This window comes from Cyrtonyx montezumae, unplaced genomic scaffold (assembly GCF_038088225.1).
Source record: "Cyrtonyx montezumae isolate F1298 unplaced genomic scaffold, pur_monq_1.0 scaffold_10, whole genome shotgun sequence".
Classification (NCBI taxonomy): domain Eukaryota; kingdom Metazoa; phylum Chordata; class Aves; order Galliformes; family Odontophoridae; genus Cyrtonyx; species Cyrtonyx montezumae.
The window spans coordinates 41,936,999-42,225,356 of record NW_027071826.1 but is presented as its reverse complement, the minus strand read 5'-3'; the positions used below and the strand labels follow the sequence as shown (position 1 = coordinate 42,225,356).

At 42.0% G+C, this 288,358-nt stretch overlaps 3 protein-coding genes and 1 non-coding gene across 11 annotated transcripts; 3 read left to right on the top strand and 1 right to left on the bottom strand.

Moving 5' to 3' along the window:
* The first annotated feature begins 32,024 nt into the window (after positions 1–32,024).
* Positions 32,025–52,979, top strand: CUNH11orf24 (chromosome unknown C11orf24 homolog). 3 transcript variants are annotated; one of them, XM_065755087.1, is made up of 5 exons: positions 32,025–32,104; positions 32,461–32,571; positions 47,376–47,628; positions 50,597–50,713; positions 51,232–52,979. In XM_065755087.1, the coding sequence occupies exons 3-5, from the start codon at positions 47,472–47,474 to the stop codon at positions 52,335–52,337; spliced, it is 1,380 nt and encodes a 459-aa protein (XP_065611159.1). In that variant the 5' UTR covers positions 32,025–32,104; positions 32,461–32,571; positions 47,376–47,471; the 3' UTR covers positions 52,338–52,979. The 3 variants fall into 3 exon arrangements, with proteins under 3 accessions (XP_065611159.1, XP_065611157.1, XP_065611158.1); XM_065755085.1 differs by having other exon boundaries at positions 51,229–52,979; XM_065755086.1 differs by lacking the exons at positions 32,025–32,104; positions 32,461–32,571 and adding an exon at positions 34,832–34,846 and having other exon boundaries at positions 51,229–52,979.
* Positions 52,980–82,866: 29,887 nt separating this feature from the next.
* On the top strand, positions 82,867–211,957 carry LRP5 (LDL receptor related protein 5). Of its 2 annotated transcripts, none has more exons than XM_065755109.1 (23): positions 82,867–82,966; positions 113,152–113,548; positions 128,764–128,961; positions 133,244–133,440; positions 135,340–135,471; positions 153,174–153,570; positions 154,253–154,424; positions 187,379–187,595; positions 188,498–188,787; positions 190,702–190,928; positions 191,217–191,401; positions 192,659–192,982; positions 194,874–195,076; positions 197,402–197,613; positions 198,426–198,616; positions 200,033–200,242; positions 202,595–202,720; positions 204,489–204,725; positions 205,426–205,536; positions 207,162–207,398; positions 209,185–209,324; positions 210,087–210,184; positions 210,830–211,957. In XM_065755109.1, exons 1-23 carry the CDS (start codon positions 82,882–82,884, stop codon positions 211,089–211,091), a joined length of 4,848 nt encoding a protein of 1,615 aa, XP_065611181.1. In that variant the 5' UTR covers positions 82,867–82,881; the 3' UTR covers positions 211,092–211,957. The 2 variants fall into 2 exon arrangements, with proteins under 2 accessions (XP_065611181.1, XP_065611182.1); XM_065755110.1 differs by having other exon boundaries at positions 207,162–207,407.
* Positions 211,958–226,939: 14,982 nt separating this feature from the next.
* TRNAA-AGC (transfer RNA alanine (anticodon AGC)) lies at positions 226,940–227,012 on the bottom strand. The gene has a single exon. It is a non-coding gene; the product is annotated as a tRNA-Ala (tRNA).
* A 510-nt stretch (positions 227,013–227,522) lies between these two features.
* Positions 227,523–277,074, top strand: PPP6R3 (protein phosphatase 6 regulatory subunit 3). 5 transcript variants are annotated; one of them, XM_065755096.1, is made up of 25 exons: positions 227,523–227,645; positions 237,752–237,916; positions 238,295–238,406; positions 244,949–245,181; positions 246,350–246,536; positions 247,185–247,322; positions 247,652–247,717; positions 248,191–248,303; positions 249,014–249,127; positions 249,784–249,913; positions 251,572–251,724; positions 253,694–253,843; positions 254,367–254,431; positions 256,153–256,268; positions 256,650–256,735; positions 257,894–257,980; positions 260,590–260,687; positions 262,561–262,615; positions 263,295–263,425; positions 264,546–264,664; positions 266,070–266,223; positions 268,404–268,513; positions 269,085–269,235; positions 272,179–272,301; positions 275,526–277,074. In XM_065755096.1, exons 4-25 carry the CDS (start codon positions 244,955–244,957, stop codon positions 275,575–275,577), a joined length of 2,625 nt encoding a protein of 874 aa, XP_065611168.1. In that variant the 5' UTR covers positions 227,523–227,645; positions 237,752–237,916; positions 238,295–238,406; positions 244,949–244,954; the 3' UTR covers positions 275,578–277,074. The 5 variants fall into 5 exon arrangements, with proteins under 5 accessions (XP_065611168.1, XP_065611166.1, XP_065611167.1 ...); XM_065755094.1 differs by lacking the exon at positions 238,295–238,406; XM_065755095.1 differs by lacking the exons at positions 237,752–237,916; positions 238,295–238,406.
* Positions 277,075–288,358: the final 11,284 nt, after the last annotated feature.

Below are 288,358 nucleotides of genomic sequence, written 5' to 3'. Positions count from 1 at the left end.
AAAGAAGGCTAGAAGAAAAGTTGTGCAATGTGATGAAGAATAGGAGAACCATTAGATTGGGTTTATTACATCGAGATTGTGGAAAGAGTAGACATAGGGCTCCATGAGAACACGAAAAAGCAAACCCCAAGACAAATTAAAAGAGTTGTTTTTAATTGTCCATAAAAATGAAATCCATTCTGAGATTATATGAGCCAAATTATTAAGTAAATTGAGTGCAGTGGCAGGATTTGAACAAATCTCCTTAAACATAGTGTGCTCCAAGACCCATACTTTGATACCACTCTGTGGCAGATACTGCATTCTTAAGTGGCCTTTTTGAGTATATACAGCACAGTTCTGGCAACAGAATAATGATCCCAGGTGCTATGGCTAGTAGAGAAGAAAGAGTACACTGGTACCTTAAACTAGTCAACAGGAACCTGTAATGTCAAAGAAGAGTAGAGGGACAGGGTGAGATCTTAATAAACTTAAACCAAACAAGGCTGAATATCAGTTCTGAAGAAGAAAATCACTTATCCAGGATGGTGAGACTGTTTTTGGGAAGGGGGAAAAAAATAAAAATGCTAGAGAACATAAAGACTGAGGCCATGTTAAACATGCAATCTGAGAAAAGTTTGAAACTGTTAGTCATGGAACAGACTGTGTATCAACATATGAAGCATATGCTGTCATATGTATTTATCATTACTAGGCAGGACCTGTGTTGCAACTTGGGAATTGCAAGGCATTTACTGGTTTTGGATGAACTGCTCTATCTCTGACTGTCCCTCTCCAAGTCCTTTTCTATATCCTGCAGCCCACTGTTTTGTTGTGCTTTGCTCTTTCATAGTCTCTGTTTTGAAAATCTGGACAAGTTGTGAAGTCACGTGCATCCATATGTCAGCATTTGTCTCTTTTCAATTTGTTTGCTCATCTTGTCTCAGCTATTATAGCATTATTTGCATGCAAGACTGACAACCTGTTCCATGGGCTTATCTAAAAAAAAAAATTGTAGGATAAGCAGATTGGTAAAATTGGCTGAAAATCCGTCAGTGACAGACCACAATGTGCTTGCCACTATATTCAAGTAATCTGAAGGCTTCTGCTATTTTATTTGTTGCAGTTTGATATGTTTAGAGGCTTTCAAGTAAGTGAGGGAACTTGAAATGGGTTCTAAAAATATGGTATAGTTTGACAGATATTAATATTTCTTAATCTGTGGTCTATGAAACCTCAAGAAGTGGGCTGCAAAGTATTTTCCGTTTATTCTCTTTAAAACCTATGTGTATGTATTCCCACTTGTTCAAATTGGGAAAATTACCTAAAATTTAGTAGCATCTTACAATATATCTCAAGAGCACGCTTTTTTCAGAAGGAAATATTGCACCTAAAATAGCCCATTCAACTGTTTTTGTAGCAATCACAGTCACTGTACCAAAATGTATGTTTTGATATGACTTGACTCGGTGACAAAAGACAGTGACACAGGAACACAGCAGTAAGTGCTTGTCCCAGCTACTTTCAAGTACTGTGTCATACATATGAAGGGAAGATGGGAAATCTGATTCATGGGGGGAAATGTCTCAGGCTGATATGACATTGTGGGGTTGGAAATCCTGGCTTCTGGCAAGGGAAGGTTGGAGAGATGCCAGGTTTTGTGTGCTATAGAGAAGGAAGTTTTATTAGCTTATTTTGCATATAATTCCAATTTCTAGTCAAGGTTTCTCCCACAGATCAGCCTTGCTGTTCAAGCAGATACTGTTTGTTTGACTTCAACATCACACAGTTAAGGTCTGAGCACTATGAAATGCAGCACTAATAGCTCTAAAGAGCCTGGCAGAACATGTTTGGTTCTCTGTGCTCGAATTGTCTGCGTCGTTTTATGCCCTGCCTGGTAGGTTGTCCAATCGAGTATTTGTGTGATGTCAGATTTCCTGTCTAGAAATTTACCTTTGTAAGCTTGTATTCTCTGTACACTTGCCTATATTATATATCATAAAGCTGTAGAAACTAAATTCTTCTTGTTAACAAAGATAAAATTATAAAGCTTTTATAGTATAAAAGCATGGGGTTTTGTTTTGCTATGATAATGAGACTGCTGCAGGGAACTGGTTGCAGGTCCCTAAAGAAGGATCCTTCCACCCTATCTTAGGTTGGATCAAAGAGAGCCATAAGTTAACTTCACCACGTCTGCCTCTGTTGGCTCTGTATATCCCTGTATGCCTCTAGGATAAAATCTGCATCACTTTTAGCCAGAGCTTGGAGACTGTCAGCTCTGTTCAATTAGCAGCTCCAGAGGTAGCTCATTTTTCTAAAGACTGAAGATGCATCAGTGAGAAGCTGAGAAATATTTAGGGAACAGGAATCCACAGTGGACACAAGGAACATTTTGTTTGGTATTTTCCTATTTAGAAAGAAACAACAAAAATCCTGGCCTAGGCAATGCATGGGTGGAGTTGCATGTCCTTCCTGGGCAGGAACTGGCAATGATTCCATGCCACTGTTACAACGTTCCTCCTGCCCCTGGTGCCAGGCGGGGGGGGAGGGCTGCCTCTGGAGGAGGGAGTGCTCATCTGAGTGTGCCCTGCGGGGAGTTCACCAAAAAGCTGACTCCCATGCTTGGCTTGCATGGGTGCTTAGGGACCTTAATCTGCAAGCTTTGCAAACCTGAATGCATGGCTCTTTCTCTATCAGAGCAGGCAGTGTTGCTGGGCTCCCTGCACCTTGCAAGAGCATCTGGGGCTGCCTGTGCTGGTAGGCAGACCCGAGGCCAGCCACATCAGCAGTAGGGAGGAGCTAACAGTCTTGAGCTGACGGTCCTACTGCTCCTGTTTAAACTGCCACACTCTAGAAATAGCTGTGTGTTATCTGTCTCGTGCATCGCCTAAAAGTCAGGCAGACTTGACAGCAAATGGGACCAAGCAGTAAATGAACTTGCACTGCGTGACTTCATAGGTCAACAGGACAGGGAGGGGAGGAAAGGAGGAGGAGAAAGAAACAACATCAGCTTCATTTCAGGCTCATTTCTCTCTCCACTGCAGTCAGACAGGTTCCTGTTTAAATCAGGCAACTCCATTTTTCATTCTGAATGAATCACTGCATTTTTGAGGTAGAAATAATAAAGGATCTGTCTGCCTTCTTATCCAGCCAGGTTTTCCTACAGTTTTGCCATTCTCTGCCACCCAAATCATTATGACAGCTCATCTGTAGCTAATAATTGTCATTTGCCTTTTGCAGGACTAAGGGTAAAGTAGCTGCCTCTGTAGGAAGTGGTGTCATGCATTTTCTTTTCAGACAAGAACATCCTCCAGCATAAAGTGAGAGGAGAGATTGATGATTCCTGGGCGCTTAGTTTTAAGGATGCAGGAAGCAAAGTGCCATACACAGTTTTATATTCAAGAGAACTGAGGCACAGTGAGCTGTTACTCTCCTTTCCCTGAACACTTGCTCCTAGGGAAAGTGTGAAATGGGACATAAGCATTAAGTTGTCGATTATAGTTTTCAACTTTTCTTGCAGAGATGTGTTGTCTGTGAAGTGGGTAACTGATCAAAGCATTGATCTGAGTCTTCTCTGATGTTGCATAGCACACAGCGTGGGCAAGTCAAGCCATACTCTAACTGCAGAAGTGAGGGCATTGAGCAGTGGTTCTCTTGGGGAAAGTTCTTGGTTCAATAGCAGCAAGGGCTGGGTTAATTTTGGAATAAAATCCCCTCAGGGTGTCTCTGTGAATGTCAGTGAAATTTGCCCTTCTTGGAAGAAGAGAGATCTGCCAGAAGATGTGGAAAATGGGTGTGATGAATGTGTGATTGATTATGGGTTGATGTGGTTGTGAGAGACTGTGTTATGGTGCCATGGGTGGCAGGTGAAGGCAGGATTAGTGCCACTATCCAAACACTGCTGCAGTTGCACCAGCAGTACTGTCTTCTGAGGGCCCGCTGCCAAGAAAGGTTATTTTGCGCTGGAATGAACGTGTACAAGAAAATGTTGCAAAGATTATCAAGGGATGACAGTCTTATTTTAAGTAAAACCATCAGGAGGGCTGTGGCTATTCAGTTAGGTAGTCTGGAATGGAGGAGGAGAGATGATTCCTGCCTTTAGATACAACACCTGTGTAAACACAGGCAGAAAGAAGAGAAAAACTAATGACTGATGTTGGCACAAAACCCAACAAGTTTAACTTGTTATATAGAGAGGGTATGTATAGACCTGAACAAGAATTTAGAAGGCTTTTAGCTGTTCCAGGGATTCCTCAGCTGCTGGGCAATGGGCTTTAGAAAAAAAGGCCTTGCTGTTTCCTTCAAAAGACTACAAAAAAGGCATTATTTGTTCCCCCTGAGGAGGGAGAGTGCATATCCCAAAATATTTCCAGCAGGCACATGAAGTATTTTGTGTTCCTTCAAGTGTATTGGAACCTTCATCCTAGGCTGAAGCTTGCAAGAAGCTCTGAAGTGAAGAAACTTGTTTCTGTTCTTTTTCCCATTTTGTTTTGTCCTAGACTCCCTGTTTATGTATAAGTGCGACAGACAGAGCTGTTTCTGTGCTAACTAAACTGCTGTGGCATGAAAAAAGTGGAGGAAGGAGATGGGATGCATCATCTGTATCATATTTGCTCAGCCATATCACAGGCAAAATCCATTTCATTAACTATAGGAACAGCTGCTCTGAGCTTAGCGCATCCCCCTGTTTTGCCTAGCCTAAATGAAGCCTACCTAGCATATAGAGAATAGGATAAATTTGCCTTTGAAAACCTGGAATGGTGCTTGTAAATGGAGGTGGAGTCTACTGTTCTTATATTCCTTCATGTTCAGTACTGAGCAAACTGATATTTGAAGAAAGCACTGCCTTGCTTTTGGGATGAGGTACAGAACATTAATAAGTCTATGTCTACTGAAGATCTGTAATTCCGGAGGGGAAATGGCATCCATTGCTGCTGGCTTGAGGAGTATCTTGGGAGACAAAGCTACCACTGGCACTAGGCTTAGTGAAGGCAAATCTTCTGCTCAGTTTCAGGAACAGGGAACAAAGTAGCTGCTGAAATGTAGCCACGAACCAATCAACACACTTTCTCCAAGGAGGAGAAGCTCCTCTGACAACATTTTTATTCTGAAAACTGCATTTATATTACAGATTTCTAAACCTATTGGGAATCATCCTGTCCCCTAGTGAACTCCTCTCACGGAGGCAATGATTTTGTACCCATCTCCTTCAGATATCTGACAACAGTGCCTGATAAATTTTGCTGAGGATATTGTTGCTTGTTTTTCAGCAGTGAGGAGGCAGGAATGTTGAGGTTATTTTTTTTTAAATGTTTCCAGTTAAAAAAAAAAGTTGCAAATGGAAGGAAGGATTTTCTTTCTTTTTTTTTTTTTAAACCAGGTCTAGAAGTATTAATGCTGATGAGGGCATACTGACAGCTTGGCTGTAAATAACCATGTTAGTGTTTGCTAGCAAGGTCATGTTTACTGAGACTTAAAATTGGTTAGTAGCCATATCTCACAAGGCTGTTAAAGCCTGTGACGTCTTTCGGGGAACAGAAAAGATCTATTTTTGGCATTTCCTCTTTCTGAAACTTGCTTCCTTTTTTGGGAGCTTTGTTCTTTATTGTCAGGGTGGTGCTGACTTCCTCCCTCTCTTCTCCCTAATCACCTCTCCCATGGCAGCACAGCTCTCTGTTGTGTTGTGACGTCCCTTATTCTGAATTTGGTGTCACATTCTGTCATGCTCACGGGCTTCTGTGCTACTGCCAAAAATAAATGCTGCAGTGGCCCTTCCCAAATGCATATGGACTCAGCTGGGTCCCTGGGACTTTTTATAGCCCTTCAGCTCAGTCCTATCTTTGGTAGCATCAGCATCTCCATAGCAACCAACTGTGATGTCAAAGTAACATGTTTTTTGGTGAGAACAGCAGGGAGCAGTGAACTCTTCATAAGCAAAGATCCAATTTTCATGCAAATGTCTCTCATAATGTTTGCCCACCGCTGCTCATGGTTCTAATGCTGTTACCTTGCTGTCCCCCATCTGTCGCACCCACCTGTTGTCTCATCCTTAGCTGGGTAATGCTGTGTGCACTTCTTTTCAAGAATGTATGTGTGCTGTTGAGAAGTTTACACTCCACTCAGAGCAAAGGGAAGCACTAGTAGGAAAGGAAAAGGCTGAGCAATATCATGGTGAATACAAATTACTTTCTTTTTTTGTAAGCCAGAACTGGTATGATTAGTTAATATCAGCCATTTCCAGGCCTTTCCACTTAGGGAAGTTTTCCAGGGGATGGATGGATTGCAGTGAGGTGGACTGGGGCTCCTGACAGTATAAGTGGTTTTCTGCTGTCCTTTTTGGGACCACATACAAGCATGATCCCAGGAACGTTCAACCCATAGGTGAAGAATCATGGCTTTGTGTATTATACTGACAACTAAAAGGGAACAAAGCAAACAAAGTTACAGAGGTTGCTTACTAACTGCACCTTAAATAAATGCTCGAAACTGCAGATTCGTCCCTTGCCTTGCCCCTGTGCATATCCTCTAACCCAGAAGACAGCAATGGGCAGTGGAGGATTTCACTTGTAATAGGATCTGTCCATCTTTATCTGTAGCACTGCATATTCTTTGGACCAAAAGACTCACGTGATGCAGACTGCCTTGTGGTATTAAGGATTAAGCCTGTAATTTGGAACAAGTTTGATTTGTAGGACAGAGTTCCCCCCCTGCTGAGGGTAGAAGAAACAGCATATTGTAACTTAATGCTGCAAAAAAGTAGAATTTGTTTCCTCAGAGCTCTCCTAATGTTATCTGCTTTGTTGGGCTAATCATGTTTTTCAGACTCCTTGCTGCTGAACAAGGTGTGTTGCGGGCTGGAGGATGCTGGGAGGTGTGGGAAGCTCCGGGGCTGGTAGAGAAGCAGGAGGGCAGAAGGCAGGTTGGGACTGCAGTGAGTTCCCCAGCCTGTCTGTCAAATGAGAGCCAGGGCAGAGGGCTGCAGGAGGAGCCCTGAGTGCTGGATGTCCAGGGAGAGGGCGGACTCAAATGGGGAGAAGCTTTTATTCATGGAAAATTCACTTACGATTGAGTGATGATATTGGTGAATGAGATTTACCCAGTTCTAATCTGGGCAATAGAATCAACCTGCTCCTCCCTGTCTGACCTGAATCAACAAAGAAATGAGTTTACCTCCTCTTTAATTACAGGTACATCGGTGGCTCAATGGCAGCTGAAAATACTGTGTGGTTTCTCCAGCTTCTAATTTTTATTACAAGTATATATATGTAAAAGAGGGCTGAGGGGGGGAAAATGAGTTACTCCATGGCCCCGCAGAGAAAACAAGATCACACAAAGCCTCCATCTGTATTTACTACGTGGGAAGACATAGGCAGGACTTACTCATCTATAAACTGGTTTGCAGACTGACTTCTCCCCAAGGTTGTAAAGTGCAGCAACACTGGGGGAAATAAAAGCAGCAAGCCAGGCTGACATGCAGATTTGATAAGGTTGAAGGGAAGGTGGGCTGCTCTGCATCCCCTGGTGTTATATTGAAGAGGCAGCACCTGCAGGGGCTGCCTTGCTCAAATGCAGCCCTGTGCAGTGGGGGCTGGGTGCAGGCAGAGGGGATATAAGAGATGCTCAGTGTCCCTAGCACAGAAGTGCTGCATATCTGCCTATTTCATTGGTGAAAATGGCTGGTTGCTGTCCTCCTGATGAGCTGTGAACTATAATCCTGAGGAATATATTTATTAGTGGACACTGTATCCACAGCTTGCAGCATGTAGATGTTACAGTACCAGTTTGTTGTTACAGACTTACTGCAGTTTGTTTCAGTGTAAACACTGTTTTATAGAAATGTTTTCTTGCTGTTGAAGAATTTTTTGCCAGTTTGTTGACAGTGAAACTTCTTGTAGAACAAATCAAGCAAGTTAAAATGTCAAATACTGCCCCGTGTTTCAGGATGAAAATCCTAACACAAATATTTATTATAGGGAAGCATGAACTTTGCAAGCTAGTTTTTAAATTTCATGGCAAATTGATTGTTATGTCAAGAGACCGTGTAAAGGTTTTACTTTCTAGTTGTGAAGTGCATCATCTTTCATTTCTTATCAGAGTAACTTGTTTAGGTCTGTTGAGAAAATCTGTTTCTGTGATTTGAGAATTCACACAAACATTCTTTCATGCATCTGATCAATATTTTAAACTCAAACTTGTTTGAAAAGATCCATTCCGAGCTCTGTACAGGAGAAAGGCCCAATAGCACCAGACTCACTGTTGTAAGGGAGTTCAAAATAATGCTGCACAAATGAACTGGTGAGTGTGAACAAATCCATGAGCTGCTAATCTGGGACCATGTATCCCAAACTGATTATTTCTCTATCCTGTCTTGAATATGCAACTCCTTTCAAAAGCAGTAGACAGCTGAAAAAGGAGGCCCAAGAAATTAAAGGATCAGATGGCAGAGCTTAAGGGACCAAGTCTGAGTGTCAGTTGCATTTCTAGTTAAAATCATACCCCAGAGTGGAGGCCAGGAGCATTTTGGTTCCAAATACATGTTGTTTTCTCCAGCTGAGCTTGAGTCACTGCAATCTGTTGTGCAATTGCCCCAGGGAAATGATGGATGGAGCATATATTCCTCCTAGTCAGGGTGAGAGAACCACAGCACTCTGGGACGGTGGGTTGGAGAAAATAAACCCTCAAACACCTATCTTGTATGTCTCAGATATGCTGCCAGGATGCTGATATCACCTGCAATGGAGCCTTCTGTCTATTTCTAAGGATATCCTCTGAAAAGTCTTTCAATTGGCAGCAAACCTCCATGGACTCCAAAGCTGTTAGGTGATGACTGAACACAGAGGTTTTACAGCATTCTGTGCAAGTCTAACCTCAGATTATGGCTCTTAGATCTGGTACCGTGCTTTGTTTCCAATCCTGGACATTTTCTGAATATTTTTTCAGGGCACTTTTTCATCACCTTTAGCTCCTCCTAATGGCAAACTTAGAGTATATGGATTTTGACTTTTATAACTACTAGACCGCTGGAGCCCTTTATCTGTGAAATGCAGAAAATCCCGTACCTCTGGACACCAAAACCTTTCGCCAAAAGGTAGCCAAAATCTCAGAACCCCAAATCATGGTTCACTATGGGAAGTTTGGCTTTGTTCTCATACTGGGGAAGGAAGATAATTTCTAAGACAGCAGGTAATACAGTAAGCTGTCTTGAGATCATCAAGTAGATGATGCTGGAACCATGAAGGCTCTTTCAGACTGGGGTAGGAGTTCAGGCATTCTAAACTCTCTTCTGGATATTGAAACCACTGATCAATGGGAACTATCTTTGCCTAGGCTGAAAACCACATAGCTCATTCTGAAGTTGTGTGATTGCTGTACTGCCAGAACTCAGTGCAACAGGGCATCTCTCTTTATTTCTTCTGCTTTAAAATCAGCAGAGTTTTGCCCCAAACTCCATAATAGGATTTGGCACTGCTACCCTAGAGAGCCTAGAAAAGCTCTGATGGGAGCCAGATCTTTGTGCAGCACACAAAATGTGACGTTGCCTATGTTTCAGAGAAGCTCATAACAGAAAGGGGATCAGTGCAGGTAACCAGTGGGGTTAGTTAACTTGGGGAAGGCAGCCAGGTAACTCCAGTGGAACTTTAGGAAAGGAAAGGTCTCAAGCAGCCAGCACAAAACCCCACATCTTGTTCTCAGAGTGTTTAGATCTTCCTCGTGCAGCACTATCAATAAGCTTAGACAAATAAGTGCCCAAGGAACCCTTATGTCTACCTCCCTCTAGATTTGGTATTTCAGTGCTAGCAAGAATATTAGAAGTATTTTTTCCTTTTTATTGCCAGCCTATTTATACCTGTGAACTATTTGCCGAGTCTGGGCTCTGGCATCCTTTCTACATTTTATCCTTCCAGTTGAAAACTTTGAATGAAATAATAGTGCTCAGCATCTCTGTGAAGCAATAGGGAAAAGTAAAGAGCTGTGGAAGTAACCCAGGGCTATGCGAGATCACGTCCTTCTAGTTTCTGGATTGCACTGTGATTTTTGCAACTGCTCTGCAGTGGCATTTTCTGCTTTAGTTTTCTTTATAACAGTGTTAACAATTAGCCCAGGGCTAGACATTATTTTCAGAGCATTAACTCATGTTCTGGTTCACATACTGTGGCATTAAAAAAAAAAGTGGTAAAATAATCTGCTTATTTGAAATCCTGGATATAAATGTTGAGATTCTAAATGGCTGAACTTCCAAGCAGTTCCTCTAGGATAAGAACCAACTGTACCTGACCAGTGTTACCTAGTGAACAACCACTTTCTATCATGCTGTAAGAGGTAACATGGGATTGTAGCATGACCTGCATCTGACTGGTGGCTTTCTGACAGACTGCCGGAAAGTTGCTTCCCATGATTCATAGTAGCACTTCAGATTTAACTTAGGTCTTTGCTTTCAAGGTATTATTCATCTCCTTGTAGACAGTGAGAACACTCCTGTCTCCATGTGTTCTAGTATACAGTAGGGATACTGAAATTTAGTTAATTTACTTAGCTAGCAACATGTATTCAGTTTTAATAACTGAATACAGCCATAGGATTTGCTGGTTGCATATTGTCTTTCTCTCCTTCCTCATGCGTGCTTTTCTCATCTCTTCCCAAGTGTCAGCGGTTTGTGGGATGGTTTGACCCAGTACTGTGACAGTTGAGGCAGGGAGCTCACGGGCCCACGCCCCTGGGAAGGGGGAAAGGGAAAAAAGGAGAAGGGAGATGGGCCTAGGAACAAAACAGCAGCAACTATCTGAAGAGGAAAGCTAATTTACTAAATAAGTTATCAGAAAGCAAAATAACACAATATAATTGGAATTGAGACTAATGAATCAAATAAAATGAGCAAGAGAGGGTGTCCAATAAACCAAAGGCCTTACGCAACGCTGAAGGTGGGCAGCTGCAACAAACAGCCACTGCTGAGCTCCATCCCGAAGGGAAGAGGGTCCCGTGACTGCAGACAGCTTTTATTTTTCCCTCTGAGTGGAAACACGTAAAAATGCAAAGCATTGCACAATCCTCTGAGGAATGTAGTTCTTCTCTTCTGTGACAGGTACACCCAGAACTATTGACGATCCGTACAGCTAGAGCATTAACTCTTTAACTCCCAATATACTACATGATGTTATGATGTGGAATATCAATAATATAACAAAAATCATAAAACCATAACACCAAGAGAATCAAAACACAGCAGTGGTATCACGAAAGCACATTTATAGGTATCATAACAGAGGTTTTCATGTGCAAAAACAATCCTATATCGATTTTTTTCCTGTAACATTAATGAAAACAGACTTATGATTGCATCAATCACTGGTGTCTATCAAGGAAAGCTTATACTTTTCTTAGCTTTACCATGAGTTGCTTCAGTGCAAGATTTTCTGCAGCAAAAAGGCAATGCATTTTCTCTAACAGCCTCAATGTGCCAACACTGGAAAGAATGAGGTTGGAACTAGGCTGAAGAATCACTGGGCCATCCTCTGTAGGTGAGGCTGGTGAGGCAGGCTGGCCTCCTGCCCTTACAGGGGAAACAGAGCCTTGATTTCAGGCCTGAAATTTAGGAAGCATGGTAGCTGTTTCTTCAGGAAATCAAGTGGTGGTTGTGATTAAGGAGGGCCCTTGTTCTGAGCATGTCTGTCTTCCACAGGGCTGCCAATTTTGCACCTCCCTATCCTTTACATTTATTTTGGGGCTGCACAAGTTAGTGTGGCTTGTTACCTGCTTAGGATGTCACAAGCTCTCTTTTATTGCTGAATGGATGGCTCAATCTGAGGAAAGCCCTCAGTCTCTCTTCTCTCTGATGAGCTTCCTGCTCAGGCTGCTAGACCCAACATAACTGATATGTCCTTCCCAGATTCTTGTTGTGCCCCAGAGAACAGCAGCTCATAGGCATGGTTTTCCCTACAGGTGAAATATGTCCTCATAGATCACCTCTGTAGACCCAGCCTCACCAGGTTCAGCTGTGCTTCCCTACCTGGCAAATGCCCTGACCTCTATGTGCAAGTAGCACTGGGACTGACAGGTTTGGGAGCTGCTTTTTTCTACCCTCCATGACATAGTCCAGTGATTATGGAAGAATACAACCACTGACATCAGGATGGTAATGGATTACACTGGGTTGAACACAAGTCATAGCTGACAAGTCCAGCCAGAGGATTGAGGCAGGGGGATGTGATATCTATGGATTGGGAGTACCTTTGGTGCATGTGTGACAGAGGGAGAAGGAAAATGGTTATTGGCTAAAAAGACTGCCTAGAAGCTGTGAGTAATGCCTGCATCCTATCATTGCTCATCTCTATTGGGGTAATGCCTCACTTCAGGCACAAGGAATGTGGCTTTTTCCCCTGCACTGCCTACCTCTTCACAGTTGAATTCAAGGGCAAATTTTTTTCCTTGCCCACTTAGAATGTGTCAGGCCAGAGCATACTAGCTGCTGTATGCCTTATGTGACATAGCCTTAGGCTGGCTGCCCATGTTCCTGGCTCAGCAGATATGCTGCTGTCCTACCTTTCAGACTTTGGACTGAGCAGATTGTGAAAGACTCAAATGCTCCTCCTCAGCAGATGTTGACTCTCTCCCCCTTTCACTTTCCAGGATGGAGGAAGAGGTTGATTTATTCATATCACTGGGGTAGCAGAGGACAGAAGCAAATGCTAATAAAGTAGCAGCGTATTCTCTGACATTACTCAGATCCTGAGGTTTAATGCATGTTTCCAGGATTGCAGCCTTCTTGTGAGTGATATTTTAATTTGCATCCAATTACAAATAAAGTGTTCGGCATTTTCCTTTCGAAGGGAACTCTGATAAGATGATGCGAGGTTCTCCTCGTAGCTTAATAGTTGCAGGAAGCTTTGTACCTGTGTTTGTGTGCTTATGATTGGATCACTACTTCTCAGAGAAGCCAGACTGCTCATCTTTGTCACATGTTCCATACTGCAAAATGCTAAGGGAGATTCTTCTCTTGCTCAAGCAGCGATAGAAGGAGAAAGGAGAAAGTGAGAGGTGAGAAAGGAACATCATGCCAATCTACCACCCTGCTGTGCTGAGGTCCTGAGTGAAGCTTGGTCTTGTAACAAGAGTGAATAATAACAACAATGCAAGCTATGCTGTAAACATAACATTTTGTCTGTCACTGCCTCTTAGATTACCAATTATCTAACAGCAGCCAACAAACCTGAAGCCATTAAGGCTGGGAATTTATCACCATACAAAGATGCAGATCACTGATCAACTATCCTCACAGGCTCAAGCCTTTAACAACCACTGTGCCCAGACCTGCTGGACCTTTTTCTGGTCTGAAGGCTGGCAGCTGGTTTCACCATCTTGCTTTTTGTACTGCAGAACCTGCAAACTGCTTCATCAGCAGAGTACACTTCTGGGAGCAGGCAAGTAGTTTGGCCTTTTTTGTCCAGGTGTTTGCCTGAGTACAGGCCTGATGTAGTTTAACCACAGTGCTCTTACTGAGTTTTTCTTGCTTAACTGAAGCTGCACGTTATGTCTTCTCAATGTGGGGTCCTCAGGACTCATCAGAGATGAAGGGAGCTCTCTGGAGGAAAGAATTCTCTGCCATCTTTGTACACAGGATCTAGGACTCTGCCACAGTCTTGGCTGTGCGCCTGTTCTCTGTGCTTCCTTGGCAGAAACTCCCAGTGTACATGCATTATGTCTTGCCAGGGGCAGTAATAACTCCAGTCATGCACAATCAGGACTGGCCTTTACTGCTCCTCCTAGTTCTAACAAAACAGTAAAATTCCAATCTCGTATACAGTAACTCCTTTTTCCTTTGAAAAACAGAGCAAACCAAAGGTCTAAGCTATGATCCCTAGAACCTGTGACTCTTGCTTGGGAGCATAGTCTGGTCTCTGGAGTATGTGCACCAAATTGTGCAGGCAGCCTTCATCCATGGATGGATGCTCCTTCATGAGCTGTTTGCCTTGACAACCCAGTCTTCTTAAATGCCATGTGAAGAACTGAAGCAGTTACACAGACGTTACCACTTGGCATGAAGTATCATTCTGAGCCTGGTTCCATGTTGCAGCCTCAGCCTAGATGAAATAGCTTACTTAAATTGTGACAGATTTACCTACTGAGATTTATTTCTTAATGACTTCACTTGTCTTTATTTTATTAATATTATTATTTTATTTTTTGCATTTTAATATTTTAAGGGCATTTTCTATTCCTGATATTGTTTTTGCTGAGGGGTGAGGATACCCGTGGAAGGGTACATCTGAAAAACTTGCTGGCTTCCCTCATGTGAAGAGTGAGATCTGTCGTATTTCCCATGATGCTGGCAGAAAGGTGACTCTTTCCTTTAATTCCTTTTCCTTACCTTTGGTAGTGGCCAGCCAGAGCCCATCAACCCTGAGGGGAAAGGGCAGGGAAATGGTTTTCTCCTCTGGTGCAGGAGTTTCCTTCCCCCTTCCCTACCTTCTCAGATTGATCAGGGATTAAAGTTTGATATGACAAATAGCGAATCATTTGCAATAAGCACAGGAACCTCTGATGAGCTGATGTTTCCTGACCAAGCAATGCTTTGCCAAGCGGTTCCCTCCCCTCAGCTCTTTCTCTGCTTCCGTTTGCTGTGCCAACTGCTAGAAAATACTGTGTGGTGGCATTGCTATTTGCATATCATTATCCTGTTTTAAAGAGAAGCTGAGGCAGCTCTGCTGAACTGGAGCCTGGGAAGGAATCACAAGGGAAAAGCATCTGTTTGTTGCAGTGCAAACAGTGCAGCATCCATCCTGGCCTGTTACAGGGATGAGCCCATGCATGTGTGGACTGCTATCAATCGTGTCTTTCTTTCTTCTGCTGTCAGTCCATGAGCAAAAAGAGCAGAAAGGAAATCTAAACAGCAGTGATCCATTTTCCCTAGGCTGCAGTTCAGTCTCTGTCTGTACACATACGTTTGGTACACTAGCAGGTGATCACTGTTTATGTAGAAAGAATTAAGCACGGCTGGCCCTTTCTTCTACACATTTTCCCCAAGGTGAGTGGTGCGGCAGAGAACACAGTGTAAGAGACAAACCCTCCTGCAGCACTTAGGTTCAGTTACATTGCTGCAGTCTCAGTTTGTGCCAACGTGCCCCTGAGGAACAATCAGTATGTGTCGAAGGATCCAGGTCCTTCTTTCCTTGACGTTTTGGAAACTGGTGCTTTTGAACACTAAGTTCTGCATCTGTGGGTTGGGGGAGCCCATTGGGTGCAAACAGCAGTGTACAGTGCTGGATCATCAAGCACTGGGCTCCCTATGGAGACAAGGACAGGACAGGCCCTCCCTGACAGGTAGGGCACAAAGGAAGGGCTGAGGATCTGGCCCTGGAATGGACCCTTTGCTTCTGTCTGCAGCAGAGCATATCCCTGAAAAGCACCATCCCACTCTATCCATCCTTTCCTTCAGCCTGGAGGGCCCTTTCTACTCTGATTAATCCAAGACCTCCTCTACTACCAAGTACTATGTGGTGCCTGATGGTGACCTTCAGAGTAAAGGCCTTGACTTTTCCAAGTGCTCCTGACACTGTTCTGGAGGGAAAATAAAGTGTTCAGCCTTCTAAAGCTCTTCAGCTGAGATGTCAATTGGCATCAGACTTTACAAAAAGAAAAAAAGAATTAAAAAAAAGCAGGACTGCCAGGCTTAGCGAAATGCTGGTGATGTTAAATGTATTAGTTGAAACAGCCACAAGATGATCTGTTCCAGCAGTGATGTTGTGCACAGCAGGAAGTCCTGATGAGATTAGAGGCTCGAAGACCTATCCACAACATACAGGGACCTGCTGATGATAAAAGAACATCTGTGGGTGCTGTTGATGCCTGAAATCAAAATAAAAAGCAAACTGCTGCCTCTCATAAACACTGTCTCTACATGAAAAATTCGGTTTAATCCTCCACCCTGGCTGAATGGTCTAATTAAAGCAGTCCAGCACTGGTGAAGTGTCCAAACTTCCTGTGGGGCATCTCACAGAATCATTAATGTTGGAGAAGATTTCTAAGATCATCTAGTCCACCTACCACCAATATTGCCTGCTAACTATGTCCATTAGTACTACACCTACCCTTTCCTCTGACACCTCCAGGAATGGTGACTCCACCACCCCCCTGGGCAGCCTGTTCCAATGCCCCACTGCTTCTTAAGAATGTTTCCTAATAACCAACCTGAGCTTCTCCTGGTGCAACTTGAGGCCATTCCCTCTAGTCCTAACACTGCTACCCAGGAGAAGAAGCTCACCCCTACCTCACTACAACTCACTACAACCTCCTTATGGATCATTGTAGAGAGTGATAAGGTTTCCCCTGAGCCTCCTCCAGACTGAACAGTCCCAGTTCCCTCAGGCACTTCCCAAAAAACTAGTGCTTCAGATACTTCAGAGCTCCTTTGCCCTTTTCTGATGTGCTCCAGGGCTTCAGTGTCTTCCTTGTGGTGAGGGGACACAGACTGAACACAGAACTTGAGGTGCAGCCCCAACAGAACCTTGTACAGGGGATCGCCTTCCCTGCTCCTGCTGGCAGTGCTATTGCTGATACGAGCCAGGATGCTGTTGGCCTTCCTGGCCACCTGGGCACACTGCTGGCTCATGTTCAGCACACCCAGATCCTTTTCTCATGCCAGACTGAAGGACCAGACCTTTCTGAAGATTCAGCTCTGGGGCTTTTCTCCCCCTTGGAGGCTTGTTGTCCTCAGAAACCACCCTGGCTTTTCTCACATCCTGTGCTTTATGGTGAAAGGCTGTCAGCCACTGGTTGCTTTGCCTTGTGCCCATTTCAAGAAAAAACACAGCTTTACTGCAAGTCAGCAGCTTCCAACACCAGCAAAGCTAAGAAAGGACAGAATCTAGTCCCCTGGTATATACGCTCCAGTTGGTTGTAAGTCTCAAGAGTATGCAGGACTGTGGCACTCTCACCAGCAGGCACAGTCCCAAAGATCCTGAGCTGAGTAAGCAGTGCAGGAATGGTAACAGCAGGGGGGTCCTAGCAACAATCCAGTTATCACTGAGTAAATGGAAGGCAGCAAATCAGGTCTGAGATCAATCCAGGACAACCAAACAACTGAGGAAAATATACGAGAGCAGTTATGCCTATGGTATATATAAGGCCAGGAGATAATTGCCAAGGATTAAGTGAAATTGAGGTTCCTGGGCCCACAGGCAGATGTTGCGAGTCCCAGGTAGGGGTAGTTAAGGTGATAAAGGCCCATAGATGTCCTCGAGCCCCTGACAGAGAGCTGCACATGAAGCTTGGGTACAGTGACTTCCTCTCCTGGGTCTTACAGTGGACAAATACCTAAATCTACCTGAAGTGGAGTGTAAGTGCAAAGCATGCCTAGAATCAAACTTCTCTGTGTTTTTGCAGTCTCAAAGAATGTATGGTTTAGGAGTTGCTTGAGCCAAGTGTAGCATCTGTGTCCTGGTGGATTTGTCTTCCTTGAATATAGTCTCTCCTGTCCAGCATATAGTCTCTCCTGTCCAGCATCCACTCATATAGTCTCTCCTGTCCAGCATCCACTGCATTCCCTCATTCCCTCATATAGTCTCTCCTGTCCAGCATCCACTGCATCCTGAGGTGGGCAGTTCTGCAACTGCATCACCCATCCTCAGTGTGTTGAATCTGCCACCTGTTATCTTCATTTGAGTCTTTTGTATCAGAGGGTGGTTAGATATCTCTGTTAATTTCTCCCATACCATCTCGAACCACTTAAACTATGTCAGCAGGCATAGGATGTTGGAAGGCACCTGTGTACTCTGATCACTGCAGTCAGTCAACATGGAGTGCTTTGGTAGAAGCCTCTGTATCTCTTCTCTTCCTTTGAAACAGCTGAGTTTGGAGTTTGATGGTGTAGAGAAAAGAGATGGAGGTACCCAGGCAGATACTTCTCTCTAGTCTTGCAACAGCTAGATACTTTCAGAGGAAAGGAAGCTACTAGCATGGTGAAACCACATCATCTCTTGCCTTATCCTAGGCTGGCTGGTTGCCAGGCCAGTGAGGCAGATCAAATCCCATCACATCTCACTGTTCGCTGTGACCTGATGCTGAAAAATGCAGTTGTCTGTCCATGGCTTTACCTGCTACCTATATCCTGAGCCAGCCTTTGGGAATTCAGTTTGAAACGGGGGTATTCAGCTGCGCTCTATCCTCCTCCACAGAGTTGAGTAATTTTTACTATTTAATTTATTTATTGAAGTCAGAGCTTTTGGAAAACAGCCCCTACTCTCCCCAGAATGCTGCTTGAGAGTGTATGGAGATATGAACAGTGAGACTGTGGTCTCTGTTTTAAATGACACAGGAGCAGGCTGCACCTCCCTGCTTTCTCTCTGCCTTTTTGTTCTTTACATTTTATTCTTCAACTCTTGATGGGGCCCTGGAGATAATTCTTTCAGACAGCCAGTCCCCAGCAGCTTAGAGGATACTACTGCCTGCGCAAGAGCAGCTGGACCCCTCTGCATGCCCACAGGGCTGAAATACACAGATTATTTCACTGGAGAAGGTGGAAGGGGAGTGATTCACTGTACTTGCCCAACCTCAGCACATAGAACAGCTTAACCCCTGCACTGCTGCATTTTCCACTCTGCTCTTGTTCTGGCCAGAGTGTGTTTGTGTGCAGCTTGGGACAAACCCAGGTGCTGCATGAATGCCACCACTTCTGCAAGAAGAGTTGGTAGAAGGAAAAGAGATGAGTAATGACAAGACTGTGGCAGATACAATGAAAGGTGATATCAAACAGCAAGGGAGAATGCAGCATTAAAGGCGTGAACCATCTGCAATTAATTGTATAAGGGAGAGAAAAGAGGAGCTGTGGCAGGAGCCCCTCAGTGTGAGGGATACCCACGCTGCTGTGGCACACGCCACAAAAAACATCCTTTAAAGTTGGCCCCTGGACCCTTCGTCCCTCAGTTTGCAGGAATGTGAGTGCAAGCTCTCCAAAATGCTCTGTAGTGGTTTGCAAGCAGACTCAGGAGCTGCTTGCAGTGTCCTCTTCTGGATCACTCCAGCTCTCAAATGCTCCTACTTGTACCTGTCCACCAATGTGTGAATGGAGCCAATCTGTTTTGAGTCCAGAAAACTCTTCATTGTATCCCAAGCAAGGGCATCCCACTCCTCTGTACAGCCTCCACTGCTTATCTGTCTGCACAGAGTGCAGGCTTCTCTGCTGGGCTCTGCCACATTCAGGACAGGAGGAGATATGCTGCAGATACCTCAGCAGCCTGTGCAGCACCTCCCCTGCTTGCAGCACTACTGAGCAGCGTCAGCATGAGGGAGCTCTGAGCTGAGCTGTCACGAGAGCAGGAAGCTGTGGGGAGAGAGAGATGCATGGTGGACATCTGCTGTTGGGATGTCGTGGAGAGGGAAGAAAGCAAAGTTCAGGAGGAGAAATGTTGCTTTGTGGTAATACCACAATAAAGGAAGGGGAAGAGGGAGGCCTGTCCCTTCCCAAAGGGAGGTTTCAGCATCTCTCACTCATGTCTGTCTTTTATCAGGAGTCCACTGCACCCCTTGGGAACTGTTTAATCATCTTTGGACTGGACTTATGTCAGCAGGAATTAACAAAGGATGACAGATGAGGTGGGAAATGCCAGCAAACCAGTGATGCCTTTTCCGGCCCAATCTTTCCTTATTGGTTTGAAGCCAGGTCTCTGCTGCTTTTACGCGGTGTAGGATTTTTTTTGGTCCATAAATACCCTTTGTCTCTCCTCTATTCCCACTCCGGAAAAGCAAAACTTGGAGCATCCTCCAGGGGACCTCCTCTCTCACAGCAGTTTGCAAGCCACCACACTTACATAAGGTTTGGCATTCTTCCCTTTCTGCCTCCCATTTCCTCCTCATACGCTCTAAAATCTTGCAGACTCATTTGTTTTCTCTCTTGCATGTCCTTGGCAGATGCTTCCCTGCTCTCTGTCTGAGGTCTCAGCAGACCCTGCATTCACCTGTCCTGCACTGGCACTTCTGATGGTGCCAAGTCGACTTTTTCTCTGGCATAACCAAGGCCATATTTGCAAGCCCACATTGTTGAGGTGCGAGAGGTCTGATTTGTTCATGTATCATTCAGTGATAGCGCCTTTAATTCAACTGGTGGGCTCCTGCACTGATGAATCAGTCTCCAACTGACAGAGATGGACTGCAAACTCAAGTGTAAGATGTGAATTGGTTAGGTCTAGGTACTTTCTATATATCTATAAAGGGTTAGTGATTATTTCCCACGGTCACATTTAAAGGGAAAGAAGACATTTTGCCATTTATCATCTTTTTTATAAAATGAAAGCAAGATGGTAGGTTTGGAGGTCTGGGTTGTTTTCTAGGCAGGGAGCTATCTTACCTCCTAAATCTCATGTGTAAACTTAGAAAAATGTCCTATCCTCCTAAAACTCATGTGTAAACACAGACCAGTCTGCAATGAAAGAACCTGCATGTTCCTCTATGCATTATTCACCCATGAGGAGCCTTTGTTTATGCAAAGATTTCCAGCAGTCAGTTGCCCTTCCTAATCCAGCAGCCAGCACTGCAATCCGAGCTGTGTAGAAGGTTGTCTGTTGCTGTGGCTATTTCCTTTGGTGAAAGCTCCCTGCCTTAAGAGGGGCAGTGATTTAACACAGCACTAAGAGGAGTGGTTCCAGGGGCAACTGATTACGCTTGAGATTACACTTGAGAAAACCCTGCAGGCTTGAGATCACAGGAAATCCAGGAATCTCTGACCTTGCACATTTTCCTCGTTTTTCTCTCTCAGCTGATGCTAAATCCATATTAGCAAAGGAAAAGGCTGGCTGGCAAAGGGTGAGTTTGACAGTATTGCTGGAATGAACCCTTCAAGCCCTTCTGCTCTCCTTTGGCAGCCACTGTGGTCCAGCCCTGAGGGCTTGGAGACCTTGCTAGCTGAGCTGGAACGTGCTGACTCAGCTCATCTGCAAAGAGAATTCTGAACCTGACCTACCCATTAATGTTTCCTTCAATGTCAAGGGAAACAGGATGGGGGCAGACCATTTGTTACCTCCAAATCAGAAGAAACACTTTGAAAGGTTCTCTTGGAGATTGAAATGTTCATGGGGTAGGGGTCAAAGTTTCAACTCTCTTACACTTGAATAACCCCATATGGATTGGCACTGGTAGGAACTAGCAACCTCTAGTGCATACAGGCATGCTGCATTATGCATCAAAAATGCATGGCCATGCATGAATATTGCCAGAGTCAGAAAGAAACTGCTGCAAAAACAGCACCAGGTTTGGATGGCATATGAAGTGACCTCACATGCCCAGTTGCATGACTGCAAAGTAGCTGGAGTTGAAAATGTTGCAGATGAAACAGGTACAAAGCAATGGGGTTAATTTCCAGAAGTTCCTCTCCTGCCATTCCTCCTCCCTTACACTTAAGGCTCCTGGGTGCTTTGAAGAGAGTGATTCTCATTCTCTTTTGTCCTATAAGAGTATAGGCTTTGTGGCTCTTCTTCCTCAGTAGTGCCACTACTGAGACCCTTTCTACTTATTGACTCAGCTCATAGGAACTCAGCATCACAGAATATGACTTTTCTGTCCCATGGGCCCCAAATGTACCGTCAGATAGGATTATAAGTTTATTCCTGAAGAAGCTGGCGAAATAAATATAAAGGGAATAAATGGTGTACTCATGTCCTTTTTTACAGAAGTGTGCACACAGCAAAATGGAGATGTGTGAAGAACAACATTACTAGTGTGTCTAGGGGAGCACTCGTACACCTCCCCATTCAGACAGGTAACACTCAGAGCATGCAGTGACATACAGCTCCAATGAAACCTAATGTGAACCAAGAATAAAAAAGCAAGTTGGCTATACAAGCCATTGGCAAAGTAAAGCCAGTCTGAAAGCCCGGCTGGAAAAATATGGCCAGTAACAATTTTAGTTCTTATGTGATGAGCAATGTCTGCTGGCACCTAGCAAGCTGTCGACATCAAGCTAGCAGAAGTGAGAGAGGAGGCTGAATAATGCCACGCTCTGCAGTGACATCAGAAGGTGATAATTCTGCAGCCTGAAAGTAGTTCCCAAAACGACTTAAGATAACAACTCATCCTTTCTGGTGCTCAGTAGGTGGCCAATGTGGAGCTGATCTTGGCAGCAGGGAATGCTGCCTAGTTATGCAGTGTGACAGAGATCCCAGGGTAGAGAGAATCCTCAGCTGAACGGAGAATTATTTAGCAATCGGTTAGTTTAGGTTTATCTGGCCCTCCATGGTGACAGACTGTTTTTGTTGGCTAATAGACTCTACAGCCCTTTTAAAACAGTTACCTTTGTTACTACATGTGCTAATCAGCTGGACTTCTAGGCTCCAAGCTGAAGGAGGATCTTGCTGTGAAAATTCTTTGCCTTGGAAATCTTATGATACAAAGAAGTGAGAAGGCGAGCAGGTGGGGGAAGTACAGACGGCTGGGGCTCAGTGAGGTGGCTCCAATACACTTTGTTGCCTCTGTATTGAGTGCCCACTCTCTGAGAACCAGGCATGTTGGAGATACCTTTACCTGGCAGCTGGAGTCCCCAATTCCTTTGAAATGCTTGGCATGAAAGTTGAGTGGAAGATTACAAAAGAGGTCTGCAGCAGTGTTGGGAACTAAACTCAAATCCACTGAGTTTTGTTTTGGGTACAAATGAAACCTTTTTGCTAATATCTGGAAATATTACAGTATTTACTGCGGCAGCTGTATAGACAAAGTCAACCATGGGCCCAAGGAGGCCACAAACAATTCAAAACACCTTATATGTAGGCAGTATACCACACAGCAGAGCCACTTGACTCAATCTGACTCCTAGTCCAAGTTCATCGCTCAGCGTGTCACATGATAGGTATCGGTATCTATTGTATCTTCTTCTCTCATGATATAAAATTACATGTAAATTAAGCATTTCACTATTTCAGCACTGCTGGGGCTGCAAGAAACATGACATGATAAAGGTACCCAGAGGAAAATAGTGGCCAGGCTGGACTGGAGTTTGAATCTCACCACTGGGCTTCCATCACTCTGCCCCTCCCAGTGCTCTCAAGGTGAAGGTAGCCTCAGTAAGAAAAGGAGAAACCTCCAGAGTCAGAACTATGTCATGTTGGATTTATGCCCAGAACTGCCCTATTATGCTGCTTTCAAAAGATAAGTCTATAGCAGCTGGTGGAGGTTTTATAACTGAGATTGCCCTTGAAGCACACCTGCTTTTCCTGCAGCCATGTAAAGGGATGGACATCATTGGAGTAAGCACAGGATCTGAGCAACAGCTTTCTCTGTGGAAGACACCAAGTGAGCACAGTGTTTTCCCTGCCTCTTGCAGAGGCTCTAGTCCTTTCAAAGGGAAAGCTGTGACCTGGGGTAGTGATGCATGAACATGATCTGTGATAGGGACTAATTTCTTTGAAGAGTACTAGCCCTGTCTTGCAGGAACTCCAGCTTTCATTTCCCTTTCTGCACTCTAGTCTATTAAAATTACCAGAGATCATATTCTACTACAGGTAAGTTTTGAAACTACTAAAAATGGTTTGTAATCTGTTAAAAATCCAGGCAGCTTTATCTAGTAACTGTTCAGGCTGTGTGAAGTATTTTCTAACTTGCTTGATCTGCTTCAGATCTGACGTAGCCTGAGTGATGTAGCAAAAAAACAATTGCTGCACTTAGTCATTAATGAATAGAGGGCCATATATCTCACTCATTCTAATAATATGCTGCCAGCATAGATAGATATTTTCAGTATGTTATGTTGTTACTCAGTGCATTATGCAACCACTCGAGGTTTATAAGGACTGCACCCAGTTGATTGAGTGGAACTAAGGACCTCGTGCAGTGCCAGTGGTTTGTTCACATTGTTTTCTATGCCAACAGCTGTGAACATTTTGTATAGGCAGAATTAGTGATGAAACTTCTGATGCTTGAGTTCTTTCTGATGGCTGAAAGATCAGAGAAGTGGCATTTGTCCACATTGCTTCATACTGACAGAGAAAAGAAGCCTGCAAGTATATTTGTTTGCTTATGGGTTTTTCTTTCCTGATGTGATTATGTATTTATTCTTTTTCTGCACTTTTGCAATACCAGAGATGTCAAGTCCTCTTGTATTTCTCACTGTTGATGGAATACTTGGAAAGTACCTAAGTGGAGACTAATGTACAGATATATCTCCAGACTCTGAATATGATTGCCAGTTGGCAGCCATGGATAATTCCCAGATTCCTCTTCCTGTGCTCTGCCTATAGGCAGCTCTAGGGTGTACAGACCTTTGATATGAGCTCCCAAGCCAGCAGCACCACCTGCTCCTGCCTCACCTGCTGCTCTTTGTCTCTTGGCATGAAATCCCTGGCTAAGGTTACTGGCCCAAAGGACCTAACAGCTGCTGAACTGGATTATTATGTGCAAGGAAAGAAGCTAGGGAAATAGAGAGAGTAGTCACTTACTTGGTGGTTTGTTTTTTTCCCCTTTAAGTAGGGAAAAGTCATGAGGGTAAAAGGAAAGAAAAGAAGCTTTGTTTGAATTGCTGGTTTTGTGTCCCATCCCTTCATCCCTTCAGAGTAATGAATCTATACAGCTTCTGCCAGCCCAAAGCTTGTTCTTAGTACCTGATAAAAAAGAGTTTTTCTTCTATGCCAACAGAGAGTACAGCTGACTACAGTTAGTCAACATTTTTCATAAAAACAGGACTAGAACATGCCATAGCATTTTATTATGGACCTTGACAATGCTGTTCGTAGAAGACAAAAACACATAAATCCTCACTCTTCCCCTGTTAACCCACCCCAAAGTTGCATTAGCTGTTTTTGCTAAGACTTTTGGAAGGCTCTTTGTGTTTGTGTTCAGCTTATATTTTATCATATTTGCCATATCACTGTCCAGGACACACGCTGTGACTTTCCTCTATTTCAAACCTCTTCTTGCCAACTTGGAATAAAACTCTTTATTTCATGGTGTTCATCCTTCCACATGGTTATATTAGAAAGCATTTTGATTAAGTGAGTTTATGGCTAAGTAATCCAAATCCTGCCGTGCAGGAGTGGTGGCGGATACTCCCCTGCAGTCTGTCAGACATTTTGCAGGACCTCAACTGGGAGTATGGTACTGCTCCTGGGCACAACTGTTGGACAGTAGAGCATGATTGTTATTATTTGCATCCCTGTTTTTCCTCTCCATCATCTTTCATCTTCCTTAAGACAGAATTAGTCTGAGTACCACAGTATTCTTGTGAGACTTGGTAGAGCTGCTTTTAGACTGCTTCTTATCGAACCATTCAACAGCTTCTGCTTAAACTCTTCTTTCCTCTCTCCTCCCCATCCCTGAAGATTCTTACTTTCTCTCATTAGTGGTTTCCCCCTCGCCTCTATCAAATACCCTTTGAGCAAGCCAGTGGTGATGCTGGTGATGCTGAAGAGTGAACCTGTACAAAAGAGTTTCCACATTTCTGATTTAGGCCAGAGAGATTACAAAAAGGGTCAGTCCAGAGCACCAGGCAGGAAGAGCTGCTGTAGAGATCAGTGGTCTCCAAAGTATGAGGTGGATATCCCAGGAGGTACACAAGATGATCCATTGGGGTGCAGGAGGAAAATATTAGCACATCAGGTGTACATGTATAGAATGTATAAACATAAATATACATATTTGGGGAGCAGCACATGCTCAATTTTTTTTTTACTCATAGCAGCATGCAGTCAAAAAACTTAGACATGTCTGGTCTACATTACCACAACAGACCTTCCCTTCCAGGCTGGCAGGAGTTTTGGGCTGGAGTGGTAGAACTAAAACCTTCCAGGCAAGGAGCCAATGGGACCAGCAGTTTCAAGTCCAATTTAGACCTGGATATAAACAGAAAGAGCACAGAGACAGGAGGGCCCCACATGAATAAAGAAATGGCTGTGGAGAGAGCTGTTACGGGCTGCTCTCTGCATATATGCAAACTGCATGAGAGGGCTGGACAAGCAGAACAAGTAGGATTGACGATTCAATGTTTGCCAAGCAGTTGTTGTTTTGAAGGGAGGCTGTGATATCCTCAGCACAGAGGCTGACAGATGGTGATTTCTGTTATAGGAAATGCATATTTAAGTCTGTCTTCCAATATAAGAGTGTACATTTTGCTATCATTAGTAAGCAAAACTTAGGCTGCATGTTAAGAGCAACAGCTATTCTGTCCCATTTACATAGACACATGCAAACTTTGTAGTTTGCAGCTGTGCTAGGCAGTGCTTTGGCATTCAGTTTCAGCCTGTCATCTTACAGAAAATAAAGCACGTTAAGCAAAGAAGGCAAATATTTGCCCACTGATAATTTAGGGACAGAGATGTCTTATTTGAGAGTCAGGTTTTGTTTTGGTTTTTTTTCTCCCTAGTGCTGCCCAGAGGTGTATGAATGATTTCAGGGTAGAAGAGCAGGATGAACTTGGCGGGGCAAGAGATTTGGAAGCCCCGCGAAGTTGCCCAGCATCACCTCCGCTCCTTGGCTCCCTACATCCAGCACCTCTTCCTGCCTCTGTTGCGTTCGTGTTTCTCTGTCTCTGCATTGCCATCTAGCGGTGAGACGGCCAAGAGCCCACCGGGGAGGACCAACCTCCTCCAGCTGAGGGAGACTCGGCCCCAGTGTGAAGCACTTTTCGGTGTGGGGCACGTTTCCCAGACGCCAGCAGGAGGGCCAGTGCCCCTAAGCTGTTAATGTGAGGTGGCACATGCATGGCTTGAACGTTGTTGTTCTGCATCTGCTGTGGAGCTGAGTGTGGAAGAGAAGATGGATGAAGGCCTGAAGCCATTTGAGTGAGGCATTAGGGACTGACTTCAGCTCTGCCCCTCCTTTGGTTTTATTCTGCTGTCATCGAAGTGGTGTGAGGGCTGGCTTCTATCAAAGATGCTAATTTTGGCTGACATGACTGCAGTAGGTTAATCAAGCAGAAGAAAGAAAGGAAGCAGTGAAGGGAAGACGCTTTAACCCTTCTCTGTGTCCTCACAGGCTCTTGACAAGGGAGCCGGTCCCTGAGCCACTCCTGGATGTGTAAGTGCCCCTCCTCATCTGCCTGCTTTCCAGTCAGTCCTGCTCCCCAGGGGTGTTTGTGCAACCAGCTACTACCAACCCACTCCTTCTTTGACTCTTTTAGCAGCCCTGGGATTTCCTAGATGGAGCCTGGGAAATCAACAGAGCTCTGGCAGGGCAGTGAGGAACGTCTGTTGGGGCACCTGGCATGGCCCCCATAATTGCTTCCTCCTGCTGCCCTTTCCCCTGCTAGCCCCAGGGTAATTTCCGAGTCTCTCCTTGGCTGGGATATATCCCCCACGTGGCAGAGGAAAATCCACAATCAGCTCAGTTAATGCTAAACAGATTACTTTCCCAAACAATCTCCAGAACGTACGTTACCGGTTAACCACCCTGTGTTGCGCTGGCAGTACCTGATCCCAGCAGCGTGATAAAGGCACTGCATAATGCTGCTCTCTGTCTCCTGCTGGCACTGCACTGCCCCCCATCTGAAAAAAGAAGTCGGTGATGGTGCTGATGCTATATCATTAGAGCAGCTAGGAAGAGCATTCTTCCTCTACTGCTCAGACTGGGTGTGATTTGTTTGGGTTGCTTTATTTCTTTATTTCTAAACAGCAATACAAAGGAAAAAGAAAAAAAAAGAAAAAGAACCCCCCCCCCAACAACTATGGACTCGATAGGCTTGTTAGTACAGTGTGTCTTTCAACAAAGAAAAGCCTTAGAGCTTGTCTGAATTTAGTCAAAAGGTTTATTTTAAAATAACTTCCTTTTTTTATTTTTTTATTTATTTTAGCACCACCAAACACACCTATGCTCCACACTGATTTAATTTGTATGAATTTCTGCTCATTTTTTTATTTTAGTATAAAAATGGTAAAGCCTGGGGTGAAAAGGTGGTGGTAAGAATGATGTCTTGTAAAAGGGCCATTTGACATGAGGCTGGCAGCAGCACTGCCAGGCGTTGCTGGAATAATCTTTGTGTCTTTGGGTTATGCAAGTAACTACAGTGTCTTCATTCTGTGCCTGTCTGAGGCCAGAACGCTGGTGGTTCAATGGATGCTACTGTTAAGGCAGGGAGCAGAGAGAAAACAATTCAGAATTCATCAGCAAATGCATTGTCTGCACACACACAGACTGGAAAACTCAAAACCTCCACAGTACTGTTTATAGAGAGTTCAGTCAGCCCCAGCTTCAGCAGCACGAAATCCTCAGGTGCTCTTGGCATAGGATTAAGATCCTGTTTTGTGGTGTGAGGAGGAGGTTTGAAGCAGGAAACACATTTTCACTTGAATACGTTATGCTCCAGATCAGATGATGTGCAAACTCTGCTATTTGATTGGAGAGGGAACTCAGTTCTTTCTCAGGGCTCACCAAGCAGGACAAACCCACCTTTCAGCACAAAGGATCTAGGCTGAAGTTCAAGGTTATTACTTCTAAGTGCTCTTGAATCTCTCCAAGTCAAATCTCCTCTCAAGAGGGCTCTAGGCAAAGTTTGGATTTGGTGACTACTCTCATTACTTGGTTTCTCCTTCTGGTTAGTGTCTCCCTGTTCTCTGACACACCCCTCAGCAACCACTTTTCTTACTGTTGGGATTTTTGTTTATGTTGCTCCATCCTTGCTTTCTGAAGGGATTGCCTCTTCTCCCCCAAAACGCCCTTTGCATCAGCTTGGGCTGTCCATCAACAAAGTGCATAGCTAGTGCATGGCATTCTGGCATGACTCAGAAGTCCTTATGGATGAGTGAAACACAGCAAAGCAGAAACCAGGTCAACAGCAGTCCCATGAAAACTTAGCTATACCTCTGTCATGGCACTGCTGTTCTTTTTCTGTCCCAAATGTTCTTCCATGTACGGCCACAGCAATCCCAGAAGGAGAGGTGTGCTTAAAATCCTAGTGTAGACAAGGCAGGTTGTATTGATCGGTCATGTTTTGCTTTGTTTTATGGAGAATTAATCAGTTAACACATTGAAAAGATGTCCCTTCTCCTTTTCCACTGCCATTAGTAAAGGTAAAGCCTGTCTGCTTTGGACTGGTGTGCCACTCATTTGTACCCAGCTAAGAGATTTTCCATGTTGCAGTGTGGTAGCAGGGTAATGTCATGGAACTGTGGTTAGAAACGTATGCCTTACACCACAGCCCAGAGGCTGTGCTGGAAAAACAAACCACCAGGCACTGTGGGCTCCCTAGGCCTTATTTTATGTTGGTGGGCACCCCATTTCTTGACACTCAGTGTCAAGAATGCTAGTTGGGTGCTGGATGTTACAGCAAATTGTGCCACGTGTCACGTTCAATATATTTCTGATAATGCGCTGCTAGAAATATCTTCCATGCTGCTTCTGAGCTGTGAGGAGTTAATGCATGCTTCCACTTGTGCTTCAGGGATTGCCATGGCTTCAGAAAGGTGGGACTTCTGGCAGAGCATGAGATCCATTTTTCATGATGAAGCTGCAGTAACATGATGCCAGTGGGACAGCGGAGTTTGAACATAACTGGAGCATCCTGATGGGTGAGCAGTGTTATATCCAGAGTTCAGTGAATGCACAGAGCCAATCTTTTTTAGCCATTTGCACACTTTTAATTCTTTATAATAACTCAAAATGTAATCGTTTTGATGCTGTCATTGTGACTTTAATTAGGTTAACATTGCCACAAACATGGTACTACATGAGAGAATCTTGGCTTTAAAATAAGGTTATGAAGAGTATTTGGGATTTTAATTATGGGATTTTAATTAGGAATTTGACATTTAGGGGACTGCTTGCAGTGGATGGAAACCCTTGTGCTCAAATGGGAGGGGGTTAGCTCACTGAAATTGCAATTGGCTTTTCTGCATTTCAACTTGTAAGGACAGTTGTTACATGTTTTCACATTCCCTGTGAATACAAAATCCATTGTAAAAAGACAGCCAAGATTCTCATTCCTCTTGACTGAGGAAGCCAGAAGGTTCTGAAAAAGACTCAACTGCAAGAGCTGGCAAGACTCATGATTTGGTGGGACTGAAATCAGGGCAGCAAAAGATGCAAGACCAGAAAGGAACTCCAAAGCATCAGTATGGCTTTTTTTTCCCCTCCCTCACAATGTGATTTTCATTAGTCATTTATTGAGCCTAGCAGATGCCAACATGAAAACTATGCAAAGAGCAAATCTCATCCTCCAAGTGTAAATATTTACAGATCATATTCAATGGTATTTAGGACTCTGCAAACATATTGTCAACAGACTCTTCCCTAATTGCTGCCTGAGAGTTGGCAGAGGCATGTCCTCTGTGCAAACATGGTTATGGGGAAAAAAAATACAAAATTATAGGAGGCTAAATAAGTTCTTGGCTTAATTTGACTGAAATAAAACCAGAAGGGAATATGGCCCACAGCAAGTTAAACTCTGGTACAAGAACTCTTACCACATACAGAGTTGAAGAGGTGGTCCCCATGCTCCTAAAGGACAGCTCTACCACTCCAGTCTGCCTTAGCACTGCACTAAAAGAGCCATAGCGTAGGGCAGGCAGGTTTAACCTTCCCCACGTTTTAGGGGATGTAATTCCACCTCTTCTTAGATGTAATAAGAAATGCAAAAGTATTTTTTGCCATGCCTCACCTGAATAAATTTATTTGAGTAATTCAGAAAAGCAAATATTCCAGATCCCAATCACCATCTGTTCTGAAAGAAAAAAGAATATTTTTATTTCTTAAACCCAGAACTGCCCTTTGTTCTCTAGCACAGTCAGTGCCCAACCCTAAAGGGGTTAATATCTGGGACATTACTTGACTATATTAGAGCCATTCTGTTTGAGCTAAGATCCTGAAGTATTCCTTCCTGCACCTCTAGCCGAATCCTCTCTGATAACATTTTCTTAGATCCCAGAATCTTTGCTTTCTTGACAACCTGTAATAAATACAAACCAACAGAAAAATCAGGAGTGGCTTCGCCCTCATTTATATTCTGTGAAAACTTTTTATCGCTAGCATGTCTTAGTACCCTTGCTTTTCACAAGGGGCACATGAAGTTGCAAAAAGCTTTAAACACATTTAAAAATGATGTCCTCTGGAATTCTCAAAGGAAACAGCCTGAGCAGCAGACGTGCCCTGTGTATGGCAGGGAGAGAGGTGAGCAGGGCACGCTCATGACACAACATTCTTTGATTGCACGATCACAGCTTTTCTTTAGTACCTGTACTTTCCTATTCCACATCTGGGCTTCTCTGTATGCTTTTTTTCTTTTTCTTTTCTTTCTTTTTTTTTTCCTTACACTGATTCTTTGAGAAGTGTTTTTGTTCCCCACTGCACCAACACTCGAGGCTATGAGCTGTCCTGCTCCATCACTGTGCTTGGTCCTGGCAGATAACCTGTTCTACAGCACACAGTCCTTCCCCCAGTTTCAGCTGTCTCTTCTAATTCTCCTGAATAGCCGAGCTTCTTCCTTCCTCCCTCCTTCCCTGGAAAGGAATATTTCAGTATACGTCAGTATCTTAGACAGAAGATGGAATGATCTGCCTATACAGTAGATGCAGGCAGACACGCTTTAAATTGCACCCTTTATGTGGAGCGCTAACCAGCCCTGCATTTTGTCCGTTTTTAATTATCTGATGGATCAGAGTATCAACTCCTTCTCTTTGTTCATTTATAAACTTGCGTCCTAAAGTTACATAAGGACGCGTGAATGATTTCAGCATCACTTTCTCTTGTGGCAATTAGCAGCTGAAATCTTAGTGTGAAGTAGCAGAGGCTCCTTCTTCACCCGGCGAGCATCACAAAGAGCGCACAAAGCAACACGGAATGCGCCTGTGTACACAACGCTCACACACCGCTTATGTATACGCACATGCCCCAGCCGAGCGCGGGCAGCCACGGCCACCCGCTCCCACGTCACTTCCGGAGGCGCGTGGCTCTCCGCTCGCTGTTTCCGGGGTGAGGCGCTCCGCCTGCGCGCCCGGAGGCTCCGCCCCTCTCGCGGCCGGAGGGGGCGTGGCTACAGGAAGTAGGCACGGTCCTATGTGGAGGGGGCGTGGCGTAGAGCCTGCGGACCAATGGGAAGAGAAGAGGGGCGGGGGCAGATGCGGTAGTGGGGCGGGGCGCGGCCGAGGCATGTGGCGGGGCGCAGCGGCGCGGGGCAGCGGTCTTTGCTGGGGGCCGTGTTGGTGCCGGGTATGCGGTTGCCTCCGCTGGGGTAAGTGTCTCTTCCGGTCCGGTCCGCCTGAGGGAGCGAACCGCGGGCGGCTGTGGAACCGCTGAGGGGGGGCCGGTGTTGGGTGCTCGTCGTGTGGGGCTGGAGGTGACGCGACGTGCGTGGGGAGCGGGGAGTTGCTGGGGTGGCTGCGGGAGGCGCGGCCCTGCGTTCGTGGAGGGCTGAGGGCGACACACGGCCTCTGTGCTCGGGCAGCGGGCTGTTGCCGCGAGTGTGTGCGCTGGGACCTTCCGCACACACGTAACTGTGTTCTGGGGGAGCTCGGGAGCGGCGGTGCTTTCTTGGTAACCTCTCTTTGTCCCTTGTGACTCCCAGCGGTTCCTCTGCTTGCCCCTTAGACCATCCCCGACCTGCGGTGGCGATGGTGCTTGCAAGACGTTGGAGAGATGTGTCCAGACACCTCCCGTCTGAATAAATAACGTAGGCTGCGTGGAGCTGAGATCGTCTTTGTAAGTGGCGTTCCACTTTGTCTGGCACTGTAGTGGAAACTCTTATCTCTTCATACCTTATGGGAAGGTTCTCAGCAGGCTTAACAGTCTTAACAGGGCAATGCTGTGGTGCAGGCAGGGAGCACTGAGTTCCCAGTGCCGCATCCCAGGGGCTGGGGTCAGGACATTCCCTAGCCCCTTCTCTGCGGTCTCCCAAACTTTGTCTTGTGGGATTGGTCAAGACAAATCCTGTCTCAGAGTCCTTTTGCATAGGGTGGGAGAGTGCCCATGCATTGGCTGTCCCAGTCCCTTGGTCATGCAGCAGCACTCTCTTTCCTCACCAGTTGTGTCACTTGGCTGCTTATCGAAGTCACACCATGAAAGCACTGACCCTCCCAGCCTGAGCCTGCTAAGCTGGGTGAACTCCCTGATAGCGAGCACCCTGTGCCCTTTAGGACTCAGAGGCTTGTGGCTGGTTGACAGCAGGGCTAATAAGATACATATTGATGCTGTGTCTCTCTCAAAAGCATGTGTACTTCTGTATTAATCTCATTCATTCACCATAATCAACTGTACATTATATTGTAATGGGTGGTTTAAAGGGATTTTTATTAGCTTTCATGTCTATAGTCAATCAATGCACTTGCTATGCGCATCTTTTGCTTGGTTCTTGTTGAAATACATCATATATGTTTATAGGCACAGATCCTTTTTGTATTTTCCTGGGGAAAAAGTTTGGACTATGTGCCCCTTAACTTGTAGGTGCAGGCATCTTTGGGTTTTGTTCTAGTTGTAAATTCCCTGCTGGATTTGTAAAACCATCTGCCAGAAGGCAGACTTTGCATCTTGTTATCTGCTAATGAATTTCTAATTGGAACCTCTGCACAACCCGCAGCCTCAGCCTTCCAAACAAAGCCTCCTGGTGCAGACTTTTCAGAGGTGATAAAAGTAAATTTGTGAGTAAAATTTCAAGCTTCAGTGATGAAGAGAAGGCCTGATAATGTATTTAAAAATCTCTCGCTCTGTAACCTGGATTATTAGGGCAAGTACCCTTTTAAATGTTATAGATGTCTTCTTCAGTAATGGGTGACAAAGTTTTCAAGGGAAGATGTTGTAGGAATGTTAGAGAGTGGAGATGAATGTTTTAAACAGTGTGTGCAGGAAATGTCCAAAACTTTGCCTGATGAAACTCTGAAGAATTGATTGGTTTAGGGGTAGGTTTTTGCCTTCCTTGGTCTCTGCAAGGCCCATACGAAACTTTTTTTAATACACAGGCACACTGACGTGTCCCTATGCTCTGGTGTGTAGCATTAAGTGAACACACGTTCTGTGTAGCATCATTCACACTTGAACCAGTTTCATAAATGGAAAGCACCATAAAGCAAGCCCAGCAAGAGTTCATGCCAGCCTGTTTAAGGTGAGAAATGATGAGCACTGTGGAAGTAGGAGTTATTAACCTTTTTACCTGCTGCATGCTTGCATACTGGCAGAGCAGGTGTGTCATATTTGCTGCTTCATGCTGGTTGATGTGCATATTGTGGGCTTGGAGCAATGCTGTGCATAGTGTTAAAGTCTTCGGTGTTCTCTGCACAGGTGTGCTGGTGTGCTGCAGCCCTTCTGCTGTGACCTGTTACGGGGCTGGAAGTCTGCTGTCATGGTCAGGTTCAGCCACTGCACTGTTTTAATTCAGCCTTCCCCTTGAACTGTTACCTGAGGTTTGATACAAACTCCTAACACTGAGAGCAAATATGCAAAGGGAAAGCTGAAGGAGGAAGCAGTGGGTTCTTCAGTGCTTGCATACTGATCCTCAGCTGTGGTCAGCTGCTACAGTTGCTGTGCAGAGCCATGGCAGCCCAGGCCAGCTGACTTTTTGAAGGGGATGTCCATCCTTGTTACATGTAGCTGTCACAGAGTTCATTTCTGTGGTAGGTGAGAGAACCCCCACTATGCACAGCGATTGCTGGATAGAATTCCATGCTTTATGGTGTGCTGGAAGCCAAACTGTATATTCTTAGCTTGAAGAGGTTGCAGCTCATTGTTCAGGTGTAACCCTTCATGCTACTGATACCTTACAAGTTCAGATTGAGGATGACTCCCAAAGAGCTGTTGGGCTTGTTGGCTGGAAAACCAAGAGGTCCTCCAAGGTTAACTGTGTGATATTCCTTGAGCCTGTTCTGGACTGCATGGAGTTAACAAGCACTTCATATGCTTTCTTTCCTCCTATCAGTCATGTTTCTTTGGACTGAAGTTGCTGTCTGTGTTCAGTGAATGAGATTTGGAGGAATCGGTGAAACTTGTGAGTTTGACAGCTGGGATGTAAGGATGCTGCTGGCACCAGGGGTATGGTAGCAGTGCTGAAAATGACTGCTGGCAGAAGCTAGCTGTGTGCTTTGGAAATGTCACTCACTGCTCCTCCAGCTCTTGGCTGCTTATGCTCCAAGGCAGCTGCCTCACAGGTAGCACCCAGTAGTGCCTGCAACAGAGTGATCCCTCCTGGTTGAAGTCTCCTTCCAGTGGAGTCCCTGCTGTAGGGATGTCTGCCTTGGGTTGAGAGTGGAAGCTGGTGGCTGTGCTCTGGTGTTACCCTGGGTATCCCTCCAGTGAGGCCTCCCCCGGTCCATTCTGAATGTCAGTCAGTGTAGGTGCCAGAAGTCCTGTCAGTCTTCTGCAACCTTTAGCAGCTTTGCTTTACTCTGCTATTGTGGGCTTTGCCTCCATGATCCAATTTTGAATTTTGACACCAAGAAGCAGAGGTGTTGCTGCACTGACACAGCTGCTGCTGAGTGTCACTGGGTGGGACTGTTGGGTCACCCTGACAAGGGGGGTTATCTGTATACAAATGCTATATTTCTTCTTCTCTGAGCCCTCTTCGCAGCCATCACTGCTTCTTCTAAGGATAACCCTCTTCCTATGCCTGTAAGATGGATGCTCACTGGAGTGAGTCATCAGCATGACAGGCCTTGCCGAGTTGTTTAGATAGGTTGCTGCATGGTACAAAGCATGACTGGGAGCACTTGCCCAGCTTGGTATATGGGAGATGCATCCTTGCACCAGTGGAGAGGATGAACCAGGGAAGGAAGGTGTTGAGATCTCCTTCCCAAAGTGCCAGGGAGATGGTGCTCAGCTTGGAGGACTATTTGGGCAGTAGATCTTCAGAGTGCACTTCAGACAGAGAAGGTGCAAGGGTTTAGAATGTGCTTTAAAGAATAATAATAAAAGTTAGAGAAGAACAATTTGGTGAAAGGGATGAATGTTCTCATTGAATTTTGTGTGTATATTTGTGTTAGATTTGTATTTCTTGGGCATGGGGAGGATTTGCACTGCTTTAAATAAATCTGGCTTTAAATCCAGTTACTTATACTCTGAATACAACTGGTATGTGAAGACCAGGCTGAAATCTCATTAATTTTAATAGGATTAAACATGTTCTTTAGCTGAGTCGTCTTCTCTATCTTTCTTTCTTTGGCTTCTCTGTATTAAATAGCAGGATAAACCTCTGTGCTCTACCGTCTCTTTGGGAAAATGCTTTGACAGTCTCAGGGGAGTGATTGCATACAATCATATTTTACACTTTTTTTCTATTTTTTTCCTGTGCTTTCAGCTGTAGTTGTTTGGTATGCAGGCTTTTACTAGCTTTTGCTTCCCCTAAAGGCCTGGGAATTCTCGACAGCAAAAGAAGTCCCTTAGGAGGGGGGACTCTGACCAGTTCCTCTTACAGCTATAGGCAGGCTCTTTGGTCTTCCCGTGGCTCCTGCTCCACCCTGTGAGATAAGGGATGACCAGTCTGTAACTTTTTTTTTTTTAAGCTTTTCTGAACGGTGCTGATCCAGGACTTTTCCTTCCTCACTTTTCTCTTAGGTTATCATGTCCTTTTGTTTCTGAAACAGTGTCTCAGTTGATCTGGAAAAATGGTGCTGTCTCTAGGTAGTAGCTTCTCTGAATCTTTATCTGGGTTTCTGTCACTCTTTGACCTGAAGAAGCTTAATAAAGGAGCAGTGTGCTTTCCTGTCCTTTCTTCTTTGAAACATCTTAAATTTTTTTAGTTCACACGTAATGAATAGCTTCGAAGATTTCTCTGATATGAAAGATAATTTCCTGTTACAAAAGCTGTGCTAACTCTTCCTGAAGCCTTGAAGCCAGATGTAATTATTTTTGGTGTTGACTTTCATCTTTGTCTTTCTGCTCTATGACAGTGCTTTTAATGAGTGGCCTCCAATTTGCATTTGCTGTGTAGATATGGCAGGATCTTTGTGTTCTGTCTGCGGTGACCATCTCTGAGATGCTGGACTGATGGAGTAAGCATGTGCTGTGGCTGAAAGCATACTTTTGCCATTGTCTGGGGTATGTGTGTCTTGGATGAGCGTATTTTTGCATATTTTGGGTGGTGAACTCAGGAGAAGAGCTTGTCAAGAATGGCTAATGCTGAATTGTTAGCAGGATGGCACCTTGATCCATAGCCTTGGGCAACTTTGTTGGCCAGCAGGTGATCTATGTGGACTGGTGGTGCCCACTGTGTCGAAGTGCAAGCAGCTTCGTCCCTGATGAAGGAGAAAATGTTGACTTGAGTTCTTTTTAAAGGAACAAAACATACTTCTGCAGTTAAGCAGCACACGTATTGGTATAGAAGCACAATGTCACAAGCCTGCCAGCAGTTGTGTGACTTTGTTTAATGTAGGTCACAAGTTCCATTGGTTCAGCTAGACTTACTCTCATGCATGAAATTAAACAAATGCTTTGTGTGTTTGAAGAACTGGAGCTGAAGGCAGGTAGCTGGCATGGAAACAGCTGATAACTTTCTTTAGGGTCACTTGCTGCTTGAATATTATAGAAGTGTGTTGCCTGCATGGATCTGTAACACAGATGGCTTTGCTGCCAGCTGGAAGTAGGGTTGCATGGCACTGAGTTAATTTTTACTTTAGAGAGCAGCTTTTGACTGGATTGAGTGTATTTGTAGATTCTCACTTGTTCATCTGTCAGTTATAAAGGGAACAAGGATTTCTTGAATTCAGAAATCTTCTTACATCCAGAAGCTGGATTTGTGTTTCTGTGGCTGCTACTTTGAAAAATTGCTCTTAAAAATGGTGAGCGCTGCCACTGGCAGTAGAAGAGCCTTGTATACAGTATTGGTTAAGTATATACCATGTTGCACTCAAAGCAGGTGCGCTTACAGCTGCTCCTGAGCAGGGTGCGATGGAGTCTTTTCAGTGAACATTCAGCTCTAACAGAAAAGTATTCCTATATTGACGACCCATCTTTGTAATGAATATCTGGGTGAGAGTTTTGGAATAAAATGGAAACAGAAAGTGCTGGTGGGAGGTAGGCTGTTCTTCCTCCGCCTTGCTGCTGTAGCTCTTGGTGCTATTAGCACGTCATTCTTTCTGCTTTGTATGTTCTACATTTGGTCTTTGACCCGTCTGAGTCTGGAAGCAGATGTAATGCAAACTGGAGAGGGCAAATGGTCCCCTGGGAGCAGGCTGAGAACTGCAAACCATTCTGTTAAATGAGCTCTTAGTTTATTACATGTCTTGGAGTAAATCCATTGATTTGCAGAAATGCATTGTTATCAGAGGTTCCTTCTAGCTTTAAAGTATGTGCTTCACAGTTGTGATTCATTATGTATATCCCACAGTGCACTCAAGCATTCACCTTTACAGTTGCTACCACTGAACATATCCAGTGAACAGAGTGCCATCCAATGAACATAGGGCTGTAATGCAGGATATCCTATAGCCGTGATTCATCTTCATAAAGAATGACTGGATGTAGAAGAGAATTTGTAAATAAAATTCATGCACAAATTTGTTTTAGTATTTTATGAGACAACATCGAAGAGGTAACACAGAGCCTAAAGGCAGATTCACTGTGTTTATGTATTTTCTTATCTATGTTGCCACCCTGATAACAAAGTTAAGGTGAAGACTGAATGAGCAAAGGTGTTAGAACAGAGTGTAAGCAGTAAAGTGGAACATGACCTGTCTATTCTACATTGAAATAAAATGTACCTTTTTCTGGTTCTGTGATGGGTTTAGTAGGACTTCATCCTTGGTAGGCTGGAATTTGCTCTATTGGCTCCTGCCATGTAAATCTAAAGGCAGATTTCTGTGAAAGGCCAAAATGCATCTTTTAAAGAGGTGCTTAAGAGTGCCTCTCTGTGTTGCAGAGTTTGACCTCAGTCTACACGCTGGCCTCAGGGCTGGCTTCTGTTTCTAAAAATGTAAGCTTTGGAATTACAGAAGCTTTACCACAGGTGGCATTTTGCTGAATCAAGAAAACCTGAATTGGTGTCAGCTCACCTTGTGTACCTAGTACAGCTCCCAGTGCAACTCACTGCTGTGCTGTGCATGGCTGAACAGTCTGTAATGGGAACAAGAGCTGCCAAGAGGGCAAGGGCAGGTTTGTGGGTGGTGACCATGAGAGACAGCTGATGAGGCTTTCCAGCCTGTGAATTAGTTTGTCTGATGTGTAGTTCTAAGGATCATAAGCTTGCTTTGAGGAAGAGAAGCATTGTTTCTTGGTGTTGTCTGCCTGTGTCCTCACCCATCAGCATTCATAGCCTCTTCTCATTCCGGGTTTGCACTGACTCCAGCAGCAAACTGAATTTGGAGCAAAAGTAACATTTAGTAGGCAGGAGGTACATGTTAATTCAAGTGCAAATTATTTATTTCTTAACATGCCACTTGTTATATGTTTTATTTCATTCAGCCACAGCCTGTTCCACTTGTTGATTCCTGACTTATAATGGCCTTGGGCTATTACAGATGGAATCAGACAGGTTTGTATTTGATTAGGCTGGAGCTGAATTCTGAACATCGTTCAGTGTATTGAAGAGAGCGAGTTACAGTTTGATTTAGCTGTAGGTGTCTCTGTTCGTTGCAGGGGAGTTGGTATAGGTGACCTCTAAAGGTCCCTTCCAACTCAAGTGATTCTAAGGTTCTGCTTGTAGTGTGACTTTTGCAGGTGTGCCCTTATCTCTGTTTTTGTTGTCCATGCTTGAGCAGCCTACCTCAGACAGTCTCTTGACTCAGATAATTAGTGTATGCTGAGCTCATGTTTGCACCAGAGTTGGCTGATCTTTTCATTCTTTCGGTATTTCTAGTCCAGTATTCCCTTTGGTCCAGGATCAGAATACCTTTGGCATAACATCGACGGCCAGGACTTTTTAAGGGGTTCAGCCTGTCGGCTGTTCACAACCTCTGGAGGAGTAGGACCAAGCTCCTGCTTCCCTGTCCAGGCGTCACAAGTTGAGAGTGGAGTTATAACTTAGAGATTTCTGCTTAGAAAAACAATTACACAAAAGGCAAAGCACCCGTGAAAGGGACATTGGCAAAACTTGGAAGTGAAGGTGTCTTATTTGATCAAATAATATAGATGGGAAGATAAAGCAGATAAAGTTTCAGGAATGCTGATCTTTTTCCATTGCTGTACTGCTGGGTAAAAATTGAGACTGCGGAAAGCATGGAGTTACCTGAGAGCACTACAGAAAGATATCTGTACTTGGACCCCATGTGGAACATGAAAGACAAGTTGCACGAATAATGCAACTTTTCGCTTCTGTGCCTTTGGTACAATGTCAAAGTGATGTCTGTGGTAGTTGTTAACCTGTGCTGGTTAGTTGCTCTACCTTTGCAGCTGCAGAAATCAGCGAGAGTAGGGAGAGAAAGATGTTTTCTTATGTTTTAATGGTTCAAGTTTAGCTTGGTGTATGTCTTAAGGAAGTCTTCCTGGCTATGAGGAACCTACCACAGGAAGGCCAGCAAGGACTAGGAGAGCTGCTATTGCATTTGATTCCTCTTTGGTTTAGAAAAATAGACTTTGCTCATCTTCCCCACCCACCATGTCTTGTGATCTCCATGTCCTTCAATTTATCAAAATCACAAAGCAGGGAGGCCTGTGGCCAGCAACCTTCATTTGTTATTGATGTAAATGTCTCCCTGGCATGGAGATCTTGGAAATAATCTTCTGGTTTTTGCTAATATACATATGGTGAGAATATTTTGGGGTTTTATTGGCATATGATAAGCTGGAATGTCTTTGTGCTGCATCTCACCTGGCAGCTCTTCTGTATCAAGTTTTTTTGTTTGTTTGTTTTGTTTTTACTTAACAAGGGTTTTATAGCTTAAAAAGGGAAGAAAAACAAAAGACTCCTAGATTGTAGGAGTTTATTTTAGTTCATTTGCTTTTGATGATGACCTACATTGGAGGCAGGTATCTTTTATTTTCCATATTTCAAGGATTTGCACAAAGATCCTACATCCTTAGAGAAAAGAGAGATTCAGCAATGCTTTCCTCAATCTTACCTTTTAGAACTGAGCGAAATATCCTAATGCAATGAATGCATGGAAAAGTAGAACTTTCTTCTGTGTTCTTGAATCTCTCTGTAGTGTTGTCTTACGCTTTTGTAGTGTAGAGTACTGTCACTTCTTTGTGCAGTCCTGCTCAGAGTGGACTTAATATGTAGGCTTAAATTCCTGAGCAGACCTGCAGAACCTTGTGTTCTGGACAGAGCTTTTCTGTTTAAGTGGGGACCTACTGGGGGTGGTTCCTCCAGGGGTAACTGCTGAAAGATGTTTAATTAGAAGCATGTGGTGTCAAATGCCCTCTGTATGAGGACATCTCCTGTTCCTGTGAGATGACAGTGGACCTGAACATTTGGTATCTTCTTTGGGTGTGGGTCAGAACAGGCAAGGTTGCATTTCAACTGTACTGCACATTTTCATTGCTTGGAAGAATTTGTGATGACAGATTTATTGTCTGTTTCCAGCTTTACACAGTTACCCTTTGGCAGTTCATTTCTCTTCATATGAAAATGGGATTGTTTCACACGTTCTGAAACAAGCTGCATTTTCACAAATGAAACAGCTGTCCAGTCATTTTTCACAGGAGAAGCCCTGTTGAGTAGTAGTTCTCACCATCTGAAGTACAGAACATGGGGGTGAACGTGGGTGAGGAAGGACAGTGGGTGGCGATGGGAGGGATTCTTGTGTTTTAGACTAAGACATTTGTTTTCTGTGGGAGGCAAGGCTTGATTTGTGATAGGCATGAAGCCTCAGTAGTGCCAGTGTGTTGTCCTCATTAGTTAAGAAAGAACTGCAAACTGCCTCGTGCTCCCTGATGGAAGTGGGGAGGGCAGGTGGGAGCTGAGGTACTCTATGACAAAGGAGATGGATAAAGCTGATAAACATTCAGAACAAAACTAACCATAACAAAGCCAACCACAAAAGCCACTGCTGCTTTATCTGCCTCAGATGGTGAGTCTGTAGCACTGCACTGCTCCCACAGGAAGCTGGAGGTGGAGGAAGAACCTCAGCTCTGGTTTTGTCAGCTGCCAAACACAGGCTCTACCCGCTAAAACCACCTTTCTGGGTTCTTCGTAGGGAAAGGAAGAGTGAGTGAATTGCTGAAAGTCTGGAGCCTAAAGGGTACAGTACGTCATCTATGGGCATGAAGTCTGCCACTCAGATCCTCCAATTAGTCCATCTGTTGCATAGGAATGGCTTCCCATTCTTTTTCCTGGGACATGGGGGGTTTGGAGGGAAGCTCTGGGCATCATCTAGTCCAACTCCCTGCTTCTCCCTGTTGCTGTTACCAGAGAGCTTTGCATAACGTAGCCTTGGCTCAGTTTCATGTGTCATACATTGGTCAGCATGGAGGCTGAAGTGCTTTTTTACATGAGGAATGTGCATGTGTCAGCCAAGTCTCCGTGTGATCACAGAGCTTCTCTGCCAAGCTTGGAGCTCCCACTGCCTTTTGAAGAGTCTTTGAAGTGTTTGTTCCAATTATGCAGCGTGTTTTGAAATTTCTGATTGCATTAATTGTATGGCCATTTACAAGCAGCAGAATGGATTTTCTTGCGGGGAGTCATAAGTGGCAGCTGGACATATGCAGCAGCTGCAAACTTCTTTTGATGGTTGCTATTTCCACAGCAGGCTTCAGAGATTGCAGCAGCTCAAGCAGCTCTCCAGGACCTGTCCTTAAGAATCTAGTGTGATGGAGTCTTTGTGGACTCTGCCTTTGTAGGATTGGTTTTGCCTTTCTCATGGATGTAGATAGGGAGAAACCTCAGTGGAGGCAGCAGCGGACTGCATAGGTGCCCATCTAATGCTGTGTTCTGTTCTACCTGCTGCAGTGAGAAATGCCTGCTGATGCAAGAAGAGTATGCCAGCTCCTCTGTAGTACATGACCAGCTGTGTGCTGTTACAGTCTGAAGAAGCTGTGTGACAGTAGAAGGAATATAAATGTCATCCTTCCTGACTTGCACCAGCATCTTATTTCAGAGCACGTGCAACCTGTGTCCTGGTGTAGCAGCAGATGGTGCTTCTCTTCATGGAAGGGTCTGACAAGGAACAGGGAGATGCTTACCTGAGGATGTTTTTTGTGGAAATTACTTATGTGGATGTAATGATTCAGTGCTGTTAAACATTGTAGGCAATGCTTGTAGAAAATGAGTGGGTTTTATACATCTCCCTCCTTATGGTGAGCTACTAGAAAGTTCCAACCCAAACCCCTCTATGTTTTTATGACCCAGTCATCAGCAGTATGTTCTCTGCCCTGTGATCCACAGCACTCCTCCTTCACAAGGTCTGATCAGTTTGTCCTTTGCTGTTTATAGCAGGGGACGTTTTGTAGAAACAGCTGTGTAACTTGTCATTACTCTCCTCAGGAACTAAGGGAACTGAGGCTGCTGTTCAGAGTGATGCCAGGTCCTCTGGCTGTGCTCAGCTGGCCACGGGTGGTGGGAGATGTTGGGGGGGACATTTTAATGGGAGTGTTGAACTTGCCTTTCAAGCTGTATTTACTTGTGAGTTCTTTACATAACGTAGTTAAAATCATTTGAAAACAATCTAAAGGGCCAGCTATTTTATTTCTCTAGCAGACTAATGAGGTGGTGTTCTTGCACATCCTCAACTTGATATCTGACAGACACTGTTGTAGGTACAAATCATACCAAAGTAAAGCTCTCTTGCTGGGATAAGTAGTTCTCTGACATTATCCTCATCTCTCCCTCTCACCCACTGATGCAACCGTGATTCAGAAATCTACCTCATTTGCTTGGGCGCTGCCCCTTCTGTTCCCAGGCCTGTCTGTGTGTGCCAGTTCAGTGGCAAGCATGGCAAACCATACGCTTCTCAAGGTTGCAGCAGTGATCCTGTTTCCTGTGTTCTGGCCTCGATTTGCAGGATGATATGTGTGTGTCTTTCCTTAGCAAACCCTGGTTTAATTCTGTTTTTTAAAGAGTGAAATATACACTTGTTCTGATAGCTGACATCACACAAAATATTTAGCAACAATGGCAAGTTGAAACCAGGCCTTATGTCTTTTCAGCTTAATGTGAGAAGTAGCCTTGTTGTTTATAGAGTGCATTCCATCCTTGTTTTCTCTGTGTTGTTGCTGTTCTGAGGACACCAGGATCCTGTACCATGTCTTCACATTATTTCCCTGAAGCATTTCCTTTCTTCTCTGGCCTGGCCTGTGGGAGCATGAACAGTATGGGTACCTTTCTTGAAGTGGAAAAAAAAGAGACCATGGTACCTGTGGCTGTGTGACACGGTCATTTCTTTGCATTCATTTGGAGTGGTTCTGTGCTGTACACCACCTGCTGTGTACCTTCCTACCTGAAACTGTGCCAAACCTCAAAGTTTCTTTGCACCTACTGTCAGAAACAGGCAGAGATGTTCCATGGGAATGAAAGATGATTTATTTGCAGCTCTCTGACCTTATTTCATGCCTAGTCCATGCACGGCTGTTAGCATGAGTTTGGGAGCAGTATGTGCTGACTCTGACAACTCAAAGGAGTACATGCTGCCCTAAATGACTTGCTTTGTTTGCTCACTTTGCACCTGTGATCCTAACACTCTCTCTGTCCTTCCACATATTGGTGTGATTGTGCCTCACTGCTTTTGCCATGCTGTGTTCAGGCAGTGCACATAGCTTGCAGCTGCTTAACCAAGAGCAAAAAGCTGGCTGGGAGGGCCTGGAGCCAAGGGTTCATATTCCAGGGACTGCTCTTACAACATCACCCTACTCAAATGGATGTTGTTTGAAACAACACTTTGATTTTATTTATTTCCCCCTTCTCCCCCCTCCTAATGGATTCCTTTGCTTGAGTTCAGGGAAGTCAGCAAGAATGGAGGGACACTTCTGAAACCCAGCAGGCAGTGCCCTCTGGATGTCTGTGTACATTGCAAAGCCATCAGTCATTCAGTTGTTGACTCAAAGTTATTCTGGTTTTCCAGTGTGTTTGTTCCCTGTTGATTTGTAGCCACAGATGGTAAAAGTAAATTTTACACTTCTCAGAGTTCAGGTTTTTGTTGTTGTTTCTTTTCTTCCAGATTTTATTCCTTTGCTGTCTTTTGTGGTTTGATTTGACTTTTAATTTCCTTGGGGGATGCTTTACATATGGAGAAGGGAGTGCTCAAAGGATGGGTTGTGCCCTGATTTTTTGAAATTGCCTCTGATACTGCTAGTGTTGATTTTTGTATTTTCTGACTAAAGCAGGTGATGGTTTCTTCTGGGTAGAAACAGGATTGAGAAGGAAAGCTTTAGCAAGTGCTCTTCTGGGATGTAGCTGTGTGGGGTCAACTCTCAGTGGAGTTTCTTAGAGTCAGAGTATAAATGGAACCATATGGGATGGGTTAGAAGCATGAGGGAGAAATAAAGACTATTGCTTGTAATTATAAAAAGCGGTGGTTAAGTTGGAAGAGTGGTCTGTAAGTAATTGACTTTTGCTGTGAATGTATAGGATTGTGTGAAGGCTTCGTTAATCTGTCAGTAGTTTTGTCACCATACCACCCAAATTAACCACCTCTTGAGTACCTGTGAGTGTGCCATGTAAGTATGTCCATACTATCTGTTCTTAATCCCCTGTTAGTGCTGGGATTAGAGCCCTCCCAGAGCCTTTTGGTCATCAGGTCCAATGGCTGCGAGGTGCCAGCTATGCTTAGAATCAAAGAATCATTAAGGTTGGAAATGACTACAAAGATCAGCAAGTGCGATCTTGATTTCCTTACCAACCCATCCTCACCATTTCTCTTAGTACCATATCTCCATGGTTCTTGAACACCTCCAGGGACGGTGACTCTACCACTCCCTGGGCAGCCTGTGCCAGTGCATCACCACTCTTTTGAAGAAGAAATGTTTTCTAATATCCAATTGGAACCTTCCCCGTACATTGTGAGGCTATTCACTCATCCTGTCGATGTTATCTGGGAGAAGATGCTACAGCCTCCTTTTAGGTCATTGTAGGGAGCAATAAGGTCACCCTTGAGCCTCTCTAGACTGAACAGAGGAGTAAATGCATATATTATTGCAGAACCAACTCACTCCTGTTGACACTTAGGCTATAAAATATAATTTCTTGTAAGCCTTCTTTCACCTTACCTTGAGTGGGTACTGCAAACATAAGGACTCTTTCAGATAGAAAGCTGCATCTTTAAGATCTGTTTTTGCTTTTTCTGTGAGCCAGGTACTGCTTGCTGAATCTCTGCTGGTGACCTGTGAATTTGAAAAAATAAAAATAACCAACCAACAAAGAACCCTGCAACTGTTTCTGTGTAAGGTGGCAAGATGACAAACAGTGCTCTGAACACCTTGATTGTTGCATAGGGCTGTAGTTGTGCAGTGCACAACTCTCCTCTCAGCAGAGCTGGACTGGCAGGACTACATGGGGCTGGTGAGCCTCTGTTTCCTGCTAGGGCTTGAAATGCTTCTAACTGCCAGGTGGGGTGACCCAGGCATGAATTTCTGTCTAGAGCAAGAAACCTACCTGTAAAAAGCTCTTTATAACCTAAATAAATATAAAGTAAGCAGGAAGGGTGTGTTGGGAAGCACGTGGCACTTCTGTGCAGAACTTATAGGGTAAGTAGGGATGATGAATTGGATGCGCTGTATCTTGTAGTCAGGATTTGTTCCTACCTTTGGCTTATTGGCAGCCCAGCACAATCGGGAATAGCTGTTGATGTTTCACCGTCTTCCAGGCAGGGTAGTTCTGAGTTTAAACCTCTGTTACCCTGATCAAGGCTTTGGAAACTAGAGTAAGGAGAAAACTCAGAAAATTTCATTAAGGCATCAAAATGTCACTATCTGGGATTGGTAATAAATATTATCGTGGGCTTTCTTGGTTGGAGGGTGGAGTGTTCTGAATCAACAATTTTGACAATCAGCAGGAAAATCAAAACATGCATGAACCAATCCTGATGCTTGATTGTGATTGACTTAGCATTAAGGCAGGGCTGGGTTCTGGGAATATGCAAGATCTGTAGATCCCTGTATTACCAGTATGCTCGGGCTGGTGAAAGCATTTCTTCATGCTGTCCCCAGGCTTAGTAGGGTTGCAGACTGAGTCCAAAGGTTTTGTATCTGTGCTGGATGGGCACTGAGTTTGACTTTGTACACTCTGGGTGTTTGACAACAGCCGGATAAACTCTGCCGGCTGAAATCAGAGCGATCGGTAGCAAAGCTCTTCCTGCTCTTTGTGGTGATCTTGACTACAGAAGATAAATTTCACATCTTTAAAACTTCTTCACCTTTAGACATTGAGAAAAATAAAGGAATAAAGTATAACCTGCAGCTTTTAGCTTTTGAGTTGAGTTGTTCTCTGCTGGGGTCTGAGAACATGAGAGCAAAGTACCATTCCCCAAGAAAGGCGCTGAACTTGGGAGTAGGCTTTCCTCTCCCTGCCTTTGCTTCATTGCCTGTATGTTGAGCAATGATACCTACTTGCCTTTTGTACTTTCCTTTTTTTTTCGTTCCTACTGTTAAGAATGTGTTTAGCAAAGCATTTCTAGCACAACCTTTTCATATAGATCTGTCATTTTCTTTTGTTGCAGGGGTACTGCAGCTGATCTGAAGGTGATATAAGAAAGTATTCTCCTGTACTGCAGGCTCCTAGAAAGAGAAGCCTCCCTGCAAGGCCAGCCCTTAAGATGTGGACTGCCATTGTATTCTTCCTACTGATTTCCTTCTGTATATGTGAAAACAGATTTTCTGTCCTGAAAGCAAGAGGAGTGCATGTAGTGCGAATAAGCAGGCTGACAACTGGAAAACAATGCAGGCAGGCTTGTAAAGGCCCAGCTGCTTCAGGTAAGGTTCTTGTCCCTGGGCAGGAATTCCAGCTGGGTTATCTCTTCCTTAGAGGTCTCTTTTGCTCCCCTGATAACTTCTTTTTTTTTTTTTAATTTTTTTTGCAGGCATTTACAAGTATGGCTTCTTCGTGCAATACTTTGATTCTAAATAACTTCTGACAGCTTTGGTCAAATTGAATCCAGAACAATAATTTCCTATGGCCTTCCTGGCTTTCGCAAGAAACAGCATTCATGTGCACTTAGTATGTGCTAGTAGCGTGCAAGTGTTAGGTCACTTGACATGGAGGATGATTATTCCATGCTGCCAGATGTGTGCAGGTGAACAGTGCTGTAGAGTAGACAGCTGCACTGGAACGAGTAGTCTTTGCTCACTGGTATTTGTGTGGTTATTTTCCTCCTTAGAAGAAATGAATTGTTAATTGTCCTGATATCAAGCACAGAATTAAACAAGACCAGGGAAGGTGAGGGCCTTCTGGTGCCTACCTCTGAGATGTCTTCAAACTTCCAAACAGGTCTTGAACTCCTGAACAAGTCTTTCAGGGGTATCTTTGTTAAGGACCCTAATTTATCTAGCCACGTGTGAAAGCTTGTAGCACCTACAAAGTGTCAGCGATGCTGTGGTGGAGATGAGACAGTAAATGGATGTCTGACAGCCAGGCTGATATTCAAGGATGCCTTCTTGTAACATCTAGAGCTTTTGAACTCTTGGCAAGGATCTGCCAGTTGAGGATTCCCAGATTCCTGATGAGCAAGATAAACCCACACTGGGAAGGGAATAAGCTTCTGTTAATCCTTTTCCATCACAAACCACACTCAAGCACTTTCCCAGGCTGCTTCTGTGGTGGCTGGTCCAGGGCTGGGAATCCTAGTGTCTGAACAGCCTGGGACAGAGAGCAGAGCCACCTGGACATCATTCTGGGTGGTCTTGTGTGAGCTTAGGTAAGATAAAGTACAATATGTCTGCAAGAGCAAATATTCCCTGCTTCCCCAGTATGTGTGTACATTTGATTTCTGCTTGCCTTTCAGAATCTGGGATTTATTTCCAGTGACAGCAAGGTTGAAAATGAAATGTCACTTTTGTATGGCAAAATCTTGATGTTTGTTGCCTGCTTGATTTCCTTACTGAATGGCTCTGTACAGCTTTTGTTGTCCCTCCAGTTTCTGCTTTTTTCTTCTTTTTTTCGTGTTGTCTTTTAATTGGAAGTGAGCAAAGAGGAGTGACTGTGAAGCAAGAGTCTTGCACTGGAAACATCAACTGGAGCCTCGGTCTTCAGCTCCAGCTCTCACTGAAGGGAGCACCCATAAATCCACTTCTGTTGGAGTACTTTGTCCTGGGGGCAGCTGGGTGCATTTCTTATAGTAACAAATCCTAGTGCTGTAACAGTGCTGACCCCATCCATCCTTTTCTGAACAGATTTGAACTGTCTTAGATATGTAGCTAATGCAAAGTATGGTGATGGCTTTTTGTTTACCCAAGAAGCAAGAAATGACACAACTTACAGTAGTTGATGGTTTATGATTCTCTTCTATCACAGCTTATCAAGAGAGGAAGAGAAGGTGGGATTAGGAAATGGCACATTCAGCTGTAGGTACAGGGATTTCAAGTTCATAATTTTTCTCCAAACTCTTTTGGTAATGTAGGGTAGTGTAATATCTTTTATTATGAAAAGTTCAAGCTTCTCATATCCTTAATATCCTCAGTGAGGGTAACTCTCCTTGTAGATAAGAACTTTAAATATAGCCATATGTACCATATGCCTGTTCTTGGCCCTTTCTTACACTTCTATGAGAACATGGAAACGAACTACTGCTACTACTGTACATTTAAGTTCTCTTTCATCTGATGGGTGGTCAGTTGGACTCACACATGATTCATCACAAACTGCATGTTCTGTTTTCTCCTCCTGTGGTTGCCTGTTACAACACATCAGAGAGGCAATAGTGCTACGTTTCTCCTGTGGTTGGTTGTTACAACATTTGTTATTTCCCGTCCCCAAAGTGATCTGTGTAGTGATATTAACGTAGAAACGTAGCATAACTAAGTTGGGAAGGGACATCTTGAAGATTTCTGGTTCAAACCCCTCTCAAAGCAGAACCAGCTTAGATCAGGCTGTTCAAGGTCTCACGGAGAGCATGCACTCTCACTCTCCCAGCCCAGCCATTTAACTGCCCATAAGGTGGAAACTCATTGTTCCCTGTATCCTGAGGTGGAATTTACTGTGTTAGAACTCACTGTCTGCTGCCTCTCGAGAAGAGCTTGGCTCACCAGAGGCATTCCTTTGCAGTAGATGGTTGTGGACAGCAATGAAAATTTCCTCTTTGCCTTCTCTTCTTCAGAATGAACAAACCCAGTCCTCTCAGGTCCCTCTTGTGAATCAAGTGCTCCAGCCTCCTAGCTATCCAGTAACCTTCCCTGGACTCACTCTAGTATGTCAATGCTGTTTTTGTATGTTGAGGAGCCCTGAACAGGGGACAGTGTTTGAGACATGAGTTTATCAGTGCTGGTTGGAGAATGCTCGTTGCTTTCTCAGAGTTTGGCTGTGTGTATGCAGACAAGGACAGAAACAAGCTAAAGAATTAGACAAGATGCCAGAAGTGAAAGTTCCTTCTGTGATGACTTAAGTGAGCTTATTTAACTTGCTGGGATTTGACTGAATGAAATGTAATTTCTTTGATGCCTCGCCTGGCCAGTGGTATTGTGGTTCAGCAGATAAATAATACATTGCTTTGTAATTTCAAGCCCTAAGATGGGAGCCATCTCCTGTGTGTGATAGTTGTCATCTCAGCTGCAACTCACTTTTTTCTTCATTAAGACATCCAGTTGAATACTAGCATTTAAATGAGATCTAGGCAAGGTTTTGAAGTATCAGACTTAAGGTGAAGTCTTTTCTGGCCTGCAAGTTTTTGAGGGTTGTGTGTGTTTTACCAGGACTATTAACCAATTACCAATCTCTTGCTGTTTTTAGGTAACCAGCATTGCAACTGGTCTGTGTCCTACCAGAGTCACTGCATCCTCTTGCAGTGTGACCAGCTAAGTGTGTGCCAGAATGCTGGGGGACAAGACATCAGAGATCTGCTGGGAGGTAATACCACACTTCAAACTTCTGCTAAATCCAGGATCTGATCCTTTTGCCTTAAATTTAGACCTTGACTGGCTTTCATTTAAGGGGACATAGGTTGTGAAATACCTGCATAATGATTTGATAAACCGGAAGAATTGTTGTGCTTGTCAGCTCTGGCATGAACACGTGCATGATATGCCTTTGGGTAACTTTTACTGGCCTTTCCATTTTAAAGGCATGATTCATTCAGGGCATTTGCATTCCACGCTCTGTCCTTTGGAAAATAAAGGCATAACAGATGTATTTATATTTTTTAAGAGAAAAGAAAAATGTTTTACCATTGTGTTTTTTCTTCCGGAATTGCCAGGATTTTTGTGCCAGAGGCAGCAGGCTGCTTGTATAATTGGGGCAGCCTTGGTAACATTGCAGTTTCAAGGCAGAACACTCAAAAGTCACCTCAAGCATGTGTGAATGAGGTCAGATTTGGGCTTCAGTGTTTTATTTTTAGGGAACTCATTGTTTTTTTCTCTTTAAAGAAGTTGTCTTCGGGGAAAGGGAATCTGTCCTGTTTCACCACCAAAGCTATCAACAAGAAAAAGAGAGGATGGTAAATGCACAGGTTGAACAACGCAACAGAGAAAACCTGTTTTTTTCAACCACTCAGGCTTACAGGATACACTTGAGGCATTTGCTTGCTGCTGACTCAACGAGTGCAAGCAACAGTACCACCACCACAGTGACCGCCAGTACTACCACAGTCATATCAACTGGTACAAGTATGACTGTCCTCACTGCAACTTCTAAAACAACTACTAAAGCCTCCAATGCCTCTGGAAGTCTCCAGACTACAGCCATGTCATCCACTGTCTTTTCCCCCACTCCTGCTAACGTTTCTGCTTCCACTTCCAGCAACGTCACCGAGCTTCCAATCACCACTGAAAACTTAGGAAATAATAGCTTTGGCTCAGTACTGCCTCCTTCTCCCACTTCTTCCTCTCCCCTTGCTGCCATTTCTGAAGCAGGTACTCAAATGAGTGAAACACAGGAGTTTAACCCAGCGAGTACTTCCCGTTCCACTAATCTCACTTCTGTTGGAGTTGGGCTGAAGACACCAAGCCCACCATTAAACACTTCCACCCAGCAGGGTGCCCGGACCTCTGCTGCACTCACCCCCTCTGTGAGTCCACATTCTGAGAAGCCAACAACTGTAATGTTGCCAAAAACAAGTGCAACCCCAACATCCTTGAGTGAATTGTCATATTTTCAGGGTTCTACCAAAGATGCCATGGTTTTAACTGTTGGCCCTACAGCAGAAGCTACAACTGATCATGGAATGAAGTCATCATCTCATGTTCCCTCTACTAAGTATACAACCACAGCTCCAGCAAACGCCCCTGGAACAACAACATTGAGCACTGCAGAAACTCAGGGCACAAACAGTGAATATCTTCTTATTGCTGCTGAGCCTCTGACTCAGTACTTGGTGGATAAGAGTTTGCTTCTTGCAGTGCTTTTATTTGGTACTTTTTTTTTCATAACTGTTATAGTTCTTTTTATTATTCAGGCTTACGAAAGTTACAAAAAGAAGGATTATACACAAGTGGATTACCTAATCAATGGAATGTATGTGGACTCAGAGATGTGAAAAGGTGGGGATAAAGTAATGGGTGAGAGATGGAAAAGAGATTGAAAACCCACCCGACTTTGTCTTCCCCATTCGCCTATAACACAAACTGAAAGTGCTTCCAAAGTTACTTCTGGTGCAATGTAGGAGAAATGCCATGTACTGTATTAAGAAAAAATATCTATTTTTTATTCAGCTGCAAGAGATTGCTTTAAAAATAGTCATTCTTAAAACTTTTCCATAATGTGCAATAGCTTTGGCCATTATTTTTCATTGCAAAGCTAACCTATCAAGGGGTAAGATGACATCCTCTAAAAAGGACACAGTGCTTTTTACAGTGTTTGAGTGCAAGTTCATCATGTTTCATTGGCTTCATGTGCTCTTCTCTGGAAACAAAGCAAAGGATGCTCTCAGCTCTTACAAAATGCTCTCTCATCGCTAGATGAGAAGGGTGAAGTATTGCCACAACAGGGAGCTTCTAATCCAGTGTCTTGTTTTGGTACACTTCTTGCTTGTTAGGAGGTCTGTTTACAAGGCATTGTAAACACTGCTCACTGTTAACCCAAGGTACCTTTTCACCATGGAGCAGATTACCGTGCCTCTGCATTTACATGATCGTATTTTTGTATTCATTCAATAAATGGGGCCCTGGTAGGGCACATCTTGTTGCAGTTCTGTTTGCATTTCTGTTTTCATTCCTGTCCTTGCCAGCTTCGCGGCAGACAAGCAGCCTTTTGGGGCTTGAGCAACTGAGCTCTGCTTGAGTGTTCCACCTATAGGGTCTTAGAAGGCTGCGCTGGAAAAGCGACTGTTGCAGAAAATGTTGATCACCTTTCCAAATATGGCTTCTGCTTTTTCTGAGTGTTATGCTGTCAGTTTCCCAGGTATGCAGACACGCTCACCTTAACTGCCATGAATGGAGTGTCAAACTCTTTTCTTGCTCTCTATGGACCAGCTTAGAGTCACCAATGATCTGGATCTCTTACTGCACAGATACACGCAGCTGACCTCAGACCTGCTGTTGAGAGAGAGTAGAAAGCACTTGATTTTTTGGCAAACATTCTTCAGTGATTAATTTTGCTCTTACTTGAGTGAAGTATGTATACTGCTAGCAAAACATCACATCAACGTGCATTGTATTTCTTTTAACTAGATTGGTGCATCTGATGCAGCAGTGTTGGGAGCATCCCTCCATATAGCTTGAGAGTTGCAGCCAGTTGAGATGCCTGGGAGTCAGCACAACTGTTCTGAGCTATTAGCAGACATCAGGCAGATGCTTCACAACTGCGGAGTCCAGAGACTTATCTTTACATAGAGATCTCAGGTTTCACCTTAATTGCATGACTTAAGCAGGTGAGTCACTAACCACAGACATAAGCATGTGGTCTTTGCACTGCATTCAAGATACTGAGATAAGAGCTGTCTCAGCTCCCTGCTGTCTCCTGAGTAAAGACTTGGGTGTTACCTTGGATTCATTTCTCTACTTCTTGTCATTTAGACGTCTCAAATACATGCCTGCATTTAGGAAAGGTGAATCCAGGCAATAGTGCTCTCTGTTTTAATTTCTTGCTGTGTGAGTGAATTCTTCTCTGCAGGAAGTGCTTTCCCACATGCAGAGTTGGTGTTACAGCTGTTCTGTAGTAATTCTTTCTTCCCCAAGTTACATGAGCCATTACACAAGGGCAAACATCAAAACCATTGAAACTGAAATTGCTTATCTTGGAAAAAGGAATTTTTTGGATAAGCTTCGCACCAACTGTGGCCTTATTTCTGCTGGTCTCTGTGGATCTCCTCATTGGGGAAGAATAGAAGACAGACGCCAGATTCTGTGGAGGGGAGCAGAAGTTTATGAAGTGGCATTAAGTATTTGTTACCCTCTTTAAAGTGATGTTAGAGCCCTGTACTGATTTTTTCAGAGTGAGAAGGGGCCACTACTTAAGATTCTATTTTCAAAACAGACGCTTTTTAGGGTTTGTTTATTAAAACACAAACAAAGCCCTTCAGGGATAATTTAAATATGTATGATATAATTATGAGAGTTGGCATTGGGTTACAACTGTATTTACAAGTCTGAAGGAGTTTCTCATGGACAAAATGAGGGTGTTAACTACTGCATCCAGCTTAAAGAAACCACCATCATAAAATTCCTTGTGGCTTCTTGACAGGTTCTTACAGGAAGGTGACTTCTCATCAGAAGCTTTTTGCAGTTCCCACAGCCCCATGTATGTTTACATCTTGCTCTCTTTTGTGTACTGGCACAGCTTGCCATGTTTTGTTCTTAACTGAAGTTATGGTACTTCCAGCTGTGGATTACTGTTTCAGCAGAAACTGAAATTCTTAGTGCAAGTTGGAGCACTAGAGCATGTCTTGCCTGGTGCAGCTTTACACACAAGGTAGAGATCATCATGCAAACCATGATGATCTCCAAGCATAGTGCCAGCTGGTGACATGGCAAGTAAGTTTTTCTTTGCATCCCAGTGCTTTTGTGGGACAAGCTTGGTTTATGCATTAAAAATAATTGTCTGGAGCCTAGTCTCTAAAACTCAAATGCATTCTGGGGCTCGTACATTGAAACCAACTTTAATGATGTGGCAGCTTTGCTGGTTTTATAATGCTTTAGCATCCTGCTACTCAATGGACATGGGAGAGGGTGGACAGTGAGGCTGTAGATGCTGGGTGAATATAGGGTCCTCTGAAGGGCTCTGCTCTAGCAGTGGCATGATACACAACTCAGAAGGTATGAGAGCTTCCTCCCTGCTGGCTCTTTACGTGTTGGAGGCCACCATAGCAAACACTCAGTCGTTTCTACCTCAAACCCATTCTTTCTGTTGGGGTGGCAGCCTGCCTCCCAGAACATACTCCTTTTTCTTGGTAAAGTGCTGCAGTAGTAGTTAACAGCAAGTACATTAAACAAGGAAATGCAACACCTTTTGAATGCTTGCTTGCTGAATTCGTAGTATAACAATAGTTGGGGTCCTACCAAGTTATCTGCCAAAAACAACACTCTGCTGCTTATGAAGCACAGTGTATCTGACGCACACTGGGGTTCAGCCTGCTGCATGGCCTCTTTCTTGATAAAACAGGAACATCCTGGAATTAAATTTAGATTTGATTACTTCTAGTACCACCTCCCTACTATTTACTTGTCTATATTAGTATGTTGGTCTAGGTAGCAGAGAAGAAAGGAAAGAAAAGAATAATAAACTGTTTAAAGGAAAAATCAGGACAAACAACTTATAGACTGAATCTGTGGATTTGTAATATGCCACGTGGTGCCCAGAGTAGGGGAGCATAAGCTGGACTCTTAAGTGTTATCTTTTAAAACATGTGATGCAGATAGCCAAGAAACACATGGGAAGCTTTGGAAACAGGTATGCGTGGAATTGGTTTCTCTGGATTTGTCTCATGGTTGCTCATTTTTGGCATTAAAGAAAGAATCTTGAGCCCTGCCTTACTGAAGCATTTCTAAGGACTTCTTCCTTTGTGGGCTTTCTGGTATGTAGTAAAGGCAAGTCCATAATAACAGCATCTCCCCTGGCCAAGGCAGCTCTGGTTGTTTCTTCTCTATGGGCTCAAAGCCTCATGAAACTTCATTACTTTTGTTGCACTTGGCTGCAATTGGTCCATGTGTTTGAAAGTAAATAGTATCATCCTTCACAAAATATGGGCCTGTAAGCCTGTATTTTTCTAGAATTTTTCTAGAAAAAATAAAGCAGGCTAAACAACAGGAATACCTAGAGCTAGAATGACTCCTATCTGTTAGAATGTCTTCAAGATGAATGTAGTTCAAGGTTAGGACTCTGCTTTGTTATTTTGGTTTTGCTGAAGAGCTGCTTCTCATGGGCAAAGCTGGTCTTTGCTCTACAGTATTTTGGGCCAACATCCTTGTACTCTCATATCCTTGGACCAGATAAACCTGGTCTCATGCGGTCACACTTATTCTGTTCAATGTAATTGTCCAGCCTGTGTCAAAACATCTTAACCCAGCTGTGGTTCAGGAGGGTGTAGAAGCCCATTAGCCTATGGTCTGTGTTAGCATTGCTTCGAATCTTGTCTTTCCATGTTGTTCGTGGGCTTGATGGAGTGCTGAGAGCACCGCTGCTTTGACTGAGCTGTGCCAGCAGGCTGTGCTGCGGGGCAGCTCTTCTGCAGCCTCCCTGCTCAGCATGCCTCCGGCAGGGAAATCCCAAAGGGTCTGGGAAAAGAGGCTCTGCCTAATCTTGGGCTTCCTGCTTAGCCTTGGGTGATGCTTCGTTTGTGCCTTGGCTGGAGCTATGTTTGCATTACCAACTATGTTTGAGGGAGAGATCCTTTGCTGGTGCACAGGACTTGCCCCACATCCTACTGCTCCCAATAAACGGGCTAAAACTATTTGGACAAGAATGTGCAGTCTGTTTGTGAAAGCAAATAACTTATCTTTACGAAAAGCAATGCATGTTTTAACCCATTCAAGCTGGGGCAAGTGAAAGCAATTATGTCGGTTTGAGGGTCATGAACTCGGGCAAGTGGTTCCTGTTCTTTAGTGGAAGCAGATGAAATTCCCAATGCTTGTGAATGTAAACACTGTTAAATCCTCCAGCATAACTTCTGTGAAAGTAGAGGATGGAGAAGAAAGGGTGAGAGGTTCAGTCAGCCTGAAATTGCTCACGTTTAGAGGTGACCATTCATAGCTCGAGCTAGATGGGATAAAAAACATGTCAGGAGATAACCAAGTACTAGAATATAATTCATCAGAGATCTCAGATACTGCTCAAATTAGAATCATAGTGTGATCTGAGTGGAAAGGGGCCCATAAAGCTGTCTAGTCCAACTCCCCTGCTATTAAGGACACGTACAGCTTGATGGTGAGAGCTTTCAAAGGTACCTAGAAAGTGGCATTAAAATCACTGAGTTCTACTGTGATTTCTCATGTGTGCCTCCTTTTGCTGTAGGTTCACTTTTGGAGAAATATGCTCACCTTTGGTCAGTGCAGCTAAGCTGTGTACAAGTATGTTACAAGCCAATGTCTAGAGATTCCAGAGAGGAAAGCTAACCAATCTGTAGGATAAAAGTCAGTTCTTCTATCTCACCATTCTATTTGTTGGGTCAAAGTGTATTGAAAGGATGTTGTAAGGGTTGAAGGCAATTTTATTGCTGTTGTCTTCTTGATTTGACGTATTTCTAAATGAGGGACTCTTCTGTAAGAGAGAGGAGTCTGGTCCCTGAGCAGTTTGTGGCATGCAGTGAGCATCCCATTTTTGAGGAAATGGTGAGCCTCATTAACACGGCCTCTGCACTGCTCCTAGATCACATGCAGCCCTGGGGTTTGTTTGTAGCCAAGCAGAAAGCTTTTTCAAAAGATGATCTCATTGCTTTAAAACCACACGCATGTGAACCAGAGCGGGAAGAGAAGCAGTGCCTGGAAGGGATGGAGTGCTTCACATGGGCAGCACATGCATGTGTCTTGCATGGGGACAACCCATGTGTTTCACCAGCCGTAAGCCAACAGCATGCATGGGGCTGAGCAGAGTGTCCTTTTCTTTGAGTGTTTGCAGTTTTGTTAACCAGCAGGGAGTTCTGGAAAATGTTAGTGAGAGCTGTCAGGCTGTAAAGAGCTCCCAAAGGAATGAGCAGCAGCCCATGGGCTATTGTAGCATAGGACAAATCCTAAGGATGAATAGGATCATGGAATCATTTGAGTTGGAAGGGACCCTTAAGGGCCATCTGGTCCAACTCCCCTGCATTGAACAGGGACATCTACACTTGATCAGGTGTTCAGAGCCCCTCTAGCTAGACCTTGGGTGTCTACAAGTACAGGGCACCCACTGCCTCCCAAGGTAAATTGTGCCAGTGCCTCCCCATTCTCATTGTAAAAACTTTTTTCTTATATCCAATCTAAGTCTCCCCTCTTTCAGTTTGAAACCATTTCTCCTTGTCCTGTCACAGCAGCCCATGCTAAAGAGTCTGTCCCCTTCCTTCTTACAGTCCCCCTTTAGGTACTGAAGAGCTGCTGGAAAGATGACCTGAGAACTCTTCTGTAAAGAAGTAATGAATGATGAAAGAGATCAGATCAGCTGAAGAGAACTGTGGGCATGGTAAAGGACAAGAAAGACCAGGTGTTCCCATGAAGAACAGTATTTTCTCAACTGTTCAGGCTATTAGTCTTCATGCTTCAAGGTGTGCAGGATTTCTGGCAGGATGAAAAGGAACACACCTCTGCAGGTATTTGTGCAGAGCTGTCAGCAGAGGGGATTAACAACCAGAAGAGAAACATTTGAGGTCCTCAATGTTAGCGCTGGAGAGAAGTTACCTGGCTGACTTAAGCAGCTAGCTGGAAATACTGGGCTTTGCTGATTGTTCCACGTAGCAGAGTCACAGAGCCAGTTTCTGTTCACAGGGCTGTGTAAAGGTTCACTTCATCAAGTCCTTTTCCTAGCTCTGCTTTAAGGCTCTTCCTGTTTTTGTGTACTTCCACTGTGTCTGCAAGTGGGATGGCCTCTTACTAGGATGCTACAGGGAGGCTACTCCTTATTCTGAGCTGTTATTGCACCCCCAAAACCCTTTAGCATTGCTAATTAAAACGAAACCCCACTTATCAAATGGCCATGTACCTTTTCCTGGGCTGCCATGGTACTCTGGTCAAGTGTGTTGCAACAGCCATGCACTTTTTATTTTCTCATTGGGTTTTCTAGTCATTCCAGTGAGCTGAGGAGGTCATAAGGTAGATGGAGACTAACAATAAGCCTGCATTAGAAGCAGCTGTACTGTAGAAGAACTTTAAACCTGAAGGAAAAGCAGGCAGGGACAACTTTAACCGCAAAGTGTTCCTTAATTGAAACTGACCTGCCTGCCTTGTGATACTGTATGGGTCAGCTGGAGATTAAGTCTGCGTTATTAACCTACCCCTGCATAGACAATTTCAGCCTCTGGCAGCACAAGAATTTTTTCTGAGCAGTCTTTGGCTTAGACCACCTGTAGGCTACGGGAGAGAGGAGGTCGCAGGAGCACTCTGGTGAAAGCATTGCTGTACAAGATTATCTCTGGGGCAAATGGTTTTCAAACTATCTCCCATTTTCTTTGCGCTATAGCATCACCTGTTTCTGAGCCAGCAGAGCCTGGAGAGAAGCGAGTGTGCTGAGAGGAAGTCCAGGCAGGTGAGGGTCTGGACTGACTTATTGAAACAGTTTGGGAAAATGAAGGTTTTGGGTGCTGCTTGTGTTGAACTCTCTGAGGTACCTCCTTGTTCACTGGAGATTCAGACTAAGGTTTTTTGTGACCACAACTGCTGCTCAGCTTCCAGCAGGGCTGAGCAGTGCTGCCCTGGCCCAACACCAGCTGTTTTGTGTTACTGGGGCCTGATAACAGCTTCCTCTTCCTTGTGTGCTGCAGTGACTGGATGCTTGTGAGGCCTTCACTGCTGCCTGCAGGCAGCTGAAGGGAGGGTGAGAGACTGGTGCTGTAGCTATGAGAGTACTGAAAGCATAAGCAGAGAGAGCGTGGCCAGGTAGATGGTGAACACCAGGTTCTCTTCTTGCCTGTAAGGCTTTTTGGAGGTGGGAGCCTAATCAGCTGGCAAAGCAGCACTGTAGGATGGGTGAGAGCAGGGCTGCATCTTATTTGTCCCAGATGCAGTGGGGTTGAGTGCACCATTGAAACTTGCTTCCTGATGAATCACTTGTTGCCACTTTCCTGCAGTGCAGATGCCTGTAAACATGTGATAAGTGCCAGCCATGCTACCTGGTCTGGAACACCTTAACAATAGGGTCCCCTTCCCATTCTTCTGTGCCTGTCCCTGACCATAGGTGCTCTTGAGATCCTGGGATAGAAGAGCAAGAGGTGCTTCCTTAATATTGCTGACACTGAATGTGCTATGAAATACTTAGCCTTCAAGTAGATGAGAAGCTGACCAAGCTCCTTCTGAGCATGGTGTGGCTTTCATTAGCTGATCTTCAATTATATTTAAATATTTTAGCTGTGCTTCCCTTTGCATCAGGCTGACGGCTGATATATATTGAGATGGTACACTTTGCTTAAAGAGCTTGTGAGCAGTACAGTGTAGTGGACTGGGACTAGTAAGGGAAGACTATGTACAGAACAAAGTTGGCAATTGGCTTAGGGGGAGGACAAGAGTGGGCAGGTCCAGAGAAGTGGCTGGGCCTCTGGTTTCCAGATTACTGCTCTCCCCCATCTTTCCCCTAACAATACAGTTTTTGTTGATTTTGTAGAAGAACGATCCACAGTGGGGAGGGGGGAGAACAGAAGCTGCTGCGCTCTCGAAGCAGCGTTAATTCTGCTTCAGAGCTTTCCACAAGGCATCAGCTCACCATCAGAGATGTCAGCTCCAAATAAAACTGTTCCAGGGCATTTCCTCAGTGTGCTGCTCCACAGCAGGCTGCGTTGGCTGTGACACTGAACAGACCCTGCAGCGCGGTTTAGAAGAGCAACAAACCCACTGCCAGGAAACACGCCTTCGTTTTGTGGCAGGCCAGGAGAAAATGTGTACAAGGCTCCAGTTGTTTTGTGTGTAAGAAGTGCTGGGTATTTTGAATCACAGGAGAGAGAACGTGGTACTGAGGCTCAGCGTGTCTTGAAAGGACAGATGAGGGATGCTTTTCTGAGTAGAAGGTCTCAGAACTTGTGGATTTTCATGCAAATTATTTGCTAGCTTTGTCTCCCCAGAGGTTACTGCAGCTTTGTAGAATTGGAGGGGTTGGAAGGGACCTCTGGAGATCATCTCATTAAACCCCACAGCTAAAGCAGGTTCCTTACAGTAGATTACACAAGAAGGTGTTCACATGGGTTTTGAATATCTCCTTGCTGAAGTCAAGGTACACAGCACCCACTGCTCTCATCTACCTGGAGGTCATGATGTTGTGGAAGGCTACCAAACTGGTCAAGCATTACTTCTGCTTAGTGAATCCATGTTGACTACTCCTGGTAACTTACAAATGCTTGGTGATGACATCCAGAATAAGCTGCTCCATCACCTCTCTGTGGATGAGATGAGGCTGGCTGACCTGTCTTTTTGAAGACTGGAGTGACACTGATTATTCTCCAGTCTTCTGGCCCCTCTCCTGTTATCCATGACGTTTCAAAGATGACAGTGAACAGTTGGACAGTTACTTCTGCCAGCTTCCTTGGCACATGTGGCTGTGTCCCCTTGGGGCCCACGGATTTGTGTGTAGAGTTTGCCTTGACACTCTGACCAGAACCTCCTCGACCAAGGAGAAGTGTTCTATTCTCCATAAGACTCTCTCTTATCTCCAAGGTCTGGGATTCCAAGAGGCAGTCTTAGCAGTAAAGACTGAAGCAATGAAAGTGTTTAGCAACTCCACCTTCTTGGTGTCCTCTGTTACATGAGCACCCACTTCATTCAGCTTTCTGTTGTGCTGATTCAGGTATTTCTGCTGCTATGCTCTGTATTCAGCAGCACAACTTGTTTGGGGAGGGAGAGCGTTGCTTGTTTTGTAGCTTTTCAACTACAACAAAGAAAACTTAAAGTGAGTTGGAATTGGTTCATTTCACAGATATGTATTACAGTTGAGCTGACCCCGGTGGGATGATTATCAGTAAAGGGAGCATGGGAAGGGAAGTGTTTTTTCCTTCATGCTGCAGTTGTTGCTTGGAAGTGCTTTGGCCCTATTAGCTATCTGGATAGAAAGATAAATGTTGCTTTATCCTAACATTGCTTTTTCCCGTTCCTGGTTTGGGATGATCCAAGAACCACCTTGATAATTTCACCACAACAGTTTCCAGTAACTCACTCCTCTCTATCCCAGTTTCTTTGTCCCCGTGAAGCCCATCTGCTTCAGACAGATCTTTTCTGGGACTGAAGAAGGGAACCTCACTGTGTCGCTTCCCCACACCATTGGGTGAGCTCCTTATCTTGGGAACAAGCTGTTCTCTGACAGCCTCATTCTCTCTTCTGATGTTGGAAGCAACCTTTCCTTTAAACCATCTTCTTTTTCTCAGAAGAGCAGGCTTTGCAAAAAATCTTTCCTAGCGTTGAAGAGGTCAGAACCTCTATCACCACTTCTGCAATTGAGTGATGTTGCCTAAGAGACTCATCTCTGGATTTGCTCCTGGATTTTAAGTAACGGATTCTGGGTAGATTAGCTCAGTAGGCATTGATGTGATTCAGCTAATTTGAGATGTGTTTTTGCTGGAAAATTAACAAGTGCTTGTCTGAGCCAACTTGAGAAGTTCTCTCAGTAAAGTGAAGGATTGCTCAAGATGAGGTGACAGAATATTTATTTTAACATTTAAATTATGGCAACAGTTGCATTTTTCCCTGCCTGCTTACTGCCTTAAAACTGAAAAACAGCTGAACCAAACTTTCCAAAAATATGGGACAGCAACCCAAAGGGCAGAATTCCAGCTGAAAAGGTAAAAACCTAATGAAACTGCCCATGCCTGGAAAAAGCTACTTGAGAACAACCGTGATTGGGTGACCTTAGGAAGAGTTGTCCATACATGTTTCTCTTCTCATACATACTAATGGCAGTAATGGTGCTAGATGGCCAAGGAGTGTATTATAGGCACTTCAGGTACTTATTGAGATTGCAAGAGGCTCATGCAGACACATCTTAACAATATACGGCAGCACTGTGCAGCAGTTCTTTGGAAGTGTAGAAAGATGGTTCCTGGTGAAGACTGAGGTTTCCTTTGAGAATGTGAAGGAAACTATCATTGCTCCAACAGGATTATGGCATGGCCAGTAAATTGCTAGTCTGCTGTGAGCTTTGTAAAAAATGGTTGGTTCTTCACTTTGCACCTCACGCAGAAAAGAAGCTTTCTAGAGCAAAGCAGTGTTAGAAGATACAGAGCTCAACCTGGGAAGGGAACCATCTGAAAATGCAAACGCCACCTCTAGCAGCACAAGGTATGTTATTGGTGGCTGCTTATTCAAATGTTGACTCAGCCTGCTTTTTGGGATCTGACAAGATCAAGAGCCCTGAAGGGTTATGGCTGTGAGCATTAATAAAGCAATCTTGTTAAGAGATAATTAAGTTCAATTTATTAAATTCCTAATTAAGAAGCCAACTGTAAGTTTGTTAGGTAAGGAATGCTCAGCTGGAATATTCACTTTCCACACCCTTGCAAGAGGTTAAAATTGGGAAAAAGGGAGGGAAAAAAAATCCCCACCTTCTGAAATAGAAATTATATTCTAGGTGTGGTGCCTGTGGAGGAAGCAAAGGCCAAAGCCTCTGCCCCACTGAGATGGGCTGATTAGCACAGGGTGGGGTGGGGGCTCATTTCCAGAACCTTACCCTCATTCTCCAGAGGGAAAATTGCACCATGTGAACAGCTGGTAGCACAGCAGCAGTTCTGCTTAGGTGCTATTCCTTGGGAACAAGAGAAGTGCAAATCTGAATGTGGCAAGTGATCTCTTTTTGCATCTCTAGTTTTCTTGGGCATTTTGGGTTAAGCTCTGCTGTGAACCCTTAGCCTACCTTGAGGCCATAATGAGATCCAAACTGCGGGATGTACAGGCTGGCCAGGCAGAAGGGGTGTGGAGGAATGAGATGCTTGCGTGGGGAAAAACAGGACCTAAGAGGAACCGATGGCAGTATAAGCTGACTGAGGGAGGCTGCAGTTGAAAACTTCAATTGAAGGTTTCTGAGCTACTTTTGTTAAATAGAGGATGCTCCCTCTGTACTATGAAGGTGTCCTCTATGTGAGGGCATGTTGGGCTACTCAGAGCACTGTTCTGCTCTTGCCTTCTGTAAGCTTGAGATCTTCTTTGCAGAAGTCTATTCAGATCAGTCTTTCCTTGCTTAAAGTAGGGGAAGGAAAGGAGAAAAAAAAAGTGCTGAGCTGATGTTTCCTAGCCTGGAAACTTGAGGATCTGGAGTGAAAATCTGCTGCTGTTATCTTGTATTTATTTTTTTGTTTGTTTGACTGCAGATGAGGGCTCCCACAGAGCACAGCAACCTTTCCCAGAGCTGGCGAGGGCTGGTGATACCAGGGTTCAGCCACACCTAGGGAGTGGATGGCACATAGTGCTTGGCCTGGGGCTCCGGGGCAGGCTTCAAGGTGGTGCACAACACCCTTCTGAGGCTGTTCCTCCCACTGCTGACAGCAGCCCTGGAAGCTGGGCTTGGCTGCTAATTTCGCCTTGATTTATAAGGCTTTATGCTTTCCAGCTCTTCTTATAGCTTTGGAGATCATTTGCCTTTCGCCATTGCAGGGCGTGCAGTTCCACGGTCACACAGCTTTATTTTACCTTGTCCAGCTTGAGTGACCTCAACAGACCCGGGTGGTGGGACATGAAGATCAGACTGGTCATGGAGCAGAGTCAGGTGAGGGCCAGGACGTGGAGTTTCAACTCCTGAAAGACTCCTGGTGAGGTGGGTGGCAGCAGCTGGAGCTGTGTGATACCTGGTGCCACCCATGGAGAGACAAGCAGAGCTGGATCGTGCCTTAAAGCTGTTCTCTTCGAACCACGTTGGGTGTTAATGTCATTACAAGCTGGATGGATGTTGGTATGGAGGACATCTCATTTTGCATTCCTCCCTTTTGCTGTGCAAGTAGCAGGACCAGCATTCAGAGCAGCCTTTTCCTGAATGTGTCTGGGTCCCATTAGTACCCTCAGTGCTTATTTTCATTTCAGGCAGGCAGGAAAGCAATTAGCACAGAGGTGAGATTTCTGATAAGATCAATCCCTTTTCTGGCAACCGTTCAGAGTCTGCAATTATTATGAGGGTGCAAAGTGCTCACAAAACAATCCATCAGTCTTGCCTCCCCTGTTGATCCAGGTCCATAGTTCAGTAGGAGGGGATGATTTGGGGTATTACACAGAGTGGTCTCTGCCACACTGTGGACACCAACCAAAACTGGAGTATCCCTCCTATGCCCATGGATTTTACTAATCTCAGTTTGCACTGGCAGAAGCTGAGAGGAGATTACCACTTGTGCAGCTGTATATTCAAACATGTTAATTTTTATGTATTAATGGTACATATTTAACCCCCCCACCTTTTTTTTCCTACTAGGTTTGCTTTCTCCATGTGAACTAATTCACAGTGATGCTCTTTCTGGTTACATGGATTTCTTTTCTCTACCCTCCTCCTCGTGCCTCTTTCATAGCTTAAGCCAAAATATTTGTCTACCGCAAGCGATCAATGCCAGATTTGTTGTGTGGGCAGGACTAACACAGCAAGGGATAACAAAACAGAGAAAATTGATGCTTTACTAAAAATAGACTCGCTGCAGAAGGTTCAAACTGGTTCCTCATGTCAAAGCTGAAGGGTAATTAATTGAGCAATTGGGATGAATTTGGAAAAAGATTCTTGGTGAACCACATCCTTCCTGTGCTCAATGAGCAGACAGCGTGTGTGCTCTGAGGGGCAGCATGATGCAATTAAGTGAGCACAGTGGTGGTGAGAGGGACTGTGTTTACAGCTGTTGGTGACTACAGCTGCCCATCAATTTGTTTTGGTGCAAGAGGTTACGGTGTTATTGCCGAAGGCATGGGCAAGCACTGTGGAGTGGAAGGGGCTGGGGAAGGGAGAGCTGTGAGAAGCAAAGAGGTGAGCACGTTGTTCCACATGGACTGAAATGATAAGGCCAGGAGTGACTCCTGCAGCCTTCTCGTCTGGCCTTGTGAATAACACAAGCCTCATATGATTTTGTGGTTATCTAGCTGGTGCCTGTTAGGCAACTGATCAGTCCGTGCGTAGCTCTTGACTGGCACTGTAATTCCCAGAATATCAATGCTATCCGTTTTCCTTTAACTAGCTTACATTTTGTGTAAGTGTGAGATCTGGAAGAGGTTAAAACTCTGCTAAGGTAATATTGAGACCTGCAACTGTAGAAAGGTGCTTTAATAGGTGGTCATACAGAACAGTTCAGCCCAGTGTCAGGTGTCTCATGCTAATCTGTAATGAATAGGGAAAATATATGAACCGTGCTGTGCTTATACCGTAAGACGGTCACAGCTTTCAGCTATCAGTGCTTTAAAAACTTCCTGAACTGGAGGCTGCATCTATATCATCATGTTTTACAGACCCCAGTGCTCTAATTGGTTCCTCAATTTACGTGCTATCTGCACAAAAGCCATATTTCCCACAGCTTGTGTCAGATGTGTTCGCCTGGCAGTTTAACCACTGCTGCCTCCTTTCCCCATTGGCTCTTCCATCGTGAGAAATAGCAAATGTTCTCTATGCCCTCCATATTGCTTGTGTTTGCAAAGACCTGTGGCATAATTCTTGTCTAGTGCCTGTGTATATCATTCCTGTAGTCCTGACAAGTCTGACCTCTTCTAGACAAATCACATCAATCTGTCTCCTGTTTAGTTTGTGCTTTGGTCTAGGTCCTGGAGATTTGATTGTGAGCTTGAACTGTGAGGATTCAGGATTTGGGGCTCTAATAAAGTAGACTGAGAGCCTTTTTCATCCACTTTGAGTGCTGTTTCCACAAGAGAAAGTCATAATTAAATGCTGGGCCCTAGCCAGACTTGCCTGCCAGTTCTTGCATCCTGTTTGGTATTTCCCCCTAACAGTTCCATAGAATTCTAGAATCATTTGAGTTGGAAGGGACCGTTAGAGGCCGTCTGTTCCAACTCCCCTGCAATGTGCAGGGATGTCTGCACTAGCTCAGGCTCCATCCTCCCTGACCTTGCGTGTCTCCAAGTACAGGACATCTACCACCTCTCTGGACAAACCATCTAGCTAAACTAATAATCACTTAAGGATCACAAGTTTCATCCTAAAGCTTATGGATGAGTAGAAGTGCTGGGAATTGTGATCCCTGAAGGTGATAAGGTCTGCTGGGTTCCAGCAGCTGCCTGTAAGGTTTGGGCAGCTGCATGACAACCTGTGTTCTGTACGAACCTCACACTTCGTGTCATCGTGCTGTTCTGAGACACCAGAGGGAGACGGAGAGTGAATTTCTCAGCGGACCTGGCTTTTTGTTTCAGCTCTGAAACGTTTCCAGGTGCTGCTGTGTGCCCAGGACAGCCCCCATGCTCATTTGAGTTCCAGTGGCTGCCTGTAGGTTGGGTGACAACCTGCATTATGCCACGAACCTCACACTTGGTGTCACAGTGTGGACTGTTGTAATAGCTTACTTCTCTTCCTAGTGTGACCTGTTGCCATGGGATTGAATGTGATCAAGTAACCTCTGGTGTAGATATGAGTTCTTGCAGCTGAGTGAAGCACCATAGCAGTCATTCAGAGAAGCAAAACAGTCTTTTTTTTTTACTTTCGTTTTTGTAAATGAGATCTCCTGTTCCACTTGTGTTTTATCGCTCGTTCTTACTTGCCTGTTTTTAATATCTCTATTCCAAAACCTGCAGCACTACCATCTCAGCTCTGACCCAGATGTAGCAGAGGGAGCACTGCAGAGCTGTTGCTCTATTGAAGTGACCTGCAGGTGTAGCTGTTAGGAGCTGCTCTGGAGGGTGGAGGTGCCAGCATTCAGTCCAGGACACTCCACAGGTTATTGCTAGAAGGACACAGTAAATACATTCCGTGGGGTTTTACAAAATTCAGAGGGGAGGCTGCTCACTGGGTAAGTCATGAAGATATTAGGAAAATCAAGAGGTCTGCTGTGATTATACAGTTTGGCGTAACCAAGCCTTACCATTTATGAAAGCTATGACTATTCCTCAATCTATTCTATGACTACTTTCCTGCGGGGAAATGTCCTGCACAGTTTCCTCCCAAAATACAGCAGCAGCTGCTCCTGTCTTTCTGTGATGCCACAAATCTCCTCCTGAAATAGGGGTTGAGATGCTGCAGTTTCCTGCACAAATTAACCACAGATTTCAGCTGCTTAAGTAATCCCCTGTGGGAAGGGGACACTGTAATTTGAGAAAGGGAAGGCAAAATCCTACTGTGCGGGGCTGAAACCTTCTTGGCACATATGTATGCCCAACGGTGGGAAACTAAGGCTGGGGATTATGGCTGCACCTGTACTCTTTGACATCCCTTTGCTCACGTAGTCCATAAATAGGCTTGCTCACTTGTCACTTCTTTCACCTCAGTCATATTACTGGAGGGTGTTGCTGTACTAAACCTAAATTCTGAGTTCTTTACAGTCCTTCATCATTCTGTTTCAGTAATGTTATGGGTCTGGTTTAATTGAAATAAATGCTGTATTTATGTTCATAAATATAATGAAAAGGCTTTGTTTTTTTCTCTCCTCATTGCTTCTTCTACATATCTGACCTCAGGAAAGTTGCTGGGAATCTTCCATAGAGCACAGCTGGGTGTGGGTGATGTTATAAGCAGGGGGATGTAAAAACCGTACAGTGGCCCTGCCTCTGTATTAAGGATAATATAGTTGCGTGTAACACAGGAAATCACAGGCCGAATGTTGACCACTGCATCCTACATAGATTTTGCTAAAATTGGGTTTGATTGCCAACTGGTGGCTAGAAACTAGCTCTGACTCACTCATTCTCTAGGGCCACCCACCTGGTTACTCTGAGGCACTGGGGCAGGCACATTGCTTGTGGCTGCAGCAAATGTGCTGGCCAGAGGTCAACTGAGCAAGAGATGGTGTTTCCCTGCCAGTGTAGAAGGGCTTGTCCTGATCCCATCTTACTAATAGATTTGTTTTAGGAAAGAAATGAGCTGGCTCCATGTACTGTGGCATTAAAACCTAGTATGTATTTATACTCCTTTTACTGAAAGATGACAGGCATCAGGGCTTGATGTTAGTTTGTGGAAATCAATTGGGAGGGCACTGCAGTAAATTAGCTGAGAGCCCCCAGTGGAAGGTGAACCTTGAGACAGTTTCAGGTGGGGCTGGGATGGTCTTACCTGTTCAAAATACAGCTGCAAGTACAAGCTCTAGCATGTCTAGTAAGGGCTGGTATTTGCTGCCTATGTCTTTTAGGTGCTTTGATGGGATTGACCTTTGTGGGATATAGGAGTAATTTGCTGACCAGCAGGAGTAGGGAGGGTGTGGCTGAAGAAGGATTGCTCCATATGCAACCTGTGTCATATGCTTTCTTAGCTGTCTCCCTTAAACCACAGAAATCCTAATAGGCTTCTCGATGGAAGGAGAAAGCCAAACTAGGTTAGATGAACTTTTAGCCTGCCCTTATAATGTAATTGGAAATGAAAGGTGGTGTGATTGAACCGATGGATCTTTCCAGATGAAAAGGCTTAGCTGAAGCCTCTGGGAAGTGGTGTGGTGGGGGAGATTTTTCTTTGCTTCCTTGATCTAAAAAACTGAAGCTATATTTGAAGCAGACCTGAGAGAATGAGGTCCTTTACAGTCCTTCAAGCTTGTCTGTCCCAAGTGAGCCCCTCATATCTATGTCACTCGAGTGTGTAAATGAGCATTGTGGACAGAGATGACAACAGAAACAGCCTTTCCTTTGCGAAAACCATTGTTTGTGTTAAACTCTTAATTTGGAAGTTAAGGTGAAGAAATCACAGAATTGCAGGGGCTGAAATGGACCCCTGGAGATCAAGTCCAACCCCCTGCTAAAGCAGATTCCCTACAGTAGGTTGTACAGGAAATGTCGGCTTTTTGTAGCCCTTTCAGCTTAGCAGGTTAGATATACAAGGCAGTTAAATTTCACTACTAGTTTAGCTGTGTGGAAGAAGAGGAGGAACTTTGGAGGCCTCTTCTATTTGTGCATCGATCTACTCTGGGAAGGCATTAGGTTGAGCATGCTGCCCATGTAGCAGTGCTGCTGGACTGGGAAGGATAACCAGGTAAGGGTTAAAATGCAGGAAAATTTGTTGTTGGCTATCAGGCTGGTAGAACACTTGTCTTTCTAAGCCACAAGAATTCCAATGTTAAGGAAATTAGTTCCTGAAGATAGCTTACTGAGGAGCAATGTCCTCAGTAAAGGTCTTGTGGGAGAGAAGCTTGCTTTTTGACCTTCCTTTGCTTGGCTCTGCTTTCAGGCTCTCTCTCAGTTGTTTGCTTAATGCTAGAGCAAATCTAAATAACTTACTTTTCTGGCTTGGAAATCAGACAACTGGAGAAAAATGGAAAGTATATTGCCTGTGCTTTTCCCTGACTTGTGACCACTCCTTTTCCCCTAACTTCTAAAAGTCATTGCATGACAAGAGTGTGCATAGAAATATACTGAGTGATTTCAGGCACCATCAGTATGTCTTGGATATGTCGATGGCTTGCATATGGTTATTCTTTCCTCTGATGAGTAGCAGAGATTACAGATGGTAACACTCTGCAGTTGGTAGAGAGATTCAGATCAATTTTTGTTTTTTTGGGGGTTCCTCAGAGAGCAATCTACCAAAATAAACAGAGAGGAAGATGTTCATCACCTGCCTGTTTTAAACAGGATTCCACCTGGTAAGGCATTCTAGCGTGGTTCATTCAGATTTGTTTTGCACCACAGAGATTTTCCTATCTCTACTTCAAACTACCCTCTGTGGTGTTTTTAGAGATGGAAAAATGTGCTGCTCTGTTTCACAGAAGCTACTTATAGTAACGTTCGTGGTGCTGGAGGGATGTCAGCTTTGCTAAGCGGTGGGGCAGGGGGGAAGCAGGGACTTGAGATAAGAATAGTACATGAAATCTTAAATTTGACAGTCCTGTCAGGGAGGAAATTACAGCTTGGAGGAGGAAAAGTGGTTGTCTTTTGAGTTTTCTGTAGTAAATATAAAGTCTGGGGGTTTTGGCGGTGAGGAGGCAGTTCCACCAGGAATGTGTAAGGCTTTGTTTGGGACATGCCTGCCACAGCTGTTTTTCATTATAAGAGCAAGAGGAGGACTTGGTGACAAGGATCCCTGTGTGCTATGGTAGAGCTGGTGTAAAAGGCAGGCAGTGATGAGTGTGGAGGGAGAGGAGTTTGGGACTGGAAGATCCTGGCAATCACTTGAACAGCCTAGGTTGCACTTGAGTGAGTTTGGCATAGGGGTTGCCCTTTCCTCCCATCTCTACTGAAACAAGAAATTGCTGAACTCACCTGACAGTAACTGTGGTGCTGTTTCCAGCTATGTCAGGGGCGGACTCCTGTCTCTTTATGGTCTGGGCTGAAGAATGTGTTGCTTGATTCTTAAATTATATTTTAAATTCTGCTGTTGAGCCAGCTTAGTTTCACTGCATCAGAAATGCTAGCACTTATGGCTGAGTTTCTGCAAAGATTTGTGCCAGAGGGGACGAAGAGCAGAAGAGGAGGAGGTGAGAGATGTGGGGAGGAGCTCTGCATCTCCTATATAGAGATGTGCTGTCACATAGATGTGTGCTATCAGTTGCTATTAACAGAAGACAGAAAGGTGAAATAATGTGACCAAGGCCATGCAGCAGGCTGCTGGCAAAGCACATGCACTGGAGACATGTATTTGCTGCTCCTGCTGGACTCTGCTCTTTTTTTTTTTTTTTTACTAAGCAGTCCTAGCAATTTACTGATACTGCACTGCAATATGTGCATGTAGAGCATCAGCTTCTTTTTTTAACGAATATCCAGTCTTAAATATGTTTCCATGTAAACCAAATGCAATCTGGAATGAAAATAGAACAGAGATCCTCTTTTCCTCCTGTTATCCCCAGCCAGGCTGCTGAGAGAGTTTGATGTTGTACTAGTGATGCTGCCAGTGATGTGCTTGGTGAAGAGAGCATCTGGGAGGCTGGAAACAACAGTACTGCAGTCAAGAGTTGTTCAAGCTTCACCAGGTTTTCTAGTCTCTAATAAGCATTCAGGTCCTGCCTGTCCCTTTCTTTTCCTATGTATACCTTGGGAATAATTTTCTTGAGGTTTGTCTTCTCAATCAATGCCCCATTACAATCAAACTTCAGTCAACAAATTTGGTATCTTTGAGCTCTCTTCTGTTTGTTGGTTTGGACAAAAAAGGTTTAAAAGTTTTTAGGAGGAGAGAGAAAAAGCTGACTAGCAGAAAGTCACACGGGAGCTGGAATTTGATGATCCTTGGGGTCTTTTCCAGCCCAAGCCTTTCTATGATTCTGTGTGGAATATTGTCACATAACCTGCAAATATAGTTCTGTTTCTGACCAGCCGTGGCCATTTGAAAAGGCAGTGATGCTCTTTGCATTGTGTATGTGAAAGATACTGGGATTTTTCATTTTAATCTTCCTGACTGCCTTCCTATCTTAAGGGAAGGGGGTGTACGATTTTTTGCTTCTTAGAAAGACTCCGAGTCAGCACTGATGATGTTCCACCTTACAAGAATACCACGTACCAATGTGTTTGGTCATTGAATTCAACTCTCTTCATTCCCACCTAGTCCAGACTGGTTTGCACTCACAATCTGTAAATTCCTTTAGAGACTGTTCTTGTTCTTCTAGTTAAAGAACAAATAAAGGAGAGTTCTTAGTGTAGACAGAAGGGAAATAATATTAGAACCAAAAGCTGGTCTGCTCCCTGTTGGTTTGATAACGGGGAGCAGGGTAGCTGATGACTAACTCAGGGCAGTGCCAGAAAGTGCTGATGACCACCGTTCCTACCAGGGGTCTGGTCTTGGCTTCTTACAGGGGAGTCATGGCGCCAAGAGCTTGAGTTGGAGGCAGTCATGGAGCCAAAGTAAATATTTAAGTGAAGGCTGATGAGCACACACTGCTTCTCCAACATCGTGGGTTTCTCAGAAATCTGAGTGCTAAAAACTTGAGCTTTTTCATTTTTATCATAACAACAAAGTCAACTGCTTGGGCAACTTTACTCAATCTTTTCCCTTCCTCTTCCAACTATTTCCCGTCCCTAAGCTCCCAAATAACCAGTATTAATCATTTAGAAGGCTTAAAAATAGAAGGGGGATGTAGAAAACAAGGATTCCACCTTTCCCATACAGGTAGTGTGGGCTGGAACACAAGGCAAGCAATGAGCACTGTGTCCTTGCTTCTGATGGAGATAGTACAGCGCATGTGCTGCTCTTATTGCCAAAGGAGCAGCAGTGCAGCATTGCTGAATTTCAGGAGCATAGTTTGAGAGCCTGGCCGTTGTTTCTCCAGGTCTTTGTTCTTTTTGGCCCCCAAATCAGGCTACTCTATTTAAGAATTAGAACTGGTCTGGCTCCTGCTTCCCAGTCAGCTGAAATTCCACAGGATGTGGCTTCTCTGCTTTTCCTCTCCAAGTTCTCCAAGACGAGACTCCAAATACAACCACTTCAGAGCGGGCACACAGGCAGATTTCCTCACACCTTTGTTCTCCAAGCAAGTGACTTGAGTGCTTTCCATTCGACCAAAGAGTGAAACACTGAGTGCGTTCCATGGCTTCTGACTAAAATGAACTGCCATAGAATTTGTGATCCTTTGCCATGTTTGCATTGCAAACTATTCCAAGAGCTGTTTTAATTCAAGAAGGATGACTTCTGATATATTATACTAGTTAGACTCATGGTCACATTTCATCTGACTGTTTCTGGAGGCTTGAAATAAAACACTTAGTTTTCCTCAAAACAAATCTGTTTAATAACCTGTTGCAGCCCATGCCTACTAATCATCTCAGACAAGGAGCTACTGCTCCTTTATAGACTTTTATTTCTTTTCCCCGACATTCCTTCTTGAGGTTGATCTTTCAGTCTTGACAGACAAAGTGCAAGCTCCTTGTTTTCAAGTTGCCACCTTGTGCTTTCCACTGTGACTTTTTATTGCCCAGTTGCTAAGGATCCATTATTCTTGTTGTGTTTTCCCTTTACTTTCCATTTGGTCTCGGGTTGTTTCAGAGTTTATAGTGTCTGATCACAATAGTAAGAGATGTCAGTGTGGCATCTCTCATGTCACAGAGTGTATTGTCAATCATTGTTGTACTGGGCCTGTTCGTGTGAGCTGGCAATACATTCTAGAAGCACTATAGCACTTAAGTAATGCTTAATAGTGATTTTATTCTGTGGAAGCTTTTGCCTGCCTCACTAATGAACTGATGGATCTGGTGTAGGTGTTATGTGATGGCCTTTACTTGTGCACTTGAAAACATTGTTATTCCAGGATGGCATTGGAGACTGTCCTGCTGAGGCCATTCTGTTAGTTGGGTAAGGTTTGAAGAGCAGTCCCAGAGTAAAGGATAGAAGTCCTTATCTACAGAGAGTAAGTGGGGCTTGGAGACAGGAAGCTTGAGGTCACAGGGAAAAGTATATGCAGTGGCTGGATGGGCATCTTGTCACCCTGCAAACCCAAAGGGTAGCATCACCCATTGAGTGGCAGAGAATTTCAAACTTGTGGCTTCTTTCCCTGTGTGGAAAGGAATTAAGCACAATGACTGTAAAATTGCTAAGCAGTGCAGCCTTGTCTGGGTGATAGATTTCATGGCAGCTAACATCAACATCTGGTGATTTTTCCATCGCTTACAGCCTTATCTACATCTTTGCTATGTTTTTTCTTGTTGGTGAGTATTCAGTTAGAAACTTAACATAATGCTTTTGTTAGAAAATATTAAAATCAGGATAAGCAAGGGAGAAGAAAGACCTCGAGGTCAGATTGTTTTGTGCCACTGTCTCAGGGCAGAGCTGACAGTGTGCAATGAATCCTATGGGTATTTGTCTTACTGGATTGCTTAAACCTCTGCTAGGGCTGTTTCCTCACTGCCACATCTATTCCAACTATCCTTATTATTATAATATTTTCCCTTTCTTCAAAGTTGGACTTCCCTTACTGTGGTTTGAGCTTCTCGACCTGTTTACGAAGGGCATGGAGGGTAGATCTTTTCTCTTTACAGAAACTAATACTGTTCTCACTTCTCTTTCCTATAGGGCAGCCAATCCTCATGACTACTGCAGCTACTGTTGCAATTTTCTGATGAATATCACAGCTACTCTGTGGTATTTTCATCCAACCCATATTTTCCTGGTAGGTGCTTCCAAATGGTTTGCTAGTTTTGTTTTCTCTTGGAATTAAACTAAGAAAGTCATACTTCTGAGTCCTCCCTTTTTCCCTTTTGAAGATGAACATTCTTTTTATGGCTCTCCTGCCTTCCAGAAGCACTTTTAGTCCTGCATGAACTGTCAGAGGTCGCAAGTAATGGCTCTGAAGGTTCTCTTAAATTTCCTAGCTTTTAGTTGGATGATATTAATTCTATGTACTGTGTCTGTTTTATTCTTTCTGGATTCTGGCGTGAGGTTTTGCCTGTGTAGCTGTTGTGTTGACTGCCTGATACAGAGATATTATTTTAAGAAATACTGAAGCAAAAAACCCATTACAAACTGTGCCTGTTTTGTGGCAAATCATGAGAACTTTCACTGCTTTATAATAAATTAGTTCCTCACTTGTTTTCCTTTTACTTTTGTACTATTTATCATCATTCTTCATCGTGCTGATTGTATTTTACTTTTAGCTGTGGCCTCCTTGATTTTTATAAAAGCAACAGCACAGGTGTACAGAGATAAGCCTTGTTTGTAATTTTTGTCACTTGTCCCACTATTTGTATGCTGCTTCTCTGCTGAAACAGTCATGGTTTGGTCTTTTTATCCCTGGCACTAATATACTGAGAGTTTGTACCTTAGTTACCCTTTATTTAAAGATGATAGGCCTTCAGGTACTCTGACACTTTCTTGTTCTGTTGTTCTCAACCTGCTTGCTTTCCTACTTCACTGCTATCATATAATAGGGAGGACTTCGCTCCCTTGTGTGTTTCCTTGGGAGTTTTCATCTGCAGTACCTTTCCTCATGTGGCTGAATAACTTGTGGGACAGCCTGTGCTCTGTGACATTCCTGTCTCTCTAGCCTGTTACTTTCCCTGACAATTAAAGGTGACTGTTTCCATCTTCCAGTATGGCTGAAGTTTTATAACTTGTTTTTTAAGCTGTTTATTTGAGGTTTGAATTTACAGAGGTGTAAACTGCCCCTCTGCCAATCTGTATTCTTAACTTACCATACATGATGAATAACTTAGACACTTGCTTTACAAAATCTTTTGGAGAATAAGGCCAAAAGGAAATCCCAGAAAAGAGAGGTGAAAATCAGTAAATCAAAGCTAACTTTGAGACTGTAAGTCAGTAAATTGAGGGAACTACTAGAGGAAGTTGCTTGTGAAGACTCCATTTTTCTCTGGACCAAGACCTTAATTCAGTCATATCTTCTACTTTGGCAGAGTGCTGTAATGCATTGACTTAAGCAATTGTTCTGATCTCATAGAAGTCCAAGAAGTGATAAAACCTCAACTCTTCTGCTCGGGTACTAGAACATTGTATCCTCTCTATTTTAATTTATTGGTATCATGCCGATACTTCTGAAGTAACTTAAATTCCTGTCCATAGGTTCTGAGCTCCTGAGAGATGCTTTGGTACCACATTCCTGAACCTCTGTGCATAGTGGGCTGTATCATTCTATCAAAATGCATGTCTATTACCTAATTTGTACTGTGCAAATGTTCTATGTTTAAGCATCAACTCATTATCAGAGATCTGTGAAGGAGAGCTGTAAAGAGTCCAGGATCATTAATGATCGTGCTTCCCATCAGTGAAAGATTCAACAAAAGCTTCCTATAAAACCATGGGTATGAGCTCTACTACCCCTTCGAAGCTGCGGTTTAGCTGATGATGCTCACCGATGCTGCCATCTACGGGAAATTATTCTCCATTGCAGACCTTCAGGCACGTCTCTCACTGATGCTCTGCCATGGAAATAGCTTCATCTTTCTGCACAGTTTCAGTCATCTTGCTTGCCAGATAGGAAACTCCCTACGGGCATATTATAGGTTCTTGTATTTTACAAAGTGATGAGCAGATCATGTTCAAGAAAATGCTAAATGCAGTGACTGTGTGTATCAGTGCCTGTGTCAATCTTGTAGAAAACTTTATCACCACTCCTTTCCCATTTATTCCTGCCTGCAAAATTTCCCTTATGTGTTGCTTTCCTTTTTTTTTTTTTCCTCTCTTACCTTCCACATCCTTTTCTTGGCAGCTGCCAGGAGCACTCAGTGTAATCCCATCAAGAACCACTCCAAGTGCTGTCAGCAAGCAGTCAGCAAGTAGAGTTCATGTAACAGATTGTTTTCAGGATCAGTTTCGACATCCACCATTTTAATATCTAAATAGTCATGGCTCTGAGCCATATCATGGGGCCTTTCCCATTGCATACAAGAAGCATTTTCATCTTGCCAGGACAGAGCAAGTCTTGCCTGGCATCTGAACCACCCGCAAAAATTAGTCAGGCAGTAACTAGTTGAGCATGGCTTCACCTCTGCTTACAAGAGGCCTTATCTTAAGTACCTTGCAAAAATTAAAGAAATTGTTTTTTGTGCTGCACATGTGAGCCTTTATCTATGACCTCATCTGTAACCTGGTTAAGGGAGCATCTTACTACCATTTTGTTCTGAATCGTGGAATCATTGGTGTTGGAAAAGACCACTAAGATCATCTAGTCCAAATGTCAGCCCCTATTCATTCTGATACTATTTCTACATCTTCTAATCTTACAGCACTTGACTTGATGATGCCTTTAGTGGTGGGGGTGATCTTTGTCTGTTAAAATAGGAATGAATGTAACAGGCACATGTTAACAGACCATCATGTTTTGCAGTTTCCTCTGTGCACTGGAAGGGTAATCACACTACAAAGGCTGCGGACTCCACAGCCACCCATGGTCACACAGACCTTAGCAGGTTATTTTTTATAGTATCACTTTATTTTTTTTAATTCTATTTTATTATTTGTACAGTATTCTTTTAGATGTTGAGTATCAACCACGGTTGACTGGTGATAAGGTGAGGCAGGACCTGTCTGTTATGTGAATAAATGCTGTGTCTCTGGAGACAGATGGATTCCAGGTTTACCTGTTGGACTCCCAGAAATGTGGGCTCCTCAGCAGCTCAAGTGTGACTGTGTGGAGATTCTATTTGCAAGTGCTGTCTGGAATTTTGCCATCTGCATCAAACCTGTGGTGCACAGAGGAAAGAAGGCAAGTATGTGAACGTCAGTTTGCAATGAATTGAATGCTGTGATGAAAAGCCAGTTACCGTGGGTGAGCAGATAGAAGGAAGGGAGTGATTGCTTGAATATAACACTTAGTGCATAATGCTTTTTCTTCCAAAAATGAGACAGAGTTACTTCCTTCTTTTGAAGGATTCTGAAACTCTTTTCTTGCTCTGCTTGGTACAGGACACCTGTGCTTTGCAGGGATGTTTGAAGCAGCATAGAGGCACGTAAAGATGCTAGACTAAATCATAGCACTTCTCTGATGCATTCAGCATCCATTCTTGCCATTCCCCTTATCTTGAGATGAACTCTTGTCGCATGAATCCTGCATTTGGAGAAGGAATCTCTGGGTACGCTCTATCCTACGTCATGACTGAAGCTAAGATATTCCTTAAGTGATTCCCATGTGACGAATAGCACTGGAGTGAGGCTGCGGAAACCTGCCACTGCCTGTTGTAGTAAGGCCTTGGGGGATACCTTGTGGCAATGGGTGTGCAAATGTAAAGTTTTAGGTTGCTGCAAGCCCTGCAGAAAAGGAGATGCATAGTTGCACAGACTGAACTACTTTGTTGGTTGCTCAGATGCAGCACAAGCCGGCATTAATAACCTTGCAGTCTGGAGCAGGCAGAACGTATTGTAGTTGAATTTTTATTTGGATGTCTTCTTATGATGTGTTTCACTTGGTGATTTTTACAGTATTCCTTGAGTGCTTGTCTCTGTGCCGACTCCTTTAATTTTTGCTGGTGCTTTAGATTTCCACTGAAGTATTACAGTTGCCTGTAATAAAAGGTGGCTCTTCACAAAAACCATAGGACAAAGACAACTGGGATGGACTTAGTGTCTCTTTAGACAGAGCGACTCTCCTATCGTGGTTCCCTTATTTGCCACCAAAGGGAGAATTTTTCCTCTCTTTGGAACAGAATTTTGTTGACTAAGAACTAGATAGAAAGTGTGGCTCCAACACCAGAAATGGTTAATTTTATAAGCAGCTCCCCAGAGGTAGCTGCTATGGAGGCTTAATCAGTAACTCTTGCTCCCTCAGTGTGGAGAAATGTGATGACTGCTGTTCTGGTAGCTGCAGCAGGGAGGGTAGCTATGACCAGAAAAGTGCTCAGAGTCCAAGAATCGCCACCAAAAAACCCACTGAACTATATTTATGTTTTTAGAACATTTTATGGTGACATGTTCCTCCTCCTTAGGCAGTGCCAGCCCCTTTTTCCTGAGGCTTCTAGCCTGCAGGAGTCTTTGGGAACAGAATCTTTATTTTCACCATTTCACTGATGCAGAATACAGTGTTGTTTCAGTTAATACCAGTAGGGCACTTTTCATACTTTTTAAATATTAGTTTTCCTCTTGCAAACCTGTCAGCCACCTCTCCTTTAGCTCACTTCTCTGGGAGGACTATGCCCCGTAGTACTCTGATCTCTTGATTCACAGTGTCTCCAAATTTTGCAGACTGTTGCTTGGTAGGCCTCGCTTGGGTTGTGCTACCTTTCACAGGGAATGATGGTCTGAACCAGCAAGATGGATAAAAGAAGAGGGAAAATGTTACCATTACCAACAGGCAGAGTATGGGCAACTGGAGAAGCCACTGAGTGCTGCCTATAGAGTTTGGTGGATGGCCCAAGCTTTCTGAAGTGTGTCCTGATGAGTCCATGACCTCATCCACTCCTTGCTAAGGTTTCTTTGGATGTCTTCCTGGGGGGTGTAAGCTCAACTATGGCCGTTGTATGTATGTGTTGTCCTCCTTGTGTCTATTTTTTGGAGGAGATAAGGGAACCTGCATCCAGACAGTATTTTTTCTCAATCATTTCTAACTTACTGTAGGTTATCTGTGTGCAGATTCATTTGTGATGAAAGGTGAGAAGGACTAAAAATCTTGATGTATGTTTAGCTTGAGGCTGCTTCCTACCCGAAAGTTGAATGAGGGATGAAGTATGAAGACCTAGTCTGAGATGCTGGAAAAGGAAAGTGACTGTCTTGTGGCACTGGAAGCGGAGGAAGAAACTTTTGTTGCTGTCTTTTTCTTACTCTTCTCTTTATATCCCTTTTACAAATCACCACAGAACCTCCTCAACCTGTTTGGATCTAGTGACTTTGTCTTCAGTAAATAGTGCTGCCCAAGAGGAATAAAGGTGCTGATACTGTGGTACTGATATTTGCCATAAAATAAAACCTGTGTGTCATTTATAAGGCAGTAAATTCACTTTAGGGGCTTCTGCAGTTGTCATTAAGTGTTTAGCTCTACAGGAGCTCAGACAATTCTGGCAGCTGGGAGAGGAGGATGCTGTAAACTGGAGTAGGAGAGAGAAATCCAGAAGGAGTAAATATGTAGAAAGCATTTAGAGCATTCCAGTCGAGCCAAGTTTTCCAGCTGTGGTGGGATGGCAAGGTTATCCTGGAGGACATCCCTGGGAGCTCAGATACAGCTGGGCCCTTTGTTTTCCCTTCTAAGCCTCTGCACTTCCCTCTTTTTCTCTGTCAGGGATGACAACAATGGCAGAAAACAAGAGCTGGCCTGCCTGCAGCTCCGGGGGGAGTGCTGGGCTTGCAGTCTACATTTCTCCCCTTCGTTCTTTGCACAGCCAGGCCCCAAACCTGCTGTGGCTTTCTCTACATTACACAGAAAGGATGAAAGGAAAATAATTTTCCCTGCCCCTTTTATGTAGGGGAAACTGAGGAAATGCTACACTGTGACTTGCTCAGGTTTACAGAAGAAAAGTTGGTGATATGGGACTTTGGCTCTATGCTGGGAGCGTAGAACCTTCTCTGAAGGGAGTCCCTCATTCTTTCAGTGAGAAAAAGGGGGAAAAAGTGAGGCCTGACAGGGCTATTTTTAACCTGTTTTTTACTTCCTAACAAATGTATGTCAGACGTTTCAGGAATGTCACAGCTTTGCTTTCTCTGGTTTTGCTGGAGGAATTCTTGCAAGGCTGGCAGAAAGGTGGGAGGCAGCTTCCTCAGTGTGGAGGTCAGGCTTCTTTTCACAACTGCCCAAATTTAATTTTCTCCAAATACCCCTGCAACATACGTATGGGTTAGAAAAAAAAAGCGCATCATTGAGGTTGGAGGAATACTTTGCTCTTGGTTGCTACTCGATTTGCCATCATTCCAGATTGTGATGATTGTCCTTTTACCAAAGGTGTTGCTATTAAAGTCACAAAGAAGCATAAACTTAATATCCAGTAAACATAAAATCTGCTAAGTCTGTCTTTTGCTAGCTGCCTCCCTCCATAGCCTGATCTCCCTCCTTTCTGTTTCAGATTGGAGTCTGCTTCCTAGTCAGTTAATTGGAGGAGGAAGGGGAGTGCCAAAGAACACTGCACTGTCTGAAAATAAATTTCCATTCCAGTTCTGTGCTACTGCAAAGGATGAACTTCCACATGGTATGAAGCCCTGTGGGCTATGCCTGTGAATAGTCCTCCATCACAGCAAAGGTTTGTGTGGGGCTCTGAGCAGTCACCAGCAGATCTTCTCAGTCTCAATAACTCTCCTTACAGCAGAGTAAGGAGAGTTACTTCTTTCCTTTGAAAAATGCTGGTCTCTGAATTCTCTCAGTCAGTGTGTTATCTTTACCTCTTCATGCAAAGTTGTGCCATTAATGATTCACAGCGGCTCTGGTTTATTGCAGAACTTCTATCAAGAAGGACCAGCTGCTGGTTTTCCTGTCTTGAAGAAAACTGAGATTTCTCCAGGTTTTAAATGCCACCTGGAATCAGCCCTCACTAAAATAAGCGTTTTAAGCAAGCACAAAGGTAGAACAAGCAGCTTTATTTTCCTTTGTGGGCTGATGTGAAGGTCAGCACTATAGATGCTGTAACTTCCTCAACACCATCCCAACATTAAACCCCTCTTAGGGAAAGAAACCGGAGGGGAGCCTGCACCTGGTAACCATCAGGTCCCAGAAGAATTCCTGAGCATTTGGTCCCACAGTTTGAGATGGGCAAGGATCCATGGGGCACAGAGAACAAATCTCAATCATGACTGCAGAACCTACAGCAAGGCAAATCCATTAGGAGGTGACTACTGTCTGGGGAACGCCTGAAAGGAAAAGCAACTTTTAAACATCTATTGGTTAAGTGCTTGCACATGATTTACAGCTTGTGATTTACAAGGGGATGCCTTGTCGATTCCATTTGTATACAGACTGCAGCAACTTTATTTCCTACAACAGGTTTGGTGTCGGCACAAGGGAAAATGGAGGCTCCTAGGAAGACGCGGGATGTCTCAGGGGCAGCCAGCACAGCTCAGCTCCTGGCATGGTCTCCAAGGCCTCGTGTCCCAGAGCAGCTTCTACCCCTTTCTCACTGGTAACGTGTTTGTATCAACAGGCAGCGTGCTCGATGAGGAAAAAGCAACCAAACCGCATGCTGAGAAGCGCCTTTCTTTGCGATGCAGCCCCGTTGTGTTTCGGCGCGAGGAGGAAGGTGAAGGGAAGAAAACGGCTGCCCCTTTTTCCGGCGTGAAGCAGCAGGTACGGACACACTGAGTGAGAAAACAAAACCCGGAGACGAATCTCGCCAAGAAAGAGCGAGCAGCCCCGGCGCGAGCCGAGCGGCCGCTCCCCGCCAGGTGCACGGCTCCTCCCCGGGCCGCCGTGCGGGAGGCAGCTCATACCCCGCCAGGGAGGGGGGAGCGGGGAGCGGGGGGGGCAGGACGAAGAGGAGGAGGAGGGCCGGGCGCGGCCCCTCCCCCTTCCCGCCTTCGTCCCCGCCGAGCGCAGCGCCCCGAGCATGGAACCTGCCTGAGACGCTCGGCGGGCTCCGCTCCGGCAGCTGCTGCTGCGGCACAACATGGAGGCGGCGCCGCCGCTCCCGCTGCTGCTGCTGCGGCTCCTGGCCGCCTCGGTGCTGCGCTGCGGGCCGGGCTCGGCCGGGGGTGAGTACCGGGGGGGGGTGGGGGGGAAGGCGAGGAGTGGTGGTGGGGGGGAGGGTGGCGGAGAGAGCTTCTGCCCCTTTTGTGTTGGCGGAGTTTGGAGAAACTTCCCCACAACTCCGCCGGGGAGGAACGCGCACATGGACGGGACGGGCGGAGCGGGGCTCCCCGGAGGCGGCTGCGGGCGGCGTGCGTGCTCCCCCCCGAGTACGGCTGCTCCCGGCCCAGGGGGGCCCCGCACAGCACAGCGGCCTGCCCTCCCCTCCTCGCGGGGCTGCTTCCCCCGGGCGCCGGGCCGCGGAGGGGGACTCTTCGGTGGCCGCGTCCGGTTGCAAGAGAGAGACAAAAGTCGTGCGCGCGTCCCCCCCCACCCCCCGCGCCGCGCTTCCGCGGTCCCGGATTTCTTTGGGGTTTGGAGGAGCTGGTGTCGGGTGTCTCTCACGGGCGCAATCCCAGGCTCCGAGGCTCCTCACCCCAACCCTCGCACTTCCAAAATGGTTTCAGAAAAATCCCCAGTGGGACTCGTTCCATTCCGAGCGCTCGCGTCGGTGTGAAGATGTTCCTGCTTGAGGGAGTGAAGCTGTGCGGCTCTCGGAGGAGAGAAGGGAGCTCACGGCTGTTACATGCGGAGGCTGAAGAGCTCGCGGTGTTCCCTGGGGGCTGCCGCACGTTTCCCTGCTGGTGTTATGAACTCTTCTAAACATTCGGCGGCCTTCCAGTGTCTAAAGGAGGGCTGTGAGGAGGAAGGGGACACACTCTCCAGCAGGGGCTGCTGTGACAGGACAAGGGGAAATGGCTTCAAACTAAAAGAGGGGAGATTTAGGCTGGGTATAAGGAAGAAGTTTTTTACGAGAAGGGCTGTGAGGCATAGGAACAGGTTGCCCAGAGAGGTGGTGGGCCCCTCCCCTGGAGGCACCCAAGGTCAGGCTGGACAGGGCTCTGACCTGATCTGGTGTAGGCATCGCTGTTCATTGCAGCAGGGTTGGCCTTTACGGACCCTTCCAACTCAAACGACTTTAATAACTTTCAGTAGTCTTAGGGTAATAGCATAATTCAGTTCACTGTGACGTGAAGTTGATGAGCGTGCTCTGTGCACATGGGGCAGAGCAGCTGTGAGCATGCTGAGGAGGCTTGTGCTTCCAGCTCCCCAGCCCTGGGAGCAGATGCCTGACTTTAAGGGGGCTTTTACCTCTCAGAAGTATTTTGATGTACTTATCTCACAAGTATGTAAATAGATCTCGGCAGGATTGGGGATGTGCTGGGACTTCTGTAGTGTTCAAGCTTTTGCTAAGTTCAGCTTGGTAAAGTGGATTTGGAATGCTTTGGCCATGAAGTAACTTTGCTGTAGGGCTATGTCCTTGTTCTGTACGTGGTCATATCGGGAGATGGTTTTATTAACGTGGTTTGGAATAATGATAAGCCCGTGTAAGATGTATGTTGCACTGGTCTGGAGGTGAGGCAGAGAGATTGCTGCACTTGGTGCTTCTGTGGAGGGAAGCTGAGAGGTACTCAGCTATGGCAGGCGTGTATTTTTGTCTGAAAATATTTAAGTGCTTAATGCTGTATAGCAGATGTTTTATGTCTGGCTCTTAAAAAGTAGAAGCGTTTGAAATAACTCTCGTTAAAGTGTTACCTTTAGTAAGAATTGCTCTTAAATTCACCCAAGCTTGGTTAGCTGCTGCCCGTGGAGTTCTGCATTGGGAGATTGTGGTTTTCTTTAACGGAATGACGATTTCTCCGATGCTAAGACATGCAGAATAAAGACAGCTGAGCAGAGGAGTGTGCTGGATCATCACAGAAGCTTGGAACTTGGAATGCACTGTGAAATAAAAATGCACACGAGCACAGCCCTCACAGTGGCTTTTAATTCACGCTGTTTTTCTTGAGATAATCTAAAACTGATGAAACTCCTCGCTGTGCCTGAGCGTGGAATGCAGCAAGATGGAACACGTGCTTCATTTGGTGATGAGGGAATGCTGTGTGTGGGAGTCCCCATGACTTCAGTGCCGCTTCAGTTGGTCTGTCATTGGCTCATGGAGCTCTTCTGGCAACCACTGCCAGCATGATGCGAGTCATGGGCACAGGTTCTCTGGGCTAGAGGGGCAGCACCGGAGCTTCAGGCTTACCATGAAGTTTTAAGTTCATATTTTCAGAGCACTGGCCCCTCTGTCTGTGGACAAAGGCTTTCAGTCTCATTTAGATACGTTGCCTGAACTCATTTACTAAGTCTGAGCACTTAAAATTTTCTCTCTGGGTAGATGTTTACATAATGAATGTATCAGTTGGACACATAAGGTCAATACTTTAGAAGAGTGAATGTGTTTCAGCAATAGCCCAGTGTAAAGTCCATCATTGCCTTTTGCTATTTTAAAGGGTTTTTTTTCTTCCTCAGCTGCTTGAACTTCTATCTTACGATTGTTTTACTTGCTTATAACTAATAGCAAAATAGGCCTTGGTGTTGTTCCAGCAGTGAATTTTCTCTATCTTTTTTGGATAATGCAAGCCAAGGTGACTTGTAACAAACAGAGATTGTTTCTGAGAACTTGTAATGCCTTATTGTTATGGTAAGGTCTGTCTGTAACAACAAATAAATGTTACAAAACGTCTCCTGGAATGAACACTCACATGGCTTACAAAAGAACCTCACAAGGGAGTCCAGTGTGAGTTTGCTTCTATTTAGCCAGCAGTGCCAAATTGAAAATATAAATAATAATAATAAATGAGAAACAGCTTTAATGGCGGCAGTTTGCGTTGTTTACTTTCACGTTGGGTCTGGATTCTGGTGGATGTAACATATGGTAGGAAGGCAATCTGACTGCATGGGGTAGCGAGCAGCACCAAGTTGAAACCCAGTGTTAGGAAGGTGCTGCACATTGTAGGTGACTTTGTTGCTCTTCATTCTGAGATGTGTGGACAGTTTTCCATTTTTCATCCTGTTGCTTTCCAAAATAACATGGCCAGCAGTGCTGCTAGTTGACTTAGAGCATGACCAGGTTGTGACAGCGTTGGCTGGGGACACTGAGCCACATACTTCCTGGGCACTTGGGACTTTCTGAAGAAGTTAGAGATGTGCCAACTGGGAAATGCTTCTGGAGAGCCCTGCACTTGTGATGTTAGGCCATGGAAAATATCACGACAGAGTCAAAAGGATATTTTGAGCAGATTTTGAGGTTGTGGGAGGTTAAATGGTTGTAGTGAGTGGAGGAGAGAAAATTGGAAGAATGCCCCAGAAAGCATTGTTCAGTACAGTTTTTTTTTGTTAGGAGTTCATGGGCCAACAATTCTTTCAGTTCCTCCTTGTTCTTGGAAAACTTAGAATGGGGAGCTCACCAGTGCTTCGCCTTGGTGGTTTCTGTTCTCCAAAGAATAGATGGGAAATATCTGTCAAGCCACAGAATTCTACTGAAAAGTTACAGGGAGTTCCAGGAATGAGTGCTGGGTGCTGAGGGTCTGTGTAATAAGCAGGGGTTTTAGTTTAGCTGTTGTTTCCTTTTGCTCTTTCTTGCCTTGTGCTTTACCAGCCAGCACAGGCACGTGTGAGGTGGTTGTTTTGTATTAATGTGAAGTGGTTGCTTTGTGTTAACATTACATCCACAGATTGACTCTCGCAAGGACACAAGTAAATTGACACACGCTTGGTTTAAATTGGTTAGTTTGCTCCAGATGATAAAGGAGGTGAAGCAACGAAACCCATTTGTAAGCCAATAAATACGTTACATGAGCATGTTAGGTTAAATTAGCTTCAAGGGGACAGGCTTACAGGAACATATCAAAGAGCATCAGCTACAGTGTTGCTTCATTTCAAAGTGCAAAGGTTTATTGAAGTGGACTGCACTGACAGCATGTGCAGTAAGAAGTTCCTGGTGCAGCTGTGAATGGTCTGAGACCATCAAATAGTGGTATGGGTGTTTAAAAGTAGCCTTGCTTAATAATAAAGATGTTGAATACTCCTTGACTGTTCTGGATTTCTGAAGTGTGTTAGGTTGTTCTGAATAGTCTGCTAACCTAGCATCTGTTATTTATCTTTAATGCATAAGGAAATGGAACTTCTCCAGCATAAATTGAGTTCCTTCAAGTGGTAATTTAAGTTGTCCTTGTGGGCAGAGATAAGGTTTTTGAGCTCTTGTCTTTCTGCTGAGACTATGTGGGTATAACAGGCAGTTTTTCAAGAAAGCTATGAAGTGTGCTGCTTGTGAACTATTGTGCAAAAATGATGGAATGCTCTGTTCTGGAGAATTGAAGCTGCCAGTGTGTTAGCTCATAATTCTCCCCTATACTATGAAAAGCGGACAAGTGGAAATTTTGTTTGTTTTTACTATGGTAGAAATGAGTAGTGTGGTTATAGGAAGAGCTTGATTTTCCAGGTTTTTCTCATGGGTTCCTGTTGAAGGCCAGGTACTGCACTATGAAAGTGTAGCTCTCTAAACGTGGAGGTTCTCTTTCTTTTGTTCCCTGAGAGTTCCCATTGGTTTGAGGTTTGTCTGGGGTGGCAGAAACTTGGTTACTTGTGGGGCTCCTTGAGATCTCTGCATTTAGCTCAGTATTTGCCAGAAATTTGTGATGATGGTTTCATAGGATCATAGGCTAGCCCGGATGGAAAGGGACTGTAAGTATCATTGAGACTTCAGAGGTTCTCTCTTGCCCTTTCTTTAGGTTCTTGTGAGTGTATATCAACTTTAATTTCTCAGTGATGTGGCATTAATTTAAACCTCCTTTTTACAAGTGTTTTATGACGTGTGATAACAAAGGTGATAAATTAGCACCAAGGGACTCTGGATGCTCAACCTGCGGGGATTGGGTAGATCTGAAGGTGGGGGTGGCTGCAAGTGAAGACAGAAGCTTGGCTGCTTCTTTCCGTGGTGTTGAAGACTTAACGAAGCTGGAGCATGTGAAGCAGGCTTTGTCTGCCTGGTGTTTCTACACCTCTCGGCTGATGAGGAAAATTTGCCGATGGAGTGGACCCCCTGAGTTAATTTCTTGGCTTGTGTTTGGGAATTGGATAGTGTTGTTGCAACACAGTCTTGTAGAAGCTCATTTTCTGCTGCTCTGTGCTGTTGTAACTAAACCACAGGGAGAAAGGAGTGGAGAATGCAAGAAAACGGTGCTGCTATAACTGAAGTTTTCTTGAGATGTCATTTTGGAGTGGAGAATTTGTCGTCAGCCATATGCTCTAGGTTTTCAATTAGGCACAAGTTATGCCTAACGACAGTAACCCACCAAAATCCTTGTCAGTAACTCAGCATACCTTCTGTGCAGATTTCAGTTTTACCTGGATTTCAGGCTCATGCATGCTTTGTCCAGTACTTGTACTTTTCTTGGCTTTCATTTCCCACTAACACATTCTGTGTGTGTCTTTGGATCCTGCTTTTAGTTTAACCACTTAGACCCGTGTCTTGATGTCGCTATAACAGATTCTGGAGTAGAAGTGCAAGGAATTAAAGCAAGAGCTTGACTTTTGAACAATGAGTTTTCCACTCATAACAGTGAACAATTCAAGAAAGAGAATAAGTGAAGAGCTTTATTATCTGATGTGGAACAACAGGGGGTGTCTGTATAACATACCTAATACTCTTTCTTACTTGTAGCTTAATACAAAAGCCAGAGTGCCTGAAGAACTCTACGAAATAGCGTTGTGTTTTAAATCTCAAAATGGATCCTTTGTTTTATAGATGGTGTCACCTTTAAGCACCGAACCGTAAATTAAATTTGTATCAGTCACACCGTGTGTTGTGCATGTTTTTTGTGGGTTTAAAGTGACTTTAATTTAAGTAACTTTAGTTATAATTCTAGAACAACCAAGAAGCTCAGGTTAGAGTTGCCTGGTGGTAGGAATTTTGATGCAATTTCTCTTACAGTTTTCATATCGCTTTTGATTTTTCTGTTTCCCCTACATTTACTCAAATTATACGGTTTTATTATTATTATTAAGGGGAAAATGCATTAACACCAGAAGGCTGTTGATGGCTTACCTGGATGTACTTGTGCAGGGGCTATGAAGGCAAGCTGAACTGCTGTGTTAGTGGTCACGGCCTCAAGTCAGAGCCAATAGGATGAAATGCACGTGGGTAGCAGTCTCTGCTTAGAAGGTATACACAGCTGTGGGTGATTAAAATAAGTCTGTCCATTTTCTGCATCTTCAGTAGTTGAGTAGAAGAAATCTGTGCTGTGGAGAATTTTTGTCTGTCTGGGTTTTAACAGCTAGCTTTTTCTATCTGGATTAAGTTAAGACTATGACTTATCCGTGTGCTAAAACTCAGTTTGCAGGTGTTGGAGTGCTGGAAAGCACATACGCAGAAATAGTTAAAACATCTGGACCCACTTCGGCAAACTGCACAGTGAAATTCAGGGAGGGTGTGGCTAACACAGGCGTCTCTGACTTTGGCCTGCCTTGAAACCTGTATGAACCTGGATCTTCATCTCCCCTGACCTGTGTTCTCAATAACCCCCTCCCTCCCCCCTTTGCTGACTGTTAGATGATCTGTCGTGCCTGCAGAACAAGCCTGTGCCCATGGCAGGAGTTGGAGCTCAAAGATCTTTGAGGTCCCATCTAACTGGGGCCATTCTATGGTTCTGTGTCAGCTGAACTTTGGATTGCATGCTAGACACTTGGTGAGGGTTTGAGGTGTGTTGCCAGGTCTTTGCTACCTAATAAACTCTGACAAACAAGTACTGCAGATGGATAGCATTTTCAGATGAGTTGCTGTCTGTTCATAGCCAGCTTGTGGCCAAAAATGTGATACACATTGCGGTATTTGTTTTCTCTCAGAAGTGTTTTGCTGGCTCTGGTCATTTCCACTGGTCGTTACTGTCATCTAACTGCAACTGGAAATGATCCCCTGCTAGGAAGATCTTTAAAGGGCAGAGGGTTGGCCCTCCACAGTTACCCTAGCTGCTTTTGGGCTTACTGTCCACTACAAAAGCGACAGAAGGTGATGTGTTTGGAGCTGGGAGGCTGTAGTCCTTCTGCTAGACTGAATCTCGAATGGTTGTGACAAAATCCATGTGCTGGATGTCTGTTAATGCTGAGGCCATTCTGCTGTTTGCAAATTTCACTGCTTTAAACAGCCCTCCAGACGTTTATGGAAAGCGAATGCGTTTTGCCTGAGCCAGAGGCCTGGAAAATGCCAGGGCTTTATTTAGTGACTGGTCGTTGCTCTGAGTTTAAATGTGCTACCAGATAACTCAATTCCCCAGGGCAGAGATGGATTTGCTCATAGTTCAGAGAAGTGCTGACATTGGCAGAAGAAATCTCTTGTGAGGCCATGGCTGGCTCATGCTGAAGTATGTGCATGGGGAAGGGTGTGAGATGCTTGAGAAGGGGATATATGCCATATACGTCTGTGCGTGTGTATGTGTGAGTGTAGATATAATATGTATGTATGTTCTTATGTGCTTAAATACTTGGTTAACCAGTTTCTCCTGCTCTGTTTTCTTCTTTCATTCCAGTGGTTGTTTTACTGAATAACCTTCCATTTCTGGGGGGAAAGAAATAAAACAAAACAAAAAACCCTGGTTTTTACATAGGCTTCACCTCCATATCTTTGTATATAATTTTAAGTAAGAAAGTTCTGCAGTCACTCCGTGTTGGACTGGAACTCAGCATGCCTGGGTTTGTTCTTCGTGTTGCTACTGCAGTCTGTGAACTCCAGCCTTGCATCTGAGGAAAGGTGATAGATGATCCCTCTGAATGCATCTTGGAGTGCTTTACACAAGAAGCACCTCAGAGTAATCTTTTCCTATACATATGCTTTTTAAATAACCTTCTGGCAATAAACCTTCTCTATTTGACTGCATTATACTCCTTTCTTAGTGCATGGTGTTACGTTACAAGAAAATTAAGCTGCACACTAGCAGAGCTGTAGAAAAGTATCCTGGAAAAGGCAGGAAAGTGCGTGTTTTATTAACCAAAATTGCATGCATGATCAATTCTGTGCAGCTAAATCTTTGATCTTGTGTGGCCATCACCTTCCAAACTCTTTCTTTTATAATTCCTGTGTGGTGTATCTTTCTCCAGTGATGGTTGCATTTCTTCTCAGCCAGTGAGCTCTTCTAGGCAGGGATCTGGTGTATTATTTTTCTTTTTACCTGCTTGCTTTCTGCTATTTTCCCACTGTCTGAAGAACCACGATTGCTAAAGGCTGTAATGTGTGTAGGTGGCTAATTAAAAACAGTGGTCAAGAGAGCTCTTGGAAACTTGTTGGGTTACTTCTCTGAGCAGGATGATGAGACAGCATCACTGAATGGAAGGAAAAAAAACAAGACAGAAAACCACCACCCTCCTTTTCCTGGTAGCTTGAAGAGCCAACTTGCTGTCCCCTTAGCATGTGGCTCTGCCAATGGTGTCTGCCCCCACAGACTTGGTGTAACTGGAGGAGCTGCAGCATAGCCTGTGTTTGAGGGCTGTTGTTAGGCTCTGGGCCTCTCACACAATGGAGAGAAGTTGATTAGGTAGAAGTGGCTTTGTCTTGTGACCTGTTCCAAATCACCTCTCAACTTGCCTGGTCCGTGTTAATGTCTTCATTGTCATTGAACAGACTTAAGTGATCCAGGATTCATTTACCTTGGGGATTATCACCTCAACACATGCAGCCCTTCTCCGTCCTGCTACAATAATTACAGTTCATGGAAAATAACTCTGGCTGCTGCTCCCCAGGGTGTGGAACTGCTGGCATCTGGAGATAGAGCACATCTGGTGCTGGTCCTCAGAGGCAGGAATTGGCCAGGCAGAGCTTATTGCATACGGGACCGATACTGGTGACTTGTTTACCTGAACAATGGCTAGGGGATCTTCTTAAGTGTTGGCTTTTCACCCGCTCTTGCTTATTCTTTCTTTTTCCCTGAGAAAGTCTGTGTAGTGAGGGAGGGTGTGGAGTTCTGCTACATTCTTGATGCAGCTAACCCAGTACCTCAAGCCACTTTTGCTCCTTGGGCCTGTAGCTCTTACACAGGCAAGAAGCAAGTGTACAGGCTGACATGCCCCTCTAGAAGGCAGCTGGGAGACCATGTTGCTGGCGTGTATTTGTGCTTCTCAGACTCTTAGATTTCATGGGATCAGTGTCACAGGGACATGCAAGACATTGTCCTTTTTTAAGGAGATGCACTTTTGAGAGTGTCTGAGGGATGTTCTTGGAACCTGTTTCTATCACCTTTCTTGTATCGATTCTGAGGCTTCTATGAGGTAACAGAACTTGCTTCATCCAAGCTGGAATATGAATTCAAAATTGGGCAGCTATTCCAGAACTCTCCCAGGAACGCTCTTATTTTAGAATGGTTTCCACACAAAGATCTGTTCTGAAATACTTGACTGTAATTCTTTCCCAGCATTAGGCTTGGAGCTTGTTTCCAAGTATAGGAACTGGGACTGTATAACAGGCTCACTGTATTCAATCTGAATATTATATTATTATTAGGTCCTGTCGTGATGTGAACTCATTGACTAGCATGGTTCTTTATAACACAACACTTGTTGATATGCTTGTTGGCAGCCTTTTAGGACCTTCTCATCCATTAATGCTGGTTTCTGAGGGAGGATGCCTTCTTTCCTGAATTTCTTCTCTGAACTCATAGCTAAGGACTTATAAGAACATCTTTGAGGCCATGTGGGAAGAGTGCCTTTGGGATGCATGTTTCTGGGGTATGACACTTTGTCACTGCAGGAGTAAATTGAAGGACTGCTTGAATGGACAACAGAAAAAGAAATGCTTTGTTTTGGAGTCCACGTGGCAGAACAGGTACACTGAAAGAAGTGAACCAGTATGTGGCAGAGATTTGTTCTTCTTGTAAATTCTGCTGTTCTTGAATTCCAGCTGCTTGTCTCTATGGCAGTTCTGCAGCTGTTAATGGGAGGAAGCTGCTTTACACTTTTTTCCTATGCTCAGTTTGAGACTCTAACTGCAATTTTCTTTTTTTTTCTTGGTTTGTGTCAGAAACCAAAATGATTCCATGTCTTTCTTCCCTGTTGTGTGACTGTCATTGCTACACCACTGTGTTGACAGGATCTCATCATTGCTTCAGTAAAACATCATGGCAGTTTGGAGGCCGTGTACCCACTGGTGCTTAAGAAATGCTTTTGCATGTTTTCTGGAGTCTCCGGCATGAACACATGGTGCGTGGAGAGATTGCAGGGATGAAAATGCACCTTGCCAGCTGCTGTGCTCTGCATTACAGCTGTGTACAATGCTTTGTCCTGCACAACTCATCTGCCACTTCATTGTGAGTCAGAAGCAATGCATTGAACTTTATAACAATCTCTAGGAGTTGTCCAGGAAGGACAATTTTGATAACGTTTTTTTTTAACTGGAGAATTGGTATGCAAGAATATAGCAGCCAAGCTCAGTGGGAGGTGGGTAAGCATTATGTGCACACACTTAAGATAGTAAAAAGAAGCTTTAGCACTAGTTTGTTATTATAAAGTCTGAACTAACGTTGACTGTTTATGTAAAGGAGTGGGCTTTGCAGGTTTATTTTCTTATTTAAACATCAGCTGGACACTGGGAACCGATTTCAGTGAGTTGTGTTTGCTTAGTGTGCTTGGCATTTAAAGGTTTAACTGCTTGAGCTATCCAAGCTCGGTTTCAGAAATTCTGAACTTAATGAGGGTGGTAAGATAGGTAGTCTTTAGTTATTATCTTTATGCACGATGTCAGTTGTATGCATGGCCAAAAGTGAGCGTTCTGTTAGCTTCATTTAGAAAGACTGAATCAAGGAATGGCAATCGATTCAAAGTCCTATCATAAACACTGCTTATTTCTAGAAGGATCATTTTTGCTGGAACATTAACAACTGGGTCTGTCTGCAGCAGGTGGTGTTCTGCTCCAGTTTTTCTCCCAAGTCCTGCAGAGCATACGTCAAATGTGTGATCAGACTGCTCAGTACTGCAGCACTTCCAGCCCTGATTCAGTCGGTGAGCTGACGTCAGCGGTGCGTTGCGAGGCAGTCATGTTACAAAATGCTTCCCTGTGTCTGAAACAGCATGAAACTTTCTGGTTCTGACAGAGGTAAATTCACGTTAAAAACTGTTCTCAAAACAAGAATCCCTGAAACCTGTCCATCAGCAACTTCAAAGGACAGTTTTCCATACAGTTGTAGAATTGGCAACAACAAAAAAGGCTCTATTTGAATTGCATACGGAACTTTGCATGCAAACCCCAAATAGCCCAGAATTCGGTTTATCTGCAAGTTACAGTTTAGATTTTAATTAAGTTTTTCATGTTCCCTGGTGTCTGACTTGAGATTCAAATTGCATGCAACAAGTGGTTCTCCTGTTGTTTCCTAAATGCTATGCAGGGGTGTTTTGGTTTGGATTTTTTTTCTTCTTTGTTTCATGTCCTTTTTTGATAATTGAAACAATATTTACGCACAGATTGAGTGTCATGGCACTCAGTGGATTGACTGACTCGAAGTGAGTGCTGGGGAACCTCTTCTTAGCTAACTGTTGCTTTAAGCCTGAAAGAAGAGGAATTTGGTTGCAAAACCTGGTGTAATTTAGCAACAGTGTTTCAGAGGGAGTGTTTTGTCCAGTGGTTCTGGTTTGGGCAGTACCCAGCATCCATATCATGGTCTGTGCAATGACAGCACAAAAATGTGTGGCCGCACAGCAAATGAGATTTGGAGGACTGGTTGGGCTGAGAGTAACCTCCTTCTGTTACAGGCATTACCTTTTCTTTTGTGAGATTGATTTTCCTTGCTTGTTTCTTTCTTTTTCATTTTTTTTCCCCCGTTTTTCTTCCCCTCCTTCTTCTTTCCCCAACCAAATTGTTTTCCTGTCTTGGTTTACAGAAGTATGACAGCATAACATGCAGTTGGGGAAGTAGAGCTACTGGGTGAAAAGTGATTCGGCCGCAAAGACAGCTGTGTGTATTTGTCCTAGTGCTGTCTGGGATCAAGTTAATTTTCTTCTCAGTAGCTGTATGGTGCTGCTTTTGGGATTTTTGATGAACATATTGGTGATAACACAGTGATGTTTTAGTTGTTGCATAGCAGTGTTTTCACAGAGCTGAGGACATTTTAGGAGGGAACACAGCCAGGACTGCTGACCCAGGCTGAACAAAGGGATGTCCTGCACTGTGGGCATCAAGTGAGGAGTGGGGGACGTTCAAGGTGATGGCATTTTTCTTCCCAAGAAGCCAGTCCCTGTGCTGAACCACACTTTCTTAGGAGTGGCCAAGCACCTTCCTACTTGTTGGAATCAGTGAATGAATTCCTTCTTTTTCTTTGCTTGTGCAGCAGCTGGAGCTCTACTGTTAAACTGTATCTAGGCCCAGGAGTTCTCTCCCTTCTTCCTTTCCAGTTCTCTGCCCCATCCCACCTGGGGAATAGTGAGTGAGTGGCTGCATGGTGCTGTGCTGAGCTTCTGCCAGGTTCCAAAAAGCAGGAGTGTTGGGCCTGTGTGTAACCAGCTTCCCCCTTGGGGGATGCAGAGATGCTGCATTGCATTGGCTGGAAAGCAATAGCAACTCTTGATCAGTGGCTTCGTGACTGCGCTTGCAGCAGAAATGTGTTATTAAATACTTGCATGGGGGATGGGAGGGGGGAGACACTTAATGATACAGGGCAAAGTATGACTTAAATTTTTTTTTGTGGTCTAATAAAATTGTGATACTGAAAGATCAACAATTTAATGGGTGTGACATGCTGAACTTTGAAGGAAGGGCAATGCCACATGTTTCCATGCAATTCAGATGTTACACAGCCTGTGTTGTTTCGTTCTCTGTTCTGTTTTTTTTTTTTTAATTCTAAACTCAATGTGTTATTTTTTGTGAGTCTTTAATTGTTTGTTCTGCACCTCATTAGAGACAAGAATAGCATCTTGGAGGATCTTCTGAGGAACACAGAAGTGGAGCATGTGTTTGCGTTTACAGAGTGATGTTACAGGGGGTTAATTGTACAGATTAGCTGTTATGCAGGAGTAGATAGTTGCTTTCCTCTTTGATGTTGTGTTGTTCTGTGGTGTGCCTGGACAATTACTGAACGAGATGAAATTTTTGGTTTGAAGGCTTCAACTTAAGTAGCCTTAAGAAACGTTTGGTGTCATTTCATGTCGTGTCTTATTACCATATTGAGTGTGTGTCAACACATGCGCACAAGTGCGTATTTGTCTGTATGTGAGAACACACGAGGCAGTCTGGGGTTTTATAAGGGTTTTATAAGGGAGGGAACATAATGCTGTAATTAGTGGGCACCTTATTATAATATGTTATATTGCTTGCTCGCTTATACTACGTTTGCTCTTCGTGTCGTGCTGCAGAGGTTGCCCCAGCTGAGCAGGCACGTCAGTCTGAGGTGCCCTCAGCTTGGGATGGGAGAAGAGGGCTTCTATCAGCTGTGCTTCGAGTCCCTGCTTGTTTGTGTGGGCTGGGTTGGTTGGTTTGTTTGTTTGTTTTGGTTTTTGTTCTCAGGAGAAAGCTGAGTTTCACAAAAAGCAAGTGCTTTTGCGGTCTAGTTTCCATTTAGTCTTCAGAGTTGGGTGTAGGTTTCCCTTTAGCTTCCAGTGCTCTGGTCGGTCGATCGGCCTTCCTTCTCTGTCAGTGTTACCAAGGCTGAGTGGGTGCAGACACAATCCTCAATTTTCTTGCCATTCTGAACCATAGCGTGGAGTTGGAAGTGTTTGCCGAGTTGTGCTTTGTTGTTGTGAAAGTACTGGATGTTTTCCAGACACAAAGGGGGATTGCTTCCTGCTCTGAGACTCCGCAGTTGAGTTGTGTCTGTGCTGCTGAAGCAGGTGTAGTTATTACACTGATAAAGCAATCTTGCTGTAAAAGTCCTGATAGAGAGGCAGTGCAGCTCCACACAGCTGATACAGTCTCAGGTGAGGGGTGAAATAATGCCACTGGCCTTTCACTTACTGCAAAGATTTCCTTTTCTCTTCATTTTTGCATTGAAAAAGCATGCTACATCTCAGTGTAATAATTACGTCTTCCTCTTTAGCAAGCAGGACACATTAGAGCAGGACAGAGGAAAGGGATACCCTGTGCAGAACAGTATAGTGAGATCCCCGACAGCCACAGGTTGTTTGAGTTAGCTTTGTTTTAGTAGAAATAAACACGTTTTGCACAGCCCTCTGTGATACCACTTCCTTGTGTAATGCTAATAGGCTTGTACCCTTCCTCCTGCAGAAATAAGGGGTAACTTTGCTGACTTAATGAGCTAATAAAAAAGCAAACAAAACCCTCACCACTGGATGTTTTGTCACCTGTGTTCTTTGAGCAGATTCAGAATGTGTTTTAACTGTTTGTGGGGAAAACCACCTGTGTTCCTGTTTCCCTACCTATCCTTCCAGCAGTGTGCTGCTTATGTTTGTGGTCTTATGATTTTGGAGATGAGCCAGGTGTCTTTTGATTACCAAAATGGCAGCTTCTATCCCTGTTTTCCTTTGATCTGACACTGGCATTTCTTTCTGTTTTAATTCCCTCCCCCTTCACCCCCCCTCCCCCTTTATTTTTTTTATTCTGCATTTGAAACAATTGCTGTGTAATGGAGCCTGGGAGTTATTTCTTTTGGCACTTTAATTTTCTGAAACTGGAGAATAGAGAAGGTGGAAAAACATTTAGTCACATTTCTCCAGATGCATTGTACATCAGGATCCACGTGCTATTTGCAGTACACCTTATCCAAGCTGCCTAAGGGTTGGGAGGACTGGGTGTCTAAGATCTTCCTTAATCCATTTGCCCTAGAAAATGTGTGCCTTTCGTTATTCTAAACTTCAGACAATTTTAGTTGGACAAAAATAAAAAATAAAAGGCTTATTCTGGCCGGACAGCAACCATGGTTATGGTTCAGTGTTCCACTTGACTCTTGTGGGTTCTCTTCTTGGCTCTGCCATGGGCTGCAATGGGCAGCCACAGGCAAGACCCTTAATCCCAGCCTTCTGCGGGCTTCCTTGCATTCTTAGTCTTGTGTATCTAAACAGAAAGTTCTTCAGGTTTGCAGCCTTTTATAATATGGCTGCACGGTATCATTCAGGGTGAGAATTCTCCATTCTGGCTTCTAGCTGTTACCATAAGGTATTGTGTAAAGCTGGTGCTTTTTGTTTATTTATTTATTTTTCTCCCCTTATTTCCTTTCAAGGGAACACGCTAATTCCATTTCATTTTGGACCTCTTTTATGGGGAACTGAAAGCTTTTTAGACGTTCGCTTCCTTTCTTGTTTGGGAAAGGCAGATATGTGTTGGGTTAAAACAATAATTAGGCCTGGCTGTTTATACAGGTGGGGAAGTGTGCGGGCAGAAGAAAACTTTCCAGAGTGAACTGGGAAGAGAAGAATAACACATTTTTTTTCCCTTTAACCTGCTGATGAGATTGAGGTTCACAGAAGCTTTCTTGTATTTGATGACATTGTGACAACTCCTCCTCTTCGTGCAGCAAAGATGGTTATGTCAGTTGTAAGTCACTGAGACTCAGTTGAAAATTTCAGCAGGTATGTAAGTATAATTTAAAAAGAATAGAATAAAAATCAAAGATGAGATATAATTTGTCATAGGTCTACATGAAAATATTCTGTAATCTTAATTTTGTGATTATGTGCGTGTCTAGATTGGTGGTCAGACATCAGACTTGTGTTATCCATAGCTGCTCATTTACTTCAGGACAAATATTTCACTTCTCCAGAGCCTGTTAGACAGACTGGTTAACTGAAATTCATTTTGTTTGTTTGCTCAGACCACGTTTGTGTTGATTTGTTCTGATATGAGACTTGAGAAATTAATGGCTTCAGCTTTATGTAAGTTTGTGTGCCTGCTGTCCACCCTGTTATCTTGTCTTTGCAAGGTGGGGAATCGTGTATTAATTGCTTATAGAATTACATTTGACCCAGAGAGCTGCAATAGGAATGGATGTTCTTGGGTCCTGGTACTGATAAACCACTTGGTAGATTACAGTTTCATTTCCTTTCTACCAGACCACCTTGTGCAGCCACTGTTTAAATATTCCTACTCTTTGCACTGATTCTGTGTAACCATTTCGTACCTTACAGATTTGTAACATACAAACATTTTTTTTTTTCCTTATGCAGCAGGGCACTCCTTCGAATTCTGTAACAGTGTTTACCATTTTCAAGCCATGCTGGAGCTATCTGTCAGTTGCTTCAAGGCAGTTTTCTGTGTGCAAATTAATATGGCACTGCACATGTAACCACAAACACTGGAAGCAGGCTGTCCGTTGAGATTTCTGGTATTTTCTGATTTTAGAATAAGAAGCAGCAGCACTGAAGCAGCCTCTTACGTGGTATTGCAGTTGGGCTTTGCCAAAATGGATAAGTGCAAGGGCAGTGCTTAAAAATAGGGATGGGGATGTGGCAGGAGAAAACCGTACTTGGATATTTCACATTCTATGATGTAAAGTACATGGCAGTAACTTTGCTGCTGTTGTTTTAAATGTAGTAGGCATCAATTCCCCCCACCCTCAATGTTAGGCTTGGTGCAATCTCAGAACTGCAGGGAAAACTGAAGGTTTGTCCTTTTATGCATAAACTTGTTTAGAAAAATGCAGGTGAAGGGGTAACTTCCTCGAACACCTAACACTAGCTTTGCTTTGAGTAACAGTTCAGGTCATGAACGGGGGGAAAAAAAAGCCTGTGGTGTCTCCTTTTAGATTCTGGATGCCAAATGTGTGTGAAAGGAGCAAGATCTGTTTCTGGTTGGTTTTTTTTTTTTTTTCCAATTTATTTTATTCCTCCTTGGTTTGGCAGACAACTGTCTAGCCAATAATAGTAGATTATGTAGTGATGATGGTTCCAAAATCTTAATGGATAAAATAGTGGTTCTACATCATTTGGAAAATTTGGCTTGTGAGTTTTCTTCAGGACTTCAACTAATACAGGCTTGACAAAGGTATGCTTGTTTCTGATTGGAGTTGTTTCCAATTTCTAGCTTGAGTTCCAGATGTTATGTTAACTCCAAAGGACACAAATCTTAAAATAAAAAGCTGGAAAGAGACTTTCTCCTTTTTTTCTGCACCAAGTGTATGATATGTGTCCTTGAAAATCTAATCTATTTGTCAAACTGCTCAGAAGTAATGTATGCTAGATTGAACTGGTGACAACTGCTGTTTGTTGGAACAAAACTATAGTCATGTCAGACTCTAATGTAGGTTCTGTAATACGACTTAGTTTTATTTCAGCAGTTCAAACATCTTCCCAAATAGAACCATCTTGTAAAGGGAAACCTGACACGTGGTGCCATGCTCTTGAAGGTAGCAGCAGGGAGAAGTTTTTAGTGACAGGTTGTGGTAAGGACTTCTTTCTGACTTTTGTGGCTGTATGGGTGCCTTCTAGTCTTCAATTGGTTTTATTTTGGTGATAGCTTGTTAAGAAGGGAGAGCAAATGCAAGATGAAGTGAAAAGGATTATTTAAGATAATGAAATCTGTAGTACTGTGCTTGTATTTATATCATGGGTAGTACTTAATTTGCTTCCTTTAATGTAGCACACACATACCATAATCTACTCAGAGCTTTGTAAATCACTCCTTGCTGGAGATTATTCTGCTTCAGCCAAGAACACTGATTAAACTAAATTCATTCCTTATGGCTCCTTATTTTTTTATTTTTTTTCCCTCTGTGAGGCCAGTGTTTGTCCTGCTGGAACGACATGAAGGAATATATATGTTTTTTCTGCTGTCTTCTGTATTATTCTATAAGTCTGACTGTTGTTAAGTGTTGTGGAGGCAAAGGCATGACACGTCTGAAAATTTAGCTTTTTCTGAAACATCTGGCCATAAATAGCTGGAAGTGAAATTTTGAACACAGATTCTCTAATGCTTCTTCAACTTTTGACAAAAGTTTGCCAAGGGTCTGAGAGGAAAATAAATCTGACTTCATTTTGCGTTAAAATGGTCATAGTAAACAGAGTAGAAGTATGCTTCCAAGATCAGCCGAAATTCCAGTCTTCCTTCAACTTAAAAAGGCATCAACTCTGAAGATTTTCATCATCTGGGTAGGATTATCAGTTTCTCTTACTACATACAGTTTCTGCCTTTTCAGAATGCATTGAATCATGCCTGTTTATCTTCCTATATTTGAAAGGATGCATGGAAAAATTTTGAAATGGTAAAGATTATTTCACTAGATTGTTAATCTGTAGTAGAAATCTAAGAGGTATCTTGCAAATGAAGCAATGGGAAGGGCAAGGGGGGAACCTTTCCGTTGTGTTGCATCAGGTTTTCCATTTGCAAATTCTGTAGGTGTAGAAGGACTGCAAAAATGCATTGTGTGTGTGTTTGCTGTACAGAATTTTTTTGGGAAAAAAAAAATATATACTCTTTTTTTCCTGAATTAAACTTCAGGCTTAAACTGTTTCTGAACTATGAGTGATTCAGTTGGCTAAAAAGGGTGCCGTAATGCCATTGCATACAGCGATTTTCATAAATTGATTCATGAGGCTGTGGTCGCATCCTGTGCTCTTTGGGACATACCTGCACTCTGCTGGTAATGCAAATTAATTCCAGTATTCCCTTCAGTGGTGGTACTGTTAACATGTGTGCAGAGTGTGTGGTTAGCTTGAATTGTTCTGGGTGAGCTATAGGTTTGTGAGTGAATGTTGCTCTGTGACTGGTGATATCCTTGCTTCAGAGACTGGATCGCATTCCTTTAGCAATTAGCTGGCATCTACCAGTTGTCACTGTGGATCCAAATACCTTTTGGAGAGGTCTCCTGCTGTTGGCTATATTAACTCCAACTCCCTGGGTTAGTCCCAAACGATTACCTAACAGAGCTGACAGTATGTCTCTCCGTTGGACAGAAGTGCTTGAGTAATGTTTTCCCTGAGCATTTACTTTTCTTTTGAGTTGGCAGTGTATGTGGCTTGCTCACTGATAGCTCAACTGTATCGCAAATTAGGGAAGATCAGTCTGAACTCTAGGCTGGAAATTGGTACCTCACCAAAATAATCCTGCCAGCAAATGAATACTGGAAATAACAAGAGGGGATGGCTTTAAGTTATGCCACCGAGTGGTTCTGGATATGGATATTAGAAAAATCATCTTCATTGAACATTGGAACAGACTGCCTGGGGAAGTGATGGAGTCACTGTCCCTGGAGGTGATTGAGAACCATGGAAATGTGGTACTTAGGAACATGATTTATTGAGCGTGATGGTGAAGGGTTGATGGCTGGACGAGACGATCTTGGAGGTCTCTTCCATCCTTTCTGGTCCTGTGAGCTTCCAGAAGGTCTGCGAAAGAGAGCAGTAAAGTAACAAAGTATACACTCCAGCCTAGCTGAAGAAACATAAAATAGTTGCTGTGCTACTTGTCTCTATAATGTTTCACTTAAGGATGCTTCCATAAACGCTGTTGTCATGCCTGTACCTCCAGCATCAAGCTGGCTCTCTGGATTTGAATGCGTGTAGTTTATATTCAGAAGCTGGCAGATTCTGTCAGTCTGTAACTATTTCTGTAGTTCGTGTCTTCAGGAATTCAGCCTCAGAATATCTCACTTGTTTTCTTGAAATAGGTGTCGAGCCTCTAGATATTCAGAATTGAAGAAAATCTGGGAGAGAGTAGAAATGTGGGGCCTTGAAATCTTAAAAGGTTGAATTAAATAATAGCTATTTAAGATTTTTGGTTCTGTTTTTTGTAGCTCACTAATTCGTTGTGAACTCATAGTTATTAATTGGTTTGTTGGAGTCTGGGTTGGTTATTTGGTTGGTTGTTTTTTGGTTTTTGTTTTTCCGGTGATACATAGCCATGGATAAAGCCCAAGCATAGGTGATGTGAGAAACATGTCTGAGGTGGGAGGGTGGCATCAAGACTTGGAAACAAGTTTTGGTCTGGGGTCCATAATGGGCAGGAGAGTAACCAGAGGCTGCATGGCTTTGGCCTTATTTGCCTTTCTTCTGTTTGCTTTCTCCTGTCAAAACAGGCAGGTTTTTCTGCAGATGGAAATGAGAGCTAATGTCCCTTCAGAACATAAGAAGGACCTTTACAGGTGGATTTGTGTCTTAAATATATATATGATGGCACAGAGAGGTTTGCTTTACTCCTGCAGGAGATGGAGAAGCTTGTTAATGTTGCAGTAGGTTTTCGTTTAACATACACTCTCACTGGTACTATGGTAGTAACTGGTGCCGATGCATTCTCATAAAAAGCCATTCTTACAGATGGCAGTTGTTATCTTAGCTGACACATTAAACCTGTGAGGTGTGGCTGATCGCTTGTTCATCAAGACATGGTTGTGAAAGGTGTGGGATTTGCTGTCTGTATTTAGGCTGGGATTTTCAGTGAAGCTTTGGCTTTCGTTGCTGAAATCTGATGGTAGTTCTCAGTTTTAACACCCTTGGAACTCAATATAGGTTGAAATCTAACCAGTCCCAAACTCAGCAGTTGACTTGTGGGTGCTAGTTTTCAGAGCTTGCTGTTAATTCCCACTTGGAAGAAAAATGTTCCAATCCTGAATAGAGTCCATATTTGCACTGAAGCTGTTATGTAGATTGTACTTCTTCAGAAATGCTACACTTAAAATCACAAGTTGCAGTGGGCCCCTCAGAAGAATAAACAAGCTGTTGTGAACAGTATACTTTTGCTTTTTTGCTGTGTCGAAACTGGAAAATCCTATGGCTATTTTAACCTCTGTAGAATGCACAGATGGGAAACCTGAGGTCAGGAAGAGGTGGAGGTTCAGACTGCAGAGACAATATCTGTTTAGCATTAAGTAGACAGAATTGCATGAGACTGCAGTCCTCACAACTGTTTGGCTGAATACCAGTTATGCAGTACATAAAGAGAGATAGCCAAGAGCCAGGAGTTTTGCAATAATGCTTAGAAATTTCCTCTTTTTAACAAAACAGACCAGATGAAAATTGCTTTCTTCTCCAGTGAATTGTGTTCTCCTCTAAACAAAACAGCTGAAGTGCTTGTGTGTCTTACCTTACACGTATCTGAGCAGCTTCATCTAAGTTTCCCCACATCTCTGCTGATATTTAGTTTTTTATTTAGTTTTTCAGCAGCTCTCTAAACACTGTTCTGCGTGCTGCTTGGTGGTCTCTGCTGTGTTGGCTGCTCACATGGGCTTGGCTGTCCTTCTTTACAGCTGCTGAACTCTGCTCAGAGATGATGAAATGTGCTGTTCCATGTAACTAATTTCAGTATTTGCTACAGGGATATTAAGGACAGTCTGAGAGCTATTGCCTCGTACACCAGGAGGGGAGTGCATGTGGTGTGCTTAATGGGTGGTCTGTGGGAAAAGAAAGAAAAGTTTGAGGAACCCCCCCCTTGAAAATATGTCCATAGGAAAATGATCTTAAAGATTCTCAGGGAGCTTGTTTCCACCCTCTGCAGAGGTGGGGTCCTGCTGGATTATGCCCACCAAAGCCAGTGGTTTGCCTTCTCTGGTATGTGAAAGCTTTTTACTTGAAGTAGGTAATGTAATTACTTGTGGAAGCAAGAGAAAACAATGAGTAAGTTCAGAGTGTGCTGTTGGAAAGTTTCAAAACACTTCTTGCCCTCCCAGAGAATCTGAACGAATCCAACATTTCAAAGAAGGAATGAGAAGAGAAAAAAAAAAAAAGGGGCTGGGGGAAGGGTAGGAATGAAAAATACCTTTGGATTTCTTCAGAGAAATCCTTTCACACCTTTCATCCAGGGGAGATGAATTAATTCAGGCCAGTTGAGATGAAATCATGTGTAATCAGAGCACTGTATTTTGCTATCAACAGCAGTGTTAGGAGTAACAAGCCATAGGCTGACAGACAAAATCAACGCTAAATTCAATCTTTTTGTCTTCGTAAAACACTGTTGTTTTGGGGGGAGAATCTTCCACAATGCAGAAAATAACACAAGATCTTAAAGTAAACCAACACCAATATCTTGCTGTTTATTTTAAAAGGAACAAACTACAAAAGCTGGCTGGCAGTTTGTCTTGGTATTTTACCATAATATTTGAACATTAGTATTAGATAAATGTACTAAATGCATCTGTTTTGAGTGGCTAACAGAGGAACAGTGGTGTGGTTGTTTTGTTGCTGGGATAGGTGTGTGCTTTTCTTGTTATTTGTTGCTGAGCGCTTCAAGGAACACAGATGAAACTCCTTTGCTGGGGCAAGAATTGGTTGTACAAAAAATGTTTGTGAGGAATGGCTATCCAACTGCAACCTTTTGAGAGCAATTCTACAGCTTTCTGTAGCATGTTCTGGTATCTCTGGTGCATGTTTTTTCTCTGTGCCCCAACCGTGCTAACAAAAAAGGCAAAGCCAGGGCCTGAAGAACCTAATGTCTTCAAGTGTGCCCTTTCTCCTGTCACTGAGAGTGCGTAATCTTTATCCTCTCCTAAAAGCTTTTACTGGCTGGGCTATTATTTTGCTTCTGTTTTTCTCCCTTCCTCCTCAGCACTTCTTCTGAAAGGAGAAAAAGTTCTTAGATTCCCATACATCGTGTCCTTTCTGAACCCACTGAACTTTTTCCTTACTCTTTTCTGTGGGCCCTAAACCAGATGTCCCTTGAGCTTATGGGTGATTTGCGTAGGCCTTCCCTCAAACACATTTGTACCTAAAGCTCCATGGCTTCTTGAGGGTACGTCAGTGGATGAGCAGCCTCATGGCAAATAGAGGGCTGAGCTCCAAGATGTCTTCTAGCAGTGGTACTCTGCTATACAGTATATAGTTATCTGCTCTGTGCATAAACATGGGATGTTCTTACTGGTTTAAAATAAAACCTTTCCCCCCCCGAATTTCAGACCTTAATTGCACTTGAAATTAAATTAATTGTAAAAGAGAAGGAAATTATCATCAGGTGGATTTACCTGAATGGTTAGAGGAGTGGGATATGGGAGAAGGCATATATCTCCCTGTTGAAGTGGGAATTTAAGCTGTCTGTCTCTAAAGAGCAGGGCCCTTACAGCTCATTGACCCACACATTCACTCCCTGACTCACAGAGGTGCTGGTGGCAGGGATAAAAGGCATAGTACTTCTGCTGAAAGTGCCTTGTGAACAAGTGTTAGGTTGGCCTCATGACAGCCTTCTGGGATAATTAACAGCAGAAGGGGAAGGTTTGTAGTGGGTGATTTTTATTTTTCTTTAATTTTTTACAAATGATGCCTGGCACATGCTGCTGAAGCACCTGCCCAGGTCCACTGAGGTTGCAAATGTGGGAGTAGAACTGAGGGGCCATGGTTTTGAGTCAGCTTGACAAATTGCTCTCACCTACCTCTGTTGCAGCAGGAGTATTCTTTCATTTCGTAATTACACTAGGAATTCACCTTATCTAGAATAGTGGGTTTTAGGATGAAAGTCGCAGTCCTCTATTCTTTGGAGGACTGTATCTGGCATGTTTAAACTCAGATCGAATATGTGTAGTTTGTACAGGAAGATCAACATTTAATCTATGTTTTTGAAGTTGGTGATCAATGGATTTCAGATCCTCTGCAGCAGCAGCAGCTGCCAGCAAAAAGAACTGGGGTCCAGAATACAGAGCTCAGGGTTTTTAAGGAAGAAAAGCAAAGTGTAAAATGAACAGGTGTAGCTGTGGGATTTGTATAGGCCATTCTCTTCTTGTTTTCTGAGGTGCTGGATTTATTTAAAGAGGTGGGGTTGACAAAACCCTTGGCTCCCATCCTTCCATGAACCAATCTCTCTCCTTTTTACCTTCTTTCCTGTTGTGTTGGTGGTTTGTTTTTTCTAATGGCTCTAGTTAGCAGTCTCTGTGTTCTGGCACATGAGCTTCCTGCTGCCACCAGCTGCTGTCTCTCACTCCTTGAGCTAAGCCATGAAAAATAGGGATAACACCCAACAGAGTGACGGCATGTGAAATAATTTCCTTCCCTGAATGTTTGGAAGCAGCCTTACGCTTCGTATCAGAGGCCTAGTTTCCACGTGTTCCAAAAGAATTAGAGCTGAACAAAAAGAGGGATCGCTTAAATTATTCTACAATTCCATACTGAGATGGCAGGACCCTTAAAGACCGCCTGGTCCAACTCCCCTGCAATGAACAGGGACACCTACATTAAATCGGCCTGACCTTGGGTGTCTCCAGGGATGGAGCATCCACCACCTCTCAGGGCAGTCTGTGCTAGTGTCCCACAGCCCTTTTTGTAAAGTACTTCTTCCTTATATCCAGTCCAAATCTCCCTCATTTAGTCTGCAACCATTTCCCCGTGTCCTGTCACAGCAGCCCCTGCTAAACAGTCCGTCCCCTTCTTTCTTATAGTCCCCCTTTAGATACTGAAAGAACGCTAGAGCATTTTGTCCTCTAGAACTGGTTTAGAGCTGCTGTGACTGTACTTACATGGTCTGTTTCTGTACAGCAGCTGTTTTTAAGTCTAGAAAGCTGACGCATGCATGCTGGCCCCATATCCCCTCTTAGCGTTTCTGTAAGACTGTACACACTTGGGTGCAAAAGTTTTGACATGTTTGTTTTTGCCATCTTGTGAGCCTGTGGCAGCGTGTGTGGGGGTTGTTTTTGTTCCATGGTAATGAGTGTTTTTGTGGTCTGGGACATGGACTGCTGCAAGAATTATATGCTCGTCTCTCTGTCCAGCACTATAGATGGCTTAACCACAGAGGTCTCCTGTGCGCTTATCCTGCTAAGAATTGATAGAATATTTACAGTATAAGCTGTTGCACGTGCTGTTATTTTGTGTAGCTGTGTTAGTTGGTATGCTTCTTAAAATGAGACCTTGGCTCTGTGTTGTGAGCCAGGCTCCCCGGTCCTTGGTTGCTCCTGTTAAAGGCACAGCCAAGCCTTTCCATGACCTTTAGCCCAGATAAATGTTTGAAGAATGGTTAAGCAAGGCTCTTCTCCTCTGCTGTACTCTGGGTTTTGCTCTTCCAGTGTTTTCAAGAGGAAGAACTCTGCATGTGCCAGGAATTGTCATGCCTTCTTCAACTGCAAGGGAGTGCAGACAAAACGTAGGCATGTGAACAGGTATCAAACAACAGTGAAAATATCACTGCTTAAAACTGGACAGCCTCAGCTTGTCTTACTGGAGCTTCACCAGCAACTGGTGATGTGCTCTGCTGTCAATGGTCATCTTCATATTAATATGTAAACGAGTATCAGACTGGTTTTCAGAATGATTACTGAACCTAATAGCAAAGACTGGTTCTGAAGGTCACATAAATGCATGAGTGCAATCGTCAGGGTTTTCACAGAATCATACAATAGCTTGAGTAGGAGGGGACATTAAAGCCCACCCAGTTCCACCCCCCACCAGATTGGGATGCCCAGGGCCCTGTCCAACCTGGCCTTGAACACCACTGGGGATGGGGCATCCACAGACTTTCTGGGCAGCCTGTGCCAGGGCATCACTGCTGTCTGAGTAAAGTATTGCCTCCTAACATCTAACCTAACTCTCCTCTCTTTGTTTAGAGCCATTCCCCCTTGACTTATCACTTAATAAGATAAGGGCATAGGTAAGTGAGCTGTTGTAGACTGCTGAAACTGATACCTATGTATAGTGGTTGACCAAATAAATTATATAGCGGGACCACAGTTCCTTTAATCATCTTTTCTGGGGCAGGTAAAAGCTATGATTCCATAATTTGCCCAAGAGCATTCAGAAAATCTATAGCAAAGCTGGAAATTGAACCCAGGCTAGTCAGGACTGCTTTCATATCAGTTAACAAACTCACTAGAAGCTGTATTTTCAGCCTCTTTTTGCATGCTCCTCCATATAAATAGCTCTGCCATAAACCCAAGGATATGTTTTCCAATTAGCAGAATTAGCAAAGCAGTGTTTGTTGAATATAGTTTATTTCTAGAATGGAGTGATGTTCTGCAGCTATTGTATGATTGTAGAGTTGCTGCAAATCTGTACCTAAGCTACAGAAGTTTAGATCGTTACCTATCTACATTTTGTTTGATATTTCATGAGACTTCATCTTCTCCTTTTGCTTTATCAGAGTATTGTGAGCTCCAACTATGTATGGAAGTTTTAACTATTTCCTATTATGGAAAAATATGAACTGTTCTAACTTTAATGAAAAAGAGAACAACTTTTTTCTTTTTTTGCTAGCTACATTAAAATGTTGCCCTTTCAGTTGGGTGGTAATAGGCTGTAAACAGCTTGTCCTCCACATTCATCGTTATACTGTTCATTCTTTTCTCTTTTCAAAATAGAAGTTGGTTTCCCTTTTCAAGCAATTTACAGTTGTCAGGAGCATTGCTGATCAAAATAGAACGTAGAACTAAGCATTCCTTTGAGACCCTTGTAACTTGCTAACCACAAAATCACTTCTCAAGCAAGGTATCTTGCATCTTGTTGTTTAACATATGCATTTGTTTGAAGGTCAGTGCTAATAAAAAGCTAGTTTTTGGAGTCCTCATCATGTCTCTCTCTTTCCCTACTGCCCCTTAGTAAAATGAGGCTTCAGAAGAGGCTGGAGTGGGATACAAAATGAGCTGACCGTGTGTGGGTTTGTATACAGCCTATAGTGAGAATGTTTACAAATTACTGCTTCCACTCAGACTTCTGTAGAAATGCATTGGTGGTTCAATGGAATAAACATGACTGAGTTTGTAGGGTGAAGAAGGCGACAGTGGTAAGAATAGCAATTGTTATTAACTGTCTTTCTGTTGTTAACTGGCTTTCCAGTTTGCCGTGTTGAGAGTTGTACACTAGACTTATGAAGATGAAATCATAGAGTGGCTTGAGTTGGAAGGGGACCTCATGGACCACCTAGTTCCAGACCCCTTAACATAGGGGAATCTTCATGTCTTTCAGGAATTCATGTGTATTAGTAGGACAGAATGACTTGAGGTTGGTTTACGTGCTTTTGAAGATGGACCTTCTATTCTGCATACAGGTAGAACTAAAAATTATTGTGCACCGTGTGCTGGTGGGATGATCTTGAATCTCCAGTGTGGTGGGTGGTTTGGTGATGGCATAGCAAATTAATTGTTTTGTCAACATAATTGGTTATGTTGCTTTTAGAGTTTGTTTGGTTTCCCATTCTAACATTTGGAGGGGAAAAAAAAGTTTGGCTGCCCAAAGGGCCCATCTCTTGTTTGTAAAGTACTAATGGTACGTATAAAGATAATTGTCTTACTTGTCTTTCTTGAATCACATCTACTTTGGTTGCCCCTTGTAGATTTATTGTTTGGTAGCTGAGAAAGTTGGAAGTTTGTAAAATTGTGTGAACTTCTGTTGGATTATCTCAGAGGCTCTATTTATTTGCCATACAGTTAACAGAGCTGCCTTTGCCTGCTGGTAGGGTGTCACGCTGCCACTGCCTTACAAGTTCTGACCTAAGGCGTTAAGTGCAAGGCCATGGAAACACATTTAGCCTGTCTTCTCACTTTGGTGCTTGTCAAGTTGAGAGAGGTTGTATTTCTTCAGCAGCATTCCAAGCCAGAAGCGATGCTGAGATTCAGTTCCTTTATCAGTTCCTTTTTTTTTGTTTTTTTCATCACTGCTTTTATTTTTTTCCTCTCCGTGCCAGCAGTTCTCTAAAAGGGCTCTGCAATGAGATTTGTAAAACACGTTCTGAATAAAACAGGATAGTGGGAAGGAGTGGAGAATTGAATATAATTGGCAATATCTGCCAAATGTGTTTATTTTTCTCTAAAAGAAATTAAATTCTCATTTGCTTTCAGAAAGGATGGACTCTGCATCTTTCAGTAATCAATCAGTTTATATCAATGTACAAATGCAGTCAAATCTTACCACAATTGCAAGCAGGTTGGTACAATTTCCCTGCTGGTTGTTCATAGGGAACACAATGCATCTGTACTTCAATCAGGACAACTCCAAAGCATGGAAGTGACAGTGGGCACAGTAGTTAATGCGTTATCTGTATGCTGTTGTCCTGCTGTGTGCATCAGTGGGGAAGAAATTTCTTGAAAGCGATGGGGAACTGGGGTAACATTGATACTGATTGGATTAGACATTGTTCGTGTCTGATCTTTAGTTAAGAAGCTGTTGAGTTCCTCTGCTGTTGACTGAACTTGATATTTCAGTTTGTTTTTTCCAGTGTAGCAATGTTTATAATGGCTTCAGTGTGGAAATGTCTAAATGAAAACTTGCCCATTCATATTCCTTAAAACATTTTTGGGATTATATATATATATATATATATATATATTTGTCTGTAGACTTTTTATGGATTTAGTCTTCAGCTGGATATGGGACAACTTTGGTAAGGCAATTATGCATAAATGAAAAATCCTCTGCCTCAGAGAACTTGTGACTTACACAGAGCCTGCTAACATCAAACTTTCCAAGTGTTCAGATGGTTTGGTATAGTGCCACTTAAAATAGACATAGCTTTGGGGAAACAATGAGTTGCAGAGAGGAAAACAAGCACTTTGCATTCTAAATGTTTTTTCTTCTGCTTTCAATAAGTAACCTGTTGGGCTTTCATGATATCACTAGTGCTTTTAAAGATGACAGAGAGAAGGAAGTGGCAAGTTAGGAAATGAGACGAGAATGTTACCAGGACTTCATTTCTTAACAAATAATTATCTTCAAGCTATGTAAACTGTTCTGAGTTATAAATGTTGTAAGGAGGAAAAAAAAGACATTCACACTGAAACATTCGTGTTAACAGTTGTCTGTGTCTTTGCTGTCCAAGACCCTCATCAAAACCAGCAGCTGATTTTAATTTTCCTTGTTACTTTCATTGGTACAGACTTCCTCCAAAACAAAAAAATAAAGCCACCTCTTTCCTGACTTGAGGAATAAAGGCCATGCAGGGCATTAATAAAAGGCTTAATTTTTGTGCATGTTTTTAGTTTCATCTGATGTTGAGTTGTAGGCCCTTGGCCTGCACAGAAATACACAAACTGCTGTCACAGATGTGCTGCACTTGGTCCTGTGCTGTGGCATGTATTCTCCAGTGCATGTGGAGCCAGAGTTCATGAGAAAAGCAATGGCACGTGATGGGCTGCCTGCATAGCAGACTTGTGACTCCAAGCTTGAGTGAAGTGCCTTCTTTTTAAAGTACAGGAGGAACTGAATCTGAAAGTCAATATCAAGAGCTAATCCTCATCTATTAGATACAGTAATGTGAATTTGAAACCAGAGGTATTTATATCACAGGCTTGAAGCCGTACAAGATGAAATAACATATCTGTCATTGCTGCTCCATTCTGTGTTGAGTGGCAAGCTTATGCACCTCTGCTGGGTATATGTTGGAAGCAGAAGCACTGAATAGAATAATGGCACGTGAGTCTAAGAGCTGGCCAGTGTAGGCCTCCAGCCACTGCTGCCTGATGTAGAAGTGGGATTGAGGTGGAGAAGGGTACAGGGCTTCAGAGTGAAATGCAAGGGCAAATAGAAATTTCATGACATAAGATCCCTACCAGGCTTCAGCCATCTGTAGAGAAGCTGAGGCAGCTCCATTCCTTCCAGCAGCTAGTGGCTTTTTCTGAATACTGGAATTCTCCTAACAGCCTGCAGCTGTGGCTGGCACAGTGACATAACTGCTGCTGTCTACAGCCGTACCTGAAGATGAACATTTTTCTCGTTTACTGCTGGATGAAGAAGGTGAGGGTGTATTTTTAAGGGAGAAATAAAGTGGTTTATTTGGCTGTTGCTCAGTGGTAGGTCTGCTTAATGTTCTCTTCTGAAAGAAGCAGTGGGATCAAATCATCCCTTTGCCTGAATCTACCCTTTACCTCACTCCCCATTTATAGTGGGTCCTCTGAAGGACCCACTTTTGTTCTTCGTTTCCTGGAGTTTTGTAATACTCTGTGGGGAGGGATGAGTTGAAGGCACCTTGTACGAGCATTTCAGCTTGTGGTGCCTAGTACTGCTAGCTTCCAGCCTGCTACTAAAATGTATCAGTATTGTCTTCTGTGTGCCTTTCCAACATCATGAGAAACTTTAAACCGTGAAGAATTTTATTCTAAACTTGGGTCATGAATTATTTGAAAGGACCTGTGCACGTGATTTGGGGCATTCACAGTTAACATTGGGCAGAAAAGATGGCAACATTAACACTGGAAATACCTTACCTGTGTTGGTCTTTACTTGTAATGCTAATATTTAAGAGTGAATTCTACATTAGTTTTGGACAAACTGTTAGAAGGGCCTCTGTCTGAAGACCCTGTTGTGGGTAAGAAATTGGCTCTACTCATCCCTGTCTTCTCTTTTAGTCCTTTTTCTGCTGAATGGAGGCGACAGTTTATGGGTACTGTGTGTTTTTCTTTTCCTTGTTTCTTCTGCTGTAGTGCCTGCCCTGGTGGTGCATTTATATTTATACCTCTACTTTATATTATTATGTAGTAATAATGCTAATGTGTTTTTGTTTTTTCTTCTGTAGCGTCTCCCTTCCTGCTTTTTGCCAACCGTCGGGATGTTCGACTTGTGGATGCTGGAGGCACGAAGCTGGAGTCCACTGTGGTGGTCAGTGGTTTAGAGGATGCTGCTGCGGTTGACTTCCAGTATTCGCAAGGCATCGTTTTCTGGACAGATGTGAGCGAAGAAGCCATCAAGCAAACTTACATTAACCAAACTGGGAATGTGGTGCAGAATGTCATCATTTCTGGTCTGGTTTCCCCGGATGGCCTGGCATGTGATTGGATTGGGAAAAAACTTTACTGGACAGATTCAGAAACCAATAGGATAGAAGTCGCTAATCTCAATGGAACATCTAGAAAAGTTCTCTTCTGGCAAGACCTCGATCAGCCCAGGGCAATAGCTTTGGATCCAGCTCATGGGTAAATATTAATTTGACTTAAACGCTTAAACGGATACCGTGGTGATTTATGTTGGTTTTTTAGTTCTGGGAAAGAAACACGGTCTTTTGTTTCAGTTTACATTTTCCCAAGGTATTTTTCTCAAGATCTATAACTGAGCATATGTTTAAACTTAAATATTTTGTGGCAAGAAATGACAGCCCAGAGCCAAAAAGAAAAATACTGCTGCTCTTAGGTGCCAAGTCAAATACTCAATTGGTATGATTGCCTAACGTATTCATTGCGCTTCTGAAAGGCAATTAATTTTTCAAGCCTTTTTTATTGTTATTTCCTCAGTTGTCTTGTCTGGTAAGTTAATTTTCCTTTGGTATGTGATGTCTAATGTGTCTAGTCAGCAAGGTGCGTATATCTCTGAGTCAAAACAAATTCTTGCTATGCTCTGGTAGATGAAACCAGGATATTTTTAAGTGGTGATTTTGAACAATTATGTTTGTTCTGGCAAGTGAAAGAGCCTAGGTGAAGTCAGGGGCTCTTAATGCTTTAAGATGACCAGGTTAGGATGTAATAAGAGAACGGGCTGGATGTGTTACTGTGGCTAGCCAGGTGCTTGTAGTGCTCTTGAAAATACCGGTGTCCCTTTACAGCTGCCCGTTCTTCACTACCCCCATCTCTGCACGTGTGCTATTTGCTACTGTATGCATTAACAGTAGTGACGTTCACTTTGTGCCCTGTATTAACTGCAGAGATGATTGAAAGTCTCCTATGCTAGCACTGTGGGCACCCTCTGGATGGAACCTTCCTCCTCAAGGAAATCATACTGTATACGATAGTGGAGTGTTGACAATAAGGGGAATGGCAAAGCTCACAAGCAAGGACATTTGCTTTTAAACTACTGTCACTTGTACTTTTTCTAAGGAGATTCTTTATCTTCCCATCTGTTTGGTCTGTGTGGTTAGGTGTCTGACCTTTAAGAGAATCTAACATCAGCTGACGTTTTCACCAAGCCTACCCTCTTTGTAAGAGGACACTGACTTAATACAAGGGTTTAGGATAAACCACAAATATAGTCATATTATTCTATATTGGCAAAATGGAAATCACTGCCCTGGGAGATGGGCATTTTCTGGAGGAGCCACCTTCTTCACGTGTGTGATAAGTGAACACTGGAACTCAACAATGTGATCACCATATTAGCAACTGCTGTACTGCAGACTGAAGCTCTGAAAAGTTATTTTTCCAGTGATCCCTGCATAATGCTTTCCAGATGCATGGAAGGAGTTATGGGTACATTTATGATTAATATATGAAAGATACACAGGTTCTAAGTGAAACTGTGTGTACCCAAAGAAACAGAATTCTTAATCCTCTTGACAGGCCAAGTGCTGGAGCTGCCTGTATTTCCCAGATAAGTGGTGGAAAGAGAAGTTATAATCAGGAAGAGGAAAAGTGGAGTGACTGTGTTGGACCACGGGACATTCAGGAGGGATTTTATCCTCTCAAGTCCTCACTTCACTTCTGCTACTCTTCCCTTCAGGTGAAAGGAAGAGAAGGGCAGAATTGACCTACGAGGGACAAGAAATTCGATATGAACTCAGTTTGAGAGTTTAGGCCACCCAGCCAGGATCATCATGATGCTGATGATTTATTCTTTAATTCAGAGACACCTCTAGATCAACTGCCTTTGTCCTTATTGGTCACTTAAACTTCTCAGCTGTCAATTGGGAATACCACACAGGTGATACAAACCCTGAACTTGTGTGGGATTTGCTGCTCCAGCTGGATGCATGCAAGTCTATGGAGCATTATGGGATTCATGCCAGGGTACTGAAAGAGCTGGCTGATGTCATTGTGAGATGTCTCTCAATTATTTTTCATAAGTCTTTGGAATCTGGAGAGGTCCCAATAGTCTGGAAACTGGCAAATGTTGTCCCAGTTTTCAAGAAGGGCAAGAAAGAAGACTTTGGTAATTATAGGCCTGTGTCACTTCAGTGCCTGGCAGAATTAGGGAAAAGATTGTTCTGGGGCTTACTGAAAAACATCTGAAAGACAATGCAGTCATTGATCATAGCCAGTCCAGGTTCATGAGGGGGAAGTCCTTTTTAACAAACATAGTCTCCTTTCGTGACAAGGTTATCCACTTATAGCTGACCAACAGAAGCCAGCTGATATAATCTTCTCAGATTCTAGCAAAGCTTTCAGTGCTGTTTCTCAGAATATCCTTCTGGACAAAAGTCTAACACACAGCTAGACAGAAGCAGAACGCAGTGTGTGAATGATTGACTGATGGTTTGGACACAAATGGCTGTTGTAAATGGGAAAACACAAGGCTGGCAGCCAGTCACTGCTGGGGTTCCACAGGGCTTCATTTTAGGGACCATTCTTTACAGTGTTTTCATCGATTACTTTGATAAAGGATTTGGAAGTATGTAAAGTAAGTTTGTGAATGATGCTAAATTAGGAGAGACTGTTGACTCCCTTGAGGGTAGAGAGGTCTTGACAAATTGGAGAATTGGGCAGTTGCCAATCATGTGACATTTAACAAGAGCAAGTGCTGGATTCTGTCCCCCCAACCAAACCAACAACCTTGGCTGTAGGTACAAACTAGGGGACATGAAAGTGGAGAGGAGCCCTGCAGAAAAGGATCTGGGGTTCTGCTTGATGGCAAGTTGAATGTGAGCCAGGAGTGTGCCCTGGCAACCAAAAGGGTCATCCTTACCCTTGGTTCTTCACCAGAGGGCAGTGGGCATGGCCCCAAGCTGCTGGAATTCAAGGAGCATTTGAACAACGCTTTCAAACGTAGAGTTTGACGTTTGGGTGGTCCTTTGTGGAGCCAGGGGTTCAACTCAGTGCTCTTTCCAACTCAGGATATTGTATGATTCTATAATGTCAAGCTGACATTTCATAAGTGGATCCAGTTCCTTACCTTTTGATTGTTTTCTTTAGGGTAGCTTACGTATTAGTCATGGTAATGCATTTCATGCCTTATTAGGTGATCTTTGACTGTTTTGAAAAACTGATGGGATTAATTGGGGATTTCTGGTAGCATACTACTCCTACGCTAGGTTAAATCCAAAAGTACTGTTCTTAATAAAAAGTGGATTAAAATGACTGTGAAAGAAAGTGCGTCTGTGCAGTGAAATGAAGAGCTTTATAAAAGTCATCGATTCTGTTGGTGAAGTTTTACTTCTGTGAATCTAGTCTTTGTGCTTGGAAAGAGGAGGGATACAGGAGTGGTTAATTTTACATGACTTTGAAGGGCAGTTCTATATGGCAGCACTCAGCACAGCACAGACATGCAGTATTTCTTCAACACACACGAAGTCCAGAAAGTGTAACAATAGAAGAGGTTGTTTCAGGCTTGCTTCCACTACCCTGGAGTTGTATTGCAATTCAGCTCAATATTTTGTTTCAGGAACCACACTGAAAGATTAAGTATCAAATGTCAGCGCACGAAGTTACCTCACATTAGCTGCCTGGTGTGTGCTAGGCATCATCGTACCTTGGTTCTACCTTTCTGTGGGTCCTGTGAAAACCTCTTTCTTCCCTGGAGGACTTGTCTAATTACCTTGCATTTAATCCTCCAGGGAAAGTGTGCAAGTGTGAACGATCACTGTGGAATGGCATAATACATCAGGAACTAAATGGATTTGCCAGAACAGTAGATGTCTGCAGGTGAGATAGTCACCTTTCAGCATTCTGGTTCTCATCAAAAGTACTGCAGATGAGGAGAGAATGACGGCTCTGATTTTTTTGCACGGATAAATTTCTTGACTTGCTGGTGCTGCTTTCCTGAGCACTAGTTCAGTCTGTGAGGATTTTTTTTTTCCCCCATTGGGAGCAGCAGCTTGGTATGAAATAACTCCAGTGGCTTAAACTTGTGGCAGACATTTTTAATGTTTATTCTGTTTGATTTATGTATCAATCCAGTGCATCAAAGCAATGTAAGCATTAAATAGCCTGTGAAAATGAAGATAGCGTATCCTTTATAATTAACCAATTTTTCTCTGTTATGGTCTATTAAAATCAGCCTCCATAGAGCTGCTGTTCTGGTTAAAATGACAAATTCCAGTATTGCTTAATTTAACAAGGGTCGTATTAAATTAAGGGCAGGTTTACCCAAATATCTGTGCCCATTAGTTTAATACGGTAAACTTAAACTAACAAATCATGCATGACATATATTTGAGGAATAACAAGTTTGAATTTAAATGGATTTTACAACTAATTTCATGTTGTAGTTCTGAATAATTTTGTAAGTGCACCCATGAGATAGTAGTCTTGACGTTTGATTCAGGCACAGCAGGCTCTGAGTTTGAACTCTCCTGGAAACAGTTGTTCCTTATTTACAGGTATTTTTTGGGGTAGGAAGGCGAACGACAGAAGGAAAAAGAACTGTTAGTAGATTCTCACTTGTAATTTTGTTAATAGGCTTGTGTAATCAGATAGCTAGTACAGTTATTACAACTGACAGAAGAATGAGAATTAGGGCTAAACCAGATGAGAACAGATTGGAGCACTTGAGTAAGCTTATCTTTTTTACAGATAATGAAATCTAATGAGAATTAAACTAGGATTTTTAAACTGATCAATGCAGCCTTAAGGGTTCTAGATAAATTTTGCTTGCAGTCTGGAGGAATTTCCATAGGCGTGATTTTGGCCATAGCATTTTCTTCTGGAGAACTGGGGGAAAGCTTTGAAAATGAGAAGAAAATGTAGTGCAGCATTGGGTCTGTTAATGGTCTTGTTACTTGGAGTAGGTAATATTACACAAAAAGAATTTCAAATGAGGCAGTAGTACTAATTAGAACATAATCCAAAAAGGAGATGTCCTTGTCATCTATCACCTACCTCCAGACAATCATTGAGAGCATTCCTAGAACTTCTTTTTTCTAGGGCAAGGGATGAGGCTATTTTATGCCATCTTTGGATCTTCACAATGTTAGTGAAAATTTAACTTTAAAGTCCTGTGGAAAATGCCTAAAAATGTTTCAATGTCTCAGCCATAGGTGCATTGCTTAGTGGCAAAGAAGGAAGGAAATATCGTGCTTAGTTTGCAGTCTGTGAAGTTCTGTGGAAAATCTCCAGAACAGTTTCAGTGCCTCAACCACTGCTGCATTGCTTAGTGGCGAAGAAGGAACGTAATTTGTGTGATAGTTTGCAGCTGGAATTAAGGGGACCAAAAGCGTTTGCCAAAGAGGGTGTGGAATATGGCAGAGGATGAGCAGCTCTACCTTCCACTGTGCAAGTCTAGACCAGTTCCCCTATTGCAAGAGATGCATGTGTGACCAACATGATAAGGAACACAGTCTCCCCGACCCTGTGGGAGGAAAGGGTCTGTGCTACCGTTTCTCCTTCCATGCATGTGCAAATGCTGAATCCCACCACCTCCACTTGTGTGCAAGCTGCAGATAACATGTCTAAAACAGGTCCTTTCTGCAATAAATAAAAAGGACTATGGCTCAGTGGCCTGGTGTGCACCCACCACTTGAATATTACCCAACCAGAGGCTGTGGTGGAACCAGGTGTGGTGATCTGGATTGTCTTTTCCTGACTATACAAGTAGTACAGTTGTTCTCTTGCAATGTTAGAAATATGCTCAACCATCAGACTAGTTACACGTTGTATCCAGTCACTTGGAGTGGGTGCAATTTCTGGGAGCTGGAAAGCTTTTGATATGTTATGTGCACCAAATATCTGCAGATAGTCTCATGCACGAGAAACTTGAGGTTCTTGGAGGGAATTGTTAACTCACTCTAATTTTCATATGAGTGCCCTTGAAAAGAACAGTCTCTTCATAAATGTTTTGTCATTTTCTTTGGTTTGTATTTCCCTTTTTCTGCTTGTAGTTATGACTAAAGTATGTAAATGGTTCAAAGACCATTTGCATTATTTGTGCAACAGAGCAGAGCTGCCAGTTTGGGAAAGGCAGAATAAGGTACTTTTTTTCCTCCTTTACAGCTGAGATTGTGTGGGGAAGAGGTGGAAATGCATAGACTTTCTCCACTGTGTTTGAAATTACAAGCATGCAGGGAAATCATTGGCTGGCATTTGAGTTTTCCCAAATTTTGAACTGATACATTAATCAATATACTGAAGTAAATGGTGTGTATTATCTTGAGTCAAACATATGAGGGTACATAGGTGCAGTGTCTGTGGATAAGAGAGCAACCAACATTTTCTTTGCACTGTTGAGTTACAATTGTTCAATAATAACATTGGACCCTTGCCCTTCATTACGTCAGTACATACTACATGTTCATCTCTTCTCAGAAACGTTTGGGAAGAAAATGTTATATTACATTAATCCTTGTACCTTCCTTGTGTTATCTGCTGACCGAGAGAAGTAATTATGAGGGCTTGATTTAGCTTATAGTAGGTTTTTTGTTTTTAATTTCTGGAGAATTTTGACATATGAATGTTCTAAGCAGTCTTTCACAGATGAAGTGGGCTTTAGCTCCATTTCCCTCCTCCCCCTCTCCCCCTCTCTTTTTCCTAGGAAAGCCTGCAAGTGAAGTTTCTTTTTTCCATAAATATCAGTGCAACTTTCAGTAATACTGTATTTCAAGATATGAATTCTTCTCCTTAAACCCTCGAGCAGTGCTGTATCTCTTGACTGCTGCCTTCCTCTGGCACAAGGTATTTGGAAGACTGCTTGGGAGTTCTGAATTACTTGAGCCTTCTCTCCAGGGATTCTTTGACTTCATAGTGTCATGTAACCTGACTTCTTAACAGGCTGTTGAAGAGGCATTGAGTAAGTGCTTGTTTACCTTTGAGAAACAGGTACAATGCCTTAATCCTTTCCGTGTTGGTAAACATATGGAAAGATGTGCTCTTTCACTGTAAGCAGTTCATTGCAGTAATATTTGATTACCAATCAATTAATAGACATTAATAATATTTCGTCTTCATTCTAAGCTGCCAGATATTGTGCGTGTGCATAAAACATATATATGTATACATGTGGTGACTAGTTGTGATTGTTGCCTGCAAGTTCACTGCATGGAGTAAGAAGGTCTTTCGATACAGTGTTTTCTTGTGAAGATCATCTAGTTTGCAAAGCTTGTTGCTTGGGGAGGAAAAAGAAGGCGACTTGAGTAAGTACCTTGCAACTTATTGCTATGCAAGGCAGCCCTTCTCTTTCCTTCTGTAAATGATTGGCACTATTTCATTTAGCTGTAGAGTTTTTGTAGCTTAAACAGTGGGACAGGGGAAGTTAGTTTTAAATGTGCCGGATTCTGAACTTCATAGCAATTTCCTGTGAACTCCTGGTTTTTGCCCTGGGCTTGTGTAAGTTTGGGAACTTTGAAATTGGAGAAATCTGTGCTGATTTACATCATCTGTACTACTGGCCCCTTTTGTGTAAGCAGGTTATATAAGATTTGGCACCCATACTGTGTTTGGGAAGGTGGAAAAAATGTTCAGCCAGTGTGACTTCTTTTTATCATGGTACCTCCCAGCTCAGATGGCTGATGGGCTGCTCGTGGAGGCCATGGCCATGATTCCTCATCTTTTCAAAACTGATGACCAAGGGGATGAAGTACCAGGAAATAAGATATGACCTGTGGCTTTAAAGCTGAGGGGAAATACAGTCTTCATCCTGTTTTTACTCCTGCACCTGGAATTTTAAAATGAAGGCCACTGGGGTGCAGTTCACCAGCTTTATAATCTGTTTATTTTGCAAGGTGGCTTTCAGTCCCGTTCTTCTGATGTTACTGAAACACCATCCCTTTAAGCTCCAATTCAGTGTTGTAATTATGTGCCAAAATCCAGTGACTTGCTGACTGCAGTTAAAGTGCATTTGTTTAATTGTCTTTGTGCTGGAAAGCTCAGTAGTGAAACTTGCAGCTACCGTGCTAACTGCTACTAATAGAGCAGTAATTGGATTTTATGAACTCTGTTAATTCTAGCACTTTTGGCTACTGGATTATGGATTTGATAGTCCGTTAGTGGTTGTGTACAGAAGGAAGGATGTCTTTTGTCTTCTCACTGATAATTCTTTGGCTTTTGCTTTGTTTTGTTCTTGATGGTTTCTTTGGTGCTCAGCTTAGAGGCAGAATTGGCAGAACTGTTGTGAAGTTATTTCTACATGCTGATTTTTTTTCCCCTATAACTTTTGGCTTGAAAGTGTGGTGTTAAAGGATAAAACCTAGCAATGGTTAAGAAATACATGACACTTAAGCTTCCCTAAATAACTGAAAAAAGAAAGCAGGGAATTTGTTCCAGGGTTGCTTTTTGTTCTGTGCTTCTCTAGTGCTGCTTGTTTTTTATTTTTAGGAGTGTTGAATTGTGTTAGTTGCTTAGCAGTGATTTTTGCTCACCATGGCATTTTTTTATTAGCTCTTTAGGAACTGATGTTTTCCTTTGCTTTTAGCCTCAGTGTTGTTATGCTTTTATTGACCTGTTGCAACCCAGGTGGGATACAAAACCCCTGGGATGCCAAATCATAGCCCTGAAAATGCAGTCAATCTAATTTGTGCAAAGATACAAGCTAGTGGTTTTGATGCTTTTAGCTTCCTACAGTTATGGTGTGCCTTAGCCCCAGGGGTAATTCAAACCACATAACCTGCACTTAACCAACCAGCCCCCTTCCCTGTCCAGCCCTCCAACAGCCCAAGTGAAAAAAACACAGACCTGCCTAAGTGCATGTGTGTGGCTCTCCAGTATTATTCAGTGTATCTGTTTTCAGCAGGCTTTCAGAACAGGGAGCATTTTATTAGCATGGACAGTACCAGATGACATCTTCTACATAGTCTGAAACCTTATCTGGACTATTTTTTACAGTGAAATGAAAACAGTGAAGTTTATTAACGTGTTAGCCAACAGCAAAAATAATAATAAAATATATACATATATTTGAAAAACAAAAAAATCATCCAAATAGCGTCAGCTGTCTGTAAAACAGTGGTGACTATACTGTTCTGAAGTGCTTTGGTTTTGCTGAGGTCCAAATTATTTTGAACGTGTTTGTAAAACAGAAATAATACATCACTTAGTGCTCCTGGATTAGCTTAGCAGGTTTCAACTCTCAATGTCAGCTCAATTCAGAGCTCTTCCTAACATATCCAGTATGCAACTGCTGCAGTATGTGGCCTGTGACAGTGAAGCACGACTGTCCTTTGAAGAAGCCACACTGAGCTTCTTGTCTTGTTCTTTTCCACATCCTGCACCTTGTCCCCTCCCAAGGCCCAGTCAGAACTACCTGATGTTTGCATGATTTTTGTCCTGTCCTAATGACGTTTTGAAGATGCAAAGTGCAAGATGTTTCTGTTGCTAATGGACACTATTAAAATACTAGATTTCTCTCCTGTTTTTCCCATATGGATGTTGTGCCAGTTAACCCAACTGAAACAAGCAGATTTCAGTAGTGTGTGTGGGCTTTGATGTTCTTGATCCCTAAGCTGTTCCGAGGACAGGTTTGAAGCCAGTCTCAATTCTGATCACATCAAAGAAGTGGGTGTGTTAGTTCAGGTTTTTCTTTCCCTTACCCTGAAATTCGTATCCTGTGGAGTTTAACTATGAATGAATGCATATATATGTCTGTTTATGCTGAATATGGATCCTGATTATTAGTCTTATAATTTAAAATTGTTTCCTTTTGTATTGTTATGCGTCTCCTTCTCTGGAGAGATGTTTAAGCCCTGCCTGGATGCCTACCTGTGCAACCTGGTCTAGGGAGCTGCTTTGGCAGGGGAGTTGGACTCAATCTCTAGAGGTCCCTTCCAACCCTTACAGTTCTGTGATTCTGTGATTTAGCTGCCTCTGGCGTGAAATTCATGCTGCTCTTGCTGTCTCTTCTTCCTCCCACCCCTTTCTGTTGGCACTGCCTGGTTTACAGTAGTGGTACTGTTAAGCCTCTCTGTGTTGGCTGTTTTTCCACACTGCTTGACTGCATTTGTGAACAAGTTGCTTCCTTACGCTGCCTGAAGATTGGGGAGCTTCTTTCCCAGCCCTTTGCTGACCTCTCTTAATGTTCTGACTCTGATAAACTGCAAGGCTTTCGTCTTACTGTTCCAGTTTAGTTTGCAGTATTTCTGTAGCTAAACTCATGTCATTCTTTCCAAAATAACTAGACTTCTCAGGATTTATAACTTGTCCGGAGAATGCTTGTCTTCAGCTGACTCTCAACATTGCATGTCTCATCCAGAGACTGCATGTACTTAATTTGGTCTGAACTGGATTTGTCATTGTTGTAAAGTAGAAGAGGATAAAAAAGACAAAGTTTGACACTGTACACTCTTGACAATCCCACAGAGCATTCATTTAAAACATGCAGTTTTATGGCCTTATTAATGCTTCATTCCAAATGCTGTGTTGTGATTTGCGTTGACCAAAAAAAGTCAAAACAGTCTAGCTGATGCTATGGTGGGAGAGGAGGGCTGAAGAGGACTGAGCTAGCTAGCTGTAGGGTCCAAGACTTGTCTAGGCTGATGGGAAGTAATGCTTCTCTCTTTGGGGAAGTTTCTTAAGGAGCACTGAAAGTTGGTCATTCCTTCTTGTAGTGTGCTAATGTCAGAAGCAGGGATAGGAACCAGGGAAGGAACTGCTGCTCCATTTGGCAGCAGTGCGATTTTAAATAGGCTTACATAGAGCAGAGATTCAGATCCCCTGCTGCAGGAACAGCTCATCTCTTCTTATAATGTCTTAACTCCTGGTTTAGTCCTGATGAGCTAAGGGATCCCCAGAATGGTGTTGACTTGCTGAGATTCCTGGCAGTTCAGCAACTGCTGCTTGCCAAAAGGATGGAAACCTGTTGGAAAAGGGCAGGAAGCTATAGCTGAAGCAAAGAGTTGCTTTTGCTATTCTATTGATGGCATGCCGTCTTGTGAGATGAACTGAGGGGCACTTGAGAGCATGTGAGGTGCATGAAACCATCGATCAGTAGATGCTTGATGACCTTGGAGACTCAGTATGTCTTGAAAAGTTCTCCAGGAAGATAAGATGAATTGCAAGGACACCCTACAATCAGGATGAGGTGATGACAGGGTAATTATGACCTTTTCTGTTGTAAAGTCTAAATGGGAGAGGAGTGCTTTGAGAGTACTCTGCTTGTGTACAAACTGTTCTTCTACATCTTGTCCAAACCTATCTTTATGCTGCTAGCCTTTCTTAGCACTTCTGCTGCTTTGTTTTTGTTGTTGTTTTAGACCTCTGAATGATTGAGTTCATTACCTGTTAATTAGCTAAAAAGTAGGGATGCTCTTCTGTGGCAAATTATGTGTGAAGATGAGTGTGATAGTTTTGTCCAGCAGCCCCTGTAGCCAAGTGTGTGCCCTGTGAGAAGGCATAATCTGTGAAATAGGGCAGCAGGTTTGAGGGGCTGAGGGGGTGCAGTTTGGAACTGGGGCTCTTATAATGCAGTAGAAAAGCCATGAAGGGCCCTTTGGCGTACCGACTTTTTTTATTATTTCTCACCATCTGATCACGTTACTCCTCAAGGCAAGCTGCAGGCGTGTTTGTTTATAAGACAATGGAGAAGAAGGATTTTGCTGAAGGGTAGTTTAGATGTTTTTTTCATCCTTTTTATTTTAGCCTGTTTGTAAGATGTAATGGGGCGTAACTAGTTTAGTCTGTTTCATTTTGCTTTTAAAAAGCTAGCATGGGATTTCTAATTTTCTTATAAGCTCCTGTTTGGTCTGCATTAAAGTATATGAATAAATGTGGTGTTGACATAGCCATATTGTGGGGGCGACTCCAAAAGTAATGCCTCCTATTTTATGATGTTGGCCCATGGCATCAGTGGCAGATGTTGGTGGTATGGCAGTAGAGGCAGAACCTTTCTGCCAGTATTCTGTTACATTTTTTTTGCCATGTGACAGATGGAGGGCAATCTGACACGGAAGTGAGGATGAAGCAAAAGTATGGCATTGAATTCCTCCGTGTGGGGAGAAAATGGCACCGTTAGCATTCATTAATGGCTGCTGAACGTTTATGGAGACCAAACAGCGGAGCTGAGCACAGTGGTTAGTGGTGCATTTCTGCAGTGGCAGCACCAATTTGAAAGACAAGCCACATTCTGGATGGCCATGCACAGCTGTTGCACCATAAACGTGGAGAGTGTCTCCATCAGCTCATCCATGTGAATCATCAGATTGCAACCAGGGAACTGTTTATGGAGCTGAATCTCAGTTTCAGTGCATTGGAGACAGTGGTGGCAACACTGAAGCAGAAAGAACACCATATGCAAGTTTGTCAGGAACTATTGAGCCAATGCAAGGCCAAAGATGGTTTCCTGGGTTGCATCATTACTTACCAGTAATGATCACTCACAAAATGTGATTTCACCACTGTGAGTCAAAACAGCAGTGCATGGAATGCTGACACGTGCGTTCTCCACAGAACTAAAAATTCATGATGCAGCCCTCAGCAGTAACGTGATGTGCTGTGCACTGTCATCTAGGATACAAAAGAGTGATCCTTCTGAGTTTCCTGGAACCCTGGACAAACTAGCAACTCTGACTACTGTCATGACACTGACGAAGCTGAAGGCTTGATCTACCAGAGTCAGACTGGAACAGAGGATAACATTTCTTCTGCAGCATGAAAACACCAGGCCCCATACCAGTTTGAAGACCGTTGAGCACATTGCCTGTCTTGATTGGACTATCCTACTACACCGTCTGTATGTTCTGGAAATCTGGTGTTTTGTAGCTGAGAATTTGTTCCATCAAATAGTGTTAATTGTGGTCTTTATATCTGTTGCAGTATTCATGGGAATAAATAGGAGGCATTACTTTCAGAGCAATCTACATATACAGCCCAAAGTTACCTTTGGGTAACTGAGATTTTCTTCATTCAACAGTCAGATTTTAGATGCTCTGAATAGAACCTTCACTTTGCAAGAAGGAATTGTATGCTGTTAAGCAACCTGGGCAAGGAAAGTAACAGAAGTTCACTGAGCAACCTGTTACTGATTTTAAATGGGTCTGGAAGATAACACTGGAGTAAGATGGTTTCTGTTCTGAGCTTGTGTTTGTTTCAGTAGTTTATGCCCTGTCTAGAATCCATTCAAGACATTCCAGTGAACTCAGTGGTATTAACATCTGTGATGCAGGAGAAAGAAAATTCTATTTTATGGTTTGAACTTTTAAGAGAAAGTTTCAATTTAGGAATTCTGGATTTTTTTTCTAAGGAGCAAGAACTGTTGATGCTAGAACAGCTGTACTGGGACCCCATTTCTGTCTAGTTTTCTTTTTTTCATTCTTTTGGAGATGTCTTGAGATGTCCTTTGCATACTTGAAGCTAGCATAGCTACCATATCTGAGAACTGATTTCACTGAAAATTGACCTGACTGGGAATGACTTATTTGGCCAGATGAGTTTCTCAGTCTGATTCTCCAGCTGGTTGTATAGATGGCTGCTCTTGCATCTGCCCTCCTCTAATTGTTTGTCAATAGGCTGCCTCACCACACAGTTTGAACTGCCACAAATTACAGCCTGACCTGTTAAGGAAAACCAAAATGAGCAGCAATTTACATTCATATGTCGGCCTGTGCTCTGTGGCAGCTCTGCTCCTGCTTCTGCTCCTTGAGGAACAGTTGGCCTGTCCTGGCTGCTGGAGCAGAGATGTTTTGGGAAAGGCATCTGGGGACAGGAATGCACTGCAGCCATCCTGAGGTGAGCTGTCTCAGTTTGTCAGTCAGAAGTGACAAAGTCAGACCTTGTCTTTTCTGGCAAATCCCTTGTTTTACCCTCCCACACTCAAATGTATGTGTATTGTGATACGAGCAAGTCCTTCTCTGTCTATAGATTCATAGATACATTAGGTTGGAAAGGACCTACAAGATCATATATCTATATTCCACTCTCCAGTGGGGTAAACACGCCAACAGTGATATATTTGCTACTGTGATCACAGTGGTTTAAATGGCTGCTGTAGTGTAGGATGGAAGAATCTCGTGTGGTATGACTATGCTAAAACTGGAGTTGTGGCTGGGACAGTGTGCAGCACCTACACTGAGATCAGAGTATTTTAAGCTTGAGTTCTAAGAGATGTGGACTGAGAATAGCTTTGCTGGCTGCTGTTGCTCTGCTGAGAGGATGGCCCCAGCTGTTTGTGGAGGGGCCACAGAGCTGCTACAGTTTCCATGGCTGTCTTATTTTGTAGGGGAGAAAGTCCTGTAGAAGCTAAGAAACCTAATAGCGATTATAAATGTTGTCCCTGCTTCCTTCTCTAAGTAGACTGTGTTCTTTCATAAAAGAAAACAAGAGGCCTTCCCAACCTGTGTGTGAGCTCAGAAAGCATGTTTGTTGACCTTTGTGGTTCCTAGCGTGGTTGTATAGCCCTTGCTGTCTTCTTCAGGGGATTTGAGACAAACCAGATTACAAAAACTGTAAGCACGAGCTCTGCAAGGCTGGAGAGATGCCACTTCTCTGTAGTTTCTGGACTTAGCTCTAATGTAGCTCAGTACGGACACTGAGCTGGTGCCTGTCCATCGCTGCTGAAGAACTTGAGTGCTGGTGAGTACAGTGCACAGGCACCTAGCTGGTTTTGTTTGAGAACTTGCTCTGGTTGAGGGCTCGCTGACACAGAATGCCGGAAATAGGTGCACTGGGAAAGCACTCAGACCTTGTGGGATTCACCATTTTTTAGTCCTTTCCAGTTGATAAATGCTTTTAATGTCTCTATTCAGGCTACTTGAATTGCCTGAAAGTGGAGCGACAAGGAAAGTGGGGGCATTGATAGGAGAAGGAAAGCATCTGAAATCTTAATCTAACGTGATTCTAAATTTGCACATTATTTATTGTTAAACAGAAACAAACTTGGGAGTACTTGCTTTTATTTTGTACACCAACTTTCAAAAGGGAGTTCACCCATGACAGTTCTGGAAGTTTCCTGGCTGGGTAGCAGCTTGTTGTTTCTGAATGTGATTAAGAATAGATATTAACTTGTAATAACTGATCAAGCAAGGACAATGCACTGTTGTAAATGCTTGTGATAAACAGGGGCTGTCCAGCATTGATGGCTAAAGGTAATATGTTATGCAGAAGCAATAATTCTGTGTCATGCTTTCAGGAAGGACTCTTTTTGCACCCTCTGGAACTGCTATTTGAATTGCTGTCTGTTGATGCGTTTAGGGAAATACATATTTGTGAATAACACTACTTTATGGTGTGACACGAAAGAAGCAGAATCAAAAATGCTTCAGAACATTACAAAGAGCTGCTATCCCTTCTGTTGCTGAAGCTAATGAACATACACTGCAATTAATTTTTGTGATCTCTGCTTTCTTTTTTAGATACATGTATTGGACTGACTGGGGTGAAACACCCAGAATAGAACGGGCAGGAATGGACAGCAGCGCACGAAAAATAATTGTTGATTCAGATATCTATTGGCCAAATGGACTCACAATAGATCTTGATGAGCAGAAACTTTACTGGGCTGATGCAAAATTGAGTTTCATTCATAGAGCGAATCTGGATGGCTCCTTTAGGTAAGTTTCCTTTAGTCAATAATATAGTATGAATTATTTCTCACTCCCTTTATTTGTTTTGAACTGAGACTTTTTTCAGTAATCTAGAATGCCTATACCTTGTTCATTGTGAACTCAGATGTTATTAGCTCTGTAAAAACAAAATACTCGTGTGCTATAAAACAGTCTTTAAGGGTACTTTGATTGTTATTTTACTATAGATTGTTTGTGGCCCTCTTGCACGGCGTTTTTAAGGCTCATACTTATCTTGGAAATATCAGGAGTTGCTCATCCTTGGCCCTAGGCAATATAACATTCAACTAATGCTATAGAGACTTTCTTATATTTTACTCAGGGTTTTTTTTTTTTGACAGGAAAGATGTGTTGAGACACCTGTCCTTGTCCCTGTCCAAAGATATACTCTGTGGCATGCCTATTAAGTACCCAAATTCATCTTATTTCAGACTGTGAGTGAGCGAGATTTTCCTAAGGCTTGATAGAAAGCACAGTATGCAAATGTGCAGGCTTCTGTCCAAGTGTCCCTGTTGGTTTTGGCTGTTATAGAATGACACAGATCACCCTACAGACAGGTCAGGCCTGGGCGTTTGAGTTTGTACCTTAAGCTCAGCAGTGTTCCACGGGAAGATTGCATTGGTTCTGAAGGGCATCAAGTATGTAAATATGTAAATTATGTAAATAATTGAATCTTATCTTGAAGCACAAATTTGGATGCTGAGATTCTGTTACTATTCTAAAGAAGTCTACCTTGGGGAAAGAGAGGGACATTGTGTTATTATATAGCACTGTGTTGACTTGTGACTTGTCAGAAGGTTGCTACCCCAGTGTGTCAACAACACCCTAAGGCAAACTGGAGATAACAGTGACCATTATGTAGTGCACATGAGCTCTATTTCAAAACATCTAAAATTTCTCTGTTATGCAATCGTTCAGTATTGATAGAAATTTGGAGTTTGGATTTACTCCTGCCTATATTGTGTGCCTCTTCTCCATCAGGTAACACTGTATTTTCCATCGGTATCTTTCAATTTTTTGCAGTTGCTTTCCATGCCTGATTTTCGCACTCATAGAAGAGGCATAACGATATTGACATCCTTTATAAAACACTCTTAAGTTCTATTGAGAGCGCTCTGTAAGGGCTAGATAATGGTGGCATTGTGGTGAGTGACAAGTATTAAGCGACTGTCAGAAGCATAGACAAGGGAAAAGGCCTTTAAAGAAGGGAGTGGGAGCTCAAAGGCTTCGTGCAGGTTCACAGAAAGGAAATGCTGTCTGAAAGTTCTAAATCTAGCAGATTTTCATAGAATGCAATCTAAGTATGTTTCTCTTGTTTAGGTGTGGGTGATAAAGTTTTCCAGTCTAATTCTACACTTCTCATGCGCATTGAAATGTAATAAACTTGCATGTTTGTGTAAAAACCTGGAGTTGTAACGCATAAGTAAAATGTATTTTGCTCATATTTAGGTAGAGGGAGACCACCTGAAAAAGAGTGCATATATCCCAGCCATTTTCCTTTGTGACAGATTGGTCTGCGTCCACCCCCCACGCAGTGTTGTATTTTACTAAAAAGGAAATAGTACTTTAGGAATAAAAATTATGCATGTACTATTTTGCATTAAAAAAAATCTCACTGTTGTACACTTTTTACTTATCCTACTGTCAGTTGCTGGAGAGCTGATGTCATGCTGGATGTCAGGATATTCCCATGCAGGCTGTGTTCAGTGAAATTCCTCGTGTCTGTCTCGCTGCATGTGGACTGCAGGCATAGCTATGCTACAAAGCAGGTTAAACAATATGATAAAACTTCCTTAAAATATTATGCATGTGAATAAATTCAGTGAATATTGATCTTAAATTTTCATTTTTTTCTTTATTTCATTTATTTTGTATGATTTACTTTTTTTCCTTCCAGCGATGAATATGGAAAAAGAAATCTACGAAGCTGAAACTCTTAGGTCTTGCTTGCAAAGTAGACTTCAATAATAATTCCAATTTATCATGAATTTTGAACCAATTAAACAAAATCGACCTTCTTTATGTGCAAATGGATATGTGAGAGGGAGATTGCTTCTGTTTCTTAAGCACACAGCCTAATAAGTTTCAAACAGAGCTATCAACAGAAGTCTTAATGCAGTTTCAGTACTTCAGAACTCAGATGAGAAGAAAATTTGCACTCTGTATGGTGAATTAATGTTACCGAAGCAATCTGCCTGATATACTGGCTAGATTCAGTTTCCAAGCATGTCAGCTGGAATGCAATTACAGGAGGGGGGAGACTTGATACCTAAGAATGATGGAAATAGGGACAATATATGGTGGAAGACAGCTGCTACCATACTAGAATACAAGTACAGACACTGCGGTTACTGGTTTAAAAAAAGGCAGTAGCAAAGGAGAGAGTGGAGAGGAAAATCAGTAGTTCTATTTGTTCTGTGGTGTTTAATGGTGAAAGAAGCAGTGAGAAGTTGAAGGACAGAAATTTTAGAGCAGTTTTAATATTCTATCTGGAAAAGAAAGAATAATGCTAATTTTATTTTTCCATATTGCATATGTGAAAGTGCTTGCGTATGCCAGTCTGTTTTAATTCTGTCCTATGTGTGCAAGATTAATGTCTCAATGCATATGAAGAATTCTGGGGGTATTTTTTATTCCACCCTCATAAACTGCAAATGGAAACTATGCTGATTAAAAACAAAATTAGCCTTTCTCTCCAAAGTGTTAGCTGTTTTTGTTATTGTTATAAACCTCATCTGTAGAAACAATTCAAATGCAGATTGGAATATAAGAAAAATATATTCCTCGCTTTCCTTCAGAATAATGCTGGAAGTTAAGGTTTCTCACAGTTGTACCCTGATTAATCAGGGTACTGCTTTGCTGCCGCAGAAGCCTTTAGAAGGCCATGTGAATGCCTTTGTACACACCACGTAAAATGCATAATTTTTGTGAAAACTGAGGTCACATTTTGATTGAGGATTTGTTGAGTGTGCTTTTGCTGAGTGAAAATCTCCGAAACTGTTGGATTTTAGCAATTTAGTGAATTAATTGCAGTGTGTATGAATCTGGGGATCCTGTGAGTTCAGAAAACACATTGGAAATTTCTTGTGTTCTGTGGCTTTTGATTCAGCTCGTAATAAATGTGAGAAAATATGCATACACAGAAGAAAGGGAGTACAGCTGAATGCCATCTGAAAATGTGTGAAGTGTTTTTGATTTATATTCATCACAAGTATTTGGTCTTAGACAAAGCATAACTGACAAGAGACAAACTGTTGACTTCTACCTTAGAGAGAACATGCAAAGAATATGGCTTTGAAGAGCATGGATTTTGTGATGGACGACCTGTGTTTTGTCAGCTTGTATTGTGCGGGTCTGTTGTGAGGCAAACAAATGGCCCTCAAGTGTTTCTTCATTTTCCTGCTCTGAAGAAGAATTGGTGATTGCAAATGTGAAAGTCCTGTTTAAGGATGTCATATACTGCAGATGAGGACGGGGGAGGGGGGTGAAGACAAATAAGTTTTAATGGGAGGAGCGTGCTTCAGACCTGTGTTTCCTCCCAAGGGCAGTTGTATGTGGATGTTTGCACAGCCCTGTTAAGGAACTCTGGTGTGGCCTTTCAAGAGGTCAGTGTGCAGCTGAACCATGTGTTGCTATGAAACATGGTATATTTGTTTTCTTATTGCTATGAAGAGGCAAAGTCTAAGTTGTCATTCCTACATTTTTGCATAGCTAACTATTTATTTGGAAGGTGCTTGCTGTTATGTTCTCTATGGGCATACTGGTGTGAAGTGACTTAATGGTTGCTAAAACCAGGTGTGAATGAAAGAAAAACAACCTTAGAGGTTAATTGTTGAGCTTGGCCTACTGTAGCTGCTGCTAAGTGGTTTATTTCAAAGCATTTTCAAATTGATGTGTGAAGAAAACTAATTTTCAAGTTATAAAGACTGAAAAACATTGAAGAAGGAATTTGTAATATAATAATGAATGGTTTTAACATGTAGTACAGGAGGATATAAGCAAAATAGTTTATAAAGATATGCAAATAAATGTGTCAGATATGTATTTGCTTGGGCAAAGTTCCTTCTGGATTAATGTAAAAGGTTGTTTTACACTCCAGTGTGGTTGTCACTTTTATCACCAGGTGATTCTCTTCACTCAGTGATTTTAATAAGAGAAGACAATTGCTATATGAGTTTTTAGAAAGTTGGTTGTTTTGTTTAGTTTTGTTTTCCTGTAAGGTGTCTAGTGAGAGCAGTGCAAACTTAAGCTTGCCCTTTCTTTCGTCTAGGCAAAAGGTTGTTGAAGGAAGTCTTACTCATCCATTTGCCCTGACGTTATCTGGGGACACCTTGTATTGGACGGACTGGCAGACACGTTCCATTCATGCCTGTAACAAACGGACAGGAGAGAAAAGGAGAGAAATACTATCTGCTCTGTATTCACCCATGGACATCCAGGTCTTAAGTCCAGACCGGCAACCCTACTGTATGTTTTACTTTTCCTTGAAGCCTTTTTTAGAACTGTTACTCATTTGTCAGGAAAACGTTAATTGCAGAAATGAGTAGTGTGAAGTTTTAGTGTTTTGAAAGCATTTCAGGGAGTTAGTTGTGAAACTGTAAGTACTCTATCCGTTATCTTTCTTTGAAAGTTCAAGCCTGAGTAGGTAAGAGCTCACTTGTCATCCCAGTTGGTAGTGAAATTCCAAATCTGGAGCAGTACTTCAGTGATATCTTTTAAAGACTTACCTTAGAACTTTAAAAATACTGTGATTTTAAAGACATATGAAAAAAAATGCTTATCACTGCATTTTTTTATAAGTACACTTACAATAAAATATGTAATGTTCATTTTGTACTTAAGGGCAATTTTTGCAGGCCAGACTCAGTGTTGCTTATCTTCAGTATGCAACAGATTTGGAGTTTTGTTATGGAAAGGTATTCAGCTTCCATAAAAAATGTCTGTGCCTCTTTTTTACCTTTGTTTGTTGATCCTTCAAAGGAGGAAAGGTGTTAGGGAATAGAGAATTTAAAAAGACTATCTGTATATTTTATGTGTTTGATTTCACATGGGAATTGGCCTAGCCTGTTTTTAGTAGAATAGTGAAAATGAGATAAAAACAATAGTGTGGGAATGTGTATAATTCAGTAGCTCTGGGAAGTATCATATCTTCCATAGGGAAAATATTCTTGTTTATTTGGATTGTCTAGTTCAATTATGCCAGTTCTAAAGTCATGTTCCCCAGCAAAGTTTATAGGATATCAGCAAACAGGCTTGGAATTAAGGAAAAGGAGATCACTTTGGTGATACAACACGTGCAAGTTTTCATTGAGGTTGTCAGGTATGCACAGCACCCTGGTTTATTTCAGAGCTCCAGATAAGAATTTGTCTATGCTGAATTCTTGCCATTGCATTTAGCTCAGGGAATGTCCCAGCCGTGGGTCACATTATTTCTGGGTCAGTCACAATGAAAATATGATGAAAATATGATCTGCTGAAAATAGCTGAAATGCCATTGACTTCATTAAGATCAGGTTCATATGTCTTCCTTTCCAACTTTCTGTGACTATCAGTGGAAGAAACACAAGTCAAATTAGCTGGAATTTTTGTATTTCTATAATGAAGTACTTAAAATCAGTTTGAATAAGCTTTTGAGAGCGCTTGCAATGTCTTTGTTATTAAATATGTCAGTGTTTTCTGTAATTATTTGTGGTTACTGCTCTGTATCTTGCAGTCATTTTTTGTTCCAGGTAAATTGCACTCCCGTCCTTTCCTCCCCTACTCCCATCATTTTTAAAATTTACTTTCATGTTTTCAGAATTACCGGGGAGCTGAGAGGAAAGAATAGATAACTGTAATCTTTATAGCATTTGTGCTTTTTCTAATGTTGATGAAGTGTCCATGGGATTTACATGTTCCCTCTGTGCATTTCCTGATGGTTCAGAGATGTGTCTTGCAGCTGGAAAAAAAGCTTATTTCCAACATGCAGCAGTACTGTAATTCGTAGGGTATTCCAAGCCCCAGTTCACATTTCCATGCTGCTTAGCAGACCCAGCGTTGGTGAAATATGTAGTGTCCAGAGCTGTTAACTGTGTTCAGCTTCAGAAACATTGGAAGAACAGGACAGTGAGAATATGCTGAACTGTCAGTTCTTTCAAAGTTGGCCTTCTGTACATCTCAGATTAGATACTCCCAGAAATAAATTGCTGGAGAGGGATGAGGCATCAAGCACTTTATTTTGTGGTTCCTTCGTTATTTAGCACCAATCCCACACCAGTCACTCGGGATCTGTGGTAGCTTGCTCATAGGAAAAAAGAATAAAGGCTTTTAGATGTTCTAGAAAAAAGGAAAATGAGTCTGATTGATCATTTGTTTGGTTTCTTGAAGTTCACACTCCATGCGAAGAAAACAATGGTGGTTGCTCCCATCTGTGCCTGCTTTCACCAAGAGACCCCTTCTACAGCTGTGCCTGTCCCACTGGTGTGCAGCTAGAAGATGATGGCAGGACGTGCAAATCAGGTAAGAGCTTGGCTTTTCTACAGTAGTGCTCTTGACTTGGTTTGGGCTTACTGCTTAAATGTTAAGTCTTGATGAAGTGAACTGAATGGAACTGTCTGGACGTACTGGAATTTCAGTGTTCTCCTGAAATTGCAGACACTTTGTCCTAATTGCTGAAACTTTGCACTCAAATTTCCTACCTGGTTACCAAAATTTTGCTGAGTTACAGAAATTGTGTACGCTTTAACTGCATTTTGTGTTGCCAGTTTCTGTAGAAATGGAATAGCATGTGGAGGCCATTGCAGAAGCAATTTATTAGAAGAAAATTACTGTAGGATCTCTTTCTATTTGATCAGAGGCCCATAGGCAGAGGTTTGCTTCCTGTTGCCGTCTGGTTGCATATCAAAGAGCAGTATGCTTAAGACCTGCTGAAAGCAGTTGAGTCTCAGTCTGTGTGCTCGTATACTGTTTCAGAGATAAACTCATATGTTTTTCCCCTGCGTCCATTAGTTTCATAATGAAATAATCTGAACGGAAAAATGAAAAAAATAAGTTTTAAACTGAAAATATCACTTTTCTGGTGCTGATGATGACTAATCCTTCTGTTTCCCTTTGGGCTGTTCTCTGTGAAGCGATATATGAAGCACTGTACTTTTGGACGTTACATTAATTTTCAAAAAGTCAGCCAAGGCTGTGTACGAAGCAGCTTATAAAACTGAATAAGATAATAGGATGAGTAGCTTTTCAGGCGCCAGTTCCCTATCACTGAAACATAGATGAGGAACCTTGTATTATTACTATTACCACCAGAAAAAAGGCCATTCAAAGAATAATAGCTAGAGCACATGCTTTAAACGAAGTACATAACTAGATGCATGTTCACATCAATAAATTGAGTCAAGTGGTATACTTGGAGAGCTTGGCTCTATTATTGTTCAGGAAACTTCTTTTAAAAAAATTAATCATAGCAGAACACGGGTTTAACGCTAATGTAGCCATAGGGATGCTGCGAGACAAGGTTCTACGGACAGACTGAAGGACCATCCGTTGCCTGTCTCTGCTGCGTTTTCACGAGGCGAGTCAAAGTGTGTAGTTATTTTCTGATGTGGGTTGATTCCTCTAAGTACTAAAGCAAGCATAATGGTGTCCTTTCATTTGTGAACTTGAAACAGAATTTGAACACCGAATCTCCAGGGCTTAAGGGCTAGCTTTATTAGCTCATCCTGCTACAATTGAAAGGCTTATAAGGTAGTTCTTGCAGCTGCTTGAAAGACCTTTCTCTTTCCTTCTTTCCAGCTTTGGAAAGTTTCCCTTTCACAGCCTTTAAAAAACATTGCTGAATATGCAGGACAACCTTTTTAGACGTTCATATTGACCTTATGTTTCTGGCAGTGGGAATGAAGGTCAGCCCGCTTTTGGCATTTTGGCGGATAGCGCAAGCAGGAGTGACTGCTTATACTGTGCTTTCACCTTTCCATTGTCAAGCCGGACAATCTGTCAAGGGTGTTCTGTCAAAGGAGGGCAAAAAAGTGGGATGGGAACAGGAAATCTGGTTTTGCATAAGAATGTGGCCTTTTGGTTCAGTTTTATGGATTATTTCTTTCCCAAGCTCCACATCTTTTGTTGTCCTGTCTGCCTTATGCCGGCATCCATGTGCTTCTCTTTCCACTCTTATTAATTAAAATTAACTCCTTGGTTGCAAGGAACTGACTTTTTGTTCTCTGCACGAGTCCTTTGTAGTAAAGTTGTGTCAGGAACTACAGATGCAACAGTGTTGACCACCTCTCCGTTTTGCTGCCTGTTAGCTAAAGTGCTAAGTCACTTAGGCATATCGGCTTCCTTGATGTTAGACTTTGAAGTGAATTGCAAAAATAGTACCATGAATTCCTCTGTAAGAGGAAAAAGCATTTAGTTCTCAAAACCTCTGTCCATGTTGGGAGTTTACTGGTACAATTACAGCTATATACTATTGCTGTATAGTTCTGTCAGAAAGTATTCTTGTGCAGATAAGCCTTGAGATTGGGACTCTTAAGCAATTTCAGCTCTCTTGGATAGTGAAGACTGTGCACATGCAGAACATTCAGATACGAGAATTGTAGCTTGCTGCAGAGTAACTGTTGAATGGTAATTTGGCTAGGTAATTAAGAAGACATGAATTCAAGAACTGGCTATGCTACTGTATTGTTTGCTGTTGTTTGTGTCTTCGTGCACTGAAACTTCAGAAGTCTGGATCTTTAGCCTTTTTCTGAACATATAAATACTGATTTGCTGGAGCAGTAACTCTTGCACCTACGTTAAGTGAATAATTCTTTAATTTTGGCTTTCTGTATGGGTTCATCCTTGTTTTCTCTCTGGTGCTAAGGAGTTACGCAATGTAAAGGGGAAAAAAAGCTATACAGCAGATATACTTCACTAATAAGATTAAATATATGGCTTAAACATATGGATAGATGACAACTAGCATCATGCACAAGATCCTCTCTGGGAATGTGTTCTTGTTTTGTGCAGGTATCAGATTTATTGTGCTACTTCCCTTCACACTTGATGTTGCTCTGTTGCCTGAAGTTTTTATCAGTTGAATTTTCTTCTCTGTCCACACCCATAGCTGGATTTGCTAGGAAAAGATGTGTGCAACATTTGATAAATATTACAAGTTTTTTTTTGTCTGTGTAGTGGCAGGCTTGTTGATCGGGGTATTTGATTGCTGAAGGTGTAGACAAGATGAGTGCTTTTCTTGCAGTTGTAGAGTTGGGTAGGGAGGTTGTAATTCCATGTCTATTCATTACGTCAGCGGAATTGTTCCATTAGCAGTCCTGTGAACACTCAGTAAAAATTCCCGCTCAGCTCTGCACTGTGCAGCCTCACCTCCACCACTGTTTTGGGTACCACAGTATCAGAAGGCCATAAAAAACTGTTAGAGAGCACCCAGAGGAGGGCTATGAAGATGGTGAAAGGTCTGTGAGGCAAGGTGTGTGAGGAGCAGGTGATCTGTGCCCAGGTGTGCTCAGCACAGAGCAGAGGAGCTGAGGGGAGGCCTCGTGGCGGCCGCACCCTCACGGGGAGTGGAGGGCAGCGCTGAGCTCTGCTATGTGTGACGGTGACAGGGCCCGAGGGAGCTGTGTGGGTTGGGTTGAGTGTTAGTGAAAGGTTCTTCTCCACAGGCAGTGAGCTGGGAACAGGCTGCCCAGGGCTCTGGGCACAGCCTGGAGCTGCTGGAGTTCAAGGAGTGTTTGGGCAATGCGTGAACGTATGGTTTAATTTTTAGGTGATCCTGTGTGGAGTCAGGAGTTGGACTGTGATCCTTTGGGTCCCTTTCAACTTGGGATATCTTATGATTCTGCGATTTTTCAAGTGAGCTTTCAAGCCAAGATCTTTGAAATTACTTATGAAGTTGTATTGGACCACCCTTTTCTGGAAGGGAGGACAAAGAGTTCTGTTTGTACTATGGCCTGAGGTACTAAAAACAAAGAGATAGTAATCAGTGTAACTCGTAGGAAGCTGAGAATCTTGCGACTTCACTGCAACTCTGAGGAAGTTCTGTAACCTGAGTTGTAAAGGCAGTTAATGAAACTGCATTAATATCTGTTGCCTGACAGGCATTGGGTGAACCAAAAAGTAACGCATTCCTTTTCAGATCTTTGAGTGAAAGAACCCAGTCTTGCCCATTTATAATATAAGGAAGTTACTGTTTGTAATGCCTGCTGGAGCCCAACAGCTCTAGTCTGAAGTAAGCGCCTGTGAAGAGTGTTCTAGTCAGTAATAATTCTAATTACCATGTAATTTCCAGGAATAACTGAACTCTGAAATGTCATACTTCAAAACAGAACTTCTTAGACCAAGTGGCTTTCTTGATTAATATGTGTTTGTTTGAAAGTCTTCTGAAATCCTACTTGAGTAATCCCATAAATCTTTGAGAATGGAACAAGAATTTGGTTGCAGCCATTTAAAAGGGATGTGTAATTCTGCAATGCAGTGCAGTCTTCAAGTGATAGCTCTTCTTTGAGCAACTCCATCTTGTGTATGCTTATCACGCTAGCAGTCTTTTCTCTTGCCTTTCTTTGCTTGGTGCACAGTGAACAAGATTAATTTATCTGTTTCTGATTACTGCTCTGGTGCACTTTTTGGTATAATTTTACCACTTGATATGTATGCAACCTGGATTTTTCCACCCTGTTCTACTTCCATGGAGAGAGTTTTGCTTTATTCTGAGGGGCAGAGGTGCAGTCTCAGATTTCCACTGCTTTTCCCTCTTGTCTTTGCCTTGGCCTTGTAGTTCAGTTTAATCATAGTCAAATCTAGAGGATTATGGTATATATTGTCAGCTAATTGGGATTAAACTCTACTTTCGGTCTCTTTTATAAGATAGGTATGCATTCTTTCAAGATTGAACTAATTTCTGCAAATAGTATTCAGCAGTCTGTTCCCTGCATGTTTCTGGAAAATGTGCAATCTTTCTTCTCTATTTAGAGCCAATGATGCTAGCCCTCTAAAATGTTCAATGCCTCATCTTTTTTCTTAGAAGTGGGTTTGTTTCCCTGTAAATGGTCATCCCAGCTTCTTAAATTCTCTCTGTCTGTGTTCCATTCCCAAAGGATATTACTATCATTGCACATCGTTCTCTGCTATCATGGTACCAAGCAGGTCAACTTGTGTGTCAGAATTTTAAAGCGTATTCATCTATGTCTGATGGCACAAAGCATTTTGAGGGAAAACAAACCTCACCCTTCCGAACTTTTAATAATTTGAAACCATGTCTGTAGAGTTTAAAGTAGAATAAACTAGGACTTCAGTAATATTTTAAAAAAATAGTATGTCTTTTTAAGTTCAATAGAGGTTCTTAGAGTTATAGGAACTCAAAATAATTCCAGGATCTGTGCAGTTTCTGGAATCTGCATGCCCCAAGGTTCTAAGAGCTATTTTTCAGTTTTATATTTGCTTCTCCATAATGCTTGTTGCAATGTAACAATAAAACATTTCAGTAAAACTACAGATTTTTACTCTACACATTACATAAATATAGCAATTTCACCTGAACATCGTTCATTTTCCCTGCACACAGGAAGTAGTAAATGGATTCTTTAATTTGCTTTACTTATGCGTATAGGTTTGTTTATTTATTTATTTACCTATTTAATTGTCTTCATCCAACCTCAAAACAGTTTTCTCACTTTTGCCCTTCCAATTGATTCTCTTCCCCATCCCACTTGGGGGGCAGCGAGTGAATGGCTGGGTGATGCTGAGTTGCCTACCAAGGGTAACCCACAACGGTTGTGCAAACTGAAGTTTGGAGAGGAAGATATTTGTTTCTCTAGAAAAATCGTCTATTTCCTGTGCAAGTTATGACCGATGGTTAATGTGTACTTTCTAATTAGCTAGCTGCTTTTGCATGTATCTTGTACCTGGCATATCAAAGTGTAAGTGGTTATCTGGGACATTTGGCATGTTGACCGCAACTCACCAGAGAAGCATTTTTGCAGTACAAAGCAACTGTTATTTGCTTTAAAGTCAGAAAGCTTTGGCTTTTGAGTCAGTCCCTCATAGGAGCTGTAGGATTTCCTCTGCAAAGGCAGAACGTTTGTAGTTTTTCAAATAACTATGAAATTCTAGTTTCTCAAAATAAAACTCTGTTCTCGTAATTGGGGAAAAAGGCAGTAGCTTCAAGTGTTTGAATAATCAGCTCCCTTTCTTTTAATCCTTGATTCTGTTGTTGAGGCAGTTCATCAGAGTTGGGTAATATTCTCAACTGCGTAATTTCTCCTTGCCTTTCTTAACAATGCAAAACAGAAGGAAGGAGCAATTATGTGCCAATCTCTCTGTTGGAAAACAAAGAGTAGAAAAATTATATTACCAACAAAATATATTGTGGAGAAAAATATTGAAAGAATCCCTCCATGAATATCTCTTTCCCCTGTGTGTTATCTGATTGAAATGCAATCATGGGGAAACAAAACAAAAACAAAAAACAAACAAACACAGAAGATACTTTTGTTGCACCATGCTCTGTCTTCACAGATGACTTCTGATTACCATCAGGAGATCTCGTTCATAGGCTTGGCAGGATTTCTTGTTCTCCATCTTGCTGCTGTGCTCCCAGTGGCGTTTCCTTCTGTCAAGGAGCAGCTAACCCCATGTGTTGCTTTTCTAAGACTTATCTGGGGCCTTCTTGAAGATGGCCTCTTTGAACTAGGCATTTGTGTAACTGGCATCTCCCTAAATGCCTGCTACCATTTTAGATCTGTAATTTTGTGTTGTTTCCAACCCTCCAACAGATGATCTTGTGGAAGGTGGGTGTTTTCCGCCAGATGAGAGGGGAAGTTTGGATAGTAGTTCACATACACAAAGAATATACAGCGGAGTTCCTGCAAGGTGGAGATTTATACAAATCTTAGGCTATGAAAATGAGATGAAGTAGGTTGAACGAGGAAATAACGCTTCATTCCCTGCATCCAGACCCATTTTGACTATGGTACACTTCTTACTCCAAACACATCCCACTGATCCTTCAGCACTCAATGAGCTGTAATTGTATTACTTAGTTGGAAACAATACGTGTGGGACTACATGCCACTGAGATGCCTTTGCAGTTAAAGAGGAAGAATTGTAAAAACTCTCCAGCAATGAAAAATGGATTAGGAAATATGGGGGATACTCTGCAAGTAGGAAGCCAATGAATAAGCCATCCTTTTGGGTATTATCTCCAAAATGTTTCCTAGGATTCTTAAGCATTCTATTTTTTTTCTGTTGCTTCTGCATTCATAGGAATCAGAATAGTGGAAGGTTTGTTCATTTCTGTGCTGGTTTTGAACCTTGGTGGTGTAAGTTAAGTAAAGCAATAGACTTCTTCTAGTTCTACTCCATTTCATAAAAATTTCATTGTGTTTTTTTCTTTTCTTCATTTGTGTGTATTGTTTGTCTTGAATATGTTTTCCCCTTGCTTTTGGCTGTATTTTTGGTTATGATTTCATTTGATCTGTATGAAAAGATTACATTATTTTCTATTCATAGTATCCTTTATCCTCCTAAATGTGGAGCACTTTGTGTAGTGCAGAAATGAAATAGCCTCTTATGGAAATGGCCTTGTTTAAAATTTCACTGGATATCAGCCATTAGAAACATGCTGTAAGGAGCAAACCTGGAGGGAGTGGAAAGTCTGCCTTATCTTCTTCTAACTCTGTTTTCAGCAAGCTTACAGGAGCAATAAATGAAACTCTTTCCAGACTGGTGTGTTGCAGATTGATGACTGCTTTGAAAAAGCAGAACACGTTCCAGTTAGAGATGGTAGCTAACTCATTTTGTGCATGTTGAGTCTTCCAATCAGCTCAGTTTTTATGCTTCAGAAGAACCACACCCTTTGTCTGCACTGAGGTTTATGTGTAAACTCTTGTTATCTCGCATTTTCCATGCCTGAAGTACCTGCCCATGGAAAGTTACCAAGTCTCAGTGCTTGCTTGTTAAGCTTCTGCAGCTTGACTGCCTCTTCCAGCATATTGTGAGCAGGCACACTTTTACTGCATCAAAGTAGCGACAGAAGGGTTGAGATCTGCAAACCCAAACTTGTAATTGTTTGTAGCTTTTTCCATGATGTGTATCCTTTGACAGATGATGGTGGCTGTATTTTCTGTGGCTCCATCACACTTGAAACTAATTATTAACACTTAAGCTTCAAAGCATCATACAGCTATCAACCTTGGGGGAGCCTGTGAGGCGTGATGTTATGGAGGAAAACAGTGCGGAGAAACCGATGTATTGTAAGGTTTCTTGATGAGTTTGAAACTTCTGCAATTAGAATGCAACCAAAGTGGGATTACAGTAAAACTGTTGTTTTTCTTCTGCACAGTATTTAAAAATATATATATTAATTATGTAACTTGTTGAGTTTAATGGGTTTTTGATTGTTGGTGTTTGAAGATGTCAGCACCAGAACTTTGTGTAACAGAATCTAGTAAAGTGGCTGAACTGCTTTAAAAGATAGTGATTTCATAGTCTAAGTCTGTAGGGTTGTGTACCTCCTAAAAACAAAAAACAAAACAAAACAAAAAAAACAACAACAAAAAAAACCAACAACAGGTGCTTTAAAACTGTGCATTGCAAGGAAATACCAGAATCCAACAATTGCACTGTATTTCTAGAAGTGAGAATTTGTGGCAGACTTTTTCTTAGTCCACCCTTTTTCCTATGTCTTGCAATACACTGTTATTAAGAATTCTATTAAAAGAGGAGTTAATTTTTTGCTAATTAAAATTAGGAGCTGGGACTGTGAGAACAGTAAGTTAACATTCAGATTTACCGCTTAACATTTCCAACTTCCTGCCTGTGCTCTCTCTTCAAAGCATATAGCATACAGACAACCTGACCTCAGGGCAGGAGTTAAGACTTGATTGTTGAACTGCTTTGAGGTCTTTGGATGAAGTGTCTGTATAAGGGTAAATTCTTTTTCTTGGTACAGCAAGAGCTAAGCAGTTGTGGTGATCAGGTTACTGCCAGTGCAGTTTTAACTGGAAAGATCTTCTGAGAGTTAGCAGCTTCTCTCTTAGCAGTAGCTTTACAAAGCTGTGGTACTAGGTACATACAGTCTTGAGATGCTTTGTAGATCCTAGGCCCTGAACTAGAACAGTGTTAACTGTGTATTCTGTGTAACAGCAGCATTCTTTGGAAGAAGCATTGCTTATGTCTTAGTCAGCTGTTTTGTGCTGATGATATCACCTGTAGAGTTTAATATTCTGTTTGAGGTACTTGTTCGTTTGTGAACATCATAACCCTGCCTGAAATTGTAGCTCTTTTCTGATTTGGGAAAAGTAACTATTAGGAGTCTGCTATGGAAGTAATAGAAGGAACATTGGACAACAGCTTTTCAGTACAACGTGCAGGGAGATATGATGTAATTTAAGAGTTACGTGAGTGCTCTGGTATTTCCTTCCTTTGTCAGAAGTGTTTTCGTTGTGCCTACTTACCTTTCAATTCAAGCCCGAATGTGGGCACTCAAAACATTCTCTGAAATAAACCTTTCCTGTTTCTGTTTTGTTGGTTGCATACTTTGACTGCATGCAACTCTCAGTTTTAAACTGATAAACCTGATACATGCTGCATGCTTCCCCTGGTAGTGTCAAGTAGGAGAGTACATTCCCTGTCTCTCCCCACTCAGAGCCTGCATCGCTGCAATACGAAGCAGTGGTCTTTATTTGTGGGTATTCTCAAAGTTTGTTCAATCTCCTTAAATGTTTTTATGTTCTGCAGAAGTTAAGTAGCGAGAGTGGGGTTTGATACCAGCTTTCAACCTCTCATAATTTCATTACATCATTCTTACTGTGGTGTGAAGACTGGCTGATGCTGAACATTATGCAAGATGTTGTAACTGTTTTAGATATTGTGGAGATTGTTAAACAGCATGGCAGCATTTCTTATTTTCATGCACTCCATACAGAATCATGAAGTTTCTCCCCCACCCCCTTATTTCAAACAGATTGTAAAAGAGTTGCCTGCAGTCAAAGTACTTTCTAATGGACCGCTTTCAAAAAGAGCTGACTGCTTTGTTCCACAAAGAAGAACGAAAAGCTTTACCATTGTTGTACTTTATCTGATTTTTTTTTTCCCCCACAAATATAGAGATCTCAAAAGTTGCCTTTATATAGACTGGGTGTGTATGCACATGCGTGTACACAGAACTAGGGGAAGAGTCCCACAATGGAGCATTGTTCTGGCCTGATTAGCAGGCAGACAAATGGGAAAGGAATAGCATGGTGTTTTCTGGCATGGATTAGCAGAAGGAACCACTGCAGTCTACATTTGTTTAGATTGGGTGAATAAATTGGAGCATTTGTTACTGTATTATAGACGTCTTGTCACTTGTCAAATGTGAAGTGGGCCAAGGGAAGAATAAAAAAGGCTCTTGTCAGGCTGGTGAGATGGCCTGCTTCACTGCTGTCAGCTCTGATTGCAGTTAATTTTGCAAATAGAATGCAGCTGCCATTTTCAGCGCTGAAGCATGAATTTTTAATAGCAAGCACACAAAACAACGAAATCAAAGCAAACACTATACCTAGTATGGGTATTAAAAATAATTGGTTCCTGGGAATGGAAGGAAAGCGTCACATGTACAAACAAAAAAGTCTCCTAACCTGCTTCTGTGGGATTTCTTGATTGCAAAGAGAGAATATAGTCTTCAGGAAGTGAGAATTACTGCCTTGAACAGTAGTACGTTTTTCTGTTCTGTTTGTTTTTTTAAATTGAGATATTGTTAGCACTGGTTCTGCACGTTAAGCAGAACATTGCATGGGTTTTTATGGATATCAAACCTACCGAAAATTCTATGGAAGGTTGCAGACCTCTTTTAGAGATTAAAAAAATCCAACATGCTTAAGTAAAATAGTTTTTTGAATTGGTGGGAAAAATAAAAGAACTTGAAATTGAGTCTTGAAATGCTTTCTGAATAGCAGCTCTTGAGTGGCCTCGTTTTTTTCTGGTGGCTGACCTATGGATCACATAGAGGACTCTTACTGAACTTCTGCTGTGATATAGTATTTGGGATAGTTTGCATTTGCCCTCATGAACCCCACAAGGAAAAGATAAATAAGAAAAAAAAGAGTAGTTACACACAAGGAGTCATGGTGTGATGACCATGCTATAACGGTGATTCTCTGTGCATCTCTTGTCATGTGGCTACATGGGAACAGTGAGAAGGTTTGTGAACATCGATTTAATCAAATAAATGCTGTAGCACTCCAGTGCTGGGTAAACAGCTCACTATAATGTACTAGGCAGGTTCTGGGATATCTAGCATTATAGCAGACAAGTCACAGCGTAACATTTCTGTAGCCTTGAAAACATTCCTACAAACACTAATAATCAAAATGCCTCCGTGATGCAGATAAAAGTAATGAGCCAGACGAGCGTGTTTGTCCAGGTTTCTGGAGAGAACCAACAACACTGCTGAGATAAGTTCTCATCTCATAATGCTGTGCACAGAGCCCAGTGCCAGATTTTTCTCTTCTTTTATAGTAGAGGCAAATATAGTAATAACAAACACTAATTTTTGGAGTGCATTGTAGTAAAGGCCAGGATTTCTGTATCTATCAAACCTAGTCCACAGTGATGAGGAGAAAGCTTTCAGAAAGGAGGTGGGGAGAATGGAACAAGACGTACTGGGTTAACGTTTTCTCTGCTTGCATGTCTTGTAACATCTAAGGATGTAGATAGTGTCTGTCAAGAGCCTTGTTGAGTAAGAATTTAACTTCATTCATAAGTTCATAAGTTCATAAGTTCATAAGGTTGGAAAGGACCTATAAGATCATCTAGTCCAACCATCCTCCTATCACTATCTCTACCCAACTACTAAATTAAGTCCTTAAGCACCTCATCTAAACGCTTCTTGAACAGCGCTAGGGATGGTGCCTCAACCACCTCCCTAGGCAGGCCATTCCAGTGCCTGACCACTCTTTCAGAAAAGAAATGCTTCCTGAGGTCTAATCTAAATCTTCCCTGGCGCAACTTGTGGCCATTCCCTCTCGTCCTGTCATTACTTATCAGGGAGAAGAGGCCTACCCCCTCCTCACCACAACCCCCCTTCAGGAAGTGGTAGAGTGCTATAAGGTCTCCTCTGAGCCTCCTCTTCTCCAGACTAAACAATCCCAGCTCCCTCAGCCGCTCCTCATAAGACTTGTGCTCCAGGCCCCTCACCAGTTTTGTTGCCCTTCTCTGAACACGCTCCAGGGCCTCAATGTCCTTCTTGTAGCGAGGGGCCCAAAACTGAACACAGTACTCGAGGTGCGGCCGCACCAGAGCTGAGTACAGGGGGATGATCACCTCCCTGCTCCTGCTGGCTACACTATTTCTAATACAGGCCAGGATGCTGTTGGCCTTCTTAGCCACCTGTGCACACTGCCGGCTCATGTTGAGCCGAGCATCAACCAACACCCCCAGGTCCTTTTCCTCTCTACATTCTTCAAGCCATTCTGCCCCAAGCCTATAGCATTGCATGGGGTTATTGTGGCCAAAGTGCAGGACCCGGCACTTGGTCTTATTGAACCTCATCCCATTTTGCTCAGCCCAGCTGTTCAGCCTATCCAAATCCCTCTGAAGGGCCTCCCTACCCTCAGGCAGTTTGACACATCCTCCCAGCTTTGTGTCATCTGCAAACTTACTGAGGGTACACTCAATTCCCTCGTCTAGGTCATCAATAAAGATATTAAACAAGATGGGCCCCAAAACTGACCCTTGGGGGACACCACTCGTTACAGGACGCCAGCTGGACTTAACTCCATTAACCACTACCCTCTGGGCACGGCCCTCCAGCCAGTTCTCCACCCAGAGAAGAGTGAACCTGTCCACACCACGGGCTGCCAGTTTCCTTAGGAGAATACTGTGGGAGACCGTGTCAAAGGCCTTGCTGAAGTCCAGGTAGACTACATCAACAGCCTTTCCCTCATCTACCTGTCTGGTCACCCAGTCATAGAAGGAGATGAGGTTGGACAAGCACGACCTGCCCCTGGTGAACCCGTGCTGGCTGGGTCTGATCCCTTTATTGCCATGCACGTGTCGTGTGATCTCCCTCAATATCATCTGTTCCATAACTTTCCCTGATACTGAGGTCAGGCTGACAGGCCTGTAGTTCCCCGGGTCTTCCTTACGGCCTTTCTTGAAGATGGGAGTCACATCGGCAAGCCTCCAATCTTGTGGGACCTCTCCAGATAACCAGGAATGCTGATAGATGGCAGAAAGTGGCTCGGCAATCACCTCTGCTAGCTCCCTCAGCACCCTTGGGTGGATCCCATCTGGCCCCATGGACTTGTGGCAGTTCAGATGGAGGAGAAGATCTCTGACCGTCTCTGCTTGAATCACAGGGGGTGCATTATGCACCCCGTCCCGGACTTCCAGGTCAGGGCAAGTACCATTTGGATAACTGTCCTGTCTATTAAAGACAGATGTGAAGAAGGCATTGAGAACCTCAGCCTTTTCCTTATCATCTGTGGTTATATTGCCTGCCTCGTTGAGTAAAGGAGGGAAATTTTCCTTAGTTTTTCTCCTGCTGTTAATATATTTGTAAAAGGGTTTCCTGTTCTCCTTTACAGCAGTAATTCATTTTAAGCAGTTGCATCTCTGCAGCACAAATTGCCAAGCAGCCAGAACTTTAAATCAGTCAAGTAGCTCATTCCCTTTATTATTTCTCTTTCCCATAAATGTCAGTTAGAGGCATGTTAGAAATTACAAGAATTCTCCAAAAAATGTTCAGCTGAACTACCAATGAGCTGTCCTGTCCCACTTGTCAAGTAGAATTATGATTATTTTTATTCTGGTCAGTTGGGTCAACAGAGAAAACAGCCTAATCCTAAAGCCCTGGATTGCCAAGTTGTCTTCTCCATGATCGTTTTCAGCTGCGTGTCTCTGTGGTACAGAATATTCCCAAAGTTCCCTGCCTGCAGAAAATGTTCAAATGGCTGAGTATGTTAGAAGCAGGATTGTTTTTTTCTTTTGCTGGAAGATTGAAGTCATCATGCTGTTGGTAATTCTCAAGGGGTAGTGGCTGCCCTGTTTCTCCTTTCCTGGTCAAAATCATATTTGATATGCAAGTGAATGTGTACATACAACAGCTAGATGAGATATGGTCGAGTCTGGTTATTACTGCTGTTTTGGTGTTATTAATATCCTCCATAAATAATGCCTTACAGCCCACTGTCTAGCCAGCACCTGTGGGTATAATCTGGGCCTTAAGTTTTGATCTGCCGGTTTCTTCCTCGGGTATGTTCAACCCTGACCTTGTTCCCCATGAACGAAGGTGAAGATGCAATCATTCGTGAAGAGGCAAAACGTATGTGTTTGATTCTTATCTGTCTGTTCCCATGCAGTGATACCTGTAATGTTGGCCGTCTTAGAAATGCATGTAATGCTGGTAATTGCTGTGTTATCAGTTGCTATGCATATATTTGGTGCTATTCAGCTTCACACTACACATACTTTAGTATTAAGATTACGATTGCAGATGTTAATATAATGGAAATTAGAAGGTAAGGTGAATATGAAACTGTGCTGTGGGTGGCTGAGAGTTGCAGTGCTGCTTGACACAGTTGAACCAAAAGTTATTTATCCCCACTCAGCTTTTTATAGAAGATTTGGATGACCAAGTGCATCCCCTTTTCCATACTGAGTAGTGGGGCCTGAGTTTTCACTTGCACTAGACGTGGGGTTTTATTCTGACTCTTACCAATGAAGAGTCCGTATTTCAGAAATATGGAAGCCAGACTTAAAGCTTTGTCTCATGAGCTATTTTGTTGCTGTTTTTGTTGTGCTATTGTAGCTTACTGTCTGAGATCCGCAGTTGCAGATCAGGACCTGCAGGTGCTCTCTCCATTGGCTTTCTCTCCTTTGGCTGTTAGGGAGTGATTTTAATTTGCATTGGGAAACTAAGTGTTTTCTGTGTTCTAATGTGTTGCAAAATAGTATTTATGGGATTTTTTCCTGTAAAGAAGCCATGTGGTGGTGGACCATCTGTACTATTTGAGGTAACATCCATGATCCAGGTGATTTGGCTTCCTTTTTATTTCTGCTGCTTCCTACCTTGACGTGTTCTGGACAAGCCCTTCTATTTGTACAGGCTTGCTGAAAGTATCCTTTTTTAACATTGATCAGTTCTGAGTGCAAACTTTAAAAATTTTGTAGCTCCTCTTTTTCTTGTCATTACATAAGAAATTAGCAGAGCTACTGTGGAGCTGTTGTCTATCCAGAAACGTCAGTATAGCCCAAAGGTGAGTGTTGCTGGGGGTAATCCTTGAATTAGAGAAGAGCTCATCAGACTCTGAACTTCTCTTGTTCCCAGACTGCTTTTTTAGGTACTTTCAACAACTGCAGTTTTCTGCTTGCTTAAAAAAGGAAGTTATCTTGCATTTGGTAGAGCAGTTGGAGCAGATAGAGTTGTTAGCAGTGTCACCTTTAATTTGTACTGTGTGCTGTTACAGGTTATTAATCATTCCAAGATTGCTTACCTAAGAAGCATGGTAGAAGAGGGAGGTATAAGCTATATATATTTTTTTGTTTGTTTGTTTGTTTTGTTTTTGTTTTTTTTGCCAAAGCACTTGATTCATTTCCACTGTGTGGGTTATCAGCCAACGCTTCTAAGTACGATAGAAAATACCAAGTAACATCTTAGGTATTCCATTATTTTTCTCCTATTTCCAGGAGATTGACAAAGCTTTTGAAGAAGAGTAGTTTTACCAGTAGTGCTTTCTAACAATTGCTGGTACAAGTTGTTCCCTTAACAAAAGGGGAACTTGACAAATGAAAAACTGTTTGCTGTGTTTACCTCGGGGAGCAAAGGAGGAGAGAAGCCTTAGAAGCTGTCTGGTCACTTGTGCCTGTTTCCTGCTTAACTTGGGCTGCAAGTCACTGGTTTTGGTATGTTCAGATAAGTAATCAGAAGTTTGAAGCATGAGGAGCTCTTCCTGAAAAAAAGTTTTGTTTTTCAGCCTTTAACATTAGAAAATCTTAAGGAAATTTGAAGGCAGACTGCTTTCTTGCTTCGCTGTCAAGAATATGTGGATTCTCCTTCCTCCTAATTCTCTGTGTATTCTTACGTTCTGGTTTGTTGTTGTTTCCCTTCTGCCCATGCCTTCCTCTGAAGTTCACTGATTCAGCTGATGCCATAGTTAGCGGACTTTGTCAGCTACCACTGGCTGGAAGAAGCATTTCTGCTGGAGGCCTTCGCCGTGCCAGCACAAGTGTTCACAGAGCTCTGCAGTGAACTGTTCTGTCTAAAAACTAAGCCTTATCTCTTCTGAGTTGGTTTTGGTTTAGATCAGCTCTTTTGTGTGGTATGCAGCACATAACCTTGTTGCCTATTGTGCTTGCACCTGGAAAGGAGTGGTCCTGAAGTGAGAACAAGCAGGCAGTAGCAAGGAGGAGGGCAGCACCGCTTCATTTGGGAAAATTGCTTGGATTTTGTTCAGACACTGCCCTTGTAGACCCTTTTTATCAAATCCTTGCAACTTGAGCACTATTCAGAGCTTCTGAGGTATTATTTGGAGGTGAAACTCTGGTTTCCAAATCCAAAAGCAATTTGCAGTACCGTCCTGCTCCTGATGGAAGTATGAATTAGGTTTTGATGTGTGGTTCTTCTGAGTCCCCAAAACTTCATACATACGCCTAGGTGAAATTTTCTTCTAGAAGAATGTTCTTGTGAGGATTTGGATTTATGTTCTTTGTAGTGGTCTCAAGAGGATGTGTCCCATATTGACCGTTTTCATTTAATCTGGGCAGTTGGTGGGACCTGCAAGTTATCACCTCCAGCTGGTGCTTCCTAGTCTGGGCTAAATGAAAGAAGTGACATCATTCTGCTTTCCAGTTCTGGAGTCTTGCTGAAATGTAAAAACTTGTCAGCTCTGAAACTACATTTAGAGAGAGAAGGAAAAGCACATATATTGCTATTTATTTTCTGAAGCACGTGGGTGGATGTGGAGGAAATGTCTTCAGCAGCCTGATGTTTTACTGTGTCCTGGTTTTGTACTGATAGAAGAAGGTACCAGTAGGAAACTACGGAAAACTGTTAGTCTTTGAAGTGTGTATGCTCCAGGTTGTTTGATGGCAGTAAAACTGCAGTGAGGAGGTGGAGTACAAGAGAGAGAAAAGTATCCTACTGACTTAGTTTCATTATCAGATCTGACCAGATCTGAAATATTTGCTATAGCTGTGACTTGCTATTGGGCTATCGGGAACAAATCCTTAATGTAATTTGTTTGTGAAATACTGAAGCCTTCAGTTAGTTCTTTTTTTTAAAGATGTAATGCTTGTTTGTTGAAAATCATGTCTAAAGCAGTGATACCGCTGGCAGGAAGTTTGGCCGAGCTGGGGAATTCTATATAACACAGTGAAATATTTGGACTTACCCCACCAAATTACTGTTCGATTCATGCTAGTGAAATGAATGACATTATTCCTGCTTAGCCTGGGTTATCTTTTGTAACTTTTTCTTCTTCCGTTACTTCTTTCTTGATAGTGGAAAAAGTAGTTTTGGGAAGCATCCATTATGTAGCCAATATTGTAAAAAATTCTAATCTTTCTTGGAGGTATGGTAGAGGCACAGGTGGGATTTGATACCAGCAGCCTTTTCAAGGATGGCTTTGTGATTATTGGATTGGAATCTGTTAGATGTTGGTTGCCACCAACACTATTTTACCTCTAGAAATGGAGTTGCTAGTGCTGTCCAGTTCTTGTTTTCCATGGTAGGTTGTTGTGCAGGCTGGAAATTGGAGCTCGGTGTCTGCAAGCGGCGTGTTTGCGTTAGTCAAAATACATTTGATCTGGATGTTGGTGTGCTCCTTGGCAATTCACCTGCATGTAGTTCTTTTTTTATCTGGATAATGAGGGCTTCTGATTTAAAGCAAATCAGTAGACCTCAGCTAACTACCTGTGTGGATGGCCTTTTTCTAGATTGAGAGTGAAATGGTCCATATTAGCTGGGGAGGCTGGGAGAAATATGCTGTCACTATGTAATAAGAGTGCCAGCACAAATAGCTAGTTGAGAAGTGTTTAGGAATAACTCCCTGTTCAGACAAGTCTGTAGTTCAGTGAAAGCTCAATCTCCTTGTTTTGAATATTACTCTTATTACAGTGACAGCAGCAATTCATGGTTTGCTGTGTTGTGTTAAAGTGATCACATCAGTAGTGAAATAACTCTGTTGCTGGGGCTTCAACAATAAATAACAAAAATAAAATGATAGTATGAATGGTTTTCTCCCCAGGTGCTGAAGAAGTGTTGCTGCTTGCTAGGAGGACTGACTTGAGAAGGATTTCCTTGGACATGCCAGATTTCACTGACATTATTCTGCAGATAGACAATATCAGACATGCAATTGCAATAGACTATGATCCTGTGGAAGGCTACATCTACTGGACTGATGATGATGTTCGAGCAATTCGTCGGGCTTACCTCGATGGCTCTGGAGCACAGACTCTGGTAACCACAGAAATCAACCATCCAGATGGCATTGCTGTGGACTGGGTGGCAAGGAACCTGTACTGGACTGATACTGGAACAGACCGCATTGAAGTGACCCGTTTGAATGGGACATCAAGAAAGATCCTTATATCTGAAAATCTAGATGAACCTCGTGCAATTGTCCTCAATCCTGTGATGGGGTAAGTTTTTTTTTTTTCATTGGTAGTCCAGCATTAGTAAGTTTTCAGGTCCAGTTTGTGCCCTCCAGAAACTGCTTGAAAAATCTGCATGTTACAAGGTGATGTTTATGTTGTCACATGTTCATTTTGTTCTGCACATAACAAGCTTTCCCTTGCTTCATCCATCACATACATATGCTGTGTGTGTAGAAGATGACCACTAAATGCAGTGTTCTTGAATGAAAACATGTTGTGTGTTTGGTTGAATTTTATTTTCTCTGTATCTTCAGCATTGTATCTATTAAAGAATTGGGCCACCATGCACTTCCAGTGCTTTGATTTAGTTAACAGTTAAAACTTTACATTATCATTACTGGTTACAGAATTTACAGACTGGTTGAGGTGGGCAGGGGTTAGAACTGGATGACCTTTAACATTTCTTTCAACCCAAACTTTTCTACAATGTAGTCCAACCCCTCTCAAGCAGAGACATCCAGAGCAGGTTGCCCAGGACTATGTCCAAGTGGCTTTTGAAGGAGACTCCTCAACCTCCATGTGCAGAGAGGTGATAGTTCAAGTTGGTTGATTTGTTTGCTATGGCTTGGGAAGCAGAAAGTTTTCAAGTTCTTTGAAAAATAGAGCAGATCTTACTTTTTGTCTTGCAGGTTACATGCACTGATTGTTTCTGTCATTTTCTTTACAGTTACATGTATTGGACAGACTGGGGTGAAAGCCCAAAGATAGAATGCGCTTATTTGGACGGCTCAGAGAGGAGAGTTCTGGTGAATACATCCCTGGGTTGGCCTAATGGTTTGGCACTGGATCTTGAAGAGGACAAACTTTACTGGGGAGATGCAAAAACAGATAAAATTGAGGTAAGAGCTGATCCCATTTGTCATTCTTTGAAAAAAGTACTGTTATTATGTGCAGCTTTGCGTCTTGGAATCATTTATCCTTTTGTTTTTTTGAGGAGCCTCTTGTTAAATATAGTGTTAAAATTAATGAAATGATGTATCTGGAAGAAAGGAAGCACATTCCAGTGTTTCATTGCTTCAGAAAACATTTGCAACAGATGCTATGTTTGTTATGTCAAGAAATATTCAATTAGAAACCCAGTATAAATTTAATTACTTGAAATCTCAGATTTGACGTGGGGCCTTTTGCAACAAATGGGATACTCGGCTGTAACCTCCTTGCCTTTTGCCTTGTCTGTGGTGCAAAATTTGATGCAAGATTTGTGCAGGAGAAAAGTACATGTGGAGGCCCTAGAGAGCCATACTACAGGACCTTTATGACTGTGTTGTCCAGAGATACAAGGAAGAAAAGTTGTTTTTGCACTTGGGAGGCCTGAGATGTTCTAAGACACATTCTTCTAAGGAGATGCCTTTTTTCCCTTTTTTTTTTTTTTTTGCCTTAGTATCCCATGATTAAATCTTAATAATTATGAAGTACGCTACCACAGAAACTATAGAAATACAGAGAACTGAATCTTGAAGTAGTTTCACTGAGAACAGAAGGTGATAAGTTAAATAATTGTAAAATGCAGATTCTGCTTTTGAGGTAAGACTTCTTAAAGTGTCCATGAGATTTTACCACTTCTCTGAATTAAGTTTTTTGTCTGAAAGATGATCCAGCAAATTCGTAGAGCTTATTAATATTGTGATGTAGAAGGGGATTGGTCTTTTTTGTTGTCCAGAAATATTGATCTACAACCACTTTATAAATGTCATGTGGATGCATCCATAAAATTGTTGAAGGTCTGTATGTAGGGCTGGCTTACTTGCATGAATTGGTCTGTTTAGTTTGAGGCAGATGAGAAGAATGAAGGCTAGGTGTGAGAAAAGGAAGGAACTGCTGTGCAGACCTTAGTGGCTTAGTGGTAAGACAACTCACAAAGGGGTTATCAGCTTTCTGCTACTTCTCTATGGCCAGCAGAATGTCATTATGTTAGTTGGGAAACAAGGATGCTGGGGAGACTATTGGAAAGAGAGGAGGTTTTTCCAAGAGAAATTAGAAGAATATAGATAAAGATGGATGTTAAAAGCGTGAACAGTTGCTTAAGATGCTGTTGTGTTCACCAGGTTACTGGCCTCTTTCCTCCTATTTCTGAGAAAGAAGGAAAAAATAGATTTTGAACCTAGACCTAAATTAGCTATAGTAGTTCATGATTAACCTAGGGGTTTGGATGACAGCATGCGATATGACCTGAGGTCAGGCAAATTCAAGATTTCATACTCTGTTATTAGTGCTGTCATACTGACAAATGTTCCTTTATTAATATGTTGTTTTAATGCTCTGGGCATCCGGTGGCAATAGGTTCCTTGAGCTATCTGTGGTGTGTTGTTGTTTATCTTTCACAAAGATGTTGGAAAAACAGTTGGAATGTTAAAGGTGCTAAATAATTAGCTCTGAGTATTTTAATTTCAAAAAGGAATTCTCCAGGGAATTTGAATTGGCTTCAAAGTAAATTGAGGGGAATAACCTAGCTAATTGAAATAAATTCATAAATAGAATTGCCAAACCAAAATGTGAGAAAGAGTGCTTCCCCTCCCCCCCGTTCTAAAATAATAATGAAGTTTTCTTCCTATGGTATGAGCTAGTTTGTTGAGGCTGTTTTGTCTATGCTGTTAAAACAGTGTATTTCTGTAATGATACTTAAGGAAAGCAATATAGAAATTTCACCCAAGTCCTGTGAAATCAGTTGAGTTTTTACATTATTTGAGGTAATGGTATGTACAGCATAAATAAATTTTGAGGCTTTTGGTAATGGCTGTGCTCTCTAAAGTTTTTGCCATCTGGAAGAAGGGAATTAAGACTGTCTGCTAGCTTCAGACATGTAACTTAAATGTTTGGCAGTGGCTTGGCGTGCTGGGCTTGCTGACTTGCAGAGCAGTCTTCTCCCTCCTTACCTTTCAGGCTGTAGGAAAGAGAACATTCCAGATTCCACCTCTTATAGCTGGAACTGAAATTGTGCAATTCATTTCACTGGTCTAAGCTGTCTGTCCAGTCTGGCTTACTTCACTGTAAGACAGTGAAGCCAATGGTACTGTTTGGTTTGGCATCAATGTTTAGGAAAATTGGAGAAGCCAAAGTAAGGGCTTTTTTATTCCCTCCATTTTTCTTTGTCTTATTATACTTTTTTTGTGGTTCTCTGTTGCTCTCAAAAATAGAGAGAAGAGGGTAGTTCACTTGGTCTTAGGAACAGAAGATACTCTTACATGAAGTGAATTGTGACATCTTTAGATTTTGACTGTTGCATATTGTGCAACCCACTTTTAATTTTTAGCACAGAGGTTTAGATATTTATATCTCTATGCTGCTAGCAATGAGTTTATGCGTTCTTATATTAAAACAGGTGTAAATATTCCCATTTTAAATCCTTACTCTCTCTCCCCAACTTTTTTTTTCTCTGCTCTGTCTTCATACTCAGAATTTACTTCTGCTAGTTATCATGAGCAGATTCCTTCTGACATTTACAAATACCTGAATAGGACCATTTAGGATATGGTGGGGGAAAAATATCATGGATGCCTGCCTGGGGCTCTGACCAGTGCTGTGAAGGGCCATGCTGTCGTCTGTTCTGGATTGGTACTGTACAGCTGCATGAGTTAAAATGGCACTGGCATGCTATCAGGAGAAATGAATGCTTAATGTCTATTGCAGAATTTCCATTAGAAAATAAAGTTCCAGTTTCTGTTTTGGAATGTGTGCCAGACATTTATATTCTGCTCGCTTGGGAAAGAACTGCATGACTTAAGTGGTTATTGACACAGCCCAGGTAGTGACTGGCTCCAAATTGGTCTCCAATAAGGCTTATTTTTATTAAACCTCCTTAAAAGATTAAAAAAGCAAAAAATGCACTGGGGAAATATTCCATAATATCTAACGTTTATCTATTGAATTGTATTTCACATTTCTTGTTTATCTTGACATATTTGCAACCTTATAGTTTTTTCCTGAAGCATTTAGATGCTTGAGAGCTTCCTTCAGTACCGTAGGTTTTCCCAGTAAGCCATACTTTGCACTGCCCTGCTAGCCAAAGTACGTGTTAAGTCCTGCTGTATGGTATATGAGGTGGGACATTTCCATTTATACTTTCTATTGAAGTTATTCTTCAACACAAACTCATTCTTCTCATACATGTGTTCTTTTGCCAGGAGCATTTAAACAGCTCGCCCAGCACAGCTAGTGTGTCTTGGTGGGTTATTTTGTCTGTGTAAGTATGTTGTCTACTGATGGTCAAAAGCAACAAGTAGCTAACTGAAAATCTTGCAGGGATCAGAAATTACAGGGGTGGCATAAGGTAAAGGAGAAATTCTCATCCCCACCATTTTCCTTTATCTATCCAGTTTCACCTGACTCTAAATGTCCCAGCTTACTGTGTAGAACTTGCAAAATTGAATGAGCTGAAGGCATTATCTCTGCTACTTTGCAGTGTGTGGTTGAACTTAGTCTGTCAGTGGGAAAAGTAGTTAAGCCTGATGCCTGTTAGTATAAAAAGTGCCCTGTATAAGCCTGTACAATTTCCTCTAGTTTTCTGAAAAATGACTTGTAGATTAGAATTGCTTTCATTGTACACTATGTATTCAACTGCTTTCCATTTAGGAAAAATGGGTGAATTCAGCTTGTGCGTATTGGTGCATTTCTCTGCTTGGCATTCTGCATTTTCTGGTATTTGTGTATCGAGTTCTTAGGGAAGTGACTGAACTTCGTGCAGCTTGTCGGACTGATAAGCCCAGGGCATCTGTCCTGGTGTTGCTAGACCTCAGGTTTGAAATGTGCTGTGAATGTCTGGTTGGTTCCTTGGTTTGTTTTGTTGGTTTTTCTTGTGGGTGTTTTTTTTTTGACACTTTATTGATTTGTTTAGAGCAAGTTGTGACATTACTTCTGTGTGCACTCTTCAACAAATACAACAGAAACGCTGCAGAGCTGTTCAGGTTGCCGAGCCGTGTTCTGTACCAGGAGAGTATGTTCTTATTTGTGTGTGTAAAACTTCATGCAGTGAAAACAGCAGTTACTCTTTCCTGACAGAGACCTTCCCATCTGCAGCGTTCAGCTGCAATACAAAGGGCCCAGTCACTCCGCAAGCGGTTTGTATCCTGAAGAAACCATTTGGCAAGGCTTGTCAAACTTTGCGTGACAGCAGCCTATGGGGCTTTCACTGCGAATTTGGCACCCCGTGGTAACATTGTTCCCAGCTTTTTAAATTCGTGCTTGGTTTGGCAGAGTCCAAGGCAAGGAAAAATATATACTAAGTTTTGAGTCATGTCTGTTGAAATCATATGTTTGTCCACACGGCTTCATTTGTAAGTAAGGGGCACAAAGTAATCCAACAGAAATTTGGATTTTACTGACCGAGAAAAGGTACTTCCCAGGAATTAACAGATTAATAAGGATTACAGGGTTCCAGCAGAGAGAGAAGCAAAGGCCCAATGGCATCCACGTGTAGAATTTCCTAATTCTCCTTAAAAAACAATTTTGTGGTTAGCCAGGTTTCCCGTGTCTTATTCCTTTCAGTATTTGCTTAAAGTGCCTAAGGTGTAATTGCATAATGAGCAATTACCGAATTCTCAGGTGCCAGTTATTATATATGCATTTTGTGCAATATTCCTGGAATAAATGTGCAGACTTCTGGCAACTTCCCTTAGTCCTACTCACCTCCCCACCCCCCAGCTACTGTCCTTCATTTGTTTTTGCAGAAGACTTGTAATTACGTGCAGTAATTCTTTAGTTTTACAGGATGTTCGTGTCCGAGGTGTAAGTCAGCACCAGCTGTCAATCCTGGAACTCACTGAAGCATTTTCCAAGATGCAGTTACATGAGCTGTCCTTGAAATTTAAAGTAACCGTCTTTATAATTAGTTTGTTGTTAATAGTATGCTGCTGAAACACTGTAAGGTGTCATTGGGAACAAGCTGCTGCTTAAACCAGAGTAGTCTTTGCTGAAGTGGATTGTACAGAAAAGTTAGCAATCTAGTTTAAAGCTGTGCTTTCTATGTACGTCTGAGTATACTTCAGACATTACACTGCATTTTTGAGCCACCTGGCAAGGAAAAAAAAAGCAATATTTATAGATACGGAGTTCTAACTGATACGTGATACGTTACAGTGTAAATCTTTGCTTTGGCATTTCCTGCTCAGAGATTAAAAAGATTCTGCAGTGTAATAAACTGTATGGGAAATATTCTGTATTGATTTACTGAAACAAGAACATCTCTTGGAGAGAACAGCTACTCGTGTCTGTGTGCTAACTAGTCATATAAAAACCAGAAGCACTGATTTTTCTCTAAATGTGAATATATTTCAGACGACCATGTTTACATTAAGGAAATACAAATACAGTGTTACATCCCTAATATGAAATGTAACTGTCTTCTGCTTCTCACTTTTTTAATCAATTTTTTCATATTCTTTGTTAGATGCAAGTGCTAGATAATCTAGAACCATATAAATGTTATTTGTGAAGAGCACAGATCAGAACAGAGCTGGCAGACCTGTATGCTTTCCTGCTCTTTGTGCTGATATGTTCAGCAGTGTATTCCTGCAGCCTGGACTGCTCTTTTCAGTGCTGCCATTAGTGCCACACAGTGTTTTTTTTTTTTTTTCCAAATGTACTACTACTAGGGTGTCTGGGACCAAACTGTGTTGCTAAGGGATTGAGGTGTATGAACTAATTTCCATTTGTGGCCATTGGGCATTTTGGTGGTGGTTGTTCTTTATTTTTCTTGTAGGTTTTATATGTAGTTTGTAGTCATCATCCACTGCAGTGTTCTTTCAAGTTTTTAAATAGCTTTTTATTCCTTTATTGCTGTGTGTTTTGCTTGAAGAACCTGCAAGCAGGAACGCTGTTGTAGGCAGTTTTCTATCTTTTTACATGAAAGGAGCCACTCAATTCTGTGCAGGAAACATCTATGCATGGGCACCAGGTATGCAGCAATGTCCAGGGAACAGGTATCTGACTATCTTCCAGGCTTCTGAAGGGAAGTAGTCTATACTAGTGAGCGTGGGACTAAATTTTTGCCAGCAGACAGATCGTCACTGTGGAATGGATAGGAGGAGTCATTTGAGGAACGGGCTATCTTGAAGTATTGTCATAAGTTTATGGCAGTTGTTAGGCTTTGTTAAGACTGATGACAAATTGGTTGTGACTGCTTTTCCCAGGGGGACGTTGCTGGAATGAAACACTGGCTTTCTGGGAGGGAAGAAAGCTGCATCTTTGACTTCAATGCTTTAACAATGACAATTATATTTATATGTTGAGAGCTGTATAAAGAATAAAACAGATACTAATTCTACAAAGTGATATTAAGTTTAGCAGATCTAAAGTGCATCTTTATGAAGAAGAAAGAAAGCTAGCACAAAGGAGGAAAACCTCTTCTATTTGTTCATCTTCAGGATTCCCCAGTCTGTCTCCTGCCTGTTTGTGGTACTCTGCACCACCAGCTTCGTCACCAGATTTGCAGTCGAACCTCTACCTCAATTGAGACTGGCTGGGACGCTGTTGAAGTCTCAGCTTTGTCTGCTAAAGAATTTTCAGATTTCTGCTTAGGTAGTTTTGGAACTATCTTTCTTAACTATTTTTCTACCCAAAAAATGATGTTGTAGTTGATGGAACCTTGTGCACACCAGCCTGTAGTTCAGAGCAGAGATAAACGCACTGTAATCTTGAGCAGGTCAGACCCCTGAACAGTTTCAGATCCTAAAACTTTATAATGAATTTTAACTCCCCGTCTGTGTTAGGTATTTCCAAGACAGACTCTGGTTTAGGATTTCCTGGTGTGAGACTGCCTCTTTCTGGTACGCAAAAATATAGTCAGCCTCTACCTGCTAACTGGCACATCCTGCTTGTGAGCATAGAGCCTTCTAGCTCCATTCTTTGAAATACAAGACTGAGTTATCTATCAAATTGCCTACTGCTTAATTAGGGATTTCCATGCATTATTTTATACGATGCATCACATGGAATTTGTTTGCTTTCAAGAGGACTGTTACCAAGTGTGGTAGCTGCTACAGAAGGTGACATCCTTGTTCACAAAGTGAGAGGCTTTAGCTATTAGAATGCAAGTACTGGACCTTCCTGCTCTAAACTTTGTAATAAGGAACTGTTCACAAAGCAGAGAGATCCATGTGAAGGAAGGCATACTCATCAACATGAATTTGCTCTTGTTCCCCTTTCAGTGAGTTAGCTCAGCTGACGTTCTATTTGAGCCCTGAGCATAAGAAAGACATGACAGTATTGAGGGGGAGAATATTTCAAGCATTTGCAGCCAGCGTCTGGTATAAAAGATGCACTCAAAATTTGGCCAATTCCACCCGTGTTCAGGTGCTCTTGGAAATGTCTGTTAGCTTTCCATTTTAGAGTAGTCTTGAGTAAAACCCCTCTTGTCATTCTAAATGGGGTGGGATGGGATGGAGAAGGTGTCCTCTGCAGCTGAATGGCAACTTAACCTCTGTTATTCTCATCTGCATCACCTTATGGCTGCAGTGCAGCAGCCCAGTATTCTGGAAAGAGGAGGCTTCAGTACATGAGGAAAGTGCCGGATTGGTGTCTCGTCAGCAGCCTGTGGTGCTGTGAGCATGCTCTTAGTTCTTTAAGCTAGATTTCCCATTCAACTTGAAATCAAATTGAAGACCCTAGTTTCTTCGTAGTCTAGACCCAGTGTAATGAAAAGACAGCTTACGCGTCTGGGGTGAAGCTGCTGCCTGATGACCTTTGTAACATAAATGGATTTTTCCAGTTTTGTAATAAAGGCAAATCTGTTTTGTAGTTAAGAGAATTATTTTCGTAAGGGCTGTGCTGTGCTACTGGATTAACCTTCCCTCTTCACTCCTTTTCCTGATTTCCAGGAACTAAAAAAAACTAAAAAGTTCAGTACTGTCTGCTCCAAGTGCAAAGTTCATACCAGTTGACCTTGCTTTCACCTTTGTAAATAACCAGAAATGTTAATCTGTAAAGAAGTGAAGCAAAACCAGCCTTGCAGCAAAACCTCATTCTGCAAAAGCGTGGGCTTCATTTCGCAAGTAGAGAGTATGTGAGATGTGGGCTTTGTGTTAACCCCTAATGCTCCAGGAGAGGGTTCTCAAATATCATTTGATCGAAAGAGGACCCTCCGTAGAATGTTCTTGATCAGGGATTCTCCCAGACTTCTATATGCTTGATATTTTATCTGCATCCTCAAAGTGAAAATCCACCAATGCTTGTAAATGCCAGCTAAATACTCCTCAGTGTCTTTCTACAATGGAATCTGTACTAGTATTATTTTCTTCTACAACCATTTATGATTTATTAGGATTGCTGAACAGTCATAAATATCTCTAAATCTTGTCTATTTTCCAGGGGCTGTATAGTTTTGTGCTGCTTCTGTAAAGGGAAAACTGACAGACAGCATCTAAATTTGGTCTTGTGGAGTGCTTAGGAATTCCTTCTGTATGTGCAGCCTTTGCTATATTTATCAAGAGGAAATCCTGAGGATGTATTTAGCTATGATGTTGAAGAATTATTTGAGTTTTACATACTTTAGGCTCACCTTTCTCATTGAAGAATTATTTTGGGTTATCTGTTATCAAATCACCCTTTACTACTCTGCTAGGGAGAGATTTCTGCTTTGCTTCCCTTGCTGGGGTTGCTTTCTGTATTTAAAAGACAGATTTTGTATTTAGCTGTAGGAAGGCTTCTCTATCTGTGACGTACAGAATTGGGTCCCCCTTTATGAGAACCTAATGTGTTTTCTGGCAGAAATAGGCAGTCTCCTCTCTCTTTTCCAAGAATAATGCAGAGCATTGCCATACAGCTCACCTCTGACCTGGGAGGAAGACAAGGAGCTGCTACCCAGGAGTTGTGACCCCCACGAATATTGCTTTATCCCAGGGTCAAGAGCCATTTGCTTCTGTCTTACAGATAATTGTGTCAGTATGCACAGTGCACCCTATCAGATGATCAGGTTTGTCACCGTGGTTTGGGAACTGGTTTTTCACTGGTGTGAAGTCTTTCCCCAACTATTATTTTTCTGCTGCAATTATGGAAGGAAAGTACTGAAGATGCTTGACCTTTCCAGTGTCTGGAACTCTCTTTTCCATATTAATCCTTCGAAACCACTGGGAGGACACCGCACCCTTTCTGCTATTTATTGACATTAGGTGTGAGCTTTTCAAATAAAGAATACAGAGTTGAGTGCCACGAACACAAATTTTAGCATTCTTTTAGTCCAGCTTTCGTTTTGTTTATTGTGTGTGGGTGTGGTGGTTTGGGTTGTTGGCTTTGGGTTGTTTTTTTTTTTTTAAGGGTTCAGTTTTAATTATAGCATTTCTCAGCACCATAGAAGATGATGTTGGAAAGCTCCACTGATTCTGCCTCACAGGGATTGCTCTGCTTTACCTTACCTTCAATGATAGAAGGCTGCTACTTCTGCTGGTAAATTTCTCCATAAACTCTTGTCCTCACATCTGCCTGCCTTCATCTGTTATACTCTTTTCTATTCAATGTTTTTTTTCTCAGAGGTTTCCTGAAGTGTAGTTGGCCACTAAAGCTCCTCTTCTTCCATTCCATTACACCAAGGAGCCCAGAGTGTAGCTGCTGGGATGGCAGGAGGCACTACGTGCCTGCTTCAGAATTCCTAGAGCATTGGTTGTGAAATGCACAAACCAGGATGCTGATAGGAAAAGGAGCCCTGATGTTATGCAGAATAGGGATTTTCATGTTTCTGAAGAATGCATACTAAGAACTGGAACATAGAACTTGCTTTTTGTGCCACGTCTTATCAAGTTGCAAGAACTGATTTTAGACTATCTTCTGGCCCTAACAAGAGAGAAGTCTGATGTATGTACGTGATGGCCACCACCAGCCTTCCCTAGGACTCCTGAGGTTGCCTGCAGCGGTGGGAAATTTTTCTTGTAAATGTCTGTAGTGTAGATGAAACCAAAGGTTTTTGTGTCTATTTAGCCTTTCTAAAAATTCTTCAGTGTACTGATGGGATAGCAGTCACTCAAAGGAAGACTTCCTTTGCTGGCTTGATTGACCGGAGTCATTCTGTGGGAAAGGAAGCTAACTTATTCTAAACTGAAGGTGACCCTTGCCTTTTTGTGAGCAATAAAGACATAATAGAAGCCCAGTTAGGGTTCAGTGGAACCCCCACGGCCATCTGCACACTTCATTGGCAGAAGTGGCTTTCACTTGAACTTGCATTTGACAAGTGTTTTCTGTCTCTTTCTCATTCAGAAGGGTCCTTCAAAGCCAAGTAATTGAAATGCTCTCACCCCTCGCTCCTTTTCCTCCTTCTCCCAGACTCACTTAAATTGCAGGGCGTTGGTATTCCGTGTTAATGAGTGAAAATGCATGCGCTTCCAAAGCTCGCACATTTCTCCTTCCCATAGGGAAGCTTCTGAAAAACTCTTTTCCACACTCTCTAGCAGCAGCTTCATAAAGGAAAAGTTGAAAAAGTGTTTCTGTTGCCTGTTGCATTGCTGTTCCTCTCCTCCCTCCCCCTCTTTTTTCATAGCGCTGGACTTTTGAAATGAAACACAAATCAGGTCTCTGGAATAAAAGGTTGTGAGTATGCCTTGTGGCATTTGGAATGAGACTATTCACTGCCTGAATGACTATAAATAGAAAGCTAGGAGCTGTGTATTTCTCAGTTCAGACTCCCTGCAAAGAAGCGCCCTTCCCAGTAAAGGGTGACTTTTGAAAGAAACCTTGTTCCTTGTGCTGAATTGAATTGCTCCACGAATTCTTCTTCTTGCAGCTTGCATGAAAGGCGTTAATCTCTAATTTATTTCTCCTTTTAAAGGCAGCGTTCTCCATAATAAATGCATATTCCTAGCCGTGTGGCCAGATATGCCTGTCTTGTCTGTACGGAGTTTCATGTAAAATTCCAAATGCAGAACAAACATTGTTCTCTGCGTTTTGCTCCTGAAAGCTTTCTTTTGGCTCCACTCCAGCTGTCGGCTCCTTTTTATCTGGTATTCATTCTTCGGGAGGAAGGCTAAATTAGTGGCACTCAGGTTTTTAGGGTTTGAGGAACAGAATGGGAATTGTGATTGATTTTTATAATAAAAGATTTGATTCTCCCCACAGACTTCTGATGTTACCGACATAAGAACCCCAATAGCTTACTGTTGCATTTCTTCAGACAATTTGTTTGGCTGATTTGGCTGTTATAAATGCTCATAAATCTCCTGTGTTGTGCACTTATGCAAATTTAGCGCAATCATTTTTCTTCGTGCTTCTTTTTTCAGAAGTACCGTGGTATTAAAGGAAGCAGCAGAGTGGACAGGAGGAGAATGTTTGATGGGTTTGAGTTGGCAGTGTTAAATATCCTAGCACTCAAGCTGTTGGCTTGGCTTCTTTCTTTTATTTTTTTCCCTTTTCTTTTTTTTCCACTTTTTTCCCCCCCTCCCTTCCCCCTCCTAACACACTGGTGTTTTGTGCAGTGTTATTTTGAAAGCTGCTTCTAATTTTCTCCTCAGACTTCTTCTTTCACATATTTTTCTGCCTTCTAAAAACTAACAAGGGTAGTTTTCTTTGTGGAATCTTTTTTTCCTGCTTCAGAATTCTTCAAGTCTTTACGAAGGCATTCATACATCAGGCATTCGTTGTTGGTTCCATGACTGCTGGATTCCTAGTTGTGTTGGGATTTGCTTTTCTTTCCTTATTTTTTTTGTTTAACAGAAGAGTTTAAAGATGGACAAATACCTTCCGTTGTTAAAGCTTGGGCTGTGCATGACACCTACCTGTGCAATCTACTGTAGGGAGCCTGCTTTAGCGGGGTGGTTGAACTTGATCTCTTGAGGTCCCTTCCAGCCCCTGCAATTAAGTAATTCTGTGGTTTGTAGTGTGTTTTTTTTCCCATTAGTGTTTATATAAAATGACAAACAAGAAACAGAAGATAACTATGTTATCTTCTTAGTTCTTAACTTAGTTATCTGTTCAGATAACTATGACCCTTTCTACTAGAAAGGATAAAACAAGCAGAAAAAGTGTATTCTTCAGTAGGCCTAAAAAAGCCTCCAGGCAGGCTAAGGAAAGCAAACAATCTGTAATATATAATTTATTTTCTTACAATTTACTAAATTATAATTTCCTTAGCTTAAAACCCACAATCAATGTCACTATAATAGGATCTTTTCATAGCTGGGCGCGTGAATAATAAATGTTGTGGACATATGTATTCTAGCTAGACATTTCCTTCTCTTAATCCTGACTATTGGGACATCTTGATTATCCTTGTCATTTTACATTTTGTCTGTGTACTGGTTTCCTTCTGGTGTACCATCTGTTTTCCTTGTCACCTTTTATTGTGGTGACTTCCTTCATCCAAGACAGGCCCCAGCCATCCTTCTGCATTTGCAACTAGTATAGGTATTTCTCTCGCCTCTTCCCTTCCTCTCAGAAGCCCGTTGCGAGCCATTCTATGAGTGTGGTGGGTTCATTCTGTCATGTGCCATCTTGCCTTGTCTATTGTGACTTTTGTCCAATGTTTATGGCCACATTATAGACGTCACCTACCGTCCATTCATAGTTGTAAAAATTTCCTGCCACTGTTCCCATCATAGCTCCCCATATTATGTACTTTTACTGCAATTTCATCCGCCTCTTAATTTGAAGTGACTTTGTTTCATAGAATGTTTTGCCTCTATATTATCCTTGAGCAGATATCTTGATTTGGAAAGACAAAGCAATGACTTAGTTATATTTTACCAGTTATTAATTTGAGCTGTCCTTGAGTTCCTTGTTTGACCTATGGTAACCTTACATATAAAAATATACACACACACACACACGTATACAGCCTTATTTTTAATTATGTTGCCCACTAGTTTGATTATTTGAAATTCTGGATGTATATACTTTTTAACCTTTAAGCATATATATAAAATATATTTTCAATTACGTTTCTATATGATCTTGAAAAGTAAAACATTATGATTTTTGTTAAATGATTGGCAAGCAGAGTGCCCTTTTCTTCTAGCTATCGGTCTGATTTTATTCCATGTGAAAGTATCAAGTGTATTTTCCAAACTGCTGTAAAGAGCGAACTTGCTGAGAAGGACACAATTAGAACCTAGGTAATTGTGTGTAACATAAAATAAATCTTATTTCTGTCATATGGATTTTTAAGAGTTATTTAGGAAATCGGAAAACCCCATTGCTCTCACCTAGAAGGCAAAGCGTGGGGGGGAGCCCTCAGCTTTAGAAAACAGTCTTGTTGTTTGTAGTCTTAGCTTTTTACTATTAATCTGAATGACTAAATTTGTATCAATCATTTAGAATAACTACTCTTTCCAGGCATGACTTTTGCTGGAATAAACTGTATGATTTAACCACTGTGAGCTTATACCATCTGGTCTTCTCACTGAGATGCATGTGTATGGTTCAGTCTGCATAGCAGAGCTTACATTCCAGTTTTAATGCATCATAAAATGTCTACAATGAAAGATCTGTTTTAGTTTGAGGCTTCCCTCCCCTTACTCAGATAGCAACAGTGAAGGTTTTACAAATTGTGCTGTAGGTTTTACAAATAGTACACAGTCTTATAGTTTATCTCCTTAATTTCCCTTCTGTTCTTTCCATGTGAGTTTTTCCTAAACCAGAAGCAGTGGATGTTTGGTTCTCATCTGAATTCTTTGCTGTTGTATACAGCCAACAGACTAGGAGTGTGAGCCTCATCTGTTAGGGACTCAGAGCAGTAATAACTATAGAACTGTGTTTTCCAGTGATATAAGATAAATTAAAATGTTGCTTTTGCTTGAATAGTTTTTTTCCCATATATACTTCAGTCTATTTGCTGCTGCTTTTTATTTTCCTTTGGTTTACTTTTCTTCATTCTAACCTCACAAAGGTAGTGTTGTCATCAGCTCTCATGTCTCAGAGCTTCAGCTGCATGCCTGTAGGAGTCAGAGGATTTCTCTCTAACATATAACTGAGATGATGTGTTCAACTTGGCTGCATCTGGAGGCATAGCACTGAATAAGATCAGTGGTCTGAATTGATGCAGAAAATCCTTTTTTAATTTGTATTTGGTGTGCCTTACTTGCCTGTGCTGAGTCATAAAGATTACTTGATCTGAGGATGAAAGGAATATTCTCTAGATGGTTGGCAGTTTGCTGTCTGGTCTCGTGTATGAATCTTGTACTCTTACTTAGGATAGCAGTGGGAGCCATCAGTGTTTGTGGCAGTGTTGGGGTCATCCACTTTGCCCATCACATGCTGATTAGTCATCTTCAGTGCAACTAGAAAGGAGCACGGTATGGAGAAATGTGTATGAACTTAAAAGAACCTTGTTTTCATTGCTGCTTTTGACATTGAAGGCTGTGAAATGTTTAATGAGGTGGTGGTTTAATGGTTGTTGACTTTGGGTGTTTTGTTTTCTTTTCTTCTCCCTGCCTTGAAAGGCAAAATATTTATGGTACTTTTTCACAAAGAGTTCTCTGCTTTCCCCAATGGTGTCATCTCATGGCAGCTCAGGATATTCTACATATTGAATAATGAGGGACTGCCTGAACAGTGAATTTGGTAACTTGGACTTATGCTCACTGGAAATAATACAGCTATCCAAGTCTGTTGTCAGAGAAAGTCTTCTTCCAGAATACGGGCAGATTGTGTATGTTTAAATTATTTCAAACTCCTTGAAAAAGAGGTGACAACCTGTTTGAATATAGAGCTGCTACTATCTGTATTACTTACTGTCTGTGTAAGTGAGAAGCAGAATTTGGACTGAAAGCACAAAATGCATGTCTCGGTTAAAGTCTGAATTAAATATTTGTCACGAGCATTAAAAAAAAGAAAATCTTGGTTTTGTCTGCTCAAAAGTACCAATTTAAGCAAGGTTCTTGCTGGTGCTAAACCAGTACAAGAGATGTTTCTTTGCCCTTCTGAACTCTGAAACAGCAATGCCAAGCCTAAAGTATAATATTACCCTAGCAATTTTGAAGTGGGGTAGGTACCAAAAGAATGACTGTCTAATGCCAGGTTACACGAGGAGTCTAGAACGGTCAGCAGTAGGAACTGGGATCAGCTGAAGATCCCTACAGACTAGTAATTATGGAACTTAATAGCTTTTTCTGTTAAAGTCCAGTGGTGTTCTGGTGGCCCAAAAACATTTAATAGATCCCCGTCTTAAGACTTGGTTATTACTTTCAGGCAGGTGCTGCGTTTTGCATTCACTTTTTAAGAGCATCCTGAGAGGCAGGGATATACAAGTACTTCCCTTCTGGAGAGCAGCAATTCCTCTTTGCCCCCTGCCTCTATGAAGGTGGAGAGCTCTATAGGTAGGGCACATCATTACCCCACCCCTATGATTCTGTTAAATCAGTGCTAGCTGCTACTTAACCAGCTTTAAGAACCAAGTGAAGTTTGCATTACTTTGTTGTCATTATCTGTTATTCTAGCTTTTGAAAATTTGAACTTCCTGTTCTAATAAGGTACTTGATAGCACAGCTTTGTACATAGTTAAGTTATTTTGGTTCGTGATTCTCCCAGCTTGTTTTGATTTTTTGGAAGAGGTTGAAAACACCTGGCAAAACTTCTCGAAAGAGGAAATATTGTCAGTTGGGATTGGAAGATGGGCTGAGATCAGAAGTAGTTTGTTGCTCGAGACTGACAGTAAAACATAAACCGTTTGGTTTTGGAGTGACAGACTTAAGTTCTTGAATGTGTCAAATCTTTCCAGATTCTAAAGTAGGATGGGTAAAGGTTTTCTCCAAATTAAGCTGCAGTGGAAGTTGGTATGAAAGTGCTGTGTTTTTCTTTTTTACCATGCTACGACAAAAGTTTGTAGGAAAGGCATGATTGGAATGAACATGTTTCTGCATGTGGATGTATGTGGGTATATGTACACTAGTAACATCTGATGTGCTTATGTTAGCAGGTTGTGCACAAGCAGTTGATTCTGGTAACACTGATAACTTTGATTCTGATGTCCAAAGCTCCAGACTCAGAGTTAACTAATTGCTGAATGAGTCTGAGAACCACTGTAGTCTTCATTCTCAGTGTCTGAAAGTAAATGGACTTGAGCTTGTCCATTAGAGACCCCAGCAAAGATAAAAGTTAAATTGATTTCAGTAAGTTCTCAGTTTTCTTCTGCTTTGGAGATGTGAATGTTAGACAAGTCAAAGGCGTGCTGCTTCTCAGCTTCTCACCCTTGTGTCTTTCCAGATAAGGAGGTGAAAGTTGCCACCCTAGGTTCCTGCAGGTATTTTTTCTCCATATTGCAGTTGCTTTCAGCAGTTCTTTAGATAACCAAGGGAGTGGGCAGTGCCAGCTGTTCACAGCCAAGGGGTGGATACAAGTCTCTTTCATAGATATACGGTTGGAACTCATGGTGGCATTAAGATACAGGCAGTGGAATGTCATGGGAAGTCTCCTATTTCTGATCAAATCAGCTTCAACTTACTTTTTGGGAGTAACTTCCTTTCAGTATCTGGCAGTAGTTTGAGAGCAGTAGTTGTTTAACAGCTGCATGGTCCAGGCTTTTCCAAAATTTTTGAAATATCTTTCGTGTGGAAGCAATCATTTCTTTTTTTAACAGTAATTGGCCTTGGGTGTAGTGAACAAATTCACCACAGGCAGTGTTTGAGTAAATTATTATTTTTTTTTTTAACTCAGAATCAGCATAAAACTGACAAATATAAGCAGCCTGGTCCAGATCAGAAAATAGCCTTATCCCTAGCACAAACAAACCTTCCCTCTACCCAGAGAAATCCTTCAGATGATAAACCATCAAGTCTGACTACGCTCCCAAATTTAAACAGGAAACTAATATTTTTGTAGTTGCAGTGGCTGCCTCCTTCCATGTCCTCGGGCTCAGAACATGTGTACGTTTCCAGTACACACAGGGAACCATTGTTAGAAATGCTGTTCTTTTATGTCAGTGCAGTAACTTAGAGAAGAAAATCAATTACTGTGGTCTGTTATTCTGTTTAGGGTACTCTCTAGTTTTCAGCAGGAGAGAAGTTTAGGAACTTCCATCCTTAGTTAAGGATCTGGAGGTTCCTGTGCCTCACAGACCAATCCTTGAAGTATACAGCATCAGACAGTGCTGGAGTGAGACTGCCCCTCCGTTAGAAGTCAATGAAGATGATGCTATTGAGTCCAGCAGTAGGCTTTAACCAGATGGCATTTGGAATTGCTCCTTTATTCAGGGGACACAACGGGCTTATGGTGGCTAAAGAGTGCCCTTTGCAGGGTCAGAGAAAAGCCCTGATTTTCTCATACACTCAGAAATGAACAGTGCAGTTCAGGCAGACACGAGCATCCACGTTCTCCAGGTATTAACTACAGGCCCTCTGTGGTTGTGGTGAAACTGTTCAGAAGGTGCTGAAAGATGCTGTACAGTGGAAGTTCCTTTCCTACCAGATCAGGAATGTTGTAACAAGGTTGTTCTCTTTCCCTTCTCCTCCACTTTACCCAATTAATTTCTTCTCACCAGGATCCTGTAATTGTAGTAAATAATTGGTCAACACAGAACTGAACAAATACGAAGGGAGATGATGCAGCTAAGCAGACCTTTTGTTCTTACAAAGGTTTCTCCAGAACTTCTTTTTCAGTACCCTGAAAAGCCCATGAAATGCTCTAAGAAGTTCTTCTCCTATTGCAAGTGGTCAGGTACTGTAATTTTTAAGAATCCTCCTGTTAAAAGTAAGTGTTAAAATGAGGCTAACAGGAATTAATGAAATTAAAACGATAAAAGCTGCTGCAGTGCTCTCAAAAGGACAACTGGGAGATAAAACTCAGTTTGGCTGGGAAGATTTACTTTGTGGGCTTTCACAGGTTTAAGAATCTGGTATTCAGGCTTTAATTTACACAGAAGTGTGCTCCAGAAATTTAACCTTTTAGTTTTATTTTTTAAACAGTCGTCTTCACCTTGGAGGGATTAGCAATGAGATCATTTTCTTGTTTTGTACGGATGAGATGCATTCTCGATTCTGATGTAAATACCTGCTTTCTTGAGTTTGTAATTATCTGTAGGAGGACTTTAAGCTTCAAAAGGGAGAAAAAGGTAAGTTTGTCTCTACTTGGCACCTGTGCGCAAAGCTTTGCAGCACTTGGAATTTGGAGGAGTGACAGAGAGCAGTATGTTCCTTGTACTCGCCTCCAAGGATGTAGTGGAGTCACCTCCCCTGGAGGCTTTCAAGAAGCATTTAGATGTAGTACTGAGGGACATGGTTTAGTAGGAAACACTGGTGATAGGTGGATGGTTGGACTGGTTGATCTTAGAAGAGATCTTTTCCAACCTTGGTGAGTCTATGATTCCTTTTAAAAACATTCAGCCAAATCTTCCACTCAACTTTGTTCTCCATGTCCTCATGTACTGACTGTTAGGAATGTGAAAACTATGGATTCTTATTTCTGGTGCTTCCTGTGCTTCTGTGATTATTTTATTTTATTTTTTCAGAATGTGGGTTGGCAGTGTCAGTGTGGAGGCAGCAGGGCATCCTGCAGCTTTCCTGGTTGCATCAGCCCTTTGTCTGACCTGCTGCAGTGTGTGGTAGATTCCTGACTCGGTTTCCCTGCTTGCAGGACTGAGATAACTGATAGATTTTTGTAGAGTGCTTGAATCTGTGGCTGGAAAGAGTTGTGAAAGAGGCTGAGCACTGTAGCTGGAGTGGAAAATTGACCTCTAGATGTATTCCCCCTCCTAAGTGTACACTGTGTTTGTTTGATAGTGGAAATCTAATCCTTTGGGAATCACAAATTCCTGTAACAGCTCTGATATATAAATACAAACATACTCCTCATTACGAACAACTTCAAAGCAATCACAATATGGATTAAAATACACAGCCCCCATCCTCCGTACTTAAATGTGCAGCAATGTGAAGTTCAAATGAAGCCATTAGCAGTATCTCCAAATATTTGGCAAAAGCAACCACGCTTGTGTAGCTACAGGCAATGAAAGTCCCTACAACGAGAAGGGAGGGGATGGGGGGAGTAGCCTGCATTGATCTAATTAGTCAGTGAGGCACAAAGTATGTAAAATCTCATTATATATCTCCAGGAAAATTTGGCTTGAGAAGTAAAGAATATGTAACTGATTTGTCTATGGGTGGGTTTTTCATGTCTTTGAATTTTCCAACAGGAAACAGGATTTCTGGAAACATATTAGAAACACATACACACACACACACACACACATACACACACGTATATCTCAGTGTTCAGGCATACAAGCATTCATGTGTCACCAGGTCCTGAAACTCTTACTCAGCCTTTACTCAAGGCAGGCTTTCATGAGAAAGTTCCTGGCAGGGACAAAATTAAGATTATTTTTTTGCTTCCTAATGAAGTCTGAATCTTGCTAATGCCAGTCACAGCCTGAAAACACAGTGTGTGGCTGTTCCAGCATTACTAAACCCAGACGATGGGTTTGTCCCATTGCCCCAGGCAGTACAGCTCATGCATGAAACAGCTCTTCTGCCTAAAGAAGATTTACCTAAAAAACGGGGACTTAAATTGACTTTTTATAACTTGCCTTTTGCCCTTTTCTTTTAAGCCTTTTTGCGATTCATGTTACATTTTTAAAATTTCTCTGAAACCAAGAACACTCGAAACATTTATATTAGAATTTAAGCCAAGATTCCCACCCAATCAGTTTGTCTCGAGAGTTGAAGACTTATGTAAAATGCCAAGTAGAAGTTACAATCCCCCCCCCCCCCGAAGAAAAGAAAACCAACAATAAAAACAAAACCAACAAGCAGCCACCCACCAAGTCCTAAAGCTAAACAGACAAAACAAGAGGGGGAGAGGGAGGGAGAGAGGGGCACTGAAATGAAGAGACTCGCTCTGTCTTGCAGGAAGCCAGGTTAGAAGTGAAGAAATAAAAGGAGCAACTTCTCCCAGCCAAGCATTGGAAGAAGGATTTGGAGAAAGTGCTGAGTGCTACCAGTGCAGGTGCAGTTAGTGATTTAGTTCCTGTTTAGAGGGTTCTTTAATAAATATTTAATAGTGGCTATGTTCCAACCAGTATTTTGCTCTTTCCCTTTTCACATTCTCTTCTGTGCTGACGAGATCATTTGTTTAATCCTTCTCTTGAAGAAGTTGGTCCTATTCTTTAATTTGGATGTTAAAATCTGACTTGACCTAGACAGGTTCTTTCTCAGAACAAAGTGGGAGTCATTCTTGTTCCTTGTTTGCTCTCTCAGCTTTCCAGTGCATCTCTTAAATACGGAAAATTTGGACTTATCTTACATGCTTCCCCTTTCATCCTCAATTCTACCTACCCCTCTTCAGCAAACAAATGTAATTCTGGCATTTGCATACCAGGCAATCAGGACCTCTTTGATAAGTGAAGACCAAGGCCTGAAACTATCCCCAGTCACCACTTAATAGGCAGGTACAGTGATGATCATTTCTGTAACCTGCTAAAAGATCTGAGGGGATTTTAATGCCATGAAGCGCAGGAGGGAGTTAGGTGTTTAAAATACATGTCCTACCAATTTATGGAAGAACTCTTAAATAATTGTTATCAGTCCTTCCAAGCTACGTGAAACCTACATTCTTGCCTACTGATGCTCAGTTCTATGTCTTGGGGGAACAAGAGCCTTTCAACATTACAGAATGAGTGCACCCTCTGTTTTATATTGATCTTCATCCTTATGAGTCAGAGGTGGCATCTTCTGGAAGGTGGGTTATCCAGATGTGCTGCTCTCCAACCTAGGCAGAACGGCAGCTGCTTAGCATACAGCATCCTCTTTGTCTTCCCCTTCTCTCCCACAGACAGACTGATAAGTGTATTGTTGTTAGATATTTTTGCATCTGCCACACTAGTTCTGCTTTGCTTCTCTCCCTTGAACTCTGCAGCAACACAACATTTTCTGCACAACTTCTCCTTTTACTCTGGTTGAGGTGGTGATGTAGATTCTGCTCGTATTGGAAGTGATGTGGTGAACAGAACAAAAGATCTCATGGCCCTCAGAAACCAAGGTGAGCACAGTCAGATCCGACACTTCTAACTGGGCGCTGCTTACCGAACTGGCAGAAGAAAAGCTGGGCAACCAACCAGAGCCACAAGAAGCACATACCTTCTGACTTCCCTTGAAGGTGAATCTGGCAAGGTTCCATCTTGAGCTCTTCCTGGGCCCTGCCTTATACCTCTGCCTGTCTACAGATTGTTTTCATGTGACTTGGGTCAAGCTTGTTTCAAATGCGCACGCTGCACAAATGATCCAAGTGTGGCACACACGTGACTAATTATTCTTATTTTCTGAACACGAGTCAGCTTCGTCATTCCAAACGTTGGATGAGTTGAATATCACAGTGGAAGTTTCATCATTGTATCAGTCTGTGTGAGAGTACAAGTCTGTGAGGTGGTCTTGGCCTGCAGTTCCCAATTTAAATGTACTTGCTGGAAGGCTATATGGTATGACTTTATGCTTTTGTAAGAAGGAAATCTGATATAGATGTATATCACTGTTGGAGCACACATCACAGGTTAATTACTCACAGTTATTTTCTGTCTATAAACGGTGCTAAGTAGAGCTATATTAAGATGCAGCTAGCCGTAGGCTTTTTCTTGCAAGAGACAATGAGTACCTTAAAAATTGTATTTTAAGCTTCTCTGGAGCATTTTGTAAGGAAATCGTTCACCATTACTGGTGAAATTGTATACAGAAATGAAACCTTTCACACAATTTTAAATGAAAAAGAAATACATCCAAGTAGTTTTTTGAAGGCCAAAAAGAGACCAGTCTTATCCCTGAAAATCTTGTATCCTGCCTTTCTGTGTCTTCTACTGAATGGTCTAGCAACCTTAAAGCTAAAAGTGCTGTGTGAGGTATTAGCTCAAAAGTATAGCTGGATCTCATGCAAGAATGCTGAGCCCTTTTTGGAACAGCGATAGAATGCCTCACAAGTGTTGGGGCCCTGAACATGGAGCCAAAGTTTAAATCTAACTATAGAAGTTGAATATTTGTGTCCATGAAAACTGAAACCAGGTCTTCTTGCAGGCTTGCAAACTTGGTGGAGATTATACTGAAAAAAATACTGTTAGTTACTGAGTTCGCTAAATGAGCAATTACTACCATGTGGGTAAAGCAGGGGCTGCACAGCCTGTTGATGTACTTTAGCTGGCACTGGGAGTCTTCTACCTAAAGCCCCATGGGAGGTAAGTTTCCTGCGAGGTGGAACTTGGCCAACATTCTCTGGAGCTGGACTTGACCCTTGAGTGAGATGCTGAAGGGAATGATTTATGCACATGGAGTATGAATGCAGCACAGTGTCTCATTTTGAATAGCTGATGTGCTTTTGAAACAGACTTCTTAAATGAAAAGGCAGAAGGTAGCTGAAATAGACTGTCTAGCCTTTTTATGAGCTGCTTTCAGTGTTTTAAAGTTGGCTAAAGGGTTGAGTAGGATATTAATTGTGTTATTTTGAGGGAGACTACGTCTTTGAGTCAAAACAGTCAAAGAAAAGAATTTGGATGTTCCCTGGATAAAGCTTACAGAGAACACAGCAAGTGTAACCCACAAATCATACTATGTTTGTTCCTTTATAAAGGCAGACTTTGTTGGTTTTCTGTTTTTTGTTTTTTGTTTTTTTTTTTTAAGGGGGGGTGTGGAGGGGGCAAGAACCCGTCTGCATTGTCCACAAATGTTTGGATGAAGCAGGAGCATCATGCTGGTAGTGTGAGGAATAAGTTCTATAGTAGAGTGTTAGGAACTAGTGAAACTATGTTCTTGTGTTAGGTATGATCCACCCCGCTCTCCTCAGTACAATTGTTTGCTTTTTCTTTTATAATTCAGATTACAGAGTGCCTAAGTCACCTGCTTTCTTTAATCATAAGCTCTAGGAAGGACAAACTTAGAGAATGCAAATTCTTTCCTAAAATTAATGTTACATAAATACTAAGAAGGGAATAGTGAAATATCTGTTACTGGCAAATATTTGTTAACAGGTGGTCTCTTACCTATCAAAACCCAAATCTGATGCCCGGTGTCTCAAAGTAGAATTACAAGAATCATCTGAGCCCCCACAATACCTCCTGAATCACTTTTTTTCTTTTCCTCTTTGGTACCAGACTGTCAAGAAATGGTGGTTTATTTCATCACAGTGGCGAAATTACATTCTGTTCACAATATCTTTGGTATGAGGTGTCCTTATAGTTTGACATATGGCATGCAGATTTTCCCACTACATCAACAATCCTTCAAGTTTTTCTGGTGCAATAGAGTAAGCTTTTGAATTGAATGGGATGATATAGATTTGACAGAATGGAAGCCCAAATAAATATTTGATAATACAGCACAGGTGGTACTTCCACTGCTACTACTACAAGGTTCACTAGCTAAGACAAGCTGTGGTACCATGAAAGGAAACATTTCAAGAGCAAGTGTGTCACCTATTACGAGTTTATTACTTAAAAATATGTTTACAAGCCCTGTCTTTCTAGATGCAGCTTCTGGCTGCGTATGCATTATGTATACCTATGCAATAGTTAAAACCTACAGATGGCAAAACCAAATGGGAATTGTATGTTGTTAGCAATATATGTTATAAAAAATGCCTTGAGATCTATCTGAAATATGAAGACTTGGGCTTTTTCTGTATAAAACTATATTTTAAAATACTTTGAATTTAGAAGGAGAAACTTAAAAATTCTCTAAATAATAACTGCCAAAGTGCAAGGTTATTTAAATTTTTTTTCTTTGCTTTTCCTCTTTCTCTTAATCTTATTGAATCAATCTCAAGTAAAAGAAAATTCAGAGTAGTTTTTTTTCTGTTCCGGTTGTGTTTGTGGATTATTAATGTGGCTTATTAACATAATTGCACCAAAACTGGGATTGAAATTTCTTGTTTCATAGCAGTGGTGTGGTTCACAGTCACCACCACTGCTGGCAGATTGTCGGTTTGCCATCTGTTCCATATGTGCTGGAGACCACAGTGTAGAAGAACTTACAGAGTATAAGGTGGAGTGCAAGTGGTGGAGGTGGGAAATCCTCATCTCTGTGCCTTTTTTAAAGAGAAAGCTTATAAAATAACGTCACAGAACACTAATTTTTTATGTGCAGATGCTGAATAAATTTCCAGATAACTTACTTTTGGCTAAGGGATCACAGTGTTAGCAGAAGGGGCTCACCAAACTGTAGATGTACGGTGCTTTTTAATACAACGTGGTAATGTGTACTACAGAAAAAGTCTGAACAGGAAAAAAACATAAAAAAAGTGGTAGTATTATGTCTACTTCAATTTCTATATGACTGTTCTGTGTAAGAGAGAAAAAATGTGAATATATAGAATCATAGACTCCTTGGAGTTGAAAGGGGGCTTTGAAGGCCATCTGATCCAACTCCCCTGCAATGAGCAGGGTTACCTACACTAAGATCAGGTGCTCAGCTGTCCAGCCTGACCATGAATTCTCTGGGGTCAGGGCACCCACCACCTCTCTGGACAACCTGTGCCACTGCCTCACCACCCTTACTGTAAGACTTTTTCTTTATACCCAACTTAAATCTACCCTCTCCCTCAAAAAGAAACTGGTGATCACTATATATTGTTCTTCAATATAACTGTGTCATTTAGGCAGTTGAGAATATCCAATAGTTTTGTGGGGCTGGAACTGGAATGCTGGAGAGAAGGTTTCCATGCTTGTGGCTCAGTCTTCCTTTCTGCCTACAGCTTTGTCTCATTTCTTCAGCTGAATCAGGTTACCTGATAGCATACCCTCCAGGAGAGGCAGGAGTTTCTGATGTGTTACCTGGAATCCAGGCCTTCAGCGCTCTCTGGGAAAGATTGGTGGCAAAAAATCGTAAGAGCACTTTGCTTCAGGTCACAATTGAGTCAAGAACCTTCAAATGAGATTTATAGCAAAATAGTGAGATTTATTTAAGTCAGCACTGTAGCTGAGAAAGAGCAGGAAAAGAAGTTTTCCTCTGAATTAAATCCTTGATCTGGTTGACAGAACAGCCACAGAAATGTGTATACTGGAACAGAATGAAATGAGAATGAGCTGCAAAGGCTGGCGTGTGGGAGTGAGTTCTGGACCATCTTTTCCAGTGGCTGTGTCAAGTTTAAACTGATCACGAAACTACAGTGCCATTGTGTAGTTAAAATTCTAGCCTCAGCTTATGTGTGTCTGTTGAGAAATGAAAATGGGCATCCTGAAACTTCACTTCTAGCTTAAATTTTCTGAAGTTTGAGGAGTCAAGTGTTCGCCTGGGAACAGACTTAGGCCTTCTTATTGGGTACTTGTCAAGGTACTTGTCAAATTACACTGAATTCTGTAGCTCTGAATTCTGAGCCATAAGCAAGGGGAAGATAAGATTAAAGAACTTCTTCCCAGGAAAGTATCAAATGCTTTTGCACTGGTAGCAGTGAGAGCCAGGAGAACCCATTTCATGCCTGTACCTAGCGCTGAAAGAAACAAGAAAAGGGACTTGAAAATCTAATGAACGTTTCTAAGGGTACAAACTTGGGAGGTAATAATACTATGTGAATTACTATACTTCAACTTTTCTTGACTGGAAAGATTTCTTTAATTTTTTTACACAAAGATGTTTGTAGCAAACATTCTTCAGTTGCTTAACAGGAACAGCTTCTAGATTCATTTTCCAGTAGAATTTGAATTTGTAATCTAACATTAGGTATCTGAATCCTAAATGGACTTCTGCGAATACGTCTGCAACATCTTTCCATTGTGCCCTTGACCTCTCATCCATTGCCAGGTGAACACTTCAGGATATGATATTAACCAGAGGTGTTGAGATGAACCCCATTACAAAGTCCTGTCTCTACTGTCACCGCTAAAAACCCCATTTTATATTTCATTAATATATTTCATTAAAATACTCAGTCCACATTCTGTAAGCCTTTGGTGGATCTATGAACCTAGGAGCATGGAGGTAATTTCTGAGCTGAAAATAGGCTTCTCTAATTCATTGTTCTAAAAGTTAGTTTCTGTGGCTTTCATTCTCTGCACTGAATTGAATTGCTGCTTTTTTCTGAAACCAGAAAGGAGAAAAAGGCTGATGTCACTAGATTAGACTAAAGTAAAGGAGAAATGAATAGTTATTGTTTTCCTTAAGAAAGATCAGGAAGAATCCAGACTTCCTCATAGAATCATTTAAATTATGGAATCCATCTCTCTAGATTCATCTTTTAGAGTAGTGGGAACTGGCCTTGCAAGTCACATTAGCTTATGATCACAAGCTAAGAAATATTATCTAAATCCCTAATGGCATTTGTTTTAGTGGATTAGGCCAACGAAGGAGACTGAGTTTAAAACAGCCTGTTGCTGTTACAGGTTATAATTTTGAGTGTGTGAAATCTGACTACTTTAACAAGGTTAAAAGGATGATTTGTAATGTGTTGTATAAGTCAGCTTTAGAATTAAATTTATTGGGTACATTTTGTTTGCAAATCCATGTATTCATAGGTCAAGTTCTTGTTCAGAAGTAATCATTTGTAGGTGATTGCTTGCTTTTTTTTTTTTTTGAAAATAGAATGGTTATTTCAGGTGTTTCATGTAGAGATATAGATGTGGTTTTTTTTAATTTTTGTAGGCAACTTACCAGTGATTTCCTAAAGCTGCTTCTTGTTAGAAATTCCAGCACTTAAATAAAGCTTGAACATATGTTTCTGATTAATTTGTAAGCTTTCTGTAAGGAAATTTACAAGTAGACCAGTAATGTGACTGCAAATATTTTTGTTTAATTTAGAATGCATGCCTTATTGCTGTGTTAAAACAACAACAACAAAAAAAAAAAAATAAACAAAGAAAACCCAACAATATTATGCCATTCATAAATAAGTGTTCTGCTGGGGTTATGCCTTCATGTTACATTGGTAGGTAAAAGTGACATCCAGATTGAATGCTGTTGTGAATGCTTTTGTGCTTGCAACTGTAAATGCATGTAATTTTTTTAGTAGAGTTATTTTTAAATTCTGGTTTGTATAAATGAGTTCTGGTCTTTGATATTCTACAGCCATTGCATTTTTCTGCAATTCTCCTTCCTTTTAACCTCTTCACTGATCTGTGTTATAAGTATTGTGAACCAGAAGTGCCCCATCCAGTCTGGATGTGAGCTGTGCCTGCTACAGCAAAGGGAAACAGCTTTGGGTTTGCATTCACTGGTTAGAACCCTGTGCTCTGTTGCTGATCACCAGCCTTCCCCTCAGCTCCTTTTGGCAGTAGAAGATGACTTGGGAGGTGAAAAGCTCCAGAGGGCATTTTGGCTAGGCTAGTATTTCTCAACCAATTACTCATGAATCTCGCTTTGTCTGTAAATAGATTACTTAAAAGAGAGGCATAGGAGTAGTAAATTCTACATTAAACTTGATTTCTGTTTCATTTCAAGCTAGGGTTACCAAAGTAACACTGAGAAAGGAGAAAAGTATTTTCTTTAGGAAGGTTGACCAGAACTGATGCCACCATCAAGGTCAGCGTGAGATAAAAGTCTAGGTGTTATTCTTGACATCCCTTTGACTTCTTCAAGAATTCTGCTTGGATACTTCAGTTGCTCATTGATCTATTTTTTGTTTGGATTCAAAAGCTTGCCACAAATTATTTCTCATATCAAGCTTATCGTTTTAAGTTCTTCCTTCATGTTGTGTTTATATAGGTTATTAATATGCCAGCTGTCCTAATTTTGTCTTCAGGAGTGCTACATGCTAAACATTTATATGATGTGCTGTTTCCATTTACTTCAGAGTATCTGTAGAGTTGGGAAGTTGATTGGTTTTACTAAGGAGGGGGTAAAAATATTACAGGACTATTCAATTTGGAGGAAAGGGATATGAGGAGAAAAGCAAGGAAAGAACAAGATGTGTATATTTTATTTAAAAACCTATATATTCTTTCCCTTTCCCACACTAGTTAACTAAGTTGGAGTGGAATATTGTTTTCATAACAAATGTTAGCTACAGAGTTGTTGGAGGCCCCTTTAAACAATTGCAGTGGTACTTGATGTTTCAAAATTAAAAAGTTTGTTTACAGAAGGTAAATTTCCCAGAAGTGTATTAAATAAGCAACTTCCACCTAAAAATCAAATTGAAATACCGATTCAGTAAAACATCTGTGCTTTAGATTCTCACCACCAGTTGCCATAAATTAGTTTGGGTATGTTTGCCTTCATTTTTTCCCCTTTTAAGGAGTAAGGTATGCCATAATGTTCCTGCTTAGCAGAGAACAGTTGCAGAATTTACCAGCTGCACCTTTAACTGTTTGATATCCTGTAAGCAGAACTATGTTCTGTAAATGTCAGGGTGATGTAACAGTGCTTCATATGGAGAGCATTAGTTGTTCCTAGATTAGATTCATAAAATGTAAACAGGTTCAAGATTACAATCACACTAACACCACTTTCCCAACAAGAAGAAATTTATCTATTCATCAGTGTCTGTAGGAGCTTATTACATGTGCTTGTGTTTTGTAAAGTCTGTCTGAAAATGCAGTACTCTGTGGAACTAAAAAGGTATCGTCCTAGAAGACAAGTCATTGAAGATCATCAGGTATGGTGGTAATTATACGAAGAGTATGACCAGATCTACACTGCAAGTAAATAGCCATTTAACATGCTGATATTTTCAGCACAGGTACAGGAATATATTTTGTTTATATAAATTCCAATGAAAGCTGGAGATCAATATAAATTACTTAAGGCTATATTTCTTGTGACAGAAAGTTATATTTTGTTTCATTTGGTCTCTTTGTAGGTTGTTTCTGGGATTTTGTTTTGTTTTTTAACAGGCCACTAATTAACTTTCATGTTCATTTGACAATGTAGATTATATTTGTATGAGACAGGGCAAATTGATACGGTGAAACCATTCTGTATGAGATGACGTTGCATAGTCAGAATGAAATGAACTGTGTTGGTAGCCGTATCTTTGTGTGATGTTGTGAGTATAGTTTCTGCCTTATAGTTTTAATCCTGATTTATGGATAGATCTCTCAGGATTGGGGGCACTTTTAAGAGCTGTCCTGAGACAGGGTTTGGATATTATTGTTCACCAACTACTTGTTTTTCTGTGTGCACATGTGGCTCTTTGGAGACAGTTGGCCGTTACTGCTGTGCTTTAGCTTCATGAAGGTGCTTGTGAGGGAAGGCTGTCAGAAAGAATCATGGCATTTTATAATCCTACTTGTAATGTTTTTTATTTCATCTCTAAGTGTTTTTTTTGTGTTGCTGGAGTGAAAATCTGACCCGCGTGTAGCCACAGAGAAGCATCTTCTCCTGCTACATCCTTAACAAGCTAAAATGTTATCTGTAGTGAAACACAATGTAAAGTCTCTTAGAGAAAAATATCTGTATGTAAAGGATGGTATTGTGTCGCTACCTGTGTTTGCAGATTGTGGAGTCTGCAAATCTGCAAGCTCTGTCTATGTGTAAATGGCCAGATAGATCTGTTGTCCAACTGTCCTATGACCTTTTTTGATACGGAGGTTCTGGGGCTGTTTGCTTTACTTCTGTTCTCTTTCCTGCTTGCCAGTGTCTGCCAACACATTCCTGGCATTAAACCTCTTCAGAATAAAAAAGGAGGAGTCCACTTTTATCCTGAAGCATTGATGAAAGGTGGTTCTACTTCAGCTGTTGGAAATGTTAATGAATGGCTTAAACCCAGCTGAATATAGACTGTGGTACAGATTGCTTACAGCTGCTTTACTCTTCTCTTTTGGAGGCAGGCTTTTTGACCCTCTGGAGTTTTCCATTTCTCTCCCTTTGTCTTTTTCTCTCATGTTGACTGCCACCCATGTGGTTTTTCCTTCAGGTCCTTTCTAGCCAGAAACGCTGGGCATCATTCCCTTGAGATGCCTTCTTAGGGTCTTCTGGAGAGAACTGGCAGAAGCCATTCAAGGAACTTTCCCACAGGCTAAAATCACACACTGGGAGAGGAGTTGTAGATCTGCAGGACTACCAACCTAGTAATATGGCAAGTGTGTTGTTTTGTCAGTGCTAACCTACTGTGTCCTCTCACTGCTCACAGAGATTTTGCTCATCCCAAGGACTGCTTTCCATTTGTCTCAGCTTTGTAGCAATTGAATAAAATGTCTTTTCTTAATGAATTAAATATAGGAGCAAGGTGTCTGAGTTCTCTTTGTCTTTTTGTCAAGTGACATTCTGTATATATGCAGAATAGTTGTTGTTTTTCCCGGATGCATATGAAATATAACTTGACTACATGAATCGCACCGATGTGTAGAATTTAATTGCATTGTTTACTTCAATCTTCTTCAAAGAGCCAAGAGCTTTTGAGTGTTATATTTGGAAACGTTAAGTCGCTTTGCATACACTGCAGCAGCATCAAAAAAAAACAAAAACAAAAAAGCACACCTTATCACCTCACTATGCTTTCGTGTGTAATTCAGTTCATTAAGGCGTTTGATGTTGATTTTGTTTTGCCCACCACAGGTTTTGGCTGAGCTTTGTGATGCCTCGTTGAGAGATTTGTTATTGAAGTCTGAAGACTAATCAGGGGCTTCTAGTGTGTGCCTGTTCAAGGGGACCTTTCAGTGTTTTGTGTGGAAGGCATAGCAGATTTTAGCATTGCATTTGTCCTTTGACCTCAGTCAAAAATCCATTTATCGGTTATTGAAAGAGGATGAAAACCTTAAATAGGAAAAAAAAAAAAAGACCTGCTCTCCTCTGCCTTTAAGATGCGTTGAAGAAAAGTTGTGCATAATGATGGGGAAAAAAGTACTCTGTAGCAGCTTCCCTTTGGCTGCCGTTGGCAGGCTGCACACAATAAATGATGAGATAATAGGATGTTTTATGAGCTGTGCAGTTTTAGTGGAATGAGTTGTGCTTCTGGTCTTACTGTGAGGACTATCTGTAGGGTATTTTTTCCTGTGTCCTTGTGGCTTAAGTTCGTGCTCTGGGGTGGAGGTGAATTTCTGAAAAGATGGATGACAGCAAAGTCCAAAAGGCAATGTGCCCGTACCTCCGTTGAACTGCTTGACCTGGCTTCTGCTGACAGACAGACTAATTAGCACTCAATTAGTTAGTGCTTCATGCCCACTGCTATGGATTGGCTACCACCAGGAAAGTTCTGCAGCCCACCACACCACCCCTCCAGGTCAGAGCTGTGCTTTGCATCCAAGGGAAGCCTGCTGCTGGGGTCCACGGCATTCTGCTGACGTGATGAGGAGCAGGAGTGTTCAGACAGAGAGGAAATGCTTATTTCATCTCCTTCTTAGCCACTATGTGAACCATTAAGCATTTCTTTGCTGTCTGATTCCATATTTTTGGTCTGTTTGTTCCGTGCTTGATCAGGAGGACTAGAGTGCCTAGCAGGATTTCATTTGGTACTTTCAATAGTGTGGTAGTTGACAGCATGCACAGGTGTACACAAAAATAAATTATATCTATTAAAAAAAAAAGGACGTTTCTGTATCCTCAGATCCAATCTGAGCCTGGTGTGTTTGGTCAACAGCTCTGATGCTTGAACTGTTCCAGTAGTGTCCATATCTGTAAAAGTAGTCAGAAATGTGCTGTTTTGATCATCGTCCTGCTGATGCACTATTGTGTTTGTAAAGGAAATGTCTTATTTACAGAATGATGCACCAGTTTGGCTCTGGCACCTGAGTATGCACAGTGAACTTTTGAACCTGCAGTACAGCCTGTGGGATTGATACTGTTCTAAATAAGTGAGCATTTGGGGTTTGCCTGGACATGATGTAATGAGATAATTGCAGAACCATTTGGCTTTTAACCGCAGACATAACCTTTTTTTTTTTTAAACGTACTTTATTTAGCTTCATAAAATGAAAAGGCATTAATCTTTAGTCTCTGCTGCTTCACTGCGTAATGGATTGGATGACACAGAACTCCTCCGAAACTTAAAGAACGTTGGTGTTATTTTAAAGTGTCTCCAGCAGGAGGCTTTCAGTCTGGAAGGAATCCTGAAGATGTCTGCACTATGGCAATGCAAAATGAACTGTTACAGCAATGATTTCTTTTGCATATAGTGTGGTTAAATACAGGGTGCAGCAGCTGACTGCTCTGTTGTTGCAGTGGTGGTGTATGGGAAGTGTAGGGTATTCAATGTGTGCTACACTTTTTTTTCGCAGCTATAATTCATCTAGTAGAATTGGTGGCAATGTATGATTTGTATTTCTTCAAAATTGAAATGTTATGTCCTAAAAAACTGTGTAATCGAAGAGTTGTGTGTTACTTCTGCAACTTTGTGAAGTATTGCAAGAGTGACTGTAATAGGAACTTTAGCAATAGCAAGTTTCGGTCTGGAGGTTTCTGTTGTTGTTATTTGGTTACCTACCACAGGCGTGTATTCATGTTAAAAGTCAGATATTAGTTTAATAATATGTGATCATAAGTAATCACATACAGAAAATAAGTTGTGCGCACCCATTGCCTACAAGGTATGGGCAGAACCTTACAACTTACTTTTTTTTAATATCTTTATGAAATTATGGTTTAATTGGGATTAATATTACATTGCCTTTCGATTAACGATGTTTTTAATACCAAATAAATATTGCTTAGGCACTTAACTATTTACAAGTCAGAGGAATGCAGAGTTGAAATGATCATACTTGTCTTCAAATCTTTAAAGGAAAATAGAGGTGTTGTGCAGGGAAGACAACTTAATTACCTACAAAGTACAAGTTGAATATCTTGATTCTGAATAAAGAAATAACAACTGAAAGACAGTAAAGAGAAGATTGTTTAAATTTCTACCTCAACCACAGGTAGTGCATAGCCTAGATTAAAGCACAGCAGTTGTCCACCTGTATAGCATTTCTAGCAGAAGATGGAAGCTTGAGTCATGTTGGAAAAGAAAATTATAGTCTTTTGAATTAAATATGATACAGAACTTGATGCTGTCCACAGTGAGAGTTTTCAAATAGCACTTATTTTCCTTTTTTTTTCCATGTGTTCCACAGGTCATAAACGTTGATGGAACAATGAGGAAAACCCTTTTAGAAGATAAACTTCCGCATATATTTGGGTTCACGCTACTGGGTGATTACATCTACTGGACTGACTGGCAGAGACGAAGCATTGAAAGAGTTCACAAGATAAGGGCTAGCAGAGACATAATTATTGATCAGCTGCCAGACTTGATGGGTCTTAAAGCAACAAGTGTTACCAAAGTTTTTGGTAAGTGTGGTCAATCATAGAGTCTGAAGTAGTTTCTAGAAGCTCTTGCTTTCACTAAGCAGCTGTTCATTGCTTGTAATAACTGTTGTGTTTTGTGTTTGAAACATTTTAAAGGAAGGCTGCACCTATTTTTGACTAGTTGGGAAAATATACTGTTGCAAAAGAGATTTGGGCTTCCATTTTTTTAGTTTTATTCAGTCAAAGTCCTCTGCGGCTTCCGCTGCACTCAGTTTTTGTGAGAAGAATTTTATTCCTGCCTTGATCCCTTGAAGAAATCAGGTTTTGCACCATTTTCTGTTGTCTTGAAAGCTGGATGAGACTGAACTTCGAGATTTTTTTGTGATAGCATGTCTTTAGCTAAATCCCTGGTTCCCGGATGGAGAAAGACACTCATTTGTCTTCTGATCCTTACTTTCCCCTCCTCGTTCCCACACTACCCTGGTCGTGGTCATTGACTTGAACAAAATAAGTGAGAGATTGTAGTGATTAAACAGATGGGAAAGAGCTGCAGTTATCCACTTCTTTTTCTCATTGATTTGTATCATTGAACTCAGATGCATTTTTAAAACAGATGATTTCAAAGAGGTGTAAAAATGGAGCACTGGACCAAAAATAGCCAGACTGAATATGGATAATTGCTTGCCTTTGGAAAAGGGGCTAGTCTTTGGGGAAACTATAAAGATATGTTTGTATCAGTTGTACATACATAGGAGGGATAGGAGCAGCTTCCTAATGCCAGGCTAGAGGAAAAGAGGAAAAGAACAATTCTGAATGGCTCTGTTAACAACCTGTAGGGTTAACTTTGAGAAATTGCAGTTGCACTACATTTTCACTCAGCTTTTACCTCTCCTCTCTCCCCCATCTCCGTAATACACCAATATTTGTTTTGTTTTGTTTTTAAGGAACTAATCCATGTGCAGAGAACAACGGAGGCTGCAGCCATCTGTGTTTCTTTACACCTCAGGAAACCAGGTGTGCCTGTCCCATTGGCCTTGAGCTGTTGAGTGACATGAAGACTTGCATCATTCCTGAAGCCTTCTTAGTTTTCACAAGCAGAGCAGCAATTCATAGGATTTCCCTTGAAACCAATAATAATGATGTTGCTATTCCTCTTACTGGAGTCAAGGAGGCATCTGCTCTGGATTTTGATGTTTCTGATAACAGAATCTATTGGACTGATGTTAGTTTGAAGGTATTACTCACATGTGAATTCCCTGAATATAAAGCCACAGAGCAGTTTCTTTGATCTAACAAAGGTCTCTGTTACATGATCTATCCTGCAGTTGCTAATGTTGTCATTGAATTGCATCCAAGGAGACTCTTGGAGATGAAGACAGTTGCATTGTTGAATGCACAGTTGGGTGACAGGCATGCTCCCAGTTCAAATAAAAATCTGAAGTGATGTCTGCTCATACTGAGTGCTGAGGTCTCAGATGCTGCATCCATATATGTGTTTTCATGTCACGTAGTAAGCTTGGCACCCCCCCAAGCTTTTTACCACCTTTAAATTTTTATTTGGAACACAACCCTGCTTAACATTTGCTTCTAGCAAGCGACCTTTGTATTGGTTGCTGTCAGCCCATGGCTCCAGCTTGGCACAGAATAGGCATGGGAACTTGTCTGGCTTTTTCCATGTCATGTTAATAGCCCCCTGCTTGCTCCCATCTCCTCTATGTCCTCGTGTTCCCTAGCAATTTGAAATTCCCTTCTTATGTGTTTGGTTCATGTCCAGGTCCATGCTGAAGTGAACATGGTGATCTTCATCAGTGTTACTTAACTTCTTGAACTGAATTAAGTAATGGTATAAAATGGCACATTCACTTCACTGGAACTGAATTTCTCTGTTGAGCCTCTTAATAAGTTTTCCAAGAACAGTTGTAGTTGTCTTACCAAGGTACCTAAACCGTAATAGGAAAAAGTTCACTTGTAGGGCTAGGCTATATAGCTCTTTAAGACAGGGCTGTGCTTCAGCACTAACAGCACTAATGTGGATACCTTTACTCTAGGAACAGTAGCAGTATAACAAATTAGTGTGCTGCAGACATGGTTACTAAATAAATCTTGAGCAACCATGTGGAAAGCCAAGGCTGTGGTTGTCTTAACCATTGGTAGTGGAAAATATATTGCTTCAGCTTCATCATTCAAATCCTAGTCTGATTCTGAATAGAACTGGGCAACGTTTTACTTGTATGTGACCTCCTGTGTTATCCATCATGCATGTGGAAGTATAGCATATCACATACATATCAGCATATCTTAGTTTTCATCCCCCCACCCCTCCACCTGTGTCTTGGCAGCAGGTAGTGTAACTTCAGAGCCCTCCCCCTGTTTCTCTGCTGTTCTACTTGATCACTACATTCCCAGTCTCCAGTAGCCTCAATTATGTGAGGACTCATTTTCAAAAGGGGATTATACTTTTTCTGAGCTGGGGGGTTATACCTGTAAAAATACAGATTTTGATATTTACCTTTAAAAATATAAAACAAAACATCTCTTAGTATTAAGATGCTACCAAAAGTAGATAATTATACATTGATTCTGGGTGTTTACATTGATTCTGAGTATATCTCTGGAGGTTGTTTCATTGTTAATGGTTGGGAGTGGCTTATTTGTGTGTATACAGTCCTTGCCCTATGACTTATTTTGCTGACTGTATTGAATTAAAATATAGATAGGATCTGCAAATTGCTGAAGGTGGCTGATCATGAGAAAAAATTAATTCTGATTTTGCTGAACTTGCGATGTATTCCTTAGACTTAAAACATTACAAATAAATAAATATATATATGTATATAATTATGTACAAACAAGAGAGGAAGAAGGGTCAAGAAAGAATCAGCAAATACATTGTGCTTTCTGGAAGTTTTGTCCTTTTAAGGCACTCTGGATTGGTCATGACAAACTGTTAGCCTTTCTGAAAATTCAAGTCTATTTATTCTTTAAATTGCTTTTCTTTTTTTTAAGAACAAACATTTATTTTTAAAATGTAACACCACTTGATTGTTGCTTTTACTAAACTCTTTGTAAGCTAAACTTCATAATAATTACTTTTCATCTTGGTAAGTTTCTGTAAATGCTTATGTATCTTTACACAATTGTTTTCCAGACCATAAGTCGAGCCTTCATGAATGGGAGCTCTGTTGAACACGTGATTGAATTTGGGCTGGATTACCCTGAGGGAATGGCTGTAGACTGGATGGGAAAGAACCTCTACTGGGCAGATACTGGAACTAATCGAATTGAGGTAGCCCGCCTGGATGGACAGTATAGGCAGGTCCTTGTGTGGAAGGACTTGGACAACCCAAGGTCTTTGGCCCTTGATCCTACCAAGGGGTAAGAGACAGTGTTGTTTTTCTAAGCTTTGTTTCTGCTTGTGTGTGTCAATTTATTTGGCAGACTGTTTCTTCAGGGTCTTACAAAGTATGATAAGGGCTTGTAAGCTGCAGAACCCTGAAGGTTACAATGAAAAATCTGAAGAACTGTCAATCATGTTTTTCCTTCTTTCTTTAAAAAATAAGTGCTTTACCATATGCAATAACCATGTGGTTATTCCCTTTTTTTTTTTCTTAGCTGAACTCAGTCTCACGAAGCTCTATCATTTTATTCCACTTCTCATTGCAGGTACATGTACTGGACAGAATGGGGAGGTAAACCTAGGATCGTTCGAGCTTATATGGATGGAACAAATAGCATCACTTTGGTGGATAAAGTGGGTCGTGCCAATGACCTCACAATTGATTATGCAGACCAACGGCTATATTGGACTGACTTAGACACCAGCATGATTGAATCATCAAATATGCTAGGTAATCTATTAGATTCCATCACAGAATTACTCTATCAAGGACAGAAATTTGCAATGGCCACAGTAAAGCAACTAAATATAATTATAGATTGTTTTAGTTCAATCGTTTGAATTATTGTTTCCAGATGAATTGTTAATTCACTTATCTTTTTCCCTAAGATGTTGCATTTATTACATTTATTAGACTTAAAACCTGCATGTTACTAATAGGTGGTAAGTAGTAATTTGAAAAAATTGAAATAATGTGATTAATGTAAGCAAAACAGCTAGAGGGAAACCTGGACTAGAAACTGATTGTGGTATTGAGAAGAAATATAATATTCAAATCTGTGGTAAATTAAACTAGTTTTTAAGTGGAACCTATGGTTAACACTAATTTGCAGTGAGAAGGGGTGCTGAAGCTAACAAAGCTGTGTGCTTTTATGTTTACTTAGTGGATTCTGAAGAATCTGAGTGGGCTCATTAGTTAAGGCAGTGTTAGACTAGAACTGAAAATAGTGTTCTATTGAGTGTAGCATTGGATATTTGTAGGAATAAGGGACATACAGTGCTGATGAGGGCTTCATCTTCGTGTAAAGTGGCTGAGATTCATAGAAGTTTGTATTTGAAAATGTTTAGGGGACTGATTTATATTAGACCTTTGTAGTGGATCTCTGTCAGAGGCTGTCTAATGCTATAGAGGTATTAAAACTGTTTTGAATGTTGCTAACTGAGCCACCAAGTGTTATAGTGTAGGGATTTCTGCCAAACAAATTGTTTACAAGTCACTTTACGTTTCTTTGCGTTGAATTGCACTGTAAATGATTTGTTTCTTGAGTAAAATGCTGTAATTTCTCACGGTTGGTTCTCTGTGAATCTCAAGTTTTATATTTGTTGCTGTTGTGCATATTGATTTTGTTGTTGATCTGAGTGATTCTTGGAGCTGATAGCATTCTTGAATATTCTGTTCAGAATCTATTTGGGGTGCTAAGCATAAGAAATAGAACTGTATTTATTGAAATTGCAATACACTGTCACAATTTCAAATTGCTCCATAGTCAAGTGGTTATCAGGATGAGGTTTTTAAATGCAAATATGTAGGTTACTTCTTCAGCAGGTACTGCTTAGTAATGAATCCCAGGGGAAATGGTAATGACTGAGTTTGTTTTAAAAAAGGGAGAAAAGGCTTTTTTTTTTTATTATTATTTTTAATGTCTGTCACGTTCTCTATTTCATGACCTGGGGATTGTGCTTTAGTTGGTTTTCATTATTTTTGCAGGACAAGAACGAGAAATCATAGCAGATGATCTACCTCATCCATTTGGATTAACGCAATACAGCGACTACATCTATTGGACAGACTGGAATCTTCACAGTATAGAAAGAGCAGACAAGACCAGTGGGAAGAACAGGACACTTATTCAGGGCCATCTGGATTTTGTGATGGATATACTGGTCTTCCATTCTTCACGTCAGGATGGCTTGAATGATTGTGTGCAGAATAATGGTCATTGTGGCCACTTGTGCCTTGCCATACCAAATGGGTTTAGATGTGGTTGTGCTGCTCACTATACCCTGGATCCCAACAGCAGGAACTGCAGTTGTAAGTTTATTTTTTTGTTTGCTGCAGTGTTGCTCATTGCTTCTGGCTTCCAGATGCTTGTGATCCCTTTCAGTATAGAACCCAGTAGGCTGCTCAGCAGCACCCAGATACTTGCTCACTCACCCACAGCGTGGGGGAATAGGGGCAGTCAGGAGGGTGCATGTGAGAAAATTCTAGTTAAATGGGAGACTCAATGACTCCAGGTGCTTCTTGCTTCTTCCTCCTTTCCCCCAGTTTTATTGCTGAGTACGACACCATATGGGGTGCAACATCCTTTTGGTCAGATTGAGTCAGCTGTCCTAGCAGTGTCCCTAACCAACTTCTTGTGTGGCCCCGCCTGATGGGCTGCTGGGACAGTTTGGGCAGGAGAAAAGGCCTTGAGGCTGTGCTTGCTAGTAGCTGAACCTTAGGTGTATTATCAACACTATTGTGATCAAAAATCTAAAACACAGGACAATATGAGCTGTTATGAGGAAAACTAACTCAGCCAAAACCACTAGTCGCTACCTCTTACTCCATACACTGTGATGCTCAGGTCCTGTGCTATCCAATACATTCTCACTAACCACAAGCTCTGTTCCCATCCTTTGATTCCCATACACAGATGTTATTTTCTTAGTTACTCCTTTAAGCTGTTCTGCACAGCCTTAGCCACAGGCCACTTCAGAGGCCTATTTGTGCATCATGGCCTTATCTATGGTCACAGACGCTATGGGGTACACCTGTTACGAAGTGGACTTACCCATGTCTACAAATGCTTTGGGAGTGCAATTCTGTGATTCCCACGTGGACTTATCCATGGGTCACAGTCTCTTTGACTTGAATTAACACTGTAATTTCAGCCTGCCTGGTACAGCAGCAAAGTGACAGCAGCAGTTCCCTGGCCATCTGCCAGCCTGGGTGCATGTCCATAGCTATTATCAAACTGTTTCCAGACACAGTAGAGTGAGATGATAAGGAGTCCAGCAAATAAAAAAAGCAAACAGCAGTCACTAACAAGTGTTCCCAGTACATAGTAAGCAAGCGAGTTCTGTGGCATGAACTGGGCCTGCCAATTCATAGCTAAAATAGTCATAAATTTAGTCCAACACACTCCAGTCAAATCTGCTGTAATCTCAAACTCTTCAGGCTTCATTCTGGGCAACAGGAAGGACTGTTGTGGGTTAAATCTGGTAGGCAGCTAAGCACCATGCAGCTACTCACTCACTCTCCACAGCTAGGGTGTAAACAAGAGTTGTACTTCAGCACCAACCACTTCCAAAGCAGCTCAAATCCCTTCATATACTACCACCTCATGTTTCCCCTGCTGCTTTCTGCCATAGGCTCCAAGTGGGGCCATTCTCTTCAGCTGCAGTGTAGAGCACATTTTTTTTAATATCTCATGCTGCTTGACTGACCAAAGGGATACTTATATGAACCATATCCCTTTTAAGTTTTCAAAGGCTTCATGTTGCCCCATTTGGAATTATACTTTCAGGTCACTTAGTAAGAGAGGGCGTACAATCAAACTGAAGTACAGAATATGAATTCTCCAAAAATCCACAATGCAAAAGAAAGCTTGTGTTTCCTTTTTGGTAGTTGGTAGAGACATAGCTGTTATTTCATTGACCACAACCATGGGGATCTGACAACTTCCATCTTGGCGCTTTATTCCTAGAAACTGGGTCACCTGTGCAGGTCCCTTTATCTTTATTTCCATGGCAAAACTGGCTTTCAAGAAGATTTGGACTATTTTCTTCGTTTTCACATATACGTGTTTAGTTGTCATGTGAAATATAGTTGTCCATTTGAAATTGTCCCAAGTGTTCTTTGTCTTTTGTGTGTTGGTTTCTAGCAATATGTTTGTCCACACGAGTTGCACTTTTTAATGCGTTGTTTTGTCTTGTTTCAGCTCCTACCAGTTTCCTGTTGTTTAGCCAGAAATCTGCCATCAGCCGAATGATACCTGATGACCAGCAAAGTCCAGATATCATCCTGCCTATGCATGGTCTAAGGAATGTGAAGGCTATTGATTATGATCCCTTAGATAAATTGATTTACTGGGTAGATGGGCGTCAGAATATTATAAAAAGAGCCAAAGATGATGGCACTCAGGCAAGTTTACATTGTATATATAATTCTGTGTGGATTGTTCTCTGCACCTTATGACTTTCCCCTCCAGTCCCTTGCACCAAAGAATCATCAGTCTAAACTTTACTCTTGCCAGTTGTTATTCATGTATATTCTGTTTACATGTGAAAATTACAGAGAGCTTTCAGGACTGTGATTTTAATGTATACACAATGTAGCATAATAGAATATAGTACATCATATCTGAAACTACAAGCCTTGAACTGTGATGGTTATCTGAGTGTGGGCAATGAAGTAAGGGAGATTCACTGTTTGAATTATATTCATCTTAGAAACAATACTTTAAAATCAGTATTGTTCGTGCCAGTTCTGTGATCGTATTGTCATCATTGTAAAGCTCTTGCAAAATGAAGACACTCTCTATCTAAGCTGTAGTTAAATCCTCATTGAATGTACAAGTGACTGTTGTGTCAGATGGGAATAGGCTTATTCACATACTTCATTGTTCTGTTGGGTTGGGTGCATAATTGTTTTGGGCTATAGCTATTCACACAACAACAGAAAGAAGTGTGCTGTTCTTTTGGGCAGTGTTCTGCTTATGTTAGCATAGCTTAACTCCTGGGACAGGATAACAGATCATTTAAAAGCTACAGTTTGAATAAGAACACAAAAGGAAATTGAGAACGGGCAACATATATTTTCCTAGTTCTTGAGCAGTTATCTAAACAATATAATATGATTTCAGTGGGACTGGGCTGGCCTCCTCATACATCTGAGGCATCAGTGGTTTTACGGTGCCCTTTAAAGAAGTAGATTGTGATTTTCCTTTTCAGCCATTTCTTGTAAGATTGAGAGGAGATCTCTTAGTATAAGCAGCTAGCTGGGCTGTGGATGAATTTTGAAGAAGTTTATTTTGTTTTTTTTGGATGATGCTAGGTGCTAATTGTTGCAGTCTGTCTTCTCTTTGGTACTTGCTAGGTGCAAATTGCAATGAGGATTCATCTGCTCTGTTTTCCGCTATGCTGGTCACATAGCTTTGAAGACACAGATCCCCTGCAAATTTTGACTTTGCAATTTTCATTTGCTATTTTTACTGAATTTTGCTAATTAGTGCTTTTTGCAGGTGATGATTATTACATTTATATCTGGGTAATGTTACCTTCAATTTCAGTAAAATAATTATTACTCAGTATTTCTAGGCATGCTGTCAAGCGAATGCAGGGATAAAGATTTGAATAGAAAAGGAAAACATTATATTCTATGAAGAACTTGGTAGCTTAGAACCAAATTATTGAAATGTAACTTTAAGTAGTGAGTGACTCATTTAGCTTAAGCAGCCTGAGTGTGGCATAGTGTGTTCATGTTTCTAGACCCATACAACCTTTTTCTACTGCTGTTTTTACTTTTGCATTGGGAATGCCGGATTAGAACACTTGAGAAAGCCACCACTTCCCCCTGACTGTTACCATCTGACTAGTAGCATTCATCTTCGAAAAGTACTTTGATGTTGTGAGTCCTGCCAGGCACTGAGATCAGTGGTACACTAGTGAAGGTTCTATAATGTTAAAGCAACACGTGGAGTGTAGTTTTCCTTTAGGGACTCTGTGTGTTCTAGTGTTCTTCATAGAAGTAAAGTATTGATGTGTGTGTTGTAGTGCATACAGAGTAGCTACAACATTGGTCAGATTTGGAGGCAGGCTGTGGGAGATTTGAGGGTAATGGTTCCTGGAACTTAACAATGATGTCAGAGTTTGCAAGGACCTTCATAATGACATGAGGATTAAGGTGAAGTAATGCTTTTAGCACAAGTGTGAGGCAAATTTGTGGCCATCTGATGTGTGAGCAGACAGAACTAGGTTTCTCTGGAAGATCTGAGTTTTTAAGAAAAACCTGGTCTTAAAAAAAATAATCTGCCACACTACAAATGATACAAGAAGAAGCCTTTAGGGAGAGACTCAGATATATTCAGCTGGCTGGATAACAGTGCACATCTTGCCAGTAGTCCGCCCTGTTTGTTCTGCTGTTTTATTCAAGAATGTTCTGTGCACAAACATGCACTATTGTTTTCTTCCATCTCCTACTAATTAATTCTACTAATTAATTTCTAACTACTACTAGGAGGTCCCACAGCTGCTTTCTGGAGAGTTTGCATAGTCTTAGGGATTTTGTTCCGATATTTATCCTCAAATCCACAGTTTGAATCATGTATTTTTTATGCTTTGTCACATTTATTATATTCAGTGTTTCCTTGTGGTTTTAAGCTTTTCTTCACATAGGTGAACAGTGTTTTTTGTATTGAGTTCTTAGGAAACAATTACTGGAAGTCATTCTCCATATGCTGTCTTGCAGCCTTTTACTGTCATGAGTTCTCCAAACCAAAGCCAGAACCCAGAGAAGCAGCCACATGACCTCAGCATCGATATATACAGCCATACCTTGTACTGGACCTGTGAGGCCACAAATTCTGTCAACGTCCACAGGCTGAATGGGGAGTCAATAGGGATGGTGCTGCGAGGAGACCACGACAAACCTAGAGCCATTGTAGTGAATGCAGAGCGAGGGTGAGATGCCTTTCTGTACCTCATACCTCATACGGAACGCATTTGGAATGTGTGTCAGCTGTGTGTGCTGATGCTTAAATGCCAGTTTACTGGTAGATGGTTTACCATGTGTTTGACAGATGTTGAATGACAATATGTCAGAACCATGTGGATACAGTAGTACCCAGAGACTCTATCTGGAACACCTCTGAGTCTGTTTTTGTGTACAGTGCTCAGTGTACTCAGTTCAAAAGCTGCTGCTGCTAGTCTTATTGGGACTAACTCACTTGGACATGGTTTGTATTTATAAAAGCTTTTCTGCTTTCTCCATTACAAATGGGAGTTTAGCTTTGCTGATCTCTTGAACACTCAACTTTTTTGTTCCCGTTTTTTAAATAACTTAAACATAAACCTGCTTTTGAATTAAAAGAGGTAAAAATGCGGGAGAGACTGTGTTGCGCACAGGGGCTACCTAGGAGGGCTAAATTAGTGACCTTTGTCCTGCCTTAGTTCCAGAAATCCTCCCCTCCGGCTCTCCGTTGGCTCTGTGTTCTGACAGCTGCCACTCTTTGTTTACTGTGCAGTAGTGTAACGTATGAAATTAGGGAATTTGCCCTGAAGAGATGGTGGAAATGTCTAAATATACCACTTAGTAAATGTCTGGGGTTCTGCAGCTGGCTAGATCTGGATCTTTGTTGTGGAGAGCAACAGCCACCACAGTCATCCCTGTTTAAGCTGTTCATGAGTCCCATTTCAGAACCCATGTGCAAATGTGAGCTACTTCAGTTGAGTTCTGAAGCCCTCACCTAACCAGCTCTTGCCATTGTTCTCAGGTACATGTATTTCACCAACATGCAAGAGCGAGCTCCCAAGATTGAGCGTGCAGCCCTCGATGGCACGGAGAGGGAAGTGCTTTTCACAACTGGGCTGATCCGACCAGTAGCACTGGTGATTGACAACAAACTCGGAAAGCTTTTCTGGGTGGACGCAGATCTGAAGCGCATCGAAAGCTGTGACTTGTCAGGTATGTGGTATGCAGTTAAATATTTGGAGCAGCGTGTGTGTATGTACAGGACATTATTCCTTCTTTGATGCTGACCCCAGTAGCTTCTGCAGTTGCCATTTCTGTGCAGGCAGTCACAGCTAACAATTATGAGTGGGCTTCTTTGATGTGATCGGAATAAACGTGTCTGTAATGATTATCACTCTCCAAGAGGGACATTTGACTTTTGATATCTTTTGATATCTTGCAACTCATGCAAGATGAGATTTAAATAGGTGTTAACCATCACAGAACCTTTAAATTGCTCCCTCCTTTCATTTTCCTGTGGTTTAAAAAGTTGGCATAACTCTTCAATTTTTCTTTCTTAGTGTTTACAGCCTACTACATTAAGGTAGCATGAAGAGCCAACTGAAGGAGGGAAGCTTTTTTCTAATAGAGATGATAAGGCAGCTGGTACGATACGTTAGTGTTGCAAAACAGTGGAGGGAGATCAATTTGTTGCATTTTTAACACATTAGTAAAATAAAACATTATTTCACATCCATAGGAATAGCATCACACACTTCTTGGAGTGCATTTGATACTCAAAGCAGCTGACAGTGCTGAAAAAATGGAGAAATCTACAGAGTAGCATAGAGGATCCAGTCTGTGTTTTCTCTCTCACAATGCACTCTCATAGCGTGTGTGAAGAAAGGAAACTCCTAAAAGAAGCACAGAGGGAAGGGAACTGGTGCCAGGCAGTTATTCTAATAAATAGTATTCTAATTGAAATAAATGTTACATTCTTATGCTTGGCTGAGCTCTGCATAATTTATTCAGCAAATTAGTTGAATCTAGTGCTCACTAGAATTTTTATTATGTATCAAGATTCTATAATCGCGTTTTGTGTGGATATCCAAAACTTCTGTTTGGATGTTTTAGATGCAGGCATAAGGTCTTTATTACAAAACAAAATACCAGAGCAGAGGCAGGCACCAAGTTAGAATTTTATTTTGTATTCCACGTTTTTAAAATGAAATATATCTATATATGATAGGGTGTGCACAGCCTTAGAAGTGTTTTCTGTGAATGAATCGATTAATCTGGAATCCCTTGTTCACCTCAGACAAGCATAATGAAAGCAACAATTAAATGCCACTAAGTTTAGCGCAACACGTTACTGAAGACTACAAACAATTACAATTGAAAGCAGACAAATGTGTTACTTAACCTGAGCAATTGATAATGTTCCTGTTTAAAAGCATCTTCAGTTACATTCCATTTTTCCAAAACATGGAAGTTGAGTTTTCTGCTCAGCTGCTGAACTGGGTTTAGAAACAACAGAAATTGCCTCGGTGTGTTTCAAAAAGTGGTATTGCTTTGTTTGTTTTGTTTGTTCATTTTTACTGGGTTTTGTTTGTCTTTTAAATGAGTTAGAAATTGTTTGTTTGATCTCAGGTGCTAACCGTGTGACTCTGGAGGACTCCAACATCCTTCAGCCAATGGGCCTGACTGTGCTGGGCAACCACCTGTACTGGATTGATCGACAGCAGCAGATGATTGAGAGAGTGGAGAAAACTAATGGGTACAAAAGGACTAGAATTCAGGGCCGAATTGCTCACCTAACAGGCATTCATGCTGTGGAAGAACTTGATATGGAGGAATTCTGTGAGTTTCTTTAAATACCTGATGTTTTTCACTGTTGTTTTTCACTCAAGCTCCTCATCTGGCTGCATGTTTCAGTAATATTGGCTTTAGGTTAGGCCATGGAGTGCTTTCTGCTTGAGGGGCTGGACTCTAACAAAGGAAAAGAAACAAGTTCCTCATTCTTTCCCAGAGGAGGCCTTCTGCACAACTAGAACGTGTGATTTCACAGCACTTAGTTACCTGCTTTGTACCAGCTCACCTGATAGTGAATTAACTCTAAAAGCTGTTTAGAATTACAGTGGTTAATTTTTCAAGTACAGCCAAGTAATGAGTTGGAAATACTTTTACAAAGAGAGAAAAGGGTATAGTACCTGCCTTTTCTCGAGGATTTTCAGACCTATTTGTAAAGAGTGTCTGGTTTGACTTGGCAAGCCTCCAGTAAGGGAAAGAGAATGGGCAGGATGCTCCTAAAACACATCTCTGTGGATGTGGCATTTCTTCCTGATTAGAAGTCATTTTAGGTGCTCCATTCTGAAAGGGGTCAGTCATGTTGGCCCTTATTTTTCTGGCTTGCTGTTCCTGTGCTCTGAGTGTTGAACTTCAAACATTCTGTGTAGGATTATTCTGTAGTAGGTACCTGGGAGGCACCATAAACATTCATCCATCCTCGTGCTGCCTTCTTCAAGGAAATAGGCCAGTGTGGTAGCTACCTTAGGATGCACTACCATCTCAGGGAGAGAAGCAGTGAACTCTTCTAGATGAACCCAAAATCTTTCATATTTCTTCCCCTTTCAAGGCACACTGAATGAACCTGGGAAGAGGAATATCCTCTCTTTATCTTTGGTGGGCAGTAGTCAGTCAAGCTTTTCTCCTCTAACCATCTTTCACCTGTGGAAAGATGAGGGAGTACAGGACTACAGTATGGCAGAGTAAGGGAATGCAAGTCTGAGGTCTGGAGAGAAGTAATGCTTCCAGTATGTGAAGGGTTGTAGGTAGAAGTCTTATATAGGGAGGGTGCACATAAGTGCAAGCTTTCCTATGTGGATAAACAGTTGGAAGGTAACATAAGTATTTAAGCTGTAGCTGATTCTATTTGCTAATCCTTATCCAGATGTTCTTTTTTCTTTTACAGCACTCAGTTTTTCTTCTTCTGTGCCATTTCTCATGTTAGTGCATTTCAAAGGTAGTACATAATGATGGAAAAATAATTTCTTTAAACACTGTTAATGAAGAAAAAAGGAAGAGAGAGGACTTGATATCCCATATGTTTTTAAGAATGTTTATTTTATTATGGCAAGGGTAATGTTTCTTCTGAGTTGCACTGAAAGGAAGTACTTTTTTACATCTGAAATCTGTCCAATGTAGGTGACTTCTTGGTTACAACAGGAGAGTAAAAATAAATATGTGCATGTGTGCATGCCCACACAAGTGTACATGAGGGCACTTTTTCTGCTAGCAACCCATGCTTCAAGCAGCAGTGTCTCCAACACTGTGTTAAATTGATGAACTTGTTAAAGGTGAAAGCAGACTGCTGAGAAGCCTGAACAGATGGAAAACAATTTTGGCACAGAACAGTAATAACTGTACCATTTCTTCCCAGAGGAAGTTCTTGGTGCTTACTGGTAGTGAAGAATGCATTGTGCAGTGGCATCATAGGTAGGATAGACTCTGGCCCCAAAGATCACTCCAGCAGATTCAGTAAAGCACTCAGCTGGGCTGGGGTCCTCTGACAGCGACTTCACCTTTCTGTGCCTGTTTCTTGTCTGACTAATGCTTCCTTAGTTTGATTCCATTAGAAATTATTGGGTTCTCAGCACTTGTGAATAACTGATTTGGGAATGTGACCATGTAGCTTCCTGTTTCATAAATATATAATTAAGAACTGTGTGTGCTCACATTGCAGTTCTGTGAGTAACAGGGAAGTGTTGAGGATGCATAGGACTGGATAGTAAGAGGTCTTGGATATAAGAGGCAAATTCCGCAGGGTTTGGTGGGCTGGCATTCTGCAGAGATGACTGTTAATTCCTGATGCCTGGCAACTCTAGAAGTGCAGATGAGAGTGCATTGCCTTAAATGTGATCTTCTCAAATCTGCTTCTTCGCTTCTCTTCACCTGAGCTCCCAAATTCATTTTATAAGTTCTTTGAAGGTCTTCATAACGCTGTGAGCAGAAGAAATGTATTCCTCACAAAGTAGTAAATTAACTTTTGAGCACAGAACTGAAAAACCTTGCACTTACCTTCCTATGAATTTGTAGTGAAATCTTAGTTACTCAACTAGAAGGGTTTTATGGGTAGTTTTGTAATTTTGTCTTAGCTAGTAGCTAAGCTTTTTTTTAACACTGTCTAATCATTCTTTCTTTGTGTTTCTCCAGCTGCACACCCGTGCTCCCGTGACAATGGTGGCTGCTCACACATCTGCATTGCCAAAGGTGATGGGACTCCAAGATGTTCGTGCCCAGAGCACCTTGTGCTTCTGCAGAATCTCTTAACATGTGGAGGTGGGTTATGTTTAACAGTGCTGCTAATCAATTTGCATTGGAAAAATAAATAAATTAGAACCAGTGGAATATCAAATTTTCTCTATATCGTGCTGCTCGGTTTTGAGAACTGTCTATCTAAAAGGAGGATATTTTCAAAAACAACTGAATTAATGAAGTCAGAATGACCAAAATCAAATGGTTACTGTCACAAGAAACTTGCCCACCAAGGTAGCTGACTTTCATGTGGTACAAAATTATATGAACTTTCTGCAGGAGGTTGCATCTGAATGCAGAATGTGTATTTATACAGTTTTCCTAGAGATGATGTTACATTCTGTCTTAAATGTGACTTTTTCACCATCTGTTTTCCGCTTCAAGTTTTGGACACATGTGACTTTTCACTCCGTGCAGAACACACTTGTTAGACCATGCGATAGTTACATCTTCTACTGAGATTTTCATTATTGTGTGATGTGACAGATTTGTGCTATAAGCAAATGCTTATAATGATGTTGATAACCCATGTTCATCTAGCAGTTGAATCTGTACGTGTGATTCCCATAGTACTCCAGCTTTTCAAATAATGGTAACATGAATCACTATTCTGCCTAGTTAGGGACAGACAGTTCAGAAGCTCAGTTGCCATTATTTTCAATAAAGGCAACTCTTGTTTTTCCCCATGGTAGAAATTCCCTTTACAATTCCCTTTCACAGCCCCAGGAATTCTGATAATTGTTACCTTACTATTGCAGAAGGCATTAAAATGGGGGAAAAGTTACTTCTTTTTGGGAGATACCCTATGTTAAATTATTTGGCTCTTCTGGTACTCTGGGCTTTTTTAATGTATTCATTGTGTTGTGGATTTCATTTTTCTGGCTGAGCTCTGACCTCCTGTGGGACAGTCCTTTCCATTATAAAAGGTTTTCTTTCCCATAACCACAACACGTGATGTGGTCTCGGAGTAGTGGAGGTTACATATGCAGGGGGAAAAATAAAACAATCTACTTAGATTTCTTGCTGTACTTCTGTTGAAAAACGAAGCCAAAGAGAGATTCTTATGTTCCACTGCATTGTTGCCTTCCCCTGTAAATCTTAATTTTACAGGGCCTCCCTTTCAGTCTACTTCTTGTTTGTTTGTTTTTACTCTGATCCTTCACTGATCTTGCAACAGCTTTTTAATCTGTCTTGCCTACAGTAGTAGTAACCCATAGTATTTCAGAATAGGTTTATAGCTGTTTTGGTTGGAAAACATTTTGTACATGTATTCTTGTGAACACTCGACAAGTTTTTAAATGCAAACTCGTGCCTGCCAAGTGCAATTGTAATGCAACATTAAATGTGGCTCTTCATGCAGAAGTAGTAATCTGTATGCTGAATTATCTAAACAGTGCACACCTATCCAAATTAATTCCAGAATTATCTTGATGCATCTGTCTGGCATCCTTATCGTATCTACAGATGCCAGGCCAGTGGTTAAGTTTGTAAACCTCAGTATTGCTACGCCCAGTAATCATAACTCAGAAACTTAGAAATCATAGGAATGTCAAAAATTAAACATGCTTTTTTACTTTGTTTTTCAAACTCTTGATTTTACTCAAGTCTCATTCTTGAACATTTCTTAATGAAGGACAACACCACTTCAAAAACGGTTTGCATTTTTACAGAAGTTCAGTGCAGGCATAAGCATATTTTTCTCCATCTGAGGAATATGTCCATCACATTTTCACTCTGTTGAAAGGGCTGAAATTGAATGAACATGCACTTGTTTTGTTTTTTCTTTCTCCAGAACCTCCAACTTGTTCCCCAGACCAGTTTACTTGTGCAACTGGAGAGATTGACTGTATCCCAATGGCATGGCGGTGTGATGGGTTCCCAGAGTGTGATGATCAGAGTGATGAGGATAGTTGCCCAATATGCTCTGCATCTCAGTTCCAGTGTGAGAAAGGGCAATGTATTGATGCACACTTGAGGTGTAATGGAGAAATTGACTGTCAAGATAAATCTGATGAAGTGGATTGTGATAGTAAGATTTCTTTTCCTTTTCTCTTGGCTCTAACATAAGCAGCTATTTGAGATTCTAACTGTTTTGATACACGTTTATGATTTTTAGTTTCAAATGGGGAGGGAATGGCCTTAGCTGAACTGTCCACTGATTCTGAGTTTTTCTATGAACTGAACCTTCCAAGGCCACTGATTACTAGTTGTCATAAGGCAGTCTCTTTTCTGATAATTTAATATACTTCGAATTCACATAGAATCTGAAGTTAATTAACAAGTTCTTTTTACTGAAACAGAGGCTTCTGGATGTAGATAAGAAATATAACAGAGCTGTATTTGTTAGAATGGTAAGATAGTATGGACTATGTGAGGTTTGACGATATCTTCCACATGTTTTAACGTGTCAGGTGATCAGTTACACTTTTTTAGTTACTATAAAAGGTCCTTGCTGATTTGTTTTCTGTTATGCCCCATTTGGACAAAAATTGTGGTGTTTCACAATTTTACGTGAGTCTCACTAAGTAAGATGTGTAATGGTACAAAGGAAGAACAAGATAAGTGCTGACTGAATTTTGCCTACTGCAGCAGTACAGGTGTTCTGGTGCCTACCTGTTCTTAATGTAAAATGCATTGTGGCTTGGCATGTCTGACATCTTTTGGTTTTCTTGACATCGTTGAACACTCCCATTCAAGTCATACTTAATCTTCTCCTTCTTTCCACGCAGCGATCTGTCTGCTCAATCAGTTCCGATGCGCCAGTGGTCAGTGTATCCTCCTGAAGCAACAGTGCGACTCCTTTCCAGATTGCATTGATGGCTCAGATGAGCTCATGTGTGGTGAGATGTCTTTGCTTGAGATTAAGTGCTCTGTTTTCAGGTGGAACACCTTACAACAAAATGCAAAGCCCCAGTCTCTGCATTGTAATAATCTGTCAGGAAAGACTAGAGAATCTTGTCCCTATACTAACTAGGTCTTCCTTCCATCCTCTGTGTGGATACAGCAAGGAAAAGTGAATTTAATGAGCAAGAGTGCTGAAAAGGGCCTGGGTGGCAAAGAGAGAGAAGACTGCATGAATGGGAATGAGAGAATCTGTTTAGCTCACTTTCTGAAAATCTCAAACTGCATGTGCTTCTTGTGATCCTCCCACATATCCCATTTAACTCACAGCCCTCACTCAGTTCCCCTCAGTTCTTTGGATACTGTGAAGACACTTTTTCTTTCTTTATTTTTTCAATTATTTTCTTTGTGCACTTGGCAAACCTTTGTGCTGCCAAGTTAATGCAACTGTTTCCTGTTTGCACTTTGGGTCCAGTCCTGCAATTAGGTCTTAACTGATTAAATGGGTCTTTATGTAGACATAAGGCTGCCTCTTCTGGAGTTTCTTTGTGGAACAGAGCATTCTGTGGTTTCTTGCTTGACTGAGGGAAAGAAGTCAAGTAGGAAATAAAAATGATTGCTACTTTCAGGATAAAGATCTTGCATTCAAAAGAAGCTAGGTTTAACCAAAATGAGAATTTTGTGGTTTAAACTGGCTAATTTGGGAATATGTTTTAGTTCTGGATTTGTTTTTTTTCTGGTATCATATCTGAGTTAATCTGCCTATTTAAAGGTTAGGACCTTGGCTGACATATAAGCTGTTGTGCGCTAAGAGAGACAGAAATGAATTCTTGATGTTGAGCTGCTAGGAGTTCACTGGTAGTTCTTTACATTTCCTTTATCGTCCTTCTCAACTTCCAGTTCTTTTGCACTTCCCTCAACTGAAGGGCAAAAATTTGGAATGTAGTCAGTGTAAGATATGATACGTGTAAAATCTCATCTCAAATACTGCAGCACTTAACACTGGGCCATATGGGGGAAAAATAAATAAGTAGAAAGTATTTGAGATACTCTGGCTGTATGTTTTTATTCCAATCTGTAAAGTTCTTAAATCATTTAGAATGCTTTTCCAACCTAAAATATCACTATTTTAAGAGCTGCTTTAGCTAGGAAAATTTCCTCTGTTCCGTGCTTACTGTAGCTTGCCTACCAGTCAAAAGTCTTGCAGATTTTTAATGCTATTGCTAGCCTAAATGGTGTGTGGCAGACCAGATTACTTTCTGATCAAGGACTTAGTGTTTATGAGCATCCTGTGTCATTACTTCCCCACCATGAAGTGTGTGAGCTAAAGAAAATTCTACTGGTTATTGTTATATCAAGATGATAGGCAGTTCTCTTAAAAGGTGAATTGCTAAACGAGAGTACGTTGCTGTTACTGGTTTATTTACATGTAAGGGAAGAGAGCATGTGAAATCTTATGCATAGAATCAGAGTCTGTGTGGGAGATGCATGAGTTAGGTGCAGAGGCTTTCAAAGACACGATGTAAATGTCTGAGCTGACTGGCGTACTGCACAAGCTCCAGGACAGCATCATATATATTGCCATATTTTATGATGTCCTTTCTTTCCCCCTCCCTTTTTCCAGAAAAATCAAAGCCATCCTCAGATGAACCTCAGCCCCACAGCAGTGCCATTGGTCCTGTCATTGGAATAATACTTTCCCTTTTTGTCATGGGAGGAATGTACTTTGTTTGCCAGCGAGTGGTGTGTCAGCGCTACACCGGACCCAACAGCCCCTTTCCACATGAGTATGTCAGTGGCACACCTCATGTCCCTCTTAATTTTATTGCTCCAGGAAGTTCTCAGCATGGCACTTTTACTGGTAAGGATGGTAAGAACCCTAATAAGTACCATTACATTGTCTGGGTATAAGGTTTTGCAGGTTATTAAGAGCTGACCATTGCCTGAAGTGTAATGAAAACATCCTCTTTGGTTTAGCCCATCTCTGAGACAGATTTCCTGTTTGCTTTTGAACGTGTTTGTTCTCTCTCTTTCAGTCCTACATCTCTAAAGCAGCAGCATCTCTCTAACCTGACAAGTAATCTAAACATCTATCCTGAAAATTATACGCAGATGCTAAGCTTGAGATTGAAGGAGGACCTAAAATATACGTAAAAGCTTGGGATATTCACCTAATAGCTAACAGCTCAGAGACCCCACACAGGCATCAAAGGAAACTCTTATGTGATATATTTTATATTTATGATAGTAAGATATACTTTTCCTAGAGGAGATAGTTCATTTCTAACTACGAGGCCCTAAGAAGAGGGAGTATTTGTATTTTTCAGGAAGCTGGAAAGTAAATGTTCACCTGTAAACCTACCTGACAGGGCCAGAACACAATAAACCCATATTTCAGAGCATTTGCAATCTGCTTTTCCTAAAATTCAAATACATTGTAAACTTAAAGACAAATCAATAGTTGTGGTACTTGTTCCTATAGAAAAAAAATCGAGATGTGCTGTTGGTTTCTTCCAGCCATGGTTTTAAGACATCCAGATACAACTTAGGTTTTTGCTTTCTTGCATTTTGATGGCTGTGGTCAGCTGTTCCTGCTTACAGTCTGTTTTTATGGTTATCAAGGCTTTGTGGTTGGAAATAAAATTTGAGAATGAAATCATTGCAGGTGAAATCTTTGTGGTGGTGTTTTAAACTGGACTTCATATTAAAGCTTTTTTTAATGAAAGCAACTGTTAGTGGCTTTCATCTGTACCACTGTGGGTGCTGAACTAAGCTGTCAGTCCGATTCCTGTTCATATTTGTTATTTTTTCTAATCCTGGTACCATACATTTTCATGGCTCTGTATTGCTGTGACAAGTTACAACAGCTGACAGCCTTACCTTACCATTGGTATTAATTCTAATGAGAAGACATAGGCTGAAGTGAGTGGTCACAATCAGCAGTCACAAACAGAATCATCCTGCTTTTCCTAAACGTTTTCCAAATCTGAAAAATTACCAAACTAAACTCTTCCATTGGCACTGAATATTTTGACAGGAAGAATCTCAGAGCGCATAGTCTGACCTAAGTGCATCTTTGAGTTAAACAAATAGGACAGTGTTGTCTTCCCCTTTTCCTGTCACCCAGGTTTCCTTCCTTTTTTCAGTTTAAAAAGTGTTCTGTTTTTTTTTTTCCACAGTCAGAATAATTACTTTTTCTTCTTGTTCGTGCACTTGCAATTGAATTTCACTGGATGGAAATGAAAACTTTGGATGTCTCTGGCTTGTTTCTCTTGGGCAGTATATAATGCTGATTTTTGCAAATGCCTGAGTTTGTTTAGTTGAAAAATTTCTTTGTTAACAATTTGGGTGGAAAATTTGGATCAACTGATCTGGAGATTCCTTTCTCAGCAGACTGACAGCACTGCTTGTGAGGAACTGCAGAGTCACAATAGGTGGTCCGGGATGAGGTGTTTGCTTGGCATAATATAAAATTGAAAATATGTTGTTCTTTGTAATCCTGAAGTTTTTTATGTGAAAGATCGTTCCAAAAGCAACAACCAGTAGAGTCACATAGATTTGCCAAGCTGTGGATTTGTTTTCTGTTTCGCATTAATAGATGAAATTGTGGTTTACCTAACCTTGGATTCCTCTTTGTCTCACTGCAGGCATCTCGTGTGGAAAGTCTATGATTAGCTCCATGAGCCTCATGGGAGGGAGCAGTGGTGCCCCCTTATATGACAGAAACCATGTTACTGGAGCCTCTTCTAGTAGCTCATCCAGCACTAAAGCCACTTTCTACCCACAGGTATGTCTTGAAAATATGCCTGTGAGTCAGATATTGGAATTTAGCAGTACTCCTTCTCTCATGCTTCACCACAATCTCTAACTTGCTGAACAATTTCATGCTAGTACCTGGCTGTTGTGTCAGTGCCACACTAAAGGGATGAATAGAAAATGTGTAGATGGATTTATGTTTAAAAAAAATAAATAAATACAAAAGTAGCTCAGGAGCTGATGTACCTGTGCCATTGTGCCATTATGTTGATATCTTTGTTGGCTAAACTCTTCCATTGCAGTACTGGTCTAAGCTAACCTCTTACTGGGAATTCTTCCGCTCTTCCAGTTCAATGCTATGTGAGCCAGGACCTGCAGGGGCAGTGTCAGCCTTCAGAAAAAGTGCCACACCAGATTTTTATACAGAAGCTGTTGTGAGGTCTTTGCTAGATTAAAGTTACTGCTGATCCAAATGTTTTGGTCAGTTCTACCTGGTAGCTTTATTCTTGCCCAGCTTTATGTAAGCAACAAAAAGAAGCCTTCTGAGCAATGTAAGTGCCTTGGCTTTGCCCCCACTGCCCCATATTCGTTTAATACATCCAAACCTAAAATAAAGTCTCATAATTAACTTATATGATCTTTAAAAAAGAATGCATTAATCCCACCAAGCAGCAATGAGAGGAATAGAAGATAAAGTCAAGTGACTCGTTGAGGGCATGAATATATAAATATTTTCAAAATAAGTCGAGTTGCACAATTAACTCAAACTGAAGTACTATTTTAATCTTCTTAGATCTTGAACCCGCCTCCATCTCCAGCTACTGATCGCTCCCTGTATAACGCAGAGATGTTTTATTCTTCAAACATTCCTTCGACCACAAGATCTTACAGGTAAAGCTCAGATAAAAAGGTTTGATACATATTCCATTGGTCTGTCCTTCAATTTTGCATCTTAAGCAGAATGTTCTTGCTTAGATCTTTATCTTGACTTAAAAAAAAAAAGCCACAAAACTTTTTGTCTCTTAAATGACCTTTCAAATTGAAATTATGCTATTTGTGACCCATAAACATTAGCTTTGTTTCTTATTTTGACACAGCAGAGTTTAGCACCTTTCAGTATAGTGTTGCTGATAAAGAATGCTGTGTATTTATATTTATATTGCTTTATAATGGTCACTTAGCATCCTGTATGGAGAGTTTGGTCTCATCTGTTAAAGCTCGTTGATGGATTGACCTGTTTGTTAGTTCTTAGGGACTGGACTAAGTGCTCACGTTGGTCTTCTCTGGCTCCACAAATCTATGGATCTACCACCAGATTAGAGGCTGCCAAAATGCACTATGAGCTGCAGGTAGCTGTGCCATTCAGTTTTACCGCAGTTCAAATATTTCTCATTTGGCTCCTGTGAAAACCTGAGTTATGGCTTACATAGAATGAATAAACAACTATCTTGACTGTGGGTGTAGGTATTCGTTTTCAGTCTCTTTGTTTCCCTTTTCTAAAAATCACAACGAATGCATGTTTTTTTTTCCTCACAGGCCTTACCTTATACGAGGGACAGCTCCACCCACAACCCCATGCAGCACAGATGTTTGTGACAGTGACTATACTACTAGTCGATGGAAGGCCAACAAGTACTATATAGATTTAAATTCAGACTCAGACCCTTACCCCCCTCCACCCACACCTCGCAGCCAGTACATGTCTGCAGAAGAAAGTTGCCCTCCATCTCCTGCCACAGAACGAAGCTATTTTCACCTCTACCCACCTCCACCCTCTCCTTGTACAGACTCCTCATGACCTCAACAGAAGGAACTTTTCCTGTAAATATTTTTAAATATGAACAGATTTAAAATATATATTTTATGATTTAAAGATTAAAAAAGGGGTGGGAATTAAAAAGAAAAAAAATGTGAATAAAAATGGGTGGGAGGGATGGGGCTGTGAAAATTGTATAAAGGAAGAATATTTATAAAATTGATTTTTTTAACTTAATTTCCCTTCTTTTGTGCCATATTTGCCTTTTTGAAATCATGGAACTGACTCACTCTCCAAAGGATTTGGGGAGGCAATGTTGAGCCTTTTTGCATTTCAAATCGCCTTTTTACACGTGAAGTGTATGCAATTCTATTTACTAATGTGAGAAAAGAAAGTGAAGTGGCTTGTGGGAAGAAGAAGCTAAAAACCAATATTCACAGAGAAGAAAAGCATGCTTAAATAGTTTGTCAGTGTCTTGTCCCTTCTACACTACTGGGAGAAAACATGCAGAGAGTACCCACTGTCTTATGCTCCTGTTTGCTAGCCACCTGAGTGCTTCCCAGCAGAAGCTTTGTCCTGAGGCCTGGATCTTCAACCTCAGTCTCCATTTGCTCAGCACTGTACTGGAAGAACACTTATGTTAAGCAAATCTTTCAGCTTAGCTGGTCCCACAGGCATTGTGTCCTGACTCACACAGGTACCATACTGCATACTGATTCTGGAACTGATTGGAGCTAGAAACATACCCAGACCTCAGAAGCTTGATTGAGCTCCAATCACTTCCCCACAGTGAGTGTATGATAGTAGAAGAGGTTATGTTGACCTGGCAGTGAGAGCAAGGGGCTCGTAAGAAGAGAAACATCTGAGAGAAGTGCCTGACAAACTGCACGTTTGCTCAGGTTCACCATTTTAACTTGTGTTAAACCAAGTTCCTTCATTCTCGTCTAGCAACTGCTTCTTTGTGAGGCTTTGATGACTTGACTGGGAAGGAGCTGTAACAGTCAGTTGCTTCTCAAAATAGAGTTGTACTTCACACTTTATCCTGAAGTCCAGTAATTCCTCTGTGCTGAGTCTTTGAGATGTTCACCTGTGTTGAATTCATCAGAGAACTGCTCCATCTCCGATGTTTATTTCCCATAGCAGGATGATATGGTGACCTGCATTCATTTAGTAAGGAAATTTGTTTGTTTGTAGGATGTGGTATCTGCGAGTTCTAAACCAAAACATCTGCCATTTGAACAGTTTAGTCATGTCATCAAAATTTGACAGCAAATTAGGCCAGGTTTAGAAATGTAAAAAGCACGGGGAGGAAGGAAGGAGAGAAGGCAAATACATCTGACTGTATTAAAATGAAAGAAATAAACTGCAACAAACTACTGTATCCTCAGGACACTGTGATCAGTGAAGTGCTCATGCTTCTAGCTTCTACCAAAGCCCTTCTGTGAAAGGGAGACTGGGATAAGTGCCTTTCACAATACAGAAGATAAATTTTTGCTTTGATTCATCTCCCGATGTAACAAAGGGATTTGAGTATTGAATAGCAATTTTCAGCTCTGATGATGATGATGTGCGTCTACCTGGGATATCTGAGGGAAAATCTGAATATGCAGACCTGCACCTGTTTCTGCAGCTGCTGAATAACATGTGGTGGCTCTTTGACAGCCTTAATACTGTTGGCAACAACAAAACATTTTTTCTTTTTGAACTTAAATTATGTTTGGGTCGGTGTCTTTTGAACAGAAGAAGCCTAGGACTCCAGGGCAAAGGTCCTTGTTGTAGTGAAAGGGCTGGGACCACTATGTCCCAATCCAGTTTGTGTTTACAGATTTGTTAGTCCAGGTCTGTTCTTCCTGCCTATATTGTTCAAGGATAATATTGGTGCTGGCACTGTTGTATCACTGAAACTCTTCAAGTAGATTTCATTACCTTCACAGCTAAATTTTCGCTTGTGAGTTTCACATTTGGCACATAGATGATGCCCTCCATTTCCTGTGGAGAAAAAAATAGAGAACTGGAGAATCCAGCACTTGAGATTAAGATTGGATTCCCTTCCCCATCCCTTGGCAAAGTTAGCAGTTCTGTGGTATCCTAGGAGGGATGAGGTTGTCATCACTGATTACTCTTTGGGTGACTGACTTTGCAGATCCCTGAAAAAGTGTTAATGATTTGGTGAAAAAAAAAAAAAAAAGATTTTCATGTGATCGTGTTTCAGTGAACTAAATGAAGAATTGAGATCCACAGCTATTTTATGTTTTGCCTAATCCTATATGCGATATACATTACAGCAGTTGGTAGAATTTCACATTATATGTCATTTTGTGCATAACTATTGGCCATTGGTAATGAATGTATTTGTTGTTCCATGTTACAATTCTAGCTTAGAGCCACAACATATTAATGTTCCTTTAATGATGACACTGAATGCAAGATAACTTTTTTTTCCTTTTCCTTAAACCACTGTTTGTTTTAAAGAGCCACCACTGTAGTAATCGCAACCACTTTGTCTTATTCTATTACAAAGTTTGGAGTTGAGTACAAGAAAATTAGCAGTAGTGCTGAGAGTCACACTGTCTTAAGGACCAAAGGAAGTTGACCCTTAAGGTACTCAAAAGGAAGCAAGTACTTGCTGAATGGAATGAATTAAGTGTGTGCGCTCCTGTATTTCAATTGAATGTTCAGAAGCTCTTGCTGCTGATGTTTGCTGAGAAATTACTTCATCTGAGGCACTTGAGATTTTGTGATCCAAATGCAGGTTCCACACTGCTCCATAGAAGTGACTTGAAAAGCCACTTCCAAAGAGAACTTGTAAGCAGGTGTAGCATCTAAAGATCTAAATACTAAAATATTACTTTTGATTGCTGTAGGCTGTTTGTCCTAAAAGGATTACTGCAGTCCTGGCATCAGAAAAGATCATATATTTGAGTGAGAAGACCTACTTCTCTCCAGAAATATATCCTAATGTGTTTTTAGTAAAGTATGCTTTCCATCCTGTGAACCTTTCAGCTAAATTTAGGAAATGGATGCTTCTTTCTTCTAGATCAGGATGAGGGAAAGAGTTATGTGGAATTATTGAAAGCGTATGACAAGTTGTAGCAGTGTAGGGCTGAGCAGGAAATAAGCAGGGAAAAGTTGTGCTTTGTTGAGGTTTAGGCATGGTTCTGTTTGTGCAGAAGGGTGCTATGAGAAAGGCTGAAATATCCTGATGTATCCTAGGAGTTCTCTCCCAGGAACCTGCAGGGGGATGCATGTGATTGGACTTTCCATGTGAGCTTCTGAATACTTGAATCAGTTTACTGAAATATTTTCAAAACCCATTATGACTGTATATTAGCACTTTAAAGCAGCTTGGGATGGAACACAGAGCTGTGTCTGGATAGCGGCTAGTAATGGGCTAATGACCTGGTTGATTCTGTGTTACATGTAAGGGCAGATTTCATAGAAGAGAAAAGCTTATTTGCCTTCTGGTGCAGTTACAAAGGCAGCTACGAGGGTCGTCTTTTCTCTGTAGAATTTATTCTGTGGAACATTACAGTAGCAATGTGAACCTGTAAGGTAAATGGGCAGATGTAAAAATTATGATCTTCAAAGTATCTTTTGATTTCTAGTAAAGAGTTAGTGTGAATTCTAGCTGGACTTCAGCTAGACTGATTTGCACCCTGAAATTTGCAATGGGTGTAATTAATTTGTTCATTTTTGGTGGGCTCACATTGTTTCAGTGCTTCAATTCTACTGTTTGGATAGCTAAGATCAAATCAAATTTATAATGTACAACGAAGTGTGTTTTCTTTAGGGTAAGGACATTACAAAATTCTCAAAGAATTAGATTGTGCCATTATTGACATGTTCTAAAGAAGAAGAGTGAAATAAGTCTACAACTTCCTGAAGGGAGGTTGTGATGAGGTGGGGCTTGGCCTGTTCTCCCAGGCAACAAACAGGACCTGAGGAAATAGCCACAAGTTGTACGAGGGGAGGTTTAGATTGGACATAAGGGAAAACTTCTGTCAGAGAGCGGTCAGGCACTGGAATGGCCTGCACAGGGAGGTGGTGGAGTCACAGTCCCTGGCAGTGTTCAAGAGGTGTCTGGATGAGGAGCTACGAGATATGGTTTAGTAGCCTGTGGTAGCAGTGGTAACGGGTGGACGGTTAGACTAGATGATCTTGTAGGTGCTTTCCAACCTTGTAATTCTGTGAAGTTGAAATTTTTTTCTTTTTGAACAGTGAGTTGTATTTGTAGCAATAAACTTGGTCTCTCTGGTTGTGGGTCTAAGATGCATCACGTTCTCCCCAATTTTAGGGGGGCAACTGTTGCCTCATCGATCCTGGGGCTTTTGAAACTCTGAGGTGTTGGTGCACAGCAGTGATCCATAAGGTCTGGCCGTGCTGTGCTGAGCTACCAGTGACATGGACATTCCCCCACTGCCTGTAGGGTCAGATCACTTTGCTCCATAGGCTCTGGGGCTGCCCTGCATCAGAGCCTATGGAGCACAGTGTAGCACGTTACGAGTGTGGTCGGTCAGACTTGACAAAAGCTGTGCACTCTGAGCATTATCAGAAGCAGATCTTTTCTAATGTCAGTCATTTTGTTGGGGTGCTTGTTGAGTCAGTCCAAATGAGTAGCTGTGCTTATAATTGTACTACAAGTGATACCCATTAATGTCAGGAAATGAAAACAGAAGGCAGGCATGTTCCCAGTAATTAATAACACGCAGGAGTGCCTGGCATGGAGCCCTGAATTAGAAATAATGTATTTGTTGCTACGGTGCTGAGGGACATTTTGCAAACTTCAGTTTTAGGACAAGCCACAATCCAAGATGACAGGCATTTACAGAACGGTTATTCAGTTGTTTCTGTTTAATAATGAGTGCACTATAAATGATGAGTGCACTCCTCACCAGTTTCAAAGTGCCTGCTGGTTCCGTTACTGTTCCCTTACATGCTACAATGCTTTCATCATTTAATGTAAAAACACCTTTCTTTGACTGTCAGGAGTTCAACTGAACAGCTTAAGGTATTTCCCTCATGTTAAAAGTGATACTAATATGCATAGGTATTTTCATTCCTGTCATGTGTTCTAGCTCTCCTTCCTGAGAACAATTACTGAAGGTTTTGTAAAGGGTATTTTTCCTTTATTTTGTGTGTTTTGCAGTTGGCCAACTATGGTGTGGGCCTGCTCATGTGAGGTCATGCTCCTGGGCAGGGAGGGGGGGGGAGGAGAAACAGATACGAATCAGTGTTAAACCTACTGATAAGAACAATTGAAAGCAAGCTTATTAAAATAGCTTCTGCATCCTGCAACCAAGTTCCCCAAGTGCTGTGTCCTGCCATTGCTGGCGATGCTCCAGCTTTCCATGGCAGTGAGGCACCACAACCAGGTTGTCCCCAGCACAACCCACAGCCCCACTGTGTCCCACTGGGGAAGGCAGGGGCAGCTTCTTCAGCCAGCACAGAATCCTGCTGGACAGAAGATAGCAGAAACAATTCCTAAACAGGACACTTTATGTCAGCAAAATACGTGCAGAGAACACACCTTGAAAGAGGAGAAAAGCAAGTGACAGCTACAGAGATGGACCAAATCACCAGCATTTATGTCTTTGTTAAACAAGTGCCCCTGCTGATGTACCTTCCTCTGAGCAATGCTCCCCGCGGGAGCTGTGTCTGATGAAGGCAGCGATGTTCCACTTACATTGGTACAGAGATCCTGTTATACATAAACAAGAATGGAAGTATTTTAATTCCAACAACAAATGCAATAGTTGTAAATGGAAGTAATCGGCCTGCAGAGGTTAAAACAAAAGCTGTTAAAAAGTGCTTCGCTGTTGGATGTGAAATTTGGAGGGCATCATTAACAAAACTCTTAACCCGGACCGCTTTCTTACTTACCTAATTGTATTGTAATTGCTGCTATTTGTAAATGTACGTGAGTATACAAAGATTACCAAGATTTTTTATGATAAACACACACGATCATTTTATATATTTATATTAAAATGTGTATTCTGCAAACAGCCTGATAATTACAGCTTTATATGTGTATCATTTTGTAGGATTTGTTACTACAAAGGACAACCAAACCCAGTACTGAAGTGCCTTGTGTGTTTTAAACAGCTCAAATATTGACTGGGGAGAAAATGAAAGCCTTAAATCGCAGATGCCCCAAGAATCCTATGTTGAGTGTACTCTAATGGTTTTAGCAAAACACTGTGTTGAGTGCTCCTCAGCTCAAATACATCCAGAGTAGTGGAAGTGAAACTGACAGCTGAAAGGTTTCACAGCACATATAGAGTTTGTAATATTGGGATCTGTCTTTAATGCATTACTTCAGGTGGACATTCACTTCCATATTCATTTCAGCAGTAATTTTGACGTCTGTTAATTACATGCCATTAAGGGAAGTGCCAACAGGTGACACTTAGGCATTTGGGGATTAAATTGGCATTATTTTCAGGTTGTCATTACAGTATTTTTCAAAGTCATTTGTTGTGTTTCAGAAAGTCTTTACCAACTGTTTTCCAAATGTGGCCTTTAGGATACAAACAAACCTGGTTGGAACTGTCTTAAGAAAGATTTCTTTGAGGCTTTCATCACTTCAGACCATTATAAGTTAACAGTTTTCTGGTCGCAAAACTGCGGCGTTTCTGTATGTTAACAGAACTGATGTTGTTTGAAGTAACCGCTATTTTGTATAAAGATTTGTAAAGATAACAGACTCTGCCTTTGTACAATAGATTTTGTGGATTTTGTTTTATAATAAATATATTTAAAGTATTTGATTAGGAGCCCTTCTTCTGAGCAGTGATGTTTCAGCATCTGCACCAGAGGCAAGCAGCTGGTGGCTGTATCGGACACGGTTTGCTGAGAACAGTACTGCTGTCTCCTCGTTTTTATGGTAAAATATAACAGCGAGAGCAAGGAGGTGAAGGGGTTAATTGAAAACCGCTCATCTTTAGAATTATGACTTAGCAAGCCATTGAGCTTACCACAACTTTGTCAGCGTCACTACCCTGTCAAAATGTTGCAATTCATTTCAATAACTGCTGTGGTTTTGATATACTGGGTCAGGTCAGTGTTTCTTTTTCTTCCTTTCTTTCTTTTTAACGTAAAGTATCTTTCAAATCATCTCCTTAGGAGACAAAACTAAAATTGTGACTAAAGACTCCCATGTTTTAAGGTGAGCATACTTGAGAACTAGTTTTGCTGAGTTTAGTTCGTTCTTACATTCTTGCAATCAATACAGGTACTCTAAGGTGAGTGATGTTTCCTAACTGTGAAGTTAAAATAATCTTTAACTGTCTTTCTGTTAACAGTCACACGAGTGGAACTCAGTGTGTGTGGTAAGCTGTGACAAGGTGAAGCTGAGTTCTCAGCATTAAACATCTGTTCTTCCGAAGGCCTCAGCGTGAAAAGAATAGATGGAAGGTTTCTGAGAATAAGCAGTTCTGTTAGTTTGTAACTGAGAGATCGGTGTGAACTGACTATGGAGCAAGGATAAGGGAGAAGATGGACCAGAAAAGATAAGGAAAGATTTCTGTTGGCCATGAGATAGGTTCCCTGAAGACATGGCAGATAACAGTCTGGAGAGGGCAAGCTGACCAATTTGCAAATAATATCCTTCTGAGATCAGAGCCTGTCGTTATGGCAGAAATGTTCTGCTTGACGTGACTTCTCCTCATTCAAAAACGTATCCTTTCATAAGGTAATGTTTCTAGCCACAAATGGCACGTCTGTAAAGCTACAAGTCTCTAGGTATCAGCAATATCGGGAGCTGCAAAGAAAATTAACATGAAAATCTGGATTTGGATTTAAAAAAAACTCTAGCATCGTAGTGTATGAAACCTATGCTTGGAGATATAAGAGTTATATAGATATAGAAACCAGACTGTTAGCCCTTTTGTTTCAGCCCTTTTAAAAGCATTGTCTCATTTTGGCATGAGAGTAAAACTGCGGTCACCAAAGAGGGTGTCTTCTGGTGGGATTATAGGCTGGTGTGTTGACTTGGGCATGTGGGCATACTAATCTGAGAAGGGAGGAAGAACAAGCATGCAGATATAGCAGCAGGCTCTTCAGTCCTACTAAGGTTGGAAAAGACCACTAAGTTCAACCGTCAAGTTTAATGCAAACGCTGCTAGCACGTGTAGCTCTTCTCATAGTGGAATATCTTATTATAAAGATCTACCATGGAAACAGTTACGTGACAACAAACCTTTTGCTGCTATTGCTGATTTTCCTTAACCCTGTCTTAACACAGCAAAACTTTTTTTATGTTCCTTTTCTGCTGGGAGCAATATCTTTGCTAGGCAACGTTGTCTGTGTAGCTATAGCAGCAGTTTATTTGGTGCCTGACCCAGTGACGACGTGGGGGAATTTTGTCCGACGTGATGGAGGATGTGAGAAGTTGACAACTTTCCCAACAGTGGCTCATCAGTGGGTGAGAATAATCACTGAAGGGTTCCAGCTTGTGTCACTTTGACAAGTATGCTTTCCCTTTGTTTTAATATGCTTTAGTGTGCTCACGATTAATTTTTTTTTACCTTTTGTTTAGTACCACTCATGTTTGAATTGTTTGCATTTTGCTTAAATCATTTCTTAATCATTTCCATTTTACTTAGAAAACAGAAAATTGTGCCATTAAAGTTCAGTGCTACAATGAAGTCACTGTAAGTTGGCATCCCATTCGCTGTCACTTTGTTGTCCAGTATCCAAAGAACCCTGTTGTCCTGTGACATTTTTGGCGTAGTCAGCAGGATACTGGGCACAAAATGACTGACAGTAAATGGAATGCCTTGGAGGAAGAGATGCCTAGAGGGGGTTGGGAGGGACTGGCCTGCAGTCAGGACAGGATCTGATCAAATTGCTCTCACCCAGCTAATGTTGGGGGAGCAATCTGTGGGCAGGCATCAATGCCAGAAGAAGAAAAGAGGCAAAGGAAAGGAATCAAACTTCTGTGTTGCTGTTGAAGGGCATCTGAAAGTCATAGAGATTATTTAAAAAGAATAATTGAACAATCTGAATCTGATTTGCGGATTTAGGGTGACAATGTCAGAGCAGGGAAAGTGATGTGAAGAATCTCACAACCACTTCAGAACTTTGGGAAGATATGATTGTAAATTACATTATTGGAAGTCATTGTAAGAGGGCTGAACAACCCTAATCCTCCTTTTTAGTGGCAGATCATGTTGATCTGGGAGATTGGGATGGGAATATTTGGTTGTCCAGTGGCAATGAGGAGGAGTCTAACAGCCCTTTTGGAAAGGCAGATGTCCTTCCTATAGCAAAGATTACTGGCCAGCTTGGTCTTGGTAATGTAACAGGAAATGAAAGAGACAAAGAATTTTACTTCCACAGAAATAATGAACATCTCTCGACAATCTAAGAATCCACTGGATGTTTCTATCATTAAGTGGTTGTCTGACACTTGGGACAAGGGAGCTAGTGCTCTCACCATCCCTCATTCAGAAGTGGGAACTACATTATGAGCATACAGGCAGGCATTTAAACCGTGATTTATAAAGGTTTTGTACCCACGTGATAGTTATGACTGTATAACAATGTTTCTAATGGTGAATTCTCACTTGTTCCCTCTTCTGACAGTTGTAGTATTCAGGATCCTAGTACTTTCTATTGACTTTGTTTCTATATTTGGTCTATGAACGGTGCTATATTTAATATCTCACTGTACTTTCACTATGAAAACTACTGTTCCATTAATCATTTGCACTTCCTGCTTTGGTCCAGAAGAATACAACCTGGCAAATGCACCATTCCAGCTGAAAACTGTCATTCTGTCATATTACAACCAGTATCATCTTCTTGGTAATGCTCTTATTTCCATGTGATGGAGACAGTTTTGCAAGACAACTAAGACCTTTCTTAACCTTTCTCTTAACATCATGCAAATATAGACAGTCCTTAGTCTGGATTACATATTTGACCAGTTTTAGTGATTCCAGGCTCTGTTTTCTATGTGGCAGCACCACATGTAAGTGCTTATCTTGCCAACTTGGGAGGCGGGTGCTCAGTAGGTATGCAGATCCAGAGGAGCAGTTATCCTTTGTTTGCAGAGACACCTGCATGGTGCCAGGTTGTGGGTGTGAGGAGGATTTAGCATTGGCAGGAATGAGAGACACAGTAAAAGGGGATCCTCAACATGTCTTTCTTTCCCCCTGTCCTTGTTATCAACCATAGGATAAGTGCAAACGCTTCACGTTACTTTTGTTTGCAGACTGTGATGTTTGGCAGCAGCTGGGAATAGTTTCATATGGACTGTTTGTTTTGTTTGTCTCACAGGAAATAGGTGAGCACCTTACTTCTAACAGAAAGGTGTGAGTTTACCCAGCAATGATGTGTCTCCTAACTACTGCTTGGTATTTAAAGAGATTATTTGGTGTTGTTGCAAACAGGTATGTATATATAAGCACGTTTACTTCCCTGTCCCTTCTGTACTACCCCTGCTTTGAGTTTTGCTTCTTGCACAGTTGGGCCTCCTGTCCTTTGTTTCAGATATGCTTCAGATACGGGGAAGATGAGGCCTGCGATGTGTGGGTACAATGCTGTGGGGATCCAAGGCTGCTGCAGGACCTAGAAGAGCTGGAAAAAGCCAGTCTCAGGGCTGAGAGCTCACAAATAGCCTGTCCAGGTAAGGCTTGCTCTAAACGGTGCTGTTTTTCAAGTATTTGCATATGTCCAGGGTGTATTTCATTAAAAATGAGGTCAAATTTCTGGAGACGCTTTTGCACCTCCTATCCAGAGGGCAGGGAGTTCTGTCTGCACTGGGTGGCATTTTTTTCTTCCAAGTAATGGAATTAACTTGGGACTTCCTCCCTCTATTGCTGATCCAAACATGCCACCTACTGTTTGTTGGAAGGGAGATGTGGTGTAGCCAGTAAAATCAGTGCATACCTTCACACAACTAGATGCAGGGCACCTTTGCACTGCAAAGCCAGCAGGAGGACCTGGCTGACACAGGTTCGTCTGCTTTCCACCATCACAGAAGAATTGTCCTGCAACACGATGCTCCACACCTGCAAATGTCAGGGAGCAGCAAGGCCAAAGCCTGGACAGCAGGAGGAAGCAAACATGGAGCAGGGTGGGGGTTAGTGGAGGCATGAAAAACTGGTGTTGAAGTGATACTGGGATTGCAAGGCAACACTCAGTGGCTGCTTCACAGCGATAGCACAGGGAGTCTCTGAGAGGAAGCCATGTCTCTGTAGGAGGGAAACTAAGAAATGAACCACAGAGCAGTTGGGGTTGGCAGGGCCCTGTGGATTCATGTGGCACAAGCCCTGCTCCAGCAAGGACAGCCAGTGTGAGGTGCCCAGCATTTTCCTTGTTGGACTTCATGCCAGCGCTGATTACCCAGACCCCCCCATCTATCTATTTGCACCCCCTAGGCCCCTCCTAGTGTCATGCATGCCACTGACAGCACTGTCACATGGGGAAAGATCTGCTGTTGCTCTCCTGACAGCACTCCAGGCTTCAGCCCTGGTCTGCTGCTGAGGGAAGGAGGCCATGCTGGGGCTGTGGGTTGGGGTGCCAGGTGCCCCAGGACTTTCCCACATGCAGGAAGCCCAGCTGGCTTTGGCAGTGCAATTGAGATGCCCTTCTGTGGCAAAGATAGAGAACTGCAGCCTTCTTTCAGCCTCCTTTGTGCAAACCACCCCCCACACAGGTTTGCCCAGGCTGAGCTCCCTGGATGAGGTGGCAGATGCCTGCAGAGAGGGGAGGAAAGAAGGGGTTAAAGCACAGAGAGAGGGGGGAGGCTACAGCTAGCAGATGTCTGGGGCTGAAAAGTAGGTCACCTATTTCTGCCGGGGGGGGGGGGGGGGGGGGGGGGGGGGGGGTGGGATGGGATTTGAAAATCGACATCGATGTGCAAACAAAGCCAAATAGCACATCAAGGAGTAGAACTGAAGGCTGTAGCCTGGCAGAGATCCTCTGAGGACACCAGGCTGCTCTAGCACATTGGGCACAGCTATTAATTAAGATTTATATTTCAAAAATTACTTTATCTGCATGCACATATATAACTCTTGTTGATGCCTTTGCCACAGAGTCCACAGAGGACTGTCACTCCTGAGGCTGTGGTCCTTTGTGTGCCTATGTCTCTCCTTCTTAATGTAAAAAGGGTTAAATACTACTGTTCAAGCAAGTCATGAGGTCTCTGTAAGGCACTCTCTGTCTCAGAGGTTGGAACTATATAGTTGATTGTGATAGCTTACACTTTTTGGGAACCTAATCCAGACACTACTGTTCACATAAATGTACCACACAATTGGGGACAGCAGGCTGGGGGGGAAAGAGGAAGAGGTGGGGTGACACTCATCAAGTTAATCCCCAGAAAGTGGATTTCTCTGGCCAGGATAGCACCATTTGGTAATGATTTAGTGTCTCCAATTTATTAAAAATAATAATAATTTGAGGAAGAATTTAGAATGATAGAAAAGCAGCTGCTCTGATCAGTTCGGATTCAAGTTGCCTGGATTTCTCTGGCACACTAATTGCTCCTGACACACCATTATCGCAGAAGTATCTGGCTCACTGCAACGCGAGAGAACTTTCAGGCTTAAAAAGCAAATCTAAAATACTCATTACTTCATACAATTTGTTGAGCAAAAAATAGTATTTCTTAACTTTCTCTTCTACCTATTTATCAGCAGCTTGGACATCAGTGAAACTCTTCTGAAATAGTTTAAATGCTGCAGAAGACACAGACGACCAAGCTACTGATAAAAATGGTAGTAGTTTGGGAGGGATGCAACACAGAACAGGTACCAAGCACCTTTTAGAGCTCTCCAGTGCAGAATATTCCATGGCCAATTTAAAAACTCTTGTTCATTTATGCCTTCCATTTATGTTTTCTCTCTCCTCTGTTCCTTCCTACCTGGAACAAGGCAGTGAAATATAGAGCCAGGCTCTGGTTTTACTGTTGCAGTGTTTAAACCACATACAAGATTTCATCTTGATCAGATTAGGGCTGATACACCATTTTCTATAGTGGAAAGGGAAGAAAGAGAAGGGAGTGAGAAGGTTTACAGCAAAAACAAATCACAATTGTTCACAAATATCACTGGGTGAGCCAGTCTATTTCAATCATCTCACTCCTGTGCTTCAGTTCCACAGAAATATGAAATGAGTAGTTACTAGGCAGCTATATCTTAGCTGGTTGTGAAGTGATCCAATCTGTTGCCTTTATTTTCTTAGGAGAAGTACCATGGAGGTAATTTCTCCACCTTGTTTTTCCTCTGTGCTTGTTTAATCAGCTTAGCTATTAAAAGATAACAAGGGTTTAGGGCTATCATTAGCCTGGAGTGGTCATGTGGTTGTACTGGTAATTAGCACTGCTGTTGAACTCAGCATTGTTTAATGGGTAACTATAAAAACTACCACTACACAGCTACAGAAGCAAGAAAAAGTGAAGTCCCTCTCTTCTTGAATCTTTATCCAACTATTTGTTTAGCAGCTTTCTTATCTTGTTTATCTTCTGTGATATTCAAAGCATTTAGCTGCTTGAAATGGGATTAAGACCCTACAGTCTAAAATTGCACTGCTGCAACCCTCCTGCTGAGCTGCTCTGTAAGCTTTCAGGTACCAAAAACCCCTGAGAGGTCCAGGTGTCTCTGATCTGAATCTTAGCACAGGAACACTGCATTGCTTGGCTTATGTCCCCAAGAGTTTTGTTAGGTCAGTATCCTGAGCCCTGGGCATCCTCCCAAGGTACTGGGCTCTTCACAGCTCAGTCCTTGGTTATATTTGCTTTTGAAGCACTGCCAGAAGAAGAAGACATGAAAGGTGGGTGCTCCTCATACACTAGGGTTAAGCTCACCCAGTGGAGGCTGCAGGGTAACAGTCTCCCATTCCCTTCTTTGCACCTGGACACTAATAGACTGCTTCAAAGAGCTAAAGGACTTTGAAAACCATAACCTCAAGAGCTGGGGAGTGAGAGGGAATGGCATACAGATATGCTAGGAAATCCTGTATCAATCTATTTGACATCTGTATTATATATAACCCTGGAAACAATGGATTCATAAAACTTCCAGAAAAAATATCCGACATCTGGATAGTGTGCATCACAATTCTGTAACAATAATGTGTTGTTGGAAGGCACCGTGCAAAACAACTAGGTAGGATGCAAGCAGCAAAGAAACATTGCAGTGGGACTGTGGAGAGGATTTTGGTGTCAAGTAATTTTCTGGAGATTGTTGTTGAGGGGCGAAATGGAGTCCATTAGGCAGCACCAAAATGGCAGGCTGGTTTGCATACGTGGGGGAAGGTGTTACAGGAGATAAGGAACTGAAATTAGCGTGGGAGGGGAAAATATAGGGGACAGAGTACACGCTGTTTGGAAGCTATACTTACTTATTTCGGCAGCTTACAGTATAACTTGTTTTATTACCAGGGCCTAATGTAGTGCCTGACGTTAATAATTAATATAATCGGGTCTTCTCCTGTTCCCCACCATTTCTAATTTACAGCGTTTGCTTTTTAGCTTCTCTCCACACCTTCCTCTATTGTTAGGTCTCAGTGCCTCAGGAATCTTCTCACCACTGTTGCCTTCCATGCTTCCCAAAACTACTTTTTCCACAGGGGGATGGTATGGAGGTCCCATCCCAGTCCCCAGCAGCTTTTCCTTAGAAATCCTAATAGGATCAGTGTTAGAAATGAGATTAGAAGCCTGAACTTGAACATTTTGTTTCAACTAAATGGATTAACTCATGGGTTTGGTACAGCCAAGCATCCACATTCCCCTCAGCAGAAAAACCATGAGGTCGTTGTTCAGAAATGCTTCTTCCTTCTTCTTAAAGCTATTTAGTTTTCACAGTGCTAATAAGCTGGGCTAAATAATGAACATTCTTCAAAGTTTTTTTTTCTCTCTCTCAACCTATGAGGAGGATAAAGGGTTTTGTATGGGTTATGGTTAAATCAGAGATGTTTGCAGCTCAGCTGACCTTCCTCTACAATTGTTACCTTCTTGTTGAATTAACGCAGCTGGTGCACGGCACCAAATTGTCCGGATCTTTCTAGGTTTAAGTAGAACTTGTTGGTACCCAGAAGAGTTAATGAAAGTCAGATGAAGACTAATTTAGGCATGGTTGTACACCTGAGGTGACCAGATGAGGTCTATCCATGGGGGTGGAGGTGCAGCAGCAGAGCTCTATACAGGTGCTACTGCAGCTTCCCTGCTCCCATGGGTGGGACCCAGCATGCAGGCTGGGCAAACTGGAAATGAAAACTTGATCTTATGATCCTTCAGCTAGCCATCCCCTGCCCTGGAGAACACAACGGGAAGATAACACGTAGATGGGGATAAGCTGCAAGGGCACGGCCGCACTCCCCGCTCTGGTGTCACTGTAGCCATGGCAGAGCCGCGGGCTGAGCTGGTTCGGCAGGTTACCCGCTGCTCGGGAAGTCTAGCTTGTCTTCCAGGGACGGGCAGAGCCACTGAATCACAGCAGCAGCTGCCAAGTGTCCCCTGGCACCTGTGCAGGAGGCTTTGCTGGTCCGCTCTGGCTCTGGGACATGGCATTGGCTACGGCTGCAGGCATAGCAAGGAAACGTGCTTGGCACTGGCTGACAGGGTGACAATGGCTCAGCACAGCAGGCTGTTGACTCTGCTGTTTGTGTACCTTGCTGGGGACACCTGCCTGGGAGTGAGCATCCTGTTCAGCAGGCTGAGGGACCGATAGCATTGGGAACACCCATTGGGTAAAGCACGAGAAAGCTTCAGCCCTTACTGATATTTCTGTGTTTGCCTAATGGCACTGGCTGCGTGTGGGAGCAAAAGGCTGCTTTACAGTACAGTGCGTGCCACCGAGTATAATGTCATGGCAGAGGAGCGCAAGACTTGAAAAGTAATTGTTTTCTTCTGGGAGTAAGTAATATAACTCGTCTACTGGAGAATGCGGGCATCGATCCCGCTACCTCTCGCATGCTAAGCGAGCGCTCTACCATTTGAGCTAATTCCCCAATACGGGGATTATGTTACCCACGTGTCCCCACACAGCCGCGCCCCACACTTGTTGTCAGGCAGTTTGGTGCCCGTGCAGCGCCTCGGAGGGCGGGGCTCCGTGCACTGGCCAATGGCGGGGAACGGGGGCGTGGCCCAACGAAGAGCGCCTCCACCGCTCCCTCCCCCCGTGGCCGCCCGCCGGCTCCGGATTGGCCCGAAACAGTTTATTGTTAAATTTTAAGAGTCCTCCGCTCTTCCGATTGGGCGACGGAAACGCCGCTCACGGTGACGTTCCCCTGTTGCTAAGTTGGGAAGGTGGGAAGAGAAACGCACCCTTCTCGTGCGCTGACTGGCTAGCGGGAAACCGACGGCCCGCCTCTCTAGCCGTTTAAGCCCGTAGCGGCGCTCCCACTGAGTGACTGACAGCAGGGAGACTGCCAATGAGAGCCCTAGCCGCGCGCACCGCCCAATGGGAAAGGCGCGGGGCGGTGCCGGTGAGGTATGATTGGCAGGCGGGGCGGAGGGAGAGGAGGGCTCGCGAGCGCTGATATGTCCGCCATCTTGAAGCGTCGGTGATGGTGGCGAGCGGTGGCTTTCCCGCCTGAGCGGAGGCAGCCCGGGGCCTGCGGCGGGACGACGCGATTGCTGAGGTACGGCGGGCACGGCGGCGCCGCGGCCTTCCTCCAGCTACACCCGGGGCGGCCGACGCCACACTCGGGGCCCTCCGAGGCGGCGCGGGCCCGGCGCCTTCCCCCTCGCGCGGGGGCTCCGGGCGCTCCTCAGGCGTACCTCAGGCTGTGGGGTCGCAGCCCGGCGGGGCCTGGCGCGTTTCGGCGAGCCTCTCGCGCGCGGAGCCCTGAACCCGGGCGGCGGGGTGCCGCCGGCTTGGGCGCGGCGGGGAGGGTACAGGGCCGCGGCCTCGGGCCCGTCCGCGAGGCTCGGAGCTGCCGGGCGCCCGCGGAGGGGTCGCGCTGGCTCGGAGCGGCCTTGGGGCGCCGGGCGCCGCCGGCTGGGGCGGGGCGGGGCGGGGGGCGGCGCGGCGCGGCGCGGCGCTCCTCGGGCGGGCCGGGGCTGCGGGCGCTTTGCGGGCACCGTGTGCTGCCCGCCGGCACTCGCGTGCTCGCAGCGCTTGTGCGCTCCTTTCTCTAGGCGATGAGCCAGCGTTACGTTATTGATAGTGAATTTTGCTTTTCCTTTACGTCCTTCAAATCAGCGTCGCTTTATTCCTGTGAGGATGGGCCTTTTTATTTTTATTTTTATTTTTTTAATTATATAATCTTTTGTTTCTTAGAGTTTACTGAGAGCACGGCAGTGCTTGTTAATCTGTTGCTACATACACCTGGGCAAAATCCAACTTCGAGCCTGCTGCTTGTTTTTGTTTTGCTTTAATAGTTGCAAACTTCTCAAGGCGTAAGGGGGAGTCGGTGTTACAGCCTTGTGACATAAGCGCAGGTGGAGCTGAGGTCAGGGGCTGCTCTCCACCAATGTGGCATGAGTAGCAGCACGCCTATTCTGAGCATCCCAGAGTTCTGAGCGGAGGAATACAGAAATCTTAAGGGCGATGTAAAAGCTTTAGGAAAATGTTCCTGGAAAGTGTTTGAGTGCTTAAGAATGGAAGGTTGTATCGCAGGTTGTGGTACTGTTTACAGTGCCCTTCAGTGGGAAGGATGTAAATGTACTCTTCGCTGTGTATGCGTGATGGTGTTTCTTAAATGCTGAATATTAAGCTGATTTAAAACTTCCAGATCGTGCAAATAGTAGCATGTGAGCTGCACAAATACCCAGCACTCTTCTTTTTCTTAGTGGTAGTTTGCAGACCACTCCAAACCCTGTTTCAGCGATCTGCCTGGAGTACTGAAGTTAGATAAACTGCAGCATGCTTTCAGTGCAGCACACAGTGGGACGAGAGTCTGATTGCTCAGCTGTGTTACTTCTTTGTGCTCCCCTTGGTTGGTGGGGCATGGACTAACTGTAGCTTGTAGGAGTCTTTCTTATGCAAATGTAACAGAACAATACAGAATTATGTTTCCAATATATAATTTGTTAATGAGACTCCATGCAGATGCAGTATACAGTCAGCACATTAAGTTCTTAGCAATTCACAATCTCAAGTACTTCTAGAAAGGCTCTGAAATGAGTTTCATCTATCTATGATATTGCTTCGGCACAGATAACGTTTTATTTCTTTTCTGCATGAGATGCAATATCAGATCCCACGCTTTTTAGTTACTGAAGGAATTTATAATCTAAGGAGACTTTATTTTAGCTGGAGTATGTGTTGAAGGGTTCTGTTTGTGACATAATTAAGAAAACACCATGTTTCACATAAACGTGTAGTTTAGAAATTCAGTAAAGCTGTTTGTTCAGTAATAATATCTTTAAGCAAGGTGGTGTGTTATCACTTCTTTGCAGGCAAGTTAGATTTATATGTAAACCACAGTGGTTGTAATGTCTCTGGATTCTCTTAAGCATAAGGTGTTAGTGTTCTGTTATGGAATTAAGTGTGTTAAATAGTTGGCGTGCGTCTTCAGACTATAGCCTGCAAACTGCTCGCTGTGCTTCTGTTGACCTGCTAAGAGTGAGGAAACCTGATTGTTTCCTTCCAAACACTTATTTCTTGCACTTGTGCTATGGACTGGATACCAACCGGAGCAAATCAGATGATGATCTCTGGGTGAAATTCAAGTAACTTGATTAGAAACTCTGCAGTATTGTAGCAGAAAATTATGTATGTAACATTAATATTAACAGATGGTTGGAGGGTGAACTCTGGTGCTGTGGCTCAACAGCTTTGCTTCTCTGCTCAGCTTAAGCTTGAAGTGCAGGGTACAGCTGGCTCTGAAACAACCAGTGTGCTACCGAAGCCCTAGGAGAGTGATGCTTTGAGCTCACTGGTCCTTTCTCTTCACTGATGGTGTTCTCTTTTGTCCAAGTGCTTGGAAAACTTCATCTAGCTCAGTGGGTTGTTAAGGAAATCACTTTGTATTGCTGTATTGGAATCTTTCACTTTCTAGCTTCAGTGTTGCAGTGCTGTACACAGCACCTTTGTAGCAGGAGACTTGTGTTTGTTTCTCGCTGGTAACTTTGTTCATTCAAGGCTTGGAAATACAGCCTCTGTGGGCAGAGGAGGAGGTGCTAGTGTGAGCGTGGTGGTTTATTTCCTTAATAAGATAGGATGTCACAGGCATGCCATGTAGCATCAAATTCTGTCCATCACAGTAGCGTTTTCATCTGTGACTCTCAAGGTTTCCTTATACTTTGTCACCTGTCAGGTTTAGAATATATTTCTCAAATAGACACTGCATCCAGATTCACGTAAGCACGTACATCAGATTGCATTTCTCTAGAGCAAGACATGGAGCCATGGTTTTTGGCAAAACTTTTCACAGTAGTAAAACACGTAGGGATTGATGAAAAATAATATTTTGCTCATCTCAGCCCGTTTCTTCAAGTTGGATGAGGAGAGCAAAGGACTCAAAGTTATTCAGTGCTTGGGTTCAATCACTAAATTCACTGATTGGGTTTTAGGGTGGGAGGGAGGTCTGGAAGATCAAGCAGAAAGAAGAGGGGAGTATGAACACTGAAAGCTTTGCATGTCGTGCTTAAGCATTTTTGTGATGTGTCAGTGTTCCGGCATCTGTTGTAGAAACCATATGCTACTAAGCAACTGAAGTAAAATGTTTCTCTTCTCTTGGGTATTACATGCAGCTCTATAGCTAGTTTGGGATGTTTTTCAGGAATCTAGATGGACTGAACTGTTCAGATTGGGATGACATTGGGTGTAAGCTGCAAACAGCTTTTTTGTGGCTCTTCTGGAGCATTTTGGTAACGGTTCTTCACACTGAATTGGGAAGAAAAAAATCTGTTTATTTTTTTTCTTAGGTTTTGTCCAGAGCTGTGTTTATTTAATAGCTTCCCTTAGGTGTTGAGAAGCATATTAGAGATGTGGGGTGAGAAAAGTTCCTGCAGTAGCCAGACCCCTCGACTGTTTCTTTTTGCTGTTTCCCCAGGATCATAGAATTGTTACAGGTGGAAAAGGCCCCTAAGATCATCTAGTCCAACTGTAAGTAGTCCCATGTGGTCCTTCCTTAATCCTGTTAAGCAGACCTATTAGTTCCTCTCCCGTGGGGCTTAAAAACCTGGAGCACTCAGTGACAGGATCTGTGCACCTGAGGTGGGAGGGAATACCTAAATGACTTCAGCATGCGGCGGTATGGACTGTGAACTGTGTTATGTGATACGGCAGCGTATGCTGTCTCTGCCTCTGAATGTAACTGAACACACTGAAAATAATCTCTTGACAATACTGGGAATCTGTTGTTACACAGGAGCAAGGGACTGAGTAAAAGACTGGAGTTATTTGGGGTGTGTTGTCAAAATGGGTAAGGAGAGCAAATATGAACTGGGTAGTGAGGGTTTTATTGAGATTGAACTAGTGTGAAAGGCAGGAGATTTTAACTTAGAAACAAAAAAACTACACGTACACGAAAGCAGAAAGTGCTTGATGCTGAGACTTGTGGGGTTGGTTTCCTTGGAGAAACGCCTAAGAATTTTCCCATTTAATTTTGTGTGAGGTCATTCCGAGCATATACATACACTGTTACAGTTCTGTGGGGAGATGGGAGTAAGTGGCCTAGTGGTCTCTTCTGTGTCCACTGAGTCTTCTGGAAACTGAGCTCTGAAAGGCAGTAGGCTGGCTCCTGGCACCTAAAGATCCTTCTGAAGGTGTGGAAAACTCTAAAGCCTTTTTATGGAGACTTTGGTCCTGAATGAGGCTCTGTGGAAGGGCCACCTGAATCCCTGCTTGGTGACAAAACGTGGTTGGGATTGAGAATGGAAACTTTCCAACTAGTGGCTATTTGTAATGAGGTTGTTAAATGTGTTCCACACTCTAGCAAACGCTGTGCTAAAATGTTCGTGTTGTTACAGGCTATCAAGTGAATCCTGGGCAGCTTTTATCCCTGCTGCACTGTGATGCTGTCCCCACCTTCTGATTAAGCAATGTGAGAGCAGAAAGCGAGGGAGCAATGGGTGTTTCTGGGGGGTTTGGCTTGCTACAAATTGCTGTCACTTCAATGGAACTTGTGCTGTCAGAGGAGTATCAGCTGCTGCTGCTCAAGGTAGATTTCTGCATCTTTATACCAGGATGCTCACGCAGTTTGCATTTCTCTGGCAGAAACTGAAAGTAGAGGTCTTGATGCTTTGTTTGCTGCTTGTTGGTTTGGGTTTATTTGTGTGTGTAAGTAGTGGAAGCAAACCCTTCCTATCTGGACGTTACAATAGGATAAAGGTCAAGGCAAGGTCTTGGTGGCAAACAACAAGAAGCCAAAACTCTTTTTTCCTATGAAATGCCTTGTAACCTTTAAAATAGGCACGGTGCTCTCTTGGTATTCTCTTAGTACTGATGAGGTAGTACTTTAATCTGTCTTGTATGTAAAGTGCTCAGCTGGAAGCTTTTCCTTTTGTTACTGCCTTGACAGACTTGCCATGTAGCCGTGCAATTTGCAAGCTAACCTGTCAGGAAAATACCTCGTCAATTACACGTGTTTGACAAGTTCAGCTGCTGTCACCAAACATGTTGGGGTGGGGAAATAAAGATGGAAAGTCTAGAAATGACGAAAGTGAAGCTGTAGCAGACCCGGTTCTGGGTAGGTGGGTTTCTTGCTGAAGTTGTCACTTGCAGCTCCAGAAAGCCAACTAGCTTCCATTTTGCTGCTGGCCTGGGTGCATTCCAGATGGAAATCTTTGCAAGCTGCTAGAGCACAGAGGTTGCATTCCTTACCTCCCATTGCCTGTCTTGGTACCCTTCTGGCTGCCACAAAGGCCAAGTTCATTGCTCCTCATGGCACTGGCTGAGGGCTGACAGTGCTTTGCTAAGGTTTTCCCTGCCTGCGAACAACAGCTGTAGAAGTTGAACTGAATGGGGTATGAAGCTGAGAGTTCATTCTTTTTGGCTGTGACAAGCCAGCGTTTGTCAAAGGATCCTTCTTTCTGTGATTGATGCTGATGATGGGCTTTCTGTACCTTTAAGCCAGCTTTTATTTAATGGTAAAAAGATGTGTGCAGAACACCGTATTTATATGAAATTTGTCTTAGCCCCTCCATAATAAAGGAGATGGCAAAGATGCCATTGCTAGATGGTCTGCAGTTATCAATGGTCTGCATAAAAATAAGCACGATGCTGCTTGTGTTGACTGTGGTGGTCAGCGTGCAGCTTTTATTTTAACAAGTGCTTCTGAGAAGGGAAACAGGTGAAGATTTAAAAGCAAAGCAACTAGAAACCTGGCAATTGATGAAAGGTGGTGTGAGACCACTGCACAACTTGCTGGGCTCTGCAGGTTGTGAAAGTAAGAAGGTAATTGCTATCACAGCTCTGAGTTGATATTAGCACTTAGCTTTTACGTGTATTTTGCAGCTAATTCAAACCTTACAATTCTTCTGACATTACTGAGTTCTTCTGTTACTTTACCAGTGGTGTTAAGGGAGCTCTTTGCTCCTCTAAAAGGGACGTACTTTGCCATCAGACTCTCAAAGTTGTCTTATATCTGTAATTCTTCAGCTTGTTTTCTAGATGAGGACTGTCATAGACTCACAATCCGAAAACATAAAACTGCTGTAGTACCAGTGCTAGGTGGCTGGGGACCGAACTTAAAACTTGGCTCTTTCTCAGCCTGTTTACATGTGATTGGAAGTCTGAAACCCCTCTTAACGTTCCGGTGAGAAGAACTGAAGCAGAGCTTTAGAAAGGTTTTGATGACCGCTGAGAACGCAGAGTAGGTCTTGCATTTCCCTTCACGACTTTTGGCTTTTTGTTCAAACATGGGGTGTATATGGCACGTGGAAGCAGGGGGCATGTTCTGTTAGGCAGTGTTATTTTTTTTCTGATCGTGTCCATCAGAATGGAAGAGCTCTCTGGGGAAAGAATGCATTTGATTGAGGCACTGAATGCATCTGTGTCTGGAAAATCTGGTCTGACTGCAGTGAGAGCACAGCGCAATGGAGCTCAGGTTCTTGGAGTGGGGCAAGCAGAAAGAAGCATAACTCGGTGGCCACTTGAAGCTCTGCAGGTTGCCTTCTCTGTGATCTTCCATTATTTGTTGGCTTTCTAATTTCCCTTCTAGACCTTACGTGAGCTTAATGAATGGCTGTTATTTTGAACCTAAGCGAAAGTAGGTGAGACTTTACCAAAGTCTTCTCATTCAAAGCGTTTGCTCCTAGGTTGGTAAGCTGAATCTCACAGCTGACACTGTATTTTAATTTCCTTGCTTAATAGATAACACTGTTCTTACTTCTGTTGTGTTGAGAAATGTGCAAATGGAGAGACTGCAGAAATGAGCATAGAGGGGTCCTAAGTTTTGGTACATGAAATCCAGATTAGGAATCCTTTTCCTCAAGTATAAGTTGAAGTCAAGGATTTATTTTAACCTGCTTGAATTACACATTAAAAGAAGAAATATCTTCAGGTGTTCTTTTCATCCTGTCAGATGTATACACTCCAGAGAGCTGTAGGGATTCCAGCCTTCAGTTTGAAGAGCAAAACATGTTTGTTTGTGATATGGTCATGCTAGCCTGCTATGTCATGTTAGCCTGGGTATGTGCACAGAATGGGTTGATCAGTCCTGTCCTTACAGCATATGGTAGCTGAGAATTCAAGATAATACATTTAGGGGCTCAGCCTTTGCTTTATGAAAAGGGCAGTCTTGCCTGACACCTTGAAAATGTGCAGCTGTCAGAATTTATCTTAATGGTTCTCTAAGCCTTAGTATGAGGAAAAGCAGGAACATTTTGCCCAGTCTTTGCTAACTAGCGAAGTTCAGGTAGTCTGTAATGTGAGTGGAGAGGTCTGGGGAGCCTTTAACGACAGTAAAGAGTCAAACGAGAAGAAAGTATATGACAAACAACTCTAGGTTTCATTTTTAGGGTGTTAACTTAAGGCATGAGTCCATTCTAATTCTGTCAGAGCTATAGCTCACAGGAGCTTTGAGAGGCAGAGTGTTGGGCTCTGAGAGGCTACTGCCAGCTTCCATTTCTGAACTGCAAATGATACTAAGTATGCATTTTAACAAGACTGACATGTTGCATATGAAGAAAACTTATAAGACTTGCTTACACTGACCATACAGAAGGGCACTCTCTGCTGACCTGGTTTGAAGGAAGCAGCTCTCTTCTACCTCCGTATTTTCACATACCTCGAAACTTGACTTGCGTCCAACTTTCAAGGTCTAGTCAACAAGGTGAAAAGGAGGATGAACTTGTTTGCCTGAACAGTTAAAGGTTGTCCAGATAAAGTGGGTATGTTTACATTATGCACTGCAATGCCATGGAAGAAACGTCCAAGCCAATTACGTGTAGGCTTTTGTATTTACAGTCTGCCATGCCAAGTAATGACCTAGGGTCAGAAAGCTGTATGGGCCGTTGTACTCCGCTTTGTGAAGGCAAGCAAAGTGTAAGTGTGAGTGGCTGTAGTGCAGCAAAAAGTCTGACACGACTATATTGTTGTTAACACTGCTTCTGCTACTACCTTACTGTGAAAAAAGTTTCCTGTTGCCTGGTTCTGGTTCAAACAAAGAACCCTCTCATCCCTCCCGTGCTTGTTTTCAGCAGTGTCGCAGCTGGTTGGGGCAGAGCAAGGCAGAGGAAATGAAACATTGACCCAGCACTAGTGCAGCCGTGGTGGTAAATAGCATTCATTTTTATTTTTGTCTTTCAAGTTTAATAATTATTTGATCACAAATACAAAACCCCCCACACTTTGTGTGAACACTGTCTGAAGCAGAAAGGAATAAATGCATAAAGACTTCCGCTAGAATTCGTACGTCTAACCTTAAGGCTGTCTCCTTAAGTTAGGTTTTTAATTTTCCTTTAACGTTCTACCAAAGAATCCTGTACAACCTCAGCAGTAAATTAGCAGTACTGAGTTTTCCCATTTCTGGGAATGCAGTGCAGGCAGGAGTCCAGGAGCTATGTTGCAGATTGTCGTGTTGTTGGGGCTACAGAACTGTTGCTGAATTATCTTTTCAGCCATGTGTATTTTACTCTTGTCATTAGTTGCAGAAGAACTTTCATGCTACAGTCTTTAAGCAACCTGAAGTCATATGATCTGAAACAGAGATGGAGGAGATTCATCCTCGTTTCCCTGTTGTCTGTAATAGTGTGCTCCCTGTTCCTTGTCCCCGCTGGTCCTGGTGCATGGCAGACCCTTTGAACTACTTCAGCATGTGGATTTAGCAAAAATAAAAAAACCCAAACCACAGCTCTCTTTCCTTGGTTCTTGCAGCAGCCTCATCTGTCACCTCGTAAAGTATGTTTTCACTCTGAAGTGGCTTGGCAGAGGTTTGTCAGGTGTGGTGTCAGGGAGAGACCATACTGAGTGGAGAGTGTGGGACTGCTGGCTTAAATATGGTTCTGGGGCAGATGAGGTGTTCCTGATCAAATTCTGTAGTAAACTGTAGTATAGTAGTGTTCTAATGAGGACACATTTGGATTCTCTCCACCAGACATTTGGAGGGATTTGTTAAAGGAATGTTGATGATACTGCTTAGTCTCTTAAATGATTTTGCACTGCTCTGCCTTTGGTATTAACATTGAACAGTTTCCTATTGCTGGACAGCAGCTTCACTGGGGACACTTTCAGGGGTAGAAAGCTACTGGAAAAAGGGAAAAAATGTACTTGGTATGTTGTCCCAAAGTACAGTGTTACTTGAAAAATACACTTAGGATGTACTGAATACCCATCACCTCGCTGTACTGACATCTACTGCTTGGTCTCATAAATGTTCAGCATGCATCAATGAATGTCAGTGGGTGTAGTTTCTTCCTCATGGAGTAATTCAGTGACACACCTTTGCTTCGTCTGCACTTTCATGTCAGGCACCATTTTGTCATGTTCTGCTGCCATCTGTCACACAGCAGCAAAATGTAGCAGAGTATTGATGGGAAGGTTCAGCCATACCACTGCCATACCTCCACCATCTGCCCCTGATACTGTGGGCTGAAAACATAAAATAGGAGTGTTACTTTCAGAGCAGCCCTTGTATTATTTTAAGGAAAGAAGGGGTTTTCTTTTTCCCCTCTATACACATGCGCATTTGAAAACCAGAAATGGCAACCAAGAAAACTTTGGTAAAGCAAAGAAAATTCAGCACGCTTGTTTACTTTTTCTGCTCTAGTAAGTCACTTGACTCACAAGGGACTGGCAAATCTACTTGACATTTGGACCTGAAGATCTCAGGATGAAAAACATGTTTGACCTTTGAAAGTATTATAGTCAATGTATTACGCCAACCTTCAGTTCATGTGTGTGTTGGTTACTGAAGTAGCCTCAGAGAAGGCTGTGTTCCACGTTAGTGCATGTCAGGGCTTGGGATCTCTGTGCCATTGTGCATAAAGTGGGAGAGCGATGACTTCTTGTTCCAGCACTGTTGGGAGGTACCAAATAGCATGGTGCTGCAAGCAAAACTTCCTAGCCCTAAAATAAAGGAATAAACAAAGAAGTACCAACCAGAGCACGTTCACTGGATGGTTGTAACTGCAATGTTAATGTTACCTTGAATTCAGAAAGAACTCCTTCCAACCCAAACCATTCTGTGGATGTATTTTTCTTACACATATTTAGGTGGATAGAGTTGTTTTCTCCTTCGGCTTGTGTGTCTTATTTCCTGCAGAGCAACACTTTGTGTTCGTGCAGTTGTTGAACTACTGAACGGAGAGCCTGTTAACAACACTAAATTATAAAATGTCTTTTTTGTCGTTGTAGGAAGAAATCTGCTTCATCTAATTCAATCCTAATTCAGTCCTGCTAATCTGCTAATACTGTAGATTGAAAGATTTTTGCTGTTGCCAGGATACCCTGTAATGGGCAAGGAGCCTGAGAGAGTACAAATTCTGTTTTGTAAATTTTGTTAAAGCTTTTGTTTAACAGGTAAGAAACGTTGCTATTAAACTTCATCTATAGCAGTATACTTCGCTTCTGCATCTCTAAAGCCTGAGTTTCAATTTAAGTTGTTCCTGAATGCTCTAACTTTGTCCCTCACATTCACGAAAGGCTTGTTTCCCTGATTCAAGCTGCTCTCCCTTTTCTGCAGGTCAGGCTTTGTGGCCATTCCTTTCCTCTCAGCCTTTTTTTCCAACAGCTTTATAGACGGCTGTTTTCAACTTTGCCTTTTAATCCATCCTGCTGTTGCACTAACTATTGTTTTTTGTATTTCTCAGCCCCTATTCCACCTCTTCCCTTCAGTCTTAGTTGACCCTTGGGGCTCGTTCTAGATGCACTGTTGTGGTTATTCTATTTGTTTTACAGGGAACATGTTTTAAAGTGTTTTGATTTTGTGCCAGGAAGTGTATCAGCTGCCCGGCCTCCCATTCTTTGAAGAGTTTCAAAGCAAATGTGTTCATGAATTGACATACATTAGGTAGGAAAGATTTTTGGCACTATAGGTTCTTGTACTGGAGTATGGGTAATGCTTTCTTCTGCAGCCACATCTTTTTATCTCAGACTGAATGCTTCAGAGTAAAATTGTCTTCTATGAAGGTATGCATTATTTAGCTGTCTTGTTATAATATTGCTGAACCATCTGTTCTTCTCAGTACATAAATAACCTAATTTCCATTTTGAAAATAATTGCAAGAGTTGAAAATACTGAGCTCTCACTGAATTCCATGCTATTAATATTTTAAGTGCGTGAACTTTTGGCTGTTGACGTGAAGTTAGTAGAAAATTATTCTTTTCTATTTGAGTAGGACAGGCCGGTGTCTAATTTGTAGCTATTGGTAAGAAAAACTTATGTTTATTAACAGTTATTAACCAGTGTAGGAATCAGCAAGGATACGTGAGTTGCTTGGTTTAAAACTGCTCTTGTAACGTTACTGTGAACTGTATGTTTTTAGCCAGGCATTATGACCTCAGGGATTTGGAGGTATCAGTGTCTTTGAGTCAACATGAACTGTTCTGGAAGTTCTTTTATACTTCATCATAGCAATTGACTGCTGGACATGCAGTGAGTGACATCTATGTATACACACGTGATGGGTGCATATTGTCTATATTGTGTAAAAACATTTGTAGCTCTGATGTGGATCCAAGTGCAGCCAGTGGGAGTGTGGGACGAACAGGTGTGAAGGAGATGTCACCTTATCTCAGTTTTTAGCTGCTCTGCAACCATGGCAGGCCTCTCTGGGAAATGAAAAGAAGTCGCTTACTGTCTGGTAAACAGAGAGTGAAAGTTGTCTTTCCTTATTAGATAATTTCCCTTCTCATTAGGAACTGGCGACAGCAGTTTGAGAGTGTTAGGAAAACTACTGTTTTTGTACTGTTTTCAAACATGATTTTTCTTCTAGTCAAGGAAAGACTGCCACATATTTCCCTCAAGTGTGTAGTTAACTCAGCTAACAACTATCATTTCAGAAGTACCTGTGCTGTAAACGCACAATGGCTGCTATGAATTGTGTACGTAGTACATTCTTAAACTGTAGAATAGTTACTGCACTTGCTGATTTTTTTTTTTTGTGTTGTATTCCCAAACACTTCAGCTGCACAGGAATTGTTGATAGTATTTGGGAGAAGTGTTTTGTTTTGGTGTGTAAGTGAACTTCTGCCTGGTGAGTGTTTAAAGCACTGAACTGTCACTGGGTTATTTGCAAGCAGTGTTCCCCTGCAGTTCCTGTACCCTGCAGCTCCTCGGTGGTAAGAACGTACTAAAATGATCCCACTTGTTTCAGAAATGGAAGAACTGTCTCCCAAAACAATGCCATTTTCCTGCTCTTATTTTCATTTGTGACTGCTCGGTGCAGTGTAGTGCAGTTGAACGTAGGGCTTGGGACAGTAGTTCGTATCATCTTAGCAGTTTAAGAAGTAGCCACTAGAGTGTATTCTCTGTCCGTTTTCACGACTGCTGTTTCCATCTCTCTCTACAATTTTTTCAGGGGTGTACTTTTGCTTAGCTGTATTTTGAACAGATGGTAAATTTCCAGTATCAAAATAAGGTCTTTACAAATTCTAGTGTTGTATTTGATTCAAACGTTCATTGTTTTGGGCAGGGGTAAGTTGGAAACTAATGGAAGTGTCGTTAACCGATTGGTATCTTAGTGAGCTGGCAGGACACACTTGGTGCTTTGAAGAAACTGCTTAATGTTAAAGGTCTTTGAAATGTTGCTCAGTTCTCATGGTGTTACCATTAAAATATGTTATTTTCCTCATTACTTCCCTGAGCCTGCTCACCTGGTTGGTTTTTGGAACACAATGGATTATTTGCCCTTAAAATGCTTTATGGAAGTACTGAGGAACGAGACTTTGAGTAACTTTGGTACCAAGGACTATCTTTGTGGCTCCTCTCCTTGCATCCAGTGATTAAGTTGCCTTCTGTTAGCTGCTACCTGAGAGTGGGAAAATCCTACTGTACTGAAATAACCCACATAACTTACAATGTGTTTGATCGTGTAAAAGCTTCTGGTGTAAAAGTGACTGATTTTTCCTCTGTGCTCTTGAACCCCATATGAAGAAAATAGTGTTACGTAAAGAAGTTGTGTTCTCAGTTCAATATTTGACAACACAATCTTCATTACTCTGCATAGCATTTCTTAGGGTCTCAAAACAGTGCAGAAGCTTCAGCTTGACACCTGATGCACTTGAAGATTCTCAGATGTAACTGTGTATTGCTGTCAGAATGTGTGAAGTTCCTGATGGGAGCTTTGTGTATGTGCTTTTAACACGTTCAGCTGTCAAATAAACATTGTTCCTGAAACAGCTTTCCGCTGAACACCTGAAGCCCTTTTAGTTTTCTTTTGGTTCTGGTTTAGGTGGTAACGTCTGCTTGTAGCTACCAGAATTATGAGCCATCGAGTTGGAGCTGACTCCTGGTTAAAGATTCACCTGTGTTACATGCTTAGAAGTCCTGAACTTAAATGAGCAGATCACCTGAATAGTCTTAAGGAAGTGTATTTTGTAAAGAGACTTGAGACGGGAGACAGCCTCCAAAATTATCCTTGCAGGGGCATATCTGTCTGGAATTTATGTTCATTCTGAAGACAGAACAGCTGTGTCTGTATTCAGGAAAGGTGTTTGACTGCTACATCTACTGGGAACTATGGAGAAATTTGTGGATGTAATTCTAACAAGTTTTGTTTTCATGGAGTTGTCAGCAGAGCATTTGGCCTCTAGAGGCAACCACGGCATAGGTCATGTTAAACAAAATGCACCGTGGTTTTCTTCATCTCTAGTAGCAGACAGAAGACATAAAAGGTTTGGGAAAGGAGCCTTTGTATGCTTTATTTCTTCTCTGCGGCACTCGGTTAAGAATTTCAGTTACCTGTGTCTCAGAAGGGTGAAGAATTTCTTCAGTTTATCGAAGTGCTTTCTCTTGTCACAGATTTGAAGTCAGGTATTAACTGTATGAAATGTTACTTCACCATTCACTTAGAGAAGAATCTGTTACAGTATTAACTTCAGGAAAAAAGGTTTTATTGTCGCAAGTGCTTCATAGTACCTTTGGTTGTTGTAACTTGTATCAAGCTGACGGGAAAGTATCTGAGGCAGTGTTTACGTAAATTCTAAGTTTGATGGTCTTTCTTGCCGGGAGCTTCAGAGGCAATGGAGAGCTAATGAAATGTTACGGAAGAAGAAAGTGCTGCAACAACTTCGCCATTTCTAATACAGTTTTTCTTCCATGTCTAAGAGTTTAGTGGTGTCCCACAGTATTTAAGTGCAGTTGAGATTTGGCAGTATTTTACATCCCTCGTTGAATCAGCATTGTGATTTTGCTGCTGGTATTGGAGCAGTTGAGTACTAGAACCCATCTGATGATAAATGAGCAGATAGTGTAATTTTGTGAGAAGCATAGCTGGAAGGTGCCTCCTCCTGATTAGAGGGCATACGTTCTAATTCTCTGCCTCTGTTAATGAGACTGAAATTTGAAAAAGCATGAAAATAATAGAGAATTGGTGAGGTCTGGGGGAGAGGGTGGAAAAGCAGGCTGTGGGAAGGACCAACACTTGGCTGTGTAACTTCTGCTGGGAACTGTGACAGTCTGTTTCTAGATTCTCATCAGTGATAACACCTGAGGAGATTATCTTTGGGGTTTCTGGAATTCCTCACTTGCACATTTTATGGTGTTTATTTTTCCTTATTCCAAAGGACCTGGGCTCCTGTTGAAAAGTGATGGAATAATCTCTGGCCGGCACCTGACATGTTGAGGGAGCATCCCTAAAAGAGCTTGCCTGGGAGACAGTTTGGGAAATAACGCAGTAACATGTTTGCAGTAGTATGCCTCTTTTTTGTTGTTTTCTGTTGTTAAACTTCTCTTGAAATGAGTAACTGAGAAATTCATGGAAGCTGCTGTTAATCACTGCACAGGGATTTCTATCTGGAATTAGCATTGGTAATGGTTGCTTGCAAAGATGCTACTTTCACTAAATGGGGCAAGGGGAGGTACTTGATCTACTTATTAGAGGCTTAAGGAAGGAAATATTCTGTGCCTTTAATAATGCACTAGTTTAATTGCTCCCAGTGAGTCTGTGTGTAGCCCAAATAATCCATAAGCCAATGTTTTTAATAACTTTGTGTAAATTAATTTAAGGTGATGTGAAATCAAGTGCTTTTGACATCTGCTCCTAAGGTTTATTTTCTACTGAAATTATTTGTGTTTTTTATTCACCTAATCACTGCATGAGCTCTCAAATGATTGTAATACAGATACTGCAATTAAAACTATCTGTACATTTTCTTGAAAGATTTTTGACCTGTAAGTTTTATCAGGAAGCTGTGTTATCTGGGGCAGTTGTTTATGCTTAGAACTCCTGACGTAATCCTAAGCAATGTAAGCTAGTACAAAGTGATCAGCACATAATTAAAGCAATAACAAGAGAAACCTTTAAAGCAACTGAAGCATCGCTGTAGTGAGTATACCAGACTTATTCTCATCTTTTAAGTATTGAGAGTCTTGCTAGTGAGGTTTTGATAGAGCCATGGATTTCTCAGCACTTCAGTGGCTGAGGTAACAGAATTTGACACGTCATTATTTTGAGTCTGAGTGGGACAGGTCATGTAGACCTTCATAAGATCTACTCTGACAGCATGACTGCTTTAGGGCTAACCAAAGGGTTAAAAAAAATGGTACTGAGAGTATTGTCCAAATGCCTCTTGAACACTGACGTGCACGGGGCATCCACCATTCCTGTAGAAAACCTGTTGCAGTGTTGGACCACTCTCACAGTAAAGAATTTGTTCTTAATGTCCGTTTTGAACAATATTTCCAGAAGGATGCTGTGAGGGATGGTATCAAAGGCCTTGTTAAAATCCAGACTGATGTCCACTGCCTGCCTTTTGTCCCCAAAGTGGACCTTAGCACAGAATGTGATCGCAGTAGTAAGGCAGGACTTTTTCTTCATGAACTCACATTGACTGTGCCTGATTGTTGCTTGGTTCTTTAAGTGACTTTCAGTAGCAGTGAGGGTGATCATCTCTGAAGCTTCTGCAGGTGCTGAGGTTATACTAACAGGGCAGCAGTTTATAGGGACTTCTCTCATGCCCCTTTTTGCAGGTGGATCTAATGCTAGCTAGCTTCCAGTCAGCATAGACCCCCAAGGTCTTTGGTAAATTGTCCAGAGGGTTCCCTTTGGGTGAATCCTGTCAGGTCCTGTTGAGCTCACACATTGAAATTTCAGTGACCACAGAGAGAAATTCGTTGCTTCCCCAGTTACGGTCTTCTACTTCTGAGGACTGTGCAGCCTGAGATCTGTCCTTATTCAAGATTGAGGTTAAAATAAATAAATACATAAAGGCATTCAGTGCCTCTATCCTTCCTCAGCCTTCCTTGTTAGATGGCCCTCTATCTGCCTTTTAGTTTGTATAAGAATGAAATATTTGTTTTAAGTGTTGTAGGTTATCAGAAGAGTGTATATGCCAAAGGTACCTGATAAAGTGTTGTAGATAAACTTGCACCTTCATCATATAAAACAGCAGCTTGTAAAAGTGGTCTTGCTCAAATAGGACTTCTCACTTTTGTTCTCTGCAGTAACCACATGCCCACACAGCTAATGTTGTCACTGATTTTCACCATTAATTATTAAACCTTCACACTTGGAGGACAGTTAGTAAAGGAGCAGAAAGAGGTTTTTCTTTTCTTTGAGTACTGCTTAAAACGGTGCTGCTTCCAGCTGTTCTTACTGATCTAGCATGTCTTTCCATCCACTTTCTCAGATTCTGCAATCATATAAGACTAGTTGATGCTCTGTCTTGGAACTGCTTGCAAGTTGTCTTAGAGAAACAAATCAACAGGGAGGTGCTCAAAGCCTTTTTAAATAAAAAAGGTTAAACTGCTCATGCCTGTATTGTCTTCCTCAGTGATCACCTGGGAGCACTTTCCTTTGAAATATCTGCAAAAGAAATTTTACTGTCCCTCCTTCTTCCCGTCCTTGTTTCAAGTTTGTGGAGAGGAGGTACAGTGAAACAGTAGGCCTTGCACTGAAATTAGCTCCAGTGCTTTTGGTGTGTGCTGCCTGCAAGTTAAATGGTTAGAATTCTTATATCCGTGGAGGTATTCTTTTCAGTGTCAGAGGTGGCACACTAGTGTGCTTATGCTTTGTCCGTTTCACTGCCCACCAGATCTAGTCATTGCTGAGCAGATAGTTTTGAGTATCGGGATATAGATCAGAAACAGAGTGGCAAGAACAGACATGTAAGAACCCCAGAGCTGGATAACTTTCAATATACCAGTTAAAATACTGGCTATTGCCAAAGGTATCTACAGAACATTCAGTCTTCTCTAATCAAGTATGATTTAGTAGCTCTATGATGGTCTTTAAGCATCTGCTGCTAAGTACTGTTCAAGTTCTAGAATACTTCTTTGCGTGCAGATGCTTTTGGGGTTAGAAGCTATGAAGCTGTGCTCTGAATTGTTTCTGCTGACAGTGCTTAAGTACACGTGTAAAACTAACACATGTGTATATTCTTTTTATCCAGACCAGCATGTTTTGGAAATTTGATCTCCATTCGTCATCCCACATAGATACACTTCTAGAGAGAGAAGATGTAACACTGAAGGAGTTGATGGATGAAGAGGACGTCCTGCAGGAGTGCAAGGCTCAGAATCGCAAACTTATTGAGTTTCTGTTGAAGTCAGAATGCTTGGAAGACTTAGTTTCATTCATTATCGAAGAACCACCTCAAGACATGGATGAAAAAATACGATACAAGTAGGAGAACTTTTGGGGGGTTGAGGGACTTGGGGATGTAGAAAGACACGTGACGTACTTCGATGTTTACTTGGTAGTGTATTTGCATTTCCACATGCTGCTCTTCAGTACAGTGTTGTTGAACTTTGAGCTTGTTTCCAGCATGCTTATAGAACATTCATTTAAATTGTTCTAATGTTTGCATGTTTTCTGAGCAGGAACCCCTCAAACAGGTGCTGCTCAAAAGAAATGGTAAACAAAATAATCAGGACTTAGATGGAAGATCTTTCATATTTTGTGATGAAAGGCCATTGAGTGAAAACCTGTATTTGCATAACATAGTTAGGTGCTTTGCCTTGTTTTATTAATGATTAGTAAGCTGTTTTGGGGATGCGTTTTAGAAAGTGTAGCACTCCTTGGGAGAATATGCTAACCATCTAATTGCTAGTGTTTGCAGAGCTAGAACTGTGCAGCTGTGACTGTTAGTTTGTTGAGGAGGTTCAAACTCAACACTCAATCTAGCGATTTTTAAGCACTTCTACCAATTTTGGCCTCTTTTAGGGCTGTCTGTGCAGAAAGCTGCTTTTTCTTAAAATAGGAAGTAAAATTTAATGTGAAATAAGAACTAGTCTGTACTGACTAGTTTTGCAGGCTTTATCAGACTTTGGGTAGTTTAGTGAGCCTCTACAGTTGCAATAGGTGTGGAGAGATTAATCCTCAAACTATTGGCTTTGACATTTTTAATGTAAGCCTTGTTACTAGAAACAGGCAAGCACACTGCTCCCTCCCAGGTCTCAGTCTGGTATTATCAGCCTACTTAATGTCTTGGTAGCTAACTTTTTCCTTTTCAAAAAAAAAAAAAAAAAAAAAAGGAAAAAAATGAAATCTCAATATTTGAGCAGATGAATTTAACAGTACCTCTGAAAATAAAAGGATGTCCTTCCCTTTCCCCACTTCCCTGGTGTTGTCCTGTTGCAAGTGAAGATGATGAATGAAAGAATATGGTTTGTAGCTGAATGTATGTCTGTGTTACCTTGCAGTAGTCAGCTTTTTTGTAATTAGTTCTGATCTATCATGCTTGAAAAAATGGTCCTATTAGAAGCCCTATTAGGTTCTGATTGAATATGTATTTCTTTGAAGTATGAATGGCTTATGGATTATATACACAGACTTTTTTCCTTTCTTGCAGATATCCAAACATATCCTGTGAGCTGCTTACTTCAGATGTCTCACAGATCAATGATAGGCTGGGAGAAGAAGAATCTTTACTTATGAAACTGTACAGCTTCCTCTTAAATGAATCTCCTCTAAACCCTTTACTTGCCAGTTTCTTCAGCAAGGTGCTAAGTATTCTCATAAGCAGAAAACCAGAACAGGTAAATGCTTGGAAGCTCTCCAGTTTAATGGTTTGGGTTTTGCCTGAGCTGTTTGTGCAAGTGAACTGGCTTTATGTGAGTGCTTACATTTTAGTTTATGTCAGTATTTGCATGGTGATGTTAGCATGAAATTGCTGTTGGAGATGTAGTTAAATGAATAGAATCAGTGGGAGGGGTCTTAAGGTGAGAGACATTTGAGTCCTCGTTCAGAAACTTAATACTCATGCTGCTGTGTACTGTGAACAGTTGGCATAACTTCTCTGGTACCTGAGCAAGTTCACTTTGTGACTGTCTGCTGAGTTTTTTAATTTACTAATTATCTGTATTTGCTTGAAAGCGTATTATGTTGAAGTTTTCTGTGTCCCACTTTGCTCTCTGAGCCAAGTGTGGGAGAATCTCATACAGAAAGTGCTAGTCTTAAAAGGAGTTGCAAGATGTGCACATAGGTGGATCTATCTTGTGCCACTGTTGCTACTCATTGTGTACTTTTTTATCCTGTCTTGTACTGTTCTCTTTAAGAGGCAGATGTGCTTAAGAAGTTATTTATTATCTCATTTTAGTAGGTGAGAGAAACTGAAACTGGTCAGTGTCATTTACCATGTAAAATAAAGGTAAGCAACCGTGATCTTCTTCTGTGTTCATTTCTAGATTGTGGATTTTCTAAAGAAGAAACACGATTTTGTAGACCTCATTATTAAGCACATAGGGACCTCTGCTATCATGGACTTGTTGCTCAGGCTACTGACTTGCATAGAACCTCCACAGCCCAGGCAAGAAGTGCTGAATGTGAGTAGAAGTTATCACAATTTTTGTCTGATTTCTGAACTGTCAGGAAGTACTTTGTAACTGATTCAGACCATTCTTGACCCATGACACCCCACTGGCACTGCGGGAAGGGAGTATCAAAGTTTGTGGGGTTTTTGTTTTTCCTTTTTCTCTTCAGGTGTTTATGAAAGTCTTAATTTTGCTTCTGTCCTTTTTTTCTCTGAAAAGTTGTTAATCCTTGTTTAGAAATATTAACAGAATGACTCAGTTTTCAAACTACTTTTAATTCCCTCAATTAAATTCCTTCACTTGAACAACATTCTTACCTGTGTCCACAAATGCTTTTACAGTGGCTAAATGAAGAGAAGATTATCCAGCGGCTTGTAGAAATTGTGCATCCATCTCAAGATGAAGATGTAAGCATTGGTCTGATGATCTTTGTGATTGCTGTACAGTAGTGTTAGAACCCTTCTAGTTTGACTATTTTCTGCTTTCTATTTTCAGCATGCTAACTCCACTATTTAATGGTGTGGTAGTTTGGGCTTGGGAAGGGCTTGCTTTTTTTCCCCTTTCTTTGGGATTTGCACGATTTATTGGATCCAGGTCAAAGCCTAGTGTAGACTGAATATTGTTTTGAATATTCAGCTCTAACATTCTGCCTTTTTAATACTGAAAATACTTTCAGTACCAAAAGCTTTTTGTCTTGTTACAGTTTGGATATGGCATAATATAGTTAGTATATAGATGTATATTATAGATGTATACAGTGATAAGTATAGTCTAAAGTGTTTTGTGGTAGAAAAGGCTGTCAAGTTTGCAGCTTTTCTTAGTGAGGAATTCTACCCTATCATGTTATTGATCTAATGATGCTATATTTTTTCTGTTCCAGAGACATTCAAATGCATCACAGTCACTCTGTGAAATTATTCGTTTAAGCAGAGATCAGATGTTACAAGTACAGAACAGTTCAGAACCAGATCCGCTGCTTGCAAGTCTAGAGAAGTAAGCTGGTTTGCTACATTTCTCATATTTTTTTCAGTTAATCAGAGCAGTATTTAACTTTTGGCCTTTAAAACATTAGGAATTGTAAGCTCCACTGTCCTGATGACTTCTCCTGACTGCCTGCTGTTATCTGTGTGATTTAAAATAGCTTAACAAATACGCAGAGCTCACCTGGATCAATTCCTTGATGGCTTCTCGAAGATTTTGTCTTGCTCTTCTATCTTGCCTCTGTCTAAGGAATGTTAGATAAAATATTTGCTGCTCTGTCGAAGTTAATGGGATCAGACGTATAGAGGTCACTTGATACTGTGCAGAATATGCATAGGGAACTTTGGCTTCAATCTGTTATTTTAAGTTAGCATGTTTGATTATACAAGATTTTTGTCTATCACTTTCTTCGTTTTGCTGGTTCTAGGGTTAGGTTTGTGGCTGTGTGATGTGGCAACTGCTCTATTGGTCCAACTGAGAACTATCCTTTTCTGTAATGCTGATTGTCAGATTTAAAACCAAACAAACACCATCAGGAGGAGTAGGGAAATGTTATTGCGGTGGTGATGATGGAGGTGACTGTGATAACAGCACCTAATAGCTCGAAATAATACTTCAGTTTATCCAGTTTGTTAATTTGACATGGGCTAACAGTAAGTAGTTCTCTTTAACAACTGTATCATAAAGAACTGTTGTGTCTAAAGGCAGTGCTTTGTTTTCAGACGAGAAATCATAGAGCAGCTGCTGTCCAATATTTTTCATAAAGAAAAAAATGAATCTGCAATAGTCAGTGCAATCCAAATATTACTGACCTTACTTGAGACAAGACGACAGACGTAAGTGTTCTTATTACTTATGCCTGCTTATTTTAACTCAACTGCTGAAATGCATTCCATATGCTTGACTGAAATATTTTAGTGGTCTGTTAGAGCTGAAGTGAAACAGCGAGCTATGTGTAATTATGCCAATGACAATCAACTCCCCAAATCACTGATGTTTCTGCAGGTTTTTTTCTTGGAACTCGCCACTTGACAGATCAGACTCATTTCATCTCTTTTTTTCCTAAAAACAAGAAATAGAGCACCTGTGTACAGTGTGCTGATTGGGTATTAACTTCCAAAAAAAAAAAGTTATTTGGAATTCTATTACAACTTCACTTCTAGAAACTAGTAAACAGGTTTGATTGTTTAAATAGACAATTGAGGCTCTTCCTCACGGAAGAGGGAATTTAGCAGCTGAAATATTCTATCTCAGTAGCTGAAAATCATGCTGGACGTTTCAAACATGATAATCCTAGATACATTAGGCCTAGTGTTCAGAAGAATCTGGCTCCACCATAAGTTTGTGCTTGATTTTGTATTTGTACTGTCATTTTTTGCTCTCCTCTTCATTCTGTTAATGTCCGCAAAATGGGGACACTCAAAATCATGCCTTAGTGTTGTTTTAGAACTAGTTTTGGTATAAATAATCAGACTTAGCTTGTGTGCTTTAGATTTGAAGGCCATATAGAGATCTATCCTCCAGGCATGAGCAATTCAACGTATTCTGTCAATAAAAGTGTTTTAGAAGCCATAAAAGCACGACTTTCATCCTTCCACGAACTCCTACTTGAGCCTCCAAAAGTAAGTGAAACCTTAAGTCTTGAAATAATTTGAAATGAGACTGTCACGGTGTGATTGTATTTTATTTGGCTGTCAAGAACAAAGCCTGGTTTGTCTGACAGCTTTCAGGCAAGAGCCCAGGTTCCTTTTCTGCCTCTTGTGACCTTTTCTATTCATTATATTGGTTTCTGAGCCAGTGTTTTTTGCTAATTGATACACTTCTCCAGCTTAAACGCTTCATGGCAAATAGCTGTGAAGATTACTTCCTTCTGAAAGCAAGGAATTAAGGCTTTTCTTTGTATTTTGGGGGGTCAGTACTGTTTTCTGCTCCTAAATCCTGTTTAATAGGAAAGAAGGGTTCTGGCTGCCTCAGTTGTTTGGAACTTGTGCAGCCTTTGTGTTGGCTGTGCAGAGTTGTTCTAGACTTGTCCAGTACCGAGAGCAGACCAGCTGTACTGCATATGCCTCGCTCTCGGAGCATACTAAATGCTTCTTTGTTCAGCTGATTTTTTATGGTAAGCAACTTACCCATGTCATGCTGTTGCTAAAGATAAATACAACCAGCTGTATGAATAGATATTTTATTTATGATCCTTTTTTTTTTTTTCCCATGCAATTATCACCAGCAGAATTTCAGCTGGAGGTTCAGGTCAGGGTGCTACAGTCTGTAGGAAAAATGATCTCGAGTGTCAGAGTTAAAGTGATGATCAGGAATGAGTTGGGATGAGGTTGGATGATGGAAAAAAGGTATTGGTAAAGACTCATAGCCTAAAAGAGATGAGACCTCAAGCTTTCAAGCACAGAAGAGGTGAAAAATACAAAGAAATTGTCTTAATTTGTAATCAACAACATGGCAAGATAGAGGTCTGTATTGAATTAAAAGCAAGGTATCCAAGTATTATTTTCCAATCTTTGAAATGCTAAGCATTTAAATAAATAATGTAATGAAGTTAGTGAGTCTGCTTTCCTTTAGAACTAGTTAAATGAGCAGGTTTTTATATCCGTGCCCTTAGGTTTTGTGTTTTGTGAAGGCTGAGCTGAATGACCTAACGTAATGTCAGCCATCTGTTCTGATGCAAGGGAAAAGCAATGGTTAGACAAAAAGTAAAATAGAGTTAGTAACTGTGGAAGGAGGGCGGTGCATTTCTATGTGGCCTGCTTCTCAAAGTATGCTTTGTGCATCAATACAGGAGGAAAGACATTTTTATAACTTTGCCTTGCTCCTGGTGTAATTGTTACTAGACTTTTCTCTTGGAGCAGTCATACTGTTTTCATGAAAATGAAGTCAGTGTTGTTGAGGCATAAAGTGTGTTTAGTGACTGTCCACCTAGCTGTTTTCAACTGCTATGGCAGTGCAGACTGTAGCTGAGTACGTGGATTAATGAGTGAGAAGTGTAACTATTCCCTAATCCTTTTGTGGGATGCATCTGCTTTGATATTCTGTAGCCATCCATCAATTTGTGGAGTCTTTGGTTTTATGTGGCTGTTTTCCATTGCTCCTTGTCTATATATAGCGTTAAAATAGGCTTTAGTGTTCAGGATTGAACACTGCTTTCCTGCAGTTTTTGTGCGTAATCATAATGAGCTGTGGCTTTTTAATTATTTCTTTATTTTTTGTTGTCTGTTCTTTCATATGAAATTTTAATGATTACGTGTCTCTTTTTAATTACTTTTTTCAGAAAAGTGTCATGAAGACCACATGGGGTGTATTGGACCCACCTGTGGGGAACACACGTTTAAATGTGATCAGATTAATATCCAGCCTTCTACAGACAAACACAAGCAGTATCAATCAAGAGCTTATAGAGCTAAACAGTATAGGAGTTATACTGGTAAGAACTTCACGCTGCTGTACTTTTGTGAATCAGTAATGATGTTTTCCCTCATCTTTGTTGGTGCAGATAACTTGTAATACAGTTTCCAGCTTTTCAGCTTGTGTTGTAGCTTCTACTGCATTGACAACTTTCAGTAGATAATTTCACTGTTAAATGTGTTTATTTGAAGTTAGCATTTTCTTTCCTCTGATCACTCTTACACATCTTACTCTTTGCACCTTCATAAATCCACGTGATTCTCTTGGGTTGGTTTTCTTAGGCTTATTTTTTCAACTCCATGTGCTTGAATTTTCAGCCACGTTCAAGGCTTCCCTGCTATTCTTCGTTTGCTAAGCTACTCCCTTGAGACTTCACTGTCCCTCTTTTAATGTGTAGAACACTAAGTGGTGTCTCAGTGCCCTCATGTAAACGGACAGTTACTCTGGGTAGCTTATACAATTTCAAAACTGTTTGGAAGCACAGTATTGCACAAGAAACTTGTAGTCAGTGAACTCCTTGATTTTTGTTAATGCACCATCTTTGCTTTGAGCACTTCCCACCTCACGCTTCAACCTCAGCAGGCAAACCCTTAGGTTGAACAGAGTGTTCCAGTGTTGGTATCAGTTAACAAATACCTAGCAAAACATGCTGGAATTTGTATTGCAGTATCAGAATATGATATGAAAGCTTCTGATTCTAAGCAGGTAATTGCAGTGTTTAAAATATTAGTATTTTTCAACCCCAGATTGATTTAATCTAAAATCTTTCCTTCAACTAAAGTAGCTGCAATTATGTCTTCATCTCAATTGCTCTGCCCAGCCTAGCTTTGCAGATGTGTAATGAAGTGTGTAGAAATAGCTAACTTAATTCAAACTGAGGTTTTATCCAGGTGCATTTTTGAAGGGAATACATGTGCTATGAATGTTGGATTGTTTTTATCACTAAGTTTAGAAAAAACAAACCTAAATTCAGTGAGTTAGAACATGCTTTTCATTTGCAGATTTCTTATAAGGCAATATAATAGCAGCTTATAACTTACACTTAACAGCAGTACTTACCTGCCTTGAGTTTCAGTGTTTTGTGGTATTTGTTGAAACAACACATGCTTTGCTGTGTAGACTTTATTGGAATAGTAATTGTCCAGCTCAGTAGCTTAGCTTTAGGCAAGGGTGTCATTAGTTTAGGTGAGCTGAAGGAAGACTTTTAGGTTCTTTAGATGTAGTTTGAATGAGTCTTGAATTACATTATTTAACACTCCTCCCATCACTGCATGTATTTCCATTGCTAACCTTGTTTTCCAGGGACAGCAATCATTTGAGTTTTGTAGTAAGAAACAGTCTAATATAACATGAAGTTTGGAAAAAAAGAAGGAAGTATAATCTGATGCTTAAAAGGAAACATGACTAAGAACGTGACCAGATGAACACAATTTGCAGTCTCTCAACCTCAGTGTTTGTCTTGTATAACGCATTAATCTCAAACTGCATCTGGATTATCTGAGATAGCTTTCTGTAAGAGAAGAATAAAACCAGCATAGATGATAGGTTCAAAGCAGTTAGATGTTACTTTTTGTGTCACTGAAGGATGTTGTAGGCACTAAAAGTCTGTGGTGAACTCAGAAAAGACATCTGTTGAAGGCTAAGAAGGTCATAAATAGCATTACATTCTCAGGGACGCTCAAGGCTGCTGCTAGCAGGAAGAATGTAATGGGGAGTGTCGTTCCAGCTTTCTGTGTCTGTAAGTGTGCTGTTGGTTACTTCCAGCCTAACTCTAGCTGAGTTTTATTCTCATCCAGCATGATAGTCCTTATGCTCTGATGACAGCAGGCAAAAGAAGTAACTTTTCTGTAGATCTCACTTTTGCTTGCATGTTAATAGTTACTGCAAAACTTGAAGAACCTGGTTGTGTTGTTGAAATTACTTGCTGGAGCAAATCTTAGTTTGAAGAGACCCTGGTTTGTATAAGCACTATGAATTTGTTTTTTCAGGACATGTTCTTCAAGTATACGTGGAATAACTTTTTGCATACTCAAGTAGAAATCTGTATTGCATTGATTCTTGCAAGTCCTCTTGAAAGCACAGAAAATGGCACCATTACAGATCAGGATTCCACTGGGGACAATCTTTTATTGAAACATGTAAGTTGTGTTTTTGGATGGAGTTTCTTGAATATTCCTACCCCCATTGTATGGTAGCAGTTACTCTTTCATAAAACATAGCCCAGTTTTACTTCAAACAACTCTGAGTTCTCTATGGTGTTTTCTTAACATGTCAATTCTGATTGTTGAACCTGAAAGTGTCACAAAGTGGAATTTTGCTGCCTTCAGAGTAAACGTGCATGTAGAGCTGCAAGAGCTCCCTTCTAATTGAAGTTCCTCTTATTTGTTAAGAATTAGAACTGCTATTTCAGTATCTGTTCACTACTACATTTCAGCAGCTGCCATCAAAGAGAAGTCAAAATAATGTAGCTTCAGTCTTCAGGGTTGGGTTCTGGCTGCTGCTTCTGAGCTTTGAAACCCTAAAGCAGTGTCTGTCCTAAACCTGAAACTAGTTGTTTTGTTTTGTAAGACAGGAGGATTTGTTGAAGTCAGCCCTGTAGTGGGTAGTGTTATTCCACTTAACTTTACAGCTGTTAAGTATGTTTTGCATTTTATTCCATAGCTCTTCCTTAAGTGCCAATTAATAGAACGAATACTTGAAGCATGGGAGATGAATGAGAAGAAGCAGTGAGTAACTAGTTTTCTCATTTCCTAACTGTTGTCTAAATACAACTTTAGTTGTGAATTATATGTATGATCAATTCAGAGTGAGCTGACGAACAAATACACTTGCTTAACATGTTCAGAAGACCAATGCATCTCTTTCCTGAAATATGCAGTACATTACATATTTATTGGGAAGTACAATTTGCTGAGTAGTAAATGGAATGATTAAGTTCTTAAAACAGTTAACGTTTGGATGAAGGCTTTCACACTTACTGGATTTTCTTTCAGAATCTTTCTGTTTGTCTTTTAGTAATGCCTGAATGTTAGATCATCTTTTTGGTAGCATTTGAGTACTCCTTCCCATCACCATATAGGAATAGAACTGTCGATAATCCTGACAATGTGTGAGATATTGCAGCAGTCTGTTGAGTCTGCCCATCTTCAGTTACAGAAACATATCGTGAGGGTTTAAGAGGATGGGGAAAAACAAACTCTCTTTTCTCCAGTATGCAATTGAAAATTAATAAACCGATGAAAGCATACTACGTTCTGGGGAGCAGCAGGCTCATAAAGCAGTGAAGGTGGAGATCTCAGCAATGGAATACCTCCTGAAATGTGTGATTGTGTAAAGGATGGAAGATTCAATTGGCCAGTGCTGTTCAAAGTTGTGTTCGGATCCTGAGGAAAAGCTTTCAGTGTTGACCCGAAGTGGTATGATGGTGCTCTGAAGGCTCGTGCGTTTGGCTTAGGAGACTTCTGAACAGTGCATGTTAGGGCTAACTTGTGACAATACTAAGTTAGCTGGCTGGGATACTGTTGCTGGTTTGCTGGTGTGTTATTTGAGAAACAGTGCTGCTCCCCAGAATTCTCCTATTCGATCTGGTGTGAATCAGAAAATACACGAGTAATGCAGCTGATCTGAAAATAAGGATGTTGAAATATCCGAAGAGTTTTATGAAGGAAAGGAGTGCAAGAAAGAGTGTGGCTTAGTTAAATCAGACTGACCCACCTATTTTCTATTACAGCCCATCTTCTGTGGTTATAAGAGAACTGCCAACCTAGATGTTGAGCACATAGATTCCCATTTCTATACATGCAACCTAAAACTATTCTCTGTTTGGATTTTCTTGATTTTAATGCCTGCCCTTGGGACAGTTCATTACCTATTTACTATTGTATGTTTGTGGTACTACTGGGAGCACTGTTGGTATAAACATTGGATGCTTCTTCTGTCTGGAAAAAATCGATTTGCTCTTTGTATCTGTTTTAGTTTCCATGGAAATAAATAGGCAGTGTTACTTGCAGAGCGACCTACATAATATCCCAGCTGATAATGCACCACAGTGCTCAGCATATAGGAGTGCTGAAGAATATTCTCAGCAGCAGTGTTTTTTGGAATGTTATGGGTGTCAGTGTTGGCTTCATCTTGATAACACAGCGTATTCTTTTTTTTTCCCCACACACAAATATGGAAGCAGAAGTGATCTTTTCAGGTGCTCTGTACTTTTTGGTAGCTAAAGGCCTGTTAGCCTTTTGGATTGGCTCAGTGTGGTCTCAACATTTGTATCTTAAATTGAGTATTTTTGTGTACCTCTAGTTTTAGGATACTGCTCTTATGCTGTAAGAACTTGGAGGTTAACTTGCCTGTCTTGTATTACTTCTCAGCTCTGGTAGAACATCTTATAATATGGTAGTAGGGTTGCTCAGAGTGCATGCAATTACATTTCCTCTGTCTCTTGCAGGGCTGAAGGAGGGAGGCGGCATGGCTATATGGGTCATCTGACAAGGATAGCAAACTGCATTGTGCATAGTACAGATAAAGGCCCTAACAGCATGCTAGTCCAACAGCTTATTAAAGGTAACCTTAATGCTCTTGACGTTTCTGTTTGTGACTTCTAGCATCATGTTTTTAGGAAATCGATCAAACTTAAAGGGCAGATTTTTTGATTAAAAAAAATATTTCTGGCACATTCACGTTAAAATCATTCCTCCTTAAACATATGTTTAATTCTCTTTCAAGCTTGTCTGAATGGTCTCAAAGCTCTCTGAAGTAAATGCAAAGAGATGCTGATCTGCTTAGTTAAAGTTTCTTTGCTAGATGAAGTAATCCACATGGATTTAGTATTTGTGTGTTCACAGTATTTCTGATGGCTTTGATTTATAAGAGAAAAAGAACAATTAAAAGTGGTGATCCTTTACTGTTGGTTGTATTACATTGTTTTTCTGTTTCCTATTGTAGAGCTTCCAGAGGATGTGAGAGAGCGGTGGGAAACGTTCTGTACAAGCTCTTTAGGAGAAACTAACAAAAGGAATACAGTGGATCTGGTAGGTGGTGTTGGATAATGTCAGAAAATTTCTGCTGTTTCCATCAGCCCCGTTGTTGTTTTCTCTTGTCGTTAGTGCAGTCAGTCTTTCATGCTGCAGTGCTGCCAAGGTCGCTCATGTGAGGTCAGGTGCTCCAGCCTGCAGATTGCATTGTGGGGCTGGCTGGTAGATGTGCAAGAATTAAGCACCCCAGATCATGTGGCTTTTGAATGAGTATTACACATCACAAGAAAAGGCATAAAAGCAGAGGACGCTTCAGGAAAAATTTGTCTTCATTTGTCTGTTGCGTGTGTGTCCTGACTGTGGTATTGTATTTGTGGGAGCCTAGGAGGGTGTGAAGTTTTTATATTTTGTGTGCTTGAACACTGCTTTTGTGTAGACTGCTCTCTTGACAAAAAAAGGAGTAAATAAAGTCACATAAACCAACTGTTTTTACTTGAGAATCTGTACCGTGAAGTTCTGGGGCTGTGTGGAATGAGGCAGTATAGCACAGTACTGAGCAAGCTCTCATCTACAGGTCTGCGTAGTATAAGTTGTCTTCCATAAAGTATCCCTTAAGGGTCAGCTGTAACTACTGTCACTTTGCCTTATTTCTTGTCGCCACTGGTGCTTTGACTAATTGCTGTCCCTGCTAAAATTACTTCTGGAGTGCTGTTCTGATGGAAAACAGCTACTTCCAAGAACGAGTTCAGCCACACTGCTACTTAAGGAAACAACTATTCTCACTGATTCTGTGGTGCCTGATCAAAACCATCCCTTCTTTTTAGGGTAATGGTTCAAGCAGTTGTTGCTGTGGTAATAACTCCATGTTTGCTTCTGCAAGCAGATATTGATTATGAATTTTTGAATGTGACTCATTTTTTATTTTTGCAAATACTGTAGACACCTGAGACAATCTCTTCGTTTTCCTGTATTCTTTATTTTGGAAAGGAAGATCTGTGTATAACACAGCCTTTTTGTGGCTATTAATTCACTTGTACTGTCGCCATAAGATATATTAAACAAGATTCAAGTTCTTTCTCAGGTTAGGTTAATGATATTGAAGTATATTGGAGTTTGATGTAGTACAGCAGTTGAGAAAACTGCAACCAATTCAGATTCTTGTTTGGATGTTAAATTGTCACACGATAAGCAAATGACTCAATTTATTTTGTATAGGTTACCACCTGCCACATTCATTCTTCCAGCGATGATGAGATTGACTTCAAAGAAACTGGCTTCTCACAGGACTCTTCTTTGCAGCAAGTGAGTTGAACTCTTGTCACTGCATAAGTTGTTCTTTTCTTAAAAACAAACCAACAAAAGAAGCCCTAGAAATAATCTCTCTAGATTTGTTGTCAGAGAATTTTTTTTAACCAGTTTAGATGTCTTTTCACACGCACATTTATTTTATCAAGACCATAGATGTGACTTTAAGCACGCGACATGGCATCTCAGTCTTCTGGTTTTTAAACAGAGATTGAGCTGTGTTTGCAGATCTCTGCTGGTCACCCCTCAGCCATTTTGTATGCTAGCTGTCTGGCTGGGCTGAACACAGTTTCTGTGACCTTTGTTCTTACTAGATGTAGAAGTTTGATGTGGTGAATTCTGTTTTCTGGAAAATATTAATTGCTCTGAAAGCAGAGTTGGGATCCTGTTGGGTCGTCTTGGTTAATAGATTTTTCCTTAACGTGCTCACCCTTAGTTCAGTGAGGAATGAGGAGGACTGGCTCTACATCGTTGCATGCTTTTAGTTTCAGGCAAAATGTCAAGTGCTGCAGTTGTCACCACAGTATAAGCGAAGTACAGTCCCATAACAGATCTCATCTAGCAGCTGGGATGTCTTTAACTTGGTAGACCCTTACTACCTGGCAAGTGTCCATAACTGAATCTTCCCAAACTACATTTATAATGTGCTTGATCACTTACTTGTGATTCAGTGTATGCTTTTGAGAGCTCATTTGTGAGTGTTTCAAAGATAGCTATTTAACATTTACCTTTAAGAAAAAAATAAATCTGAACTGTAAGGAAGGTTCAGATCCACCAGACTGAAAGCTTAAATCACATCTATGTCCACTTGAAGCTTTAGTGCTTCCATAGTATACTGATTGATGACTGTATTTAATGTTGTGATGGCATCTGGAGTATTTTTTGGGATGAGTGATCATGGAGAACACAGGTGCCATTTTTATGAAGCATGACAGAACTTTTCTAGTAGTACTGTCTGCGGTATAAATCTCCTTTAACTCTTCCATAGATTTGTAGTTTTGTTGTGCGAGACTGCCAATAGATGCCCTATACAAAGCACGCAACTTGTCTAGATTATTAACCAACATTTCTTTCTTTCAGCTCATACTAACAGCTGTGTAGTACCCAGTCTATGACTGTGGTACTTCATACGTCTTCTATACTTTTAGTAATAAGTAATTGCTTATTAAAGTTTGAATTGGGAGTGGTGGCTCAGATACAGAGAATAGATTCATTTTTATCTGCCATGTGGATTTTGTGCATGTAAGGTCTGCTTGAATTCCAGCATGATAGGTTGGATGCCATCTGTAGCAGCTCTGGTGAGAAAGTGAGATCTTAAAGCAGCTCTGTGCCTCTCGTGCACCCCTTAATAATCCAGGTAGCTAATCTCCAGAAGTGAAGAAGTAGAACCACAGTGAATAACTTGAAAGAAACAATGTTTTGTTTATCTTTTTTTCTAAGCTAAATGAAGTGTAAATTTTGAAGTTGTCCGATATCTTACTTTCCTCACAAGACAAGTCACTGATGGGAAATCGAAATTACTTACAGCATTCTTCAGCCACAGAAATTAATGAGTAAAGGTAACTGGTTACAGCTTACAGCTAGGCTACTCTGCAGAGCAGTAATTAAAGGAGGGGGATCAGGAGGGTACCCATTAGGCAGTAGGTGAGGAGTGGGAGATACTAATGAACCTATTAACCTTTTACTTATTCTTTTGCCAAATTAATTGTTGTCTGTGCAGAATCACACTTACATCCAAACTTAGTTTGATGCTGTGCTTCTAATAAATCCCCACTGTTCCCAAAAGAAATGTTTCTTTTCACTCAGACTCTTCCATTGCAAGTTCTGATGAGCACTTGTGGAACTGATGTCTTCGATATATTTCTGCCTGCTGATCTGTGACCCCTTGCTACCTGGGAATGCAACAAGGGAGCTGATGGCAGCCATGTTTCCTGGAGTAGCTTGACCTTGGCTGACTTTACACACGAAAATAGCACTGTTAGAAGTTCCAGGAGAAAGAGTACTGATTTAGTTCATTGTCCTGGCACACCTCTCTGCTGACATTTGGCACTGACATCCTTTTTAAAAGAATAAACAGTTTTGACACTGCACTGACATGTGGGATGTTCGGTAGCCTACTGTGTATGGCCTTCAGTTTCTTTGAGATGCTGAGGGGACAGCGTTAGTATGTATGTGCGAGTGACACAGTTAGTGGTAAGCACGGTTCATGCTTACTGTGTAGCTTGCTATCTCTAGTTAATGTTCCCTGGATTTTTTTCTGCTCGTATCTTAGTATTCATATTAAGAAGAGCAGCTTGTTCTTTTACACAGAACACTGTGTTGCTCCCCTGCTTTTTAAGGGTGCATTTGGAAGAGTGCTGGTTAACACATGGTTAAACTGGGGATCCAACTTTCTCACTGAGAGCTGCTGTTAGGCTGGCTTTCAAGTCAGTAATGTAAGGCGTGTAGTTAGTATGACCATTACAATTTCAAGGGCATGGCGTATCTTTTTCCTGTCTTATGTTTAGATTAGAGAGACTTTTGTTTCTTTGGAGCAAAGTGGGCAAATAGGATTTAGAGTATTATTAGAATCATTATATCACTGTCGTTGGTCCTGGGGTTGCCAGGCCTTTTCTGATTATCAGATGCAACAAATGACGTCCAATTTTATTGACCAGTTTGGCTTCAACGATGAGAAGTTTGCTGATCAAGATGACATCGGCAAGTGAGTATATTATTATGCTGGTTTTGACTATAGTCTCTGGAACTTCATTTTGTTTTCTTTTTAAGAGTGTATTTTGCTGTGGTTTTGGTGGTGACAAATACCAGCCTTCATTGGTGTGAAGCAGTTGGCCGTCAGACCTGTCTCCTGGTACCAAAATGTGTCTGAGTGCTCTTAAAAAGCCCCTCTGAGCAGTTTATATGGGAAAGCAGCAGCTAACCTTTCACGTGAAGCGTCCTGACTGGGCCAACATGAAAACGTACAGCTTGTGAGAGAATAAATACTAGCTCTGCTCTTAAAAGCTGTGTGTGATCAATGAGTTGGCTTTATTGGGGGACACAGAGAAAGTTATTTACCCCTCTGAATCAGTGTAGCAGAGAGGATGCGTTGCTCTACTTACTTTTACCTAGGAAGATGGCAGGAATCCGTGCCCCATTTCCTGTAGGGCAAAGGAAGGGAGGGGATTATAAATCTGCTTTTGTTTTTAAGGATGTAGCAGTTAAGATGTAAGAATGTGTCTTGGTCAAGTTTTATAAACAACAAAACCAAATGAAAAAACACAGCCAAACAAAAACTTATACACAAACTTCTCTGTTTTTTCAGTTCTAAGTGAACTGATGCCATAATGAGAAAAGAACGGGAAGAAAGATCTGAAAATGATACTGATTTAGTTAGAATTCATGGCTTGAGATGAAAGAAGATGGAGTTAAAAGAGAGCAAGATCATTACTTGATGATGGTTTGTAGAAGTGTAAAAAGGCAGTAAAACGTGAAGTCTTTGCTCTTCTGTAAGACGTGGTTTGTAACTGATGGTTACCCGAAACATGCACATGTCTCCCAAGAAGCAGAGCTGCCTTATTACACCATGTAGTCTGCTGGGAGGGTAGGTGAAGTTTAGATGGGTGAGAAAGTAGCTCAGGATGCTGTTCAGTGTGGCTAGAAGCAAGTGAATTTTGGCAAGGATAGGGGTTGGGCCTCCTTTGCGTAGTGCATGATCTTGGTGGAAGGAGGATGGCTCAGTAAGATCTTGAGGTATGTGGTAGGTACACTAAGTTTAATTTAGTTGTAGATTAACTGCCTTTTACTTTAAGATTATGCCTCTTGTGCAAGGATCAGTTGCAGTTTAAATTACCTGCTTACTGCAACTTGTAGCTAGGTGGTAGCTCCTGGGGTGGATGGGGGCAGCTCCTGTGGTAGTGCAGCCACATTTAAAACTTGGTCCTTTAGATCACTGCTCTTATACCCTGCTTGGTCTGTAACACAGTGAGGATTAGAGGAAGAGAGTGGCATGTGCTCTGAATTCACTGCTGTATGACCAGAGAACATGTTAACTCTTCTGATAGGTTGTCCCACCTCTTTCTATGTTCTCGCTTCCCCTGGAGATTTGGTTTGCCTAGTGCTACTTCTGGTGTAAGCCATATCTGTAATTAGTTTGGTGACACTGCTGTAAAGTTTGATACATGATGTGTGAAGCCTCCAAGTTAATGTGCAGCTTGGGGGGAAAAGGTTTCATTTGCATTGAGAAATTAGTTGACAAAAAACTAGCTGTTCAGTATTGTCTTCAGCAAACCAAAGCTGATGTTAGTTTTTTTCATTAAGGACCTTCTGTAGAGCACTGAAATCAATTGTCAGCTAAAAGAGCTGCTAACGAGAGATCTCAGAGCATTTCCATAGAGGTGGATCTTTACAATACTTCACAGCTAATAAAAACCACCAGGCTTCCTTGATGTGGAATTTGTGTGTTTTCTTTCACATGTCTCTTTAGGTTTCTCACTTTCATAACGTAATGATGTAAGTAAGGACTTATGAAAATGGCACGTCCTCTTGTCATAACACCATCTTTTCTTAGTGTATTTCATGCATCATTTTCTTTGCAGTGTTTCTTTTGATCGGGTCTCAGACATCAACTTTACCCTCAATACGAATGAAAGTGTAAGTATGTATTCCTGTACCTGCCGAAGAATTACTGTCTCTTAAACTTCTGAGTGGCCATTAAGTATCGTTGGTGGCTTTTGTTTATTCTTTTATGATGTATATATTATCTTGGGAAAGTAACTACGCCTAATTCCTGCCTTGTGAGGATTTTCTGGTTAGATTGCTTCATTGCTGCTCTTTATGGTTAGTACTAAGCAACCAATGCTAATTTGTGTGTCCAGGATCAAGAATAGGCTTGGATCTAATTAGTGCATTTTAAGCATAGAAACTGTTTCGTCATTCTGGCAAGGTAGTGGTGGCAGGAGTGAGGAGCAGAGGCTTCTGGCATATATACTGTACGTCAGCTGGGCTGAAGTGAGCCCTGCTACAGAAAGTAGAGCTGGAATCTTTGGTGGTGCAGCTCTGTGTCATTCCTATGTGCCATTCTGAATTGTGATGAAGCCTCCCAGCAGTTCTTGGATGAGTATGCTCGGTGTGTTGGCAGTTGAGTAACACAAGTTCTCGGCTTTTTTGAGAATCTTTAGGTTGTCAGTACGTTCTGGTTTTCCAGTGTTTGCTGTGAGGTGCGTTTTTCCCCCTCTATTTTAGGATTCTTTTCAAACTGATCATGTCTTTCCAGAATACTGATGCAGAATAATTAATGATAAAGAGATTTTTACATTTTTCCTATATTTAGGGCAATATAGCATTGTTTGAGGCATGCTGTAAGGAGCGGATACAGCAGTTTGATGATGGTGGTTCTGACGAGGAAGACATCTGGGAAGAAAAACATATTGCATTTACACCAGAGTCCCAGAGACGTTCCAGGTAGGACATTTGTGTTTAGCACTGTAGCAAGCCCTGAGTCCATGTTCTGGCTCAGGTTGGCTGTTTGCACAGGCTGTCCAGCTTAACTGTCCATTTCCGTTCTTCAGGGAAGCTAGTAGAGGGATAACTATAGTGTTTTTGTTCCAGCCTTAGTTTGCTTAAGATTGCTGTCTGACTGCTCAGTTCTTCCTGCTTCTCAGCTTTTGCAGCTTAACTCCTTTTTCTTTCCCTCAGCTCTTAATCCTGTCAGCCATTCTTGCCTTAGACAAGGCAGTCCAGTCCAAGGCAGTCTCTTACCTGTGTAGGCAGACCTTGTTATCCTTTCTACAGTGCTGCTGTGATCAGTGTCCACCTCCATTGCCATAGTTGCCCCTATTCGTACTGCAGTTGTGGATAAAACCGTATAGGCAGCTGCACTGAGGGAAAGGAGCCCCCAAAAATCAGGGGCTGATTTTTCATCCCAGGATAGCTTTGGCTTTTCTACCTCTCTTGTGATTAGAGTCCCAAACCTGTGTGCTTTTTCCGTTGTGGCCTTTGGAGTGCCTGGGGCTAATTCCTCCTGCCCACGAGCAGTTATACTCTGTATGTTGGTGTTGTGCATACTTAGATGTTGTGTTTCAAGGATGTGCTTAGTGTGTCATTACCTAACTGTTAATGTTGGTTGTGCTCACCAGGAATGGAGAGTGACCTTTAGGGTTCGAATACTTCCGTAAGTGGACAGATAGGAAAACATTTGGGTTTGTTTTCAAAATAAATGGTTGTCTTACATCGGTCTTGAAGAGAGTTTTACATTTCAGCGCTTCTGTGTGGTGTATGGAGATAACCTAATTCCTTTTTCCTCCCTTCTGTGTGGTAGGAGTGAAGGTTCTCTTTATTTTGACTTGCAAACAGAGGGAGGAAAAAACACCTATTTACATGACCCAACTGGAAAAGCTTTTAAACTTCGGTTTGGTTTTTTTTTGGGGGGGTGCAGAAATAAGGTGCATGCTGACAGCTAATGAGTTATACATCACTTAATCTATCAGCAACGATAGCTGTAGTTCTGTCAAGCCTTAAACTCTGTAATATTCTTTTGTGCCCAAGATCCAATCCCATGTAAACTCTCTCTCTGTATTTTAAGTTCGGGCAGTACGGACAGCGAAGAAAGTACTGACTCTGAAGAAGAGGATGGGACAAAACAAGATTTGTTTGAATCGCATGCCAATACAGAGGACAAAATGGAAGTAGACTTAAATGAACGTATGTAGCTTTTCTCCCAACTGCTTGGAATTACAGGAAAGTGCTGCATTTAGCAGAGTGTCGTTTTGTAGGAGTTTTCCTCTTAATATTTTTTTAATTCCAAGTATCTTAAAGTAATCTCTCTCACTGTCAAGACTACATGCAATAAAGTATGTGAATACTGGCAAATTAAAATTCCTTACATGTCCCGTGTCAAGTTACTGCAGTCTAAAATTCATCTCTGTTCTCTTCAAGAGAGAAAACTGAGTACAAGTCAGAATGGGAAAAATGAAAATTCATTTACACACCTCATATGCTTGCAAACCTGATAGGCTGTTAATCTCTGAACATAAAACGTGGTTGTTCTTACTGGAAGTTTTTCAGACCAACGTTTTGCCCTAAAGTGTTCTTTTAAAACCCATTCTACAGACAGCAAATGGATTTAGATGGGTGTAGTTTCATATGTGAATAATCTTGTTTGCAGTGTGTATCTCTGGGCTCTTACATGGAAAATTAACTGTTGTATTTCACAGTCAAGTTGCAAACTAAATTGGCTTTACTTAAACTGGCAACTTGTAGGCAAAAACCCTGTGTTTATCTAGACTGTAAGGAATTAAAAATTAAAATAGAAGGAATAGTTAAGGGTTTTCTTTTCTTTTGTCAGATTGGTGTCGTTGGCATCTGTGTGTCAAACAAGTTTTGATCCATGTGGGTCTCCTCCCATATCTGCCTGGGTTGGAATTTCTAATTGCTAGTCAGAGCTTCCTTTTCAGCCTGTTTTTTTGTATGTAAGTGTTAATGAAGAAAATGTTTCCCTTGGGTAGGTGAAGTATTTTGAATTGACCTATCCTAAATTAGATGCTTTTAAGTCCAGGTTGCTCCAAAATTTAATATCCCAGTAAATATCTTAAAGTTATTAGAGGTCTTAAGCTTTTCTGAAACTTAGCAGTGCTGCTAATGCATGAGATATTAGAGCCTGCCTGTATCTACGTTGCCTTGCTCATTTTCTTTGTAGAGGAAAATGTGCATAGGAAGCTGAAGGAGGGATGAAAAACCTTAGGGTGTTGGGTTTTTTGAAGTGTAAGCATTGAAAACACAACAACTGTTAATGTTGGGTAAAGGAATAAAGTGGAACTGCGCTTGTGATCTAATATGGTGTTTGTGTTCCTCAGATTAGTGCTGTTGGGTTTTCTCAGATCACTGAGAGTTACCGTTTTTGAAGTTCTGCCTTCCTAGCAGAATTTCTCTTAGAGAATGCATTCACATTTTAGCTATGTAGAGAATTCATCTGCATGTGCTTTAAAATATAGTTGAGAATTTTGCTGCTCTTTTTGTAATGTGCACGTAGGAGAGTCAGTGAGTTAGGCATATGTTCATTTGCGTTCCTTAAATTGGTTCCTAATGAATCTGCTGATTGGCTTTCTAGCACCAAATTGGTCAGCTAACTTCGATGTACCCATGGAGACTGCGCATGGTACCAATCTGGATTCTGTTGGGTCTGACGTGTGGAGTACAGAAGAGCCTATGCCAGCAAAAGAAACTGGCTGGGCTTCTTTTTCAGAGTTCACGTCCTCTTTAAGGTGAGAACAGTAGTGGTATGGGGCAAGTTCAAGTGCTGTTCAGTATGGTTGGGGTGTACCTCTCTACCCAGGGCTGTGTTGGAGATGTTCTGCTAGTCATGCAGCATGCTGTGTTCAAAAGACTCCATACATTATGCTATAGTATGATATCTTCATGTGATCAGTTTACACCATAGGCTTTTATAGTAAAAATGGATTCTAAAGGGTCATTGTTTTAGTGGACTTTCAAAGAATATTTGTGTGCTTGAATATTGTCACTGCCCGGAAGTGTGCTGTGACTTCTTTAGTATAGGCTGAACTCAAGGAAGACGTGACTGTTGAATGTGAAAGCCATAAAATGTTGATGATAATTCTGTTTTGTCAACGCTATAAACAAATTCTGTTGTTACTCACAGAGTTATGTAGCTCTGCTGTCTGGAACAGGCATTTCTATACTATTTTGGCCATAGATGATATACACTTTCTTCTCTTGGAGTGACCAGTATGTCAGAAATAGTAGAGGTCCTCTTTGTGAGTACCTAATCATCCCTATAGATGTATAATTGGACTTGCCATATGCTAGCAGTCCCATCTACAAGAAAGGCCGTAAGGAAGATCCGGGGAACTACAGGCCTGTCAGCCTGACCTCGGTATCAGGGAAAGTTATGGAGCAGATGATCTTGAGGGAGATCACACGATACGTGCATGGCAACAAGGGGATCAGACCCAGCCAGCACAGGTTCACCAGGGGCAGGTCGTGCTTGTCCAACCTCATCTCCTTCTATGACTGGGTGACCAGACAGCTAGATGAGGGAAAGGCTGTTGATGTAGTCTACCTGGACTTCAGCAAGGCCTTTGACACGGTCTCCCACAGTATTCTCCTGAGGAAACTGGCAGCCCGTGGTGTGGACAGGTTCACTCTTCTCTGGGTGGAGAACTGGCTGGAGGACCGTGCCCAGAAGGTAGTGGTTAATGGAGTTAAGTCCAGCTGGCGTCCTGTTACGAGTAGTGTCCCCCAAGGGTCAGTTTTGGGGCCCATCTTGTTTAATATCTTTATTGATGACCTAGACGAGGGAATTGAGTGTACCCTCAGTAAGTTTGCAGATGACACCAAGTTGGGAGGATGTGTCAAACTGCCTGAGGGTAGGGAGGCCCTTCAGAGGGATTTGGATAGGCTGAACAGCTGGGCTGAGCTCAATGGGATGAGGTTCAATAAGACCAAGTGCCGGGTCCTGCACTTTGGCCACAATAACCCCATGCAATGCTATAGGCTTGGGGCAGAATGGCTTGAAGAATGTAGAGAGGAAAAGGACCTGGGGGTGTTGGTTGATGCTCGGCTCAACATGAGCCGGCAGTGTGCCCAGGTGGCCAAGAAGGCCAACGGCATCCTGGCCTGTATTAGAAATAGTGTAGCCAGCAGGAGCAGGGAGGTGATCATCCCCCTGTACTCAGCTCTGGTGCGGCCGCACCTCGAGTACTGTGTTCAGTTTTGGGCCCCTCACTACAAGAAGGACATTGAGGCCCTGGAGCGTGTTCAGAGAAGGGCAACAAAACTGGTGAGGGGTCTGGAGCACAAGTCTTATGAGGAGCGGCTGAGGGAGCTGGGATTGTTTAGTCTGGAGAAGAGGAGGCTCAGAGGAGACCTTATTGCACCACTTCCTGAGGGTGGGTTGTGGTGAGGAGGGGGTGGGCCTCTTCTCCCTGATAAATAATGACAGGACGAGAGGGAATGGCCACAAGTTGCGCCGGGGAAGATTTAGATTAGACCTGAGGAAACATTTTTTCTCTGGAAGAGTGGTCAGGCACTGGAATGGCCTGCCTGGGGAGGTGGTTGAGGCACCATCCCTAGCGCTGTTCAAGAAGCGTTTAGATGAGGTGCTAAGGGATTTGATTTAGTAGTTCAGTGGGTAGGGATGGTGATAGGAGGATGGTTGGATCTTGTAGGTCCTTTCCAACCTAATGTACCTACGAATCTATGAATTGGTCAAGAACTGAGTTCTTATCCTGTTAACAAATCCCTCTTTTTTGCAAACCCTGGGAGGTTTTGCATTAGGGAACTGCTGTTTAGGCCTTAGCCAAGGCTCCGGGGAACTTGGTGTCATTCAGTTTCAGTAATGCTCTGGGCTTCCTGGCTTTGAAAGAACCAAATACAAGTTTCATTCTATAGTTTGTAAAATTTATTTTTCATTTTGTATTTGAAGCTCCACGGATTCCTTAAGAAGTAATTCTCCCGTGGAAATGGAAACAAACACAGAGCCAATGGATCCCTTGAGTGCAAATGCAACTGGTCTTGCAGCAGCACAGCTGGAAAGTGAGTACACTATCTTCAGAAATGCAAACAGATTGATTTCTAATACTTGTACCAAGGAAAGATCTCCCCAAACTATAAAACTCTGGATCCAGAGACCTCTCATTTGGCTCTGCTCTTCTGCTAGCCAATGAGAGTGACTTGTCAAAGAAATGCTGAAATTCAGTTTTCCTAGTTGGTATCATCTCTAAAAAGGCTGCATGTCATGAGCAGGGAAGCTAAATCTCTTCCGTTAGAGAAGCTGTATGCATGGCTGCTCTTAGCTGAGCTGGTGCCCAAGAATAGTGGCTGCCTCTGGTCACTTCCCGTGTGCAATAGACAGGTGGCCTCAGTGTGTTCAGATTTCCCTTTTTTCTTTCCAGATTATCTTCTCTGTATATGTGTACTCTGTTCTAAAGAGTTGATGCTCAATATGTGCATAACATGGGTTGCATATAACTCTTTGTAATCAAGGGTTCAAGAAGCACACAGAGCTGATAAAAAATAATCACCATTGTGATTGAATCGGCTTCTGTGCATGATCATGAAGTGGAAGCGTAACCGGGCACTTACTAAAGTTCTGATTTTCATGCAGCCCCAGGAAGTGTAGCTATGGAGGCCAGCTCAGATGGAGAGGAGGATGCAGAAAATGCAGACAAGGTAACGGAAACAGTAATGAACGGCAGCATGAAGGAGACGCTGAGCCTTACTGTGGATGCTAAGACTGAAACGGCCGTTTTCAAAAGGTGAGAGCTTACTTAGTGCTGCCTTCCCACTCTTGTTTTACACTGCTGCTGGTGGAACGTTGTCATCTAAAGAGTTACAAGGGATAATTGTATTGCAGTTGTCTCGAAACTTCATTCCCAATTAGTTACCAGAGTAAGATTGTCCTTATCAAATCTGCCTTTTCATTGCAAGATAAGCCCCGTTTGGTGCCTGATGCACATTATTATAATTGTGCAGTTGTAGATCAGAGACAAAGCTTTTTAAACTTGGCACCGAGAATTTGATTTGGAATTCAGTCTCTTGTGGAAGAGGTTGGGGGGAGAGATTGAAGGGCAGCTAGGCACTGCTCTTGAGAGTAATTAATCAGAGATTTGGGGTGATTAGTGGTGTGGGTGGTGGTGTCAGATCTATTCTAGTCTGCAGGTGGTATGCTAACTTGTTAATTTTGATATCTTTTGATACAAAGTGTTAGAGTTTGATATATGTCCTTACATTGTGGTTATATTCTGTATAACATGTACAAGGATTGTGCTATTGGTGTAGAAATGATATCGGTTCCCATCTTGTATATCAAGTGTTAATTTTAATGATGAAATGTTTTTTTTAATTGGATGTCACTTCTTAGCACAGGGGCACAGAGGCTAACTAATCCAACCAATGATATTTTTGCCTGCATTGATGCTAGTTTTCCCCCCCCCCTCTGATCTTGACAGATCAGAGCATGCTATTAGCATTTTGCATTCAGCTCTCTTCTCGTTCTTTTTTATTTCCTAGTACCTGACTCTATTAAACTGTGCTGAAAAGAAGTTGACTGTATGTATTACGGACTGTAGAGCTGCTATCTTTCCAAAGAAAAAACTTCCCAATGTTAGTCTCTACGCTGTCCTTCATAAATGCATTTTACTTCTAGCTGTCCTCTTAGTAGATCAGTACAGTTGATTCTGGATGCTCTGGGAATTGAAATGTAACAGCTTTCAGTCACTCTTGTTTCCATCCTTTTGAATATCTAAGCAGTAAATTATAACTCAAATCGAGTGCCAAGAAATGCTTTTCCTTATGGGGGAGGGAGTGTTTCTGACTGCACAGCACTTATAAAATCAAGTGGCAGTTAGAGAAATTGAACCTCGGCAGCTTAGAGGAGCAGTGTGACTCTGGAGTGGTGTATCATGGAATCAGAATGACTTCTTGACTTAGTAAATGATGCATCTACTCTCCAGTTCATTCTGTATTTTAAATAATGCTTTTATATGCTCTGCACTTTCGTTGCTACAGTTCAGTCACAGTTGGATATCACTGGTGCTTTTACATTTAAGCAGCTTTAAATGACAAGTTCTGTGACTTCTCATAATAGTGCAGAAAATGAAGTTAATGTGAGTAGGCAGCGCGGGGTGGTGGTTACTGCCTGTCACCATGGGGTTACTTACCTGAGCTGTGGATCTCTTCAGCTGAAAGGAGAGAGGTGCAAAGGGAAGGAATGTGAGTCTGGGATCTTGAGTTGGGAGGGGGGAGATTAAATGTAGAAGAGAGCTGAAGGGCTGAGATCTTAAATGTGGACTGTTTTAAGTCCAGTATAGAGATAAGCAGCCTCATACTGGTCAGAGCTCACGTGACTTTCTTTAAACCTACTTTTAAATATGCTCAGACAGCAAATGGGAAGTAGATATTTTGTCCTGAGGAAATAATATTAAAAGAAAAAAATCAGTTTAGATTAAGAGTGGAGATCATACTCTGACTTGCGTATCTGGCAAAGTGGATACTCTCAGACTTACATTCTGTGTAAGTTTCTGCCAGCAGAAGATGATGGCAATTAAATTGGTGTGGAGGAGAAGAGGCATTGTAAGGACAGGAGCTGCTCTGTGGAGCTTAGTTCATAAGGGAGAATAAGAAGTTGAGAAGGAGAATGGAGGCTACCTCTTTTAAAATAGTTAATAAGTAAATTTAGAAAAGACCTGGTGCTTGTGGCATTTCAGACAGACACAGAGATTTGAGACAAATGAAGTAATGGGAAAATGGATCTCGGTGAGCATTCACAATGTAAAGACATAATTCTATAGGCTGCACAGATTGGAGGACTTGCAGGAGGAAAGGATTCTTTGAAAGAGAGAGGATCCATTGACAGGGGAGAAAGAGAAGTCAGCAGTGAATGCTACTAAATGCTCCTGACAACTTAAATAGACTTACTGCTGCAGAAAGCAACTCTGGTGTCTGTAGAGCTACCCCTGTGGGTGTGCAGTTAGCTTTGTACCTTGATGTGCTAATGGGGGCCTGAATAAGTGGGCTGAGGAGGGAAACCAGAGGGAGGGAAACTCTTATGCTTCTCTACAGTGACAAAACACGAGTGTGTTTCCCAGTGTGCGTGCACTGCTTTTTCACCAGACTGTTCATTGTCACATCTGGGAAGATGCTGCTGAGTTGAAGTAGAGCGAATGACGGTGTTGGTACTGCACAGCGCGTGCAGTGCTTCCCTGCCTGCTCATCAGCTGGCTGGCTAACAGGGGTGGTGCTGAGTTGGTGATTCTAACTGCTAATTGTTTTATGGACAGACTTTGTCGATGCCAATTTCTAAGGGGATCTTGAATTTCTTTTATACTTTCTTCCTTCTATTTTTGCAAACTTATGGCTTCAGAGTGTTGAAATCCTATCGGTATGTACAGCAAAGGATTGTAACCCCGACTGTTACCACTTCGGGCTTCACACACATCCCTTATTTACTTCCTGGTTGTATTTGTAATCGTATTTCCTGCATTTTTATCCAGTCAGTTTTTAATGGTTTTGAACGCCGGTGCCTTAAGTGTTTGTTAAGTCCAGAATCATATGCCTGATTGTCATATTCCAGTCATAACTTAAAATCCATCTGCATGTGAAACACCAAACCCTTCTCCCTGTTTTCTGCTGTTGCCTGAAATGTATTACAACTTAGAAATTAAACTTACAAATTAAACACCTTGTTTCCTTTCATGTAGTGAGGAAGGAAAATTGTCTACCTCGCAGGATGCTTCTTGTAAATACGTGGTAGAGGAGAATGCAGAAGTTGCAGAAGAGGCTCCTTCAGCTTTGCAGCCCACTAACAGCAGTCCAGAACAGAGGTAACTGCACTCAGGGATGCTTTCAATTCTCTAAGTAGCAGCTTGTGCATTTTTCTGTAGTAGAACTAATCTAAAGAGGTCTGAGTTGAGTTCAGTCTAAATGTGCACTTGCAGCTGTTGATAAGATTTTTACAGCTATATTGTCCCGCCATACTGAGATTCTTGAGTTGTCAGAAATGTATCTGCCTAGTATTATTTGACTTGCAGATATTGTTGTTAATATTCCCACTCTGTTTTGTTTTACGTATTGGTTCACGATGCAAACCTGATGATAATTATGAAAGCTACAGTTGAAAAATGAGAGATGAAAGTTGACGTAAGCCGGGGCTGCTGTTGTCGTGTGTTTACATTGCAGGACAGCTGCTGTGTGGAAGGGAAATGCCTTCAGTCATGCTTCTTTAATTGTGATCTAGTCAAATAATTGCCTCTGATTTTGAATCAGTTTCAGTTTGCACCTTTGTCTTCATGAGGTACTACTCTAAATACTTGTAGAGTCGGAGAAAAGTTCTCTGAGTACAGAAGTTGCTTGAAATAAAATTCTCTGGAGCAGTCTGCATTGCTTAACATATGTACTGGAGGAAAGAAATGTTTGGCAGGTTGGCTGCTAGTACGATTTGTTCTTAAATGCTCTATCAGTGAGGAATCTATAGTAGGTGAGAAGAATTCCACCCTTGAAAGTGGTGTTGGGTGAAAACCTTGCTCAGGGACTTAGGTCAGAGCGGTACCTGGCAGAGGCAGCTTCCAAATGCTGCTGTGGACAGGTAGGGGCAGTTCTGCACTGCTTTGTTCTCCTTCCTGCCAGGAGTCCCACGTGGATGGTACTGATCTCGTTGAAGGCAGAAGAGTGGCGGCACTCTTTACTTTCTAGTCAAGACAAAATTTTAAACTTTAGTAAGCTGGGATGTAGAAGATCGCTTGACACATAACAACATGACTCCACTGAATGTTTTGATTATACTTTATGGAAACTAAAGATGGAATTCTATTCAAAATCAGAGATTCTGTCTGGGGCTAGTTGGAGCAGGTATGTTTTGCATCCAGGACATGAGGTTACACTAAAATATTGCTACCTTATTTTGTGAGCCAGAGCTTTCTAGTCTGCATACATTCTATAAACTTAATCAAGAAATTTATTTCAATTGAGAAAAAAAATTCGGTCTTCCACGGCCTCTTTATCTAGAGGTACTGATTTAATCAATACAGTGTTTTTAGCAGTGCTAAGCATTGCACTGTAGGGAAGAGAAAAGCGTGCGGGTGCGAGGGGATTGCCTGCTGAGGAAAGATGCTCCTCTTAACCGACAGAGGGCTCTCAGAGCTAGCAGTTCCTCCGATTGCTTTCAGGTTGCAGGGAGTCTCAGGGAACTCCTTTCATTGAATGTGGCTGGCTTCAGCAAAGCTCAGTGCTTTCTCTAAAGGTGACTGTCACAGCAGATCCTCATATAAGTACAGAACAAATATGTAGATAAACTGAATTGTACTTTTGGGGCTCCATGCATGTGTGACTAGTGGGAGGAGTCCCCAGGTAGGTCTTTGGCTGGCGGCCTTAATAGTAGTCTCTGCTAGGAGCCCTTTTCTGTCGTGGATGTTTTGCAATTAGTACATAGTTGACTGCTCTCTGAACTGTCAGGACTCCTGTCCGTGCAGCACTTGTTTCTTACTTTCCAGGTTTCTCTAGAAAGTGTTTAACTTTGTCTAGTGCTGTCTGTCTTTTTATCTAATATGTACATATTTTTTCTTAAAAAGTGTTTTTAGTGCTTAGCAGCCAAAGACTTAGCTAGGGGGACTCCTGCTGGTCATGTGCATGTAGAGCACGGACCCAAGAGTGGCTTCTCTGTGATGTACACCATCAGAGAACAGGAGTTACAGGTAACTTTTCTCATGCAGTTCCAAATGGTATTTATATTCTTTAAAGGGAACTCCACATGTGTTCAGCAGACTTGCGCTAAATGGAAAATGAGATTTTTTTGCTATTGTTGCTTGAAATTCTTAATGTTTATATACACAACTGATTTGATGTCTTCATTCACATTACACCAGAGCAGCCCAGCTCACGTTTGCCCAGACTTATCTAGGACTGTATATACTGTTACCATTTTCACTTTTACAGGTTTGCTCTTTAACTTCTTCCGTACTTCATCATCCTTTCATGTTAACGGAATGAAGTTCAAAGTATCAGTGAAACAGCAGCTTATAAACTTAATCACCAAAGCAGTTGTCTTTCCTGTTATGTCTTTGCTGCTTATGCTGTCACATGTGAACTGAAGTATCCCAGTACCATCGTTTGTCTCACAGAGTAAGATGTGGAGAAGTCTCAGGAGCGTGCTGTTTATCAGAGCTTCTCTAGGGGAGAGATCAGCATCTACAGAGATCATTCAGTAACTCAGTAAAGATAAAACACATTTCACTGGTGTGCTGAGTTACTGTGGCTCTGCCAGACTAGGCAGAAGAAGCTCCGGACAGTGAGTGGGATGAGCACGTAATTAGCTCACTCCCTCTTTTTAACTCTGGAATTCTGTTCTGAAAAGTTTAATTATCCTTGCAGAAAAACATTGGGTTTTTTGGCTCTGCTGTGGGGTGAGTGTTAGAACCTTGTAATCCGAATTGGAAGAAATGTCACAGCCTTTGCTAGGGACAGCCTTGTCTGAGCAGAACTTCCCAAGTTGGAAGGGACCCACAAAAATCAGAGTCCAACTCCTGACTCCACACCAGGACTAAACCGTATGTTTGAGCATTGTCTAAATGCTCCTTGAACTTGGGGCCATCCCCACTGCCCTCTGGTGCAGAAGCTCACCCCAACACCCACACCCCCCTGACACAGCTCCATGCCGTTCCCTCGGGCCCTGTCGCTGTCACACAGAGCAGAGCTCAGCGCTGCCCTCCGCTCCCTGTGAGGGTGCGGCCACCATGAGGCCTCCCCTCAGCTCCTCTGCTCTGTGCTGAGCACACCTGGGCACAGATCACCTGCTCCTCACACACCTTGCCTCACAGACCTTTCACCATCTTCATAGCCCTCCTCTGGGTGCTCTCTAACAGTTTTCGTCCCGGTGTTGTGGCACCGAGAAGGCACCCAGTGCTGGGGCTGCAGCTGCACGGCCTCTCTGCCTCAAGGAATTCAACAGTTTTGTTTAATGTAGCACTGTCTGCAAATTTGGGCGTGTGAAAAAAAAAAAAACAAAGGATACAGCCTGTTTCTTGTACACTTACATCCTTTTTTGGCCTCTTAGGACTGATCAGCGCACCCTTTTAGGAGAGACATCTGTTAATGGCCCTGTATGATATGTGATGTCTACTGCCTTGGCTGAAGAAAATGAACTGATACCCGGGGGTTTGAGCGTTTCTTGAGGATTTCATCTAGAGCCCGTTGAAGCCAGTTACTGCTGCACTAATTTTGCAAGGGATCAGGACCAGCAACATTTATATTCTAGATTTTAAGACATTGTACAGAAATTCATAAGTGTAAAAATATTGCACATTGAGAAATACCAATAATTTTTGCGTATGTTTATATTGTATTGTTCTAATTAACGGGTGGCCTGTGAAATAAGATCCTGCTACCCATGTAATGATGACAGTAGTGTTACTATAGTTACAAATGGCTGTAAGAATAGTTTTATAAAAAAAAGTGAATACACAAATCTAATGTATTTGAGACATAACTATTTGACGATTAGTGTGACCAAAGTATTTAGCAGTTTTTCATACATTTTTCACCTTGTAAAAAGAAGGAAAAAGAAAAAAAAAACCACCAACAACAAAAAAAGCAACCAAAAAAACCATACCTGAATTCATGTTTCTTCCAGGTTGGCGAAGAGTTGTAGAACCGAAATGCCCTATAAAAGTTATTTTGGTTGTTTTAGCATACAAGTGATTTAAATGACAGTTTTGGTGTTCAGCATTTTACAACAGGTTTTTTAATTGGTAATTGTTTTCTGTATTGTTTAAAACAGATCAAAAAATGTAAGTCTATTGGTAGAGATTTTAAGTATTTATTGCTACAACTTAGTTGACAAATTGATGTTACTGTAAAGCCATATGTTCTGTTAAGTCTTGTTTGCTTGAAACAATACCTTCCAGGTGAAACACTAGAATATTTGAAGTGCACATGGCTTGTTGTGTTAAGTGCTTCACCTGCCTTTTAACCCATTCACCATTTCCTTTACTGCCGAGCATTACACGACGGAACATTTCAGAACAATCTGCGTATTCGAAACGCTGTAATCCTCTTAGACAAGTCAATGAAATGCCCGTGCTGCTAATGGAATTACAGTACATGCATTTTAAAAGTATATAGTGTTCTTTTAATACAAATTTTGGCAGCAGAGCATGTTAATTGTTACTTTCACTGTACTGATCTGTGTGAGGCTTTCATTTGTATGTTCTAAACCAGTTTTTTTTCGCAGCTGGTTTGTGTATATATATATAGTGATTATGGAAACTAATTCTGTGTAATTTATAATTTTCTATGTCAGTGTACAATTCCAACAGCCTTCTCAAACAAACGGAAGCAATATTCTGTATATTGCCACCTTGTCTGGTGAAAGGGTTAAAGTACTTCACCTCCTGCACTTTTAGATGCGAATCCATTTTTATTTCTGTAATAATTATATTCATTTATTTTTACATCATTTGTTTTCCTGACCAGTATTTAAAGCCAAAAGGATATTCTAAACAATGGCCAATGATTTATTTTAGAAAGCGTCCCAAGCAACGTGCCTAAACATTACATTGCATACAGAAATAAAAAAAAAAAGGAAAAAGTATAATGGCATTGCACTTATTGCTTCCTGTCTTGCACTTTTCACAGCAGATTTTAGTAGCGACTTGTTGCGAGCTCAGCAGTTGTGTGGAAATGGAGAGAGAAAAACAGTGATAGATGGAATTGGAAACGATGCTTGCCTTTTTGTTTGTACCTTACACGTGATGGAATTGAGTCGGTTTGTGTTGAAGTGCAGAATTGCTTTCTGATGCACCTTTGCCGAAAATGTTATCTGTTAATGCTAAGGTTGGCAGTTGTCCTTTCACCCTTTTCTAATCTGCTTTGGAAACAGAAATTGCAAGCCAGGTATAAATTCCACATGCAGGAGAGCAGTCCTTTCCAGTGAAGTGATTTGATCCCTTGCTAGCACGATGTGTTAACTTGTAACATAGCCAAGAAGAATGAAGGTGGTACTGGCAGCACGTCAGTCATTAACTGCATTATTTCAGCGCCGTCGCCTGCAGTTTGGTCAGGCCTTCTAGTTTGCCCTTCCCACTGGTAGTTCATGCAGGAGATGAAAATTGAAAAAGGAGTGTTTTGTCCCCTGTCCCTCAGTTCCTAACACGTGCTTTCAGGTGAGTAGAGACGTGATGGCGGTAAGTGCCATTTACTCCATCAGTGCAGTCTGCCTTCTGTCTAAAGGGTGCGTTGGAGATAAGGTAAGCCTACCTACTTTATGCTGATTGTGGTGGTCTCATGCCGAGCTACTGCTCTTGCTGTTAAGTTGGGAGGCGTGTTAAGCCTGGGATTGAACCTAGATTTGATGCAGTGAGCTTGTTCTGAGGTCTGTGGTGCGTTTTGCTCGCTAACTAGGAAAAGTTTATTACTCGTACTGGGAACCCGGAACTTGGAGGGAAAGCTTTGGTAGTGAAGGGATACCTTGGTCTGTTCTTGTTGCTTTTTTTCCTCACAGGCTTAGGAGGACTTGAACATACTCGGATTAATTGTTCTCAATGGCTCCGCTGCCCAGTTTAATCAGATTTGACTTGCCTGCAGTGAACTTCAGTTCTCTTGAAAGAGATTTTATTTGCAAGGTGGACTGACGTCCAGGTACCTTTGGACGGGTTTGACTTCCTGCAGTACTCTGTAGCAGTTAGCCAGTCGTAGCGAGCTGATTTCAACCTTGTTCCAAATGTGTGCATTGCAGCATTTCACAGTGCTCCTGGAAATTGGCTACAGGTGCAGTCACTGAAAACGGGGACACTGGTGGCAGTTAATGGGAAATGACAATGGGAGAGGCACTCTCTGACAGCAGGACAGCTGAAGTGATCTCATTAAATCCTTGTAAATGCAGCGCAGTTTAACCATGCTTTGGATTGAAGTAAGTTTCTCTTTCTACTCGTAAGCTTTTGCCTCTGCCTCTCAGTGGGTTCTGCATTGTCAGCTGCACGCTCCTGTGAAAACTCACTGTGACGTTCCCAATGAGGAGGTAAGAAAGACTTACTCAGGAAGATAAATTTTTCATAATGAACTTATATGCCTGTTGAAATTAGCTTTAATTTCCTTGGAGATTACTTTGTTTTGACGTATACTTTATTCAGTAAAGGAAGTATTTATTGTATATAACTGGCTATTAATAGACTTAAACAGATCATTTCTGGCCAGTAGTGCAATTCAGGATGAGTGCTTCAGGCTTTACTGTAGAAGCGTGTTGTTTCCCAAAAATCAGAATGGAAGTTAAAAGGTAATTTGAGAACAACAAGCCTTTTCTTTTTAGCTTTTGTCTTATTTTGTATCAGGTAAGGCTTTGACATCCTTCTGTGCCATTATTGGCAGAACTAAGGTTACAGCATGGAGAAAGCGTAAGCCCATAGAGTTAAAAAGATTCTTAGCATAAAAATAGAGGCATTAGACTTGTCTTCGTGGCATCATGGGAAGTTGCCATGTACTTCTTTCTCTTCTGCTACAGGCTAGAGCAGTGAAGAGAACCGAGCTTTACACGGTGCTCTGCTGGTAGTACTTTTCGATGTTTCTCTCTCCTGTAGGTGAGTCGGGGTTAGTGTCTGATGTATGTATTTCTTCATCTCTGAAGCAGTAGGTACTGTGCAAGATGAGCTCAGATTACCTTTAGTCCATCAGCCTGGCCTTAGCTTAACGTAATGCCAATTCCAGGTCCTACTTTGGGAGGGGTGTTCTTCCTCACTGTGGATTTCGTATGAGTGCTGGTGGGTGCCTTTCCTGTGATCTGTGTTCACGTCTCAAAATCTTGATTCTGAAGACTCTAACTTAAGTTGCAATTGTCTGTTCCTTATGTGATGTGCAGTCACTCAGTTGTGAGACTCAGCTTGTCCTTTCACTCAGATTGACCCGAGTTTCACACTGTTACAGTCTGTGAATGATTGTGTTGGTGGTCGGGTCTCAAGAAGTCATAGCGTTGCCTCATCTTTTTCCAACGGCACCTGAACCTGTTATTTACAGATATGCCTGGGCTGCCTTTGAATTCCAGCATGTGTGACTCTTCCTGCTTTTGTTGCTGGGAAGAAATGTGTGTGACAATGGTCAGGGTCTTCCCTTCCCCCCTTTATCTAAACCGGTTTTCTGTTACAGGACACAGTTTCATTTTGAGTAGTGGGGTTAGACTGCTTCGTTTGCTGAGGTCTTGAGGCCTGATGACCCTTTTTCCTTATGCCAAACAAATATATGTGGCTGGAAAATCATTCTTGGTTGCTTGTTTTTTTTCCTATTGGAAGATCTGAAGTGTTGAGCATCATCTTGTGGTTCCTGGATGAGACAGTGAGATGAGATAGTGATTTCCATTACGAGTGGTGTCCCCCAAGGGTCGGTATTGGGGCCCATCTTGTTTAATATCTTTATTGATGACCTAGACAAGGGGATTGAGTGTACCCTCAGTAAGTTTGCAGGTGACACCAAGCTGGGAGGATGTGTCAAACTGCCTGAGGGTAGGGAGGCCCTTCAGAGGGATTTGGATAGGCTGAACAGCTGGGCTGAGCTCAATGGGATGAGGTTCAATAAGACCAAGTGCCGGGTCCTGCACTTTGGCCACAATAACCCCATGCAGTGCTATAGGCTTGGCCAGAATGGCTTGAAGAATGTAGAGAGGAAAAGGACCTGGGGGTGTTGGTTGATGCTCGGCTCAACATGAGCCGGCAGTGTGCTCAGGTGGCCAAGAAGGCCAACGGCATCCTGGCCTGTATTAGAAATAGTGTAGCCAGCAGGAGCAGGGAGGTGATCATCCCCCTGTACTCAGCTCTGGTACGGCCGCACCTCGAGTACTGTGTTCAGTTTTGGGCCCCTCACTACAAGAAGGACATTGAGGCCCTGGAGCGTGTTCAGAGAAGGGCAACAAAACTGGTGAGGGGTCTGGAGCACAAGTCTTATGAGGAGCGGCTGAGGGAGCTGGGATTGTTTAGTCTGGAGAAGAGGAGGCTCAGAGGAGACCTTATTGCACTCTACCACTTCCTGAAGGGGGGTTGTGGTGAGGAGGGGGTGGGCCTCTTCTCCCTGATAAATAATGACAGGACGAGAGGGAATGGCCACAAGTTGCGCCGGGGAAGATTTAGATTAGACCTGAGGAAACATTTTTTCTCTGAAAGAGTGGTCAGGCACTGGAATGGCCTGCCTAGGGAGGTGGTTGAGGCACCATCCCTAGCGCTGTTCAAGAAGCGTTTAGATGAGGTGCTAAGGGATTTGATTTAGTAGTTCAGTGGGTAGGGATGGTGATAGGAGGATGGTTGGATCTTGTAGGTCCTTTCCAACCTCATATACCTATGAACCTATAGCTAGCATGAGCCTAGTGGCTCTGTCTGCTAAAATTGATGTGTCTACACGTCCTAACTTTACACCTCATTAATCACTTGCTTGGTTTAAAAAAATGTTAATAAGAAATAGAGATGGAGGTGATTCTCCTGTAATCTCTGCTAAACCATCATTAAGATGTGATTTCAAATGAGAAGGGTTCTGCTCTGGAGAGAGCTGTACAGGACTTGTGCACATTGATCAGCCAACATTCAAACGAGAAGGGGTTGTAACTGAGTCTTGAGGTGCTGATACATCTACAGAATCTCATTCTTTTGTTTTTCTATAGTCTGCTCAGAATGATGAAGCTTGACAAGCTGAATGGAGTGTGCTCTCTCGTTTTTGAGGCCAACTTCAACTTATACTTTGGAGCCTTTTTGTTGATGTCTTTATGGCTTCCCAGAAACTTAGGCAGGAGATCGAATTTCCAGTATTGGTGACTGCAACAGCACTGTTGATTTCATCTATAAACTTGTACTGGTGCTGTTAACTGTATGCTGCATTGAAACTTCCTTGATTCATCATCAAAATGGTTGATTTAGCTGCTTCAACTACTGTCACCAGCACTATTCTCAGGAATACACAGACAGGTTTACTGCGTGGCTTTGAGTTTGGTGTTGCACAGGTGTGAACTGTTGTAGCAGCAGTGTGGGAAAGGCAGCGTGTGTGTGGTACAGCAAACTTCCAGGTGGTCTAAGGAATGGTCTAGTGCAATCCAAAGGAAGTTAACTCACCTGAGTTGTTGCCCACTGACCTTTAGGAGCGTTCTTACTCTTACAGTGGCTGCTGACTGTCCGTGCAGATGACGTGCTGGGCCTCTCCTGCCTCTGCTGTCGTGGTACGAATCTGTGTGCAAGGACTGCTCACTGCCTTCTTGCCATTTGTAGCAGCTGTAGATGAGATGGATAAAACATTGCAGTAAATAGCAGAGTACCTGCGAGAAGCGAAGGGGGGCAGTGCTCACTGTGTCAGTGCTGCTCATTTTAAGAGACTTGTATCCCTTCTGTGGAAGAGCTTTATCCCTAATTACTTGTAGGACATGAGAGAGCAGTACTGGAGATGAGTTTTTTTCTACACTCTAAAGGAGTTAATTACACTTAGGGGGACAGGTAAGTTCATTCCAGCTAATTACTCTTCTACTACAAGTAGCTCTGGCTTTTGTGGCAGTAAGAAGTCTGGACATGGTTGTGTTTGGCACACTCTTTTACATACAAGATCTCACAGAAGTTAGATTTAGGACAGTGCACAAAGACAGATACTGCAATGGAGTGGTAGAATTACAAAAAGTGATGCACTTGTGACATTTGTGAAGAAAGTGTTCCTTTTTTTCCTAGAGGTTAGATGCCAAATACAGGTGAAGACAGCTAAGGGAAAGGCACACGTGTGTGAAGCCAAAAGAGGCTCTTCACGCTTCTGTTCTGCAGCGCTGTAGCACAGATGATGGCGTTTCACTTTGTTCCTCCTGCTTCATGAGCCAGAACTTTGCCTCTCGCTGTATATGGAGAGCATTAATTGTATTAAGTAACTATTTTAATAGTTCTAAAATTCTGGTGTGACGTATTATTACATAAACTAAGGGGGCAGATGGAACAAATAATAATAATGAGCCATCGTTACACATATCTAGCATTAAAGTGCTGCAGAAAAAGGTTCAGCATCTTCAGCCTTTTCACATCATCAGCTCCCTGTGTGGGGGCCCTGTGTGGGGGCCCTGCTTGCACGTGACACGACTTTTGTTTCCAAACCAGAAGTTCAGTGCAGCAAATCCTTTTTTTCCTTTTTCTGTCTTTCTTCTTTTCCAAACATGGTTTGATTTCAGAATTGTAGTTTCAGATTGTTAGGGACCCACAAGGAGCACTGAGTCCAACCCCCGGCTTCGCACACGTACCCGTAAGTTATACTGGCTAGAACTGGCTGATACAGGTACCCCCATACCAAAACAATGATTTCCCTTAGCTCCTCAAATGCTCCTTACTCCTCTCCCCAGCATTTTGGTAATAAACTGACTCGGTATTTATGCTGGGGAAAATTAGACAAGAAATGTGTGCAGAGGTGAGCTGCAGAACTAGGGAACAGTTTCACGCTGTCAAAAACTGTAATAATTTGAACAGAGAGCACAGAAAGCCATGTGAACTCCAGCCATCGAGTGAGGATAACGGGGGAGAAGCACTTGTAGAAATTGCTGGGTAGCTGGTAGGTAATTGAGGGGAGGACAGAATCTCCAGCTAGGAAAAAAAGACTTGTGCAAGAAGGGCAGGATTGAACTTTGATCTCTGCAGCTGCATGTTGCAGCCCCTGGGTTCTTGACAGCGTGCTGTCTGTCTGTTTGGACCGACACAACAAATAATTGTTGCTCTGTTTGCTGCCAAAAGTTTGCCTGCAATAAATGGTGCAAAAGCCGCAAAGTTTGTGTTCCTGAAAACAATTCTTTTCAACTTTCCTAAATACATTTAAAATGCAACTTTTAGCTCAGTTGCTTTGCTGTGAAACACAGCTTGTGCTCTAAGCTGATTACAGGGGGTGTTCTGGTGCAGATGATCTGCACCCTGCAGGAGGGATGTTGGGCTCCACGCAAAAGAAGGAAAGTCCACTTTATCTGAAATCAGATACTTCAGAATGAGGGACTTGGGAATCCCTAATAAGATAGCAAAGAACCGCACGGTTCTTTACTTTCGAAAAAGAAAATAAACTTTTCTGTCGTCTATTGTAATAAAATAATCTTTGATAAAACAATATAGGACAGAACACCAATGCAGACAACAGACAAGTGATTTAAAACAGATGTGAAATTCCCTCTGTGTAGAAAATTATAGGCACTGGTGATGACATTAGACACGTATGACTAATCAGAGTTAATGCTTGCTGTTGCCAATTAGCCCTATTAGCACAAGCAATTTGAGCACAGGATGACATTACTTTAATTACTGTAAGCAGCTTGTTCATTTGTTGAGCAGTGTGCATTCAGAAAAGGGCTGCTCTGTCTGCAAATTAATCGTAACCTTCTTCATCATTGGAAATTCAGGAAAACCGAGGGAGGAAAGACTTCACCCCCAGAAAGAGGGGAAAAAAATGGGTGATGGAAGTCCGACAGCAATTTTGCTATTTTACTGCTATTCTTTTTTGATAAAAAGACAAAAGCTATTGTATGATTTCTGTCTGAAATCTGTATATGAGTGAGACAAAATTGCTGCCATTAGAGTTAAGGCAAAGACATTATGACCATTAGGTGGTAGCAATGCAAAAAGAAAAAAAGAAAAAAAAAAAACCCTCTTGTGAAGATGTACTGCAAAAATAAGGCTGAGCAGATCCAGAGGAGGGAAAAGGCTCAATAAGAAACCCAGAACTTATTCCCTGCTCTTTCACCACACTCCATTTTGTTACCCATCTGCACATGCTCTGGTTCTTCGGCACAGGGTGAGGAGCAGTGATGTTTTTGTGGCGCGGTGCCACACTGTGGAGTCAGGATGAGCATATTCCTGGCCAGCACCATCATCACTTCCGTCTCTGTACTGTGCTGAAGACCGTGCTGTGGATATCTCCACAACTGCATCCATGCATTAAAGGGCAGAGGTGTGGGCACAGTAGGGATCCAAGTGAAATGGCAGGAGCTCAGAAGGTGACTGATAGCATCTGACAGCTTCTGTGCGTCCTGATTTTCTTATTTGGTGGCAGTGGTTTCTTTCTTTGCCTTGGAAATGAGGACCCTTCCTGAAGGTTTCTTTTCTCTCAGTGCATACAGTATGCAGTGGTGCTCGTCAAAGACTGAGCTCACAGCATCAGTATTAAAACAGCTGTGAGACAAGGGTGGGGCTGAAAAGAAAAGACTGCTGCACCCTCCAGGCTGCAGGGAGTTACTTCGGTTCTTCTCGAGTTTCATAAACTTAAAGCCCACCACGTTTGCATCCTGATGGATACGAGCAGTACAAGGCACGTTTAGCAACAAATCAAACAATTTACCCATTCTTATTATTTTGCCACGGATAGAGTTAATTTTTTCCTAGTACTGCTATGGTGCTGTGTCTTGGATTTAGGCTCAGGCTGATGTTTATAACACCAGTGCTGTGGTTGTTGCAGGGCAGTGCTGCCACTGAGCCTAGGCACAAGGAGCGATGGGGAGAATGGGCTCGACTCTGCCGGTTCTCATGCTATCCCACAACTCTGATGTGTGCTGGCAGGCTTTAGCTTTTATCAGATTGCATTTGCGCAGACTGTGGGGCTCTTTTTAGAGGGCAGTCGTGGTGTGATGCTCATACTTAGGTGGATAGAAAGAAATAACATCAAAAGATACAGCATTGTTTTCTGTGCCCATTTTGTGACCCACAGTATTTCTTAGGCTAACGGAGCAGTCAGCAGCACACGAGGCTCTGCTTACCTAATGCCAGGTGCCTCGCTCACATCCATCACAAGTGCTTTTTACTCCATTGCACCCAGCTGCGCTGCTCCTGAAACAAATAAGGGACATTCAGTGTCATTGTATTTCCATAAAACTGATGCTCCTATTTCCTTAGCTCTTCTCCTTCCACTCTCCAGAGGCTTCCACCACCTTCTATAATATTAAAGCAATTTTCTCTGGCTCCATTCTTAAAGTAAAAAATATAAATAAGCTTGTGTTTTTCAGGCTCAACTATGCTATCTTGGGCAGAGCATCACAAGTGCTTTCCAAATGCAAGTACAGAGTAGACGAACGCTGGTAACAGCAGGTGAAAAGGAGAGCTCAAACACAGAGTGTGTGTAGATTTCAGAGCAACTGAGCGATTCTGAGCCAGCTGTTGAGTTTTTAATACCACGTTTGACCACGTTGTTGTCAAGCTATTTGCAAATGGTGCTGGCAGAGCAGCAGAAGCCAAGCCCTGCTCACGGGCACGTCCAGCTTGCTTTGTTCTTTAGTGTGCAGAATGCTGCTGCTTTTTGCAAGGAACAGCAGTGGCTGTCCTCTCTGGTGTTGTGTAAGGAGCCCGAGGGGCACTTAGCATTCGGCACAAGCAGTGTTTAGACGGTTCACTGTTGTGTAAGACTGTATTAGCCTAAACAGCAGCCTTCTGTCTCCCTTTCAGTGTAGTTCTCTCTCAGAAGACATCAGAAGCTCACCATCAGTAGAGCATCTGGATAGCAGCCTGTAACCTAAACTCATTTTAACGTTTCTGGGCTTCTCCAGACGCTGTCACTGTGAAGAAAGCGATCCCACCCCTCCTTTAGCTTTTAAAACCTGGCTGTCAGCTACCAGTGTCCCTCCCAGATCAGTGAAGGGCTGTGCCAGCATGAGCACAACCAGTGTGGAAGAGTGCACAGGGAAAGGCGAGCAGCTTTGTCCTTAAACCTGAAACAGAAGAGTGAAACTGGAAGTATCGGCTCAGTGCTGAGAAATGATTTCACAATACTGAATGAGAACAGTTGATAAAAGGGCAGATGAAGTTCTGTGTTGATGATTTCCAAGCAGTGTGCTTGGGGTTATAACACTGGTAACATACTGAGAGAAACTTACAGCTACCACAGCCACCACACTGAGCAGAAAATCTTGGAATTACCTTTTGCAAATAACGACCTTATGCTGTAGTAGTCAAAAAAGTGGAAGGATTTTAGACTTTACCGGAACCGTAAGGAACTCACCTGTTTGAATCCGTTTCTACTTGAATACTGCTTCCCCAGAAAGAATAAAAGGTACTGTGAACAACAGCAGAGATGGTCAAAGGTAAGAAACATACATATGTGGGAGTAATTTGTCCTCTGTGCTGCAAAAGGGGACTGAGAACAATTTTTTTCTCAAAAAAAATCACGAAGAGAAAATGATAGGTTTCCTACACAGCAAGAAATCAATTAAACTAAATTTTTCAAGCCACAGGTCTGTACGTGTGTATATAAAGCTTGGACAGGTTAAAAAGTGGTTAGATAAGTTGACGACAGCTAACAAAAACATCAGGCCTGCTTGCTACATCGGAATACCCTCAGCTCAGGGAGCTGCAGTTGGCAATGGGCGCTGCCAGGAGTGGGACCCCTCCGTTTCCTGCTTGAAAAAGTAAGCTCCCAACCAAATCCGTATTAGAAGGAGGTCTCAAAATGTAGAACATTTCTCATCTGTGTAAACAGCCCTGTGTATTGATCACAGAAATTCTGGCATAGTCGGACATTTAAAGTACAGATGGAACTTCTCTATCAGCTGGTCTCAGATTTATTAGATGAAATATGAATAGCATTCCAGCAGTGCCTCAAGCTAGAGGGAATGAGGCCTGCAGCACTACTTGATTATTACTGTATTTTCGTATACTATGTCTACACAGATAAAAATTGGTTTGGAAGTGGAAGCTGACTTTAAAGTCCTCTAATTCATCACTGAGATAGATACAGCCCTTTTATGTCTGTTGGTTGCTTTTGCCAACTGCAGAAGAGGAAATAATATTGTATTTTGTAAGTTAGAGCTTGCTGGCATGTGCCACTCCTTCCTTAATCTGAGTTCTGTAGCTGCTTAGCCTGAGTAATGCTGTGGCAACAGTAAGTTACCTGTGCCTGAATACAGACAGGTTGGCATTAACACTTATTTTTAATACACCACTTCTTACCTTTAATAATTAAAGTTTTCCCATGCTTTATGTCCCCTTTTAGACTCTAAATACTGGTCAGAGCGTGGAAGAAACTACACGATCTACATCTTTATGATACAGCCCATCATCTCTATAGCAAAACAAGAACTTGTTTTCTGCTTATTTTTCTGTTGACAAGTTCTGTATTAGAAAAACACACCAAGCCAATCTTTGCACAGCAATAAATCTCCTACTTTTCCCGATGCATGTTCCCTGCAAATATCTACATTTTAATTCCTTCCTGTTAAAATTACTTCATGAATTTTGCTCTGTGATACGATCTCCCTAGAAATCTTCTATCTTGATGTTTAATTGAAATGAAACAATTCCCTGACAAATGCCAAACACTGTAGCAGAGAGTACCCCGATGTTCTGATAGGATCCATACTTACTGTGTCACAGGAATGACTGTGGTGAAGTTGGGTTATGATGAACCTCACCTTTTGAGTTATGAAGATGGACCCGCAGAGCAGTGGGAAATAAAAACATCCGTCAGCTTTATTTAAGTGTTCTGTCTCTCTTGCTAGAAGCATGCTTCTGGGGAGTAGAAGGTATTTCTGAGGGTGAGAGAGTGGGCAGGAGGCCTAATGCCTTAATAGCCACAACGCATCAAAAAATGGATTCAGAAAATAGAAAAAAAGATAAAATCGTTGGCTTTTTCGGTAGCATCTTTTGTATAGCATTCATACATACTGTGTAACCGTGTAATTGTAACCATAAATAAAAAGTGTTTCTAGGAACCATTGTACCAGTTATTAAAATGACCCTAATTCCTTAAGGCACAGCTACAGAATAAAAGGAGAACTACAGTGGCAGCCGTGGCTGAGAAGAGAATATGCTGTCAAGAGCAGGTACAATATTGATGGCAGATAACCAGAGGCAGAGTAGGTCAGCATTTGATCTGCGTTCTAGGTAGATCGTGATGGACCCCACAGAGAGGAACGGAGAAATCTGTATCATCTTGAGCTGC

Coding starts and splice junctions, on each gene's coding strand:
- CUNH11orf24 (XM_065755085.1), top strand. CDS start 47,472: ATGTGGACTGCCATTGTATTCTTCCTACTGATTTCCTTCTGTATATGT. Junction 47,629..50,596: donor TAAAGGCCCAGCTGCTTCAG/GTAAGGTTCTTG, acceptor TGCTGTTTTTAG/GTAACCAGCATTGCAACTGG. Junction 50,714..51,228: donor CATCAGAGATCTGCTGGGAG/GTAATACCACAC, acceptor TTCTCTTTAAAG/AAGTTGTCTTCGGGGAAAGG.
- LRP5 (XM_065755110.1), top strand. CDS start 82,882: ATGGAGGCGGCGCCGCCGCTCCCGCTGCTGCTGCTGCGGCTCCTGGCC. Junction 82,967..113,151: donor CGGGCCGGGCTCGGCCGGGG/GTGAGTACCGGG, acceptor TTTCTTCTGTAG/CGTCTCCCTTCCTGCTTTTT. Junction 195,077..197,401: donor CCAAAGATGATGGCACTCAG/GCAAGTTTACAT, acceptor GCTGTCTTGCAG/CCTTTTACTGTCATGAGTTC.
- PPP6R3 (XM_065755093.1), top strand. Junction 251,725..253,693: donor ACAGTATAGGAGTTATACTG/GTAAGAACTTCA, acceptor TTGTTTTTTCAG/GACATGTTCTTCAAGTATAC. Junction 272,302..275,525: donor AACAGCAGTCCAGAACAGAG/GTAACTGCACTC, acceptor TTGGCCTCTTAG/GACTGATCAGCGCACCCTTT.